The sequence below is a fragment of the Coregonus clupeaformis genome, chromosome 16 (assembly GCF_020615455.1).
Source record: "Coregonus clupeaformis isolate EN_2021a chromosome 16, ASM2061545v1, whole genome shotgun sequence".
Classification (NCBI taxonomy): Eukaryota; Metazoa; Chordata; class Actinopteri; order Salmoniformes; family Salmonidae; genus Coregonus; species Coregonus clupeaformis.
The window spans coordinates 53,672,473-53,960,830 of record NC_059207.1 but is presented as its reverse complement, the minus strand read 5'-3'; the positions used below and the strand labels follow the sequence as shown (position 1 = coordinate 53,960,830).

At 43.2% G+C, this 288,358-nt stretch overlaps 7 protein-coding genes, 1 long non-coding RNA gene and 1 pseudogene across 10 annotated transcripts; 4 read left to right on the top strand and 5 right to left on the bottom strand.

Moving 5' to 3' along the window:
* Positions 1-28,766: 28,766 nt before the first annotated feature.
* LOC121585182 (histone H2A.V) lies at positions 28,767-37,852 on the bottom strand. Its single transcript, XM_041901580.2, has 5 exons — positions 37,739-37,852; positions 35,867-35,944; positions 31,267-31,380; positions 30,961-31,090; positions 28,767-30,571 (listed from the first exon to the last, which is right to left on the bottom strand). The coding sequence occupies exons 1-5, from the start codon at positions 37,739-37,741 to the stop codon at positions 30,510-30,512; spliced, it is 387 nt and encodes a 128-aa protein (XP_041757514.1). The 5' UTR covers positions 37,742-37,852; the 3' UTR covers positions 28,767-30,509.
* Positions 37,853-48,212: 10,360 nt separating this feature from the next.
* LOC121585181 (transcriptional activator protein Pur-beta) lies at positions 48,213-51,855 on the top strand. The gene has a single exon (XM_041901579.2). The coding sequence runs from the start codon at positions 48,278-48,280 to the stop codon at positions 49,169-49,171; it is 894 nt and encodes a 297-aa protein (XP_041757513.1). The 5' UTR covers positions 48,213-48,277; the 3' UTR covers positions 49,172-51,855.
* Positions 51,856-78,215: 26,360 nt separating this feature from the next.
* On the bottom strand, positions 78,216-114,799 carry LOC121585180 (cytoskeleton-associated protein 2-like). Its single transcript, XM_041901578.2, has 9 exons — positions 114,631-114,799; positions 113,966-114,032; positions 113,761-113,821; positions 110,902-112,346; positions 101,668-101,866; positions 98,730-98,885; positions 94,919-94,979; positions 79,746-79,902; positions 78,216-79,296 (listed from the first exon to the last, which is right to left on the bottom strand). Exons 1-9 carry the CDS (start codon positions 114,668-114,670, stop codon positions 78,966-78,968), a joined length of 2,517 nt encoding a protein of 838 aa, XP_041757512.1. The 5' UTR covers positions 114,671-114,799; the 3' UTR covers positions 78,216-78,965.
* Positions 114,800-114,999: 200 nt separating this feature from the next.
* On the top strand, positions 115,000-134,273 carry LOC121585178. The gene is made up of 3 exons (XR_006003810.1): positions 115,000-115,344; positions 122,812-122,942; positions 134,193-134,273. It is a non-coding gene; the product is annotated as an uncharacterized LOC121585178 (long non-coding RNA).
* Positions 115,556-116,881, top strand: LOC121585176 (phosphatidylinositol N-acetylglucosaminyltransferase subunit C-like). Its single transcript, XM_041901576.2, is given in 1 exon segment — positions 115,556-116,881. A coding segment is annotated over 1 exon segment (942 nt). The 5' UTR covers positions 115,556-115,584; the 3' UTR covers positions 116,527-116,881.
* On the bottom strand, positions 132,087-135,108 carry LOC121585177 (interleukin-1 beta). Its single transcript, XM_041901577.2, has 6 exons — positions 134,886-135,108; positions 134,559-134,607; positions 134,184-134,385; positions 133,624-133,803; positions 133,196-133,332; positions 132,087-132,747 (listed from the first exon to the last, which is right to left on the bottom strand). The coding sequence occupies exons 2-6, from the start codon at positions 134,589-134,591 to the stop codon at positions 132,517-132,519; spliced, it is 783 nt and encodes a 260-aa protein (XP_041757511.1). The 5' UTR covers positions 134,592-134,607; positions 134,886-135,108; the 3' UTR covers positions 132,087-132,516.
* Positions 135,109-157,050: 21,942 nt separating this feature from the next.
* LOC121584243 lies at positions 157,051-200,636 on the bottom strand (annotated as a pseudogene).
* A 16,378-nt stretch (positions 200,637-217,014) lies between these two features.
* On the bottom strand, positions 217,015-218,433 carry LOC121584013 (metal transporter CNNM4). Its single transcript, XM_041899844.2, is given in 1 exon segment — positions 217,015-218,433. A coding segment is annotated over 1 exon segment (1,419 nt).
* A 15,917-nt stretch (positions 218,434-234,350) lies between these two features.
* Positions 234,351-261,286, top strand: LOC121584242 (frataxin, mitochondrial-like). 3 transcript variants are annotated; one of them, XM_041900074.2, is made up of 4 exons: positions 234,351-234,440; positions 234,797-234,892; positions 235,185-235,303; positions 245,627-245,804. In XM_041900074.2, the coding sequence occupies exons 2-4, from the start codon at positions 234,880-234,882 to the stop codon at positions 245,753-245,755; spliced, it is 261 nt and encodes an 86-aa protein (XP_041756008.1). In that variant the 5' UTR covers positions 234,351-234,440; positions 234,797-234,879; the 3' UTR covers positions 245,756-245,804. The 3 variants fall into 3 exon arrangements, with proteins under 3 accessions (XP_041756008.1, XP_041756009.2, XP_041756011.2); XM_041900077.2 differs by lacking the exon at positions 245,627-245,804 and adding exons at positions 260,331-260,421; positions 260,920-261,286 and having other exon boundaries at positions 234,354-234,892; XM_041900075.2 differs by lacking the exon at positions 245,627-245,804 and adding an exon at positions 260,331-260,769 and having other exon boundaries at positions 234,353-234,892.
* Positions 261,287-288,358: the final 27,072 nt, after the last annotated feature.

Here is a 288,358-nt window from a genome sequence, read left to right as displayed (position 1 = left end):
GTGCCGACCAGGCACCGGTGGAACAGGCACGGGCCGCGTGCGGACTGGACACTCGCACCACTGGCTTGGTGCGGGGAGCAGGAACGGGCGGACGGGCTGACGACGCCGCACCACTGGCTGGTGCGGGGAGCAGGAACGGGCCGCACGGGCTGACGACGCGCACCACTGGCTTGGTGCGGGGAGCAGGAACGGGCGGTCCAGGCTGACGACGCGCACCACTGGCTTGGCGCGAGGGACAGGAACAGGCCGGACCGGGCTGGCGATGCGCACCACTGGCTTGGTGCGAGGGACAGGAACAGGCCGGGCTGGACTGGGAACACGCACCACTGGCTTGGTGCGGGGAGCAGGAACGGGCCGGGCCGGACTGGGAACACACACCACTGGCCTTGTGCGGGAAGCAGGAATGGGTCGGGCCGTACTGGGAACACGCACCACTGGCTTAGTGCGGGGATCAGGAACGGGCCGGACCGGACTGGCGACACACACCACTTGCTTGGTGCGAGGAGCGGGACTGGGTTCCCTTATAAACCTCTGCTCCTTCTGCTGCCTAACCAGCTCCTCTCGCCGTGCCTCTACACTCTCCTTCTCCCTTCTCGCCTCCTGTAGCTCCTCCCTCTGACCAATTAACTCCTGCTCCCTCTGGACCAATAGACCCCGTAACCTGGTGGCCTCCTCTCCTAGTCTGCAGATTCGCCCTGTCGCTGCCTCCTGCTGCCTCGTCGTCCACGCCGTGTGCCCCCCAAAAATGTTTCTTGGGGTTGCCTCTCGGGTGTCCGTCGTCGGCACGGTTGGTGCCGTTTCTCCTCTCCTGCCTGGGCATTTACCTTTGCCCATGGCCCTTTCCCCGCGAATATCTCCTCCCATGACCACCATTTGCCCACCTGAGACATCGCTATTCTCTCTTCCTGGGCACGCTGCTTGGTCCTCATTTGGTGGGATCTTCTGTCACGATCGTTTACGGATGAGACGGACCAAGGCGCAGCGTGATAAGCGTACATATTTATTTAGTACTGAACACACAACAAAAACAACAAACAAACGATACGTGAAGTCCAAGGTAGACTAATAACATACCTATACGGAACAAGATCCCACACAGACTGGTGCCAAACGGCTGCCTAAGTATGGTCCCCAATCAGAGACAACGAGCTACAGCTGCCTCTGATTGGGAACCACCCTGGCCAACATAGATCTACACGATCTAGACACTCAACATAGAAAACTAAACATAGAAACTACACACCCTGGCTCAACATTTAAGAGTCCCCAGAGCCAGGGCGTGACAGTTTCTGGTGTCCTTTGACAGCTCTTTGGTCTTGGCCATAGTGGAGTTTGGAGTGTGACTGTTTGAGGTTGTGGACAGGTGTCTTTTATACTGATAACAAGTTCAAACAGGTGCCATTAATACAGGTAACGAGTGGAGGACAGAGGAGCCTCTTAAAGAAGAAGTTACAGGTCTGTGAGAGCCAGAAAACCTGCTTGTTTGTAGGTGACCAAATACTTATTTTCCACCATAATTTGCAAATAAATTCATTAAAAATCCTACAATGTGATTTTCTGGAAAAATAATTCTCAATTTGTCTGTCATAGTTGACGTGTACCTATGATGACAATTACAGGCCTCTCTCTTCTTTTTAAGTGGGAGAACTTGCACAATTGGTGGCTGACTAAATACTTTTTTCCCACTGTAACTTTCTGGATACCACAGTCACTCATAGTAAAGAAGGCATCAATCTAGCAGTAAAAAACATAAACTATATATTCAGGCAAACGACAAAAGAAGCACAACTGATTTTTTTTTTTTTTTTTTATAATTTAAAAAAACACCACCACTGGTTTGATGCAGATTGTAAAATTATAAGGAAAAAACTTAGAACACTATCAATGACTGTAAGTCGCTTTGGATAAAAGCGTCTGCTAAATGGCATATTATTATTATTATTATTATTATTATTATTATTATTATTATCAAACCAAAAGTACAGAGACCTAAATAATGGTGAATTACGCCTTCATTACTGTGAGACTTTAAAAACGCTATAAACGTACACTCAGAACCAAAAAAGCACAGTACAACAGCAAGCAGCTGACACTAACAGTACAACAGCAAGCAGCTGACACTAACAGTACAACAGCAAGCAGCTGACACTAACAGTACAACAGCAAGCAGCTGTACAACAGCAAGCAGCTGACACTAACAGCAAGCACCTCGACTAACCGGTGCCCCCGCACATTGATTCGATACCGGTACCCCCTCTATATAGCCTCGCTATTGTTATTTGTACTGCTGCTCTTTAATTGTTTTTTACTTTTATTTCCTATTATTTTATATTGTATTTTTTTGTGTGATTTTTTGGGGTATTCTGTCTTAAAACTGCATTGTTGGTTAAGGGCTTGTAAGTAAGCATTTCACTGTAAGGTCTACACCTGTTGTATTCGGCGCATGTGACAAATAACATTTGATTTGATTTGAATTGAGGAGTCCATAAACACAAACAACTTCTGGCAAATTGGAAAAAACGGAAAAAATCAAAACAAGAGGAATTAGCAATAGAAAATGGTGACATATGGACAACCCATTTTAAAACACTCTACAACGCCATTCAAATTGACAAAAAACGCAGAACAATGCCAAATTCATGAGAAGTTAAATGGATTAGAAAAAGCTATAAAGGACAATCAAAATCCATTGGACTCCCCAATTACTGACCATCTTTAAGAACGGAGACAAATTTGACCCTAACAATTACAGAGGCATTTGTGTGAACAGTAACCTGGGGAAGGTTTTCTGTAGTATTCTAAATGTAAGTTCTAAACGTCCTTAATAAGCACAGTGTCTTGAGTAAAAGCCAAATTGGATTCATACCAAAACATCGCAAGACCGATCATATTTACACCCTACACACCCTGATAGATAAACATGTCCACCAAAATAATACCAAAATGTATGCTTGCTTTATCGACTTCCAAAAAGCATTTGATTCTATTTGGCATACAGGACTGTTCTACAAAGTTATTGAAAGTGGTGTAGGGGGTAAAACATATATCAATGTATACTGGCAATACGTGCAGCATCAAAATTGGCAAGAAAATAACAGAATTCTTTAACCAGGGGCGTGGCCTTCACCAGGGTTGCAATCGGAGCCATGCACTCTTCAATATTTACATCAATGAATTGGCCACTATTCTAGAAAAATCCCCAGCCCCTGGTGTTAGTCTCCACAATTCAAAGTTTAAATGCCTGCTCTTCGCAGATGACCTATGCCTGCTGTCACCCACAGCACATGGCCAACAGCAGAGCCTGGACCTGCTAGAGCAGTACTGCCAGACCTGGGCCCTGGCCGTAAAACCCAAAAAGACTAAAATAATGATTTTCCAGAGAAGATCCAGATCTCAGGGAATTAGACCAAAGTTGTCAATTGGTACAAAATATATAGAGTACTGCACACACTACAATTACTTAGGTTTTAAAATAAGCTCAACTGGACACCTTAATGATGCAGTGAATGAACTGAGAGAGAAAGCATGCAGGGCATTCTACGCCATTAAAAAACAATTTAAAATTGAAATACCTGTAAAAATTTGGCAAAAACTAATTGAATGTGTCATTGAACCAATTGCACTTTATGGCAGCGAGGTGTGGGGTCCACTTGCAAAACAAGATTTCACCAAATGGGACAAACACCCCATTGAAAGCCTGCATGCAGAGTTTTGTAAGATTATCCTACATGTCCAGAGGAAAACTACAAACAATGCATGCAGGGCAGAATTAGGCCAATATCCACTAATAATAAAAACTCATAAAAGAGCAATTAAGTTTTGGAAACATCTAAAATACAGTGACCCACTCTCATATCATTACCAAGCCCTGCAATGCCAAGAGCTGAGCAAAGAAAAGAGTCCCCTCATCCAGCTGGTCCTGGGGCTGAGTTCACAAACCTGTTCTACTAACACACTGAAGCCTCAGGACCAGAACATCCAATCAATCAGAATAAACCAAATTACAACACAGTCAAAACAAAACTACATTGCTTATTGGGAAACACAAGCACAAAGTAAAATGCAGTGCTATCTGGCCCTAAATCGACAGTACACCGTGGCTAACTATTTAACCATGGTTACTGATCAAAACCTTAGGAAAACCTTGACAAAGTACAGGCTCAGTGAGCACAGCCTTTCCATTGAGAAGGGTAGACACAGGAAAACCTGTCTCCCTGTAAAGGAAAGGCTGTGCAACCACTGCACCACAGCAGAGCCTGAGACAGAGCTGCATTTCCTGACAAAATGTCAAAAATATAAAACAATTAGAGTGTTTTTCAAGGTTTCAAAGACCTCTCTGATGAGAATAGGCTACCCGTCCTGTTGGGGGAGGACACAGAGAGCTGTGGGTTGGCAGCGCACTACATTGCTGCCTGCCATAAGATGAGGGACAGTGTCTGACAGACCAACCAACCTGCACATATCCTCTATATTGTTATTCAATGGTTATTTTGACCCTTGGTTATTGTTGTTACTGTTATCCCGTTAACAATATTGATTGTTATTATTTTAATTCTGTTCATATTGTAAATATCCAAAGTAAGCTTTGGCAATATGTACATTGTTACGTCATGCCAATAAAGCAAATTGAATTGAATTGAGAGAGAGAGAGAGAGAGAGAGAAATTGAGAGAGAGAGAGAGAGAGAGAGAGAGAGAGAGAGAGAGAGAGAGAGAGAGAGAGAGAGAGAGAGAGAGAGAGAGAGAGAGGGAGAGAGAGAGGGAGAGAGAGAGGGAGCGAGGAGGGAGAGAGAAAGCGAGAGAGAGAGAGAGAGAGAGAGAGAGAGAGAGAGAGGAGGGAGAGAGAAGAGAGAGAGAGAGAGAGCGAGAGAGAGAGAGAGAGAGAGAGAGAGAGAGAGAGAGAGAGAGAGAGAGAGAGAGAGAGAGAGAGAGAGAGAAATGTAAGAGTAAACAAAAGATTCCTTCTCTCTTTGAAGATACTATATCTCAGCTCTCCATGGCTTTCATGTTCAGAGACCCATAGCTGTATGGACAGACTCAGATGTGTTGCTGAGCGTGTCAAAGTGTGTTTAGTCCCGTTGGAGATCCTCCTCACATCAATGGTGTTCTAAAGTTTATATAGCTTTATCAAATAAGATAAGTCTATATTGACCGAAGATAAGTGAATTGCAGAAGAAGACCAATTCATCATCCTATCATTCTGTATGTAGGTAAGCTCCCCATAAACTCAAGGCTTATTTCCATATTCATGACTGGTATCCAATGTCTGGTGTGTAATAGTGCACTTATATCAAGAATAATGTAGGGTACCAACCAAAATACATTACTAGGCCTAGACAGAACGTACTGTAAAGATCATATGTCCTATCTCAGCGGGTCAAATACATAATAACACGTAGGGCTTTAAATACACAGACAGGGTGCTGACTTTTAACAGTTGTGTGTAAGTCTAATACATGTATTAGTTCTACACTTACAACAGTTAAAGGTCAGCACCCTGTCTGTGTTATTCTAGAATCTAGTCAAACCACAACCTCTATTATTATTATTTCTAATGACAATGTACAGTCAGGTCCATCATTTTTGGTACCCTTCATAAAGATGAGCAAAATAAATTGTTAAATTATATTATTTTACACCAGGATTGCCCAACTGGAGGCCTGCGGCCGTTTTTATTTGGCCCCCCTAGTTCATGATGCCTTTGACCTGAACAAGGGCCCCAGGACCAGTGGAAGCAAAATAGCCCCATAACATCAAAGATGCGCCACCATATTTTAAGGGAAAGGGGATACCTAGTCAGTTGCACAACTGAATGCATTCAACTGAAATGTGTCTTCAGCATTTAACCCAACCCCTCTGAATCAGAGAGTTGCGGGGGGGCTGCCTTAATCAACGTCCACGTCATTGGCGCCTGGGGAGCAGTTGTTGTCCGGGGTTAACTGCCTTGCTCAAGGGAAGAACGGCAGATTTTTCCACTTTGCCAGCTTGGGGATTCGAACCAGCGAATTTTCGGTTACTGGCCCAACACGCTTAGCCACTAGGCTACCGCAAATATGAGGTACTTTTATTCATATGCTTCCGTTTTTCAAAGCCAAACCCACCACTAGTGTGTGGCCAAATAGCTCTATTTTCATGTCATCAGACCATAGAACTGCCTGGAGTTTGATAAACGGCACTGGCACTTGGATTGGAACCGTGCTTTGGTCAGATGACATGAAAATAGAGATATTTGGCCATGCACACCAGTGGTGTGTTTGGTGTTGAAAAACAGAAGCATATGCAGAAAAGTACCTCATACCTACGGTAAAATATGGTGGCGGAGCTTTGATGTTATGGGGCTATTTTCTTTTAAGATAGCAGTGTGATGTCTATAACACCAGCAAGACAATAACCCCAAGCCCTAATGAAAATCTACAAAGAAATGGTTAATTGACCATAACATTAACATTTGGCAATGGCCATCTCAGTCTCCAGACTTGAACCCCATTGAAAACCTGTTTGAATTGAAGAAGGCAGTCCATAAGAGCAGACGAAGGATATCAAGCATCTGGAAAGATTCTGTATGGAGGAATGTTCTAAGATCCCTCCCAATGTGTTCTCCAATCTCATAAAACATTTAAGGAAAAAGCTCAGTGTCGTTATCCTCGCAAGGGATATTGAAAACATTTTTACCCCTATCCTTTTGAGATGTACTTGTTAAACAAAATCTCTTTCTCTGAGGAATAATATTATAGCTCAGTATTTGTATAGTTTTTTTATACAGTCTTTTTTGCACATCTTTATCAAGGGCGCCAATAATTATGAACATGACTGTAGTTGTTCAAGTCATTTGAACTATCCTGCTGCACATCAAAGGGGTGCTGGTGCTTTGATATCTATCTTTGGTGTGACAGTCTAACACTGGATAAACATGTAGACTGTAAATGCAGGTTGACAGCAGAAAGTTCATCTCTGGGTCAGACTCAACAGTGAGGAGGCAGTGGTGTAGTGGAGGGTAAACGCAAGTCAACACTTTTTTTACGTGACAGTTTACCCACCTTTTGCAGAAAAACTCATTGAAAGTGTAGGACGTTTACCCGTCTATTTTATTTACCACTACATCACTGTGAGTAGGGTAACGGTCCCAAGTGACGACAAAGAAAGAGACCTGGCCTAGGTGTGTGTGTGTTTGGAGAGAAAGAGAGAGAGAGAGAGAGAGAGAGAGAGAGAGAGAGAGAGAGAGAGAGAGAGAGAGAGAGAATGTTTACTGTTTCTTTTTTATTATCTATTTCACTTGCTTTGGCAACATAAACATATGTTTCCCATGTCAATAAACCCCTTTGAATTGAATTGAGAGAGAGAGAGAGAGAGAGAGAGAGAGAGAGAGAGAGAGAGGGAGAGAGATGAATAACATCAGTAGACTCCCAGGTGTCTTGTCTCAAACAGAAGAAGAGGCAGAAGATGTGTCTCAATTACCACAGGGCTTTCAAAGGCTAGGAGTGGAACAAGGGGAAAGGTTTCCCGTCATGTCTCTTAGCTCAGTGGATGTGCTTGCATTCTGCAGAGAGAGAGAGAGAGAGAAAGAGAGAGATGACATTGATATCACATTCCTCAAGTACCTCTGAGCACTGACACAATCTCCTAGCATTATGAATGTAACTAGCACCACCTGCTATTACATTACAGGCTGCAATTACATTTTTGCATCTACTTATACATTTTTAGATTTTGTGGTATTTTGGTCCTTTATTGTGTACTTTCAAAAATTCAACATAATTATTTATTTTTTACTTGATGTAAATGTATATTTTCTTTAGTTTATCATACTACCGAACTTTAACCCCCTTTAAATGGACATAGGGGAGACTGGGGTAAGTTGAGCCAACGGGTTAGTTGAGCCTATTGAGATAGAGGAATCATCTTTGTATCTGTGCCAGAATGGGCAGCGCCATTGAGGCTCTCAATTCTAAAGTAGTACATTTTCATAGGAATCCCCATCCAGTTGACTACCTTAAAATGGTGGAAGCCCTCAATTGTAATGTCCATGTTAAAACGGGTTATATCCATGATGAGTCCATTATCTATCTATATGGTTGAGCCATCCCTTGTTTCTAGGAAACAAAATTAATCATGTGACCAAATATTTAAGAAGAGGTCATCATTTCATGGATTCTGGAGGAAGAAACCACAAGGAAAGAGTGGTAAGCAAGTTAGGTCCAAAAAACGGATTTTCACAAAGTCAAATGAATGTATTGTGTTATAGCAGGGCTATCCAACCCTGTTCCTGGAGAGCTACCCTCTTGTCAGTTTTCACTCCAACCCCTGTTGTAACTAACCTGATTCAGCTTATCAACCAGCTAATTATTAGAATCAGGTGCACTAGATTGGGGTTGGAGTGAAAACCTACAGGACGGTAGCTCTCCAGGAACAGGGTTGGAGAGCCCTGTGTTCTAGGTTTCATTATGTTTGTATCTAAACCAGGGATGGGCAACTCCAGTCCTCGGGGGCCTGATTGGTGACACACTTTTACCCCAGCTCCTGCTAACACACCTGACTCCAATAATCAACTAATCAAGGTCTTCAGTTTAGAATGCAATATGTTTAATCAGGTGTGTTAGCTATAGGGCTGGGGGAAAAGTCTGACACCAATAAGGCACCCAAGGACTGGAGTTGACCATCCCTGATCTAAACCAAAGTAAATCGTTTTAAGAATGTTTTATACATAAGTTGAGGTCTCTATAAGCTACAATATGAGGTCCTAAACCTAGCATGAAAGTGCATTCCTGTAGCTGTGTGGGTTAATATAGTCAAAACGTTTGCCTGAGCCAATGGCCACCATACCCCATATAAATTATAATTGATTACATTTTGTACATTTAATGCATAGTCTTTTTGCAATGTGTCATGCATATGAACTCAAGATAGCATTTTTACTGTTACAGAGCAGACATCATCAAGCCCTGTGTGTACAAACGTAAAACAAGCAGGGGTCTAGCCCCCCCTTGAGGTTCTTGAGAGAGCAGCCAAGGAAGTGAGAGAAAGGAATAAGTCCATTCGAGCAGGTTCAAGGAATGAAAAAACTGACAGAATGACACTGAAGAGGTACATTGACAAAAAAGAAAACGAATGATCCTTTGTGGGAGGGATATTGGAAGACAATTGGAGGTTTACTTAGTGTTAGTTGCAGCTGCAATATGTTTAGCAGTGTATATACAATACATTACCAAAAGTATGTGGACACCCTGCTCGTCGAACATCTCATTCCAAAATCATGGGCATTAATATGGAGTTGGTCCCCCCCTTTGCTGCTATAACAGTCTCCACTCTTCTTGGAAGTCTTTCCACTAGATGTTGGAACATTGTTGCGGGGACTTGCTTCCATTCAGCCACAAGAGCATTAGTGAGCTCAGGCACTGATGTTTGGCAATTAGGCCTGGCTCGCAGTTGGCGTTTCAATTTATCCCAATGGTGTTGGATGGGGTTGAGGTCAGGGCTCTGTGCAGGCCAGTCAAGTTCTTCCACACCGATCTCGACAAACCATTTCTGTATGGACCTCACTTTGTGCATATGGGCATTGTCATCCTGAAACAGGAAAGGGCCTTCCCCAAACTGTTGCCAAAAAGTTGGAAGCACAGAATTGTCTAGAATGTCATTGTATGCTGTAGCATTAAGATATCCCTTCACCGGAACTAAGGGGCCTAGCTCAAACCATGAAAAACAGCCCCAGACCATTATTCCTCCTCCACCAAACTTTACAGTTGCCACTCTGTATTCGGGCAGGCAGCGTTTTCCTGGCATCGGCCAAACCCAGATTTGTCCGTCGGACTGCCAGATGGTGAAGCGTGATTCATCACTCCAGAGAACGTGTTTCCACTGCTCCAGAGTCCAATGGTGGCGAGCTTTACACCACTCCAGCCGACGCTTGGCATTGCGCATGGTGATCTTAGGCTTGTGTGTGGCTGCTCGGCCATGGAAACCCATTTCTTGAAGCTCCCGACAAACAGTTGTTGTGCTGACGTTGCTTCCAGAGGCAGTTTGGAACTCGGTATTGAGTGTTGCAACCGAGGACAGAAGATCTGTGAGCTTGTGTGGCCTACCACTTCGTGGCTGAGGCATTGTTGCTCCTAGATGTTTACACTTCACAATAACAGCACTTACAGTTGACCGGGGCAGCTCTAGCAGGGCAAACATTTGACAAACTGACTTGTTGGAAAGGTGGCATCCTATGACGGTACCACGTTGAAAGTCACTGAGCACTTCATCTACTGCCAATGTTTGTCTATGGAGATTGCATGGCTGTGTGCTCGATTTTATACACCTGTCAGCAATGGGTGTGGCTGAAATAGCTGAATCCACTCATGTCCACATACTTTTGTATATATAGTGTATTATGGTACAGCAACATTGATAGATGTCAGACATTGATTGTGGTAGTATTGTATGTATGGATACATTCAGGGTGTCTAGCAGCTTGATCATTATGCTACTTTTTGGTAGTAAGTTTACAGGCATATATTATGGTAAGTATATTTGAAACTTTTATCTCATTATGGTAAGTGGTGAAATAAGTATAGTTAGTTATAATTGTAATGGCTTAGTAGATTAAAAAAAAAGACTATCAGTCTTTACCTGGCTAAAATATAATTAATATCATATCTATTGTTTACAGGAAAGTCACTCTACAATTACAGATGCGTGTGTATGGAAAAAGAACGGAGAGGGATACATTTATTTCTGTTATGGGCAAAGAAACTCAAAAGGGGTGATGATATTAATTAATAACAATTTCGATCTGAATGTGCAAACTCTCCAAACAGATCCGAAAGGAAGGTGGATACTTTTAAATATGCTATTGGACGATAAACAGATTTGGCTAATTAATCTATATGGTCCAAATAATGATGATCCACACTTCTTTGAAATTATATATACTAATCTATCGAGCTCACAAGCAACAAATGACTCTATTATTATGGTGGGAGATTATAATACAGTTTTAAGTACCCCAATGGATCATTTAGGAAATCACACTACAAACTATCACCCTCATGCACTTAGAGAAATTACGAATATCATGGACACATTAGAACTAGTGGATATATGGAGGCTTAAAAATCCAGACTTAGTGAGATATACTGTACATGGAGGAGGCTTAATCAAGCTAGTCATCTCGATTACTTTCTTGTATCCTTCACGCTGGCACCAAAAGTAAAACAAGTTTTGATAAGGGGCAGAATGCAGTCGGACCATCAAATCATTGGCATCCACATTATTCTTACAGAATTTCCACATGGGCGAGGATACTGTATATTTTTTACCTAATAATAGTGTAAAAGTAACAGCTGTACAGAAAGACTTGTGAAAGGACCAAATTGCAGAGGAGGAATTTCTTGATGAAATTAAAGCCTGTAGGCCAGGGAAAACTCCAGGGCTGGATGGCATACCAGTTAAGGTATATGAAACCTTTTTTGATCTACTCAAATATCCACTATTAGCATGTTTTAACCACACTATCAGGTACTCAGCAATAAGGTTTGATTTCACTACTACTGAAACAGAACCCAGGTGGTAAGTATAAAGATCCAGTCTATCTAAAAAACTGGAGGCCCCTTATACTTTAGCACATAGAATTTAAAAGGTGTTGTCGGATATTATTCACCCTGAACAGACAGGTTTTACAGGGAAGATATATTGGAGATAATATAAGACAAGTACCTCAAACAACAGAAACTAGGTCTTGTGTTCATTGCAGATTTTGAAAAGGCTTTTGATAAAGTACGACTAGAATTGATATACAATGCCTTTGGAAAGTATTGAGACCCCTTGACTTTTTCCACATTTTGTTACATTACAGCATTCTAAAATGGATTAAATAAATAACAATCCTCAGCAATCTACACACAATACCCCATAATGACTAAGCAAAAACAGTTTGAGTAATTTTAGCAAGAAAACAGAAATACCTTATTTACATAAGTATTCAGACCCTTTGCTATGAGACTCGAAATTGAGCTCAGGTGCATCCTGTTTCCATTGATCATCCTTGAGATGTTTCTACAACTTGATTTGAGTCCACCTGTGGTAAATTCAATTGATTGGACATGATTTGGAAAGGCACACACCTGTCTATATAAGGTCCCACAGTGCATGTCAGAACAAAAACCAAGCCATGAGGTCGAAGGAATTGTCCGTAGAGCTCCGAGGCAGGATTGTGTCGAGGCACAGATCTGGGGAAGGGTACCAAAAAATGTCTGCAGCATTGAAGGTCCCCAAGAACAGTGGCCTCCATCATTCTTAAATGGAAGAAGTTTGGAACCACCAAGGCTCTTCCTAGAGCTGGCCGCCCGGCTAAACTGAGCAATTGGGGGAGAAGGGCATTGGTCAAGGAGGTGACCAAGAACCCGATGGTCACTCTGACAGAGCTCTAGAGTTCCTCTGTGGAAATGGGAGAAATTTCCAGAAGGACATCCATCTCTGAAGCACTCCACCAATCAGGCCTTTATGGTAGAGTGGCCAGTCGGATCCACTCCTCAGTAAAAGGCACATGACAGCCCGCTTGGAGTTTGCCAAAAGGCACCTAAAGACTCTCAGACCATGAGAAACAAGATTCTCTGGTCTGATGAAACCAAGATTGAACTATTTGGCCTGAATGCCAAGCGTCACGTCTGGAGGAGACCTGGCACCATCCCTACGGTGAAGCATGGTGATGGCAGCATCATGCTGTGGAGATGTTTTTCAGCGGCAGGGACTGGGAGACTAGTCAGGATCGAGGGAAAGATGAACGGAGCAAATTACAGAGAGATCCTTGATGAAAACCTGCTCCAGAGTGCTCAGGACCTAAGACTGGGGCAAAGGTTCACCTTCCACCAGGACAACGACCCTAAGCACACAGCCAACACAACGCAGGAGTGGCTTCGGGACAAGCCTCTGAATGTCCTTGAGAGGTCCAGCCAGAGCCCGGACTTGAACCTGATCTAACATCTCTGGAGAGACCTGAAAATAGCTGTGCAGCAATGTTCCCCATTCAACCTGACAGAGCTTGAGAAGATCTGCAGAGAAGAATGGGAGAAACTCCCCAAATACAGGTGTGCCAAGCTTGTAGCATCATACCCAAGAAGTCTTGAGGCTGTAATCGCTGCCAAAGGTGCTTCAACAAAATACTATGGGTCTGAATACTTATGTCAATGTGATATTAATGTTTTTTATTTTTAATTCATTGACAAACATTTCTAAAAAACAATTTTTGCTTTGTCATTATGGGGTATTGTGTGTAGATTGATGAGGGCAAAAAAAAGTGATGTATAATAACCCCAGGTGTAAAACAGTAAATAATGGCTACTTCTCAGAAAGTTTTAAACTGTCAAGAGGAGTAAAGTAAGGTTGTCCAATATCGGCATATCTATTTATTATGGCCATCGAAATGTTATTTATTAAAATCAGATCCAACATTAATATCAAGGGGCTATAAATTCAGGGCTTAAAAACAATTATCATTGTATGCTGACGATTCATGTTTTCTTTTAAATCCGCAATCTGGATCCCTGCATAGCCTCATTGAGGATCTAGATAATTTTTCTAACCTCTCTAGATTTCAACCAAACTATGATGTACAGTGCCTTGCAAAAGTACTCATTCCCCTTGCCGGTTTTCCTATTTTGTTGCATTACAACCTGTAATTTAAATTGATTTTTATTTGGATTTCATGTAATGGACATACAATAAAAAGTCCAAATTGGTGAAGTGAAATGAAATAAATAACTTGTTTAAAAAAAAGAAAAATCAGTATATACACCTGTTCTGAAAGGCTCCAGAGTCTGCAACACCACTAAGCAAGGGGCACCACCAAGCAAGCGGCACCATGAAGACCAAGGAGGTCTCCAAACAGGTCAGCGACAAAGTTATGGAGAAGTACAGATCAGGGTTGGGTTATAAAATAATGTCTGAAACTTTGAACATCCCACGGAGCACCATTAAATCCAATATTAAAAAATTGAAAGAATATGGCACCACAACAAACCTGCCAAGAGAGGGCCGCCCACCAAAACTCACAGACCAGGCAAGGAGGGCATTAATCAGAGAGGCAACAAAGACCAAAGATAACCCTGAAGGAGCAGCAAAGCTCCACAGCGGAGATTGGAGTATCTGGCCATAGGACCACTTTAAGCCTTACACTCCACAGAGCTGGGCTTTAGGGAAGAGTGGCCGGAAAAAAAGCCATTGCTTTAAGACAAAATTAAGCAAACACGTTTGGTGTTCGCCAAAAGGCATGTGGGAGACTCCCCGAACATATGGAAGAAGGTACTCTGGTCAGATGAGACTAAAATTGAGCTTTTTGGCCATCAAGGAAAACGCTATGTCTGGCGCAAACCCAACACCTCTCATCACCCCGAGAACACCATCCCCACAGTGAAGCATGTTGGTGGTAGCATCATGCTGTGGGGATGTTTTTCATTGGCAGGGACTGGGAGACTGGTCAGAATTGAAGGAATGATGGATGGCGCTAAATACAGGGAAAATCTTGAGGGAAACCTGTTTCAGTCTTCCAGAGATTTGAGACTGGGACGGAGGTTCACCTTCCAGCAGGACAATGACCATAAGCATACTGCTAAAGCAACACTTCAGTGGTTTAAGGGGAACCATTTAAATGTCTTGGAATGGCCTAGACCTCAATCCAATTGAGAATCTGTGGTATGACTTAAAGATTGCTGTACACCAGCGGAACCCATCCAACTTGAAGGAGCTGGAGCAGTTTTGCCTTCAAGAATGGGCAAAAATCCCAGTGGCTATATGTGCCAAGCTTATAGAGACATACCCCAAGAGACTTGCAGCTGTAATTGCTGCAAAAGGTGGCTCTACAAAGTATTGACTTTGCACGCTCAAGTTCTGTTTTTTTGTCTTACAGTGGGGAAAACAAGTATTTAGTCAGCCACCAATTGTGCAAGTTCTCCCACTTAAAAAGATGAGAGATGCCTGTAATTTTCATCATAGGTACACGTCAACTATGACAGACAAATTGAGAAAAAAAAATCCAGAAAATCACATTGTAGGATTTTTAATGAATTTATTTGCAAATTATGGTGGAAAATTAGTATTTGGTCACCTACAAACAAGCAAGATTTCTGGCTCTCACAGACCTGTAACTTCTTCTTTAAGAGGCTCCTCTGTCCTCCACTCGTTACCTGTATTAATGGCACCTGTTTGAACTTGTTATCAGTATAAAAGACACCTGTCCACAACCTCAAACAGTCACACTCCAAACTCCACTATGGCCAAGACCAAAGAGCTGTCAAAGCACACCAGAAACAAAATTGTAGACCTGCACCAGGCTGGGAAGACTGAATCTGCAATAGGTAAGCAGCTTGGTTTGAAGAAATCAACTGTGGGAGCAATTATTAGGAAATGGAAGACATACAAGACCACTGATAATCTCCCTCGATCTGGGGCTCCACGCAAGATCTCACCCCGTGGGGTCAAAATGATCACAAGAACGGTGAGCAAAAATCCCAGAACCACACGGGGGGACCTAGTGAATGACCTGCAGAGAGCTGGGACCAAAGTAACAAAGCCTACCATCAGTAACACACTATGCCGCCAGGGACTCAAATCCTGCAGTGCCAGACGTGTCCCCTTGCTTAAGCCAGTACATGTCCAGGCCCGTCTGAAGTTTGCTAGAGTGCATTTGGATGATCCAGAAGAGGATTGGGAGAATGTCATATGGTCAGATGAAACCAAAATATAACTTTTGGTAAAAACTCAACTCGTCGTATTTGGAGGACAAAGAATGCTGAGTTGCACCCAAAGAACACATACCTACTGTGAAGCATGGGGGTGGAAACATCATGCTTTGGGGCTGTTTTTCTGCAAAGGGACCAGGACGACTGATCCGTGTAAAGGAAAGAATGAATGGGGCCATGTATCGTGAGATTTTGAGTGAAAACCTCCTTCCATCAGCAAGGGCATTGAAGATGAAACGTGGCTGGGTCTTTCAGCATGACAATGATCCCAAACACACCGCCCGGGCAACGAAGGAGTGGCTTTTCAAGGTCCTGGAGTGGCCTAGCCAGTCTCCAGATCTCAACCCCATAGAACATCTTTGGAGGGAGTTGAAAGTCCGTGTTGCCCAGCGACAGCCCCAAAACATCACTGCTCTAGAGAAGATCTGCATGGAGGAATGGGCCAAAATACCAGCAACAGTGTGTGAAAACCTTGTGAAGACTTACAGAAAACGTTTGACCTGTGTCATTGCCAATAAAGGGTATATAACAAAGTATTGAGAAACTTTTGTTATTGACCAAATACTTATTTTCCACCATAATTTGCAAATAAATTCATTAAAAATCCTACAATGTGATTTTCTGTAAAATAAAATCTCATTTTGTCTGTCATGGTTGATGTGTACCTATGATGAAAATTACAGGCCTCTCTCATCTTTTTAAGTGGGAGAACTTGCACAATTGGTGGCTGACTAAATACTTTTTTTCCCCACTGTATTTCTTGTTCGTTTCACAAAAAAAAATATTTTGCATCTTCAAAGTAGTAGGCATGTTGTGTAAATCAAATGATACAAACCCCCCAAAAAATCAATTTTAATTCCAGGTTGTAAGGCAACAAAATAGGAAAAATGCCAAGGGGGGTGAATAGTTTCGCAAGCCACTGTACCATATTACAGTGAGGGAAAAAAGTATTTGATCCCCTGCTGATTTTGTACGTTTGCCCACTGACAAAGAAATGATCAGTCTATAATTTTAATGGTAGGTTTATTTGAACTGTGAGAGACAGAATATAAATTCATTTGCATTTTAATGAGGGAAATAAGTATTTGACCCCCTCTCAATCAGAAAGATTTCTGGCTCCCAGGTGTCTTTTATACAGGTAACGAGCTGAGATTAGGAGCACACTCTTGAAGGGAGTGCTCCTAATCTCAGTTTGTTACCTGTATAAAAGACACCTGTCCACAGAAGCAATCAATCAATCAGATTCCAAACTCTCCACCATGGCCAAGACCAAGGATGTCAGGGACAAGATTGTAGACCTACACAAGGCTGGAATGGGCTACAAGACCATCGCCAAGCAGCTTGGTGAGAAGGTGACAACAGTTGGTGCGATTATTCGCAAATGGAAGAAACACAAAATAACTGTCAATCTCCCTCGGCCTGGGGCTCCATGCAAGATCTCACCTCTTGGAGTTGCAATGATCATGAGAACGGTGAGGAATCAGCCCAGAACTACACGGGAGGATCTTTTCAATGATCTCAAGGCAGCTGGGACCATAGTCACAAAGAAAACAATTGGTAACACACTACGCCGTGAAGGACTGAAATCCTGCAGCGCCCGCAAGGTCCCCTTGCTCAAGAAAGCACATATACAGGCCCTTCTGAAGTTTGCCAATGAACATCTGAATGATTTAGAGGAGAACTGGGTGAAAGTGTTGTGGTCAGATGAGACCAAAATCGAGCTCTTTGGCATCAACTCAACTCGCCGTGTTTGGAGGAGGAGGAATGCTGCCTATGACCCCAAGAACACAATCCCCACCGTCAAACATGGAGGTGGAAACATTATGCTTTGGGGGTGTTTTTCTGCTAAGGGGACAGGACAACTTCACCGCATCAAGGGACGATGGACGGCGCCATGTACCATCAAATCTTGGGTGAGAACCTCCTTCCCTCAGCCAGGGCATTGAAAATGGGTTGTGGATGGGTATTCCAGCATGAGAATGACCCAAAACACACAGCCAAGGCAACAAAGGAGTGGCTCAAGAAGAAGCACATTAAGGTCCTGGAGTGGCCTAGCCAGTCTCCAGACCATAATCCCATAGAAAATCTGTGGAGGGAGCTGAAGGTTCGAGTTGCCAAACATCAGCCTCGAAACCTTAATGACTTGGAGAAGATCTGCAAAGAGGAGTGGGACAAAATCCCTCCTGAGATGTTTGCAAACCTGGTGGCCAACTACAAGAAATGTCTGACATCTGTGATTGCCAACAAGGGTTTTGCCACCAAGTACTAAGTCATGTTTTGCAGAGGGGTCAAATACTTATTTCCCTCATTAAAATGCAAATCAATTTATAACATTTTTGACATGCGTTTTTCTGGATTTTATTGTTGTTATTCAGTCTCTCACTGATCAAATAAACCTACCATTAAAATTATAGACTGATCATTTATTTGTCAGTGGGCAAACATACCAAATCAGTAGGGGATCAAATACTTTTTTCCCTCACTGTATGTATTTGATGGCAAAAAAATACATATTTTACATTACCGTGTAGTTTACCAATAAAATGGTCTGACGGTGAAGTGGACATGCTCGGTATTCAAAATATCCCTAAAGAAATAAAGGAACTTTAGTCATATCCCAGTTTACCTATTTACTTATGGCCCTGCCCACGCTGAACGATTAGTCTTTAAAATTATTTGAGCAAAAGATAGTTCACTTTATTTGGAATGGCAAGCCAGACAAAATAAAACTTGCTTATTTATATAATGACTATGAGTTAAATGTATTAAATATTAAAGCATTAAACCTCTCACTAAAGGCATCAGTCATACAAAAGTCATACTTAAACCCAAATTGGTTCTCCATTAGATTAGTAAGAATGGCTCATCCCTTCTTAAAATAATGTCATTTTTTGCCTTTATCCAGATTACAACCTCTCACTTTCAGTTAATTGAAAATTGAACCTTTTTCAAAACATTGCCCTTTCTAAAACAAGCCATACAAAGCTGGTTGCAATTTGTTTCATCCTCCAGAAAAGACAACATCAAATAATATGGTTCAAATTTACTAATTGATTAAAAAAAACGTTCTTTATGGAATTTTTTTAAAGAAAAGGAATTATCTTTGTTAATGATATTATGAATAGGAAAGGTGGAGTTATGTCACGTGCAGTTAACAAACATTTACGGAAATGTTTGCTCCATCCAAAATTACAACCAACTGATTGCAGCATTACCAAAAAAATGGAGGAGGCAAGTGGAAGGGGGAGAAGGTAGTGAACTTGTTTGTTTGCCCTTTATTAAAGACCAAAATTGGCAAAAACTAATTGTCATGAATAAAAAAATATTTCCATTTTCCTTGAGGGCCAAAATGTTGACCGCAGCGCCATACAGGTTGCAAAATAGTTGGGAAGAGATTTTGGATGTGCCGATTCCGTGGTACATGGTTTATGAACTGATACACAAAACAACGCTTGATTCAAAACTTTTTCAATTTAAATTATTATACAACATTCTTGCCACAAACAGAATGTTATGTACAGTATATGGGGTATACAACCATTTCAGCTCTGCAGATTTAGCTACGAAGAGACAGAATCATTAGATCACTTATTTAGGTATTGCCCCCTATGTACCTTGTTTCTGGTCACAGGTTCAGGAATGGCTGAAAAATCACAACATTTATCTAAAATGAACCCTACAAATAGCACTGTTGGGAGATTTGGAAAACCATAGTCAATCAATCAACAATATAATAACACTTTTAGTAAAAATATGTATCTTTAACTTACAATCTGTAGATACTATGCGATTAGACAGGTTCAGAATTTATATGAAACATCACAGCACAGCTGAAAAATATATGGCACATGGAAATCTTAAGAGGGCGGTTTACGGAGATACAGGTAGGTGGGATGGACTGAGAGTAGCTGAGGGGTGGGTTTAAAAGCTCATGTTCTATAATAGTTATGACTGAAAACACGATTTATACTGTATAAGTACTATCTAGATGTAATGTACTGTATATCAAAATACTTTATTCTTGCTATGTAACTACTGTAAAACATATATTTTTTAAGTGCCATGTATGTCAAATGTGTGTAGAATGTACATGCAACAACAAAATAAAAAGCTGTAAAAAACAAAGTGGGAACCAATTTAAAAAATAAATAAAAATATTTAAAAAAACATGTACCTGTGCGAAAGAGAGTCTATGATAGAATAGCAGAGCCAGAGGCACACAAGGTCTTATCTGATGGCATGGAGTCTGAGCTTGCTAAACATATCAAGAATCTCACAGACGAGTTTCATGGGCTTAGTAGCCTCAAATGCAGAGAACTTTGGCACATCGAAACAACATCCCTGCCCCTGGTCAAGAAAAGGTAGGGTAAGTGATATTGAACAGAGATATCTACAGTATATCTGAATGTATGCATACATTTAAGATATACAATATACCACACCCCAATTCCATGAATTAAACTTTGACCTACCAGGACCATCACCCACTGTCACAGGATTCCATCACCCACTTACAAACTTACACTGTCCCTATGCTCAATTTACCCCATACCCGGGTTCTGTCTGTTCAGTATGTTTTTACGTTCTGGAATGTTCAGTTGAATGGAAATGGTGCTGTACTGAACGATCAGTTGAAAAAACGTGAAGGTGTTGGGGTCTGGAACGCTGTCAGCATGGCCACTGCTCTTTAAATACACCACTCATTGCTTCAAGCCACACCTCGCCACACCCACCAAATGGGAGCAAACATACCTCAAAGTCTGTTCAAAAATGTACAAGATAGTTTTGGGGAAACGTGTCATTCAGTACAAATCGTTCTGAACGCACCGCACTTTTTTTGGACAAACTGTTTTCAAACTGTTTACATGAATTCTGATTATTTCCAGGGATACACAACCTCCTGAAATATACAGTGCATTCGGAAAGTATTCAGACCCGTTGACCTTTTCCACATTCTGTTACGTTATAGCCTTATTCTAAAATGGATTAAATTGTTTTCCCCCTCATCAATCTGCACAGAATACCCCATAATGACAAAGCAAAAACAGGTTTTTAGAAAGTTTTGCAAATGTATAAAAAATACAAAACCGGAAATATTACATTTACATAAGTATTCAGACCCTTTATTCAGTACTTTGTTGAAGCACCTTTGGCAGCGTTTACAGCCTCAAGTCTTCTTGGGTATGATGGTACAAGCACACCTGTATTTGGAGAGTTTCTCCCATTCTTCTCTGCAGATCCTCTTAAGCTCTGTCAGGTTGGATGGGGAGCGTCGCTGCACAGCTATTTTCAGGTTTCCCCAGAGATGTTCGATCGGGTTCAAGTCCGGGCTCTGGCTGGACCACTCAAGAACATTCAGAGACTTGTCCCGAAGCCACTCTTGCGTTGTCTTGGCTGTGTGCTTAGAGTCGTTGTCCTGTTGGAAGATGAACCTTCGCCCCAGTCTGAGGTCCTGAGCAGGTTTTCATGAAGGATCTTTCTGTACTTTGCTCCGTTCATCTTTGCCTTGATCCTGACTAGTCTCCCAGTCCCTGCCGCTGAAAAACATCCCCACAGAATAATGCTGCCACCACCATGCTTCACCGTAGGGATGGTGCCAGGTTTCCTCCAGACATGACGTTTGGCAATCAGGACAAAGAGTTCAATCTTGGTTTCATCAGACCAGATAATCTTGTTTCTCATGGTCTGAGAATCTTTAGGTACATTTTGGCACACTCCAAGCGGGCTGTCATGTGCCTTTTACTGAGGAGTGGAGTGCTGCAGAATTTCTCCCATTCTTCTCTACAGATCCTCTCAAGCTCTGTCATGTCCAGAGACGTTCGATAGCGTTCAAGTCCGGGCTCTGGCTGGGCCACAAGGACATTCAGAGACGTGTCCCAAAGCCACTCCTGCGTTGTCTTGGCTGTGTGCGTAGGGTTGTTGTCCTGTTGGAAGGTGAACGTTCACCCAAGTCTGAGGGCCGGCGCAGGATTTCATCAAGGATTTCTCTGTACTTTGCGCCATTCATCTTTCCCTGGATCCTGACTAGTCTCCCAGTCCCTGCTGCTGAAACACATATCCACAGCATGATGCTGCCACCACGCTTCACCGTAGGAATGGTGCCAGGTTTCATCCAGACGTGACGCTTGGCAATCAGGACAAAGAGTTCAATCTTGGTTTCATCAGACCAGATAATCTTGTTTCTCATGGTCTGAGAGTCTTTAGGTACATTTTGGCACACTCCAAGCGGGCTGTCATGTGCCTTTTACTGAGGAGTGGAGTGCTGCAGAGACGGTTGTCCTTCTGGAAGGTTCTCCCATCTCCACAGAGGAACTCTAGGGCTCTGTCAAAGTGACCATCAGGTTCTTGGTCACCTCCCTGACCAAGGCCCTTCCTACCCCGATTGCTCAGTTTGGCCGGGCGGCCAGCTCTAGGAGGAGTCTTGGGGGTTCCAAACTTCTTCCATTCAAGAATGATGGAGGCCACTGTGTTCTTGGGGACCTTCAATGTTGCAGACATTTTTTGGTACCCTTCCCCAGATCTGTGACTCGACACAATCCTGTCTCGGAGCTCTACGGACAATTCCTTCAACATGGCTTAGTTTTTTCTCTGACATGCACTGTCAACTGTGGGACCTTATATAGACAGGTGTGTGCCTTTCCAAATCATGTCCAATCAATTGAATTTACCACAGGTGGACTCCAATCAAGTTGTAGAAACATCTCAAGGATGATCAATGGAAACAGGAGCTCAATTTCGATTCGCATAGCAAAGGGTCTGAATACATATGTAAATAAGGTATCTGTTTTTGTTTTTTTATACATTTGCTCAAATTTATAAAAACCTGTTTTTGCTTTGTCTTTATGGGGTAGTGTGTGTAGATTGATGAGGAAAAACATTTATTTAATACATTTTAGAATAAGGCTGTAACGTTACAAAATGTGGAAAAAGTCAAGGGGTCTGAATACTTTCCGAATGCACTGTATGTAGATATCTTTATTAGAAATAATACTATATGTAAAAAATATCTCAACATACTTTGAAGAGATGGTGATTGGGTCTAAATAGGCGATCGGTAGGCTAATTTCAGTGCCATTTCCCGAATGTTAGACTCTTCCCACACGCCAACAAATTCATCTCGGCTTCAGAAACACCTACACAGAACAAAAATATAAACGCAACATGTAAATTGTTAGTCCCATGTTTCATGAGCTGAAATGAAAGATACCAGAAATGTTCCACGTGCACAAAAAGCTTATTTCTCCCAAATGTTGTGCACAAATTTGTTTACATCCCTGTTAGTGAGCATTTCTCCTTTTTCCAATCCATCCACCTGACAGGTGGCATATCAAGAAGCTGATTAAACAGCATGATCATTACTCAGGTGCCCCTTGTGTGGGGACAATAAAAGGCCACTCTAAAATGTGCAGTTTTGTCACAACAAAATGCCACAGATATTTTGAGGAGGCGTGAAATTGGTATGCTGACTGCAGATATGTCCACCAGAGCTGTTGCCAGAGAATTGAATGTTAATGTCTCTATCATAACCGCCTCCAACGTCGTTTTAGAGAATTTGGCAGTACGTCCAACCGGCATCACAACCGCAGACCACGTGTATGGCGTCGTGTGGAGGAGCAGTTTGCTGATGTCAACATTGTGAATAGTGTGCCCCATGGTGGCGGTGGGGTTTTGGTATGGGCAGGCATAAGCTACGGACAACGAACAAAATTACATTTTATCCATGGCAATTTGAATGCACAGAAATACTGTGACATTATCCTGAGGCCCACTGTGAGGCCTATGTTTATTAAGGTATCTGTGACCAACAGATGCATATCTGTATTCCCTGTCATGTGAAATCCGAAGATTAGGGCCTAATGATTTCATATCAATTGACTGATTTCCTCACATGAACTGTAACTCAGTAAAATCTTTGATATTGTTGCGTTTATATTTTTGTTCAGTATACCTTCACCAAAGTTTGTGTGGTGGCTTAGATACAGTGGGGAAAAAAGTATTTAGTCAGCCACCAATTGTGCAAGTTCTCCCACTTAAAAAGATGAGAGAGGCCTGTAATTTTCATCATAGGTACACTTCAACTATGACAGACAAAATGAGAAAAATAAATCCAGAAAATCACATTGTAGGATTTTTTATGAATTTATTTGCAAATTATGGTGGAAAATAAGTATTTGGTCAATAACAAAAGTTTCTCAATACTTTGTTTATACCCTTTGTTGGCAATGACACAGGTCAAACGTTTTCTGTAAGTCTTCACAAGGTTTTCACACACTGTTGCTGGTATTTTGGCCCATTCCTCCATGCAGATCTCCTCTAGAGCAGTGATGTTTTGGGGCTGTCGCTGGGCAACACAGACTTTCAACTCCCTCCAAAGATTTTCTATGGGGTTGAGATCTGGAGACTGGCTAGGCCACTCCAGGACCTTGAAATGCTTCTTACGAAGCCACTCCTTCATTGCCCGGGCGGTGTGTTTGGGATCATTGTCATGCTGAAAGACCCAGCCACGTTTCATCTTCAATGCCCTTGCTGATGGAAGGAGGTTTTCACTCAAAATCTCACAATACATGGCCCCATTCATTCTTTCCCTTTACACGGATCAGTCGTCCTGGTCCCTTTGCAGAAAAAACAGCCCCAAAGCATTATGTTTCCACCCCCATGCTTCACAGTAGGTATGGTGTTCTTTGGATGCAACTCAGCATTCTTTGTCCTCCAAACACGACGAGTTGAGTTTTTACCAAAAAGTTATATTTTGGTTTCATCTGACCATATGACATTCTCCCAATCCTCTTCTGGATCATCCAAATGCACTCTAGCAAACTTCAGACGGGCCTGGACATGTACTGGCTTAAGCAGGGGGACACGTCTTGCACTGCTGGATTTGAGTCCCTGGCGGCGTAGTGTGTTACTGATGGTAGGCTTTGTTACTTTGGTCCCAGCTCTCTGCAGGTCATTCACTAGGTCCCCCCGTGTGGTTCTGGGATTTTGCTCACCGTTCTTGTGATCATTTTGACCCCACGGGGTGAGATCTTGCGTGGAACCCCCAGATCGAGGGAGATTATCAGTGGTCTTGTATGTCTTCCATTTCCTAATAATTGCTCCCACAGTTGATTTCTTCAAACCAAGCTGCTTACCTATTGCAGATTCAGTCTTCCCAGCCTGGTGCAGGTCTACAATTTGGTTTCTGGTGTCCTTTGACAGCTCTTTGGTCTTGGCCATAGTGGAGTTTGGAGTGTGACTGTTTGAGGTTGTGGACAGGTGTCTTTTATACTGATAACAAGTTCAAACAGGTGCCATTAATACAGGTAACGAGTGGAGGACAGAGGAGCCTCTTAAAGAAGAAGTTACAGTTCTGTGAGAGCCAGAAATCTTGCTTGTTTGTAGTTGACCAAATACTTATTTTCCACCATAATTTGCAAATAAATTCATAAAAAATCCTACAATGTGATTTTCTGGATTTTCTTTTCTCAATTTGTCTGCCATAGTTGACGTGTACCTATGATGAAAATTACTGGCCTCTCATCTTTTTAAGTGGGATAACTTGCACAATTGGTGGCTGACTAAATACTTTTTTTCCCCACTGTATATTCTCCAGACTTTTACACCTCGATCACACCTACAGAGTCATTGCGCAAAATAGTAAGCAGCATCATCTGGATATGTGTGCAACCAACGTTCAACATTCACCTTCTGCTACCATTTCTGTCAAGCCGTCTACACATGCAATTTGATGCATACGTTTGATATAGCCAACGTATGCCCCACACAGAATGCACTGCAACTGCCTCTGCAATGCTGCAAGGCAAACGCAGCGTTCCATTGGAAATCAATTTACTTCTGGTGTACCAAAACGCAATGGCGCTGTTGGTGTGATCGAGGCGTTACAGAGGGAATTGTTGATATGTTGTAGTGCTGAGCGATTAGTGCTTTTTGAAGTCTGTTTGGTTAGATTAAAACATAATCATGGATTTTGAAAGTGATTATTTTAATTTTTTTACATTAAATGCACTATGCATTATGTGGGTTGAATGCTGTAACACCACAGAATAAAACAATTAATAAAAGTCCCATGAGGGTAGTGACTGCCAATTACTGCTTAGTGCTTCACTTATTAACCATCATTTATTCACATTACTTTAATAAAATATTTCAGTTGTTTATATTACATTTGTTTTATTTGATGACTTTATTTCATTCCAAGTCATCATCTCATCCCTATGGAGAAAGTGCCTATGCTGTCCGACAAAATAATTTTAGTAGTTCTTCAAAGTAAATAAGGCATACTTATGACTGCTGAATACCAACTATCAGTCACTTATATAATGTATTTTCAGGTAGAGCTAGCAACTGCTCTCTATTCCTCTCGATCGACCATTCTTGTCTCTTAAGTAGCAGACGTAAAAGAAACAGACCGGACAAGTATGAGGTGTGCAATGGATTATGGTCATTGTAGTTAATTACCACGTTTTTGGCACTAAACTATGTAGAATATTGGTCTGTTGGAAACTACAACTCCCTACTACATCACACAGTTCGGGCTTGATCCGATTTATTTTGAGAAACTGCGCAATGTGCGCATTGAGCTCACAGAAAAACTATTGAAATAGAATTCAAATAATTGAACCGACATGGTTTAAACCCGAAAAATAACCAACATTTCGGTTAATTGCTCAGCACAGTTGTCAAAATGATTGACAACATATAATTTGTTATTGTTTCGACTGCAGATTGTCCCTTTAACAAAGCACTAAAACTAGCTGCAAATCAAGATATTACTACTCATCATAAAATGCTGTATTTACATTTTAGTCATTTAGCGGACGCTCTTATCCAGAGCGACTTACAGGAGCAATTAGGGTTAAGTGCCTTGCTCAAGGGCATGTCGAAAGATTGCTTACCTAGTCGGCTTGGGGATTCAAACCAGCGACCTTTCGGTTACTGGCCCAACGCTCTTAATCGCTATAGGCTACCTACAGCATTTGATCATTTTGTCACATCAACAAACCAGAGATGTTTTTAAAGTGCCTTGATTAGGGTTGCAAAGCTACTGGTAATTTACACAAATTACCAGAATCTTCTGTAATTTTGGTAACTAACAATCTATGGTCATCTATGGTAACTTATGCTTCAATAACTTTTTTTAAAATGCATTCAGTATAAATTTTTTATATCTGTGACCATATTGTCCATGAGTTCCTAGTAAACTCAGCAAAAAAAGAAATGTCCCTTTTTCAGGACCCTGTCTTTGAAAGATAATTCATAAAAATCAAAATAACTTCACAGATCTTCATTGTAAAGGGTTTAAACAGTTTCCCACGCTTGTTCAATTAACCATAAACAATGAATGAACATGCACCTGTGGAACGGTTCTTAAGACACTAGACGGTAGGCAATTAAGGTCACAGTTATGAAAATGTAGGAGTCTAAAGAGGCCTTTCTACTGACTCTGAAAAACACCAAAAGAAAGATTCCCAGGGTCCCTGCTCATCTGCGTGAACGTGCCTTAGGCATGCTGCAAGGAGGCATGAGGACTGCAGGTGTGGCCAGGGCAATAAATTGCAATGTCCGTACTGTGAGACGACTAAGACAGTGCTACAGGGAGACAGGACGGACAGCTGATCGTCCTCGCAGTGGCAGACCACGTGTAACAACACCTGCACAGGATCGGTACATCCGAACATCACACCTGCGGGACAGGTACAGGGTGGCAACAACATCTGCCCGAGTTACACCAGGAACGCACAATCCCTCCATCAGTGCTCAGACTGCCCGCAATAGGCTGAGAGAGGCTGGACTGAGGGCTTGTAGGCCTGTTGTAAGGCAGGTCCTCACCAGACATCACAGGCAACAATGTCGCCTATGGGCACAAACACACCGTTGCAGGACTAGACAGGACTGGCAAAAGGTGCTCTTCACTGACGAGTCACGGTTTTGTCTCACCAGGGGTGATTGTCGGATTTGCGTTTATCGTCGAAGGAATGAGCGTTACACCGAGGCCTGTACTTTGGAGCGGGATCGATTTGGAGGTGGAGGGTCCGTCATGGTCTGGGGCGGTGTGTCACAGCATCATCGGACTGAGCTTGTTGTCATTGCAGGCAATCTCAACGCTGTGCGTTACAGGGAAGATATCCTCCTCCCTCATGTGGTACCCTTCCTGCAGGCTCATCCTGACATGACCCTCCAGCATGACAATGCCACCAGCCATACTGCTCGTTCTGTGCGTGATTTCCTGCAAAACAGGAATGTCAGTGTTCTGCCATGGCCAGCGAAGAGGATCTCAATCCCATTGAGCACGTCTGGGACCTGTTGGATCGGAGGGTGAGGGCTAGGGCCATTCCCCCCAGAATTGTCCGGGAACTTGCAGGTGCCTTGTTGGAAGAGTGGGGTAACATCTCACAGCAAGAAATGGCAAATCTGGTGCAGTCCATGAGAAGGAGATGCACTGCAGTACTTAATGCAGTTGGTGGCCACACCAGATACTGACTTTTACTGCAGCCTCAATAGCGCTGCCCATGAGGTCACAGAATGGTATAAAGACGAGTCCTCCATCGCTTATGGTTCAAAAAAGTATGGTCTCCTAAGCCTGTGTTAACCGCAGACTTCATTTCCCCCATAGGCATTTTTCCTTTATAAGATAATCAGTTAACATGACCTTCATGAATTATGAAGCCTTCATGCGCTCATTTGGATGACATAAAATACTTCAAAATTCACAAAGTGATGTTAGCTGATTCTTGTAGAATAAAGCAAAAGATCTCCTAAGCCTGTTTTTAACCACAGACCTTATTTTCGGAGTTTTTCGGAGTTGATCAAAAAACTACATTCATTTCCCTATTGGCTGTGACCAACGAGCCTACAAAGAGATGCCATTACAATTGCGCTCTATAAACCTCTGGTAGTTCCCTGGTAAAACGTTTCCAGTAGTATACCCACCCTTTGCAACCCTAGCCTTGATACAGGCTTTGTTAGAACTAGTAGCAAATAAAGACATTACTTCATCGTAGCATAAAAATTCTAATAATTTAGCTAGACCAATACGGAAGAAATCCACAAACAGCTTCGTTTTTATAAAAAATGAGTTTTAATTCAATTTTCAGTATAAAACATTTACGAAGCCCTGCCAATCAAAACAAATTCAACTGTCACAATAACAAACGTATGATTATTTCCCCGTCCTGCCCAACAATCTAAAAATTAAAAAAAATGGGCGATATCGAATTAATTTGATTAATTCGAATTTGTGCAATATTCTAAATGCCTGTATCGCAAGAAGAGGTGTATTGTCTTTTTCATTTTTATGAGTGTCATTGTCTGCTTGTTCTCATGTCTTTTTGGTCTCATCTTCTTCGCTCCTTCCCACTAACACCAGAGATCTGTATATAATGATGAGATGCATGTCTCCACCCTAACAGTGGGAGTCGTCCCAAAGGCAGGCGACAAGATTAAATCCAAACTAAGCTCAATCCCATTGGCCTTATTTTGGACAGATTTTGGTGCGAGTGAAACCTCTCGCCTCTACGGCAGGGGTGTCGAACTCATTCCATGGAGGGCCTAGTGTCTGCGGATGTTTTCAATTAAGACAACCAGATGAGGGGAGTTCTTTACTAATTAGGGACCTTCATTTGTCAATCAAGTACAAGGGAGGAGTGAAAACCCGCAAACACTCTGCCCTCTGTGGAATAAGTTTGACACGTGCTCTATGGTTCACACTCCCCCTGCCACTCATAAAGATGAGATCAGTTCTTCCTCTCCGACAATTGGTTTCAACTTGCTATTTGCATTTAAGGTTTGGTCCAACAGAAAACCGGTCATATGGACATTTTAATGTAACAAGAGGAGAAGTTACCTTTTCTGACGATACCCTTTGTCTTAACTACTCAAATTGCACGCAGAGCAGACACTAATTAAAAGAGCGCGTCTATGGAAATGAATGCTCAGTTTGTCGCGCGCAGCATTGCACTACCATTTACACGAAGCAGCATTTTAGCCAAAGACTTATACTAGCTGTCTAGTCATAAAACAATATGATTGGCAACTTCTCATTCTGACAAGTTAGGCCACTTGATTTCAACATCTGAACAAAGTGGACAGGATAGCATGCTGTTTAAACAGTTGGAAACAGAAGGGTGTGTTCATAATTTATTATTATAATGCAACTGTTCTGCCTTGTTAGCTAGCAAATAGACCCAAGTACACTAAATGTGAAATACAAAGATTAGCTGGCTACCTACTAGCATGTGGGCTTGCGCTTGAGACCAGTGTTAATTTTCTATAACGCCTGCTACAAGAAGTTATTAATTATTAGTTAATGTACATTATGCATGATTCTGGTTAAATTTGTTAGAAAAGGGGAATTTTCATAAACCAGATCAGTGATTGCAAAAAAGCAGGTTAAAATTGATAAAATATTTAAATTATTAGTGATCTTATGTTGTAGAAGGCTTTTATTGAGCCCAGGTATAATTTCACAAGTCCTGAATTAGATTGTTGCTTGACTATTTGACCTTTAAAATTGTACAAGAAAACTATTACATGTTTTAGGAACCGCCCATAAATTAAAAAATAAATTACGATCCGATTTTTAGGCCAGTCGCCCAGCCCTAATCCAAATGTGTTTGAGTTTTTCTAGTTATGGGAAATATTACAATAATGACAAAACCGTAACAATCACTCATCATCGTTAGCTATAATATTAATAAAAGAAAATGTGAAGTTCTGGTCGGTCAAGTAAGTCTGAATACAAGCGTCTCCGAACACAGTCCAGTCCGAATAAAATCCTTCACAGTCAACAAGATGTCTGTCTACGCAGTCTTCTGCTGGCCCTTCTTCCCAATCAGGGACTTGTGGATGTGAGGGATCACTCCTGGAAACAGAAGCAAACAGCGGTCAAACAAGAACACGAGCGTATGCATGTTATGAAAGAAATGGAGATGTGGACATCTAGTATTTTGAAAACACCACGTACAATAGCAATGATCCAAAAACGGGTGCATATGTGGAGGGCGATTATGCGTGTGTTTGTTCCAATAACTGTGTGTGAGAGCAAGTGATCTAATAACGGTGTGCCTTCACAACTGTGGTCCTCTGTAGCTCAGCTGGTAGAGCACGGCGCTTGTAACGCCAAGGTAGTGGGTTCGATCCCCAGGACCACCCATACACAAAAAAAATAAAAAATTATGCACGCATGACTGTAAGTCGCTTTGGATAAAAGCGTCTGCTAAATGGCATATTATTATTATTATTACAACTCACCTCCTCCAGCGATGGTGGCCTTGATGAGGGAGTCCAACTCCTCGTCTCCACGGATAGCGAGCTGCAAGTGGCGAGGGGTGATGCGCTTCACCTTCAGATCTTTGGAAGCGTTGCCCGCCAACTCCAGTACCTGGAAACAAAAATCTTAAACTCAAATATGAAACGATTCAGAGATCTACTATTCAATAGCACTCTTATACATCTTCCCAATCCCTCACAAATTGATAAATGACATTTTGGTTACATGACAGCAATAGTCTAATCCAACAGGATGTATTTTATCAGATGCGTCGGTGGTACGCGCACCTCAGCGGTGAGGTACTCCAGGATGGCAGCACTGTACACGGCCGCTGTGGCTCCTACACGGCCATGGCTGGTAGTACGAGTCTTCAAGTGCCTGTGGATACGACCCACTGGGAACTGGAAGGAAGAAAACAGGGGGGGGGAAAAAGGGGATGAGGGTATATACAGTATAGCAATATTAGTGTTAACACCTATTCAGAAAGTAAGGAAACGATGTGGGGAGACAAGCAAGTGGGAGAAACAGTGAGAAGGTTGGACACAGGGATTTAACCTGGTCTCTGTTGGACAGTTGCACTTGTGACATGTTCCAGGGAGTGTTACCACTACACAATGGCTCTGCAATGAATGAGTGGTTTCTAGTAATAGCCGTACATGAGCACTGAAACATTGAGAAGCAAACAAATGCAAACCAGTTGAATGGAAGAGTTTTATTGTAATAGCAGGAACATGGAAAATAGCATTGCTACTCTTACCTAATAGAACAGAAACTCAAGATCCATTATAATGAACGATAAGGTGCATATACAGTGCATTCGGAAAGTATTCAGACCTCCACCCGTTCTACATTGTTACAGCCTTATTCTAAAATGGAAAAAAAAAAAAACGAATGTTTCACCTCAATCCACACAACCCCATAATGACAAAGCAAAAACAGAATTTGTGGCAATGTATTAAAAAAACAGAAATATCACATTCACATATGTATTCAGACCTTTTACTCAGTACTTTGTGGAAGCACATCTGGCAGCGATTACAGCCTCGAGTATTCTGGGTATGACACTATAAGCTTTGCACACCTGTATTTGAGGAATTTCTCCCATTCTTCTCTACAGATCCTCTCAAGCTCTGTCACGTCCAGAGACGTTTGATAGCGTTCAAGTCCGGGCTCTGGCTGGGCCACTCAAGGACATTCAGAGACGTGTCCCAAAGCCACTCCTGCGTTGTCTTGGCTGTGTGCGTAGGGTTGTTGTCCTGTTGGAAGGTGAACGTTCACCCAAGTCTGAGGGCCGGCGCAGGTTTTCATCAAGGATTTCTCTGTACTTTGTGCCATTCATCTTTCCCTGGATCCTGACTAGTCTCCCAGTCCCTGCTGCTGAAACACATATCCACAGCATGATGCTGCCACCATGCTTCACCGTAGGAATGGTGCCAGGTTTCCTCCAGATGTGACGCTTGGCATTCAGGTCAAAGAGTTCAAGCTTGGTTTCATCAGAACAGAGAACCTTGTTTCTCATTGTCTGAGAGTCCTTTTGGCAAACTCCAAGCGGGCTGTCATGTGCCTTTTATGGAAGAGTGGCTTCCGTCTTGCCACTCTACCATAAAGGCCTGATTGGTGGAGTGCAGTGAAGGTTCTCCCATCTCCACAGAGGAACTCTGCCAGAGTGACCATCGGGTTCTTGGTCACCTCCCTGAACAAGGCCCTTCTCCCCCGATTGTACAGTTTGGCCGGGCAGCCAACTCTAGGAAGAGTCTGGGTGGTTCCAAACTTCTTCCATTTAAGAATGACGGACGCCACTGTGTTCTTGGGGACCTTCAATGCTGCAGAAATGTTTTGGTACCCTTCCCCAGATCTGTGCCATGACACAATCCTGTCTCTGAGCTCTACGGAAAAGTCCTTCAACCTCATGGCTTGGTTTTTGCTCTGACATGCACTGTCAACTGTGGGACCTTATATAGACAGGTGTGTGCCTTTCCAAATCATGTCCAATCAATTGAATTTACCACAGGTGGACTCCAATCAAGTTGTAGAAACATCAAGGATGATCAATGGAAACAGGATGCACCTGAACTCAATTTCAAGTCTCATAGGAAAGGTTCAGAATACTTATGTAAATAAGGTATGTTTATTTTATTTATAATACATTTGCAACAATTTCAAAAACGTTGCAGTCATTATGGGGTATTGTGTGTAGATTGATGAGGGGGGGAAACATTTATTTTATCAATTATGTAAAAAGTCAAGGGGTCTGAAAACTTTCCGAAAGCACTCCACACACAGAACAAAAATATAAATGCAAAGATTTTACTGAGTTAGTTCATAAGGAAATCAGTCAATTGAAATATACTGAACAAATATAAAATGCTACATGTAAAGTGACCTGGGGAGTTCTGAGGTACCAGAACGCATAAAAAAAGGCACCTTTATAATTAGGCATGCATTACGGCGCATTTGCGTAGTGGTATAGAGCAGTACAGTAGAGGGACTTACAGAAGTTGCACACATAGGGAACGTTTTTAGTAGCCTAAGGTCCGGGAAAAATGTTGCCCTTTATAAACGCATTTCATTTTTCATGACTGGAGACTCTGGCAGAATATTTTTTGATACCGCACAAATGATCGAAATGGCAGGCTACTTTGACACTGACAAACTGAGAATCTGAGCTCAATAAAAACGACCTTGTCTTGAATCCATCAATAGCCATGGCGTGTGGAGACATATTGTAGGCTACAAGATAAGGAAATTAGTCATAAAAATGGTTTCCAGTTTCACCAATGATACACAGATCACTCGCTGGTGATTGTCGACCCGTGCCAAAAGCCTCGCTCTCGTAAAACAATATTTGGATGTTGATCATATATTTTGGTAGCCTACAGCATAGTGTTCTCTTTCAGCAGAGTCATTTGCTGTCCAACCTGTGTTTTCCCTTGATCGCATTCGAAATATTGCGAAAGGCCTGTTGTCTGCATGCAGTTTTTTCACTGACAGATTTGCCGCACGTTGCCGACTGTTGGCTATTCCTTGTTATTGGGCTACAATCACAGCTAGGCTATTCTTTTATATAATCTATTGATCCTCTGTGGCTAAATTATAGGCCTTTTCATGGTGTAGTAGGCTATTCTGAATAATTTAATTTATTTCTGAGCAGACCGCAGTAATTCTATAACTTTAGCAAATGTCTTTACGTTCATCAGGGGTGCTGCAGTTCGCTCAGAACCCTTTTGTGGCTATGATTCTATAAGGAAATAAATTACGAAGTGCAACGCTAGAGATGTGAGTTGCAGGCTCATGTCTAGCGGAGTAGAGAGATCATAGAAAATGAATCTCATTATAGTTATGCGAGACATACTGGCATGCTTCTCACAGCCACAGATTGGTCTCTAACATACGTTTCAATGTTGCGCAAAATCAACCCAAATAAAACGCTTAGAATATTAGGCACGGGCTGAGAATCTACTTTTTCACGTGACGCTTTTTTTGTGGGGGCAGGTAATTAACAAAGAGTCACCTCAAATGAACTTCGATCGCTTTGGTTAGAATTTTTACATTGCAAGAAGTGAAAATCATTATTAATGCAACGAGAGGTTCCGGATCCGGCCAAATAAGTTCCAGAACAAAACAGTCCAAACTGAGAGGCTCAAATTAAACACGGGCCCCATGAGCTGAAATAAAAAAGATCAGAGAAATGTTCCATACGCACAAAAAGCTTCCCAAATTTTGCACACAGTTGTTTACATCCCTGTTAGTGAGCTTTTCTCCTTTGCCAAGATAATCCGTCCACCTGACAGGTGTGACATATCAAGAAGTTGATTAAACAGCATGATCACTACACAGGTGCACCTTGAGCTAGGCACAATAAAAGGCCACTACAATGTGCAGTTGTGTCAACACAATGCCACAGATGTCTCAAGTTGAGGGAGCTTGCAATTGGCATGCTGACTGCAGGAATGTCCTCGAGAGCAGTTGCCATTTGTGACCATGCCAGCCCAGGACCTCCACACCCAGCTTCGTCACCTGCGGGATCGTCTGAGACCAGCCACCCGGACAGCTGATGAAATTGAGGAGTATTTGAGTCTGATTGGCTGGGCCTTGCTCCCCAGTGGTTGGGCCCCTGCCCAGTCATGTGAAATCCATAGATTATTTAAATTGACTGATTTCCTTATATGAACTGTAACTCAATAAAATCATTGGAATTGTTGCATTCATATTTTTTTCCCCCAGTATAACTGGGCAGGGGTGCAGCCATAGGTGGCTTGGGAGCCACGCTCACCAACTGGGGAGCCAGGCCCACCCAATCAGAATTAGTTTTTCCCCACAAAAGGGCTTTATTGCAGATAGAAACACTACTCTGCATCCCCCAACTTCAGACGATTTCACTGGTGAAGAAGCCAGATGTAGAGGTCCTGGGCTGACATGGTTACTTACACATGGTCTGCGGTTGAGGCCGGTTAGACGTACTGCCAAATTCTCTAAAACGACGTTGAAGGCAGCTTATGGTAGAGAAATGAACATTGATTTGGCAACATCTCTGTTGGCCATACCTGCAGTCATCATGCCAATTGCACGCTCCCTCAAAACTTCAGACATCTGTAGCGTTGTGTGTCAAAACTGCACATTTTAAAGTGTAATTTTGTTCCCAGTCCAAGGTGCACCTGTGTAATGATATGCCACACCTGTCAGGTGGGTGGATTACCTTGGCAAAAGAGAAATGCTCACCAACAGGGATGTAAACCATTTGTACACAACATTTGAGAGAAATAAGCTTTGTGCATATGGAACATTTCCAGGATTTTTTTATTTCAGCTCATGAAACCAAAACTTCACATGATGCGTTTATATTTTTGTTCAGTATATAAGATCACTGCAGCGGTATTCAAATCTTACCTGAAGTCCAGCTCTCTGGGAGCGCGACACTGCTTTCGCCTTGGCCTTGCCACTGTCTTTTCCTGCCTTACCGCCAGCCTGGAATAGATGGAGCAAGACAGTATTACAAAATAAAAATAGGGACTTTTAAGTAAGATAATTAATAGAAACCATGTGATTTGCATGCAAGCACCCCTTACCCAAATGACAACACAAATCCCCCAACTGTGTTTTTTGTTACAATATATATAATTTAATGGATTATCTACATAGGCGTACAGAGGCCCATTAGCAGCAACTGTCAGTCCTGTGTTCCAATGGCAGGTTGTGTTTGCTAATCCAAGTTTATCATTTTAAAAGGCTAATTGATCATTAGAAAACCCTTTTGCAATTATGTTAGCACAGCTGAAAACTGTTGTGCTGATTAAAGAAGCAATACAACTGGCCATCTTGAGACTAGTTGAGTATCTGGAGCATCAGCAATTGTGGGTTCGATTACAGGCTCAAAATGGCCAGAAACAAAGAACTTTCTTCTGAAACTCGTCAGTCTATTCTTGTTCTGAGAAATGAAGGCTATTCCATGCGAGAAATTGCCAAGAAACTGAAGCTCTCGTACAACGCTGTGTACTACTCCCTTCACAGAACAGAGCAAACTGTCTCTAACCAGAATATAAAGAGAGGGAGGCCCTAGTGCACAACTGAGCAAGAGGACAAATACATTAGTGTCTAGTTTGAGAAACAGACGCCTAACAGGTCCTCAACAGGCAGCTTAATTAATTAGTACCCGCAAAACACCAGTCTCAACATCAACAGTGAAGAGGCGACTCCGGGATGCTGACCTAGGCAGAATTGCAAAGAAAAAGCCATATCTCAGACTGGCCAATAAAAAGAAAAGATTAAGATGGGCAAAGAACAGACACTGGACTTTTTCCTTGTTGTGTTGAATCAATTGTTGTTTTGTTTATCAGTTCATACACCATGTGCCATGGAATTCGTACAGTGATAATCTCTTCCCAGCTACTTTGCAGCCTGTATGGCGCAGCTGTCAACATTTGTCCTCAAAACTCAGTGTTTCTTAATCCTGGACCTAGAGACCCTAAATATCTTGACCCCTGACCGTGTCCCAGGTCACCAACCTTCACTTGCCTGGCTGACATTGCTAACGTTTAGCTAAAATAAGACAACTTAAGATTGATTAATTAGGTCCATATAAACATTTCTAATTAGGAAGGTAGTTAGTGATTGCTAGCATGCCATGGGAATCACCCCCATTTTGATGGCTTACGTTTCCCGCCAATTCTTGACAAGCAACATCTCAGCTGGCATCAAATTAGAAGGCTAGCTAACTAGTTAGATATCAAATTAGAAGGCTAACTAGCTGGATAACACTACCACCATGTTTAATAAACCCATTGTATTAGTTAACCATTTGCTGAAATGTACTGCAATGCTAAAGGCGAATTATTAGTAACTAGTTACATAACCTCAACAGATATGGCAATATTGACATTTGATACAGAACAGCCGCGGAGCAACACGACCAGCGAACTCGAACAAACTGACGGTAGTTATCCAAATTAGTTAAGTTAGTAGACTACTTGCCGATCAACCACATGATTTGCACGCGAAAATAGCAGAATATATATTTATCAGTGATAAAACCAGCAATTACCAAAACAGAAAATAAGTTAAACTAAGGTAAAAAGTAACTCAAATCTAACTAGTAAGTTAGCTATCGATTAGGAACGCGAACTTGTTAGTTTAGCATTGCTTTTCAGTCAATTTGAAGCAGTAGCAGGTAATGCTAGCGAATGTAGAATTAAACCATACACGGACAAATTCTATACCATGCAGTAGTTATTAAAAGTATGGCTACAGAAAATAAACACTTACCATTTCAACGTTTCGTTATTTGGTTGTGGAACTGAGGAGATCGAAAACAATTTCGGTTCAAGACGGAGAGAAACAATAAATCCCTTAACAACCCCTATACCCAAAGGACTCCTCGCGAGCGGACATTGACCAATGGGAATTCCTGTTGTTTATTTGAATATTTTTGCTGACCAATCACAGCGCTGCTTGTACAGATTTTACCCATCCCCCCCCACCCAAAATCGGATTGTCTTTCTTTGCGCACGAGACCAACAAGTAGGCGGGGACCGCTGTAGCTAGAAAATGCCACTCAAAATGTATACTGTTTTTCATTTGATAAAAATTGATGCTCAATATTATTCACTTGATTGACTAATACAATTTTGAAATATACTACGTGCATGCGCATAACTGGAGATTGCATACTCAACTCGTCTTTGATAATGCATGCATATATGTAGCATAGGCAGCCGATAGTGTGCGTTAGATCTACACCACAGATTGAACAATTAGTTAACAATGGGTTAGTTATAAAAGTATTTGTCTGCTTCTAGGAATGATGTGCCCAGCCGTTAATACCACAGACAGAGCAATGAGACAGATATTTCACGGATGTATAAAAGTGAAGCTAACTACCGGAAGCCCACTGGCCGGCAGTGGGAGAAGATGGAACAAGATGGATTTTGGCCTAAATTCTGTACATTTTCTCATCGATGAAACATTTGATCTCAATGCAATTTCTGTTCCCAAAACTAGAATATGTTATGAATAGAGTGGACTAAGTTTTGTAGACTTTACCCTTAGCAAAAACATTTTTTTAATTGCCTTGTTTTGAAGGAGTGCAAAGGCGAATTGAGTAATTGCACATGCGCATTTCAGAGTAGGCGTTCCCTAACGGAAATATGCAGATGTGCTAGAACGCGTCAATAGGATCTCGCTAGCTCGTGCTTGGCTCTGCCCACCACCTTGCTTGTTCTGCCCACTATGACTCATTTGTTCCCATTAAACGACAGGCTGTGGTTTATCTTGGTTTAGTTATAAAATATATTTAGTAATACACTCATTCGTTTTCGGACAATTTAGGATGTTGCACAACCTTGGCTGGACTCGGCCCGCCATTAAAGCTAGTAAAGGAGGGAAATGATGCCTTTGCAGCCTTGTGTACAAGCCGGTCCACTGGGGACACAAGTGTTACCGGCTGATCACATCAAACCTAGATGATAGTGCAGATCTAGCGCCCACTATCGGCTGCCTAGGCTAGCATAGATGCAAAGATGCAAACTAACTGGGTGACCTAAAATATTAATTTGCCTCACAAAATAAATTGGTATTTGTACACAATTAACTCAATACTCAGCAGTATATGCTAGTTTAGCTGAGTATCATATTCTAAAACAGACCAGGTTTTCCAATGCATTCGAAAAGTATAACTTTATTTGATTTCATAGAATTAGGAGGGCACAATGTATTATAAGAGAAACCTACCTGTAGGAAATCTATACTGAACAAAAATATAAACGCAACATGTAAAGTGTTGGTCCCATGTTTCATGAGCTGAAATAAAATATCCCAGAATTTTTCCATATGCACAAAAAGCTTATTTCTCTCAAATGTTGTGTACAAATGTGTTTACATCCCTGTTAGTGAACATTTCTCCTTTGCCGAGACATCCACCTGACAGGTGTGGCATTTCAAGAAGCTGATTAAACAGCATGATCATTACACAGGTGCACATTGTGCTGGGGACAATAAAAGGCCACTAAAATGTGCAGTTCTGTCAAACACAGATGTCTCTAGTTTTGAGGGAGCGTAAAATAGGCACGCTGACTGCAGGAATGTCCACCAGAGCATGTAATGTTAATTTCTCTACCATAAACCGCCTCCAACATCGTTTTAGAGAATTTGGCAATACGTCCAACCGGCCTCACAACCGCAGACCACCTGTCACCATGCCAACCCAGGACCTCCACATCCGGCTTCTTACATTTTAGTCATTTAGCAGACGCTCTTATCCAGAGCGACTTACAGGAGCAATTAGGGTTAAGTGCCTTGCTCAAGGGCACATCGACAGATTTTTCACCTAGTCGGCTCAGGGATTAGAACCAGCGACCTTTCGGTTACTGGCACAACGCTCTTAACCACTAAGCTACCTGCTGCCTGCAGGATCGTCTGAGACCAGCCACCTGGACAGCTGATGAAACGGAGGAGTATTTCTGTATGCAATAACTGCCTTTTGTGGGGAAAAACTGATTCTCATTGGCTGGGCCTGGCTCCCCAGTGGGTGGGCCTTGTGCCCAAGTGGGTCCTACCCATGGCTGCGCCCCTGCCCAGTCATGTGAAATCCATAGATTAGGGCCTAATGAATTAATTTCAATTGACTGATTTCCTTATATGAACTGTAACTCAGTAAAATCGTTGAAATTGTTGTATGTTGCGTTTATATTTTTGTTCAGTATAGTTTGCCATCAGGGGTGTATTCATTATGCCAATTCTGTTGCAAAACGTTTTGCAACAGAAACCGTTTACACCAAACCTAGCCTCTCCCGAGTCCCCAACAACCAGATTTTCCAGTTTTCAGGGGAAATGGAAAGAGAGCCTGCGACGCGACTTCCACTTTTGGACATTAACAGAGAAGGGGGTGCAGGGGAAGCTCCCAGGCCATCAAGACCCACGCCTCATGCTATTGGCCATTCGATAGCCAATGGGCTCTCAGAAACGCTTTCACCGTTGCGTTCGAGGAGAAGCAGTCTGAAATGTAACCACTCAAAATCATGGATAGAGCTATGGATGCAAGGACCGACCATCCATGATATCATGGTAGGTAAGATGGCGCCGACAGATATGGCAGCTCTGCTTCTAGCTCCTAAGCAACTTTGCAGTATTTGGTTTTTGTGTGTGTTATTTATTACATTATTAGGGCAGTATTTTTTTGTGTTATTACATACAGCCGGAAATAACTTTTGGATATCAGAGCGGAATACGAATTGGATCCTTTGTTCATACCCCCCAGGGCAATTATTCCAGAGGCTGCTCCAAAGAGGTATTCGGAGTGGACTTCTAGTCCGACTCAGGAGGCGTGCACACCATCCACCGCTTCCGAGTATATTTCTCGCTAATGTTCAGCCTCTGGACAATAAAGTAGACGAGCTCAGGGCGAGGATCTCCTTCCAGAGAGACATCAGGGATTGTAACATTCTCTGTTTCACGGAAACATGTCTCTCTCGGGATATGCTGTTCCCGTCCATACAGCCAGCTGGGTTCTCAGTACATCGCACAGACAGGAATAAAGAACTCTCCAGGAAGAAGAAAGGCGGGGGTGTGTGTTTCATGATTAACTACTCATGGTGTGATTGTGATAACATACAGAAACTCAAGTCCTTCACCTGACCTAGAATACCTCACAATCAAATGCCGAACGTATTACCTCCCAAGAGAATTCTCTTCGGTTATAGTCACAGCCGTGTATATTCCCCCTCAAGCCGATACCACAACGGCCCTCAAAGAACTACACTTGACTTTATGCAAACTGTAAACCACAAATCCTGAGGCCGCATTTATTGTAACTGGGGATTTTAACAAAGCTAATTTGAAGAAAACGCTACCGAAGTTCAACGAACACATTGACTTTAGTACTCGCTCTGAGAAAACATTGAACCACTGCTACTCAACTTTTCGAAATGCCTACAAGGCCCTTCCCCGTGCTCCCTTCGGCAAATCTGATCACGACTCCATTTTGCTCCTCCCTTCCTATAGGCAGAAACTCAAACAGGAAGTACCCATGCTAAGGTCTATTCAACTCTGGTCTGACCAATCGGAATCCATGCTTCAAGATTGTATTGATCACGCGGACTGGGATATGTTCCAGGTAGCCTCTGAGAATAACATTGATGAATACACGGATACGGTGACTGAGTTAATCAGGAAGTGTATAGGAGATGTTGTACCCACTGTAACTATTAAAACCTACCCAAACCAGAAACTGTGGATAGATGGCAGCATTCACACAAAACTGAAAGTGCGAACCACTGCATTTAACCATGGCAAGGTGACTGGGAATATGGCTGAATACAAAGAGTGTAGTTATTACCTCCGTAAGGCAATCAAACAGACAAAACGTCAATACAGAGACAAAGTGGAGTCGCAATTCAATGGCTCGGACACGAGACGTATGTGGCAAGGTCTACAGACAATCACGGACTACAAAGGGAAAACCAGCCATGTCGCAGACACCGACGTCTTGCTTCCGGACAAGCTAAACACCTTCTTTGCCCGCTTTGAGGATAACACAGTGTCACCGACACGGCCCGCTACCAAGGACTGTGGGCTGTCCTTCTCCGTGGCCGATGTGAGTAAGACATTTAAGCGTGTTAACCCTCGCAAGGCTGCCGGCCCAGACGGCAACCCTAGCCGCGTCCTCAGAGCATGCGCAGACCAGATGGCTGGAGTGTTTACGGACATATTCAATCTCTTCCTATCCCAGTCTGCTGTCCCTACTTGCTTCAAGATGTCCACCATTGCTCCTGTACCCAAGAAAGCAAAGGTAACTGAACTAAATGACTATCGCCCCGTAGCACTCACTTCTGTCATCATGAAGTGCTTTGAGAGGCTAGTTAAGGATCATATCACCTCTACCTTACCTGACACCCTAGACCCACTTAAATTTGCTTACCGCCCCAATAGATCCACAGATGATGCAATCGCCATCGCACTGCACACTGCGATGGCGATTGAACCCCACCCTGTGCAACTGGGTCCTGGACTACCTGACGGGCCGCCCCCAGGTGGTGAAGGTAGGAAACAACACCTCCACTTCGCTGATCCTCAACACAGGGGCCCCACAAGGGTGCGTGCTCAGCCCCCTCCTGTACTCCCTGTTCACCGATGACTGCGTGGCCACGCACGCCTCCAACTCAATCATCAAGTTTGCAGACGACACAACAGTAGTAGGCCTGATTACCAACAATGATGAGAGCCTACAGGGAGGAGGTGAGGGCACTGGGAGAGTGGTGCCAGGAAAATAACCTCTCACTCAACGTCAACAAAACAAAGGAGCTGATCGTGGACTTCAGGAAACAGCAGAGGGAGCACGCACCTATCCACATCAACAGGACCGCAGTGCAGAAGGTGGAAAGCTTCAAGTTCCTCGGCGTACACATCACTGACGATCTGAAATGGTCCACCCACACAGACAGTGTGGTGAAGAAGGCACAACAACGTCTCTCTTCAACCTCAGGAGGCTGAAGAAATGTGGCTTGGCCCCTAAAACCCTCACAAACTTTTACAGATGCACAATTGAGAGCATCCTGTCGGGCTGTATCAACACCTGATATGGCAACTGCACCACCCGATGTCACAGGAAGGCCAAAAAGATCATCAAGGACATCAACCACACGAGCCACGGCCTGTTCACCCCGCTATCATCCAGAAGGCGAGGTCAGTACAAGTGCATCAAAGCTGGGACCGAAAGACTGAAAAACAGCTTCTATCTCAAGGCCATCAAGACTGTTAAATAGCCATAACTAGCCGACTTCCACCCGGTTACGCAACCCTGCACCTTAGAGGCTGCTGCCCTATATACATAGATTTGTAATCACTGGCCACTTTAATAATGGAACACCAGTCACTTCAAAAAATTGTACATACTGCTTTACTCATCTCATATATACTGTATTCTATTCTACTGTATTTTAGTCAATGCAACTCCGACATTGCTCGATCTAATATTTATATATTTCTTAATTCCAATATTTTACTTTTAAATTTGTGAGTATTGTTGTGAAATTGTTAGATACTACTGCACTGTTGGAGCTAGGAACACAAGCATTTCACTACACCCGGAATTACATCTGCTAAATACAAATTTTATTTGATCAAAATTATAGTTTTAACCATCTTTTGAGGCTATATAGTGTTTGTTTACATTTTCTTTGTTTACAAACAGAGTAAAACAAGCTTGTATTTGGGGTTCTGATGGGGTACGACAGTTGAACTAAGCTCATGAGGCATTTTATGTTATATTCTTCAAGAATCAATGGATACATATAATTAATTTATAAGTCCAAAAATGGATGTAACAACTGCTGATTGACCCTTTAAAGTATGCACATTGGACAAACTATCTATTAATGCCAATTGGAGACTACCCCACGGGAAGAAGAGGTCAACCACCCCAGGTGTCAACTGTCAAGGTAGTGACAAGGGAGAAGGAGGCAAAAGCACCAGTCAAGATCCAGGTGGGAAACTGCTGGCAGACCATGCCGATGGCTGCCCACAACAGAGAACAAAGAAACATAGGCCTATCTTAAAATACTTGTCTCTAATCTCCTTCAATAAAAAAAAGGCATATTATGCAATAAAATGTAGCCTAAACTAGGATATTGGATAGCCTATTCGCATAAAGTATCTACAGTTGAAGTCGGAAGTTTACATACACCTTAGCCAAATACATTTAAACTCAGTTTTTCACAATTCCTGACATTCAATCCTAGTAAAACTTCCCTGTCTTAGGTCAGTTAGGATCACCACTTTATTTTAAGAATGTGAAATGTCAGAATAATAGTAGAGAGAATTATTTATTTCAGCTTTTATTTATTTCATCACATTTCCAGTGGGTCAGAAGTTTACATACACTCAATTAGTATTTGGTAGCATTGCCTTTAAATTGTTTAACTTGGGTCAAATGTTTCAGGTAGCCTTCCACAAGCTTCCCACAATAGGTTGGGTGAATTTTGGCCCATTCCTCCTAACAGAGCTTGTGTAACTGAGTCAGGTTTGTAGGCCTCCTTGCTCACACACGCTTTTTGAGTTCTGTCCACACATTTTCTTTAGGATTGAGGTCAGGGCTTTGTGATGGCCACTCCAATACCTTGACTTTGTTGTCCTTAAGCCATTTTGCCACAACTTTGGAAGTATGCTTGGGGTAATTGTCCAGTTGGAAGACCCATTTGCGACCAAGCTTTAACTTCCTGACTGATGTCTTGAGATGTTGCTTCAATATATCCACATAATTTTCCTTCCTCATGATGCCATCTATTTTGTGAAGTGCACCAGTCCCTCCTGCAGCAAAGCACCCCCACAGCATGATGCTGCCACCCCCGTGCTTCACGGCTGGGATGGTGTTCTTCGGCTTGCAAGCCTCCCCCTTTTCCCTCCAAACATAACGATGGTCATTATGGCCAAACAGTTCTATTTTGTTTCATCAGACCAGAGGACATTTCTCCAAAAAGTACAATCTTTGTCCCCATGTGCAGTTGCAAACCGTTGTCTGGCTTTTTTATGGCGGTTTTGGAGCAGTGGCTTCTTCCTTGCTGAGCGGCCTTTCAGTTTATGTCGATATAGGACTCGTTTTACTGTGGATATAGATACTTTTGTACCTATTTCCTCCAGCATCTTCACAAGGTCCTTTGCTGTTGTTGTGGGATTGATTTGCACTTTTCGCACCTGTAATAAATGCTATTTTTATAAACAGCTTATTGCTATTAAATTGCTATAACTAATTCCTTTTTCCAAGACAAGTTTTGACCACACACACACTCTTGCCACAAATGCACTCACACACACAGACTCACTCAAGACAAGATAATTAAACGCACCACCAAATCTTTACTCTGCTGAAACATTCGGAACAAAGGGCCTGAGCTACAGTGTGTAGATCTCCTAGACCCAATCACAGAGGACGACGCCCGAGCAGCATGGACCAACCAGAAGACCAGATCTGCCAGACTCAACCTACTTTACAAACAGTATAAAACATATGTGAACTGTTTTTGGCGCTCTTTTCTGAAGGTTCCTATGAGCTGAAAGAACGAGACCGTGCACGTTTTGTACCAAGACATTTTTACTCTGAATAAACTGCCGCTTGTCATACAATTTACCACCTAGTCTGAATCGATCCTTGACCGGCTCGCCCTTCTCCATATCCTGTTATCAACACACCAAAGTACGTTCATCTCTAGGAGACAGAACACGCCTCCTTCCTGAGCGGTATGACGGCTGCGTGGTCCCATGGTGTTTATACTTGCGCACTATTGTTTGTACAGATGTACGTGGTACCTTCAGGCGTTTGGAAATTGCTCCCAAGGATGAACCAGACTTGTGGAGGTCTACAATCTTATTTATGAGGTCTTGGCTGATTTCTTTTGATTTTCCCATGATGTCAAGCAAAGAGGCAATGTGTTTGAAGGTAGGCCTTGAAATACATCCACAGGTACACCTCCAATTGACTCAAATGATGTCAATTAGCCTATCAGAAGCTTCTAAAGTCATGTCATCATTTTCTGGAATTGTCCAATCTGTTTAAAAGGCACAGTCAATTTAGTGTATGTAAACTTCTGACCCACTGGAATTGTGATACAGTGAATTATAAGTGAAATAATCTGTCTGTAAACAATTGTTGGAAAAATTACTTGTGTCATGCACAAAGTAGATGTCCTAACCGACTTGCCAAAACTATAGTTTGTTAACAAGACATTTGTGGAGTGGTTGAAAAGCGAGTTTTAATGACTCCAACCTAAGTGTATGTAAACTTCCGACTTCAACTCTATTTTCATAGTGTGAATGATGGTAAGTTTAAATTGTTATTAAAATGTTTAATAGGCATCAGCAAGGTGCCTGTAATGGTGTTCTGTAATGACTGTATTTATTCTCTGCAACTACACTCTCTGTCTACATTCATAGGTCATGGACAGGACACACCAGACAGGACCCACCGGACCTACAGCCTTCTTGGCAAATGTTTTCTTTGTCCTTGATGTTATGTTCCCTGAGGTGACATTCTGGTGAAATCCACCCTACTCCTGGTAATTTATTATGTCTGCATATCATCAGTCTACCATAATTATATCTACAGTATACAAGTGCATTCGGAAAGTATTCAGACCCCTTGACATTTTCCAAATTTTGTTACGTTACAGCCTTATTCTAAAATTGATTAAATAGTTTTTTTTCCCTCCTCATCAATCTACACACAATACCCCATAATGAGAAAGCAAAAACTGGTTTTTATAAATTTTTGCAAATTTATAGAAAAATAAAAAAACTAAATATCACATTTACATAAATATTCAGACCCTTTACTCATTACTTTGTTTAAGCACCTTTGCAGCGATTATAGCCTTGAGTCTTCCTGGGTATGACGCTACAAGCTTGCCACACCTGTATTTGGGGAGTTTCTCCCATTCTTCTCTGCAGATCCTCTCAAACTGTTGCTGCACAGCTATTTTTCAGGTCTCTCCAGAGACGTTAGATCGGGTTCAAGTCCGGGCTCTGGCTGGGCCACTCAAGGACATTCAGAGACTTGTCCCGAAGCCACTCCTGCGTTGTCTTGGTTGTGTGCTTAGGGTCATTGTCCTGTTGGAAGGTGAACCTTCGCCCAGTCTGAGGTCCTCAGAGCTCTGGGGCAGGTTTTCATCAAGGAACTCGCTGTACTTTGCTCCGTTCATCTTTCCCTCGATCCTGACTAGTCTCCCAGTCCCTGCCGCTGAAAAACATCTCCACAGCATGATGCTGCCACCACCATGCTTCACCTTAGGGATGGTGCCAGGTCTCCTCCAGACGTGACGCTTGTCATTCAGGACAAAGAGTTCAATCTTGGTTTCATCAGACCGAATAATCTTGTTTCTCATGGTCTGAGAGTCCTTTAGGTGCCTTTTGGCAAACTCCAAGCGGGCTGTCATGTGCCTTTTACTGAGGAGTGGCTTCCGTCGGGCCACTCTACCATAAAGGCCTGATTGGTGGAGTGCTGCAGAGATGGTTGTCCTTCTGGAAGGTTCTCCCATCTCCACAGAGGAACTCTGGAGCTCTGTCAGAGTGACCATCGGGTTCTTGTTTACCTCCCTGACCAAGGCCCTTCTCCCCGGATTGCTCAGTTTGGCCGGGCGGCCAGCTCTAGGAAGAGTCTTGGTGGTTCCAAACTTCTTCCATTTAAGAATGATGGAGGCCACTGTGTTCTTGGGGACCTTCAATGCTGCAGAATTTTTTTTGGTACCCTTCCCCAAATCTGTGCCTCGACATAATCTCTGAGCTCTACTGAAAATTCCTTCGACCTCATGGCTTGGTTTTCTGCTCTGACATGCACTGTCAGAGCAGAAATCATGTCCAATCAATTAAATTTACCACAAGTGGACTACAATCAAGTTGTAGAAACATCTGAAGGATGATCAATGGAAACAGGATGTACCTGAACTCAATTTTGAGTCTCATAGCAAAGGGTCTGAATACTTATGTAAATAAGGTATTTCTGTATTTTACTTTTAATACATTTGCTAAAATGTATAAAAACCTGTTTTCACGTTGTCATTATGGGGTATTGTGTGTAGATTGATGAGTAAACATTAAAAAAAAAAAAAAAAAAATTAGAATAAGGCTGTAACGTAACATAAATAAACTAGCTACGCCATCAAATATGTAATTAAAAGTCTAAATATCTTATTCTGTTTATTATGTGTTATGTATTATATGCAGAGTAATTGTTTATTTTAAGTTGGGTGCGTTATTCAACACAACCACAGCAAGCGGGTACGGTCAGAACGTGGGAAGGAGAGAAGCTGGCTGGTAGAGAAGATGGCGGATGGGGACAGTGGGAGTGAGCGCAGTGGTGGCGGGTTTCAGCACTATCAGCGGGATCAGGAGACCCAGGAGCTAGCCTCAAAGCGGCTGGACATCCAGAACAAACGGTTCTACCTGGATGTAAAGCAGAATGTGAAGGGCAGGTTCATCAAAATAGCCGAGGTCGGCGCAGGGGGCTCGAAAAGTCGACTGACCCTTTCCATGTCAGTCGCCGCGGAGTTCCGTGACTACCTGGGGGATTTCATAGAACACTACGCCCAACTTGGGCCTAGCAGCCCCGAGCAGATCGCTCAGTCATCAGGCGGGGATGACAGTGGGCCTAAGCGGGCCTTGAAGAGTGAGTTCCTAGTTCGAGAGAACAGAAAATACTACCTCGATCTGAAAGAGAACCAGCGGGGGAGGTTTCTCCGGATCAGGCAGACCGTCAACCGAGGACCCGGGTTCGGAGTAGGAGGTGGCGGAGTCCCAGGTGGCATGCAATCCGGACAAACCATCGCCCTCCCGGCCCAAGGGTTAATAGAGTTCCGTGACGCCCTTGCCAAACACATAGACGACTACGGGGGAGATGACGAAGAACTCGCCTGTGGCGGAGGAGCAGGGGACTACAGCGAGCTTCCGGAGGGCACCTCTATCATGGTGGACTCCAAACGGTTCTTCTTTGACGTGGGATCCAACAAATACGGAGTTTTCATGAGGGTGAGCGAAGTCAAACCCAGCTATAGAAACTCCATCACTATTCCGTTCAAAGCGTGGGGCAAGTTTGGAGGAGCGTTCTCCCGTTATGCCGAAGGGATGAAAGAGAAACAGGAGAGACAGAAGGATAAAATGTTTGAAAAGAGACCAGGAGGAGCAGAAGAAGAGTCGGAGGTAGACTATGCAGATGATTAATTGATCAAGCGGGCTGTGCGATCAAGCTGTCAACGTGAAGCAAAGCTTGGATAGAATAACTACTATTTTGTGCATGACAAATTGAATTTTAATGATAAACTGTGGCGTAAGTAAAGTATATTTGACTGAGAAATACTGTCTATATTAAGAGAGGATCTAAATTTGTGCTCAGAAGTTTAGAACCATGGGTTTGTGCTAGCTAAACGAGTAAAATTAGCTTGTCAGCTCATATAACGTTAGCTCTTGGTCTTGACTATGAGATTTCCAATTGACAAAAAGTAAATACTTTTGTACATGTAATAACCCCACTCATGTAGCCCAGCAAATCCAGTCTCACAATGTTTCACAACATGACATTAGCCTACTGGTCTCATTTACCAGTAGAATATCTATTTTTAACTCTAAAGAACACATTTAGACCGGAACTATGTGCTATATTTGATAAGAAAGTGAAAATGTGGTGTGTTGCTGAGCAAAGAGATGTGAAGCTCATCATTTCCCAATACATTGCTGTGTGTTCTGTGGCTCTTATGGTTGTATAAAGACCCGTTGTATTGTTTTGGAAGAATCTGAATCATTGTCCCAACACCAGCCTGGGACACAGAATTGGGCAGACAGAACAGTGAGCAAAACAGCCTGGTCCCAGATCGGTTTGCGCTGTCAGTGTCTTGCCAACTCCTGGGTCCAGGCTAAGCAAGACAACCACACAGACCTGGTTCAGTGACATATAGGCCCTAGAGACAGGCAGCATCATAAGTGAACAGCTCCATTGGTTGGTAGGGGGTTCATCATGACCACATGAGTGGCTGCATGCTGGGTCATGAATTGAAAAGCAGGGGATTCCCTCACCCTCCTTTAGGCTATATTGCTGCTCAGCTCCCATAGTAGATGGTTGTTATACTGGCTGATGATACTCACAGAATCTCTGTTCTCTCGGGCCTGTGCCTGTAGGGATGATATATGATCTATCTATGGACATTTTAGTAGGACGAGACCTGTGTGTGCTCTGTATTGTCAACCACAAGGATAGGAGGGAGGCCTGTATGTCAAATCCAGCAATCTGTTAGATTTTGGTGACTCAGATTGAAGGTGGCACACTAGGCCCTGTTGAGGCCCCAGGGATTCTGCTAAAGCTAGCATGTCTGGCACTGGTCTTTGCTTTTAGGGACGGTTTCCCGGACACAAGTTAAACCTAGCCCTGGACTAAAAATCATGCTCAATTGAGAATCTCTATTTAAATAGATCAGTAGTCCAGGACTAGACTGAATCCGGTCCGAGAAACTGGGCCTTACAGTTTAACATTGATACTGGGCACGATTAATTAAAAAAGGGATATGTCTTAATGACAAGTTTAGGATAAGTCACTTAGGCTGCGTTTAGACAGGCAGTCCAATTCTGATATTTATTTTCACTAATTGGTATTCTGACCAATCAGATCAGCTCTGAAAAAGATCTGATGTGAAAAGATCTGATGTGATTGGTCAAATTAGTGGGGAAAAAGGTCAGAATTGGGTTGCCTGTCAAAACGCAGTCTTGGATTCATGAACTCTGATCATGTACGACTGAAAGAAACTTCAGTATGATTGTCAAATTGGTGCTGTCCTAAATATACTGAAGGAGATATACTCACAAAAAGATCAACTATAGATATAATTATTTTTCAAATAAATATATTGAAATATGTCATATATATATATATATATATATATATATATATATATATGACATATATAGATATATTCAATACATTTTACATTTTATATATTGCTGCCTAAAGTAAACTGGCGTAAGCTATTTAAACACTAAAGCTTGGATGCAATCATCCAGGGAAATATTTCATACCTGTTTTTTTCTAACATTTTATTTTATTCTGTGAGAGTAAAATAAAGAGCATAGAAAACAATATTGAAGTACTAACAAACGCAAACATTCTTTTCTTTTGCATATTCTGATTGCTGTATGTTGGTATTTATCTTATTTTGGGGGGGCAGCCTAGATTGAATTAAAATTGACAATGACAAAAAAAGAATCAAAAGTTTTATTGTCAACATACATAAAATCATGGCATTCGTAACCTTGTTCAGGAAATGACATCTTCAACAACAACAAAACAACCACCATCCCATTTGTGTGAACCATAGAGATAGATAGAGGACTCATCTTTATATCTGTGCTATTTTAGCGTTTGTGACAGCATGGGCAGCGCCCTTGAGGCAATCCCCATTTTGAAGTGGTCCATTTTCTTCTTCACGATTGGCTCATCCCTACTGATGACCTGACTGGACATGACTCCAACAGGGTCATCAGGAGGGATCAGCCAATAAAGTTGGAAGTCCCACCCAGTTGACTACATTAAAATGGTGGAGGCCCTCAATGGCGCTGCCTATGCTTAAACTGCCTTTTGGCCAGTAGAGGCCTCTATCATTCTCTATGGTGTGACCCTCTTCCTGTTGGTTTTACTTTACCCTTCAACACAGCAGGAGAGAATTTGTCATACAAAAAACAATCGTAGCAATCTTTTTTTTTTCTACTGATAAAAAAAATGTATGTATACAGACACACACGTTTGAAGTAAAACCTTATTCCTGTACTGTGTTATGTGAAATGGCAGCTGTTTCCCTCATGTGTTCTGCTGTAATATTTTACCAAGTTCCTTTTAACGTAAATAAAAAGTTATTTGCTGAGGACAAGTGTTTTCTTTCCCCCATCCAACAAATCAGATTCCACAATCATAGATGAATTTTTATGTCCTCAATATGTGGGCTAGGCTGTGTTGTTTCTTTGGGCAGATTTGCTGTGGTAAGAAACTGAGGTTAGAGAATTGGAGGTCTTGTACAGCAACAGGTGTGGAATGCCAATTGAAGCAATCTCACAGAATAGAAGGCATGGGATGACACAAGGGATACCCCATTCAACCTTCTTACAGGGTGCACTCACGTGTTTAAGTGTATTAGATAAGGTTGACAATATTACCACAATATGAGAATTGAGCCCTGTCCAGAAACAACCCTTACATACTTGATTCATGTAGATCTAAAATAATTTGATGGGTGTAAACAACATGGCTATAGCCACATCTTGCCTTCTGATAGGCTAGTTGGAATATTCAACACTGCTTATACCTGTTCAACAATTTCAGATCAACAGTGCCTAGGTCCTAGGTTAGGGGGTAGCATCTAGGGGTTGGTTCTGAACAATGGTGACCATGAGGGTGTCAGAGTCAAAGGGTGTGTGTTTGTGGTTGTCTAAGGTGTGGAGGAAATCTAACAGCAGCCAGCTGTTCCTTTATCAATGTTTGTGTCCCAAATGGCACCCTATTCCCTACCAGGTCCCATATGGCTCTGTTCAAAAGTAGTGCAATATGTAGGGTATAGGGTGCCATTTGGGACACAACCATTGATAAAGGAATCAATGCTGTTTGATTTCATCCACACCTTAGACGTCAAGCAGACAGAGGGGAAGTGATACTGCTGGGAAAACATAAAGGAAAGGCCATAAACTGTGTCCCAAATGATATTCCCTATAGTGCACTACTTTTGACTAGAGCCCTATAGCTCTGGTCAGAAGTAGTGGACTATATAGGGAATAGGGTGGCATTTGGGACACAGACACAGAAAGAGGCCCTCTCTCCTGACCTGATGACTGTAAAGGGCGTGAAGTTGTGGAATCAAGTTGTGGTTTATTGAAGTTAAGTCATATTTGACATGTTTTAAGTAATGTACTTTAACTCCCATTGATATCAGAGAGATAAGTGATGGTCAAGCAATGGATGATTAGGGCTCTGTCCCAAATGGCACCCTCACTACATAGAGAATAGGGAAGCAAACTATATGCTCATGACAGAGTGAGGGGGCCATGTTAGGAATTTAAAGGCACTGCATGGTCAATCCGACACCTGCATTGGCTGTGCAGCATTTACAGTACAGTGATACGGCCTCTGCAGAAGTCAGGGCATTCATACTTATTGCGCTTTGCGAAGCAGCGCAAAGCTGATGAGTAGAGCTGTTGTCAAGGAAGTGAGTTTGTGTTTACACAGGACCTCCCGCCCACACCTACCGTTAACCAATCATGTCAATGTGGAGCTATACGGAGCCCTCCACATTTTTTACAACATTTGGGAGGCAAACGGCGTTGCAGAACGGAGCTCAACTTGGCTTCTGCATGCCTCCGGAGGCTCCGCAATTGCGTCACACCCTCCATACGGAGCCTCTGACCACATTTACAGATCAAGCATAAATTCGCGCTTAGCCCTAGAGACACTGGGGTTAACACTCCTACTGTACTGACAACTGCCATGGGAAGTCATTTTGGTGGGAGTAGAGTGAAGTCAATTTAGCAATTTCCCCACTAATGGTTAAGATTAGGGAAGGGGAAGCTGATCCTAAAACGTTACCTAGGGGAACAGCCTGGAAATATTCCATTGTGATGCAATTAGCAGATTTGTGGAATTTTAGCAGCTTCTGAGAAAAGTGCTGTTTTTAGCACTGACACTCAGTTAGTGATGTATTTATTGATGACATCTGTATGGGAATGAATCACAATCAAGAATAAGAAAACAGGTCATCTTTCAAATACTTGTTTCGATGTATCCCTATGGGAAATAGTTACATTTGCCCAAGCTCGAAGAACCAATCACATACGTCTGTCAGAGACAGACAGGTTAAGTGGCCAATGAGTTGGGCCCCTCCCCTCATGATAAATTAAATGAACGTTTATTGGTCGCGTACACAGTTTAGCAGATATTATAGCGAAAGCAGCGAAAGGCTTATGTTACTAGCTCCTAACAATGATCATAACAACCATAATAGCACTGGAACAGTAATCCAAATGCAATTGTTATGTATATACACCGGATGAATATACACAAGATATACTAAGAATTATATGTACAGCAGTAGATACACTATATGACTAAAAGTATGTGGATACCTGCTAGTCAAACATCTCATTCCAAAATCATGGTCATTAACATGGAGTTGGTCCCCCCTTTGCTGCTGTAACAGCCTCCACTCTTCTGGGAAGGCTTTCCACTAGATGTTGGAATATTGCTGCGGGGACTTCCATTCAGCCACGAGAGCATTAGTGAGGTCGGGCACTGATGTTGGGCGATTAGGCCTGGCTCGCAGTCGGCGTGCCAATTCATCCCAAAGGTGTTCAATGGGTTTGAGGTCAGGGCTCTGTGCAGGCCAGTCAAGTCAACCACATGTATATAGACAATTACCTGCTTTGCTCCCCCACTCGGGAACAAGCAGTACGAGACACAGCTTCTCTTGTAACCCACCTCTCCGAGCTAGGGTTTCAGATCAACTAGCTAAAGAGCTGTTTGGTGCCAACACAGAGAATAGAATATCTAGGTGTTATGCTAGACCCTCTCTCATCAGGCAACTCTCTCGGACGGGCACATCGCATCGTTCCGACAGTGCCACTCCCTGTTCCACAGTGGCACTCGGTCACGTTCCGAACGTGTCTCCGTGTGCTGGAGTTGATGGCTTCCACCATCTCAGTAGTACTGTGGATGAGAGACATCCAGCGTTGGGTATCCTGCACATCCAGATGCACACCCAGAAGCGGCATTTCTGGTGGCCGGTTTTTTTAATCCAGGGAAACTGAAATCCGAGTGGCGCAGTGGTCTAAGGCACTGCATCGCAGTGCTAGCTGTGCCACTAGAGATCCTGGTTCGAATCCAGGCTCTGTCGTAGCCGGCCACGACCGGGAGACCCATGGGGCGGCGCACAATTGGCCCAGCGTCGTCCAGGGTAGGGGAGGGAATGGCCGGCAGGGATGTAGAGCATGGCATTTGCAACGCCAGGGTTGTGGGTTCGATTCCCACGGGGGGCCAGTATGAAAAATAAAAATATAATGTAAGTCGCTCTGGATAAGAGCGTCTGCTAAATGACTAAAATGTTTTACCTAATTTTTACCATAATGTCATCTGTGCAACTAGAGGTGACAAAACTCTAGATCACATTTACTCCACACACAGAAACGTATACAAGGCCCTCCCTCGCAAATCAGACCATAACTCTATCCTCTTGCTTCCTGCTTACAAGCAAAAACTCAAACAGGAATTACCAGTGACACGGTCAATACGGAAGTGGTCCGATGAAGTGGATGCTAACCTACAGGACGGTTTCGCTATAGCAGAAACTGGAATATGTTCTGAGATTAATCCGATCAAATGTAGGAGTTTACTACATCCGTATGTATATAATTCCTGTAAGACAAAAAATGAAGGCATGGCACGTTGCACAAGCCCTTCACTTTTAAAATGGCTGTGTTCCTTTGGGAATTTGTGCATGTTTAGAGCGGCAACATTAGGTAAAATGTTTTGACAAATTACAGTTGAAGTCGGATGTTTACATACACTTAGGTTGGAGTCAATAAAACTGGTTTTTCAACCACTCCACACATTTCTTGTTAACAAACTATAGTTTTGGCAAGTCGGTTAGGACATCTACTTTGCGCATGACACAAGTAATTTTTCCAACAATTGTTTACAGACAGATTATTTCACTTATAATTCACTGTATCACAATTCCAGTGGGTCAGAAGTTTACATCCACTAAGTTGACTGTGCCTTTAAACAGCTTGGAAAATTCCAGAAAATAATGTCATGGCTTTAGAAGCTTCTGATAGGCTAATTGACATACTTTGAGTCAATTGGATGTGTACCTGTGGATGTATTTCAAGGCCTACCTTCAAACTCAGTGCCTCTTTGCTTGACATCATGGGAAAATCAAAAGAAATCAGCCAAGACCTCAGAAAAACAATTGTTGACCTCCACAAGTCTGGTTCATCCTTGGGAGCAATTTCCAAATGCCTGAAGGTACCACGATCATCTGTACAAACAATAGTACGCAAGTATAAACACCATGGGACCACGCAGCCGTCATACCGCTCAGGAAGGAGATGTGTTCTGTCTCCTAGAGATGAACGTACTTTGGTGCGAAAAGTGCAAATCAATGCCAGAACAACAGCAAAGGACCTCGTGAGGATGCTGGAGGAAACAGGTACAAAAGTTTCTATATCCACAGTAAAATGAGTCCTATATGGACATAAACTGAAAGGCCGCTCAGCAAGGAAGAAGCCACTGCTCCAAAACCGCCATAAAAAAGCCAGACTACGGTTTGCAACTGCACATGGGGACAAATATCGTACTTTTTTGAGAAATGTCCTCTGGTCTGATGAAACAAAAATATAACTGTTTGGCCATAATGACCATTGTTATGTTTGGAGGGAAAAGGGGGTCACTTGCAAGCCGAAGAACACCATCCCAACCATGAAGCACGGGGGTGGCAGCATCATGCTGTGGGGGTGCTTTGCTGCAGGAGGGACTGGTGCACTTCACAAAATAGATGGCATCATGAGGAAGGAAACGTATGTGGATATATTGAAGCAACATCTCAAGACATCAGTCAGGAAGTTAAATCTTGGTCGCAAATGGGTCTTCCAAATGGACAATGACCCCAAGCATACTTCCAAAGTTGTGGCAAAATGGCTTAAGGACAACAAAATCAAGGTATTAGAGTGGCCATCACAAAGCCCTGACCTCAATCCTATAGAACATTTGTGGGCAGAACTGAAAACGTTTGTGCGAGCAAGGAGGCCTACAAACCTGACTGAGTTACACCAGCTCTGTCAGGAGGAATGGGCCCAACTTATTTTGGGAAGCTTGTGGAAGGCTACCCGAAACGTTTGACCCAAGTTAAACAATTTAAAGGCAACGCTACCAAATACGAATTGAGTGTATGTAAACTTCTGACCCACTGGGAATGTGATGAAAGAAATAAAAGCTGAAATAAATAATTCTCTCTACTATTATTCTGACATTTCACATTCTTAAAATAAAGTGGTGATCCTAACTGACCTAAGACAGGGAATTTATACTAGGATTAAATGTCAGGAATTGTGAAAAACTGAGTTGAAATTTATTTGGCTAAGGTGTATGTAAACTTCCGAATTCAACTGTATAATAAGAAAATCATTTTGGAACAGTAATTGGTGACATATGTTATTTTAAACCTAGACTTTCAAATCTCTTAATTCCCAACATGGGGACAATTTGGGGGTACATTTCAGCGGTATCTCGGGCTGTGTAGCAGTCACAGTTCTTACCTTTCTAACAGTACTAAGCATGTGTTTGTAGGACGTATAGAAACCGAAATGTACCTTATGAGGGTAGTATACAATATTATATGTCGTTTAGAAAATGCCACAAGAGGGAATCAGTTAAATTCAAGATAATTTAATTCATTCACATGGCAGTATACAATACGGCGTCCATAAATCCACCCCTGCCCCTTGGCAGCCATTCACCTTCTGGAGGTATTCTAACACCTCTCTATATTAGTTTCTCTGGCATGGAAGAGCACAACTTGATGCCTGGTAACTACGGTACTAGCTATAATACATAATGTAAAAGTCTATGTTTTTGGTTTGCTCTTGAGCGGGAATCAACAACCATATCAGACCCTATCTGCCCTGTAAGACTTGCTGTTCCATACTGTGGTGTCGAGAAAACGTTGCTAATTATGCTGTGAAAACAAGGAAATCCGCTGACGCTGTACTTTGATTATAAAGGTTTATTATATCAGAGTATTCCAGCATCAATTTACAGATATCTGCAGACATCTGGAGAATAACCGGACCCCAATCTGTAATATGTTATTCTGTCCTCCTTTGTTTTAACCAAGTATTTATATCCTATGTAACATAACATGGGTGTTTTCCTACCGACCAATCCCAGGGTTCCTACATAGCAGACTCTCCTCTGTTTTAGGGGGCCCCTATAATAATGTTTTCCAGATGTTTCCGCAAGCAGAGCCAACATCCTCTAAAACCATTTGAAACCATTAGCAAAGTCATAAATTCCTCAGATACCACATTTCCCCCCTTCGAGACAAATTAAGTCTCGAAAACAAAAAGAATAGGTTTATGACAAATAACAATTTTTCTCATATTGAGTATCTTTTAACAATAAACCAAAAACACATTTTTCTATGGAGTGTAAATACATTTCTATGAAATATGAACAAATCTTTATGGAGTGTGAGAGCGAAAAATCTGTCTGGCAGCTTTCTTTCCAAATATCCCTCAATCAATCAATCAAGACAGTAAAATTCTCTCACGGCCCCTCTGCCCCAGGCAACCACCTAAGTACTCCAGATCAATTCATACATCTTTATCAATGCATTTTAAACTATCATGCAATTAAATACACATGAAAGCCTCAGCAAACAAAATACAATCAAAAATGTCCACATTCAGGCTGGTCAACCCATCGGACCCTCCTGTGGATTCTCTCTATCCCTGCCTAGACCCAATATCCCTAAGCTTCAACGAAATAAACAAAAACATCTGAGATCCCCACATGTACCCCATAACAGCAAATATCATTCTTCAAAAATTAATACAGAAAGAATATAACACAAATTATGTATTACACATGCAAATATGTCTATATATCATTGCAGACACTGGAATGTAGTCCACTACACTTCATCTCCTCAGCAGTGTCGACTTCCAATGCATCTTCGATGATGGAATCTGAACCTTTCCACACCTTCCTTGTTCCACTTCCTCCAGTCCCTTCATATTGTCCCTGTTTGAGTATTTGAATCCCCTCTACACATTCCCCCATATGCTTCTGGAAGAAAAGAAAAGACCAAACAGTATCTTTTGCAAAACAACACATTCAAATTAAAACATCAATATCAACTAAAAATTATATAATATGATATATAAAATGAATCACATACCATTTCCCCCTTTGATTCATCACAACATACTAACTATCACCATAATATTTAAACCCATTTGAAAAATACAAAATTGATATCTATCCATCAATACTCCTTTGAGTCTTGACAGAAGGTTAAACCCTCTTATCGTTTCATTTGCAAACCCCTTCAAAGTATAGGTAATATTATCTATGTTATCTTCTCAAATTTTACACCATACCATGGAAAAATCCCCACTTCTTTCCTAGACTTATCCTCCAATGGTAGGCTTCCCAGACTATGAAACTTCTCTCTTTCAGAATCAGATTTATCCTTTTCCCTGTGCTGAAATTATTTTTAATTTTAAAACCTCATATGGAAGCTTCAACTTCAACATGTAACAACATCCTTTCCATCCATAGGGTAAGAATATATTCTCGCACCACAAACCCCAGATGTTTCTCAAAAATTCCCCAATAGTCACATTACCATGCAAAACTTCTCTCTCCATCAAAGTCCTTCTCTTCTTACTAACTTAAACATCAAAAGTTACATTATATTTCTCATTACTAACCTTATGTTCATGCTTACCCAAAGTCATCATATAAGCATCACCATCTGATATTCCCCTAAACATCCTATTTCCATCATATGTTTTCATTTAAACAAAAACAGCTTTTAGCCCTCACTGGTTTCACCTCCAATGCTTCATGAAGCGCTGTTAACTGATTTTCCTTCCCATCTAACAAATTGACATAGGTTAATTCATTTAACCAAGAACACTTAAACCTAGGCCTAAACAAATGCTTCCACAACTACATTATTTTCTCTCTTAATGATTGTTGCTGATACAACAGCCCTTATAAAGCATAAGATTGACACATACTTGATAGAAGTTTAGCTACCTTCTAAGATTCAACCCCATGTTCCTTATGCTGAAATTCTCAACAGACATTTACCCTCAAGATTCCTCACTGATCTTACAGTATGAGTTAACTCCTTGAACTAAAGATTCCTACCTGCCCATCCATCTTTAATTTCCAAACAGAAGAATTAAATCTATGTGCCTTCCATTTAATTTCTCTCTTTCCTAACGAACAGTATTGATCAGATATATCTTCTTGTCTTCCATCAAAATCAAAGAACTCATCCTGCACCTCCATGATAGTATTCTCCCTCTAACATTACTCAAAATAAGTTAGCAATCACTCATAACCCTCTTCCACTTCATATCATTTTACAAAATATACTTCCTTTCACTAGATGAAACAACTTCTACTTCTAGTCTTCATAACAACACTTCTTCTCCATAATTATCTCTCCACATGAGAGGAATCTCACCTCTACACATTCCTTCTCTCACATCTACAAGGAAGATGAGCTGTACCACCCATCCTAACCCTAATGACAGTCTTTTCCTCTAAAATTGGTGCTGAGCAATTGGCTTCCTTGTAATCAAATGTGATATATTTATAGCTTTAATAACTGTCAATGTTGAAAGAGTTGAATTGCTTCTCACTGTTGTTTTAATAGACTGTGTTGATGTCATTGTTGTTGATTCATCCATTCTCCCTAAAGCTTTGAACTCTTTACTTGTATTTCCATCCATCACCACTAGTGTCACTACATCAACTCTCAGTCCCAACTCTAATCCCTCACTTTCAAACTGTTGATTATAAAAAATACATTCATAATCACCTTGATCTTCCTGCTGGGAATTGTACACATAAAGACTACAATCACCCTCAATCTTCTCTTATCATTCAGCAACGCATACTTTCTCAATGCATCTTCTCCTTACAGATCTAAACTCCTACCATATCTATCTTCCCACTGAACTCTAAATTTCCCTTCACCACTGTTATCTCTCTCTTCCTACTAACATTGAAGCTTAGCTGACTGTCCTAGAGTTCCTTCAATTCTAGTTTTCATAACTTTTTAGTCTGACTTTTTCCCCTATTTTTTCCCCAAAAACCATTTCACTGATTTATCCACAAATTCCTTTCCCTCTAATTTTAGGATATTTGATCGGAAGTCCCCACCTGCTTATGACTTCTTTACACAAAAACTTGGCAAACGATTGAGCATCTTTTAGCTTAGTTTGAAATCTTATTCCCCTCCTGGTGTAGGAATGTAACCAAGAATAACAGTCACCCCCTGTAAACATCACTTTTCAGACAGATTGTCCTCCTTCCTATGATATAATCAACCTATTCAATCAAATCTGATTCCCAAAAAACCCTACTAGTTGTTGACATATCGGTTTTCTTCAAAGGCTTATATTCTTAGTTCTGTCCTCGAATGATCACTGGCATCATCTTCTTACTTGTGCTCTCTTTCCTTTCCTCAATGTATACTTTTTCTCCAATTCTTGGGATCCTTTTCTCAGCAGTTTTTTCTTCTCTTCTGTATCTTCAGCTTCTTGAGTTGTTCTTCCAGTTCTCTTTCCTCAGAGATCGAATCTCTAGTATCCTTCAACTTCCATCACCCCTTCTTTCCTCTCTTGCCAACTTCCTTCTGATCACAGAGTCATATCCACCCATGATCTCCTCTCAATCACTCTGATCATCATCATCATCTTCTTCTTCTTCAAGTTCCATCTTCCTTAACCTCACTCCACCCTTAGTTTCCAGACGTCTCGTTTTCTTCCTACTTTTGGAGTTTTGATTAATCTTTATGGTCGTTTCTGCTTCTCCTCTCTCTATTATTCAATCACTTTCATCATGTTGATGACGTCAGGGTTAAGAGTCCCTTCCACTAGCCATGGTTGTTCAATGTAAGGCCAACATTTATTGCCTTTTCCAGATAACCTTGCAATACCATTAACTAAAGGATTACTATTTTCTACTACATCAACAGGAGTAATTACTTTCATAGTTTGTATGTCCTTTTTCCCCCTTGTAACAACTCTTTTATATTCCTTTATTGTAAATTATTTCATTATTTTAGACTATATAGCCTATTGTTCCCTATTTTTTCTTATTTTCTTCCCCAAATTAATTAATTAATGCATGTATTTATTAATTTATTCATCAATTTACTTATTTGTTCATTTTATTTTACCACATTATTGATTAGTGGCAATCTTACCACATCCAATCAGGAAAAGTAAATGAAAGTAGTCAACTTCAGAGCAATCCAAAAATAAAGACCTCTAATCCAGCAACACTACAGTACTCACAAACCCCATTGCTTAATAAGCACCCAATTACCTTAATTTTACAGAATAATGTCAGTACTCGATTTCCCTCATCTCTAATCAAACCCACTCATGCACAAAAACTCCAAATTGCAAATTGCAATTCTTAATTACATCAATTGATCAGTCTGTTGCCAAGTCCTTGTCAAATTGTCATAACATCAAATATGCTAGGCAACCAAAATATCCTCTATGGGAAGGTACGTTTTGTAAATAGAACAGTACTAGCCTTGATTTGACTTGATCCGTTGCAGCACATTCTGTATTTCCGCAAGCAGAGCCAACATCCTCTAAAACCATTTGAAACCATTAGCAAAGTCATAAATTCCTCAGATACTACAATACGTTCTCTCTTTCTTACACCATGATCATTCTTATAGAGCTTTAGGAGTCTTGTGCTTTTCTGTGGCAATTATTTGTTGCTTATGAGTACTTGTATTTGTAATACACATCTACGTATTTGTACGTGGTTTATTATCACATGACTAAATACTCTAGTCTGCCACTAGACAGATCTTCATTGTAAATAAGTATTTGTACCTGTATAAATCACTTTAGTGTTTACTATGGATATGATGGTGGCCTGTATAACTCAAGATGCTTCTCATCCTATTTAAAGGGATAGTTCACTAAAAGTTCATGCTTTTTAAGTATTTTCTGACCGTGGAAGCTGACAAGCCGTCTATTTATGCAGACGTCTAATGTACTGATTCATTCTGGGTTTAGCCGGAATGATGACCCCTGATTCCGTGTGCCGACGGTGAACTCGTTGTTGACGATACGGAGGTACTTTTGAGGTTCTGCCACAGATTTCAGGATGCCCCACTTATCTGATTTAGCATTCCACTTGAACTGGCAGTTCTTGTCTGTATAGGCTGTCTCCACGTCTGTTGTTAACTGTATCTGTGAATATACAGAGAGCATATAAGAACACAAACCTCAATCAACTCAGTGGCCTTGGGGTAAGAGTGTCCCCTCTGAGATTGGAAGGTTGGGGTTTCAATCCCCGGTTGTCTCTCTGCTTGGCACTCAGGAGATGGATTGGGTATAAGGACCTGTACATCAAGTTGCTTCACGCTACAGAAACAGGATCCTGCCGTTCTGGCCCGTACAAGGCTTGTACACAGGAAGTAGACTCATCCACCAACCTACTCTCTCTAGCAATTATACTGGGGACGAGGTTATAAGAAGTGAGAAGACAAGCTGCATATGACAAGAATGCAGGAGTGAGATTATCCAAAAACAGAATTTTCTATTCCGGGGACTTTAAGTTTGTTTGCTTGCCATGTGGCCTTTCTTTCCTTTTAGTGCTTTGGCTTACTTCTGCCATGTTCCTGCTGTGTCAAAATAGTCACAAGCATTAGGTGCTTGACAGTGTCCCTGGATTTAAATCCAAGAGACACTACCAGCACTTTCAAAAGTTGATGTAATTATACTTTGCTGTGGATATATTGTCTCACATTCCTACCGCCAAAAAGACCAACCGCACGGACAACCGGTAAAGTACATTAAAATAACATTTGATTCAACATTCTGGCTTGTAGAGGTTGTGAGAGGAAGCTTTCCTGATTCAAACTCTCATTTATGCCTGACGTAGAATTCAATGCAATTCAACTTTGGGTTTCCAGGCAACTATGGAGTGGGTGCTCATCTGGGTAAAGTTGTGTAGTCCAAGAGAGAGAGAAAGTGATGGCATCTCCCAAAAACAATGCAACACAAAACCATTTTAAATGCATAGCTTCTGAAATATATTTACCTGTACTTTATTCCCCTTGACAACAAGGAAACCATTTTGCTGCTTATACAGGAAACAGAACGCCATGGAAACAGAATTAGCATCTTCTGGCATATTGTAGACAGTCACTGAAAAGCGAAATAACAATATTACAATGTTTACTTCCAAGGATGTGCAATAAAGCCAAGATCTGCAAATGTTTCCATAAGTGTTTGTATTTTGTCTCGTTGCCACAAAAATAATGAGTTAATAATTATTTCACTTACAATGTGCCTTTAAAGCAGGGGTGTCCTGGAGGTCTGTGTGTCTGCTGGTTTGTTATTTCCTTTAAATTTGTTTCCAATTAAGACCTAGACAACCTGGTGAGGGGAGTTCCTAACTAATCAATGATCAATCAAATACAAGTGAGGAGCGAAAACCCGCCGACACTCTGCCCTCCAGGAATTGAGTTTGACACCCCTGCTTTAAAAGGATGAGATACAGTAGGATTTATGGGTCTTCTGCAGAAATTACAAATGTCACACAATGCAGCCAAAAGCACCCCTAAAATCCATCCTCCTACCTTTCTTCAGTTGATCTGTTCTTTTCTTTTGGATCGTCTTGACGTAGATGACTGGATGGTTTGACTGGTAGGAATTTCTGACAAAGGGGAACATTCCACCTTTCACCTCCATGTACGCTTTGGTCACTATTGGTCCTGACATGGTAGATCTGTAGAACAACAAACTTGTAATTTATCATATCTATCTCACTGTATGTGTGTGTGTGACTGTGCATTAGGCATAATTTATTTGTCTCCAACATGTGCTTATGAAGATAGCAGTTAGCCAATCAAAGCTTTTAATTTGAGTAAACTAGGGGGAGACTAATGGTGATACCTCACACCTCATAAAAGGACATCTGGATTTACATCACATGCACAACAAGAGTCCATGCTGTGAGATAGTGCCAGATTAAAATCTAGCTAGTTGCCAATAACAATATGATTTATATTTTGGCATCTGAGCTTTGTAATGTTCCTTAGAATAGTCTCATGTTTGATCATTCTGACAGCCAGCACTTTGGAGTAGGCCTACTTCACAAATGGGGTTGAAGAAATGTGACCAAGTTGTATTCTTCAGCAATCAACTTGTAAACTATATCATTAATTGTAATAAACATAAACAGCAGGAAATATCGCAGACTGTACCCTAATAGGGTATTGTGTTTCCCTTATTCATATCACAACGAACTTTTACCAGTTGAATGAAGACACAAATAAGACATTTTTGTATTACAACTTTTCTGAAATATGTATATGAGTTGATATCTCATTAATTATGCACATATTTGTATATACAGAAAATGTCACGATCGTCGGATACAGAGGACCAAGGCGCAGCGTGGAAGGTGAACATATTTATTAAATAATGATTACACAAACAAAAACAACAAATCGATACGTGACGTCCAAAGGTGCAAAAACACAAACCTACACAGGAACAAGATCCCACACCATACTGTGGGAAACAGGCTGACTAAGTATGGTTCCCAATCAGAGACAACAAGCAACAGCTGATTCACGTTGCCTCTGATTGAGAACCACACTGGCCAACATAGAAACTGTCAAAGTTGCGTCAATTCAAATCTGGCATTAGGAACAAAAGAGGTCAACACGACTTCTAAGATATACTAGTTATTTTAATTAATGCAAAAACCTTCAATGGTAAATATGATGTTTCGTATATACGGGCTCTTTGAAATACCTCGCAGGGCACTTCAGAGAACTAAATCCATTGTTTTAGATTGTTCCTCAAATACTCTGACAGAGAGAGTTTCCCACCTCTCTGATGGCCAATCAGAGTAGAGACTTGAGTGTGGTTTAGACTTACTCAGCCTATCCGTTGGCGCACCGGCTGTTCCCCTCCTCTTCTGTTACCAGGCATACGTTCATCATAACAACCTGTCATAGTGAGAAGAGCCAGCTCCCCTAGACCCCATTCCTACGTCCAAGGATGGTTCACAGATCACAAAGAACCAGTATAGTCTAGTATTTGGAGATACAAATCCTTATCTCATTTTACCCCCTAAAACAGCTCTTCACATCAATCACAGCTTGCCAGGTGACACAACCTACATTAGCCCAGTCAAGAATGCATTCTTTCTAAGTTAGTCATCCCATCAATTATAAAAAATAATAAATCTCTCATAAAACACAATACTAGAACGAACACAAATGAAAACTCAGACCCTGGCTCAACATACTAGAGTCCCCAGAGCCAGGGCGTGACAGAAAATAAGTTTTTCTGGACACTGGATGAAGTCCGACTGAATTTGTAGGTTTCATTTTGTTAAGACACTCCAGGACATTCGCTATGAACTTGTATTTTACTTGGTGTATGATTAAATGAGCTTTGAAAGTATGGATAAAATTCATGAAATCTTTATATGACAAACTAAATCAAATATAGGCTTACTTAGGTTATATACGTTGACATTTCTATGTTTACTTTTTGAAATAACTAATAGGGACCAAAATACAAAATACATCTAAAAATGAATAAATAGATACAAAAATGACATTTTAGCCTTACATTTCATACTCTTCATAAACATAACGAATTCAGTAACATATCTTAATTTATAAATAACTATGCATCCAATCCACAATAACAACATTTATCGAGATTATAGATGAGCCAAATAGATCAATATGGGAAATGATCATGCTGCTAATATCCCTTTTTCTGCAGAATGAAAACACATCATTCAAAACGAATAAAATAAACTTACTTAAAAAGCATGCCCTGAAGCAATTTGACTGTTCGATTTGTTTGTTTTTTCAATCACACTAGAGAAAGAGGAATTTACATACTTTCTCCGTTGCTGAATTGTTGAAGTTCCGTGCTGAAATGCTGTTGCGCTTTCTCGGTCGACCACTCCTCAGTCTACATACCCAAATATCAAGAATAGAGCGCACGCGGAAATCGACAGCATTCCCATGCAAAAGTCCACCCACATTGCGTAATGTGAAGTGCACGTAACATTTCAAATCATAATCATAATGTAGAATTTAAAACTCATATCGAGGTTTCCAAGGCTGGACCCCATACTGAAGTCAAAGTTTGGCATGGATGGACAGGATTAGTTACCTGTATGAAAACAGCAGCCCAGGGTTCTTGGTTTGTCATCTTGGGTTACAGTCACTGTAGCAACATACAAATCGTAGCAGCACACACCTATGATTAATATGTCTTCTGGGATGATGACATTCAAGGTTGAAACTGAATCTGGAATATACTGTAACGACGCCGGGTTTATTAACTCGGATATCGACTCTGCCACGCGAGCATGCTTTTGGGGCACAGTTGATGGCGCGCTGTACTTCGGGCCAGAAGGTTGAGGGTTCGAGACCTGCTCCCTGACTATTTCATTACAATACATTGCAGTGTAAAGTACATATGTTGGTTTGTGAGAACTCCCCATCATTAATTTTGTTTGGATTAGCACATCTACTTCTGTATCCCCACCTCTCCAACTTGGACATTGATTTCTATGTTTCCACACTGAGTCTGGTTAGGACTAGCTTCTGCTTCGCTCACGGTGAGGTGAAATCATGTGACATTGGTCAAGTATCTGGGGCTCTATTCAATCTGTAAAGGTGAAGCGTTACAGATTCCGAGATAGAAATGTAAAGGAAATTCCGATTGAGCGGACATATGGAGCATTTATGGTGAATGCAGTGAGCTGCTAAAGTGGTGGTGGCAGAATTGGGGTGAGCTTTTGTAATTTAAAGATTTATGCTGTTCTGTGTTGAACTGTGATGTTGTGCATTTCATAGACTCCTGTTATGTCTGCACCCTAACACAAGGCCATTGTGTTCTGAAAGTGTTTATTGTATAAAAATAACTGTTGTGTAAACAATATGCTTGTATTACCACCTACCACTATATACAGTGAGGGAAAAAAGTATTTGATCCCCTGCTGATTTTGTACGTTTGCCCACTGACAAAGAAATGATCAGTCTATAATTTTAATGGTAGGTTTATTTGAACTGTGAGAGACAGAATAACAACAGCATTTTAATGAGGGAAATAAGTATTTGACCCCCTCTCAATCAGAAAGATTTCTGGCTCCCAGGTGTCTTTTATACAGGTAACGAGCTGAGATTAGGAGCACACTCTTAAAGGGAGTGCTCCTAATCTCAGTTTGTTACCTGTATAAAAGACACCTGTCCACAAAAGCAATCAATCAATCAGATTCCAAACTCTCCACCAAGGCCAAGACCAAGGATGTCAGGGACAAGATTGTAGACCTACACAAGGCTGGAATGGGCTACAAGACCATCGCCAAGCACCTTGGTGAGAAGGTGACAACAGTTGGTGCGATTATTCGCAAATGGAAGAAACACAAAATAACTGTCAATCTCCCTCGGCCTGGGGCTCCATGCAAGATCTCACCTCTTGGAGTTGCAATGATCATGAGAACGGTGAGGAATCAGCCCAGAACTACACGGGAGGATCTTGTCAATGATCTCAAGGCAGCTGGGACCATAGTCACAAAGAAAACAATTGGTAACACACTACGCCGTGAAGGACTGAAATCCTGCAGCGCCCGCAAGGTCCCCCTGCTCAAGAAAGCACATATACAGGCCCTTCTGAAGTTTGCCAATGAACATCTGAATGATTTAGAGGAGAACTGGGTGAAAGTGTTGTGGTCAGATGAGACCAAAATCGAGCTCTTTGGCATCAACTCAACTCGCCGTGTTTGGAGGAGGAGGAATGCTGCCTATGGCCCCAAGAACACCATCCCCACCGTCAAACATGGAGGTGGAAACATTATGCTTTGGGGGTGTTTTTCAGCTAAGGGGACAGGACAACTTCACCGCATCAAAGGGACGATGGACGGGGCCAGTCTCCAGACCTTAATCCCATAGAAAATCTGTGGAGGGTGCTGAAGGTTCGAGTTGCCAAACGTCAGCCTCGAAACCTTAATGACTTGGAGAAGATCTGCAAAGAGGAGTGGGACAAAATCCCTCCTGAGATGTGTGCAAACCTGGTGGCAAACTACAAGAAACGTCTGACCTCTGTGATTGCCAACAAGGGTTTTGCCACCAAGTACTAAGTAATGTTTTGCAGAGAGGTCAAATACTTATTTCCCTCATTAAAATGCTAATCAATTCATAACATTTTTGACATGTGTTTTTCTGGATTTTGTCGTTGTTATTCTGTCTCTCACTGTTCAAATAAACCACCATTAAAATTATAGACTGATCATGTCTTTGTCAGTGGGCAAATGTACAAAATCAGCAGGGGATCAAATACACTGCTCAAAAAAATAAAGGGAACACTAAAATAACACATCCTAGATCTGAATGAATGAAATTAAATTATTATATACTTTTTTCTTTACATAGTTGAATGTGCTGACAACAAAATCACACAAAAATTATCAATGGAAATCAAATTTATCAACCCATGGAGGTCTGGATTTGGAGTCACACTCAAAATTAAAGTGGAAAACCACACTACAGGCTGACCTGGACTAAAGCATCCGCCAACTCCTGGACAGTCTGTGGTGCAACGTGGCGTTGGTGGATGGAGCGAGACATGATGTCCCAGATGTGCTCAATTGGATTCAGGTCTGAGGAACGGGCGGGCCAGTCCATAGCATCAATACCTTCCTCTTGCAGGAACTGCTGACACACTCCAGCCACATGAGGTCTAGCATTGTCTTGCATTAGGAGGAACCCAGGGCCAACCGCACCAGCATATGGTCTCACAAGGGGTCTGAGGATCTCATCTCCATACCTAATGGCAGTCAGGCTACCTCTGGCGAGCACATGGAGGGCTGTGCGGCCCCCCAAAGAAATGCCACCCCACACCATGACTGACCCACCGCCAAACCGGTCATGCTGGAGGATGTTGCAGGCAGCAGAACGTTCTCCACGGCGTCTCCAGACTCTGTCACGTCTGTCACATGTGCTCAGTGTGAACCTGCTTTCATCTGTGAAGAGCACAGGGGGGACGCCAGTGGCGGAATTTGCCAATCTTGGTGTTCTCTGGCAAATGCCAAACGTCCTGCACGGTGTTGGGCTGTAAGCACAACCCCCACCTGTGGACGTCGGGCCCTCATACCACCCTCATGGAGTCTGTTTCTGACCGTTTGAGCAGACACATGCACATTTGTGGCCTGCTGGAGGTCATTTTGCAGGGCTCTGTCAGTGCTCCTCCTGCTCCACCTTGCACAAAGGCGGAGGTAGCGGTCCTGCTGCTGGGTTGTTGCCCTCCTACGGCCTCCTCCACGTCTCCTGATGTACTGGCCTGTCTCCTGGTAGCGCCTCCATGCTCTGGACACTACGCTGACAGACACAGCAAACCTTCTTGCCACAGCTCGCATTGATGTGCCATCCTGGATGAGCTGCACTACCTGAGCCACTTGTGTGGGTTGTAGACTCCGTCTCATGCTACCACTAGAGTGAAAGCACCGCCAGCATTCAAGTGTGACCAAAACATCAGCCAGGAAGCATAGGAACTGAGAAGTGGTCTGTGGTCACCACCTGCAGAACCATTTCTTTATTGGGGGTGTCTTGCTAATTGCCTATAATTTCCACCTGTTGTCTATTCCATTTGCACAACAGCATGTGCAATTTACTGTCAATCAGTGTTGCTTCTTAAGTAGACAGTTTGATTTCACAGAAGTGTGATTGACTTGGAGTTACATTGTGTTCCTTAAGTGTTCCCTTTATTTTTTTGAGCAGTGTACTTTTTTCCCTCACTGTAAGGGACATGTAGCATGACCATTTACTCCCTGAGCTCCATCCCTGACTGTAATCAGATGGATCTACCTTGCAGCTGCTCATGTATTACAGATTCACTATTATAAATGAGTCTCTGCCTAATCTTTGGATCGAGTTTTCCACAACAGCGGGAACATTACCTTTAAATTTCAATCACGCTATAAAACTGAATTCGCGATGCAGATTGAATAGAGCCCCTGGTTAGGACTGACTAAATGCGTTGAGGTATAAACTGATGACACTCCAAAATGACCAAAGTTGGTTTATTTTACATACATATGTACATCATTCATGCATCTAAAATACCATAAACTGATGTTTATTATTATTATTATTATTATTATTATTATGTCATTTTCAACAAAACCAATGCAATTTACACAATTGACATTAAAAACAAAATTCCACCCAAAAAGTAAATGGATGCTCCTGTTCTACATACTGTACAAAATAGTAACTTTACTCCAGACAGACAGTGGTCCCCCATTCACACAGACAGACAAATGGATAGACAGGTTCTTCCTGCAGGATTCTGTAGGCCTACAGAAAAGTCAAGATTTATAACCCCACCCCCCCGGGATTTCAGGACATTTCAAATGGTCTAAAGTGGCATCATCTCCTCGCATCCTCTCCTTCATCTGGCTTGTATTCACTAGAAAACAAGCGTAAGGAAACAGTCCGAAACAGGGAGGCACTGACAGAAAAACTCCCGTTTTCGTTTTGCTACGGTGTGTACTAATGAATACCAGTGGCGTGTATTCATGAATGCCAAGGGAAGCCAGGCTTCCCAAAAACATTGACCAAGAAAAAAATTACAATATTTATATTTTGTCTCTCTGTGTTTCATAATTTTCCTTCAATTCGCAAGAGGCTGAATGTATCTCAACGGAGAAAGCATCCGAGCGAGTGAAACAGCCCCTCTGTCTCTCTATGTGTAGGCCATCTTTCGGATGCTGTCTGCTCAAAACGAGTATGACATTGTTGTGGCTAGTAGCATTGAATGGAATGCAAGGGAAGCCAGCGAGCATTTGGCCTCCCTTGATATTGTTTTTTATAACAAATTTGCCAATCAGCGTTGAGCTAAACTGAGCGAGCGCAACTGTGAATGGTCCTGGCGAACCAAAGAAAAAGTGTCAAGGGAAGCCAGCTTGCATTGTGGCGTCACTCCTATCAAATCGCATTGAGAGCATACAGTGGGGAAAAAAAGTATTTAGTCAGCCACCAATTGTGCAAGTTCTCCCACTTAAAAAGATGAGAGAGGCCTGTAATTTTCATCATAGGTACACGTCAACTATGACAGACAAATTTAGAATTTTTTTCCCAGAAAATCACATTGTAGGATTTTTTATGAATTTATTTGCAAATTATGGTGGAAAATAAGTATTTGGTCACCTACAAACAAGCAAGATTTCTGGCTCTCACAGACCTGTAACTTCTTCTTTAAGAGGCTCCTCTGTCCTCCACTCGTTACCTGTATTAATGGCACCTGTTTGAACTTGTTATCAGTATAAAAGACACCTGTCCACAACCTCAAACAGTCACACTCCAAACTCCACTATGGCCAAGACCAAAGAGCTGTCAAAGGACACCAGAAACAAAATTGTAGACCTGTACCAGGCTGGGAAGACTGAATCTGCAATAGGTAAGCAGCTTGGTTTGAAGAAATCAACTGTGGGAGCAATTATTAGGAAATGGAAGACATACAAGACCACTGATAATCTCCCTCAATCTGGGGCTCCACGCAAGATCTCACCCTGTGGGGTCAAAATGATCACAAGAACGGTGAGCAAAAATCCCAGAACCACACGGGGGGACCTAGTGAATGACCTGCAGAGAGCTGGGACCAAAGTAACAAAGCCTACCATCACTAACACACTACGCCGCCAGGGACTCAATTCATGCAGTGCCAGACGTGTCCCCCTGCTTAAGCCAGTACATGTCCAGGCCCGTCTGAAGTTTGCTAGAGTGCATTTGGATGATCCAGAAGAGGATTGGGAGAATGTCATATGGTCAGATGAAACCAAAATAGAACTTTTTGGTAAAAACTCAACTCGTCGTGTTTGGAGGACAAAGAATGCTGAGTTGCATCCAAAGAACACCATACCTACTGTGAAGCATGGGGGTGGAAACATCATGCTTTGGGGCTGTTTTTCTGCAAAGGGACCAGGACGACTGATCCGTGTAAAAGGAAAGAATGAATGGGGCCATGTATCGTGAGATTTTGAGTGAAAACCTCCTTCCATCAGCAAGGGCATTGAAGATGAAACGTGGCTGGGTCTTTCAGCATGACAATGATCCCTAACACCGCCCGGGCAACGAAGGAGTGGCTTCGTAAGAAGCATTTCAGTGGCCTAGCCAGTGTCCAGATCTCAACCCCATAGAAAATCTTTGGAGGGAGTTGAAAGTCCGTGTTGCCCAGCGACAGCCCCAAAACATCACTGCGCTAGAGGAGATCTGCATGGAGGAATGGGCCAAAATACCAGCAACAGTGTGTGAAAACCTTGTAAAGACTTACAGAAAACGTTTGACCTGTGTCATTGCCAACAAAGGGTATATAACAAAGTATTGAGAAACTTTTGTTATTGACCAAATACTTATTTTCCACCATCATTTGCAAATAAATTCATTAAAAATCCTACAATGTGATTTTCTGGAAAGATTTTTTCTCATTTTGTCTGTCATAGTTGACGTGTACCTATGATGAAAATTACAGGCCTCTCTCATCTTTTTAAGTGGGAGAACTTGCACAATTGGTGGCTGACTAAATACTTTTTTCCCCCACTGTAGGTCATTGACAGAAACAACTTGAATTGTTGCATCTCGTTGTCCTCCGGTGGCTGGCTAGCTAGCTAAAGTTTCCTAAATTAGCCATGGATGGAGATAGGGATTTGGACTTGGTTTTACTTAATTATCCATAATGGCGATTCTGATCCAACCATTCATTCATACATTGTTGTGCCCCTGGTCTGAGAGGATGGAAGTTCAATATGTAGCTAGATGTACAGTGGCTTGCGAAATTATTCACCCCCCTAGGCATTTTTCCTATTTTGTTGCCTTACTACCTGGAATTAAAATATATATATATATTTTTTTTTTTGGGGGGGGGGGTTGTATAATTTGATTTACACAACATGCCTACCACTTTGAAGATGCAAAATAATTTTTTGGGTGAAACAAACAAGAAATAAGACAAAAAAACAGAACTTGAGCGTGCATAACTATTCACCCCCCCAAAGTCATTACTTTGTAGAGCCACCTTTTGCAGCAATTACAGCTGCAAGTCTCTTGGGGTATGTCTCTATAAGCTTGGCACATTTAGCCACTGGGAGTTTTGCCCATTCTTCAAGGCAAAACTGCTCCAGCTCCTTCAAGTTGGATGGGTTCCGCTGGTGTACAGCAATCTTCATACCACAGATTCATACCACAGATTCTCAATTGGATTGAGGTCTGGGCTTTGACTAGGCCATTCCAAGACATTTCAATGTTTCCCCTTAAATCACTCAAGTGTTGCTTTAGCAGTATGCTTAGGGTCATTGTCCTGCTGGAAGGTGAACCTCCGTCCCAGTCTCAAATCTCTGGAAGACTGAAACAGGTTTCCCTCAAGAATTTCCCTGTATTTAGCGCCATCCATCATTCCTTCAATTCTGACCAGTTTCCCAGTCCCTGCCGATGAAAAACATCCCCACAGCATGATGCTGCCACCACCATGCTTAACTGTGGGGATGGTGTTCTCGGGGTGATGAGAGGTGTTGGGTTTGCGCCAGATATAGCGTTTTCCTTGATTGCCAAAAAGCTCAATTTTAGTCTCATCTGACCAGATTACTTTCTTCCATATGTTTGGGGAGTCTCCCACATGCCTTTTGGCGAACACCAAACGTGTTTGCTTATTTTGTTCTTTAAGCAATGGCTTTTTTTCTGGCCACTCTTCCATAAAGCCCAGCTCTGTGGAGTGTACGGCTTAAAGTGGTCCTATGGACAGATACTCCAATCTCCGCTGTGGAGCTTTGCAGCTCCTTCAGGGTTATCGTTGGTCTCTGTTGCCTCTCTGATTAATGCCTTCTTTGCCTGGTCCGTGAGTTTTGGTGGGCGGCCCTCTCTTGGCAGGTTTGTTGTGGTGCCATATTCTTTCCATTTTTTAAATAATGGATTTAATGGTGCTCCGTGGGATGTTCAAAGTTTCGGATATTTTTTTATAACCCAACCCTGATCTGTACTTCTCCACAACATTGTCCCTGATCTGTTTGGAGAGCTCCTTGGTCTTCATGGTGCCGCTTGCTTGGTGGTGCCCCTTGCTTAGTGGTGTTGCAGACTCTGGGGCCTTTCAGAACAGGTGTATATATACACTGAGATCATGTGACACTTAGATTGCACACAGGTGGACTTCATTTAACTAAATAAACTAAACTTCTGAAGGTAATTGGTTGCACCAGATCTTATTTAGGGGCTTCATAGCAAAGGGGGTGAATACATATGCACGCACCACTTTTCCAGTATGTATTTTTTTGAATTTTTTTGAACAAGTTATTTTTTTCATTTCACTTCACCAATTTGGACTATTGTGTGTATGTCCATTACATGAAATCCAAATAAAAATCCATTTAAATTACAGGTTGTAATGCAACAAAATTGGAAAAACGCCAAGGGGGATGAATACTTTTGCAAGGCACTGTAGAAGGCTAATGTTAACTAGCTAACGTTGCCCATGAATGGAAGTTAGGCTAGCGAGCAAGCATTTTAGCCAGGTAGCCTAGGACAACAAAAAATTTAAGTGTGTACTGTATGACAGTGATAGACCGTTTCGTCAACATGAAAGAGGATGGCATTGGCAATTCTCTACAAGTAGGGTGAGTCATCATGTTTTTCTACTTGCAGGAACGCGCACACACTTACACACACACAGAAATCAGAACCATGGACAGCCACATCATATTTAGCTTACGTTCATTGGCCTAAATTGTTTTTTATATCTTTTAATTGTTACTGTATTAGACTAAGCAGAGGTGATTTGGGGATGTTGAAATGTTGAAGTTGAAAGGGTGCTGGAATAGTGGAGGCAGCTCCTGTTTCTTTGCGACTGTGGTTCTAAATCAAGTTGTTTAGTGGTCCGAAAAATCCGGAAACATTAACTTGCTAGACCATGCTGTAGGTCATGTAACTTTCTTTTACATGCAATATGCTTTGTGGACTAAACCGGACAGAGGTTGATATCCGGTTTTGTGATAAAACAAAGGTGTGGTTGAATTTATTATTCTTCTTGTCTCGGCATTTAGGCCTACAGTGCATTCGGAAAGTATTCAGAACCCTTGAACTCCTCATCGATCTACACACAATACCCCATAATGACAAAGAGAACTGGATTTTAGAAACGTTTGCAAATGTATAAAAAAAAAAAACTGAAATACCTTACATTAATATTTATACCCTTTGCTATGAAAAATTGAGCTCAGGTGCATCCTGTTTCCATTGATCATCCTTGAGATGTTTCTACAACTTGATTGGAGTCCACCTGTGGTAAAATCAATTGATTGGACATGATTTGGAAAGGCACACACCTGTCTATATAAGGTCCAACAGTTGACAGTGCATGTCAGAGCAAAAACCAAGCCATGAGGTCGAAGGAATTGTCCCTAGAGCTCCGAGACAGGATTGTGTCGAGGCACAGATCTAGGTAAGGTACCATTTTTTGCAGCATTGAAGGTCCCCAAGAACACAGTGGCCTCCATCATTCTGAAATGGAAGTTTGGAACCACAAAGACTCTTCCTATAGCTAGCCGCCCGGCCAAACTGAGCAATCGGGGGAAAAGGGCCTTGGTCAGGGAGGTGACCATGAACCCGATGGTCATGCTGACAGAGCTCCAGAGTTCCTCTGTGGAGATGGGAGAACCTTCCAGAAGGACAACCATCTCTGCAGGACTCCACCAATCAGGCCTTTATGGTAGAGTAGCCAGACAGAAGCCACTCCTCAGTAAAAGGCACATGACAGCCTGCTTGGAGTTTGCCAAAAGGCACCTAAAGGACTGTCAGACCATGAAACCAAGCTGGAACTCTTTGGCCTGAATGCCAAGCGTCACATATGGAGGAAACCTGGCACCATCTCTATGGTGAAGCATGGTGGTGGCAGCATCATGCTGTGGGGATGTTTTTCAGCGGCAGGGACTGGGAGACTAGTCAGCATCGAGGGAAAGATGAACGGAGCAAAGTACAGATAGATCCTTAATGAAAACCTGCTCCAGAGAACTCAGAACCTCAGACTCGGGCAAAGGTTCACCTTCCAACAGGACAACGACCCTAAGCACACAGCCAAGACAACGCAGGAGTGGCTTCGGGACAAGTCTCTCAATGTCCATGAGTGACCCAGCCAGAGCCCGGACTTGAACCCGATCACACATCTCTGGAGAGACCTGAAAATAGTTGTGCAGCGACGCTCCCCATCCAACCTGACAGAGCTTGAGAGGATCTGCCGAGAAGAATGGGAGAAACTCCCCAAATACAGGTGTGCCAAGCTTGTAGCATCATACCCAAGAAGACTCAAGGCTGTAATCACTGCCAAAGGTGCTTAAAAAAGTACTGAGTAAAGGGTCTGAATACTAATGTAAATATAATATTTCAGTTTATTTTTTGTATACATTTGCAAAAAAATTCAAAAACCTGTTTTTGCTTTGTCATTATGGGGTATTGTGTATAGATTGATGAGGGGAAAAATCAATTTAACCCATTTTAGAATAAGACTATCATAACAAAATGTGAAAAAGTCAAGTCAAGGGGTCTGAATACTTTCCGAATGCACTGTGTGTGTGTGTATATATATATATATATATATATATACACACACACATACATACACACGCAATTATAACAACACATAGGTTGTAATATGACTTTTTTTTCTGGCTTCCCCAGTGATTTTACCCATCCACTGCTACTGATGAATACGACCCTGCAGTGTTTTAGTCCTAGAGACCAATCTCTGTCTCAAAACCACATATTGTGTGTCTTGGTCGTGTACATTTTTACTCGGCCTTGACTCGGTCTCGGACAATGAGGACTCCTCATTTCTTCTGGAGACCAGTGGAGTAAAAACCTTAATTATCAGCTCCCATTCAATCAGTCGTAAAACCGCTTTGCTTGGCCAAATATCCACACTCATTTCATGACACAATATCTTATTGAAACCTGGCCTTCCTACTTTACTCGTAACATTAGGGTCCTTTACTTTCCTTGGAAAATATCCTCAACATTTTGTCTTTATCTATTATAGACCCATTTGGGTTAGGGATCATTGTAGTGGCTCTTTATTTGCCCTCTACATGCATTTTTTCCACCATTCATGTCTAAAGCAGCTCCCGAGTGGCGCAGCGGTCTAAGGCACTGCATCTCGGTGCTTGAGGAGTCACTACAGACCCCCTGGTTCGATTCCAGGCTGTATCACAACCGGCCGTGATTGGGAGTCCCATAGGGCGCACAATTGGCCCAGCGTCGTCCGGGTTTGGCCAGTGTAGGCCGTCATTGTAAATAAGAATTTGTTCTTAACTGACTTGCCTAGTTAAATAAAGGTAAAATGTATTTATAAAAAAAAATTATAAAAAATCTTAAAGTATGTTAAAAAAATAATTTGTAACTCAGTCATGGCATAAGAAATTAGCTTTAAAACGGCAAAGATTTCTCTCCACCCAATGGCAAAATGGGTAGAATTGCAGAAATTTGCTTTAAAATGTCGATTTTCTTATCTCTGTCCCATGGCAAAATGAGTAGAATTGCATGAAATTCGTTATAAAATTTTAACATTTTCTCAGCCCCATGGCAAAATGTCTAGACTTGTAAAAACATTTGCTGTAAAACTGGAGCATTTTCTCTCCTCATTTGCAAAATTTGTAGAATTGCAGGAAATTAAGTTTAAAACTTCAATTTCTCTCAGCAGTCAAGAGGGGGCCCCCAAACCAAATCTCGCTTAGGACCCCCAAAAGGGGGCATGTTTTCAAGAGCTTGGGTCCCAGGAAAACAATGAATTTCTCATTTGGGTCCAAGGCTGAAAACGTTTACGAACCCCTGGTCTTCTGAAATATTGAACATTTTGAACTCTTATTATGGTGGCGATTTGACACAATTACAATCGTGGTCTTGAATTGGACTCGCATTGATCTGGTCTCGGTCTTGAATCAGTCTCGCTTTAGGTGGCCTCAAACACAACACTGTGACCCTGCACTGAAGGCAAGCAACTGGACAGTTGAAAGCTACATTCCTAGAGGGTGAATGGGCATCATCCACCACCACCCTTTCACCTATTCCTGTACTATTAGATCAGGATTGATAGGCTAAGAGGAAACCAGGAGAGGAAGCCACATCAGAGTATTAGGATATAGCCCTTAGTCGTCTTCTTCAGCGTAGACCAGCTGGATATTGACTTTGTCTCTCAGTGCCTCGTTCTCTCTGTACACGTACAGATGGCCATTCGGGGTGGGCCCGGAGCTGCCATCATCCTCTCCGTCTCCCTCCCTCTCTCCTTCCCGCTCCTCCTCCTGGGCCATCAGGTCATTGAAGGAGGCAACACAGAGGTCGTGCTCCTGGAGGGAGGCGGGGTAGCGGAGCGCAGACCTCTCGATCCTCACAGAGCGCCTGACGGGGGTGAAGAACCTCAGCTCCTGTCCGTCGACCACGCGGGCCACCGCCAGCTCCCTCTGCTGGCTCCTGAAGCCACTGCGGGTGGGAAAAATCAGAGAGAACAGGTTACAGTACATACAGATGGTGATGATTTATAATAATAATAATAATAATATGATTTGAAATAGCAACTCTGGTCAAAAGTAGTGCACTATATAGGGAATAGGATGCCAACTCGGACAAAGACATCGTGATGGATTTGAATACGGGACATGCACCAACCTGACTACTTGTTGTATGTACTGTATGTAGTGGCTGGGCACAAATATGTGGCATAAAATGAAGCCCTAGTCGGTGTATGTAAACTCCAGGCAGGGCCCAGAAAGGCCAGAGATACAGATACAAGTCTGTGCTTAGGTTAAATTGGCTGTACATCAAAACAAGTTTTAACCTTTAAAATGGCTGACAGGATCATAGAGGTCAATCAGGACAACGTCAAACGAGACAGTGAGGCCAGAGGTCATACAGTGAGAGTTCAAACGTACCCTGTAGTGGCGGTGATCTTGTACTTGACCACAGACGATCCTCCTCTGTCACCACGGATCAGGGCTTTGACAGTTGTGGGTGTGGCCGTGGGGTCTGGTGTATAGTCAGTCTCTTCATCCTTCTTCTCAGCCCCATCTGACGCTACAGGAGACTTACCTGGAAGTAATAGGAATAATAATAATAATAAAGTTGCAGTGAACTCCTGAGAAGTATGCATGCACTCTACTGTAAGTCGCTTTAGATAAAAGTGTCTGCTAAATGGTTCAAGTGCATTGCAGTTTACTAGTCCCAATTCAAATATACTGTAGCCATCCATTGACTTTTTCTGGATATCTGTATATCCTGACACCCATTGAAAAAGCATTGGCTCCATTCAAAATTCTTGGACAGAAAATCCCAGTGTCCCGACAGCCTTACTGGTAATATGTGTCGCCACTATAATAGGGTTGAATGGCGGGAACATGGTTATCGAGATTTTCAGGCCAAAACCGCTCCCTTTTCGCAGGATAAATAACTGCAAGAAACCAGTAAATTATAATAAATTATTTATATGAACAGCATGGCGTGAAATGGAACTGTTAAATTACATGCAATGTCTAAATCTGGCTTCTCTATGGCCTCTTCATGATGAATCAACGCTTAGGGTGGGGACAGACAGCCCATCTCAGTATGGAGCACAGTTCACAATGCATGTAGACCTATCATCTCATCATGGTTACCTTTTTTTTTGTGACAGGTAGGCCTACATTTGCTGCAGCATAGACTATGCTACAGTAATATAAAGACAGAATGCGCGTCTAATTCACCCAGCTCCATCTGGCTAACTGGGGTCACCTTATTCTTTTTATTGTAAAGATTTAAAAAATATATATAATTGCAGCTACAGAGTTTTAAAACAGCCTATCACTCGAATATTGTTCCTTTAAAATCAGTGCACTTTCTGTCTTTCTCTCTCCATCAACTCCATTCAAATTGCATCCAAAATAGATAATCCTGTTCTAGATCGATATACAGTATGTATGTGATAGAATAATTATTAATAACTAATTATTACACCCTGAAACTGTGTGAAATGTGTTAGAATGTGAGAGTGTAGGACCAGTAAAGACTATGACATTGAGCTACTATTTAGCAATGGGAGTAAGAGTTAGACCAGACAACAAAGGACAAGGAGAACTGTCTACAGACAACTGAGAAACCAAGATAGAGGCCTCCCAATTTAGGGAGGAGAGAAACGGTTAGGCTTTTTAAGGAGTATGAGGACAGCGATAACTAAGGAATGCATGCATGTGTGTGTATGTATGTGTGTGTGTATGCATGCATGTGTGTGTGTGTGTGTGTGTGTGTATTGATGGTCAGGAGAGCAGTTTTAAAGTGGAAAACTACAGCCCGCCTAAAGAGGGGAGGGATTTTTGTATGACGTGTGAGTATAAAAGATGGACTCTGAAATTGTGATGGCAGAATTCTCAATGAATAAATCTCTGACTATGCAGACCGGGACTCTGTCCGTTTCTTAAATCCAAAAGACTTACAACCTTTTGGGAGACGCACAGAGACACTGAAATAGTTTGTTAAATAATTTACGTAACAGCTTGGTCCTTCTGAGCCGGAATCCAATACCTGCCTCTGTCATTCCAGGTAACTCTGAAAACCGTTGACGGGCGAATGATACATTCGTAAATAGAAAGTCCTGCCCTTTGACATTAAGGGTTAAGACAGGCCAGAGGACACCTGATTAATGACAGAGACGGTGACGGAATCCAAACCTACATTGAATCTCGGCTGCAAGGATAAGGTCAGTAGTCTTTATTCATTAATTGGCGCAGTCTGGGATTGCATAGGGTGGGTCCGTAACGATTCATGGTAATAGGCCATTACCAAAAGAAACTACCCTGCATTCAGAGAACCTGTAGTAGATTATAGAACAGTAATGTTCAACAAATAATCAGGGATAAAGAAATACAGGGAGGGGTGTGAAGTGAAGAGAGGGTTAATATAATTGAGTAAATTTGGACGGTTAAGATCACTAGGAGAGGGAGAACCCATTTCTGTTGTATGAGACTGACGGAATTGTCAACATTACATTTGAGGGGATAAATTCCTCCGTAACGGTATGAGATAATTCTGGGGGACTAGTCAAGACTACATATACAGGAAGGGGTGATTCCAATTGTTGTATGAAACTGTTTTGAATAACTTGTTATATAGAAGAGGTGGCTAAGGGATTTTTAACAGTACCAGCCATGGGAGGCAAATCCTCACAAGAGGTCCCAGAATTTACTGGGGACGAGAAATACATGGAAATTGGAGACAAACGAAATGTGTATTATGGACCTAATTGGAAAAAAGAAAAAAAAGAAAATGGCTTTACTGGGCGACGATGTAATTAAACTGGAATCCATGATTAAACAAATGCATGTAAATTGTGGTAATGATCTAAATTAAACAGAAAAGAGAGTAATTAAACTAGAGTCCATGATTAAACAAATGCATGTAAATTGTGGTAATGATCTAAAGAAACAGAAAAGAGAGGAACAGGAGGATTCAGAGCTAAGCTCAGGAGGGAGTCCGTATGAGTCAGGAGATGAGAGAGTAGGAGGGGGCCAGTACCCACTGATAGCCTTACCTAATCTATTGGCAGGGGATGAAGGGGCCCCAGCAACCTTAGATGTTAGAGGGCAGTGGTTAAAAATACTTTGATAGGGTGGAGAATGGCACAGCAACACTGATTGAGGTTTAAAAAGTATGCAGTTTACCAAGAGCAGATTGGGAGAGAAAAAGAGGAGTAAGAGAGACCTTAAGGGAGTGCCAACTCTCGGGGAGATAGTGAGGCCAGAAACAAAGGGGCAGTGTCCTGGAAATCAGTCTTTTTTTTTTTTTTCAGTTCTGCTGGGAGTATATTTGATGATGGGGATTTGTGTTGAATGAGAGGCTAGAGACTTCATAAAATAATAATTGGAATAATAATTATATATTAACTTGCTCACCCAAACGTAGACATACGTCATGGGTGAGACATAATTCATATAATGTTTTACAAAGCCAATTTAGGGTTTCCATTAAGGAACGTCAATCACTACATTGGATATTAATACTACGGAGATAAATTCAATATATGCTGGTCAACTACGGCATGTGTTTGGTGTTATTTGTAGCCTACTTAGAAAGGACAGTTACCTATATCTGCTGTATTCTAAACAATTACAGATTGGGGGTTTCATAAGAGGTGGCTATAATTTTAGTTGAACAGAGGTAATTAGATTTGAGAAATGTTGAAAAGTAATGTTAGATGGAAAGTCAGCAATAGAGAATAGAGATTGTACCCCCCCCCCCCCAAAATTGTAAAGTGGTTATCCCACTGCCTATAGGGTGAATGCACCAATTTGTGAGTCGCTCTGTTTAAGAGCGTCTGCTAAATGACGTAAATGTGCCCTTGAGCAAGGCACTTAACCCTAATTGCTCCTGTAAGTCGCTCTGGATAAGAGCGTCTGCTAAATGACTAAAATGTAAATGTAAATGTACAGGGTTTCCTGTGTGAAAAAAAAAGTAATAGAAATTGGGTGATGAGAAATGTTGAATTGCATTGTTTAAGCAAGAATGGCATTAAATTCACGCTTTCTAGTTATGTGTATGCAAATATGTTATTTGGTGGTGTGTGGATAGAATTTACAAATGCCAGGATTTAGTAAACGAAGCAGAGAGATGTAGTGAGAGCAGTGGAAGGAATACCCCACCCTAAGACGGGGTTACACCAGTTCAGAAGAGATATGGAAGGGCTGACCGCAAGCTTTAAGCTGAATACAGGGGAACTAGAGAGGGCAGTCAGACAGATAGTGTTAAATGACTGGGCGGCAGTGAGAGGAAACTGGGTTCCCGGAGATGGGAATGCGCCGGTTCTAGAGTGGGCAGCAGGAGGGGCTTATGGAGATAAATTGGCACAACTCTGTGATAATCTGAGAGAATATTGTCACAGACATGCCGACTTCTCCAAAGTCCACGAGTGTAAGCAGGGAGACAGTGAGACTATTAGTCAATACCTATAGAGACTGAGAGATGTGTTCAATGCAAACAGTGGATTTATTAAACAATAGGTTTATATTTTAATAAATTAATGCAACAGGTTTAAATCATTAGATTAATAGAAAGGGGTTATAGGTTTATATTAGAAGGTGTAGTGAACTTAATGAAACGTGGTATTATATAGTGTCTTCCGGGATTGATGGAAGTCTCCTATAGCATTATGTTAAGGGGATGCCTGGGATAAAATATAATGTCTTACTTACACGGAGTATGTGATTGTATTGGCTAATGAATGAAATATGACATTTACAGGGGCGACAAGAACAATAGAAGGGGAAACAGATTTTCCTAAGGTGTTGATCAAATAAACGATAATGGATCATTTGATATGGGATCACATGGAGCAGATTTAGGGGTTCAATAATCATTGTGAGATTTAAAGAGGATATGATCTGAATGGTAATCAATTAAACATAATGATTGTATACTCAAGGAATTTTGAGTGGTTTTATGGATTAGTTATGAGGAATTAGATTGATACAAACGATTATTGATGAGTTAGGACTGGGGATATCTGTATCATGTTTTGTGTGTACTTACCATCTTTAGATTACTAATGGTAATTGAAGGTTAACAAAATGAATAATTTCTCTTCCAGGAGAAAGAGATTTGCTTATCTCATTGGAATGTTGCCCAGGGATAGGGGGAGAAGTTTAGTGGAGTTAGGCAGTATTTAGGTCGTAAAAGTGAGCTACCAAATTAAGTGGGGCCTGGTTATTTTTGGTTGTTGTTTTTCAATTGTGTTTTTCAAATAAAAAACAACACACCTAGTATGATGTTTATAAAGGGTTGTTATTTTGAAGGAGCACACACAGTGAATTTTATGGAGTTTTTCGGTTTTTACTGAGTTTATGGTATACATGATTTCTTATGAGAATAAATGTCATGAGGACTTAATGAACACTTGGGATAAGTAACATTTATGAAATATTTAGGATGATGGTAATGTTTAGTATACTATGGGATGGAACAGTTCGTTGAATGATTTCAATGGCCTCTGAACTCTGTTTTGACAGGCATGAGAGGAGGACTTTAAGATGGTTTATTTTACCAAGTTGAGGGTAATTTATAGTACTGTGAAAAGTGTGAAGAAATTTATAATTTGGTAATAATATATATGATTCGAACCATAAAATAACAGAAGAGAGAGCTTTCCCTGAATGAGGGATACCTGTTGCTAGTCAATTGTACTAATCTTGGATTACTTTTACGGGATAGAAGTAAGTTGAGGTATTATCAAAATGTTGTCAGCAGGGTCGAAACACTTCTCTGGTTCCAGTCAGCTGTCAAAAGAGGAAGACAGAGTCTACCGAAACTACTTATAGAGAGCTACAGTAGGACCCCAATTAAGGAAGTTCACAGATGGGTGAAGCAAGGCGCAGTAAATAAGGAAGGAATATGGGTCAAAGACAGTTTACCAATTCTCCCGAAATTACTGTTTAGATATGCTGCAATATTGACACACGGGCAGAGCCATGAGTCAACGGGAGGGATGGATGGTAGAGCAGATTAGACAACATTTTGTTGCATATGGGATGACTAATTATAAAAAATAAAAATAAAAGAATATATATATATATAGTTCAAGATGTGTTATCTGTGCTCAAAATAATCACCAGGGCAGACAAAGGGCACCTCAGGGTGAGTATCCTCCGGCTAAGTACCCCTTCCAGCAATTGGAAATTGATTTTATAGAGTTATCACAGAGTGAAGGGAAGAAATTTAGAGTAACCCCAGAAAAAGATGGGTTATCCCCCTTTGAGAAAGTGTTTGGAAGACTTACAGAATGCCACAGTTGGCAGGACCAGAACAGGCAGACATAGAACTAGAGAATACACTAGCAGAACACATTAGAAAATTGTTTGTTAACCATACCCGTATGTCTAAGAATTTGTGTCCTACAGGAGAATTAAAGGAGAAGGTGATTCATAGTATATAACCTGGAGACTGGGTGTGGATCCAATCGTTGAGGAAAAAGGATTGAAAGCAGTCACGCTGGGAGGGACCATACCAAGTCCTATTGGTAACTGCCTTCGCTATAAGAATAGCTGAGAGAGCCACTTGGGTCCACGTTACCCACTGCAAAAAGGTAGGCCCACATGCCAACACCGTTGAACACACACAGAGTTAAAGAGAATAACTGAACCACTAGGGTTCGGGGGTAAACTCTGTTAATGAAGAAACCCATCCCCGACCTTTCATCACTGTGGGGTGTTTATAGAGGTGTGGGTATGGGGAAGTACCAGGCAGGTGGGTCAGGGACAGGATTGGGATGGCGGTTTTGGGGATTTTGGGGGACTCTGAGCTGCATCATCATGTTAACCATATTATGGATTAATCCAGGTCAACCTAAACAAGGAAATGATGCACTGATTCGATCTCGTAGAAATACTGAAACCAAGAAAGACTATTGGGGGAATGATTATTTTAATAGTTAAAGTTAGTTTAGGACAAGATGGGGGATTCAAGATACCATTCAACTTCTCCCATGAAGATATAGGAGGTTTTGGGGGCTTTGGTAAGAAGGGGGTATGTACAAGAAAGCTAGGTCCTAGAAGGTATGGTAAATACATTTGCACTGGGGAACGCTCATGTCCTTGGGCAAGGGTGTTTAAACATACCTGGGGAACATACTATGAGAATGGAATGGACGCAGTACACCGATGGGGAATTAAACAAACCCATGATAAATGTAAAAACGGAACTGGTGATAACGGTAAAGTCAATTATGCAAGATGACATAGCAAGGAACTATTAGGCCTGTGTTGATGATTTCGGGGCAGAAATATGTTTGAGGTTCATTTTTCAGGAGAGAAATTAATCTTCCACCTCCGAGACAGATCAGCAGGTAGATCCAATGTTATCACCAGAGGTATCAACAAATAGTCTAAAACCCCTTCGAAGGCCCTCAGAAGGAATCCTAAATAGCACTAAACCACCAAGGGTAGAAGATTTCCTCTTGCAGGAAATGAACCAAGGAGAAGTAGAAGGAATTTCAAATGAGAACTTCTGGGTAAGGTGGATGAATTACACAGCTAGGGCATTGGGTCAAACTAATTGTTTTGCCTGTTCAACAGGTAGGCCAACCCTTGTAACTGCACCTATGCCTCAGACCATGTTCTCTTGTGTGATAGATTTGGGATCAAACCAAACCTCACCTAATTGTTCTGATATTAAAATAACCACTGTTAAAAAGGATAATACTAAGGCACCACAATTCACCATGAACCCCAGAGATTATCAATGTTATAGACACCAAAGTAATGCGAATCACAGATCAAATTGGAGAAGGGTTTACAACAACGTTTTTCTGGTGGGTTACAATTGATAAAAATGTTGACTGGATTAATTACATCTACAAAGGTTTGTTAATTAGACAAGGGATGCATTGAAGAGAATCTCAGGCCAACTATCCGCCACCTCACTCATGACCTGCAGAATAGTTTGGTTCTCGAAATGCTTTTAGCAGAGAAGGGCGGATTTACAAGATGGTGGGAGGTCATTGTTGTATGTTTATCCCCAACAAAACAGCCCCAGATGGTACAATAACTAGAGCACTGGCAGGTCTCACTGCATTAAGTAAAGAATGGGCTGAGAACTGGGGGGTGAATACATCAATGACTGGTTGGTTTGATAACATGTTTGGTAAATGGAAAACTATTGTTGTAACTATTTTAGGTGCGGCAATCGCGTCTATGGGTATGCTTGTTCTTTGTGGATGTTGTCTTATTCCCTGTGTCCGAGGGTTGGTGAGCAAGGCGTTGGAGGATGCAGTTTCCCAACAGATGGTGAGATACGGCCCAATCCCGGACTCCGACCTAAGGAATGAAGAATATGACCCACCAGGCTTGGTGGAGGACGACGACGATTCAGATCTATAAATCTCTAGTTTAAAAGTTATTGTAATGATATTTTGTGTATTAAAGTCTTGTTTTAAGTGTGATGTACTAGTTAACCGATGTTGCAGGCTTTAATGTTTTTATATGCAAATCAGCTTATATGCTTCAATGTGTGTGATTCAATTCTATAACAACATATATTTTGTAGGTATGTGTGTAATATTTAGTCAAAGGGTGGATTGATAGAATAATTATTAATGACTAATTATTACACCCTGAAACTGTGTGAAATGTGTTAGAATGTGTGAGTGTAGGACCAGTAAAGACTATGACATTGAGCTACTATTTAGCAATGCGAGTAAGAGTTAAGACCAGACAACAAGGACAAGGAGAACTGTCTACAGACAACTGAGAAACCAAGATAAAGAGGCCTCCCAATTTAGGGAGGAGAGAAACGGTTAGGCTTTTTAAGGAGTATGAGGACAGCGATAACTAAGGAATGCATGTGTGTGTGTGTGTGTGTGTGTGTGTGTATACAGTGGGGGAAAAAAGTATTTAGTCAGCCACCAATTGTGCAAGTTCTCCCACTTAAAAAGATGAGAGAGGCCTGTAATTTTCATCATAGGTACACGTCAACTATGACAGACAAAATGAGAATTTTTTTCCCAGAGAATCACATTGTAGGATTTTTTATGAATTTATTTGCAAATAATGGTGGAAAATAAGTATTTGGTCAATAACAAAAGTTTCTCAATACTTTGTTATATACCCTTTGTTGGCAATGACACAGGTCAAACGTTTTCTGTAAGTCTTCACAAGGTTTTCACACACTGTTGCTGGTATTTTGGCCCATTCCTCCATGCAGATCTCCTCTAGAGCAGTGATGTTTTGGGGCTGTTGCTGGGCAACACGGACTTTCAACTCCCTCCAAAGATTTTCTATGGGGTTGAGATCTGGAGACTGGCTAGGCCACTCCAGGACCTTGAAATGCTTCTTACGAAGCCACTCCTTCGTTGCCCGGGCGGTGTGTTTGGGATCATTGTCATGCTGAAAGACCCAGCCACGTTTCATCTTCAATGCCCTTGCTGATGGAAGGAGGTTTTCACTCAAAATCTCACGATACATGGCCCCATTCATTCTTTCCTTTACATGGATCAGTCGTCCTGGTCTCTTTGCAGAAAAACAGCCCCAAAGCATGATGTTTCCACCCCCATGCTTCACAGTAGGTATCGTGTTCTTTGGAAGCAACTCAGCATTCTTTGTCCTCCAAACACGACGAGTTGAGTTTTTACCAAAAAGTTCTATTTTGGTTTCATCTGACCATATGACATTCTCCCAATCCTCTTCTGGAACATCCAAATGCACTCTAGCAAACTTCAGACGGGCCTGGACATGTACTGGCTTAAGCAGGGGGACACGTCTTGCACTGCAGGATTTGAGTCCCTGGCGGCGTAGTGTGTTACTGATGGTAGGCTTTGTTACTTTGGTCCCAGCTCTCTGCAGGTCATTCACTAGGTCCCCCCATGTGGTTTTGGGATTTTTGCTCACCGTTCTTGTGATCATTTTGACCCCACAGGGTGAGATCTTGCATGGAGCCCCAGATCGAGGGAGATTATCAGTGGTCTTGTATGTCTTCCATTTCCTAATAATTGCTCCCACAGTTGATTTCTTCAAACCAAGCTGCTTACCTATTGCAGATTCAGTCTTCCCAGCCTGGTGCAGGTCTACAATTTTGTTTCTGGTGTCTTGGCCATAGTGGAGTTTGGAGTGTGACTGTTTGAGGTTGTGAACAGGTGTCTTTTATACTGATAACAAGTTCAAACAGGTGCCATTAATACAGGTAACGAGTGGAGGACAGAGGAGCCTCTTAAAGAAGAAGTTACAGGTCTGTGAGAGCCAGAAATCTTGCTTGTTTGTAGGTGACCAAATACTTATTTTCCACCATAATTTGCAAATAAATTCATTAAAAATCCTACAATGTGATTTTCTGGATTTTTTTCTTCTCATTTTGTCTGTCATAGTTGATGTGTACCTATGATGAAAATTACAGGCCTCTCTCATCTTTTTAAGTGGGAGAACTTGCACAATTGGTGGCTGACTAAATACTTTTTTTCCCACTGTATGTATGTGTTTGTGTGTGTATGTGTGTGTTTGTGTGTGAACTGATGGTCAGGAGAGCAGTTTTAAAGTGGAAAACTACAGCCCGCCTAAAGAGGGGAGGGATTTTTGTATGACGTGTGAGTATAAAAGATGGACTCTGAAATTGTGATGGCAGAATTCTCAATGAATAAATCTCTGACTATGCAGACCGGGACACTGTCCGTTTCTTAAATCCAAAAGACTTACAACCTTTTGGGAGACGCAAAGAGACACTGAAATAGTTTGTTAAATAATTCACGTAACAGTATGTCCTAGCCTACCACTTTCAGGTAATGATTTCAAGGCAGTATTAGCCTTATATTTAGCTAATTAATGATGGTTCATGCATAATAAGCTTCTAACTTATAGCTGCTGTCTCTTGCGCATTACGCAAGCACCTGTGCTCCGCTGGCCTCTGCTTAAAAAATGCTCCTCGCTCTTGGAGTCCCATGCAGGAAAAAATAGAATAGAATAGCTTGCTGGACAATATATTTTTTTGCATTTCTTATACCAATCGACTTTTCGAAGAGGGACGCAAGCTCTTTTTTGCTGAATGTTAAATACAGCAGCCAATAGAACGGGTGGTTTGAAAGAAGAGCGAACACGCAATGGCGGTAGGCTATAGCAGTTAGGTCTATTTATTCAGACCTATAACCATTCAATCTTCGTAAAGAGATGTGAGAGCCTTCTGCATCTAATTCTAGTCCTAAATTATTCAAGGACGTCATTAGAATGATGAAGATAAGGACAACAAAACTTATTTCATTTAACTGTTGAAAGCGAGGAAGGAATGAAGCAACAGGGAGAGAAAAAGGAGGTAGGCGAATGACTTTAGGGGAAATATTATGAAAGGTACACAGTGCCTTCGGAAAGTATTCAGACCCCTTGACTTTTCCACATTGCTATGTTACAGCCTTATTCTAAAACAGATTAAATAAAGCATTTTCCTCAGCAATCTACACACAATACCCCATAATGACAAAGCAAAAACAGGTTTAGACATTTTTGCAAATTTATTAAAAACAATAAACAGAAATACCTTATTTACATAAGCATTCAGACCCTTTGCTATGAGACTCGAAATTGAGCTCAGGTGCATCCTGTTTCCATTGATCATCCTTGAGATGTTTCTACAACTTGGAGTCCACCTGTGGTAAATGTATTTGATTTCATGATTTGGAAAGGCACACACCTGTCTATATAAGGTCCCACAGTTGACAGTGCATGTCAAAGCAAAAACCAAGCCATGAGGTCGAAGGAATTGTCCGTAGAGCTCCGAGACAGGATTATGTCGAGGCACAGATCTGGGGAAGGTCCCCAAGAACACAGTGGCCTCCATCATTCTTAAATGGAAGAAGTTTGGAACCACCAAGACTCTTCCTAGAGCTGGCCCCCCGGCCAAACTGAGCAATCAGGGGAGAAGGGCCTTGGTCATGGAGGTGACCAAGAACCCGATGGTCACTCTGACAGAGCTCTAGAGTTCCTCTGTGGAGATGGGAGAACCTTCCAGAAGGACAGCCATCTCTGCAGCTCTCCATCAATCAGGCCTTTATGGTAGAGTGGCCAGACAGAAGCCACTCCTCAGTAAAACTTCGCTTGGAGGTTGCAAAAGGCACCTAAAGACTCTCAGACTATGAGAAACAAGATTCTCTGGTCTGATGAAACCAAGATTGAACTCTTTGGCCTGAATGCCAAGCGTCACGTCTGGAAGAAACCTGGCACCATCCTTACGGTGAAGCATGGTGGTGGCAGCATTATGCTGTGGGGATGTTTTTCAGCGGCAGGGACTGGGAGACTAGTCGGGATCGAGGCAAAGATGAACGGAGCAAGACAACGCAGGAGTGGCTTCGGGACAAGTCTCTGAATGTTCTTGAGTGGCCCAGCCAGAGCCCGGACTTGAACCCGATCGAACATCTCTGGAGAGACCTGAAAATAACTGTGCAGCAACGCTCCCCATCCAACCTGACAGAGCTTGAGAGGATCTGCAGAGAAGAATGGGAGACACTCCCCAAATACAGGTGTGCCAAGCTTGCTGCGTCATACCCAAGACGACTCGAGGCCGTAATCGCTGCCAAAGGTGCTTCAACAAAGTACTGAGTAAAGGGTCTGAATACTTATGTAAATGTGATATGTCATTTATTATTTTTTGAGCAAAAATGTCTAAAAACCTGTTTTTACTTTGTAATTATGGGGTATTGTGTGTTGATTGATAAGGGGGAAAAAAACAATTTAATTAATTTTAGAATAAGGCTGTAACGTAACAAAATGTGTAAAAAGTCAAGCGGTCTGAATACTTTCCGAAGGCACTGTAATTATGCGTCAGCCTACTAATTATACAATTAGGCCCTATTATAATATATAATCTAATTTGCTAGCCTATACTTGTAACATTGTAGGCCGCATGTGCTGCACCAGAATCACATGTTCTCTTCTGCTTTATCATGGTTTGAACGATGTGCGTAATTCCAGTCCATATAATAAAGTATAATACAATACATTTACATTTTAGTCATTTAGCAGACGCTCTTATCCAGAGCAACTTACAGTTAGTGAGTGCATACATTTTTTAATATATATTTTTATATATATATATATATATATATATATATATAAAAATAAATCATACTGGCCCCCCGTGGGAATAGAACCCACAACTCTGGCATTGCAAACGCCATGCTTTACCAACTGAGCTACATCCCTGCCGGCCATTCCCTCCCCTACCATGGACGACGCTGGGCCAATTGTGCGCCGCCCCATGGGTCTCCCGGTCGCGGCCGGTTACGACAGAACCTGGATTCGAACCAGGATCTCTAGTGGCACAGCTAGCACTGCGATGCAGTGCCTTAGACCACTGCGCCACTCGTACATTAATACAGTACAGTAATACAGTTGACACTCAGAAGATTAGCCTACTGGAGCTAGTTTCATTTATTTACCCAAGAGAGCATACAGCTAGCTACATCTATGGGCTTTTATGTTTTTCTGTCGTGCGTAATGTGCAGTAGCCTGTATCACATATGTCTTGGATAACAGCACAATAATCAGACTTGGCCTCATTAAATGTCGTTAAATGTAGGGCTCATAAATTCTATTTAATATATGTCTCCTCAGGCTCAGGTAGCATCAGGTTTGAATTTTAATACTGATCAAAGCTCTAATCAAATCTAGGCATATTTATATGCTTTATAATGCTTTTGAATGACACTTCCAGTTTTGGCAGAAAATACCGGGTTACCCGGGAGAAAAGTGATTTATTCTCGGGATGGAACATTTGTAAAATGCAGGGAAAATATTAAACCCTACACTATAACAATACCCAAGGGATAGTAGTCAGCAGTCAAATGCCATGACGAAACAACTTAGTTAAAGCATGCTCTTTTTCAGAAGCAAAATTATCTGAACTTTTTAAATGTTCAAGCAGCTCAGCCCTCGTAGGGTCAAAACAGAAAGAGAAAACCCTGTGCACAGCAGTGTGTCCAGATCCAGGTGCTGGTTTTGGCAGGAACAACCATGGCCAGGATTCAATTCAATGCGCATTATAGCTCAACATACTAGAAGACTTTTAAAGGTAATTTACGCTTGAGCCGACATGTACAGCATTTACTACCACCAATGCGATTTCTGCGAACGTAGGGGAAAATGCCTTTAAAAAGTCACATTGTCTGCTGTAGGGGAGTTGAGACACAAATATTTAGGAAAAGGTATCATTTAAATGGATTCTAAAGGAAGAAACAGGCTACTGTTGAGTGTGATAACATGTTTGTGTGTCAAGAACTGCAACGCTGCTGGGTTTTTCACCCTCAACAGTTTTCCGTGTGTATCAACAATGGTCCACCACCCAAAGGACATCCAGCCAACTTGACAAAACTGTGGGAAGCATTGGAGTCAACATGGGCCAGCATCCCTGTGGAACGCTTTCAACACCTTGTAGAGTCCATGCCCTGACAAATTGAGTCTGTTCTGAGGGCAAAAGGAGGGGGGCTGCAACTCAATATTAGGAAGGTGTCCTTAATGTTTTGTACAATCAGTGTATGGGTACACTCGTAAAAACCTAAGCATTACGAAGCGTCTAGTCGATCAAATAAGCCACACGTAGCAAAAAATACAATTACATTTTTTGTTAACCAAATTCAACACACTCAAGTTAGGCCCAAAAAAACACATTTTCACAAAGTCAAATAAATCTATTGTGTTATAGGTTTCTAAACCAAAGTAGATCGTTTTAAGATTGTTTTATACATCCGTTGGGGTCTCTATAAGCAACAATGTGAGGTCCTAAACCGAGCATGAAAGTGCATCCTTTAGCTGTGTGGGCTAATATAGTAAAAATGGTTGCTTTGGGGTAAATGGTGCCATTTAGCCAGGGGTAAGTTTAGCCAATGGCTAATCAATATACCCCATACAAATTATTACATTTGTTCAGTTTTATGCATAATATGCATAGTAGTTTGAAGACACCTTGCATTCGTGAAGTACAAATGAGGAAAAATGCCTTCCTCATTTGGGTTTGCCCCCTCTAGGCCACAATTGAAGTGTTTTCTTCCCAGGCTTAATGCAAGGCATTATCACTGGGATATGATGTTACACCAGGGCCTGAGCCTATGTTAAACGTGTTTTAAATGTGTCCCTCTGCTTACCCTGTCCCTATGCTCAATTTACCCCATAAACGGGGTAAGTTGTGCTAAGAGACCACTTTTTTGGGACAAGCTTTGTTTTCAAAACTGTTATGTTTACATTAATTCTGATTATTTCCAGGGATACACAACATCCCGAAATATATGTAGATATCTTTGTTAGAAAGAATACTATATTTCCCTTGACGTATTGATGCTTAATGTATCTAAAACAAGTGTAAAATGGCACACCAGTGAGCTGAACCCTTTAGGGGTATACAGTTCAGATGGGGAATCAACCTCAGAGCTCAGACAGAACACTGGTTCGAACCTCTATCTCAAATAATAATTCCTCGCATCCTTCTCAAACGTATTGGAGGAGAAGATCCACTGTCCCTACCCTCAGACCTTCTCCAACACGTTTTGAGACTGAGGCGAGACGACGCGAGGAAAGATTCAGATAGTCATTGTTAATAGGGATGTTGCGGCCTTAATCATTACCTTGTGTCTCTTCCTTCTTTTTTAACATCTCAAACACAACAGTCCGCAGCTCATCCACTGGCTGAAGGAGAAAATGGGGAGAGGAAATAGATAAGAAAGATACCAAGGAAGGCAATAATTTTTCTTTTGATTTGATAATGTTGAAAGAAATCTTCAGAAACAGACTAATGCCAGAAAGAGATTGATGATTGACATAACTAGACACCCAGCCATGTAGTTTAATAGCGATATAGAAGAGAGGGAGTGGGGAGTATGGGAAGGAGAGAATGTTTCAACTGTGGTATCACTTGTACTGCCTCCTCAAACAGGGGAGAAAGGCAAAGAGAAAGCCAGAGAGGGAGAGTCGTAAGGAGGGATAGAGGAAATAATAATGAATGAATTCTTGGAAAGTATTCAGACCCCTTGACTTTTTCCACATTGTGTTACGTTACAGCCTTATTCTAAAATGGATTAAATTGTTTTTTCCCCTCATCAATCTACACACACTACCCCATAATGACAAAGCAAAACAGATTTGTAGAAATGTTAGCAAAAAATATATGAAATAACACATTTACATAAGTATTCAGACCCTTTACTCAGTACTTTGTTGAAGCACCTTTGGCAGCGATTACAGCCTTGAGTCTTCTTGGATATGACGCTACAAGCTTGGCACACCTATATTTGTGGAGTTTCTCTCATTCTTCTCAAGCTCTGTCAGGTTGGATGGGGAGCGTCGCTGCACAGCTATTTTCAGGTCTCTCCAGAGATGTTTGATCGGGTTCAAGTCCGGGCTCTGGCTGGGCCACTCAAGGACATTCAGAGACTTGTCCCGAAGCCACTCCTGCGTTGTCTTGGCTGTGTGCTTAGGGTTGTTGTCCTGTTGGAAGTTGAACCAAAGCCCCAGTCTGAGGTCCTGAGCGCTCTGGAGCAGGATTTCATCAAGGATCTCTCGGTGCTTTGCTCCGTTCATCTTTCCCTCGATCCTGACTAGTCTCCCAGGCAGTGATGCAACCAGTCAGGATGCTCTTGATGGTGCAGCTGTAGAACATTTTGAGGATCTGAGGACCCATGCCAAATCTTTTCAGTCTCCTGAGGGGGAATAGGCTTTGTCGTGCCCTCTTCACGACTGTCTTGGTGTGTTTGGACCATGATAGTTTGTTGGTGATGTGGACATCAAGGAACTTGAAGCTCTCAACCTGTTCCACTACAGCCCTGTCGATGAGAATGGGGGCGTGCTCAGTCCTCTTTTTTTTCCCTGTAGTCCACAATCATCTCCTTTGTCTTGATCAAGTTGAGGGAGAGGTTGTTATCCTGGCACCACACGGCCAGGTCTCTGACCTCCTGCCTATAGGCTGTCTCATCGTTGGTGTTGGAGTCGTGCCTGGCCATGCAGTCATGGGTGAACAGGGAGTACAGGAGGGGACTGAGCACGCACCCCTCAGGGGCCCCAGTGTTGAGGATCAGCGTGGCAGATGTGTTGTTACCTACCCTTACCACATGGTTGCAGCCCGTCAGGAAGTCCAGGATCCAGTTGCAGAGGGAGGTGTTTAGTCTCAGGGTCCTTAGCTTAGTGATGAGCTTTGAGGGCAATATGGTGTTGAACGCTGAGCTGTAGTCAATGAATAGCATTCTCACGTAGGTGTTCCTCTTGTCCAGGTGGGAAAGGGCAGTGTGGAGTGCAATAAAGATTGCATCATCTGTGGATCTGTTGGGGCGGTATGCATATTGGAGTGGGTCTAGGGTTTCTGGGATAATGGTGTTGATGTGAGCCATGACCAGCCTTTCAAAGCACTTCATGGCTACAGACATGAGTGCTATGGGTCAGTAGTCATTTAGGCAGGTTATCTTAGTGTTCTTGGGCACAAGGACTATGGTGGTCTGCTTGAAACATGTTGGTATTACAGACTCAGTCAGGGACATGTTGACACTTGCCAGTTGGTCAGCGCATGCTCGGAGTACATGTCCTGGTAATCCGTCTGGCCCTGCGGCCTTGTGAATGTTGACCTGCTTAAAAGTCTTACTCACATCGGCTACGGAGAGCATGATCACATAGTCATCCGGAACAGCTGATGCTCTCATGCATGCTTCAGTGTTGCTTGCCTCGAAGCGAGCATAGAAGTGATTTAGCTCGTCTGGTAGGCTCGTGTCACTGGGCAGCTCGCGGCTGTGCTTCCCTTTGTAGTCTGTAATAGTTTGCAAGCCCTGCTACATCTGCCGAGCGTCGGAGCCGATGCAGTACGACTCAATCTTAGTCCTGTATTGACTCTTTGCCTGTTTGATGGTTCGTCGGCGGGCATGGCGGGATGTTATAAACGTCCGGGTTAAAGTCCTGCTCCTTGAAAGTGGCAGCTCTACCCTTTAGCTCAATGTTGCCTGTAATCCATGGCTTCTGGTTGGGGTATGTACGTATGGTCACTGTGGGAACGACGTCATCGATGCACTTATTGATGAAGCCAGCGACTGATGTAGTGTACTCCTCTATGCCATTGGAAGAATCCTGTAACATATTCCAGTCTGTGCTAGCAAAACAGTCCTGTAGTTCAGCATCTGCATCATCTGACCACTTCCTTATTAACCGAGTCACTGGTGCTTCCTGCTTTAGTTTTAGCTTATAAGCAGGAATCAGGAGGATAGAATTATGGTCAGATTTGCCAAATGGAGGGCGAGGGAGAGCTTTGTATGCGTCTCTGTGTGTGGAGTAAAGGTGGTCTAGAGTTTATTTTCCCTCTGGCTGCACATTTAACATGCTGGTAGAAATGAGGTAGAACGGATGTAAGTTTCCCTGCATTAAAGTCCGCGACCACTAGGAGCGCTGCCTCTGGATGAGCGTTTTCCTGTTTGCTTATGGCCTTATACAGCTCATTGAGTGCAATCTTAGTGACAGTATCGGTTTGTGGTGGTAAATAGACAGCTACGAAATATATAGAAGAAACCTCTCTTGGTAAATAGTGTGGTCTACAGCTTATCATGAGATACTCTACCTCAGGCGAGCAAAACCTTGAGAATTACATTTTGTGCACCAGCTGTTTAATAATAATAATAATAATAATAATAATAATAATAATAATATATACACAGACCGCCACCCCTTGTCTTACCGGAGTCAGCCGTTCTATCCTGCCGATGTAGCGTATATCCCGCCAGCTGTATGTTATCCATGTCGCCGTTCAGCCACGACTCGGTGAAACATAAGATATTACAGTTTTTAATGTCCTGTTGGTAGGATATCGTTGATCTTAGGTCGTCCATTTTGTTTTCCAATGATTGTACGTTGGCTAATAGGATTGATGGAAGAGGCAGATTACTCGCTCGCCGTCGGATCCTTACAAGGCACCCCGACCTACGTCCACAATATCTCCGTCTCTTTCTCATGCGAATGACGGGGATTTGGGCCTTGTCGGGTGTCTATAGAATATCCTTCACGTCCGACTCGTTGAAGAAAGAATATTCGTCCAATACGAGGTGAGTAATTGCTGTCCTGATATCCAGAAGCTCTTTTTGGTCATAAGAGAAGGTGGCAGAAACATTATGTACAGAATAAAATAATGCGAAAAAACACACATAATAGCACAATTGGTTAGGGGGCTGTAAAAATTGGTATTCTTATCACTAGTCACCCAACGTGCTTTACATAGCAAGGGGGAAGAGGGCGATAGGGATTAGGTAAAGGGTGTATGCTATACCTCTAACACCACCCAACCCGTACTGCCTCTTCAAACAGGGGCAGGACCTCAAAAGGTTAAAAAAAAAGTGGTATGGAGGGCGGTAGAAAGAGAGAGAGGGAGGAAGAGAGTCATAGGTAGGGATGAGAGAAGGGAGTATGTTATACCTCTAGCACCACGCGTACTGCCTCCTCAAACAGGGGCAGCACCTCCAGATTGCCCTGGCGCTCCATCAGGCGAGCCTGGCAGATCCAGTACTTAGAGAACTTCTCCGCCAAGGGCACCCTGGACAACATCTCCTGCACCTGGGTGGACAGGCAGCCCTGTAGGGGGTAGATGTTGACACACAGTCAGAGACACATACACACAGTCAGAGATACACGTACACACACTCTTTACCAAATCTTTATGAGGCTGTTACAAATTACACAAATATTATGTTAATCAACTGTGTTGGATTTGCCTACAGCAAATTACCAGATGTGCTATTCAGTAAAGGGGTCCGCCAGCCAGCCAGGCCACGCTGGAAAGATATGAAGGTTCAACGGACTTGGTTGTTTGGTCTCAAGGTTTATGATGTGTGTAAGAACTGATCAAACCCCAAAAGAAGGGATGTTGAACATCTCTGCTATGTTGCAATTATATCTCCATCCTCCCAAAGTCTGCGATTGTTCACTTCCCTTCACTGATATAAAAGGAAATGACTGGGGTTTAGAAATATGGTGCTCCCACTGTCCTATGCCTCCACCAATTCAATGCTTTTGGATTGGTGGGAAGTAGTGAACGAGACCCTTCCCCACCACAGGGTCATAGAGACCGGACAACAGAGAAGAGGGGTGGGAACCGTGAACAACAATCTCTTCCTTATAAGATTGCTACAGGACATTATAATTACTGTTGCGACCACGTGAACTTCATAACAAAACACAGGTAGCTAAATATAATAAGATGCAATCATTTGCCGTTAGCGAGAAGAGTGAAAATCTATATATTTTATCTTTGCATTCTAAAATAATTAGAAATAGGCATCTATTACTGATTTCAAACGATCTGTTTACAGGTCCACAACAATTTGCAATTGTTTTTGTCTTTCAGAAACAGTCAGATACAGCAAAAGAAAACACTGCCAACACCTCCAAAGATATTTGATCAAGTTCGCCATTTCTATTTCCTTTAGATACTGCCTTGGCCTAATTCCAATACTTCCAAAGTATACAGCAAATAAGGGCATTATTGTCACCATAAAAGGTGAATGATGGCCGTTTTTCAGGCGGAGTTATAATGCTTGTTCACGCACGCACAGTTTTATGATAGGTCTGATTTATAATGGGAAACATGCGTATGTACGGCGTGCGCCAAGTTGATAAATATCTATATTTTTGTGCGTGCAGATATTTAGTGTAAAATGTACTCAACGGTTATATATTAGGCCCCAGGACTCCATTCCTCCAAATGTCTTGCTCTTGTAGTGAAGGCAGAGGCTGCATCACAAATGGCCCCCTATCCCCTATATCAGTGGTTCTCAAACCTCGGGAATCCCCAGTCGTTCCATGCATTTGATCTATTCCAGAGCTAGCACACCTTCAACTAATCATCAAGCCCTTGACTAGGTCAATCAGGTGAGCTATTTCAGGGCTACGACAAAATTGTGAAACAACTGGGGGTCCCCAAGGAGAGGTTGGAGAACCACTGCCCTACACAGTGCACTACTTTTGACCAAAGCCATGACCGTTTTATTAGGCCAGCATAATTCCACAAGTAATATAATTAGTTTTTTTTTTTTTACTTTTACCCCCTTTTCATGGTATCCAATTGGTAGTTACAGTCTTGTCTCATCGCTGCAACTCACCTACGGACTCGGGAGAGGCGAAGGTCGAGAGCCATGCGTCCTCCTAAACACGACCCTGCCAAGCCGCACTGCTTCTTGACACACTGCTCGCTTAACCCGGAAGCCAGCCGCACCAACGTGTTGAAGAAAACACAGTCCGAAGTCAGCTTGCAGGCGCCCAGCCTGCCACAAGCAATCACTAGAGCACGATGAGACAAGGGAATCCCGGCCGGCCGGCCCCTCCCCTAAACAAGACGACGCTGGACCAATTGTGCGCAGCCTCATGGATCTCCGGTCACGGCCGGCTCTGACACAGCCTGGGATCGAACCCGAGGCTGTATTGACGCCTCAGCACTGCGATGCAGTGCCTTAGACCGCTGCGTCACTCGGGAGGCTCCACAAGTAATATTAGCTACATGAATCACTTCACCACGTGTTGGATTAATAGCTGTGTTGGATGGATTAATGGCTTCTGGCAAATCACACACGACACACAAAGCAACCAGCCAAGGAACCATGTAGCCTATGCCAGTGTAATTGTCATGAAAAGCCATAAACAGTTGTATTATCGCTTGAAATCGGAGTAGCCTATTTAATTCCTCAAGTTTTCCATTTGTAGCCACCCAGGCTATATGCCTATGATCGAAATCAACACATGTAGGCTATTGTTTATAAATAGGTAGCCTATTTGTCAGATAGGCTCGCCTCCAGCACACATGCACATACACCGCAGACTTTGGAATGATCAGAAAAACGTATACTAAATCGGCTGTAAACTACAACGGTGATAGCCTACTGTCAAAAAAATGACATTGACAAGGTGATATATGATTTTTAAACAATCCAGTTGATAAATGTATAGAATGTCGTTGCATTCATGCATTGCTAGTGCTACGCCTTTTATCATAAAGCACAATGTTGGCACTGGCAGTTAAGGTTATCAGTACGAAATAGACACCTTTTAACTACACATTTCACAATTTCCGAGTTAATAATGCAGTCTATTTTCTGTCAATGTATCAGGTTCCTTTACCAGCATTGCTCCATGTAGACACAAGAAAAACAGACTTGCGTCATAATTTGATGCACTATATGCACGTGAAGGCGTTGACATTTACAGCGTGAGCACGCTGGTTTGGTCTTAGATCATTTTGGATAAAAGCGTCTGCTAAATGGCATGTATTATATACGTCATACAGGGGCAGTTAGTCTAGACTAGAGGTTAGACTGATGGACCCAGTTACTGGAAGTTGGTCTGCTACCCTCCTCCTCCATACCTCATCCAGCAGTTTGATGCAGTCAGCCAGGCACCGGTCCACCGCTCCAACCAGAGACTTGGCCTCCAGGTACTCGTCCTCCATACCAGCCCAGTAGGGCTGAGGGAGGGCCACGGTGCGCCGCGCCTGAGGCCTCACCGGCATGGGGGGACGCTTGTAGGAGATGCCCCTGTTCTCACGCCATTCCTGGAGCTTCTTACTGGAGACACACACAGAGTGGAATATAAGGTTGTTCAGTTAAATGTTTGGGTAAAGGAGATTTTTGTAGTCAAAGTCTACCACACACTATATTTAATCAGGTGCTGGATGGAAAGAATATGGAAAAGAGCCAGCACAATCATATGCTAGTGCTACACTATTTTAATGAAGTTAAATGATAACATCTTGACAAATGTTGTTTTGTTACTTCAATAAACAAAACAGAAGTATTTATGTGCACTGTATATGCCAAATCGAAGCCAAGTGTAAGCCAAGGCCTTATTCAACCAGTCTAGAGTTGAAAATGTTGTTTAGGCTCTAAAATCGCTCTGGATAAGAGTGTCTGCTAAATCCCAAAAATATTGTATCTATACTGAACAAAAAGATCAAATGCAACATGCAACGATTTCAAAGATTTTACTGAGTTACAGTTCATAAAAGAAAATCAGTCAATTGAAATTAATTAATTAGGCCCTAATCTATGGATTTCACGACTGGGAATACAGATATGCATCTGTTGGTCACAGATATAATTTTTTTTTTGTAATGGCGTGGAGCAGTAAACCAGTCAGTATCTGGTGTGACCACCATTTGCCTAATGCAGTGCGACACATCTCCTTCGCATAGAGTTGATCAGGCTGTTGATTGTGGCCTGTGGAATGTTGTCCCACTCCTCTTCAATGGCTGTGCAAAGTTGCTGGATATTGGCAGGAACTGGAAAACGCTGTCGTACACGTTGATCCAGAGCATCCCAAACATGCCCAATAGGTAGGGCTGTTGCGTTGACTGTATTACCACCACTCGAGTCAAAACAAAACTGATTTAAGATGTCTTCGGTACATAATTGGTCTAGCCTATACTCAAAAATTAAACACATTTGAGTTATACCTTTGAGTATGGACTGTATTATGTATACTGAAAGGACTGGTTACCTTATGCTACACTTTAAAATGTCTATCCACGAGTCTGGGAGAGAACGTATTATAGCCCTAGGTGATGCTGTTGGTTCATTGATTGTGCAGGGTGGCTTACAGTTAGCCTACAATTATAGTGAATTTGCATTTAATTGAATAGCCTAGTAATAGGGATTTATTTATTTATTCATAATTAATTGGGTGACATTACCTTTAGCTACACAGAATCTCACCACCATGCTTTTCCATCAAATCAAATCAAATCAAATTTTATTGGTCACATGCGCCGAATACAACAGGTGCAGACATTGCAGTGAAATGCTTACTTACAGCCCTTAACCAACAGTGCATTTATTTTAAACAAAAAAAGTTAGAATAAAACAACAACAACAAAAAAGTGTTGAGAAAAAAAGAGCAGAAGTAAAATAAAGTGACAGTAGGGAGGCTATATATACAGTAAAATAAAGTGACAGTAGGGAGGCTATATATACAGGGGGTACCGTTGCAGAGTCAATGTGCGGGGGCACCGGCTAGTTGAGGTAGTTGAGGTAATATGTACATGTGGGTAGAGTTAAAGTGACTATGCATAAATACTTAATAGAGTAGCAGCAGCGTAAAAAGGATGGGGTGGGGGGGCAGTGCAAATAGTCCGGGTAGCCATGATTAGCTGTTCAGGAGTCTTATGGCTTGGGGGTAGAAGCTGTTGAGAAGTCTTTTGGACCTAGACTTGGCACTCCGGTACCGCTTGCCGTGCGGTAGCAGAGAGAACAGTCTATGACTAGGGTGGCTGGAGTCTTTGACAATTTTGAGGGCCTTCCTCTGACACCGCCTGGTATAGAGGTCCTGGATGGCAGGGAGCTTTGCCCCAGTGATGTACTGGGCCGTACGCACTACCCTCTGTAGTGCCTTGCGGTCAGAGGCCAAGCAGTTGTCATACCAGGCGGTGATGCAACCAGTCAGGATGCTCTCGATGGTGCAGCTGTAGAATTTTTTTGAGGATCTGAGGACCCATGCCAAATCTTTTTAGTCTCCTGAGGGGAATAGGCTTTGTCGTGCCCTCTTCACGACTGTCTTGGTGTGTTTGGACCATGATAGTTCGTTGGTGATGTGGACACCAAGGAACTTGAAGCTCTCAACCTGTTCCACTACAGCCCCGTCGATGAGAATGGGGGCGTGCTCAGTCCTCTTTTTTTTCCTGTAGTCCACAATCATCTCCTTTGTCTTGGTCACGTTGAGGGAGAGGTTGTTGTCCTGGCACCACACGGCCAGATCTCTGACCTCCTCCCTATAGGCTGTCTCATCGTTGTCGGTGATCAGGCCTACCACTGTTGTGTCGTCGGCAAACTTAATGATGGTGTTGGAGTCGTGCCTGGCCATGCAGTCATGGGTGAACAGAGAGTACAGGAGGGGACTGAGCACGCACCCCTGAGGGGGCCCCCCGTGTTGAGGATCAGTGTGGCAGATGTGTTGTTACCTACCCTTACCACCTGGGGGGCGGCCCGTCAGGAAGTCCAGGATCCAGTTGCAGAGGGAGGTGTTTAGTCCCAGGATCCTTAGCTTAGTGATGAGCTTAGAGGGCACTATGGTGTTGAATGCTGAGCTGTAGTCAATGAATAGCATTCTCACGTAGGTGTTCCTCTTGTCCAGGTGGGAAAGGGCAGTGTGGAGTGCGATAGAGATTGCATCATCTGTGGATCTGTTGGGGCGGTATGCAAATTGGAGTGGGTCTAGGGTTTCTGGGATTATGCTGTTGATGTGAGCCATGACCAGTCTTTCAAAGCACTTCATGGCTACAGACGTCAGTGCTACGGGTCGGTAGTCATTTAGGCAGGTTATCTTAGAGTTCTTGGGCACGGGGACTATGGTGGTCTGCTTGAAACATGTTGGTATTACAGACTCAGTCAGGGACATGTTGAAAATGTCAGTGAAGACACTTGCCAGTTGGTCAGCACATGCTCGGAGTACACGTCCTGGTAATCCGTCTGGCCCTGCGGCCTTGTGAATGTTGACCTGCTTAAAAGTCTTACTCACATCGGCTACGGAGAGCGTGATCACATAGTCGTCCGGAACAGCTGGTGCTCTCATGCATGCTTCAGTGTTGCTTGCCTCGAAGCGAACATAGAAGTGGTTTAGCTCGTCTGGTAGGCTTGTGTCACTGGGCATCGCCTCCTCTCTCTCTCCTTTATTCCTTTCTCAAGTGCGCAGAGGGGCTGTCAACAGTTTAGTGAAATACACTACATGACCAAAGGTATGTGGACACCTGCTAGTCGAACATCTCATTCCAAAATAATGGGAATTAATATGGAGTTGGTCCCCCCTTTGCTTCTATAACAACTTCCACTCTTCTGGGAAGGCTTTCACTCAGTGTATAAGGATTATGAAACTGTAAGACTGACATATTTCTCAACATGCTTACAAACTGCCATAGGACACAAATTATTTTCAAAAATTGTGCATGGCAAGTTAAAGTCAAATACTCTATGGAAAATTATATTTATATATCTACTATTCTTTCTATTCAGAACTTCAAAAATAACAGTTTTGAAATGTGTATCTTATATTTTTTTTGCTATTGGATTAAATGGTAGTTAAAATGACTAAATGGTGAGCCTATCATTATCTGATGTATTGGTGACTATACAGTGCATTCGGAAAGTATTCAGACCCCTTGACTTTTTCCAAATGTTGTTACGTTACAGCCTTATTCTAAAATTGATTTGATTGTTTATTTCCTTCATCTACACACAATACCCAATAATGACAAAGCAAAAACATGTTTTTTGAAATTGCAAATTAATAACAAATAAAGTGAAATATTACATTTAGATAAGTATTCAGACCCTTTACTCAGTACTTTGTTGAAGCACCTTTGGCAGCCATTACAGCCTCAAGTCTTCTTGGGTATGACGCTACAAGCTTGGCACACCTGTATTTGGGGAATTTCTCCCATTCTTCTCTGCAGATCATCTCAAGCTCTGTCAGGTTGGATGGGGAGCATCGCTGCACAGCTATTTCCAGGTCTCTCCAGAGATGTTCAAATCGGGTTCAAGTCCGGGCTCTGGCTTGGCCTCTCAAGGACATTGAGACTTGTCCCGAAGCCACTCCCTCGTTTTCTTGGCTGTGTGCTTAGGGTCGTTGTCTTGTCTGAGGATCTGAGCGCTCAGGAGCAGGTTTTCATCAAGGATCTCTCTGTACTTTGCTCCGTTAATATTTCCCTAGATCCTGACTAGTCTCCCAGTCCCTGTCACTGAAAAACATCCCCACAGCCTGATGCTGCCACCACCATGCTTCACCGTAGGGATGGTGCCAGGTTTCTTCCAGACGTGACGCTTGGCATTCAGGCCAAATAGTTCAATCTTGGTTTCATCAGACCAGAGAATCTTGTTTCTCATGATCTGAGAGTCCTTGAGGTGCCTTTTGCCAAACTCCAAGCAGGCTGTCATGTGCCTTTTAATGAGTAGTGGCTTCCGTCAGGCCACTCTACCATAAAGGCCTGATTGGTGGAGAGCTGCAGAGATGGTTGTCCTTCTGGAAGGTTCTCCCATCTCCACAGAGGGACTATGGAGCTTTGCCAGAGTGACCATCGGGATCTTGGTCACCTCCCTGACCAAGGCCCTTCTCCCCAGATTGCTAAATTTGGCCGGGCGGCCAGTTCTATGAAGAGTCTTGGTGGTTCCAAACTTATTCCATTTAAGAATGATGGAGGCCACTGTGTTCTTGGGGACCTTCAATGCTGCAGACATTTTTTTGGTACCCTTCCCCAGATCTGTGCCTTGACACAATCCTGACTCTGAGCTCTACGGACAATTCCTTTAACCTCATGGCTTGGTTTTTGCTCTGACATGCACTGTCAACTGTGGGACCTTATATAAACAGGTGTGTGCCTTTCCAAATCATGTCCAATCAATTGAATTTACCACAGGTGGACTCCAATCAAGTTGTAGAAACATCTCAAGGATGATCAATGGAAACAGGATGCACCTGAGCTCAATTTCAAGTCTCATAGCAAAGGGTCTGAAAACTTATGTAAATAAGGTATGTTTTTATTTGTAATAAATTTGCAAAAATGTCTAAAACCCTGTTTTCACTTTTTCATTATGGGTTATTGTGTGTAGATTGATGAGGATTTTTTATTTATTTAATCCATTTTAGGAAAAGGCTTTAACGTAACAAAATGTGGAAAAAGGGAAGGGGTCTGAATACTTTCCGAATGCACTGCATTTACTTTCAGCTGCTCATATTAAGCACATGCTCAGTTATAAAACCAAAGTAGCCTACCCCGCATCACTGAAAAACAGACCGGCAGGAAAGCGCGTGGCCTCCATTCGCTATTCGAGTGCATTCAGAAGACGTCTTTTTTCCCCCTGCCCATTTGATAAATGGGTCATTCTAAATCGAAACTAAATTGTATAAAAAGTGTTGGTTTCATGAACTGAAATAAAAGATCTCAGAAATGTTCCATATGCACAAAAAGTTTGTTTACATCCCTTTTAGTCAGCATTTCTCCTTTGCCAAGATAATCCATCCAACTGACAGGTGGCATATCAAGAAGCTGATTAAAGAGCATGATCATTACACAGGTGCACCTTGTGCTGGGGACAATTAAAGGCCACTCTAAAATGTGCCGCTTTGTCACACAACCAATGCCACAGTTGTCTCAAGTTGAGGGAGTGTGCAATTGATATGCTGACTGCAGGAATGTCCACCAGAGCTGTTGCCAGAGAATTGAATGTTCAGCTCTCTACCGTAAGCCACCTCCAACTGCATGTTTTTTTTTTTTTTAGCAAATGGATATATATATATATATATATATATATATATATATATATATATATATATATATATATATCTCAGTAAACTAATCCATTGCGGAGGCCTAGACTAAAAGCCAATTTATGCTTGATCCGAAAATGTGGTCGGAGCTCCATATCGAGGGTGTGACGAAATTACGGATCCTCCGGAGGCATGCAGAGGCCAAATCGAGCTCCGTAGCACATTGCCATGCGCCTCCCAAATGTTGTAACAATGCGGAGGGCTCTGTATAGCTCCGCATTGACATGATTGGTTGACGGTAGGTGGGTGCGGTACATCCTGTATAAACACACTCACTTCCTTGACAACAGCTCTGCTTCGCCAAGCCAAGAAGTGAATGCTGCATGGCCAATGCAGACGTCGCATTGACCATGCAGCACCCAGATGCACAATGTACTTCTCTCTCCAGAATGCGCTCTCTCCCACCAATTTGTGCACATTCACTGTTTCCTAACTTTGTGTGAATTGTTTGCGTTTGATTGTTAGTGTATATCACAACCCCATTACATATACTGTATCACCAGTAGTACATTTACCATTAATTCCTATAATTTCTAATCTACAATGTTTGTTTGGTTATGGTAATTTCTGTTAATGGATTTAATTCATTACTATTTCAGTCTTACCGTTTTCATTGTCGGCGTAGACACATTGTTTGCAGAGCGCACAACCTATGCTACACTTGTGAGAAACAAGTTTTGGTTTATTTCATTCCATTTACGACCACAATTTAGTCATCGTCTTTTGTTTGGCGCGCTCCTGTCAATGTTGAGTAAGGACGCGCACCTGATAAGTAAGGACAACACCATAGCGCCCTCAAAGCTCATCACTAAGCTAAGGATTCTGGGACTAAACACCTCCCTCTGCAACTGGATCCTGGACTTCCTGACGGGCCGCCCCCAGGTGGTAAGGGTAGGTAACAACACATCTGCCACACTGATCCTCAACACGGGGGCCCCTCAGGGGTGCGTGCTCAGTCCCCTCCTGTACTCCCTGTTCACCCATGACTGCATGGCCAGGCACGACTCCAACACCATCATTAAGTTTGCCGACGACACAACAGTGGTAGGACTGATCACCGACAACGATGAGACAGCCTATAGGGAGGTGGTCAGAGACCTGGCCGTGTGGTGCCAGGATAACAACCTCTCCCTCAACATGATCAAGACAAAGGAGATGATTGTGGACTACAGGAAAAAGAAGAGGACTGAGCACGCCCCTATTCTCATTGACGGGACTTTAGTGGAACAGGTTGAGAGCTTCAAGTTCCTTGGTGTCCACATCACCAACAAACTATCATGGTCCAAACACACCAAGACAGTCGTGAAGAGGGCACGACAAAACCTATTCCTCCTCAGGATACTGAAAAGATTTGGCATGTGTCCTCAGATCCTCAAAAAGTTATACAGCTGCACCATCGAGAGCATCCTGACTGGTTGCATCACCGCCTGGTATGGCAACTGCTCGGCCTCTGACCGCAAGGCACTACAGAGGGTAGTGCGTACGGCCCAGTACATCACTGGGGCCAAGCTTCCTGCCATCCAGGACCTCTATACCAGGCGGTGTCAGAGGAAGGCCCTAAAAATTGTCAAAGACTCAAGCCACCCTAGTCATAGACTGTTCTCTCTGCTACCGCACGGCAAGCGGTACTGGAGCGCCAAGTCTAGGTCCAAAAGGCTTCTCAACAAGCTTCTACCCCCAAGCCATAAGACTCCTGAACAGCTAATCATGGCTACCCGGACTATTTGCACTATAAGCAATTCACTGTAATGTCTACACCTGTTTTATTCGTCCCATGTGGCAAATAAAATTAGATTTGATTACACATAGAAGTATATAGGCCTATAGGCTATCTGGCCTGCGCGCAAATGTAGGCATATAAAGGTGCCCATTTGGGGATCTGATAGTATTTCTGATTGGCTTAACGCACCACCACTAATGAGCTGTGGAGCTTCTCAAAGTAATATTTTCATCACCTCAAACAGCAAGCAAATGAAGTCTGATTTTACATCCGTTGAGAATGACAATAGTTCCTCAATGTATTTGAAAAATCTTTCCAGCTCTCTCCTTTTCGATAACCACTCAGAGTGAAAGGGAAAAATGTCATGCTCTGACCCAGTGGAAATGTCATAAAATAGGCCTACCAGATTATTTCTCATCAGTGCTTGACCTGGACTGAAATAGGTTCCGGTACTCATTTTGGGTGCTGGTACTGTTTATATTTAGGTGCATGAGCTCCACAATACTTTTGAGCTAATATTCTATAAGAGGAACAGGAATTCAAGCAGTAGAAAATTCAGCTCCGGTGAGCTCCTGCCCAAGACGAGCACTGCTTCTTATCCTTTGCAAAATAGCCTGGGCCGGACCCAAGTTAATAGTTGATACAATGTTTCAAGTTCGTTGCAGACAGGCCATGCGTAGACAATGTGATTTATAGAATGTATTTACATTTTTTTACATTTTCAGGATTTCTTCTACCTGAAGGCTGCAATGGCTTTATGTAGGCTATTTTTACATCATTGTCAATGGCAATAGATGTTACAAACCTAAAAAGTAACATTTTAAATTTAGATTAGGATAGTATTTTGGTTAACCACATGACAATGATTTTGAGATATGAAGATGTTAGATGTTCTTATAAATGAAATTAACCTGTTATACGAAAATGTGCATATGAAAACTATAGCTGGCACGCAGATCGGTGGAAATGGTAAGATAAATTTGTATTTCACATGAGAAAGGTTGCGGACTCCTTGTTGTAGGCTATTACTGGCAACTTCAGGAGAGTAATGACAGAATCTGCGAAAGCCAGCAGGAGCGGGAGGAGAATGGTTACTTTTTTTTCCTTCTGGTTATCTAGCTCATTATTGAGTAATTTGTGTTTATTTCATCAAACAGTAAGCTTAAAGCATCAGACAAGCTTAATGCATATAGTTGATTTTAAAACGCATAGGGTATGTTTATATATGGAAAAACACACGTTTAAACATTTAAATCAATTGATTGGTCGAAAGAACAGACAACTTTCGGTCGACCGAGATTTTCTGTAGTCGGGGACAGCCCTAGTGATGAGCATGCCGTTTAATCAGCATGCCACACCTGTCAGGTGGATGGATTATCTTGGCAAAGGAGAAATGCTCACTAACAGGGAGGTAAACAAATTTATATGGAACATTTCTGGGATATATTATTTCAGCTCATGAAACATGGGACCAACACTTTACATGTTGCGTTTATATTTTTGTTCAGTGTAGAATAGATCCTCTCTACTTCTTATCTAATATACAATAAAATAACTAAACCAACTCACATCCTTTCCTCCTGAGCTGCAGTCATATTCTTCCTGCCCTCTGTCTGTGGCATGATCCTGGCCTGGTCTCTGGGTGTCTTCAGGCCAACACCAGCCGCCCACCCCACCTCCACCTGGCTGTGGCTGAACTCTCTGGCAGAGCGAGGAACCGTCTGGGGGATCCACACACCATTCACTGTGCTCCTGTTAGGCCAACACGCTGGTGTAGGAACGTTTATGGACATTGAAGGAACGTTTGTGTCAGTCGCGGTCTCTCGGTTCTCCTCTCTGCTGCCTTTCTGTCCCATCTTAGCCACAGCTGCATGCATGGCCCTACTCAGAGCCTTGGCCTGCCATCGGTTCCCTGTTATCCCGGTGGAGGCTTGAGAGTCAGGCTTACATGTCCGAGTGGTGGCCCCTCCTGCTCCTCTAGCCTCGGCCCTGTGCTGTGGTGGAGCCCTCTTCACAGGCTCAACCACTTGGATCGAAACTCTGGCTGCGTTTTTCCCTTTCTCCCCTGGCTTCATAGCTGCAGTCTTGGATCCAGGTAGACCAGTAGGGCTTTGGATGGTCGGTTTAGGCCCAGCGGCAGGTTGCCTCAGCCCTGCTGATTTACTGATTCTCCCTGGAAGTGGTTTAGAGTCAATTCTGCTCAGAGCTTGGCTCCTCCTTTGCCCATTGTCCACAGCCGAGGCACCCGTCCTCTGGTTAGTTTTACTCATGGTAGTGACGGGATTCGTTCTCCTCTGAGTAGTAACTAGTCTCTGAGTCACAGCTGGAACTGGGATGGTGCTTGGGCACGCTCTGTTCAGGACAAAGGAGGTGGTGGGGGCTGCAGCAGGGGCAGGGATGGTGGCTCTGGGGTGTGTGTTTCTAGGCTGCACCTGAGCACACATGAGGCCTGTCTTGGTTTTAGCCGCTGTACTAAGACTCATTCTCGCAATGCTAGATGTGCTGGGGCGGGTGCTGGCTGTATTGGGGCGTGTGTTGGTGGGTTTCCCAGTAGTGTTTGGCTGTGGTCTGGTTGTGTTGGCCGAATATGTTCTACCAGTGTTGGCCAGTGGTTTGGCGGAGTTGGGGCATGTATTGCTGCCTTTAACAGCTGGGTTGGGCTTGGTTCTGGGATGGTTGGTGGTGCCTGGGCATGTTTTTGTAGGGACAGTAGAGTGTGGTCTGGCTGGAACAATTTTCAGGTGGGCAGGGTGACCTGGGGCAACCGCAGAAGGCTTTATTGCACCTTTGATCGCTTTGAGACGTGTAGTAATCGATACTGCAGACAGGGGACGCAGAGTGCTGCTGCTGGTGGTGAAACACTGTTTGTTGGTGGTACTGTGCAAGGTACCAGTGATTTGGGAAAATGCTTTGACTGTCAGATGTTTAACCTTCACAGCTTCCTTTTTCATCTTGAGGGCATCTGGACCCTGGTTCTCTTTCCCCATGGCCTGGTTCTCTTTCCCATTGGCCAGCTGTAATAACAAGTGAAAAGCATGAGCTGGGGCATACACAAAAAAGTTGGTAGAGGTGCTGACTAATGGCAAGTAAACTGTAGGCTATGAAAATAAAGAGTTGCACACTGAGTGTACAAAACATTAGGAACACGTGCTCTTTCCATGCCATAGACTGACTAAGTGCAACCAGATGAAAGCTATGATCCCTTATTGAAGTCTCCTGTTAAATCCACTTCAATCAGTGTAGATGAAGGGGAGAAGACAGGTTAAAGAAGGATTTTTAAGCCTTGAGTCATGGATTGTGTATGTGTGCCATTCAGAGGGTGAATGGGCAAGACAAAATAATTAAGTGCCTTTGAACAGGGTATGGTAGTAGGTGCCAGGCGCAACAGTTTGAGTGTGTCAAGAACTGCAACGCTTCTGGGTTTTTCACATTTAACAGTTTCCTGTGTGTATCAAGAATGGTCCACCACCGAAAGGACATCCAGCCAACTTGACATAACTGTGGGAAGTCAACATGGGCCAGTATCCCTGTGGAACACTTTCAACACCTTGTAGAGCCCATGCCCCAACGAATTGAGGCTGTTCTGAGGGCAAAACGGTGTGCAACTCAATATTAGGAAGGTTTTGTACACTCAGTGTATAAGCTCCCAGTAATTTAGGGAGCTTATACGTATCAGCATCACTGTGCCTTCTTCAGGGTAATATCATGAATGATTGAACCAGGTTACTATGACACACCCCTCACTATTGTCATTGGTTGCACTAATTGTCTACATAACCTGATTCACGCATTCATGATATTGAAGAAACTTAGTAAGTTCTTGAAATGTTCCGTATTGACTGACCTTCATGTCTTAAAGTAATGATGGACTGTTTCTCTTTGCTTATTTGAGCTGTTCTTGCCATAATATGGACTTGGTCTTTTACCAAATAGGGCCATCTTCTGTATTCCCCCCCACCCACCACCTTGTCACTGACCACCTTCCGGAGACACTTGAAACCCTACCTCTTTAAGGAATACCTGGAATAGTATAACAGTAATCCTTCTACACCCCCTCCCCCAGTGGTGGTTGTCCCACTGGCTATCCTAAGTTGAATGCACCAATTTGTAAGTCGCTCTGGATAAGAGCGTCTGCTAAATGACTTAAATGTAAATGTACCTTGAAGGCGGCACAGTGATGTCGAAACGTTGGTGGTTTACCCAATAAATTACTGGGAGCTTATATATAGTGTGCGACTATTTTTATAATTGTAATAACAAAACAACATCAGTTAATATAGCTAACTAACTTAGGAACTTTCCTGCTTTGCATCAACAGTGGGCCTACTTCTCAACATGTCAGTTAATTATAATTGATAGTGCGCAAACTGCCAAGCTTGCTTCGAGAGAGTGAGTGTCAAGGAGGAGAGAAAAGGGAGGATTACTTACATAATCCTTCACTGTAGACATGCTGGTACTCTTTGCTTTAAAGTCATCTCGAAGATAAGGTCTGAAATACGTAATGTGTGATAAGACATTATTTACACAAGTCTATGGATAAGTCATGTCAAACTGAAATATTGCCATTAATGCCAGTTAGTTATTTCATACTGGCCATAGATATTGTAGCTGTCAAGCCAGGCTGATTTCTTACTTTGGGTTGGGGGGCTTCAATCTTCCCTTGGCTGCTAAGTACTCCATCAACTTCTGCTTGCGCAATTCTGTGAAAGAAAGAAGCAACGTCAATGGTCAAAAATCAATTTTTATTGTAATATTACTTAATGTTTTTAAACATTCAATCTCCAATAGCTCTTACACAAAGCATGTCATGACTATGAACATTATATATTCTGAATCAGGGGAAGATGGACAAAAATCCACAGCTTTTGAAGATTGAAGGCAAAAAAACCTTTAAAAAACACATTTCTACAACAAATTAAGCGGTGAAAATAAATTTAGTTTATTTAGTAAATATTTTCTTAACTATTTCTTTAACTGCATTGTTGGTTAAGGGCTTGTAAGTAAGGATTTCACGGTTAGGTCTAAGTTACACCTGTTGTATTCGGCGCATGTGACAAATAACATTTGATTTTAACGTTAAGTAGTTTGCTAGCTTACATAACCAAATACTATATAATGGCATCATAACTAACGAAACTATAACGTTAGCTAGCTGCTTGCAAGTTAACGAGGCATGATAACAAGCTAATTAAGCAAATACAGTTGATATGGCGTAGTTGACGTTACTATTTATATAGATAACGTTCAGTTAGTTAGCTAGCTAACATTGCTAGCTAGTTAGCGAACGGTCCACCTTACCTTTTCTGTTGATTTTAGTCACAATTTCTTCCGCCTCCATTGCTGTTTCTACGAAATCTAGTCACTTGAGAAACGTTATATTAGTGTAAATTACTCCCTATTTTAGTGGAATAAAAGCTACGGTTCGCTATTAGCTAGCTACATATACAAACCGAGTTCGTGGTGTTGTTCGAAATTGCCGGGGTAACGCTCCTCCCATTGGTTCGAATATTTGAAAAAGCCCACAGACGGCTACGCGCAAGATGATAGGAGGAGTGGTATTTGTAAACATAGGTCGTCGTCAATAAAAAGTCACAGTGCAGAGCGGAGCATTCGATTTGCCTGCTGGTTGGTAAGGAGACCGCGGGTTCTTATCCAGAGCGACTGACAGTTAGGGACATATATTTTTTTCTTCTCCATACATCATCAGAGTCATACATTAAGTAACTACATGCGTTTCATAATCAGTAAACATTAATTTCAGGTGAGGGTAGCTTCACGATATTTCTCAATATTGGCCACCATTAATTTGATATTTGAGTGATATACAATAAAACTGAACTATACACAAGCGAAGTTTCAGGCGATAAACTAAATGGCTATATCCAGATATTGTTTGATTTGATGGCCATCTATAGTGGTGATGACAGTAGTCCGACTGACTGACAACTTTACCAGGACGAGGACTTGCCGATGTCAAGCTCTTTCCAAAAGCATAATCTATGATGAAGTAAGGTAAATGTCACGTTTGCTAAGCTAGCTAGCTACTACATGCCAAATGGATAGGCTACCCTCACGTATCTGAAAATACATGATCAGTTGATGTTTGCTGATCATGAAAAGCATGCAGCTACTTGCTGTATAACTCTGATAATAGAGCTAAATGTGGAATAATCGGAAATGTGTAGTAATCACTTGAAGAGGCGATGTGTTCTAGCGCATTTCAGAGGGGTCCAGCTCTATCCCTCGCAGTTGATGGGGGCAGACAGTGGGTCAGGGGCAGCCCCAGGCCCAGCGGTGCCCTGGAGGAAAGTTCTATGGGAACGTCAGCCCTTTCCTGATAACTATGTGGACCGCCGCTTCCTGGAGGAGCTCAGGAGGAACGAGGGCCTCCGCCAATATCGCTACTGGGCCGTGGTGCGGGAGGCAGGACTGGTGTCTCAGCAGATCACCTGTGTGGCTCTGTTCCTCACTCTATGGTTGTACATGGAGCAGGGCCTGCTCTCCCCTTCCACGCTGCTGTGGAGCGGCCTGCTCTGTGCCCTGCTGGGCTATGGACTCTACCAAGGACTGGCTCCGCGGGGAGATTCAGACAACCACCATCGTACACGTTGGTCTGACCTGCAGAGTGCCTCCATCTTCCTCTCCTTCACCTTTGGGTTCTCTCCTGTCCTTGGGACGTTAACAGAGTCAGTCAGTACAGACACGGTGTACGCCATGACAGCCCTGATGCTGCTGGCCCACCTGGTGGCCTTCCCCTACGCCTAACCTTCTCCCCCTGGGAGCCTCTCTCTCAACGCTGCCCTGTTCGCCTCTGTCTGCCTGGCCTCGCGCCTCCCCGGGGACCTGCACACCTCCGGTGGCCTGGACTCTTCCTCCTCTCCATCCTCCCTTCATACCTTCACCATGCTCTGCTGGGCCCTGTTAGTGTTTGCCCTATGGCCTTGCCTGCTGCAGCGGCTGAGAGACCGTGCCCCGCGGGGGTTTGGGGGTGTGTGTGTGCTGGTGGGTGTGTGTGGGGTGGGGGGGCTTGGCTCTCTGTGGCCTGGGGGGGCTGTGCTGTTGGCTGCAGTGTTGGGGACTGTGACCCTGCTGTGTCCTCTACTGTTGATCCGACTGCAGAGTGACAAAGATAACATCCAGGGACCCTGGGATGAAGCCGAGATACGAGAGGACCTAACACGCTTTCTCCATTGATGGGTAAAGGAGGACGGTAAGGGAATGTCCTCCTCAACTACCAGACTGGTAGGATGAGTGGCATCCTGAAAACACTTTATAGAAAGCTGTTGCTCCTATTTTAACAGAAGAGGATTTCTCAGCTGGGAACTGAAGCTCTTTGCTGCCTACTGAAGACGCTTTGCTCAGATTCCACCACTAGGAAAGGACCTTTTTTTTAAAACAATTTATACAACTTCTAAACATGTGTGTCTAGTAACCAAGGGCTCTGAGGCATGGTAGATTGCGACCATGTTGAATGAAATAGGAAATATTCAACCTGTACTACCTGTAAGTCGCTCTGGATAAGAGCGTCTGCTAAATGACTAAAATGTAATGTAAAATGTAATGATATTAAAACCAAATAGTTAGCTATAGTCAGACCCGTCACCAGACCTCAGTCTTAAGGGGAGCATAGGAAATGCATGGGAGGGCAGGGCACAATTATTATTAGCCTACAGTACGTATATTTAATAATAAATTCCCTCAAGTGGGGGAGGGGCACAAGCATTTTTGGGGGCGGGCCCGGCCCCCTATGGCCCACCCATAGCGACGGGTGTGGCTATAGTATAACATTTATTTAACGATCCCTTGAAAACGGCACGTAGTTGTCAATGGTTTTAGTGGAGCTGGGGCTCTCCTTGCCCATCAGAAGCCAAATCTACCAACATAGATAGGGCTCTAACTCCTCTAGCCCCACCGTGAAATAGGGTGCAGGCCAGGCAGCAGGCTGTTAGCCAACCTGCCAGCTTAGTGGAGTCTGCCAATAGCATAGTCAGTGTAGTCAGCTCAGCCATACCCATTGAGACTGTGTCTGTGCCTCGACCTAGGTTGGGCAAAACTAAACATGGCGGTGTTCACCCTAGTAATCTTATTAGGATAAAGACCTCCTCCATTCCTGCCATTATTGAAAGAGATCGTGATACCTCACATCTCAAAATAGGGTTACTTAATGTTAGATCCCTCACTTCAAAGGCAGTCATAGTCAATGAACTAATCACTGATCATAATCTTGATGTGATTGGCCTGACTGAAACATGGCTTAAGCCTGATTAATTTGCTGTGTTAAATGAGGCCTCACCTCCTGGTTACACTAGTGACCATATTCCCCGTGCATCCCGCAAAGGCGGAGGTGTTGCTAACATTTACGATAGCAAATTTCAATTTACAAAAAAAAAATGGCGTTTTCATCTTTTGAGCTTCTAGTCATGAAATCTATGCAGCCTACTCAATCACTTTTTATAGCTACTGTTTACAGGCCTCCTGGGCCATATACAGCGTTCCTCTCTGAGTTTCCTGAATTCCTATCAGACCTTGTAGTCATAGCAGATCATATTCTAATTTTTGGTGATTTTAATATTCACATGGAGAAGTCCACAGACCCACTCCAAAAGTCTTTTGGAGCCATCATCGACTCAGTGGGTTTTGTCCAACATGTCTCTGGACCTACTCACTGCCACAGTCATACTCTGGACCTAGTTTTGTCCCATGGAATAAATGTTGTAGATCTTAATGTTTTTCCACAAAATCCTGGACTATCGGACCACCATTTTATTACGTTTGCAATCGCAACAAATAATCTGCTCAGACCCCAACCAAGGAGCATCAAAAGTCGTGCTATAAATTCTCAGACAACACAAAAATTCCTTGATGCCCTTCCAGACTCCTTCTGCCTACCCAAGGACGTCAGAGGACAAAAATCAGTTAACCACTTAACTGAGGAACTCAATTTAACCTTGCGCAATACCCTAGATGCAGTTGCACCCCTAAAAACGAAAAACATTTGTCATAAGAAACTAGCTCCCTGGTATACAGAAAATACCCGAGCTTTGAAGCAAGCTTCCAGGAAATTGGAACGGAAATGGCGCCACACCAAACTGGAAGTCTTCCGACTAGCTTGGAAAGACAGTACCGTGCAGTACCGAAGAGCCCTCACTGCTGCTCGATCATCCTACTTTTCCAACTTAATCGAGGGAAAATAAGAATAATCCAAAATTTCTTTTTGATACTGTTGCAAAGCTAACTAAAAAGCAGCATTCCCCAAGAGAGGATGGCTTTCACTTCAGCAGTAATAAATTCATGAACTTCTTTGAGGAAAAGATCATGACCATTAGAAAGCAAATTACGGACTCCTCTTTGAATCTGCGTATTCCTCCAGGGCTTAGCTGTCCTGGATCTGCACAGCTCTGCGAGGGCCTGGGATCGGGAGAGACACTTAAGTGTTTTAGTACTATATCTCTTGACACAATGATGAAAATAATCATGGCCTCTAAACCTTCAAGCTGCATACTGGATCCTATTCCTACTAAACTGCTGAAGGAGCTGCTTCCTGTGCTTGGCCCTCCTATGTTGAACATAATAAACAGCTCTCTATCCACCGGATGTGTACCAAACTCACTAAAAGTGGCAGTGATAAAGCCTCTCTTGAAAAAGCCAAACCTTGACCCGGAAAATATAAAAAACTATCGGCCTATATCGAATCTTCCATTCCTCTCAAAAATTTTAGAAAAAGCTGTTGCGCAGCAACTCACTGCCTTTCTGAAGACAAACAATGTATACGAAATGCTTCAGTCTGGTTTTAGACCCCATCATAGCACTGAGACTGCACTTGTGAAGGTGGTAAATGACCTTTTAATGGCGTCAGACCGAGGCTCTGCATCTGTCCTCGTGCTACTAGACCTTAGTGCTGCCTTTGACACCATCGATCACCACATTCTTTTGGAGAGACTGGAAACCCAAATTGGTCTACACGGACAAGTTCTGGCCTGGTTTAGATCTTACCTGTCGGAAAGATATCAGTTTGTCGCTGTGAATGGTCTGTCCTCCGACAAATCAACTGTACATTTCGGTGTTCCTCAAGGTTCCGTTTTAGGACCACTATTGTTTTCACTATATATTTTACCTCTTGGGGATGTTATTCGAAAACATAATGTTAACTTTCACTGCTATGCGGATGACACACAGCTGTACATTTCAATGAAACATGGTGAAGCCCCCAAAATTGCCCTCGCTAGAAGCCTGTGTTTCAGACATAAGGAAGTGGATGGCTGAAAACTTTTTACTTTTAAACTCGGACAAAACAGAGATGCTTGTTCTAGGTCCCAAGAAACAAAGAGCTCTTCTGTTAAATCTGACAATTCATCTTGATGGTTGTAAAGTCGTCTCAAATAAAACTGTGAAGGACCTCGGCGTTACTCTTGACCCTGATCTCTCTTTTGACGAACATATCAAGACTGTTTCAAGGACAGCTTTTTTCCATCTACGTAACATTGCAAAAATCAGAAATTTTCTGTCCAAAAATGATGCAGAAAAATTAATCCATGCATTTGTTACTTCTAGGTTAGACTACTGCAATGCTCTATTTTCCGGCTACCCGGATAAAGCACTAAATATACTTCAGTTAGTGCTAAATACGGCTGCTAGAATCCTGACTAGAACCAAGAAATTTGATCATATTACTCCAGTGCTAGCTTCCCTACACTGGCTTCCTGTTAAGGCAAGGGCTGATTTCAAGGTTTTACTGTTAACCTATAAAGCGTTACATGGGCTTGCTCCTACCTATCTTTCCGAGTTGGTCCTGCCGTACATACCAATACGTACGCTACGGTCACAAGACGCAGGCCTCCTAATTGTCCCTAGAATTTCTAAGCAAACAGCGGGAGGCAGGGCTTTCTCCTATAGATCTCCATTTTTTATGGAACAGTCTGCCTACCCATGTGAGAGACGCAGACTCGGTCTCAACCTTTAAGTCTTTACTGAAGACTTATCTCTTCAGTAGGTCATATGATTGAGTGTAGTCTGGCCCAGGAGTGTGAAGGTGAACGGAAAGGCTCTGGAGCAACGAACAGCCCTTGCTGTCTCTGCCGGGCCGGTTCCCCTCTCCACTGGGGTTCTCTGCCTCTAACCCTGTTGCAGGGGCTGAGTCACTGGCTTGCTGGTGCTCTTTCATGCCGTCCCTGGGAGGGGTGCGTCACTTGAGTGGGTTGAGTTACTGACGTGATCTTCCTGTCTGGGTTGGCGCCCCCCTTGGTTTGTGCTGTGGTGGAGACCTCTGTGGGCTATACTCGGCCTTGTCTCAGGATTGTAAGTTGGTGGTTGAGGATATCCCTCTAGTGGTGCGGGGGCTGTGCTTTGGCAGAGTGGGTGGGGTTATATCCTTCCTGTTTGGCCCTGTCCGGGGGTTTCTTCGGATGGGGCCACAGTGTCTCCGGACCGCTCCTGTCTCAGCCTCCAGTATTTATGCTGCAGTAGTTTATGTGTCGGGGGGCTGGGGTTAGTTGGTTATACCTGGAGTACTTCTCCTGTCTTATCCAGTGTCCTGTGTGAATTTAAGTATGCTCTCTCTAATTCTCTCGTTCTCTCTTTCTCTCTGAGAACCTGAGCCCTAGGACCATACGTCAGGACTACCGGGCATGATGACACCTTGCTGTCCCCAGTCCGCCTGGCCTTGCTGCTATTCCAGTTTCAACTGTTCTGCCTGCGGTTACGAAACCCCTACCTGTCCCAGACCTGCTGTTTTCAACTCTTAATGATCGGCTATGAAAAGCCAACTGAGAGACCTGAGCCCTAGGACCATACGTCGGGACTACCGGCCGTGGTGACTCCTTGCTGTCCCCAGTCCGCCTGGCCTTGCTGCTATTCCAGTTTCAACTGTTCTGCCTGCGGTTATGGAACCCCTACCTGTCCCAGACCTGCTGTTTTCAACTCTTAATGATCGGCTATGAAAAGCCAACTGAGATTTATTCCTGATTATTATTTGACCATGCTTGTCACTTATGAACATTTTTGAACATCTTGGCATGGTTCTGTTATAATCTTCACCCGGCACAGCCAGAAGAGGACTGGCCACCCCTCATAGCCTGGTTCCTCTCTAGGTTTCTTCCTAGGTTTTCGCCTTTCTAGGGAGTTTTTCCTAGCCACCGTGCTTCTACACCTGCATTACTAGCTGTTTGGGGTTTTAGGCTGGGTTTCTGTACAGCACTTCGAGATATTAGCTGATGTAAGAAGGGCTATATAAAATAAAATTGATTGATTGATTGATTGTGACGTTTATTGATAACGCGTTCCAGCGCTTATGGTGCTTTCAAGACAACTGGGAACTCTGAAAAAACGAGGTAAAATCATGACGTCAGTGACCTTCAGGTCGGAGCTCTAGAGAGAGGCCGAGTTCCCGACTTGGAATTCCGAGTTGGATGACCGTTTAAAACGATTTTTCCCAGTAAGAGCACGTTTTTTTCCGAGTTCCCAGTTGTCTTGAAAGCACTGTATTCAGATATTTCCGAGTTCCCAGTTGTTTTGAACACTGGATGTTGGATAGGTATTTTAAGTATCATGCAAACCACATCCAGAGCCATGTATTTAAAGCAGTGGCGACCCGTCATTCAGGGCAGGTGGGTCAGCCTAGCTCAGTGTTTTCTGTGGTGGTGGGGCAGCCAGCAGAAAATATGGAGCCTAGGGGTTGGGAATGTTCTCTAGTTGCGCCGTGATTGGCTCAGTGTTCTGTCACTAATGGGGACACTACATCACTGCCAAATCTAAGGGTAGAGCTCGAAAATTCAAGCCGCTTGGGTGCTGCCATCGAGTTACATTAGAAGTGCCCATCCAAGAAGGCTCAAGGTCATTTGCCACAAATAATATGACGTCAAATCACTTTATATCTACAGTTGCTTTGATTGGACTGATCATGTCAACATCATACTTTCAAAATATTAACTAGCAGTCATCATCATGAATCAAGTCGAAAATCTACTGGCAAATCCTTTTTAATCCTTGTCATATGAAGAGAAATAATGAAGAGACATTTTAGATAAAACATATCTGTGCTCATCGGCCATTGGACATAAACATTACACAACAAGTTGGAAATCACAAATTCAACAATGAGTGGTTTGGAAGGAATCAGTGGCTAACTGCAAGCATTGCAAAGCAATCACTAGCCTGCTATTCAGTGGAGTGGGTGTGTAGTTTCAAGTCTGTGTTTAAGGGTCTCTTTTCCAAGCTTAAAATGATAAACATTCAACATTGGCCATGCTGTCAATCCAGCATGATTTATGCCGCGCTCAAAACAAATGTTAACTCGGAACTGGTAAATCTGACTTCAGTGAGTTCAAGGCAACTGGGAACGCTGGGAAAAAACGAGCTCCGACTGGGAAAATAAGTTTTGAACGTTCATCCAACTCGGAATTGTAAGTTGGGAACTTGGGTCTCTTTCTAGATCTACGACCTGAAGATCACTGACATCATCATGATTCAACCTTTTTTTTCCAGAGTTCCCAGTTGTCTTGAAAACACCATAACTCCAGAGAATGGCAGACTTTGATGACAAAGTTTGATGACAAAATTTGCCCACGAAGGACCGCTGCGCCACCTTCCTGTTCAAGTGAGCACAACACGACAAGGTGAGTCCAAAAATGTATTGTATGCTGCTGCATAAATTATGTAATATGCCAGGGAGATATGTATACTGTAGCTAAGAAAGTAATACTAAGTGTATGTTGTGTAGTAAGCTGTTATTAGCCCATGTGCCTCACCCTAATAATTGTGTCTATTTCCCCCTCGTAATTGATTCTACTGTTCTGACTTGGTGGTGCACATGTAGCCTATAACCTGTTTTAGAGAAATGTAATCATCGAATATTGTAAGAGCTTTCATTGTCTGCTTATATGCCCCCTTTATTTATCCTACGGTTCTAATTTGGTGTACAGGGAGAACACTAGTGGCCCGTGTTCTGAATTCTGTCGCTGTACATTTCAAAAGTGCTGAACAAATAGTTATATTGACTACGTCCGTCCCAGCTCGCTCATTAATGTCTTAATCGAAATTACGGATTGCCTATTATCCGCTTGTCGGCCCCTTATACCATAGTTTGTACATCTCAATTGTCAGTAGAAACCACATTTATTTAAGCAAGTCAGCCATATCAGCTGTTTTTTTAAAAAGGCAGTAAATGAGGCTGAATTAACTGTTTCGCTGCCAGTCAAGGCTCCACTTATAGCCAGGTGTAGCAGTGGTAAGGTGTTGGGACTGGTGTTGGGACTCTGCTGTTGGGACAGCTTTAGGCCCTAACAGTTTGTGGGCACCGTTTTTTTGGTTTGCCCCACCAAGATTTACATGCTAAAATCGCAACTGATTTAGAGAGTTAGAGGCCAATGCAGTTTCTGCATTATGATGCATTTACATGACACTTCAATATTCTATGGCAGCCATGGTAGCTCCCCATTAACATTACATGGGGAATATTTAAAAAATACTATACAACTGAATGTCTAGAATGAGCATTATGATGCATTTATACTTGAGGCCCCGTGTAGCTCAGTTGGTAGAGCATGGCGCTTGCAGCGCCAGGGTTGTGGGTTCGTTTTCCACGGGGGGCCAGTATGAAAAAAAAAAAAAATGTATGCACTCACTAACTGTAAAGTCGCTCTGGATAAGAGCGTCTGCTAAATGACTCAAATGTAAATGTAAATACACAGAGGAAGAGGCGGAGAGAGAGGTTTCACTCTCGCCAAAATCTGTCCAAAATATGACCAATGTGTTTCTATGGGCTTATTTTGGACCTAAGCTTGGGTGCATCCGTAAATTCACTCTGGCTATCTACTCCAATTGCAGAGCACACTCGTCACACAGTTACAGTGAGGGAAAAAAGTATTTGATCCCCTGCTGATTTTGTACGTTTGCCCACTGACAAAGACATGATCAGTCTAACATTTTAATGGTAGGTTTATTTGAACAGTGAGAGACAGAATAACAACAAAAAAATCCAGAAGAACGCATGTCAAAAATGTTATGAATTGATTTGCATTTTAATGAGGGAAATAAGTATTTGACCCCTCTGCAAAACATGACTTAGTACTTGGTGTCAAAACCCTTATTGGCAATCACAGAGGTCAGACGTTTCTTGTAGTTGGCCACCAGGTTTGCACACATCTCAGGAGGGATTTTGTTCCACTCCTCTTTGCAGATCTTCTCCAAGTCATTAAGGTTTCGAGGCTGACGTTTAGCAATTTGAACCTTCAGCTCCCTTCACAGATTTTCTATGGGATTATGGTCTGGAGACTGGCTAGGCCACTCCAGGACCTTAATGTGCTTCTTCTTGAGCCACCCCTTTGTTGCCTTGGCCGTGTGTTTTGGGTCATTGTCATGCTGGAATACCCATCCACGACCCATTTTCAATGCCCTGGCTGAGGGAAGGAGGTTCTCACCCAAGATTTGATGGTACATGGCCCCGTCCATCGTCCCTTTGATGCGGTGAAGTTGTCCTGTCCCCTTAGCAGTTCTGGGCTGATTCCTCACCGTTCTCATGATCATTGCAACTCCACGAGGTGAGATCTTGCATGGAGCCCCAGGCCGAGGGAGATTGACAGTTCTTTTGTGTTTCTTCCATTTGCGAATAATCGCACCAACTGTTGTCACCTTCTCACCAAGCTGCTTGGCGATGGTCTTGTAGCCCATTCCAGCCTTGTGTAGGTCTACAATCTTGTCCCTGACATCCTTGGAGAGCTATTTGGTCTTGGCCATGGTGGAGAGTTTGGAATCTGATTGATTGATTGCTTCTGTGGACAGGTGTCTTTTATACAGGTAACAAGCTGAGATTAGGAGCACTACCTTTAAGAGTGTGCTCCTAATCTCAGCTCGTTACCACCTGTATAAAAGACACCTGGGAGCCAGAAATCTTTCTGATTTAGAGGGGGTCAAATACTTATTGTCATGATTTAACTGGATTAGAACCCAAATGCAGACAAGTACACCAAGCCAGAGAAGGTTTAACAGGTTTATTTACAATGTTCAAAAAGTCCAGGTTTCCAATAATAGGGGAAGAGCAAGTCCAGGTTACAGGGAGGGTAACAGATCCAGGTCAGGGCAGGTGTGGTACCGTAATGTCCTAGTGTCCGTGGTGAGTCCAAAAGGGAGGTCCGGTAGTGGGGAGCAGGATGGTGGTGGCAGGAGTTAAGCGGAGGCAGAAGTCAGGTTCCCATAATCTGTGGCACAGGAGAAAAGTAAATAGAACAGGCCAAAAACACAAAGAGCGAAAACAAACAGGTTGAGTCGGCAGCGAGACTAACATGATCGTCTTGACTATGATCTGACGATGAGTGGAAAGTTTGACCGGGTCTTAAAGGCTGAGGTGATTATGGTGAATGAGCTGCAGCTGGAACCCTGACTCCCGCACACCAGACTTCACTCCTGCAATCAAGGACAGACAGAGGGGAGGGGGAGAGCAGAGAGAGAGCTACCTAGCAGCAGTAGGCCTAACAGTACCCCCTCTCTACGGACGCCACCTGGCGACCGACAGGGTTTATCAGGATGTAACCTATGAAACTCACGGACCAGAGCAGGATCCACAATGAAGCTCCTGGGCACCCAGGAACGTTCCTCAGGACCATAACCCTCCCAATCCACCAGGTACTGGAAACCACGACCCCGGCGGCGAACATCCAGAAGTCGCCGGACAGTGTAGACCGGACCCCCACCCACGATCCTGGGCGGAGGAGGGGGACGAGAGGGCGGGCACAGAGGGCTAACCGACACAGGCTTAATCTGGGAAACATGAAAGGTGGAATGAACCCGTAGGGAGGCAGGAAGCTGTAGCTTAACCACGCAGGGGTTAACAATAGACAGTATCTTGAACGGTCCTATAAAACGAGGCGCCATCTTCTTAGACTCCACTTTCAACGGAAGGTCACGTGACTTAAGCCATACCTCTTGACCAGGAGAGTAACCGGGAGCCTGGGACCGGTGACGGTTGGCTTGCCTCTGCATGTACGCCGAAGCTCGGGACAGAGCTACCCTGGCCTTCCTCCAGACCTTGAAGCAGCGGCGCATGTGGGACTGCACCGAGGGTACCGCCAGTTCCCTCTCTTGAGAAGGGAACAGGGGAGGTTGATAACCCAGAGCACACAGAAAGGGAGACAAACCAGAGGAAGCGTTAGTCAAGGTGTTATGAGCATATTCCACCCAGGGGAGTATGGAGCTCCACGACCCAGGGTTAGACCCTGTGACACAGCGGAGAGCGGTCTCCATCTCCTGGTTCGCTCTCTCGGCTTGCCCGTTGGTCTGGGGGTGATATCCAGAGGACAGGCTGGATGTAATGCCCAAAGCTTTACAGAAAGCCTTCCAAACCTGGGAGACAAACTGGGGACCCCGTCAGAGACAATATCCGTGGGTAGACCATGAGAGCGGAACACATGTTCAACCAAAATATCAGCCGTTTCTCTGGCAGTGGGCAGTTTAGGTAGGGCCAAAAAATTAGCAAACTTAGAAAAACGATCAATAACAGTAAGAATGACAGTCTTTCCAGACGAGGGGGGAAGTCCAGTGACAAAATCCAAGGCAATGTGGGACCAGGGCCGGCTGGGTATTGGCAGAGGTCTTAGATGACCAGCGCTGGCCTGGGTGGAGTTCTTACTACGTGCACATACCGTACAAGCAGCAATGAAGGCTCGAGTGTCCGCCTCCATCCTGGGCCACCAGAACTTCCGTCGCACAAAGTCAAGGGTCCGAGTAACTCCAGGGTGACAGGTAAGGGGAGACGAGTGAGCCCACTGAAGTACCTGGGAGCGAACAGACTCCGGGACAAACAACCGGTTAGGAGGACCGCTCCCAGGGTCAGCTTGATGATGTTGAGCCTGTCTAACAATCCCTTCGATGTCACATGTAATGGCCGCAATACTGCAGGTAGGAGGCAAGATGGGTTCAGGGTTACTACCAGTATCAACAGCAGAAAAAACACGAGACAGGGCGTCAGGTTTGACGTTGCGTGACCCAGGACGGTAAGACAGAGAAAAATTGAATCTACCAAAAAATAGTGCCCACCTGGCTTGACAGGGGTTGAGCTGCTTCGCTGACTGGATGTATGCCAGATTCTTATGATCCGTCCAAACGATGAAGGGTTGTTCCACCCCCTCCAGCCAATGCCGCCACTCTTCGAGAGCCAGCTTCACGGCGAGCAGTTCACGATTGCCAACATCATAATTCCTCTCTGCCTGAGAAAGTTTCCGTGAAAGGAAAGCACAGGGATGCAGTTTGTTATCTTCCGGTGAACGTTGTGACAACACCGCACCTACCCCAGTGTCGGATGCATCCACCTCCACGACAAACTGGCGGTCGGGGTCCGGCTGCATCAGAATGGGAGCCGAGGCGAAGCGATGTTTCAGTTCTTCAAACGCTGCTTCGGCCCCTTCATTCCAAGCGGACGGTCGTGCGATGGAGGTGAGAGCGGTGAGTGGCGCCGCAATGCGGCTGTAGTCCTTGATGAACCTCCTGTAGAAGTTCGCAAACCCCAGGAATCGTTGAAGTTGTTTGCGGGTGGAGGGGGCTGGCCAGTCCGTGACAGCAGAGATCTTAGCTGGGTCCATCCGCAACTCCCCCTGAGCTATTATGTAACCCAAAAAAGAGGTCTCAGACACATGAAATTCACATTTCTCCATCTTCACAAACAGTTTGTTCTCCAACAACCTTTGCAACACCTGGCGCACATGCAGTTCGTGTTCCTGGGAGGACTCTGAAAAAATCAGGATATCATCCAGATAGACAAAAACAAACCGATTCAACATGTCCCGAAGGACATCATTGACTAGTGCCTGAAAAACGGCAGGGGCATTGGACAACCCAAAAGGCATAACCAGGTACTCAAAATGTCCCAAAGGTGTGTTGAAGGCAGTCTTCCATTCATCACCTTTACGAATGCGCACCAGGTGATACGCATTTCGTAGATCCAGTTTAGTGAAGATAGTTGCACCATGAAGGAGGGGAAAAGCAGAGTTAATTAAAGGCAGAGAATATTTGTTCTTAATGGTGATGTTGTTAAGTCCACGGAAATCAATACAGGGTCTGAGGGTCTTATCCTTCTTAGCAACAAAAAGAATCCCGCTCCTACAGGTGACGAGGAAGGACGAATAATACCTGACGCCAAGGAGTCCCGAATGTAGTTCTCCATAGCCTCCGTCTCCGGGCGGGAGAGATTGTACAGGCCACTGCTGGGGAGAGGGGCTCCTGGCTGGAGGTCAATGGCGCAGTCGTAAGGCCGGTGAGGAGGAAGAGAAGTAGCTCTGTGTTTGCAGAAAACGGATGCCAGGTCATGATACACGTCAGGGACAGCAGAAAGATCCATGGACTCCAGTGGAGGTTGAGGCACAGTGCTGGCAGGGGTCTGAGCAGAACACAAACAATTCACATGACAAAATGTGCTCCATGAAACAATTCTACCGGTCACCCAATCAATGTGTGGATTGTGTCTTATGAGCCAGGGGATACCAAGGACCAGGGGGTCTGTGGGCAGTCAATTATATGGAATTGAATGTTCTCCTGATGATTACCCGACACTCTGAGACAAACAGGAACAGTCTGATGAGTAATACGGGTCAACAATTGTCCATTTAGCCCCTTAGCCTGCAGCGGACAGTCCATAGGAACAGTCTCTAACTCCATTTGTTGAGCCAACTCTCGATCCAAAAAGCTTTCATCAGCACCAGAGTCAACCAGCGCACTAACCGAGAAATTCTGGGACTGCCACTGGAGGGATGCCTGGAGCAGAATGCGGGGAGAAGAGGAAGAATCCGCTGCTCGGCTCACCAAAACTTCTCCCAATAATGATGAGCCGGCCCTTTTCCCCGGACGAACTGGGCAGGAAGGAACGAAATGACCAGCTTCTCCACAATACAGGCAGACCCGAGCCTGAATACGACGTGCACGCTCCTCTGAGGACAACCGTGCACGACCCACCTCCATGGCTTCGGGTTCAGTGCTCCTCGTATCGACTCGGGAAGACTCGGCTTTCTCCGTAGGGAAGATGCGGGAAGGAGTTTGTTGACGACAGACCAGTTGCTTGGAACTAACACTCCTCTCCCGGCGGCGCTCCCGAATCCGATTATCCAACCTGATTGTGAGTGAAATAAGATTATCCAGCGTAGGCGATACATCATATGACACCAACTCATCTTTTAAAATCTCAGACAAAGCATTGATGAACACTCCTTGTAATGCCTCGTCATTCCAACCGCTCAACGCCGCTAACGTCCGAAACTCCACTGCCATCTCCGCCACACTGCGAACCCCCTGCCGAAGAGACAACAACCGTTTGAAGCCTCCTTGCCCCGTCACGGGGGTGGTCAAAAACCTTCCTCATCTCAGTGGAGAAGGCCACGTAAGCGTTGCAAATGTCCGACTGACTCTCCCAGACCGCGGATCCCCAGGCACGAGCGGAACCGCTAGTAGAGTTGATAAGGTAGGCAATACGGGCTCTTTCTGAGGCGTAGGTGAGGGGCTGTTGTTCAAACACTAACGAGCATTGAGTCAAAAATTCACCACAGGTTCCCATCATAGCGCTCTGGAGCAGGAACAAAAGGCTCTCTGATCTGGGCTGGAGGGCCAGGAAAAACAGGTGGAGCAGGAGAAGGGGCAGTTTGTATGCCATGCCCGAGGGTTGCATTATTAACTTGGGTAGTAAGGACAGACACCTGATTGGTGAGTAATTGAACCTGATTAAACAGCACCTGACTGTTCTCAGCAATAGTCTTAAACAGGGTATCATGTTGGCCAAGTAAAATGTCCTGATTGGCTATAGCAGTCCGAATTTGAGTGCACTCTGGGGTGGTATCCGAGCTACTGTCTGCTGGGTTCATGTTGGTCAGATCATACTGTCATGATTTAACTGGATTAGAACCCAAATGCAGACAAGTACACCAAGCCAGAGAAGGTTTAACAGGTTTATTTACAATGTTCAAAAAGTCCAGGTTTCCAATAATAGGGGAAGAGCAAGTCCAGGTTACAGGGAGGGTAACAGATCCAGGTCAGGGCAGGTGTGGTACCGTAATGTCCTAGTGTCCGTGGTGAGTCCAAAAGGGAGGTCCGGTAGTGGGGAGCAGGATGGTGGTGGCAGGAGTGAAGCGGAGGCAGAAGTCAGGTTCCCATAATCTGTGGCACAGGAGAAAAGTAAATAGAACAGGCCAAAAACACAAAGAGCGAAAACAAAACAGGTTGAGTCGGCAGCGAGACTAACATGGTCGTCTTGACTATGATCTGACGATGAGTGGAAAGTTTGACCGGGTCTTAAAGGCTGAGGTGATTATGGTGAATGAGCTGCAGCTGGAACCCTGACTCCCGCACACCAGACTTCACTCCTGCAATCAAGAACAGACAGAGGGGAGGGGGAGAGCAGAGAGAGAGCTACCTAGCAGCAGTAGGCCTAACACTTATTTCCCTCATTAAAATGCAAATCAATTTATAACATTTTTGACATGCATTTTTCTGGATTTCTTTGTTGTTATTCTGTCTCTCACTGTTCAAATAAACCTACCAATAAAATTATAGACTGATAATTTATTTGTCAGTGGGCAAACTTACAAAATCAGCAGGGGATCAAATACTTATTTCCCTCACTGTACAGTCTCCAATGCTCTGGATATCATGAAAACAGCCTAACCAGATCTGCTAGGGCAAGTAAAATGGTCAGAGTGAGATGTTCTCTCATTTGTGTCTGGAAGTAGCTAGAAAGCTAGCCAACGCCTTTGGGACAATGACTCCCATTGTTAGGGCGGAGACATGAGCATCTCCTCATTATATACAGATCTCTGATTTACATGATGCTACAACATTCTATGTCAGCCATGTTAGCTCCCCATTAACATTTCATGGGGAATATTTAAACAATGCTATCTAACAGAATGTCTAGAATTAGAACAATATTAAACATTCTAAAAGTTGGCCAAATGCAGCATTCAAAACAACTGGGAACTCGGAAATCTCAGACTTTAGTGCGTTCAAGACAACTGGGAATTTGGAGAAAAAAAACTAGCTAGCTCAGACTTGGAAAAATCGTTTTGAACGGTCATCCAACTCGGAATTCCAACTCGGGAACTCGGGCCTCTTTCTAGAAAGCACCATAACTGTAAATATATGGCTCTGACCACATCATTTGTTATAGTGCTTTCAAGACAACTGGGAAATCTGGAAAAAAACGAGGTCAAATCATGACATCAGTGATCTTCAGGTCGGATGTCAGAGCTCTAGAAAGATTGCTGAGTTTCCAACTTGGAATTCCAAGTTGGATGACCATTCAAAACTATTTTTCCCAGTTGGAGCTGATTTCTTTCAGAATTCCCAATTGTCTTGAATGCACTGAAGTCGGAAGTCATAGATTTCCCAGTTCCCAGTTGTTTTGAACGGACATTATAGCAATCTGTCAGTCGATGACATAGCACTCAACCATTCATTGGTTGTTGCGTCACATCGCCTTAGCTGTGGAAAGCAGCCATAAGTAGGAATCTATATCTATGGGTACGCCCAGAGCCATATATAACATTTTCTTAATACATGGCTCTTGGTACTCCTACTAAAGTTATGAATTTATCGAAAATTCATGAACATAGTTTATCACTTCTATGATTTATGTACATTTCTCATCTTTTTTATTGGTGTGTTGTTGTGGTTCTGGTATTTGGTCTCCCAATGACTATGTTATTACAGTACCATGAGAGCAAAATATACATTTTCTATTTGAATATTTGTTTATTAAAAAGAGCACATAAGACAATTTAAATGTTTGCATGTGTCAATGAATAAGTGCAACATCAACAGAGTCAAATAAATACATTGATAAATAAGTATAAATTACTGAATTATAAATATATTAATGAATAGTAGAACAATAATATGATTTAGTTTTCTTTTTCAGCAATATTTTGATAATATCAGGGGCGCTTACCACAATCTGACACCCAACAGCGGCATCTTGTCGTAAACTTTGACTACGTCAATACACCCCAATGGTAACATGCTGTACTCAGTACATACTCTCTAAACCTCATGAAGTTCTTGTGTCTTACAAGCAATACACTTAAATCTGTTGATGTGCGTGCACCCACAGTGGCAACCCAGTCCTGATCACAGAGGCCCCATAGAATCACATGAATTGTATAGGATCTCTATTGGAGGCCCTGGCCTGACTGGTGTTGTGTCACGGTGTTTGCAGCCATCTTAGTTGTGGCGCTGGATGGTAAAGGTGGTGAGGCGGCTGGGGGCTGCCTTCTGACACATGTCCACCGTCTTGGTGTTGTCCTGCTGCATGGCCGTGCTGATGAACCAGTTCCTGAACCTGGCAGACTCCAGGGTACTGATGTCAACCCCGGTGGTCCGTCTGTAGAACAGGAAACGCACCATGTCGCTCTGCTGGCTGATGGACTTCAGCTGCTCCTTGTCCACAACCTCCTGAGGAGAGAGAGAGGATCAGGGGTTAAACTCAAGATTAAAGGTCAAAGGTCACCACCAGGAGTGAATATAAATGTTTCTCTGGCTATTGGTTTGAGGATGTGGCTTTTGGAACAAAAGCCTGCCCACACTGTGGCTCCCCAGGACAGGGTTGGCCACCCCTGGCCTATCTATCGAGTCTTATTTAACAACACTGCAACTCAGTCTCCTACATTCCACATGGAGTAGTATGGGGTGCCATTTGTAAAGCTGAACGGTCTATTTTGGCACTTTTCCCAAAAATGTTGTTCTGTTTATTCACTCTGTAGCATTAACTCAGTAGTGTTTATCCAGTCGTAGTATTATTCAGTAGTAGTATTATTCATTATTATTATTCAGTAGTAGTATTATTAATTCAGTAGTAGTATTCATTCAGTAGTAGTATTCATTCAGTAGTAGTGTTATTTACCTCTAGGTGCAGGGTGGGCCTGCCTCCCGATGTGGAGCAGGACAGGTAAAGGTTGGATCCCTTTATGCCCAGGGCTACAGGTCTGGCTTCAGTCTCAATGGGGACGGGCGTGACGTACGTAGACAAGTTCAAATGCACTGTGGACAGAGGAGAGGAGAAGAGAGTCAGTCAGCATCATTCATCAGAACTCAACTGTGAATTAAAATCATCTTATTGAATTAGTTCATATATTTTACATGTGATAAGGCCACACAGAGGGCCAGAGATGATTACAGACACCTGTGATAATCTGAAGTACCCAAATGGGCCACTAGATGTCTTGTGATAGATGACATAAAATCCTTGAAAATGTCAAGGAGGATACCCTCCCTTTGCAACCCTAGTAGGGAATAATGCAATTTGGGACTTAGCCTCAGTTGTTAACATACCTTTGTGGTAGCTGCTGCCTCCCTGGAGCATCATGGAGTGCAGCTCCATTGCCTCCTTCATCAGGACCCAGCTCTTGTTCTCAGAGTCAGTGACGCTATACTCGTACTGTGATGTACTGCTGAACACTGCTGCCTTCCTGCTCGCTGGGGGTGCTGACTCCAACTCCAACACTATATGTTCTGGTGAGAAGAGAGAAAATGTAGGAGATGAATGAATGTTTGTATGAATACACTAGATTGAATCCCTACTGGTCCATGGGCTCTGTTAAGATATCCACAGTACAGTAGCATACCACTTTGAAGAAAGGAATGTGTTGGGCATGCATTTTAAGTGGTATTCTATAGTGTGAACATTGGAACATAGAACAGTGGTGATAGCTAATGGTATTGTAGTGGTACACATTGGAAATCCCCTTAGGGGTAGCCTGGTCCCAAATCTGTTTGTGCTGCCTTGCCAACTCATATAGTCATTGTCATACCAAACAGTACAAACAGATCTGGGATCAGGCTAGCCCCTTAGGGGGCTCCTCCAATCCATTGTCTTTGACCTTGCTCCCTACCTTCCACAGCACTCTCCAGCAAGAAGTTGAGCAGGTCCTTGTCCTTGAACTCGGTGCCCATGGTAACCCCCTTGCCACCCTTTAACCTCTCCATGGCGATGATGAGGTTGGCTATGTGGCGCATGGTGATGGGGTGACAGGATACCTCCAGATCCAGACCCTGAGGCAGCTTGGCGCTCCATGCTGCACTGTTGGCAGCGTTCTGCACAGGACACACACAGGGGAGGAGGAAATATTACATTGTATGTTGTATCAGTGTATAACTTTTGTATATATATTTTTCTGTTTTAACATTTACTGTATGATTACATTTGAATGTTTGTTATGTCCAAATGTTGTGGGTATGTCTTGTCCATATAGAAGCTGGGGACTCACCTTTATTAAACTGCAGTTTGACTCAAATTCCATGTCTGTGTAGTTAGATCTGGAAAATAAAAACATCTGTGTTTAAAGCTCTGTCCTGTCCATAATAGATTGGCATCATGCTTAGTCAGTTACTTAAAGATGCTCAAGAGTTGAAAGCTCATTCAGATCTGATGTAAACTGTCAATAGATATACAGTTCAGACTAAATAAACCTTTTAAATATGTGTTATTACTAACACTATATAGCAATAAATAATGCTACCACAATGACCAGTATAATACATGGACATCAATACAGTAGAAGTATTATTGCCAACAGAATATAAAGTTAATTTACCTAGATGAGTTGGTTTATAGTTTGTAGGTAGGTAGCAGTATCTTGTATTCAGTCCTTAGTCCTTGTGAATCCCAAGTTGTTCTCTGAACCAATGTTTTATGACTACATGTGGTGAGCTGTATGTCTTATATAACACCCTGGGCACACTCTAGGAATTTCCCTCTACACACATGAGGAAGTGGGATGGTTTTATCAGACCAGCTAGCACGTTGTATTGTTTAAAGGGAAGATCTGCAGTTCAAACAATAAACAAAGCGTTTTACCCGCCCCCGTTTCAGTAAAAAGCTAAGGGATGGGGCTGGAGAAATGCAACCACTCTCAAATTCAGAGACAAAGCTATGAATGCAATGACTGACCATCCATGAGATAAAAAAAAAAAATTGTTTTAACCATGTTTTGAGGCTATATAGTGTTTGTTTAAATGTTCTGTGTTTACAAACATTTTAGTAAAACAAGCTATATTTTGGGTTCTGATGGGGTACTATAGATATCCTGAAATATGCTCATGAGGCATTTATAAATTCAACAATCAATGGGTATGGCTAAATATCATTAATTTACTCCAGAAATGGATGTATCAACTGCAGATTGCCCCTTTAATGATGTTGGTGATGAAATACTGGACTCGCAACAGCTTGACGTATTGCACTCAGATGTTTAATACATGCTTGTTACTGACGTGCCGCTTATTGCATTGATTTATCTTCATCTGGTTGATGTCATGTGCCAGTTTGTCTGATACTGATGTGTTGAGGCTGCTGTCTTGATCCAGGTCTCTCAAAGAAATCTGTTTTTTCAACTCAACGAGACTAACCTGGTTCAATAAAGGTTAAATCAAAATGTTTTCAAAACAGGACACTAATGCATTTGTCTTTTTTTTTCTTCCTGTTGATAGAGTATATTATAACAGTACCAATATACTTTATTCAATAACATTTATGTGTGTTTTCATGACTTTCTTGGCCAAGATTCCCTTAGAAATTATATTTCAGATCTCAATATAACTAAATTAATAGAAGATAAAACAATGCTCATGTCAACACTAAGTAAGATGAGTTCAGATTAAGCAACTTTACACCTGTCTTTATTATAATATAACTTATTATAATACTACCTTATATTATCATTTTACTTGTAAATTACTTTTCATACATTACGGTTAAAGTGCTGATAGCAGCTATTTCGAAGAACGGTCTATACATGAAATGACTGTGGTATCAGAGACCACAAACCCTGACTTTTTCCAACAAAAAAGCAAATGGCTTTCTGAGCGTTGGGTTTGACAGGAGTGGAAGTAGCAGATATAATGACTGACTGGATTTTGACTTTGAAGAGACCCTGTAAATGGGATAAAAATATTTAGACTATCTTAAAGTAACTGCTGTAGATTCCATTTTCCCTTTCAATGGAGGGAATTATTTTTAAATCGACATGTTAAGGGTGGCAATCTTTTTTTCTACAGTTAAAGAGGCGTAAGGGTTTGACGTGGAGAACAAAAATACCAAACAGCCTTTTTCTGTTTTCATCAAGCGTTGCTCACATTGTCCATGGCTGGATGATTGAGAGATGTGGTAAAAGGCTTAACTGGCAGTGGTTTATTGCTTTACTTCAAGTTAATACAATATTCAATATTAATACACATTTTCTCCCACAGCGCTATGGGACGCATACAAAGTAATCTTTGCTATGTGCCCTATTACATAAAGCAGAACATGTCTAGAAGACAAAATACAGTACCAATGTGTTAAACAAAAAGATGCATTTGTATTTTTCTGAAAGCTTTTTTTTTTTTTTTTTTTTTTGACCTATGTAGTTTGAGGTTGATGATATTAGAGGCTGGTGTAGCTTGAGGACCCTAATTGCTGTGACAGACAGTGGCATGTAATGTGAGCTTGAGTTGCAGTCCTTGATGGTGGAACACTTGGTAGTGAAAGTGCCTTCTGTTCTAATTCTCTGTCTTCCATTCTCTCTCTGTAGATCAGAGTCAGTTTGGATGCCTTGCCCCAATCAGATGCCAAGTGTTTGTGTATGAAACTAGAAATCTGAAATGGACCTTGCTATTGATTGCCTTAGAGCAATCACTCACTAACTGTAAGTCGCTCTGGATAAGAGCGTCTGCTAAATGACTAAAATGTAAATGTAAAAAATGTATCATATGTGGTTGTTTTTCCCTACTCAACTTAATTACATGCACTGACTGACTGTAAATAGCTCTGGATAAGTGCCTCTGCTAAATGACAAAAAATGTCATGTACACTACCGGTCAAAAGTTTTAGAACACCTACTCATTCAAGGGTTTTTCTTTATTTTACTATTTTCTACATTGTAGAATAATAGTGAAGACATCAAAACTATGAAATAACACATATGGAATCATGTAGTAACCAAAAAAGTGTTAAACATATATTTTATATTTGAGATTCTTCAAATTGCCACCCTTTGCCTTGATGACAGCTTTGCACAATCTTGGCATTCTCCCAACCAGCTTCACCTGGAATGCTTTTCCAATAGTCTTGAAGGAGTTCCCACATATGCTGAGCACTTGTTGGCTGCTTTTCCTTCACTCTGCAGTCCGACTCATCCCAAACCATCTCAATTTGGTTGAGGTCGGGGGATTGTGGAGGCCAGGTCATCTGATGCAGCACTCCATCACTCTCCTTCTTGGTAAAATAGCCCTTACACAGCCTGGAGGTGTGTTGGGTCATTGTCCTGTTGAAAAACAAATGATAGTCCCACTAAGCCCAAACCAGATGGAATGGCGTATCGCTGCAGTATGCTGTGGTAGCCATGCTGGTTAAGTGTGCCTTGAATTCTAAATAAATCACAGACAGTGTCACCAGCAAAGCACCCCCACACCATAACACCACCTCCTCCATGCTTTACGGTGGGAAATACACATGCGGAGATCATCCGTTCACTCACACCGCGTCTCACAAAGACACGGCAGTTGGAACCAAAAATCTTCAATTTGGACTCCAGACTAAAGGACTCATTTCCACCGGTCTAATGTTTATTGCTCGTGTTTCTTGGCCCAAGCAAGTCTCTTCTTCTCATTGGTGTCCTTTAGTAGTGGTTTCTTTTCAGCAATTCGACCATGAAATTCCACAAATTAACTTTTAACAAGGCACACCTGTTAATTGAAATGCATTCCAGGTGACAACCTCATGAAGCTGGTTGAGAGAATGCCAAGAGTGTGCAAAGGTCTCATCAAGGCAAAGGGTGGCTATTTGAAGAATCTCAAATATAAAATATATTTTGATTTGTTTAACACTTTTTTGGTTACCACATGATTCCATAAGTGTTATTTCATAGTTTTGATGTCTTCACTATTATTCTACAATGTATAAAATAGTAAAAATAAAGGAAAACCCTTGAATGAGTAGGTGTTCTAAAACCTTTGACCGGTGGTGTATATGTAAATGCTAATACAATATTTACTGTATGTTTAAATCCATACGCGTCTTCCTAAAGGCCTAGGAAACTAAACTTCAAGCATTTCTAAAGATGTCTGAGGTCATAAAAATAAATAGAGAGTAGGCTTAATCATATTGTTCCCTCAGGTGAAATACTATAAGTTTTGGTTTGAAATTCTATCATTTCCTAATCTTGTCATTTCTGATTATGTCAAGCCTACTTAAATTTCATGAATTGTTAAATGTGTGTAAATTCCTTAATCCCGGTTGATCATATTGTGAAGTAACAAGGGACTTCCTTTATTATTTCCCCACTTCCTGAAATACTGTAGTTGTCATGAGAGGTTAGAACAGACTACAATCTGCCAGGACAACAGACAGACAGACTATTGGACTGTCCAACTACCTACTACCATATTATCCTTTCCTTGCCAGTCATTGATAGGACCCATTGGGGGAATCTCCCAAATTCACTAAAATATCAGGAATATTTCTATAATATCTGAACTCCCTATGGAAATATGCTCAATATGTTCAATAATATGCCACAAAACGAGTATTCTTCTAATATATTGTGTTTGGCTCACTAACGTTTCACCTGTACAGAATAACTATTACACAACAAAAAAGGTTGTGTAATAGTATACAAATCCTAATCACCCCTGTAGGCTGTATGAATCATATGGGATTAGAATGTTGACTAAATCACAGAACCCTACCAAGGTATAACTATCTGGTGTGTCTGAAATTACTCCTTATTCCCTTTATAGTAGACTACTTTTGACCAGGGCCTATAGTAAAATATGGACCCTGGTCTAAAGTAGTGCACTATATAGAGGATTGGGTGCCTTTTTAGACGCAGATGGGTCTTTGCGGTTATGAATCTCACAAAACCGGTTTACCAATGGTTTTCCCAGTGATTCAACATGCTGTCAAGGATTTCTCAAGATGATACTTGAAACCCCCAACTTCCGCTCTTAAAATCTTTTAATTTCACTTCCAGATACCACGCTCATGGGATAGGTTTAGGCCTACACCATTTCTGACCACAGAAACTAAGATACCACAATTTGTCACCTCATTTATGTTTGAAATAAAATAGAAGGAATATTTTTTTTTGACTGGCTTGTATGTGCTTATGTCAAAACCAGTGTTCTATGATACCACAGCAAACACCCACAGAGGCAGGCCAAAGTATAATCAAAGGTTCTTTATTATAAATGTAGCTTTTACAACAATGAAAATACACAATATTAATATGGCCCGATTAGAAAGCATAAAAGGGCTAGGATTTAGGGCTATAGGCCAACTATGAGCACCGGGGCAAACTAACACAGGAGTTGATTTACTCACGGAGCGGTGGTCAATGTTCGTTCGTTGCGCTCTACCCAGCAGGAGTCGTTAGTCAATGGCTGGTTCGGTTGTCAATGGCAGGTTCGGTAGTCGAAGGCAGGTCGCCAGCTGTTCCTCGCTCCGCACCTGCCCGGATGTGTGGTAGTGTTGGGTGTAGCCTCTTGTAGCTGTGTCGGGCGTGACCCCCGTGTCTGTGGTCGTGGGGGACACAAAACAAACAATTGGAGTCACACTCACACGTTCGAAACAAGTACTTTCCTTTAATAGTGCTACAGAGAGGGTTGTGGTTTGTGTCATTTTCCCACAGCAGGCGAACAGCAAAGAGGTGGACATCTGCGTCTCGAGAGGCCCCTGGTCCGAATGGCACCTGAAGATAAGTTCTAGAGTGTGTTTAGCAATTAGTTTGGGGAGGAAGGAGGTGATAGGGAATTGGCAACAGCTGTCTCAATGCCACTTCATTCCATGCCAATCTGTGGAATCACAGCACACGATACAAGCAAGCAAAATAGTCCATGCAATTCAATTCGATTTCACACGTGAGAATGTAAGAAATTAAGTGAAAGGCAATCGTTGTTAACACACATGATTAAAAGGCACTCATAAATATGCATGATATCAAATAATAAGTAATGCTGATACGTAATATGAAAAGAATGGCAGTCTAATTTAGTAAGAGTCAGTTTCACTTATGCCTGGATCAGACCGACAGCATCATTGCGAACCATTTTTCGTAGCTACGCAACTATACTGAACACATGTACTGTATCTAACATCTACCATACAATTTGATGCATACATTGGATATATCCAACGTATGCACAACACAGAACACGCTGCAACTGCTTCTGCAAGGCAATGATGCTGTCGGTCTGATTGAGGCAGACAGTGAATGGACATTCCTTTAGCCCATGTCACATACTATAGACGCCTTTCTGTGTTTGCAAATATTGCCACAGGAGGGCGATGCGAGCCATATTGGTTGCAGAACACGGGGAGTTCTCATAGACTGACAGCAAAAAAAGCCTCCATTTACATGTTGCTTATGAGTGCATTTCATACTACTTTGGACTATAATTGGATTGTAAGGCTCGTATGAATGTCCTGATTAATATGACGTTTGTGTCATTATCGCAAATCTACTGCATTATACTTAAAAAACACTTAAACTTCAACCAGTAAAATTGCTATTTTGGCTAGCTCAATAAACTTTAGCATTCTAGCTAACAATTGCGGCATCCAAAATAGGTAGGCTATTTTACAAAGATCACAACCAAATATAATCTTATCGACTGTTCAAGCAACAATCAAAACAACATTGTAAGCACATGAGAACCCCAAAAAGTGTTTTTGTTTAGAATTAATAACTACATAAATCTAGGCTATTTTGAATTGGTGTAGATGGCGATGGGGTTCTTTCTACCTCCAAGAATAGCCCGCATCCGTGCCTGACGTCAGTGTGTCGTGTACTGGAAAGGGGACTATACATGCAAACTCATGACATCATTCCTTATCAAGTCATCCCAGTCACAGCTCTTCTCTGTCCTGGCACCCCAATGGTGGAATGAGTCCCTGCCCATTAATCCTACAGCACATTTTACATTTACATTTTAGTCGTTTAGCAGACGCTCTTATCCAGAGCGACTTACAGTTAGTGAGTGCATACATTTGTCATACCCCCTGCAAAATAAATAAATATAACTAACACCCTTGCTTTTCTTAAACTAACACTCACACTTGGCTTTTCTTACTAGCACTGACTTTGCTGATAGCTTCTTTATTGAGGAAAAGTTTACTTACTGTAACTGTGATATGGTTGTCCCACCTAGCTATCTTAAGATGAATGCACTAACTGTAAGTCGCTCTGTATAAGAACGTCTACTAAATTACTAAAATGTCAATCTAAATCATATGGGGTTAAACATTTATTTAATCAAAGGGTAAAATGCCTTTATAGGGGCTTATAAGTATGCTATTACACACCATCCATAACAAAGATTATGATGCAGTAATAATGTACTGCTTATTGACAAAGACGTTAGAAATGCATCACACTGATGCTCATTATAATGCTGTATGATCCTTGAGGAAAAAGTGACCAGCAATTATGAAGCACTATGTTGCTTTACATTATAAGTAATTATGATTGTTCTTATAATGCTTTAGGAGTATTGGTATACGGAATTATTAGTCTATGCGAGTGTGATGAGTGTGATGGAAGGAGTCAGGCGCAGGAGGGTAATCACCGAATACAGAGTTTATTCCTTCGTTACACATAATACGCTGGAATAGCGACAAACGAAACAGGCACAGGGGAAACTATCTACCCTGGCAATACACTGTAACGGCATCTCCATACAATACATAGGCACAGGGGAAATATCTACCCTGGCAACAAAATGGTACGAGTAGCTCCACCGAGCTCCACTACTCTCACAAACAACAATCACCCACAAGGACAAGGGGGCAGAGGGAACACTTATACACAGACTCTTGAGGGGATATGAACCAGGTGTGTGTAATTGACAAGACAAGACAAATGGAATGATGATATATGGAGCGGCAGTGGCTAGTAAGCTGGTGACGACGAACGCCGAAGCCTGCCCGAACAAGGAGGGGAGGCAGCCTCGGCGGAAGTCGTGATAGCGAGTCTTTGTATGTGTCTATAACTATGCTTATACTGCATTATTACTCTATCATAGTGCATTATGGGTACATGTACATGTATAATACATTATGCATATGTGCTTCATAGAAAGTGTTACCGCAAAGGTGTCACACTTTTGATAACAACTGAACAGAAATCAGGAGCAAAAAGGTCAAAAGTTTAAAAAGAGAAATATATCTCAGGTTTATTCATAACTTTTTTCGTCTTCAAAACGTGTTAAAACAGTAATTTTAAAACAGTATGTACACATTATTATTTAAGTTAGAGCACAGAAAATAGAGGACTTGTTTTATAGCCTGGCCTCAGATCTGTTTGTGCTATCATGTCAACTCCTTGTCATACCAAACATTGGCAGGAGAAGGAGTTGACATGATAACAGAAACAGATCTGGGACCAGGCTACATGTTTTACCCAATTCAAAAGTCACACCATCAGCTCTCTGAACAATAAAAAAACGATTGTTTTCCCATGATTACTGACACAGTGTTCTGAGGTACAAAAATAACAGTCCAGAGACTGAACCCAAACCCTGTGAACTTTAGGGTGGGGTGGAGGAGGCGTCGGGGAGGACACGACACGACTTTGTAACTCAACATGGACAGAAACAAGAGTCTAGAGGACCCATAGCTTGCGTCCCGAATGGCACCCTATTCCCTACATAGTGCACTATATAGGGAATAGGGTGCCATTTGGGACATATACCATTCTCTGCAGAACCAGATAGATAACTAAAACAACGACAAAAACAAAACAATCCACTGTTAATCTGCTTTCTGAAGGGAGAGGGGAGGATCTGTCTGCATCCCAAATGGCACCCTATTCCCTATGTAGTGCAGTACTTTTGACCAGGGTCCATAGGAATTTGGGTGTCATTTTGGGATGCAGCCTGTGTAAAGAGCTGGAATGAAAATAATACAGTATTTACAGTCATGGCTGATAACAGCCTTACAACATGCATACTAGACAGAGAAACTGATGTTGGTGGCAACATTGGCAATTGGTTAACAAGCCAGGAATACTTCCTTCCATTCTAAAGTGCTTTTGTTCATGATAGTACAGTAGTCAAACATCAGTTCCAATATCCACACTAGCAATGTATAGCGCATGCACACTACTGTAAGTGGTACAGATGTAGGATGTTAATTGGATCACCCTGTTGCAGGAGCACTTTCCTGCAATGCAGGACATTATAAAAAAAATAAATAAAAAAAATTATACGCTTGTAGTGTACAGTATTTGTGGTATAAAAAGGCTTCTGAAGTTTGTAATTTCCACTTTGAAATTTCCTTACAAAAATGTATCAACCCCTACAAAAATGCACATTAATTATAATCCACATTTCCTGTTGCTGCAGGATTATTTTCCTGCTGTAGCAAACTGGCTCAAATTAAAATCCTACATCTGTATGCTAGAATTGACATTGGAACTAAGCCTATCTGTAGTAGTATATAGTTTGGGCCCATTCAAAATGTAGAAAGGGCAACTCAATCTCCAAATAAAACGCCACCCCTCATCGTAACTGCAGCAATAGATTTACGACATGGCTTGCCATTTTAATTACGCCATGTGGTCAAACTGCGCAAAAGTGAAGTTCAGTCATTAATTCAGAGCGGTTTAAGTTAGGGTTAATTAGGGACAGGGTTAAACTTAAGTTTAGGCATTCATTCCAAATGGTTAAGGTAAGGATGAAGGTTTGAGATAGGGTAAAAGCAAACAAAACAAAAAAGAGTGCCTAGCACTGGGATTTAACCTGCGATCCTCAGAGCCGTAGCTCCTTAATTACAGTGGGGGAAAAAAGTATTTAGTCAGCCACCAATTGTGCATGTTCTCCCACTTAAAAAGATGAGAGAGGCCTGTAATTTTCATCATAGGTACACGTCAACTATGACAGACAAATTGAGAAAAAAAAATCCAGAAAATCACATTGTAGGATTTTTTATGAATTTATTTGCAAATTATGGTGGAAAATAAGTATTTGGTCACCTACAAACAAGCAAGATTTCTGGCTCTCACAGACCTGTAACTTCTTCTTTAAGAGGCTCCTCTGTCCTCCACTCGTTACCTGTATTAATGGCACATGTTTGAACTTGTTATCAGTATAAAAGACACCTGTCCACAACCTCAAACAGTCACACTCCAAACTCCACTATGGCCAAGACCAAAGAGCTGTCAAAGGACACCAGAAACAAAAACGCCGCCAGGGACTCAAATCCTGCAGTGCCAGACGTGTCCCCCTGCTTAAGCCAGTACATGTCCAGGCCCGTCTGAAGTTTGCTAGAGTGCATTTGGATGATCCAGAAGAGGATTGGGAGAGTGTCATATGGTCAGATGAAACCAAAATAGAACTTTTTGGTAAAAACTCAACTTGTCGTGTTTGGAGGACAAAGAATGCTGAGTTGCATCCAAAGAACACCATACCTACTGTGAAGCATGGGGGTGGAAACATCATGCTTTGGGGCTGTTTTTCTGCAAAGGGACCAGGACGACTGATCCGTGTAAAGGAAAGAATGAATGGGGCCATGTATCGTGAGATTTTGAGTGAAAACCTCCTTCCATCAGCAAGGGCATTGAAGATGAAACGTGGCTGGGTCTTTCAGCATGACAATGATCCCAAACACACCGCCCGGGCAACGAAGGAGTGGCTTCGTAAGAAGCATTTCAAGGTCCTGGAGTGGCCTAGCCAGTCTCCAGACCTCAACCCCATAGAAAATCTTTGGAGGGAGTTGAAAGTCCGTGTTGCCCAGCGACAGCCCCAAAACATCACTGCTCTAGAGGAGATCTGCATGGAGGAATGGGCCAAAATACCAGCAACAGTGTGTGAAAACCTTGTGAAGACTTACAGAAAACGTTTGACCTGTGTCATTGCCAACAAAGGGTATATAACAAAGTATTGAGAAACTTTTGTTATTGACCAAATACTTATTTTCCACCATAATTTGCAAATAAATTCATTAAAAATCCTACAATGTGATTTTCTGGATTTTTTTTTTCTCATTTTGTCTGTCATAGTTGACGTGTACCTATGATGAAAATTACAAGCCTCTCTCATCTTTTTAAGTGGGACAACTTGCACAATTGGTGGCTGACTAAATACTTTTTTTCCCCACTGTATGTCCAATTGTCAAGTAGGCCATGTTCCAATTCTCCACCCTTCTCTCGAAGTGTGCACTTGCGCATTCCCTTGCATGGATTTAGCAATGGTGGAAGCTCCCTTTTGCCAACGCTTACACCAATCCTATGCTTTTGGCCTATATCCGTGATGAGCGTGCAAAAATCCAAAATAATCTGGAAGTAGCCTTAGTCATGCATTAATTTGAAGTTAGGATTCACCTCTTATTTCTATAGTTCCCTGTGTCTGGCTAGTTCCCTGTCAGCCTCAGATTTGCTCTGAACGGTTCAACATGACGTATTAACCCTGAATCATTCCAATTTATTTAAAAAAGGGAAGTATAGACAGAATTCATCACTACACCACATCAAATAGACAGAATTCATCACTACACCACAACCCATCAAAAAAAAGAATAATAAAGCTACACTGAGTCTACAAAACCTTAGGAACACCTTCCTAATATTAAGTTGCACCCCCTTTTACCCTCAGAACAGCCTCAATTCGTCGGAGCATGGACTACAAGCTGTCGAAAGTGTTCCACAGGGATGCTGGCCCATGGTGACTTCAATGCTTCCCACAGTTGTGTCAAGTTGGCTGGATGTCCTTTGGGTGGTGGACCATTCTTGATACACACGGGAAACTGTTGAGCGTGAAAAACCCAGCAGCGTTGCAGTTCTTGACACCCTTTAAACTGGTGTGCCTGGCACCTTCTACCATACCCCGTTCAAAGGCATTTAAATATTTTGTCTTGCCCATACACAATCAATGTCTCAATTGTCTCAAGGCTTAAAAATCCTTCTTTAACCTGTCTCCTCCCCTTCATTTACACTGATTGAAGTGGATTTAACAGGTGACATCAATAAGGGATCTTAACAGGTGACATCAATAAGGGATCATAGCTTTAAGGGATCACAGTCCAGTTTTGGTTCCAGGATCAATGTGAACACTTGTTGTTTTAAAGGAGGTGAGTGTCGACCCACCAGTCCAGCGTAAAGATATTACTTTAGACAGAGAATATATCAATTTGGTGACTGTGTCCTTTTTGGACTCTGCAGTGCTGCTGTGTTGTTTGATTTACAAAACATTGATCAATTTAGAGGAAATATAAAGTTATTATTTGGTAAAACAATGTTGTGCATTTGGACCACTTGTCACGACTTCCGCCGAGGCTGCCTCCCCTCCTTGTTCGGGCAGGTTTCAGTGTTCGTCGTCACCGGCTTAATAGCTGCTGCCGATCCATTTATCATCACTCCACTTGTCTTGTCTAATTAATCACACACACCTGGTCCTTATCCCCAATTAGTCATTGTATAAGTGTTCCCTCTGCTTCCTTGTCTGTGTAGGTGATTGTTTGTTGTGAGTTGTGTGTAGCGCTGTTGAGCTACCCTTACCTTGTTGTTGCCAGGGTAGATATTTCCCCTGAGTTTTGTTGTCGCATGCTTGCGCAACTGTTTATCGACGGAATAAACTCTTTGGACGCGTATTACTCTCCTGCGCCTGACTCCTTCTATCACACGCGTCACACCACTACTATAGATTGGGTCAAATGATAATGTCACAGCGTTATTCAATAGATAGATACAGTGGGGAGAACAAGTATTTGATACACTGCCGATTTTGCAGGTTTTCCTACTTACAAAGCATGTAGAGGTCTGTAATTTTTATCATAGGTACACTTCAACTGTGAGAGACGGCATCTAAAACAAAAATCCAGAAAATCACATTGTATGATTTTTAAGTAATTTGCATTTTATTGCATGACATAAGTATTTGATACATCAGAAAAGCAGAACTTAATATTTGGTACAGAAACCTTTGTTTGCAATTACAGAGATCATACGTTTCCTGTAGGTCTTGACCAGGTTTGCACACACTGCAGCAGGGATTTTGGCCCACTCCTCCATACAGACCTTCTCCAGATCCTTCCGGTTTCGGGGCTGTCGCTGGGCAATACGGACTTTCAGCTCCCTCCAAAGATTTTCTATTGGGTTCAGGTCTGGAGACTGGCTAGGCCACTCCAGGACCTTGAGATGCTTCTTACGGAGCCACTCCTTAGTTGCCCTGGTTGTGTGTTTCGGGTCGTTGTCATGCTGGAAGACCCAGCCACGCCCCATCTTCAATGCTCTTACTGAGGGAAGGAGGTTGTTGGCCAAGATCTCGCGATACATGGCCCCATCCATCCTCCCCTCAATACGGTGCAGTCGTCCTGTCCCCTTTGCAGAAAAGCATCCCCAAAGAATGATGTTTCCACCTCCATGCTTCACGGTTGGGATGGTGTTCTTGGGGTTGTACTCATCCTTCTTCTTCCTCCAAACACGGCGAGTGGAGTTTAGACCAAAAAGCTCTATTTTTGTCTCATCAGACCACATGACCTTCTTCTATTCCTCCTCTGGATCATCCAGATGGTCATTGGCAAACTTCAGATGGGCCTGGACATGAGATGGCTTGAGCAGGGGGACCTTGCTTGCGCTGCAGGATTTTAATCCATGACGGCGTAGTGTGTTACTAATGGTTTTCTTTGAGACTGTGGTCCCAGCTCTCTTCAGGTCATTGACCAGGTCCTGCCGTGTAGTTCTGGGCTGATCCCTCACCTTCCTCATGATCATTGATGCCCCACGAGGTGAGATCTTGCATGGAGCCCCAGACCGAGGGTGATTGACCGTCATCTTGAACTTCTTCCATTTTCTAATAATTTCGCCAACAGTTGTTGCCTTCTCACCAAGCTGCTTGCCTATTGTCCTGTAGCCCATCCCAGCCTTGTGCAGGTCTACAATTTTATCCCTGATGTCCTTACACAGCTCTCTGGTCTTGGCCATTGTGGAGAGGTTGGAGTCTGTTTGATTGAGTGTGTGGACAGGTGTCTTTTATACAGGTAACAAGTTCAAACAGGTGCAGTTAATACAGGTAATGAGTGGAGAACAGGAGGGCTTCTTAAAGAAAAACTAACAGGTCTGTGAGAGCCGGAATTCTTACTGGTTGGTAGGTGATCAAATACTTATGTCATGCAATAAAATGCAAATTAATTACTTAAAAATCATACAATGTGATTTTCTGGATTTTTGTTTTAGATTCCGTCTCTCACAGTTGAAGTGTACCTATGATAAAAATTACAGACCTCTACATGCTTTGTAAGTAGGAAAACCTGCAAAATCGGCAGTGTATCAAATACTTGTTCTCCCCACTGTACATAGGCAAATGTGCTGGTCAGGTCTGGAAAATATAATCTTCAAATATCATCGATCTATGACTTTGGACTGATGAGATTGGTGGTCTAGAGACTAAAGCATTACACTGGACTGGACTACCAACCGTCCATTGTATACCACCATGTTCAACTGCTCCATTTAAAAAGGAATCTTGTGATAAAAGATATTCTCAATAAAATAGCTAGGTTATAAAAAACGGACAAAATAATTTACAACAATGCAAAAAAACGAAACTATTTATGCAAAATAAATGGAGTAAATTACGTATGTGAAGGTCTATTTGTCAGGACAGGAGGACTTTTTCTCTTTTGGTTACCGTTCCGGGTGTGATTGCCACTTGGCCACACAGACACAAACCCTAAAGCTTTTCCTCCTCAAAACCTCACACCCAGGGCCTCTTACCATGGTCCCCCAGTCCCCCTTCCCTCTCAAAGCAGGAAAGAGCTCTTGTTTCCCTTTTTATAATAATGTACCCTACACATCTCCCACATTCATAATCATATTGATTGTCTTAATCACAACACACACTGGAGGTCCATCTCTGATGAATCCATCGTCAACTTTAGGAAAAGGAGAAGCTGTCTTCCATTTAGGACTTAACCATAGAAGTCTATAGGAACTCATAAAGATGACTAATCTACTATACATGTTGGCATGAATATCCACAGATACAAACCAACAGACGTGTTTTTTTCTCCCAGCATACATGGAATTAATAAATAGCATTTTCTCTTTCAATATAGTATTATTAGATATTTATAACATATATGACTTTGTTTTCTCTTTGACATGCTTTGTTCTGATTGGTCTTTGTCTGCTACACATGTGGTTGTTGTTGGTGGTGCTTCTACCTGTTTATCTGAGGCTCCCTGAGTTGTGTGGCTTTACAGTGGCGACAGAGGGAAGGACAGAACACACACCGATACACACATAACACACACACTTGAATTTATGCAACCACACTGGAACCCGAAAACAATTGTTGGCCAAAACTTAAGAAAACGTAGGCAAAAATGCAGTCAACTTAAAATGATGTTTTTGCTTAATTTGTCTCATATGTTCATTCAAATATAAATTATTATTTGGGCATCTAAAAATGGTTATGGAACTAGTTACACATACACAGTGCTTTTAACATGCAATGTTTTCAACGTACATATTTGACACACGTTGACATTATGCATGTTCATTTGTACAGTAATTAACATTCAAAACCCACACCTGGGATTTGAACTCACAACCTCTTGGTTCACGGCATTCCGATCTTCCTGCTACACCACCATGTCTGTGTCAATGACTGATTTCACCTGTATTCCTACACTTTGCACTTCAAAGTAAATCTCAGCTCTCTTAAAAGTACACTCAAGTAAAATTATTTATTTTATCATAGTGATTAAGGAGTAACATTAAAACAGAGTAATATGACCCACCAACATTAGACAACCATACAGAAAACCCTCAAATTGCTGAAATAAGTAAAGTAAATCAATGAGGAGAGAATAGTCGCATTAACTAACACTTTACACAGACATGGTGGCATAGCAGGAAGATCAGAATGCCATGAACCAAGAGGTTGTGAGTTCAAATCCCAGGTGAGGACATGTTGAATAACAATCACTGTATAAATGAACATGCACAATGTAATCGCGTGTCAAATAAGTTGGAAAGATTGTATGGTAGGTAACCAGCGGCACAGTCTTTTTTAGTTAAGATGCCCCAATGATAATTTATAGCTGAATGAACATACCAGTATGAAACAAGTTGAGCGAACGCATCAATTTAAATGGACTGAATTTTTGCCCACTTTTTGGCCCAACAATTATAATTTGTTTTATAGTTCAGGTAGCACTTGGACCGAAAGTTGAGTAAACAAAAAATGAAAGGCTGTGGAAAGTTACTTAATAATAATTAGTTTAAACAACTTTTTTTTTTTTTTTTTTTTTTTTTTACAGTGCATACAGTTCCGATGACACATGCCAGTCAACACCAAACATAGGAACCTCTCATTGTAGTAGGCTGAATAAGTTCTCTCTAACAGGCATCTGTACCTACAGCCTCCCACAATCTGTCTGAATCTGACTCTCATGGCCCTTTTTATATAAAAGTGAGAAAATAAACATATATTGATCAATATAAAAACCAATTGTGTAATCTATAAAATGAATGGTCAACTGCAGAGCCAAATATATATACATAATATACAGTGTTTTTCGTATTCAGACCCCTTGACTTTTTCCACATTTTGGTACTTATGGATTGTTTGTTTCTTTCCTTCATCATTCTACACAAAATACCCCATTATGACAAACAAATGTTTGCAAATTTATATATTTTTTATTATTTACGTAAGTATTCACAGTCCTTGCTATGAGACTCGAAATTGAGCTAAGGTGCATATTGTTTCCAATGATCATCCTTAAGATGTTTCGACAACTTGATTGGAGTCCCCCTGTGGTAAATTCAATTGATTGGACATGATTGGAAAGGCACACCCCCATCTCTATAAGGTCCCACAGTTGACAGTGCATGTCAGAGCAAAAACCAACAATGAGGTCGAAGGAATTGTCCGTAGAGCTCTGAGACAGGATTGTGTCGAGGCACAGATCTGGGGAAGGGTACCAAAACATTTCTGCAGCATTGAAGGTCCCCAAGAAAACAGTGGCCTCCATCATTCTTAAATGGAAGAAGTTTGGAACAACCAAGAGCTGGCCGCCCGGCCAAACTGAGCAATTGGGGGAGAAGGGCCTTGGTCAGGGAGGTCACCAAGAACCCGATGGTCACTCTGGCTGAGCTCCAGAGTTTCTCTGTGGAGATGGGAGAATCTTCCAGAAGGACAACCATCTCTGCAGCACTCCACCAATCAGGCCTTTATGGTAGAGTGGCCAGATGGAAGCCACTCCTCAGCAAAATAACATGAGAAACAAGATTCTCTGGTCTGATGAAACTAAGATTGAACTCTTTGGCCTGAATGCCAAGCGTCACTTCTGGAAGAAACCTGGCACCATCCCTACGATGAAGTATGGTGGTGGCAGCATCATGCTGTGGGGATGTTTTACAGCGGCAGGGACTGGGAGACTAGTCAGCATCGAGGGAAAGATGAACGGAGCAAAGTACAGAGAGATCCTTGATGAAAACCTACTCCAGAGCGCTCAGGACCTCAGACTGTGGCGAAGGTTCACCTTCCAACAGGACAACGACCCTAAGCACACAGCCAAGACAATGCAGCAGTGGCTTCGGGACAAGTCTCTGAATGTCCTTGAGTGGCCCAGCCAAAGCCCGGACTTGAACCCGTTCAAACATCTCTGGAGAAACCTGAAAATAGCTGTGCAGCGACGCTCCCCATCCATCCTGACAGAGCTTGAGAGGATCTGCAGAGAAGAATGGGAGAAACTCCCCAAATACAGGTGTGCCAAGCTTGTGGCCTCATACCCAAGAAGACTCGGGCCTGTAATCGCTGCCAAAGGTGCTTCAACAAAGTACTGAGTAAAGGGTCTGAATACTTATGTAAATGTTTCTTTTTCTTTTTAATACATTTGCAACATTTTCAAAAAACCTGTTTCGCTTTGTCATTATGGGGTATTGTGTGTAGATTGATGAGGGGAAGAAAACAATTTAATCCATTTTAGAATAAGGCTGCAACGTAACAAATTGTGAAAAATAGTCAGGGAGTCTGAAAACTTTCAGAATGCACTGTACATGCATATGTTACGGGGTAGAACTGTCAACCCATTTTGAACACACCCTTGTTGGTCTGCCAGGGGTGATTGTTAATTAAGGGCGTGGACTTTTGTATAAAAGCCTTCCTGGTTGTGTCAATCGGGGGATCCCCTTACTATGTGCTTGTCAGAATGCCTTGGGAGGACAGGAGCGGTGATGCCCATACCAGCCAGGTCACCTGTGATACAAGTCAGTATTCGATAGCCATCAATGTCTGAGGACGTTGGAAGATGATGTGGAAACCGGCCACTAGGGGCAACAGTTAGCGCTGTTCAGTCAGGTCACCCGTGATACAAGTCAGTATTCGACGTCCATCCATGTCTTAGGACGTCGGGAGATGACGTGGAAACTGGTCACTAGGGACAACAGTGATCTCTGTTACATTCAAGTAGGTTTCAGTTTTGCTAGGGTCTTGTGGACGGGGATGGCGGCTGGGTGTCGAAAAATATGGGTTGTTTATGAATTCGTGGACTAATAAAAAGGGTTAAAAAACGTAGGTGCTGGATTTTAGGCTGGTAGCAACCACCACAGGGTGTCCATTCAGAACACGAGGAAGCAGTAGTTCCAGTTCAAAGGTTTAATGAAGGTCCACACACACACACATACAACACCACTCTCTCTGATACGAATTGTGGTTCTGTAAAGAAAAGAGGAGAACTTAGGCTATAGCATAGTATGGGAAAAATATGCCTATTTGCATGTCAACAAACTAAACAGGCTATGTGGACCCAAACACATGCTAGATGCACAAATAAACAATAGAGCAATGTAGAAATATCTACACATTATAAAACATAAAAAGCATGAGCAATCAGACCCGGCGGCAGGATTAACTCGGCAAGGGGGCATCAGAAATGACTAAGGGGGCACAACTATTTTCGCTTGCTGATAACACTGGATGGATAATAATCGATAGTGCAATTACACACAATGTATTTGCAGCCACGCACGGCTGTCTTGCAGCAAGAATACAGGCTACTGCACCGCTTTACAAACGTGGACAATTCATAAATAGCAAGATATGACAACGCTACACAGCTACATGCACAATACCCATCAATCCAATGCAAAACAGTTGCTAATTACCATAATAACACTTCCTCATGCCAATAAAATGCATTTCCAATCGTGGAAAGCAAACATTAATGTACAATGCACTACCACGACTTATCGGTACAATGCAGCTTGGACGCAGCTACCAAGCTGTATTCCCACAAGAGTGCCGTACTACGCTGCGTATGATAACAGAGAAATTAGTATTCCATAGCAACAAGTTGTTTATGGCAACACTATAGCTACATCGTTAATCAACCAATGGTCAAGGTCTGCCCACCCTCATCAATGTAATGCAAAGCACCTCTTCTACATTATAAAACAACATTAAAAACAATCCGATTATATTATAAACTAAACATTTCCAATCCACACATCACAGAAATCAAGCAGTAGACTTGGCAGCAACGCCAACAAATAAAATCACGTCTACTCCTATTTCTGACGTTTGCCACGCATTTCCAAATGCTAGCAAATAACAAAATAATACATGCCCAGCCAGGCTGCCTGTTCTTACCCAGATTCAAAAGAGTTGCAGCCGCCTTGATGCTGTGTTGAACCTCTTCAGCAGTCTCTCGTTCCACTCCCTACGGAATTTACTTGTAAGATCCCTCTCAAATGCCAGTTGAATCACCTGCGCTTTCCTCCTCTGCAACATGCTCCGTCTGTGCTCACTGAATGCGTTTTTCAATGTTGAAAAAAAGTTCTCGCACATTGCCGTGGATGCTCCAAATGTTAATCCCAGCATCACAGTAGACATTGCTGTTAGAGGCCCGGAGTATCTATCCAAAATTCTCTGCGTTGTCCATTTTTCTTCTCCAGATCGGGCGATTTCAGTCTGTAGAAACTGGCATGCGACAGTAAACTCAGTTTTCCCCAAATCTGAGATTAACTCCAGCAGTGCTTTCACCTTTTCCACATCCATAAAGGTTTCATTCTCTGGGTGCAAGGCACACAGGGCCTCAACTAGTTGGCTGTTTCATTCGTTAAATCTTGCTGACATTTCTCCCAGTACAGCATCCAGAATGCTGAAAAACAGTATTTTGCACTCTATCTCATTATCCTCTTCTTGCTGGCCCATTGTTGTTTCCACCACATATTCTTTCAGATTACTACTCACTACTCTTTGCCGTTTGCTTGGAGCGAGGGTGTCCGTGTGCTTGTATTTCTCACATAACTCATCAAACTGCATCTGCTTTGCAGGAATATTCCAGTCACCCTCTGCCTTTGAACCACGCGCAACAAAATGCCCGTTTTCTCCCTCAGTACAGGCGGGTTGGGAATTTCCCCAGACAAACCTGGGCTGGCTCCTCATCACCGAGGTCATCAGGCACTAACAGAGGCGTCGGTGCTTGTAATATACTGGCAGTACTGCTGCTAGGTTCGGTCTTGGCGGCTGCAGGCCCCTCCTCAGGTTGGTTACCTCTTATGTCACCAGGCTGCAAGATGGTTGCGCAGGTGCCTTTGCTGCTGGGCTCGGCGGCCTTGGCCTCGATGATTAGCGTCGGCCCAGCAGCCTTACCTTTGGCCTCTGTGGCAGGCTTCTCCTCCTCCCCTCTTTGATCCGATGCTGCCGTTGTGCCCTGGAGAAGCCACTTTCTAATATCCATCATACTATCAGCTACATTTAACATTTTAGTCATTTAGCAGACGCTCTTATCCAGAGCGACTTACAATTAGTGAGTGCATACATTTTTCATACTGGCTCCCCCTTGGGAATCGAACCCACAACCGTTGCGTTGCAAGTGCCATGCTCTACCAACGGAGCTACAGGAGGGCTGTACCTCCTACCTACCTAACTGTTAACATTAGCTAAATTCCATCCAGCTGCGCAGTGAATGTTTATTTTTTTCGTAGTATGTAACTTTGAAAATAAACCTAAACCGTCAAATTTACCCCGCCCTTCTACTGTGAAGGTCAATCAAAATTACTGTGAAGGCCAATCAAAATAGTTTTTTTCAACTGGTAAAATGTGTATGACATACGTATGATGCATGCAAGGGAGTTGCATGAATGAAGCATACACAACAAATCGGTTGGGCATGACGGAGGGGGCAGATTGTGGGACAAAATAGGAATACAAAATTGAGGGGGCACAATATTCCAATTAAGGGGGCATTGCCCCCTTTTGCACCCTCGTGGCGCCGGGCCTGTGAGCGATCTACAACAGAAAATAACCTAGCACCACAGACAAACGCTAACAAATGCTAATCGCTAATCGCTAATAAGCATGCTAAATAGTATTGCATTCCAGATGACAATGCTAGAGCTAGCTAGCTTGCAAGTTTAACACAAATGGTACATATTTACAACAGACACTATTTAGCTCCAAACAACAAGACATCAGGATTTTGGCACTCACATTTAGCCGCACACACAATAAACGTCAGAAAGAAAAGCAATTTCTTCTAAGGAGGTAGAATAAGCACGAAAGAAAAACAGGTTCCATCAAGTCTGCCTGCTATCCCCTTTCTGTCACTCCTGATGGCCACAGTGTGTTCCTGGAAACGGAGAAGGTCTCTAAGCAGAGTAACTCCCAAGGTACAGTTGAAGTCGGAAGTTTACATACACCTTAGCCAAATACATTTAAACTCAGTTATTCACAATTCCTGACATTTAATCTAAATAAAAATTCCCTGTTTTAGGTCAGTTAGGATCACCACTTTATTTTAAGAATGTGAAATGTCTGAATAATAGTACAGAGAATTATTTATTTCAGCTTTTATTTCTTTCATCACATTCCCAGTGGGTCAGAAGTTTACATACACTCAGTTAGTATTTGGTAGCATTGCCTTTAAATTGTTTAACTTGAGTCAAACGTTTCGGGTGGCCTTCCACAAGCTTCCCACAATACATTGGGTGAATTTTGGCCCATTCCTCCTGACAGAGCTGGTGTAACTGAGTCAGGTTTGTAAGCCTCCTTGCTCGCACACGCTTTTTCAGTTCTGCCCACACATTTTCTATAGGATTGAGGTCAGGGCTTTGTAATGGCCCCTCCAATACCTTGTTGTCCTTAAGCCATTTTACCACAACTTTGGAAGTATGCTTGGGGTCATTGTCCGTTTGGAAGACCCATTTGCGACCAAGCTTTAACTTCCTGACTGATGTTGCTTCAATATAACCACATAATTTTCCTTCCTCATGATGCCATCTATTTTGTGAAGTGCACCAGTCCCTCCTGCAGCAAAGCACCCCCACAGCATGATGCTGCCACCCCTGTGCTTCACGGTTGGGATGGTGTTCTTCGGCTTGCAAGCAACCCCCTTTGTCCTCCAAACATAACGATGGTCAATATGGCCAAACAGTTCTATTTTTGTTTCATCAGACCAGAGGACATTTCTCCAAAAAGTAAGATCTTTGTCCCCATGTGCAGTTGCAAACCGCAGTCTGGCCTTTTTATGGCGGTTTTGGAGCAGTGGCTTCTTCCTTGCTGAGCGGTCTTTCAGGTTATGTCGATATAGGACTCGTTTTACTGTGGATATAGATACTTTTGTACCTGTTTCCTCCAGCATCTTCACAAGGTCCTTTGCTGTTGTAGATGTCCTAACCGACATGCCAAAACTATAGTTTGTTAACAAGAAATTTGTGGAGTGGTTGAAAAACAAGTTTTAAGGACTCCAACCCAAGTGTATGTAAACTTCCGACTTCAACTGTATATAGGTACGTGTACTAGTGTTTGTCATATGCTGCTCTCTGACTGGTTGTGGGGCAGACAGTTCTGCTCATTGATTAGGGAGGTGGTCTCGTCGACCAGAAGGGGGGCGGTCTCCAGGGTGGGAGTTGGGTTGGGGGTGTCGGAGGATAGGAGGCTGGGAGTGGTGGTGCCCACAGGGGACGTGGTACCCTCCAGACTAGGATGGCCGAAGTCAGGTGAATGGGGGGTGGAGTCCAGACGAGACGACATCACACCGTTCTGGTACTGGGCCTGCGATATCTGAGAGAAAGGGATAGAGAAGGAAGGAGAAAGGGATGGAGAGAGGGAGGGAGGGAGAGAGAGCGAGACTAAAAGAGTAAGAGGAACAATGATCATTGTAGGTTATGGATGGGAATCCTTTCAAATGTATTGTATTTCGAAACCTTGGCATTTGCTTTGATCTAATTATGCAGAGAGTTCAGTCTCTTAACTTTCTGCACCTTAGCTACCTTGTTGTGTTAGATTTCTACAATGGATTGATGGTCCTCCTTACCTTGACAAACTGCAGGTCTGTGAGAGCTCGTACGTAAAAGTCAGGGGTGTATCTTGGTGAGGGGACGGTGAACTGAGCGTTGAGCTGGCTATTGCTGCCGCTGATAGACAGAGACTCTGTACGATCTTCAGCGTTCAGAGATGCTGTCCTGTTCAAACCACTGATGTGGGACGGAGAGCGGAACTCTGAAAAACACACACATAAAATGTAGCATTAGAGTCAGCAAAAAGGACAAACACACACTGCAGATGCATGCACACAAGGATATGGTGATGGCACAAAAAAAAATGCATACACATTCTAACACAGGTAAAACTGCAATGAAATGGTAGGCTAAATGTGAATAATGTGAATACTACTGTCGAACCAGCCAAAGGTGCATTCTAGAGATTAATACAGTTAATGCAAGAGACATGGTCTGGAGAACGAACTTCTCAGAGCAAACACACAAACAAACACACACATATCCACTTTAGGTTCAAATGGCCTGTGAGAGAAAGTCAGAAGGGTTAGGAGAGTTACTACACAGAGAGAAACACACACCTACAAGTCACAAACCAGAAATCTGTTCATTTCACACTGATACCACCAGATGTCGCAATTCACAATGTTAGGTTGCCATTGAATAATATACGATGCCAGTGCCTCAGTGAAGTGGATCCACCTGGATTTATAAAACACCGTAGAGGCATGTTCTGCAGGTGTACCTAATCTGTAGAGCTTGCATATGCCAACTACGCTGAATTTCAAAGTGCAAAGAAGATGCATGAGTGAGTGTGTAACGATCAATGTGTGTATGTGTGTTTCGGTTGGTGTGGGCCAGACAGTGCAGTAATGAAGGTCAGGTGCACATTGTGGTGCAGAGTCTTAAGCCTTGTTCACATTTGCAGTTTGAAGTGACTCAAATAATTTTTTTGGGGCATATCCCAATCGAATCTGTTCTTTTTCCTGCAGTCTGAACAGCCAAAAAGCACATGGAATTGGATATTTCAAGCCACATTTCAACTTGCTGTTTAGACAGTCAGTTTGGACAGTCAGTATTCCGAAACTGATTTGAAAACAAAACTGACCCCATTTTGAAATCAGGCGACCCCACATGGAAATTAGCATTAAAACTACATAATTTTCTCTGTATCCCATGGCAAAATGTATAGAATTGCAGGAAATGTGTCTTAAACCTACAAAATGTTCTCTCCGCCAACAAGAACTGTGTGTGAACTGTTTGTGTCATGAACAGTGCTTGTGCCCATAGATATAGACGTGGCGCGTGCGCTCTATCCAAAATTACAACCAACTGATTGCAGCATTACCACAAAAATGAAGGAGGCAAGTGGAAGGGGGAGAAGGTAGGAAACTTGTTTGTTTGCCCTTTATTAAAGACCAAATTTGGCTGTTTTATTTGAGGACCAAAACATTTTGATGGCGGTGCCATACAGGTTGCAAAATAGTTGGGAAGAGATTTTGGATGTGCCGATTCCGTGGCACATGTTTATGAACTGATACGAAAAACAACGCTTGATTCAAAACTTTGAATTAAAAATTATTAAAGAAATGTTTTGCCACAAACAGAATGTTATGTATATGGGGCATACAACCAATGTTCCCTTTAAGCTACGCGCGTGCGCGGATAAAATAAAAAACGGAAATATCACATTTACATAAGTATTCAGACCCTTTACTCAGTACTTTGTTGAAGCACCTTTGGCAGCGATTACAGCCTCAAGTCTTCTTGGGTATGACGCTACAAGCATGGCACACCTGTATTTGGGGAGTTTTTCCCATTCTTCTCTGCAGATCCTCTCAAGCTCTGTCAGGTTGGATGGGGAATGTCGCTGCACAGCTATTTTCAGGTCTCTCCAGAGATGTTCGATCAGGTTCAAGTCCGAGCTCTGGCTGGGCCACTCAAGGACATTCAGAGACTTGTCCCAAGCCACTCCTGCGTTGTCTTGGCTGTGTGATTAGGGTCGTAGTACTGTTGGAAGCTGAACCTTCGCCCCAGTCTGAGGTCCTGAGCGCTCTGGAGCATGTTTTCATCAAGGATCTCTCTGTACTTTGCTCCGTTCATCTTTCCCTTGATCCTGAACAGTCTCCCAGTCCCTGCCGCTGAAAAACATCCCCACAGCATGATGCTGCCACCACCATGCTTCACCGTAGGGATGGTGCCATGTTTCCTCCAGACATGAAGCTTGGCATTCAGGCCGAATCTTGGTTCAATCTTGGTTTCATCAGACCAGAGAATCTTATTTCTCATGGTCTGAGAGTCTTTAGGTGCCTTTTGGCGACTCCAAGCGGGCTGTCATGTGCCTTTTACTGAGGAGTGGCTTCCGTCTGGCCTATCTACCATAAAGGCCTGTTTGGTGGAGTGCTGCAGAGACGGTTGTCCTTCTGGAAGGTTCTCCCATCTCCACAGAGGAACTCTGGAGCTCTGTCAGAGTGACCATCGGGTTCTTGGTCACCTCCCTAATCATGGCCCTTCTCCCCCGATTGCTCAGTTTGGCCGGGCGGCCAGCTCTAGGAAGAGTCTTGGTGGTTCCAACACAATTAGACCCAACCAAATCATGAGAAAACCAAAACATAATTACTTGACATATTGGAATGAATTAACAAAACAACAGAGCAAACTAGAATACTATTTGGCCCTAAACAGAGACTACACAGTGGCAAAATACCTGATCGCTGTGACTGACCCAACATTAAGGAAAGCTTTGACTATGTACAGACTCAGTGAGCATAGCCTTGCTATTGAGAGAGGCCGCCGTAGGCAGACCTGGCTCTCAAGAGAAGACAGGCTATGTGCACACTGCCCACAAAATGAGGTGGCAACTGAGCTGCACTTCCTAACCTCCTGCCAAATGTATGACCATATTAGAGACACATTACACAGATTACACAGACCCACAAAGAATTAGAAAACAAATCCAATTTTGATAAACTCCCATATATATTGGGTGAAATACCATAGTGTGCAATCACAGCAGCAAGATTTGTGACCTGTTGCCACAACCAGTGAAGAACAAACACAATTCTAAATACAACCCATATTTACATTTATTTATTTCCCTTTTGTACTTTAACTATTTGCACATCGTTACAATACTGTACTGTATATAGCCATAATATGACATTTGAAATGTCTCTATTCCTTTGGAACTTTTGTGAGTGTAATGTTCACTGTTTATTTTTTATTGTTTATTTCACTTTTGTTCATTATCTATTTCACTTGCTTTGGCAATGTCAACATATGTTTCCCATGCCAATAAAGCCCTTTGAATGTAATTGAATTGAGAGGAAAGAGAGAGAGATAGAGAGGGGGGAAGCAGAGAGAAAGAGTTGTGCTTTGAGAGAGAGAGAAACAGACAGAGCATATAATGGAGGAGAAAGAGGACTTGCCTAACGTGGGAGCGCTGAGAGCCATTACACCATAGAAGGAGAATGGTCCTGTCTCAAACTTCATGTTTTCGTTCCCGGCCTCCACTTCTACTCGCCCCTGAGAGACACAAAGAGAAACACATAAAATGGATTAGGGACAAACAACAACAACAAGTGAGGGAGAATGAAGGAGGCCTCGGGGGAGTCACGTGTGCTCTCGACGAGGATGGCTGTGTAGTTGAGGAGCTCCGTCGAACACAACAGTAAATCGATTTTGGCAATGATATTTACCCATTTTAGGCCATAGTTGTACTCATACAAGTGAAAGGCACATTTTGATACAACCAAAAATAACAAATGTCTAACCGGGATAGCCGCAAATCACAGCGCGTAAAGGATTCACTACAGACACAACCGTCCAAGCTTAGCAAGAACATGGAGGCTGCCTATGGGTCAGATAGGTTATTACCTCCGAAATCAGAGCAATTCGTTTTTCCACCCAAAATATTGAACAAGATACATCAGAAATCAAGACCACGATGGAGGAAATAGAAGGGGAAATCGATACACTGACCAACCGCGTTAGCAAAGCAGAGGACCGTGTCGCAACATTGGAGAATGGCGAGGTCACAACGAAAGGTCGGGTAGACGAAATCCAGAAGGAATCGCAAAAACTACAAGACCATGTTGATAATTTGAATAACAGAGGGCATCGCTGTAATATAAAAATCTTGGGCGTTCCTGAGATGACAGAAAACAAAGACATGATACAGTTCCTACAGAGGGAAATCCTGAATATGCTGGAATGCCAGTTTGAGAGGCCACTTGAGATACAGAGGGCACATAGAGTCCCCGCAGACCCACCCAGAAGAGAGCAGGAAGAGGGAGGCCGACCGCAGCCCATCATGGTCAACATGCTACGTTATCAGGTGAAGGACTAACTATGTTAAACAAGATATTTGCTACTAAATATAAGCATAATAGATTATATCATAAAAAAAGCTGAGTATGCACTGTTCCGCCTTAACCAATCTTACTGGGAGATGGGTGAAAAACCTGTCCGCTTGCTGACATACAGACTAAAGCTGTAAAACAGTAGGAACCATATAGCTGGCATACGGTTGCAAAATGTTACAATTTCTACCTCTTCGAAGCAGATAAATTAGGAGTGGAGAGGCTTCTACAACCACCTTTATACATCACAGGGTCAAACAAAAGTTGGATAGCTTTTTTGCACACCTGAATTTACCACAACTCTCAGATAAGGATAGAGATTATTTAGATGCACGATTTAGGGTTGGAGAGATCTCTCAGGTTATCAAGAATACACCTTCTAACAATCCTCCCTTCTGACTGTTATAAAAAGTTTGAGACTGGGGGGGGGCAAGTAGCTTAGTGGTTAAGAGCGTTGTGCCAGTAACCGAAAGGTCGCTGGTTCTAATCCCAGAGCTGACTAGGTGAAAAATCTGTCAATGTGCCCTTGAGCAAGGCACTTAACCCTAATTGCTCATATAAGTTGCTCTGGATAAGAGCGTCTAGTAAATGTAATTATTACTCCAATTTTGCTAGAGGTATACAGTGCATTCGGAAAGTATTCAGACCCCTTGACTTTTTCCACATTTTGTTACGTTACAGCCTTATTCTTAAAATGGATGAAATAAAGGGACGGGCTAAACCAGGCTGGTACCAGATGGAGTCTGAGCCTGTGGGGGAGTCTCCCCTGGCTTTGAATTTTTGGCACAGTAAGACCACAACTGAAGGATCAACCCACTGTTACAAACACTAGAACCTTGTGGGGTAAGATACATAGATCTGGACCTTTATAAATTGCTTCACGCCCCTCTGTGGCACAATAAGTGTATCCTAATTAGAGGTAAAACATTTTTTGGGGGTACAGTGGCAACAAGTAGAAATCAATTATCTGTTAGTTGTAGTTGATGAGCAAGTTTTGCCCACATTACTGAGAATTATAAGCTGACACAGAATCAATATTGGAGACACCCCCAGCTACGAAGTTCTTTGTCAAATGGTTGGGAAGCCCCCTTACCTGTCCCATAGCCAGCCCGATTGAAGAAATACTAACCAAGCCATTAACCCATAGGGTGGTGGCTCCAATAATTTATAATCTGCTACAGGAGCAATTGACTGATCCTTTAAATAAGGTTAAAGTACAATGGGCAAAATAATTGGCTCTAGATACAGTGGCTTGAGAAAGTATTCACCCCCTTGGCATTTTTCCTATTTTGTTGCCTTACAACCTGGAATTAAAATGGATTTTTGGGGGGGTTGTATCATTTGATTTACACAACATGCCTACCACTTTGAAGATGCAAAATATATTTTATTGTGAAACAAACAAGAAATAAGACAGAAAAACAGAAATCTTGAGCGTGCATAACTATTCACCCCCACACCTTTTGCAGCAATTACAGCTGCAAGTCTCTTTGGGTATGTCTCTATAAGCTTGGCACATCCAGCCACTGGGATTTTTGCCCATTCTTCAAGGCAAAACTGCTCCAGCTCCTTCAAGTTGGATGGGTTCCGCTGGTGTACAGCAATCTTTAAGTCATACCACAGATTCTCAATTGGATTGTCTGGGCTTTGACTAGGCCATTCCAAGACATTTAAATGTTTCCCCTTAAACCACTCGAGTGTTGCTTTAGCAGTATGCTTAGGGTCATTGTCCTGCTGGAAGGTGAACCCCTGTCCCAGTCTCAAAACACCAAACGTGTTTGCTTATTTTTTTCTTTAAGCAATGGCTTTTTTCTGGCCACTCTTCCGTAAAGCCCTGCTCTGTGGAGTGTACGTCTTAAAGTGGTCCTATGGACAGATACATTTTTGATAATGGATTTAATGGTGCTCCGTGGGATGTTCAAAGTTTCAAATATTTGTTTATATCCCAACCCTGATCTGTACTAAATACTTATTTTCCACCATAATTTGCAAATAAATTCATTAAAAATCCTACAATGTGATTTTCTGGATTTTCTTTTCTCAATTTGTCTGTCATAGTTGATGTGTACCTATGATGAAAATTACAGGCCTCTCTCATCTTTTTAAGTGGGAGAACTTGCACAATTGGTGGCTGACTAAATACTTTTTTCCCCACTGTAGGTGGACAGACAGACAGAGAGATAGTGCCTTCAGAAAGTTGTGCTACCCCTTGACTTTTTCCACATTTTGTTATGTTACAGCCTGAATTTAAAATGGATTAAATTGAGATTTTGTGTCACTGGCCTACACACAATACCCCATAATGACAAAGTGGAATTATGTTTACAAATTAATAGAAAATGATAAGTGAAATGTCTTGAGTCAATAATTATTCAACCCCTTTCTTCTGGCAAGCCTAAATAAGTTCAGGAGTACAAATGAGCATAGATTCACGCTGTGTGCAATAATAGTGTTTAACATGATTTTTTGAATGACTACCTCATCTCTGTACCCCACACATACAATTATCTGTAAGGTCCCTTAGTCGAGCAGTGAATTTCAAACACAGAATCAACCACAAAGACCATGGAGGTTTTGCAATGCCTCGCAAAAAGGGCACCCATTGGTAGATGGGTTAAAAAATAAAATTAAAAAATATCCCATTGAGCATGGTGAAGCTATTATTTACACTTTGGTTGGTGCAGTCACTACAAAGATACAGGCGTCATCCCTAACTCATTTGGTGGAAAGGAAGGAAACCGCTCAGGGATTTCACCATGAGGCCAATGGTCACTTTAAAACAGTTACAGAGTTTAATGGCTGTGATAGGAGAACACTGAGGATGGATCAACAACATTGTAGTTACTCAACAATACTAACCTAAATGTCAGTGAAAAGAAGGAAACCTGTACAGAATACACATATTCCAAAACATGCATCCTGTTTGCAATAAGGCACTAAAGTAAAACAGCAAAAAATGTGGCAAAGAAATTAACTTTATGTCCTGAATACAAAGTAATGTTTGGGGCAAATCCAACACATCACATCACTGAGTATCACTCTTCATATTTTCAAGCATGGTGGTGGCTCCATTATGTTATGGGTTTGCTTGTCATCTGCAAGGACTAGGGCTAAGAAAAGGCAAATTCCTAGAGGAAAGCCTGGTTCCAACAGACACTAGGAGACCAATTCACCTTTCAGCAGGACAATAACCTAAAACACAAGGCCAAATATATACTTGACTTGCTTACCAAGATGACATTGAATGTTCCTGAGTGGCCCAGTTATAGTTTTGACTTAAATAGGATAGAAAATCTATGGCAAGACTTGAAAATGACTGTCTATCAATGATCAACAACCAACTTGACAGAGCTTGAAGATAAAAAAAAGAATAATGTGCAAATATTGTACAATTCAGGTGTGCAAAGCTCTTAAGAGACTTATATATAAATGCCTGGAATATTTCAATTTTGGAGAATCTCTTATATAATGGGTTAAAGTTATGTATAGTAACCCTAGGTATAAAATAGTAAATAATGGCTACTTCAGAAAATATTAAACTGTCAAGAGGAGTAAAACAAGGTTGCCCACTATCGGCATATCTATTTATTACAGTGCCTTCGGAAAGTATTCAGACCCCTTGACTTTTTCCAGATTTTGTTACGTTACAGCCTTATTCTAAAATGGATAAACAAAAAAGAAATCCTCAGCAATCTACACACAATACCCCATAATTTTAGCAAATGTATTAAAAATAATAAACAGAAATACCTTACATAAGTATTCAGACCCTTTGCTATGACACTCAAGATTGAGCTCAGGCGCATCCTGTTTCCATTGATCATCCTTGAGATGTATCTACAACTTGATTGGAGTCCACCTGTGGTAAGTTCAATTGATTGGACATGATTTGGAAAGGCACACACCTGTCTATATAAGGTCCCACAGTTGACAGTGCATGTCAGAGCAAAAACCAAGCCATGAGGTCGAAGGAATTGTCTGTAGAGCTCCGAGCCAGGATTGTGCCGAGACACAGATCTGAGGAAGGGTACCAAACAAATTCTGCAGCATTGAAGGTCCCCAAGAACACAGTGGCCTCCATCATTCTTAAATGGAAGAAGTTTGGCACCACCAAGGCTCTTCCTAGAGCTGGCCGTCCGGCCAAACTGAGCAATCGGGGGAGAATGGCCTTGGTCAGGGAGGTGACCAAGAAACCGATGGTCATTCTGACAGAGCTCTAGATTTCCTCTGTGGCGATGGGGGAAACTTCCAGAAGGACAACCATCTCTGCCAGCACTCCACCAATCAGGCCTTTATGGTAGAGTGGCCAGACGGAAGCCATTCTTCAGTAAAATGCACATGACAGCCCGCTTGGAGTTTACCAAAAGGCACCTAAAGACTCTCAGACCAAGATTCTCTGGTCTGATGAAACCAAAATTGAACTCTTTGGCCTGAATGCCAAGCGTCACGTCTGGACGAAACCTAGCACCATCCCTACAGTGAAGCATGTTTTTCAGCGGCAGGGACTTGGAGACTAGTCAGGATCAAGTCAAAGATGAACGGAGCAATGCACAGAGAGATCCTTGATTAAAACCTGCTCCAGAGCACTAAGGACCTCAGACTTGGGCAAAGGTTCACCTTCTAACAGGACAACGACCCTAAGCACACAGCCAAGACAACGTAGGAGTGGCTTCGGGACAAGTCTCTGAATGTCCTTATTTGTGGAAAAATCACCCTGATTAACTCTTTAGTCATATCCGAGTTTACCTATTTGCTTATGGCCCTGCCTACACCTAACAACTTGTTTTTTAAATTATATGAGCAAAAAATATTCCATTTGATTTGGAACAGCAAGCCTGACCAAATTAAACGGGCCTATTTATATTATGAATATGAATACGGAGGGTAGAAATGATTAAATATTAAAGCATTAGACCTCTCACTAAAGGCTTCAGTCATATAAAAGTTATACTTAAATCAGAACTGGTTCTCTAGCAGATTAGTAAGAATGTCTCACCCCATGTTCAAGAATGGCCTTTTCCCCTTTATTCAGATTACAACCTATTTGAAAATGAAATAATCTCCAAAATACAGCTATTTTTAAAACCAGCCGTAGAACGTTGGTTGCAATTTCAGTTTAATCCACCAGAAAAGACAGAATAAATATTATGGTTAAACTTGAATATACTAATTGATTTAAAAAACAAACATTTTTGGGATAGTTTTTCACAAACAATATAATCTTTGTAAATGATATCATAAATAGGACTTGTGGAGTTATGTCACACATGCAGCTAACAAAAATATATGGAAATGTCTGCTCTACTCAAAATTACAACCAACTAATTGCAGCAAGTGGAAGGGGGGGAAAGTAAGGAACATGTCTGTCGGCCCTGCATTAAAGACCAAAATACCAGTTTCATTTAAGAACGAAAAAATTGACAGCTGTGCATGAGGCAGAGGAGAGGAGAGGAGAGGAGAGGAGAGGAGAGGAGAGGAGAGGAGAAGAGGAGAGGAGAAAAAAAAGGAGAGAGAGAGAGGAAGGAGAGGAGGGGAGGAGAGACTGCACATGTCACCTACTGCTCCACATCTCCTCCCTCCTATTTCTTAACAGAAACATCCCACTGACTAGACCCAGCTCCCCATGGAGGCATGAACACTACTGCAGTATATCATGTGGAGGAAGGGCTCGGGCTGGCCAGGGAGTGTGTGTGTTAGGAGTGTGTGCAGTGCCCAGGGTCGAGTCACACAGTAAAGGACATACAGCTGAGCACACCCTCAGAGTATACAAAAGGACATATGGACTTAAACGTAACAAACACAACAGTTTACACAATTCGGAACCATGTGTGGTATGTTTAAAGTAGGGGAGGGGTGGAGAGGAAGAGAAAGAGAAAGAGAAAGAATCTAACCAGAGAGAGAGTGGGAGGAGGACACAGGACACAGGAGACAGAAGGTAGGGAGTGAGGAAGGAAAATAGAGAGTGAGAGGCGAAAAGCTATGCGTTATCCATCAGCTTTCACAATATACCGTACTGACAGCGGACACACACACTGTAGGTGAGTTTGATATTGAGCACACAGAGTCAGACAGGCTTTTAGTACATGCTGAAATCATCCCTGGACAAAGGCACCTCTGGAGCACCTGCTATCTCTCCGTCCTATATTTATTAACCTGAATATGAAGCCATTTCATAAAGTACAGTTCACACCAGACCTGAGTTCAAATACTGGTTTAAATAATTTCACAATACTTTATATGTATGTGCTTGATTGACCTTGGCTTAACTGGACTGATAGAATAGTATTTGAACCCAGGTCTGGTTTGCAGTTCAGTACAATTCAGCATAGTGCATTACATTATGAGACACATTTAATGATAGCTGGGTAGACCATAATACACTATTTACACAAAAGTATGTGGACACCCCTTCAATTTAGTGGATTCGGCTATTTCAGCCACACCCATTGCTGTCAGGTGTTTTAAATCGAGCACACAGCCATGCAATCTCCATAGACAAACATTGGCAGTAGAATGGCCTTACTGAAGAGCTCAGTGACTTTCAACGTGCACCGTCATAGGATACCACCTTTCCAACAAGTCGGGTCGTCAAATGTCTGCCCTGCTAGAGCTTTCCCGGTCAACTGTAAGCGCTGTTATTGTGAAGTGGAAACGTCTAGGAGCAACAACGGCTCAGCAGCAGTGAAGTGGTAGGCCACACAAGCTCACAGAATGGGACCGCCGAGTGCTGAAGCATGTAAAAATCGTCTGTCCTTGGTTGCAACACTCACGACCGAGTTCTAAACTGCCTCTGGAAGCAACGTCAGCACAAAAACTGTTCGTCGGGCGCTTCATGAAGTGGGTTTCTATACCTGAGCAGCCGCACACAAGTCTAAGCTCACCATACGCAATGCCAAGCATCGGCTGGAGTGGTGTAAAGCTCGCCGCCATTGGACTCTGGAGCAGTGTAAACGCATTCGCTGGAGTGATGAATCACACTTCACCATCTAGCAGTTCGACGGACGAATCAGGGTTTGGCGGATGCCAGGAGAAAGCTACCTGCCCAAATGCATAGTGCCAAATGTAAAGTTTGGTGGAGGAGGAATAATGGTCTGGGGCTGTTTTTCATGGTTCGGGCTAGGCCCCTTAGTTCCAGTGAATGGGAATCTTAATGCTACAGCATACAATTACATTCTAGACGATTCTGTGCTTCCAACTTTGTGGCAACAGTTTGGGGAAGGCCCTTTCCTGTTTCAGCATGACAATGCCCCCATGCACAAAGCGAGGTCCATACAGAAATGGTTTGGAAAGCCTTCCCAGAAGAGTGGAGGCTGTTATAGCAGCAAAGGGGGGACCAACTCCATATTAATGCCCATGATTTTGGAATGAGAATTTTGACGAGCAGGTGTCCACATACTTTTGGTCATGTAGTGTACATTTAGCCTAGATTGATATAGTTGAACATTATTTTCAGGTCTTATAGGAACATTTGTATTTTTTAAAATATTTTTTTTATCCAGAGCGACTTACAGTAGTGAGTACATACATTTTCATACTTATTTTGGTACTGGGCCCCCGTGGCAATCAAACCCAAAACCCTGGTGTTGCAAGTGCCATGCTCTACCAACTGAGCCATCAGGCTGAGTGGGTTACACATTGGGTTTAAGTTCAACCGTAACATGACTTGACCCATTAACCAGTCAATGCTAGCAGTTTGTGTGTTTATTCATGTAAGCATATGTGTCTAGGTAGGTCAAGGTGTCCAAAGTTCAGACTGAATCATCAACAGAAAGAGAGAACCTGGTCGCCCCTAACTGGGCCCTTATGTCTCTTGCATTTGCTGCTTTCTGTTTTCAAGCAATGTGAACAGAAACCAGGAGATTGAGATCTTGATTCCTTATTATTTGTGAGATAGTGCTAGGCTTTTTCACCTTGTCGGCTCAGGGATTCGAACAAGCAACCTTTCGGTTACTGGCCCAACGCTCTAACCTGCTAGGCTACCTGCCGCCTCTCATTGGAGAGTGTTAAGGCCTTAGAGCGACTGTAGGGGTCAGAGCTCTCCGTCAGCCAGTGGTTTGTTAATAACTTATGACCCCTTCACTGGGGGGTCAGGAGCATGCGCGTGCGTGTGTGTGTTGCTCTCCCCTCTCCAATCAGTTTTCAATTGCCACACACACACATCTCAGACCTAGCAAAAATACATTTCCCGGGAAACATTATGTGGTCATACATTTCCTGGGAAACATTAAGTAGCCATTGTGAGTCAACATCAACGTCAGAGTCACCTCTGTGGGGTCCTGAGTGTGTGTGTGTGACGGGAGCCTGCGTCTGACACACACACACTGCTGAGAAACCATGCAGAGAAATAATCAACAACAACACACACACACGCAGGCTGACAGGCACAGACGAAAGCTTTATTACTTCATTTGGATCCAAAACGTACCATTGTGAGTAAGCTTGAGTAAGCTTGTGCGAGACTACACACACACAAACAACCCATCCCACCCATAATCATTCTCCCCTCTCTCCCTCATCCCCCTCTCCCTCAGTCACACCAAGGCACACACTTTTGTGTGATGACGATAATATTCAGGAAAAATATCACTATTAATGTCTGGGAACCCTAGCTGCGACACAGTCATACAAACAAACAACCAGAAATGTTTATAGACCTACGTAATGGTTAGTACCAGGATAGATGCGTACACATGCACGCACACACACACACACACACACACACACACACACACACACACACACGGTCCTATTTCTCATGACTTTATCTTCCCAATGCCTATGCTCTTTCATAAACAAATGCAGCCCACACACACACTTACATACACACACTGTACATTTCTGAGAACAACCAATTCATTAATTCGTGACCACACATGTCATAATACCACAAACACAGTTACTGTAGGCACCTCATGATGTGTACAAACAAACATATGATTACACAAAATTAACCAAATATCTCCTCTTTCCCTTTCCGTCTCCTCTCTGTTCCTCTCTTTCTTTTCCAGGCAGTCCAATCCCCCTGTAGGAGTATAACATTATTTGCAAGAGCAACTGTCAACAATAAACAATGAGGGTAAAATTCCCATTCCACCTCCTAACATCCTATTGTTGGCAACATGGCTCTGCATGTTGACAGTGTTGCGCTCCCACCCCCCCATCCCCCACCCCTAAACATAGCTGGATTATTCCACCTGTGGGGTCTCCTATGTCCTGCCTCCCACTGGGTGGATACCATCATCATGAGTGAGGGGTGTGGAGGCGAACGAGTTGCCTAACGATCCCTGGATTACTGGCCCTGGATAATGACTGTTTGGGGACCCTAATGCCATAACTGACTTATGGGAAAAACTATGGGGTGGGGGGTCGGGTGTGTGTGTGTGTGTTTCTAGTGTGTGTACACAAAGTGGGGCAGAGGCTTGCTGGAGGGTTGGTATTTATAGCCTCAGCACAGCTCTACCAGACCCAGCCATCACAGCACATCTCTACCAGACCTGGCCCATTACAGCAGAGCTCTACCAGACCCGGCCCATTACAGCACAGCTCAACCAGATCCGGCCCATCACAGCAGAGCTCTACCAGACCCGGCCCATTACAGCACAGCTCAACCAGATCCGGCCCATCACAGCAGAGCTCTACCAGATCCGGCCCATCACAGCAGAGCTCTACCAGATCCGGCCCATCACAGCAGAGCTCTACCAGATCCGGCCCATCACAGCAGAGCTCTACCAGATCCGGCCCATCACAGCAGAGCTCTACCAGATCCGGCCCATCACAGCAGAGCTCTACCAGACCCGGCCCATCACAGCACAGCTATAGCAGACCAGGCCCACCTCAACTCAGCCCAGTTCTACACAGCACCGACCACTACCCCTAGGGTCTGGCAAAACACTGTAGAGTGTAGTGCACCACATGATGCAGTCCACACCATGTATCATTCACATCATCAGTCCTCATATGCTGAGAGTTTGGAACTTCGCCAGCCGCACTGCCCTCCACAGCACCCTCCTCAATTCCCCCCACAACCGCCGTCCCGGGCTAGTTTTGGTTACCTTCCTTATTACCATCACCAGGACAGGCCTGAGACAGCCCAGGTGGTGGGGATAGGCAACAACACATCCGACACGTTGACCTTCATCACGGGGGCCCCTCAGGGGTGCGTCCTTAGTCCCCTCCTGTACTAACTGTTCCTCCACGACTGCGTGGCCAAGCACAACTCAAACACCATCATTAAGTTTGCAGACGACATGACGGTGGTAGGCCTGATCACCGACGACGATGGGACAGCCTATAGGGAGGTGGTCAGAGACCTGGCCGTGTGGTGCCAGGACAACAACCTCACCCTCAAGACAAAGGAGCTGATCGTGGACTACAGGAAAAGGAGGGCCGAGCACGCCCCCATTCACAACGATGGTGCCGTAGTGGAGGGGTCAAGAGCTTCAAATTCCTTGGTGTCCACATAACTAAGGACCTATCATGGTCCAAACACACCGAGGCAGTCGTGAAGAGGGCACGACAACTCCTATTCCCCCTCAGGAGGCTGAAAAGATTTGGCATGGGACCTCAGATCCTCAAAAAGGTCTACAGCTGCATTATCGAGAGCATCCTGACTGGTTGCATCACCGTTTGGTATGGCAACTGTTCGGCATCCGTCCTCAATACGCTACAGAGGGTAGTGCGTACGGCCCAGTACATCACTCGGGCCAAGCTTCCTGCTATCAAAGACCTCTATAGCAGGCTGTGTCAGAGGAAGGCCCTAAAAATTGTCAAAGACTCCAGCCACCCAAGTCATAGACTGTTCTCTATGCTACCACATGGCAAGCGGTACTGGAACGCCAGGTCTGGGACCAAAAGGCTCCTTAATAGCTTCTAAGCCATAAGACTGCTGAACAGTTAATCAAATGGCTACCCGGACTATTTGCATTGACCCCCTTATTTTATTCTAATTTTTTTCTACTGACTCTCTTGCACAGGCTTGATGTACACTCACTGGACTCTAACCACACACTCACACATGCTACACTGACACTCCAACACACATACAAAACACACAAATGCATATTGACGCCACACGCACACACACACACATTCACACTCTTCACATACGCTGCTGCTACTTTCTGTTTATTATCTATGCATAGTCACTTTACCCCTACCTACATGAACATATTACCTCAATTACCTCGACTAACCCGTACCCCTGCACATTGACCCGGTACCCCTTGTATATAGTCTCGTTATTGTTATTTTATTGTGTTACTATTTTTCCTTTATTTACCGAATGTTTCTTACTTACAGTGCATTCGGAAAGTATTCAGACCCGTTCCCTTTTTCCACATTTTGTTACGTTACAGCCTTATTCTAAAATGGATTTTAAAAAAATCTCATCAATCTACACACAATACCCCATAATGACAAAGCAATAACAGGTTTTTAGAATTGTTGCACATAATTTTTTTTTTAAACAGAAATACCTTATTTACATAAGTATTCAGACTCTTTGCTATGAGACTCGAAATTGAGCTCAGGTGCATCATGTTTCCATTGATCATCCTTGAGATGTTTCTACAACTTCATTGGAGTCCACCTGTGGTAAATTCAATTGATTGGACATGATTTGGAAAGGCACACACCTGTCTATATAAGGTCCCACAGTTGACAGTGCAAGTCAGAACAAAACCCAATCCATGAGAGAATTGTAGAGCTCAGAGACAAGATTGTGTCGAGGCACAGATCTGTGGAAGGGTACCAAAACATTTCTGCAGCATTGTAGGTCCCCAAGAACACACTGGCCTCCATCATTCTTAGATGAAAGAAGTTTGGAACCACCAAGACTCTTCCTAGAGCTGGCCGCCCGGCGAAACTGAGCAATCGGGGGAGAAGGACCAGGGAGGTGACCAAGAACCCTATGGTCACTCTGACAGAGCATGAGAGTTCCTCTGTGGAGATGAAAGAACCTTCCAGAAGGACAACCATCTCTGCAGCACTTCACTAATCAGGCCTTTATGGTAGAGTGGCCTGATGGAAGCCACTCCTCAGTAAAAGACACACGACAGCCCGCTTGGAGTTTACCAAAAGGCACCTAAAGGACTCTCAGACCATGAGAAACAAGATTCTCTGGTCTGATGAAACCAAGATTGAACTCTTTGGCCTGAATGCCAAGCGTCAGGTCTGGACGAAACCTGGCACCATCCCTACGGTGAAGCATGGTGGTGGCAGCATCATGCTGTGGGGATGTTTTCCAGCGGCAGGGACTGGGAGACTAGTCAGGATCGAGGAATAGATGAACGGAGCAAAGTACAGAGAGATCCTTGATGAAAACCTGCTCCAGAGTGCACAGGACCTCAGACTGGTGCAAAGGACAACGACCCCTAGCACACAGCCAAGACAATGCAGGAGTGGCTTCGGGACAAGTCTCTGAATGTCCTTGAGTGGCCCAGCCAGAGACCGGACTTGAACCTGATCGAACATCTCTGGAGAGACCTGAAAATAGCTGTGCAGTGATGCTCCCCATCCAACCTGACAGAGCTTGAGAGGATCTGCAGAGAAGAATGGGAGAAACTCCCCAAATACAGATGCGCCAAGCTTTTAGCACCATACCCAAAAAGACTCGAGGCTGTAATCGCTGCCAAAGGTGCTTCAACAAAGTACTGAGTAAAGGGTCAGAATAATTATGTAAATGTTTTAATTCCGGGGGGTTTGAATACATTTGTAACGTAACAAAATGTGGAAAAAGTCAAGGGGTCTGAATACTTTTCAAATCCACTGTACTTTCTTAAAACTCTGCATTGTTTGTTAAGGGCCCGTAAGCAAGGATTTTACGGTATAGTCTACACCTGTTGTATTCAGTGCATGTGACAAATACAATTTGATTTGACACTCCTGCCCCCAATTGCAGCCCCAACCCTGCAACAGGAGAAACACCAAAGCATGGAGCATTGGCAGCCACTCCGGTCCCCTGCAGCAGCTCCACTCCTTGGTGGAAGCTTAATCCGGGTGGACTGAGCTCTGCCAACACTGCTCTCCCAGTTCCCGCCCCAGTCCCTGCATCCAGCGACTTGAGGGAGGTCTGTCAAATGTTCAGTCTGCTCTGCTCTCATGTGGTTGGCCAGTGACTTTCGCAAAGTCTCTGCTCACTCACCAAATAGCTACAGATGACCCTATGCCTGTTAGCGCTTATGGGAATGAGCTGAATATCCCCTCTGACTTTAAATCTCGTAGGAGGCTTGGGCTAATGCACCTAAATGTGCGAAGTATGATTTCAAAAATGTACACAATTGACTGGGTCCAGGACTCGTGTCCTAACATTCTGGTTCTCTTGGAAACATGGTTAAATGGTCTAGTGGATTATTTGCATATGATCTCAGTGATCATTGTCACATAGTATGTATTACAGCAAAATACTAATCTTCATTTAAGTAAGAAGATACATTTTTTAAAGTTTTTACATGACATGTTCTACTCTGATTTAGCCACTGTCTCCTGTATTCCTGACCCTGAGTTGGCTCTAGAAAATGTATCCTCCATATTTATTCCTCTGGCAGATAAACAGACCCCTTTTAAACAATTCAGAGTCAAAATATATATATATATATATTTTTTTTTTTTCACCTTTATTTAACCAGGTAAGCCAGTTGAGAACAGGTTCTCATTTACAACTGCGACCTGGCCAAGATAAAGCAAAGTAGTGCAATAAAAAACAACACAGAGTTACATATGGGGTAAAAAACATAAAGTCAGAAATACAACAGAAAATATATATACAGTGTGTGCAAATGTAGCAAGTTATGGAGGTAAGGCAATAAATAGGCTATAGTGCAGAATAATTACAATAGTATTAACACTGGAATGCTAGATGTGCAAGAGATGATGTGCAAATAGAGATATTTGGGTGCAAAAGAGCAAAATAAATAACAATATAGGGATGAGGTAGTTGGGTGGGCTAATTTCAGATGGGCTGTGTACAGGTGCAGTGATCGGTAAGGTGCTCTGACAACTGATGCTTAAAAGTTATTGAGGGAGATAAGAGTCTCCAGCTTCAGAGATTTTTGCAATTCGTTCCCAGTCATTGGCAGCAGAGAACTGGAAGGAATGGCGGCCAAAGGAGGTGTTGGCTTTGGGAATGACCAGTGAGATATACCTGCTGGAGCGCAGACTACGGGTGGGTGCTGCTATGGTGACCAATGAGCTAAGATAAGGCGGGATTTGCCTAGCAGTGATTTATAGATGGCCTGGAGCCAGTGGGTTTGACGCCGAACATGTAGTGAGGACCAGCCAACAAGAGCGTACAGGTCACAGTGGTGGGTAGTGTATGGGGCTTTGGAGACAAACGGATGGCACTGTGATAGACTACATCCAATTTGCTGAGTAGAGTGTTGGAGGCTATTTTGTAAATGACATCGCCGAAGTCAAGGATCGGTAGGATAGTCAGTTTTACGAGGGCATGTTTGGCAGCATGAGTGAAGGGAGGCTTTGTTGCGAAATAGGAAGCCGATTCTAGATTTAACTTTGGATTGGAGATTCTTTATGTGAGTCTGGAAGTTGAGTTTACAGTCTAACCAGACACCTAGGTATTTGTAGTTGTCCACATACTCTAGGTCAGACCCGTCGAGAGTGGTGATTCTAGTCGGGTGGACGGGTGCCAGCAGCGTTCGATTGAAAAGCATGCATTTAGTTTTACTAGTGTTTAAGAGCAGTTGGAGGCTACTGAAGGATTGTTGTATGGCATTGAAGCTCGTTTGGAGGTTTCGTTAACACAGTGTCCAATGAAGGGCCAGATGTATACAAAATGGTGTCGTCTGCGTAGAGGTGGATCTGAGAGTCACCAGCAGCAAGAGCGACATCATTGATATACACGGAGAAAAGTGTCGGCCCAAGAATTGAACCCTGTGGCACCCCCATAGAGACTGCCATAGGTCCAGACAACAGGCCCTCCGATTTGACACACTGAACTCTATCTGAGAAGTAGTTGGTGAACCAGGCGAGGCAGTCATTTGAGAAACCAAGGCTATTTAGTCTGCCAATAAGAATGCGGTGGTTGACAGAGTCGAAAGCCTTGGCCAGGTCGATGAAGACGGCTGCACAGTACTGTCTATTATCAATCGCGGTTATAATATCGTTTAGGACCTTGAGCGTGGCTGAAGTGCACCCCGTGACCAGCTCGAAAGCCGGATTGCATAGCGGAGAAGGTACGGTGGTATTCAAAATGGTCGATGATCTGTTTGTTAACTTGGCTTTCGAATACTTTCGAAAGGCAGGGCAGGATGGATATAGGTCTGTAGCAATTTGGATCTAGAGTGTCACCCCCTTTGAAGAGGGGGATGACCGCGGCAGCTTTCAATCTCTGGGGATCTCAGACGTTATGAAAGAGAGGTTGAACAGACTAGTAATAGGGGTAGCGACAATTTCGGCGGCTAGTTTTAGAAAGAAAGGGTCCAGATTGTCTAGCCCAGCTGATTTGTAGGGTCCAGATTTTGCAGCGCTTTCAAAACATCAGCTGTCTGAATTTGTGTGAAGGAGAAGCGGGGGGCATGGGCAAGTTGCAGCAGAGGGTGCAGAGTTGGTGGCCGGGTTAGTGGTAGCCAGATGGAAAGCATGGCCAGCTGTAGCAAAATGCTTGTTGAAATTCTCGATTATTTTAGATTTATCGGTGGTGATAGTGTTTCCTAGCCTCAGTGCAGTGGGCAGCTGGGAGGAAGTGCTCTTATTCTCCATGGACTTTACAGTGTCCCAAAACTTTTTGGAGTTAGTGCTACAGGATGCAAATTTCTGTTTGAAAAAGTTAGCCTTTGCTTTCCTGACTGCTTGTGTATATTGGTTCCTAACTTCCCTGAAAAGTTGCATATCGCGGGGGCTATTTGATGCTAATGCTGTACGCCACAGGATGTTTTTGTGCTGGTCAAGGGCAGTCAAGTCTGAGGAGAACCAGGGCTATATCGGTTCTTAGTTCTGTATTTTTGAATGGGGCATGTTTATTTAAGATTGAGAGGAAATTACTTTTAAGGAACAACCAGGCATCCTCTACTGACGGAATGAGATCTATATCCATCCAGGATACCTGGGCCAGGTCAATTAGGAAGGCCTCCTTGCTAAAGTGTTTTAGGGAGCGTTTTGACAGTGATGAGAGGTGGTCGTTTGACCGCGGACCCGGTACGGACGAGGCAATAAGGCAGTGATCGCTGAGATCCTGGTTGAAGACAGCTGAGGTGTATTTAGAGGGTATGTTAGTCAGGATGATATCTTTGAGGGTACCCATGTTTACGGATTTAGGGTTGTACCTGGTAGGTTCGTTGATAATTTGCGTGAGGTTGAGGGCATCTAGCTTGGATTGTAGGATGGCTGGGGTATTAAGCATATCCCAATTTAGGTCACCAAGCAGTACAAACTCTGAGGATAAATGGGGGGCAATCAATTCACATATGGTGTCCAGGGCACAGCTGGGGGCTGAGGGGGGTCTGTAGCAAGCGGCAACAGTGAGACTTATTTCTGGAAAGGTGGATTTTTAGAAGTAGATGCTCAAACTGTTTGGGCACAGACCTGGATAGTATGATAGAGCTCTGCAGGCTATCTCTACAGTAGATTGCAACTCCACCCCCTTTGGCAGTTCTATCTAGACGGAAAATGTTATAGTTGGGGATGGAAATTTCAGAATTTTTGGTGGCCTTCCTGAGCCAGGATTCAGACACTGCTAGAACATCAGGGTTGGCAGAGTGTGCTAACGCAGTGAATAACTCAAACTTAGGAAGTAGACTTCTGATATTTATGTGCAAGAAACCAAGACTTTTGCGATTACAGAAGTCATCAAATGATAGCGCCTGGGGAGTAAGAGTGATACTGAGGGCTGCAGGGCCTGGGTTAGCCTCTACATCACCAGAGGAACAGAGGAGGACTAGAATAAGGATACGGCTAAAGGCTTTAAGAACTGGTCTTCTAGTGCGTTGGGTACATAGAATAAAGGGGCAGATTTCCGGGTGTTATAGAAAAGATTCAGGGCATTATGTACAGACAAGGATATGGAAGGATATGAGTAAAGTGGAGGTAAACCTAAGCGTTGGGTAACAATGAAAGAGATAGCATCGCTAGAGGCATCAATTGAGTCGGTCTCCGCGTGTATAGGGGAGGGGCACAGGAGCTATCTAAGGCAGGTTTAGCTAGGCTGGGGGTCTACAGTGATATAGTACAATCAGAAATAACCGAAACAACAATAAACTAACCATGTTTGGGCTGAGGCTAAACATAAACAGGATGTAGTACCGTAAAAGGAACAGTCCAGCAGATATCAGCTGTATAGCTGAGTTATCATAAGGTCGGTGGTGAAGCACTAGTAAGAGGCCACGGCTAGCGTGTGCTAGCGGGCCAGGGCTAGCAGATGGATGGAATCTTCGTGGTTAACGTCGTAACCACATCAGACGATTTCAGTCGGCAGACCAGTCGTGTAGGATCGGCGGGGCTCCGTGTCAACACTAGGTGGTCCCGTCCGGTTGACAGAGAGGTAGATAGCCGGGAGATGGGCGATGGGCCTAGCTCAGGATGATTAGCCAGACCACAGCGTCCGTTTTGTTGTAGCTGGCTGGTGGTAGCTAGCTGGTAGCGATGAATCCGGAGTTAAAGGTCCAGTGATTCAGTGATTCCGGCGGAAAAACTGATATGTTCTGGGTCGATAACGCGCTGTGCAGACTGGCCGAATATCCGGTGATCAAAATAGATCTAACCCTTGATTTTCTTCAGAGCTATCTGAGTTCTGAGTTCATTCAGATGAGACAGATGAAAAATCAGGACTTTCTAAGCTCTATCTCTAACTCTGCTGGTGATCCTTCTAAATTTGGGAAAACAGTAAATGCACCGAAGCGTACAAATTCCTCTTCTTCCCTGCCTAAGAATGTTCTGTCTGACTCTGGCATCATAACTGAGAAGATGGGATAAGTGATGCTGTCCATCATAATTTTATCTCGGCAGGCTTTTTATTTGAGAGAAACGGTGGTTTAATTGACCCTGGTCTGTAAATCGACTTCCCTCTGCCAGCCTGTAGCTGACTCAATGGTAAATCCGTCAACTTCTAGTGAAGCTTTGTTTTCATTTCAAGATGCCTTGCTTAAGATTTATGTTTTAAAAAAGCTGGAGCTGATATGCTTGATCCATTTTTGCTGCAGCTCTCTGCCTGTTGGTAGGCCCTATTTGATGTCACGTATGTTGATACATTGCTATGTTTTCATTTATAAAGCCCTTTTACAAAAATACCCACTGTACCTAACATCATTACTAAACTTTAGACATATGAGTTACCACACCCGGTCTCAGGGATGGCTAACTCTGGAAATTCCTTAGGTCTCTACTGAGTTAGATAAATCAGATTTTAGTTTTCTTGCACCTTATTTGTGGAACCATCTTCAAAATGTTCTTAAATTTGATGTTTTGGTGCCTGTAGGGAAATTCAGAAAGCTAATTGAGGACCTTTTTTTACTGATGACCGTGTTTTTCTTATATATATATATGTATTATGTGTGTATTTTCTGTAATATAAGTAATTCAGGACTCATCCGTAAAAGAGACCTTGGTCTCAGTATGATTCCCTGATTAAATAAAGGTTAAATAAATAAAACATATTTTTTGTGTATTGATACACAGATAACTGACAGCATGGCACGCATGGTGTCTTCTCCTTTCCCCCCTCTCTTCCCCCTTATGTAAGAGGATCAATTACTAAAGGCCAGACCCCTCTGGACCCAAATATGTCTCTCTCTTTCTCTCTCCCTCCCTTCCTTCCTTCCTCTGCACTTTCACTCTCTCTGCTTTCTCTCCCTCTCTCCCTCTCTCGCTCCACCCTCCCCTCTCTCACCCACTGTTCACCACACACCATGCCCTCTCCAGGAGCCCCCAGTACCTTCCGCTCCGTCCCTTGCAGCCTCCAACCTCCTACTGCAGTGCCAGCTGCAGTAACGCTACCCCCTGCCTATACCCCCTGCCCTGCCCTGCCCAGCCCACTGCCCTGTATCTCAGTAGTCTAAAGTGGCCTCCTTGTCTCTTCTCCTCTGCTTTATCTGCACTGAGATTAATATACAGGCTCCGGAGAGCAATATGTCGGAGAGAGTGTGAGGGTGTAGGTGTGAAGCCAAAGCTGGCTTTCTCAATAGTCCTTAAACAGGATAGTTAATCTGTCTGTGTGCTTGATTGATTCATAGGCTCCCTCTGGGTTAGTGTTGTGACACAAAAGGCTTCCCTCCATCAACCCAGTGCCTTGTTAAATAAGGGTTGTGGTTAAAAACGCTTTGCGGACCCTTTTGTTACCCCCATCAAGGCAGGACAGGGAGCTGCCATTTGTTACGTGTAGCAGGGATGTTAGAGCGTGTTGCTCAGGCCTATATCGTCCAGTATGAATAGAGTAAGCAATGATTAGTGAACTAACAAAGGAGGAACCTTTCATGTGGGAATTTGATATAACATGTGATGCGGTTGGTGCACAGAAACCATTTTGGACCAGAATGCACCTGTTAGTTGTTTGTTGTACTTGTTTGTAGAGGTTATAAAAGAGTTGAAAGAGAAAAAGAAAGACAGAAAGAGAGAGAGAAAGAAAAATAACAATCGACCATTGAGAGGCCTTACCTGCAGTATGAGTATGAAGTAGTCGACAGCCTTCCCTCTCTGGTAGACATAGTGTTGAGGACAGCGTTTGTCACTGTCATTAAACTTGATCTCCTGGATCACGTCTGGGTGTCTTAGAATCCTCAACAGAACCTTGTCTGAGATCTGGGACGGGCTGAACAACATCACCTCTGGATGAGACAGGAAGATAAATATATTGTACATACAATATGTAACATACGTATACTGTACGTATATGAGATCTGGGACGGGCTGAACAACCTCTGGATGGGAGAGAGACATACAGTATATTCTACATATATTATAGACACAGACATATATGAGGCTCTGGTTTGTCACGGCTATATATTGAATTGAAATGATCCAATGATAAAGTAGCCAACAATACGCTGCTTGTCTTTAGTGGTGATGACATGATGTCAGCAACATCACAGAGACATAGAAACCGAGAGAGCGAAGCAACAGAAAGAGAGGGGACAGGAGAATGAAACAGCGTGAGAGAGTGGTGAGATAGACTGGTATACAGTAGATATTGAAACAATCCCAGTAGTGACAAAAAGAAAAGACAACGAGACTTGTAGAGGCAGACACAGACAGGCATGCTGTAACACTGCTCTGTCTGTTGTTTTAGAGAAAGAGGGAACTGCAACGGCTTTCTGGCTCCAGCTGACAGCACGCTACAACAAACCACATGACTAGTGGTGCTGGCAACAGCTTGTGTTACATAGATTACTACAAGTGAATCATTTATGTAATTACATTTAAACAGGTTTGAGAATGTTTCATTTTTACTATGAATGTTTAATACCTGCAGGAATTGAAACCATAACCTTGAGTCGTCACCGTATCTTAACAACTGAGAATCACATATTGTGCTATATGGTAATTGTATAGTGTATGTGAGTGTTTTGCGTTGTATGGTGTGGTTGGGAGGTTGATTGTCCCAACATGTCATTATTTTGGTTGGGGGGCAGGGTCACGTTCTAACCTGTAGCCAGGAAGCGGTGGGCGGCCAATAGCAGCTGAGGGGAGATCTTTACTTTGGATTCGCTCTCGCTCTGTTTGAAGGCGGAGAAGTTCCTCTTGTTTTTATTGGGTGCCACCTTCTTCCTGTTTCTGCTGTTGTCAGCTGGGAGGGAGAGAGACAACACAAAGGACTGGTCAGAATCAGAGATACATCATTATGTCTTACGTAAAACCAATAACAGCTTTTTCTAATACCCTTTTCACACTATCCAACCTGAACCTTACTGAACCATACTGTGCTGACAATTCACATTGTCCATTCCAGCATGGTGGATGCATAAGCAGGTGAGCAAAGCACAGCTCAGCTTGGTTTGGTTTGGCTCAGTAGTGTGAAAAGGGTATAGCTTGTATCTATTAATTCAGTGGAAGTAATAAATGTGTTACAGGCTCATATGCCATAAGTGAAGATGTAATAAATGTGTTATAAGCGTGTTAAAAACATGTTATAGACTCACTGTAGAGGTCCGACTCATCCAAGATCTCTGATTTGATGATCTCCTCGATGACGTCTTCCAGGGTGATCAATCCCAGCACCTCGTAGAACGGATCCCCCTCCCCCTCGCTGTTCACCTTCTGAACGATGGCCAGGTGGGACTTACCTGGAGAGAGAGAGAGAGAGAGAGAGAGAGAGAGAGAGAGAGAGAGAGAGAGAGAGAGAGAGAGAGAGAGAGAGAGAGAGAGAGAGAGAGAGAGAGAGAGAGAGAGAGAGAGAGAGAGAGAGAGAGAGAGAGAGAGAGAGAGAGAGAGAGAGAGAGAGAGAGAGAGAGAGAGAGAGAGAGAGAGAGAGAGAGAGAGAGAGAGAGAGAGAGAGGGAGAGAGAGAGAGGGAGAGAGAGAGAGAGAGAGAGAGAGAGAGTGAGGGTTATGAGTTTATCAATACTACAGGCCAAAGTTAATGTCCATGGAATGTTAGAGCCATACGTGAGTTTGTCACTGCCTCCAAGACAGACTTCTAGTCACCAATATCCTGATTAAAATCTCATTATTGGCCAACAAGTTACTGCTAAAGGGCCAGTATGACTGCATTAAAACAACTACCCACCCAGTTCCGATTTTACCACACACTCCTCTGCTTACCCTGCTTGGATCGCTGACAAGATGTTGATGTGTATCAGTGTCTGTCATTAAGACTGTCTGTAGCTGGAATTTGGCCACAGTCACTCTGTTACTGTTCAACAAACACAACCTAACACAGTGGTATTCAAATACCCCTAGTGGGGTCACGGGGGAACTGCAGCAGTGTAGCCCAAATGTTTTAGGAACAAAAAATTAACAGTAAAGATTATTGTATGGGACATTTTACAAACGTTTTTGAGAAAGATCATTTGAAAGATACAATTTCATTGAGTAAATGTATTTGTTTGTTTCTTTTCGTTTTGATACATTTTTGATACATACATTTCCATTGAAATTAGCAAAATAGCATTTTTAGCAAAAAACTACTTCTCAAGCAATAGTTTTGTTAGGACTGTCTGGGAATGGTCCGATTTGGGAGGGGAAAACTGAAAATGAGCTGTTATTGGCAGAGAGGTTAGTCACTCTCTTTGTTATAGTCACTCTCTTTGTGATGTCACCATAGAAAACTGAAACTCCCGCCAATACAAACAAGCTAATTAGAAGGTCCTGTGTAGATTACATTTTCAACCAGCAACTACATTACATGACCAAAAGTATGTGGACACCTGCTCGCCGAACAACTAATTCCAAAATCATGGGCTTTAATATGGAGTTGGTCCCCCTTTTGCTGCTATAACATCCTCCACTCTTCTGGGAAGGCTTTACACTAGATGTTGGAACATTGCTGCAGGGACTTGCTTCCATTCAGCCACAAGAGCATTAGTGAGGTCGGGCACTGATGTTGGGCGATTAGGCCTGGCTCGCAGTCGGCGTTCCAATTCTTCCCAAAGGTGTTCAATGGGGTTGAGGTCAAGGCTCTGTGCAGGCCAGTCAAGTTCTTCCACACTGATCTCGACAAACCATTTCTGTGTGGACCTCGCTTTGTGCACGGAGGCACTGTCATGCTGGAACAGGAAACGGCATTCCTCGAACTGTTGCCACAAAGTTGGAAGCACAGAATCATCTAGAATGTCATTGTATGCTGTAGCGTTAAGATTTCCCTTTACTGGAACTAAGGGGCCTAGCCAGAACCATGAGAAACAGCCCCAGACCATTATTCCTCCTCCACCAAACTTTACAGTTGGCACTATGCATTGGGGCAGGTAGCGTTTGTCTGACATCTGCCAAACCCAGATTTGTCCATCGGACTGCCAGATGGTGAATCGTGGTTCATAACTCCAGAGAACGCATTTCCACTGCTCCAGATTCCAATGGCAGCAAGCTTTACACCACTCCAGCCGACGCTTGGCATTGTGCATGGTGGAAACCCATTTCAAGAAGCTCCCAACGAACAGTTATTGTGCTGACGTTGCTCCCAGAGGCAGTTTGGAACTCGGAAGTGAGTGTTGCAACCGAGGACAGACGATTTTTACACGCTATGGGCTTCAGTACTCGGCGGTCCCATTCTGTGAGCTTGTGTGGCCTACCACTTTGCGGCTGAGCTGTTGTTGCTCCTAGACGTTTCCACTTCACAATAATAGCACTTACAGTTGACCGTGGCAGCTCTAGCAAGGCAGAAATTTGACGAACTGACGGTGCCACGTTGAAAGTCACTGAGCTCTTCAGTAAGGCCATTCTACTGCCAGTGTTTGTCCATGAAGATTGCATGGTTGTGTGCTCGATTTTATATACCTGTCAGCAACGAGTGTGGCTGAAATAGCCGAATCCACTAATTTGAAGGGGTGCACAATATGATAGAAAACACAGGAAAAACATCATTCTGACTGCACTGGGCCATTAACTCATCAATATGCTTTTAAAAGACAGCTTATCGTCTATTCAAATGCCCAGATATTTGTAAGTAGGGACACAATCAATTTGGGCACACACAAGACAGAATAAAAGACAGACATGGGTCTAAACATAGGCTGTACCACACACACTCTCTCTCTCATGCAAAATACAACAACCACAAACACACTAACAAACACACACACGTACACACACACACCTTCTTTAGTCATCTGCCTGGGAGCCTTGTTATCTGAACAAGAGACCTGTCCTTGTCCAAACTAATGGATCTGTTCAACTGTCATGCTTTTCCAGACCCAGACAGTCTCTCAGGTCATAGCCTAGTAGTCTGACTTTGAAATCTTCTCAAAGAATATCTAGGATACGCCTAGTTACAAGGCTATACTGTACGTTCTATTCTGAAGTAGACTGAAATGGGGTGGCAGGTAGCCTAGCGGTTAAGGGCGTTGGGCCAGTAACTGAAAGGTTGCTGGTTTGAATCCCTGAGCTGACTAGGTGAAAAATCTGTCGATGTGTCCTTGAGCAAGGCACTTAAACCTAATTGCTCTTGTAAGTCACTCTGGATAAGAGCGTCTGCAAAATGACAACTGAGGAAGTACAAGCGGCAGAACAAGTCATTTTGCTGACCTACGGCTTCCTGAGACTTTGTGAACATTAGCTGGGGTCTGATAGTCACTGTCACTAGCCGACAACCACCCGGTTACTCATCCCTGCACCATAGAGTCTGCTGTCCTATGTACATACACATGGAACAATGGTCACATTAATAATGTTTACATACAGTTTTACCAATGTCATATGTACTATATATACTATATTCTAGTCAAGGCCATCCTATTCAACTATTGCTGTACATATACTATTCTATTCACGTATTCTTCAAATATACTACATATTCTATCCACATACATGTCCATAATGTCTATACATCCCATCCCATCACACACATACACTGCTCAAAAAAATAAAGGGAACACTTAAACAACGCAATGTAACTCCAAGTCAATCACACTTCTGTGAAATCAAAGCAACACTGATTGACAATACATTTCACATGCTGTTGTGCAAATGGAACAGACAACAGGTGGAAATTATTGGCAATTAGCAAGACACCCCCAATAAAGAAGTGGTTCTGCAGGTGGTGACCACAGACCACTTCTCAGTTCCTATGCTTCCTGGCTGATGTTTTGGTCACTTTTGAATGCTGGCGGTGCTTTCACTCTAGTGGTAGCATGAGACGGAGACTACAACCCACACAAGTGGCTCAGGTAGTGCAGCTCATCCAGGATGGCACATCAATGCGAGCTGTGGCAAGAAGGTTTGCTGTGTCTGTCAGCGTAGTGTCCAGAGCATGGAGGCGCTACCAGGAGACAGGCCAGTACATCATGAGATGTGGAGGAGGCCGTAGGAGGGCATCAACCCAGCAGCAGGACCGCTACCTCCGCCTTTGTGCAAGGAGGAGTAGGAGGAGCACTGCCAGAGCCCTGCAAAATGACCTCCAGCAGGCCACAAATGTGCATGTGTCTGCTCAAACGGTCAGAAACAGACTCCATGAGGGTGGTATGAGGGCCCGACGTCCACAGGTGGGGGTTGTGCTTACAGCCCAACACCGTGCAGGACGTTTGGCATTTGCCAGAGAACACCAAGATTGGCAAATTCGCCACTGGCGCCCTGTGCTCTTCACAGATGAAAGCAGGTTCACACTGAGAACATGTGACAGACGTGACAGAGTCTGGAGACGCCGTGGAGAACGTTCTGCTGCCTGCAACATCCTCCAGCATGACCGGTTTGGCGGTGGGTCAGTCATGGTGTGGGGTGGAATTTCTTTGGGGGGCCGCACAGCCCTCCATGTGCTCGCCAGAGGTAGCCTGACTGCCATTAGGTACCGAGATGAGATCCTCAGACCCCTTGTGAGACCATATGCTGGTGCGGTTGGCCCTGGGTTCCTCCTAATGCAAGACAACACTACTGAGCCTCATTTTGACTTGTTTTAAGGACATTACATCAAAGTTGGATCAGCCTGTAGTGTGGTTTTCCACTTTAATTTTGAGGGTGACTCCAAATCCAGAACCTCCATGGGTTGATAAATTTGATTTCCATGGATAATTTTTGTGTGATTTTGTTGTCAGCACATTCAACTATGTAAAGAAAAAAGTATTTAATAAGATTATTTCATTCATTCAGATCTAGGATGTGTTGTTTAAGTGTTCCCTTTATTTTTTTGAGCAGTGTGTATATATATATATATACATACAGTTGAAGTCGGAAGTTTACAGACACTTAGGTTGGAGTCATTAAAACTTGTTTTTCAACCACTCCAAAAATGTCTTGTTAACAAACTATAGTTTTGGCAAGTCGGTTAGGACATCTACTTTGTGCAATTTTTCCAACAATTGTTTACAGAAAGATTATTTCACTTATAATTCACTGTATCACAATTCCAGTGGGTCAGAAGTTTACATACACTAAGTTTTACTGTGCCTTTAAACAGGTTGGAAAATTCCAGAAAATGATGTCATGGCTTTAGAAGCTTCTGATAGGCTAATTGACATCATTTTAGTCAATAGGAGGTGTACCTGTGGATGTATTTCAAGGTCTACCTTCAAACTCAGTGCCTCTTTGCTTGACATCATGGGACAATTAAAAGAAATCAGCCAAGACCTCAGAAAAAAAATTGTAGACCTCCCCAAGTCTGGTTCATTCTTGGGAGCAATTTCCAAATGCCTGAAGGTACCACGTTCATCTGTACAAACAATAGTACGCAAGTATAAACACCATGGGACCACGCAGCCGTCATACCGCTCAGGAAGGAGACGCGTTCTGTCTCCTAGAGATGAATGTACTTCGGTGCAAAAAGTGCAAATCAATCCCAGAACCACAGCAAAGGACCTTGTGAAGATTCTGGAGGAAACAGGTACAAAAGTATCTATATCCACAGTAAAACAAGTCCTATATCGACATTACCTGAAAGGCCGCTCAGCAAGGAAGAAGCCACTACTCCAAAACCGCCATAAAAAAGCCAGACTACGGTTTGCAACTGCACACAGAGACAAAGATCGTACTTTTTGGAGAAATGTCCTCTGGTCTGATGAAACAAAAATAGAACTGTTTGGCCATAATGACCATCGTTATGTTTGGAGGAAAAAAGGGGCAGGCTTGCAAGCTGAAGAACACCATCCCAACCATGAAGCACGGGGGAGGCAGCATCATGCTGTGGGGGTGCTTTGCTGCAGGAGGGACTGGTGCACTTCACAAAATAGATGTGGATATATATTGAATCTCAAGACATCAGTCAGGAAGTTAAAGCTTGGTCGCAAATGGGTCTTCCAAATGGACAATGACCCCAAGCATACTTCCAATGTTGTGGCAAAATGGCTTAAGGACAACAAAGTCAAGGTATTGGAGTGGCCATCACAAAGCCCTGACCTCAATTCTATAGAAGATTTGTGGGCAGAAATTAAAAAGCGTGTGCGAGCAAGGAAGCCTAGAAACCTGACTCAGTTACACCAGCTCTGTCAGGAGGAATGGGCTTCAAAATTCACCCAACTTATTGTGGGAAGCTTGTGGAAGGCTACCCAAAACGTTTGACCCAAGTTAAACAATTTAAAGGCAATGCTACCAAATACTAATTGAGTGTATGTCACGGTTTCGGCCGAGACTGCTCCTCCTCCTGGTTCGGGCAGGCTTCGGCGTTCGCCGTCCCCGGAGTACTAGCTGCCACCGCTCTATGTTTCGTCATTTGATTGCTTTTGTCTGCCTGTTACACCTGTGTCCATTTGTGTGTTGATTACGTGTCTTATAAGTTCCTTGTTTTGCACTAGAATGATTGTGTGTTGTTATGACTGCCACTGTGTCGGAGCTACGTGTTTGCACCCTGTTTGTTTTGTGTTTAGTGTTTATGCGTGTGCGTAATTTTCCCTCGCCTCTTGGTGTATTTTGAGGTCGGGGTTTTTTCTCGTAACATTAGACTATTAAAGTCTGTTGGACTTAACCTCTGTGTCCTGCGCCTGACTCCTCCACCACATCCACATCGGTTCTAGTGACAGAACAACACACCACCATGGAGTCAGCAGGAACAGCGGCGGCACCCGAATCCCTGGAAGACCGGATCAACTACCAGGACACCATGATCCGGCAACTCGGGGCCGCCATGGACGAGGTGTCCAACACTCTGCGCCGATAGTGAATCGAGAGGTGCCCACGCACTCTTACAACATCCCATCACCAACGGCCAGTCCTCCTCTCTCAGCACCGGAACCCAGTGGCATTTGGCTCTCGCTCCCGAGGGCATATGACGGTTCTGCAGCCGGGTGTCAGGGATTCCTCCTGCAGGTGGAACTTTACCTTGCCACCATACACCCAGCGCCCTCGGGATACGAGAGCGTCTCCGCCCTCATCTCCTGTCTATCCGGCAAGGCGTTGGAGTGGGCCAACGCCGAATGGAGGGGAATAGACGCCGCAACCATCACCTACGCGGAGTTCTCCCGCGGCTTCAGGGCTGTCTTCGATCATCCATCTGAGGGGAAAGCGGCGGGAGAGCGTCTATTCCACCTCCGACAGGGGAAGAGGAGCGCACAGGAGTTCGCACTGGAGTTCCGGACACTAGCGGCGGATGCGGGGTGGATGAGAGGGCCCTCATCGACCACTACCGGTGTAGCCTACGAGAGGACGTTCGTCGTGAGCTGGCCTGCAGGGACACCAACCTGTCGTTCGACCAGTTGGTGGACATTTCCACCCGTCTAGACACCCTGCTGGCTACCCGCGGACGTCCCGAGTGGGGGTCGTCCATTCCACCCTCCTGTGCGTTCTACTCCAAGAAGCTCAGCTCGGCGGAGCGCAACTATGATGTTGGGGACAGGGAGCTGTTAGCCGTAGTCCAGGCCCTAAAGGTGTGGAGGCATTGGCTTGAGGGGGCTCAACACCCTTTCCTCATTCTGACTGATCACCGTAACCTGGAGTACATCCGGGCAGCTAGGAGATTGAACCCTCGTCAGGCTAGGTGGAACATGTTCCTAACCCGGTTTGTTTTTAAGATCACATACATCCCTGGGTCCCAGAATGGTAAGGCAGACGCCCTGTCCCGGCGGTATGACACAGAGGAGAGGTCCAACGAGCCTACTTCCATATTGCCGGAGTCTTGTTTGGTGGCTCCGGTGGTATGGGAGGTCGATGCGGAAATCGAGCGGGCACTGCGTACCGACCCTACTCCCCCCGAGTGTCCTGTGGGGCGGACGTACGTTCCGCTCGAGATTCGTGATCAACTTATTTATTGGGCTCATACATCACCCTCCTCTGGACATCCAGGTATTGGCCGGACCGTGCACTGTCTTAGCATGAAATACTGGTGGCCAACGTTAGCTAGGGATGTGAGGGTTTATGTCTCCTCCTGCTCGGTGTGTGCCCAGTGTAAGGCGCCTAGACATTTGCCCAGGGGTAAGCTACATCCCCTGCCCGTTCCACAACGACCATGGTCCCACCTATCGGTGGATTTCAGTAACCGACCTACCCCCTCCCAGGGGAATACCACCATTTTGGTCGTTGTGGATCGGTTTTCCAAGGCCTGTCGTCTACTTCCCATGCCGGGTCTCCCTACTGCCCTACAAACCGCTGAGGCCCTATTTACCCATGTGTTCCGGCACTATGGGGTCCCCGAGGATATAGTGTCTGACCGAGGTCCCCAGTTCACCTCCAGAGTTTGGGGGGCGTTCATGGAACGGTTGGGGGTCTCGGTAAGCCTTACCTCGGGGTACCACCCAGAGAACAATGGGCAGGTGGAACGTGTCAACCAGGATGTGGGTAGGTTTTTGAGGTCCTATTGCCGGGACCGGCCGGAGGAGTGGTCTAGGTTCATCCCCTGGGCAGAGATGGCCCAGAACTCTCTCCGCCACTCCTCCACCAATTTAACACCTTTCCAGTGTGTTTTAGGTTATCAGCCGGTCCTGGCACCATGGCATGAGAGCCAGATCGAGGCCCCTGCGGTGGACGAGTGGATTCGGCGCTCGGAGGAGACGTGGGGACGCTGCCCATGTCCATCTGCAGCGTGCCATCCGTCAACAAAAGGCGGCGCCGATCGCCACCGCAGTGAGGGACCGTGTACGCACCGGGAGATCGAGTCTGGCTCTCGACTCGAAACCTGCCCCTCCGCCTGCCCTGCCGGAAGCTGGGTCGGCGGTTTGTGGGGCCCTTCAAAGTCCTGAGAAGATTGAACGAGGTGTGTTACAGGTTACAACTGCCTATAGAGTATAAAAATATTAACCCCTCGTTCCATGTGTCTCTTCTCAGGCGGTGGTAGCTGGCCCACTCCAAGAAGATGAGATAGGAGAGACCCCTCCGCCCCCTTTGGACATCGAGGGGGCCCCGGCGTACAGGGTCCGGACCATCTTGGACTCGAGGCGCCGGATGAGTGGTCTCCAGTATCTGGTGGAGTGGGAGGGGTACGGTCCGGAGGAACGGTGCTGGGTGCCCAGGAGGGACATACTCGATCCATCCCTCCTGACTGAGTTTCACCGTGTGCATCCCACGCGCCCGGGTCCGCGTCCTCCTGGCCGTCGCCGGGGTCGGCGCACGGCTGGAGCCGCGCGTCAAGGGGGGGGTACTGTCACGGTTTCGGCCGAGACTGCTCCTCCTCCTGGTTCGGGCAGGCTTCGGCGTTCGCCGTCCCCGGAGTACTAGCTGCCACCGCTCTATGTTTCGTCATTTGATTGCTTTTGTCTGCCTGTTACACCTGTGTCCATTTGTGTGTTGATTACGTGTCTTATAAGTTCCTTGTTTTGCACTAGAATGATTGTGTGTTGTTATGACTGCCACTGTGTCGGAGCTACGTGTTTGCACCCTGTTTGTTTTGTGTTTAGTGTTTACGCGTGTGCGTAATTTTCCCTCGCCTCTTGGTGTATTTTGAGGTCGGGGTTTTTTCTCGTAACATTAGACTATTAAAGTCTGTTGGACTTAACCTCTGTGTCCTGCGCCTGACTCCTCCACCACATCCACATCGGTTCTAGTGACAGTGTATGTAAACTTCTGACCCACTGGGAATGTGATGAAAGAAATAAAAGCTGAAAGAAATCATTCTCTCTACTATTATTCTGACATTTCACATTCTTAAAATAAAGTGGTGATCCTAACTAACCTAAAACAAGAAATGTTTACTAGGATTAAATGTCAGGAATTGTGAAAAACTGAATTTAAATGTATTTGGCTAAGGTGTATGTAAACTTCCGACTTCTCCTGAGTGGCGCAGTGGTCTAGCTGTGCCACTAGAGATCCTGGTTCGAATCCAGACTCTGTTGTAGCCGGCAGCGACCGGGAGACCCATGGGGCGGCACACAATTGGCCCAGTGTCGTCGAGGGTAGGGGAGGGAATGGCAGGCAGGGATGTAGCTCAGTTGGTAGAGCATGGCGTTTGCAACGACAGGGTTGTGGGTTCGTTTCCCACGTGGGGCCAGTATGAAAAATAATGTATGCACTAACTGTAAGTCGCTCTGGATAAGAGCGTCTGCTAAATGTAATATACAGTGGGGAGAACAAGTATTTGATACACTGCTGATTTTGCAGGTTTTCCTACTTACAAAGCATGTAGAGGTCTTTTAATTTATATCATAGGTACACTTCAACTGTGAGAGACGGAATCTAAAACAAAAATCCAGAAAATCACATCGTATGATTTTTAAGTAATTAATGTGCATTTTATTGCATGACATAAGTATTTGATACATCAGAAAAGCAGAACTTAATATTTGGTACAGAAACCTTTGTTTGCAATTACAGAGATCATACGTTTCCTGTAGGTCTTGACCGGGTTTGCACACACTGCAGCAGGGATTTTGGCCCACTCCTCCATACAGACCTTCTCCAGATCCTTCAGGTTTCAGGGCTGTCGCTGGGCAATACAGACTTTCAGCTCCCTCCAAAGATGTTCTATTGGGTTCAGGTCTGGAGACTGGCTAGGCCACTCCAGGACCTTGAGATGCTTCTTATGGAGCCACCCCTTCATTGCCCTGGCTGTGTGTTTCGGGTCGTTGTCATGCTGGAAGACCCAGCCACGACCCATCTTCAATGCTCTTACTGAGGGAAGGAGGTTGTTGGCCAAGATCTCGCGATACATGGCCCCATCCATCCTCCCCTCAATACGGTGCAGTCGTCCTGTCCCCTTTGCAGAAAAGCATCCCCAAAGAATGATGTTTCCACCTCCATGCTTCACGGTTGGGATGGTGTTTTGGGGGTTGTACTCGTCCTTCTTCTTCCTCCAAACACGGCGAGTGGAGTTTAGACCAAAAAGCTCTATTTTTGTATCATCAGACCACATGACCTTCTCCCATTCCTCCTCTGGATCATCCAGATGGTCATTGGCAAACTTCAGACGGGCCTGGACATGCGCTGGCTTGAGCAGGGGGACCTTGCGTGCGCTGCAGGATTTTAATCCATGACGGCGTAGTGTGTTACTAATGGTTTTCTTTGAGACTGTGGTCCCAGCTCTCTTCAGGTCATTGACCAGGTCCTGCCGTGTAGTTCTGGGCTGATCCCTCACCTTCCTCATGATCATTGATGCCCCACGAGGTGAGATCTTGCATGGAGCCCCAGACCGAGGGTGATTGACCGTCATCTTGAACTTCTTCCATTTTCTAATAATTGCGCCAACAGTTGTTGCCTTCTCACCAAGCTGCTTGCCTATTGTCCTGTAGCCCATCCCAGCCTTGTGCAGGTCTATAATTTTATCCCTGATGTCCTTACACAGCTCTCTGGTCTTGGCCATTGTGGAGAGGTTGGAGTCTGTTTGATTGAGTGTGTGGACAGGTGAATTTTATACAGGTAACGAGTTCAAACAGGTGCAGTTAATACAGGTAATGAGTGGAGAACAGGAGGGCTTCTTAAAGAAAAACTAACAGGTCTGTGAGAGCCGGAATTCGTACTGATAGGTAGGTGATCAAATACTTATTTCTTAAAAATCATACAATGTGATTTTCTGGATTTTTGTTTTAGATTCCGTCTCTCACAGTTGAAGTGTACCTATGATAAAATGTACAGACCTCTACATGCTTTGTAAGTAGAAAAACCTGCAAAATCAGCAGTATATCAAATACTTGTTCTCCCCACTGTATATATATATACATATTTATAAACTGGGTGGTTCAAGTTCTGAAAGCTGATTGACTGACAGCTGTGGTATATCAGACTGTATAACACGGGTATGCAAATCGTTTATTTTTACTGCTCTAATTACGTTGATAACCACTTTATAATAGCAATAAGGCACCTCGGGGGTTTGTGGTATATGGCCAATATACCACGGCTAAGGGCTATATCCAGGCACTCCTCATTGCTTAAGAACAGCCCTTAGCCGTGGTATATTGGCCATATACCACAACCCCTCTGGCCTTATTGCTTAAACATATACTGTATACATATATACATACATATATATACAGTACCAGTCAAAAGTTTGGACACACCTACCCATTCCAGGGTTTTTCATTATTTTTTACTATTTTCTACGTTGTAGAATAATAGTGAAGACATCAAAACTATGAAATAACACACGGAATCATGAATTAATCACAAAAGTGTTAACAACTCAAAATACATTTTATATTTGAGATTCTTCAAAGTAACCACCCTTTGCATTGATGACAGCTTTGCACACTCTTGGCATTCTCTCAACCAGCTTCAAGAGGTAGTCACCTGGAATGCATTCTAATTAACAGGTGTGCCTTGTTAAAAGTTAATTTGTGGAATTTCTTTCCTTAATGCATTTGAGCCAATCAGTTGTGTTGCGACAAGGTAGGGGTGGTATACAGAAGATAGCCCTATTTGGTAAAAGACCAACTCTATATTATGGCAAGAACAGCTCAAATAAGCAAAGAGAAACGACAGTCCATCATTACTTTAAGAAATGAAGGTCAGTCAATACGGAACATTTCAAGAACTTTTAAAGTTTCTTCAAGTGCAGTCGCAAAAACCATGAAGTGCTATGATGAAACTGGCTCTCATGAGGACCGCCACAGGAAAGGAAGACCCAGAGTTACCTCTGCTGCAGAGGATAAGTTCATTAGAGTTACCAGCCTCAAAAATTACTGCCCAAATAAATGCTTCACCGAGAGTTCAAGTAACAGACACATCTCAACATCAACTGTTCAGAGGAGACTGCATGAAATCAGGCCTTCATGGTCAAATTGCTGGAAAGAAACCACTACTAAAGGACACCAATAAAAAGAAGAGAATTGCTTGGGCCAAGAAACACGAGCAATGGACATTAGACTGATGGAAATCTGTCCTTTGGTCTGATGAGACCAAATATAAGATTTTTGGTACCAACCGCCAGGTCTTAGTGAGACGCAGAGTAGGTGAACGGATGATCTCCGCATGTGTGGTTCCCACTGTGACGCATGGAGGAGGAGTTGTGATGGTGTGGGGGTACTTTTCTGGTGAAACTGTCAGTGATTTATTTAGAATTCAAGGCACACATAACCAGCATGGCTACCACAGCATTCTGTAGCGACACACCATCCCATCTGGTTTGCGCTTAGTGGGACTATCATTTGTTTATCAACAGGACAATGACCCAACACACCTCCAGGCTGTGTAAGGACTATTTGACCAATAAGGAGAGTGATGGAGTGCTGCATTAGATGACCTTGCCTCCACAATCACCCGACCTCAACCCAATTGAGATGGTTTGGGATGAGTTGGACTGCAGAGTGAAGGAAAAGCAGCCAACAAGTGCTCAGCATATGTGGGAACTCCTTCAAGACTGTTGGAAAAGCTTTCCAGGTGAAGCTGGTTGAGAGAATGCCAAGAGTGTGCAAAGCTGTCATCAAGGCAAAGGGTGGCTACTTTGAAGAATCTCAAATATAAAATGTATTTTGATTTGTTTAACACTTGTTTTGTTACTACATGATTCCATATGTGTTATTTCATAGTTCTGATGTCTTCAGTAATATTCTACAATGTAGAGAATAGTAAAAATAAAGAAAAACCTTGGAATGAGTAGGTGTGTCGATGCACAGATCTGGGGAAGGGTACCAAAAAAGTTCTGCAGCATTGAAGGTCCCCAAGAACACAGTGGCCTCCATCATTCTTAAATGGAAAAAGTTTGGAACCACCAAGACTCTTCCTAGCGCTGGCCGCCCGGCCAAACTGAGCAATCGGGGGAAGGGCCTTGGTCAGGGAGGTGACAGAGAATCAGATGTTCACTCTGACAGAGCTCCAGAGTTCCTCTGTGGAGATGGGAGAACCTTCCAGACGGACAACCATCTCTGCAGCACTCCACCAATCAGGCCTTTATGGTAGAGTAGCCAGATGGAAGCCACTCTTCAGTAGAAGGCACATGACAGCCCGCTTGGAATTTGCCAAAAGGCACCTAAAGTACTCAGACCATGAAAAACAAAATTCTCTGGTCGGATGAAACCAAGATTGAACTCTTTGGCCTGAATGCCAAGCGTCAGCGTCACGTCTCGAGGAAACATTGCACCATCTCTACGGTGAAGCATGGTGGTGGCAGCATCATGCTGTGGGGATGTTTTTCAGCGTCAGGGACTGGGAGACTAGTCAGGATCGAGGAAAAGATGAACGGAGCAAAGTACAAAGACATCCTTGACGTAAACATGCTCCAGAGCGCTCAGGACCTCAGTCTGGGGCGTAGCTTCACCTTCCAACAGGACAATGACCCTAAGAACACAGCCAAGACAATACAGGAGTGGTTTCAGGACAAGTCTCTGAATGTCCTTGAGTGGCCCAGCCAGAGCCCGGACTCTGGAGAGACCTGAAAATAGCTGTGCAGCAACGCTCCGCATCCAACCTGACATAGCTTGAGAGGATCTGCAGAGAACAATGGGAGAATCTCTCCAAATACAGGTGTGCCAAGCTTGTAGCGTCATTCCCAATAAGACTCAGGCTGTAATCACTGCCAAAAGTGCTTCAACAAAGTACTGAGTAAAGGGTCTGAATACTTATGTAAATGTGATATTTCCGGGTTGTATTTTTTATATACACATTTGCAACAATTTCTAAAAACCTGTTTTTGTTTTGTCATTATGGATTATTGTGTGTAGATTGATGAGGTAAAAAACAATGTAATCCATTTTAGAATAAGGCTGTAACGTAAGAAAATGTGGAAAAATTGAAGGGGTCTGAATACTTTCCGAATGCACTGTAGAATCCCTATTAATACAATAGGATATCTTTGGGCCTAGTCGTAAATATTTGCCATTTAACGTTTAAAATATATGACCTTTTATTGTGGCATAAACACAACTAGTTATGATGTTTTCATCTGACTGTCAAACAATCATTAGGCTAACTGCGCACGTTCATCCACTCGCAACATATTTCCAGCCGCCGAAAAACAGGGGTGAATAGAAATAGACATCTTTTATAGAAAACACCAAGAAGTGTAATGACATTTGGCGATTGTCATTAGGCCAGAATGTATGTGTCCACTGCTGTCCACACGCGTCTCGGTGTCGGCCGCTTGTCGAACCACATCACATTTTGGAGCGTAGGTTATACCACCCGTTACAGCGGGTGATTTGGACGGAGTCAGGCGCAGAATAATGGTTTATTCGGCCAATACAGCGGTTCGCAGCAATGCGTAAAACAACTACAGTGCGACTTAACGGCGCACTGGGGAAAACAAAACACACAGGTGAATATCCCGGCGATAAAGTACATAATGCTCCATCCACCAAGCTGTCGACACCTCCACATGAAACAATCACACACAAAGACATGGGGGTGCAAAGGGAATAATTATACAGGGACTGATGAGGGGATATGAACCAGGTGTGTTTAAAAAAGGCGGGTGGCGGTGTTTAAAAAAGGCGGATGGCTAGAAGGCGGGTGACGACAAATGCTGAAGCCTGCCCGAACAAGGAGAGGAGGCAGCTTTTGAGGAAGTGGTGACACCCGTTTTCAAGTCCATTCGCAAATTTTTCATGCCTCTGACATGTGGAATTGATAAAAAGTGGTGTAATAGCCTACAGTTTTCATGACATTTTGTTTTAATTATTATGATAGGCTCATGTTTTACTGGTAAGGCGTACCCCCACTATTTATTTTGCTGACTGTACCACTTTACTTTCATCCCTGATTATGTTGTGTATTGGTGATTAAATCAATATTCTTAAACCAAAGAGTATTGTCTGCCAGTGTGAGTGTTACTACAGTCGAGGGATCATGCAGTGAATCTGCCAACCTTTGTAGGCCTGTGTTGTTCAAGGTTGACTGAGATGATGAGAGTAGAATGATAATTACAAGGTTGCTGGGGTTCTAATTCTAAATGAATGAAAACATAAACATAGAGAAGGAGTATGAGAAGTTCAGACAGTGTGAGAGATCGGATGGGGTAAACTTGGGACATAGCAGGCAGCCTACTCCAGGCCAGAGAGATACTGAATATAAAAACATAAAAACAAGCCCACAGAAAGAATCAATAACTACAGCTGCTCTCCAAAACGTGGCTGAAACTGAGTGAGAGAAAACATGATTTCTGCGCCCAAATGTGTGTATTTGTGCATGAGTGTCTCTGTCATTTGTCAAGTGATCATTTGTCAGATGAAGGGGAGGTGGCCCCAGTGACATGTCTCTCTCTCTCTCTGTCTCTCTCCACACACACACACACACACACACACACACACACACACACACACACACAGAGGAGTTAAATTCTATCACCTGACCTCACACACACACTTCCATTGTAAGAGCCCCCATCAGCCACTGCTGTCACAGACAAGGTAACCAAACTTGGTAAAGGTAGTGAACAAGGTAAATAACTTGTTTACTGACAAGGTAAACAAACAAATCAATGTAAACAAAACCACCTACATCATGTCACCCTCACTACTTTCCCTCCCTGTGACCCTGGCTTCGTCCCAAATGAGCCCTCTAGGCCCTGGTCAAAAGTAGTGCATAGGGGATAGGGTGCCATTTGGGATTCAGCCCCCATATCCAAACAAACCTTTCTTGAACTCCTCCAACATGGAATCCAGCTTGGTGTCATGGAACACGAAGTGGACCGGGTGGTTGTAGAACTTGGTGATAGTCTTCAGCGTCGTACAGTCATCCGGGTCAACGAAAGCCAAGTCCTTGACGAACATGATATCCACAATGTTCGACCGCTCGTGCTCGAACACTGGTATGCGCGTGTACCCGCTCTCCATGATCTCTGACATGGTGTTGAAGTCCAGCACGGCGTCGCTGTGGATCATGAAGGAGTTACTGATCGGTGTCATGACATCTTGAACGGTTTTGGTCCTGAGCTCGAGCGCACCTTGGATCATGTTTAGCTCCTCTTTGACCAGGTCATTGTATGGTTCCGTTACTCTCAGCATCTCCACTAGTTTCTCCCGGTTGTACACAGTACCGATCTCCTGGCCCAGGACACAGTCCAGGAGTTTACTGATGGGCCATGACAGGGGGAAGGTGACCAACATGAAGAACTTGGTCGCCGTGATGGTGTTAGCTCCTACAGCCAACCCGTGACGAGAGCACAGAGCCTGGGGGCACAATCTCCCCAAATATGACAATACTTATAGTGGAGGCGACCACAGCACCCAGGCCTGACCCTATCAAGTCCTCCAGAAGGATAGTGAGGCGTTGTGTTGACAAGCACATTACCCAGGAGCAACGAGCATAGCAGATAGTTCCCTTTCCTCCGAATGGGCTCGATCTTGCTGGCATACCTCTTCTCCTTCTCGGTACCGCAGCTCTGGACTATCCGGAGCTCCATAGGATCCAGGGCCATGAGTCCCAGGTTAAGCCCGCTGAACATACCTGACAGTACCAGCAGGCAGCAGATGAGGATGCACTGGAACCACATAGGAAGCATGGACTTCTTCTCCTCCACCACCCGCAGCCTCCCGTCATCCTCACCCAACAGGTACCACTTGCCATCCTGGCTTTCCCGGACGCATAGCCCATACTCCTTCTGGGGCTCGCTCTTCCGGAGAGGCTTGATTTTCAAACTCAGAACCCCCCAGGTTCGGAGGTGGCTCACGTTCATGCCACCCCTGATAACGATATCTTTGCTATAGTCGGCACAAGTCCTGTTAAAAGGAGCATTGTTGCTGGTAACATCACCTTCCTCATGTTCATGGTCGGTGAATCTGATCTGTGACGAGGTGTCAGGAAGAATCTGCAGCCCGTAGAACCTCAGGAAGATGTTGCTCTCTTCTGTTACCTGAATCACCCCCGTCATTGGTGGTCGTGGCCGGCTTGTCACTCCTCTCCAGCCGCATGCCGAAGATCCGGGTGGGACTACCAGTCTCGGGACCCCGTCTCAGCTCCTGTGCCCACCGTACACCATAGGAAAACTATTAAAGTTAGTGTATACCCCTGCCAGACACTCCAGTCTGTCGCCATGTCTGTTTCACTCTGTGCTAACTGAGAGCTGACATCACCTACTCATTCTGCACAGCCGCCCGTCATTAACATAATTCTGCTGCGCATCCAATCCGCATCAGAGACGTCATGTAATGAGATTGAGCGAGCCCCTCTGCGCTTGTTTTTTTTAAGAGACAATCAGCAGTTGAAACAATAACAAAGAGTTTTCCCCGCCCCTGTTTCAGTAAGGGGTTTGGGGCTGTAGAAGTATACCCACTTTCAAATTCATAGACAGAGATATGGATGCAAGGACTGACACTCCATGATATCAAAATTATAATTTTAACCATGTTTTGAGGCTATATAGTTTGTTTGTTTACATTTACTTTGTTTGCAAACATTTGAGTAAAAAAGGCTTATATTTGGGGTTCTGATGGGGTATGACAGTTGAACTAAGCTCGTGAGGCATTTATAAGTTATATTCTTCAAGAGTCAATGGGTACATATCATTAATTTATAAGCCTAAAAATGAGTGTAGCACTGGGCACACACAGGTTGAATCAATGTTGTTTCCACGTCATTTCAATTAAATTACCAACGTGGAAATTGAAGCAATGTGGAATAGACGTTGAATTGATGTCTGTGCCCAGTGGGGCAGATAGCCCCTTCAAGGTGGGTAGAATTGTTATTTTTTTTAGATGGACTACAGGGTATCAAAAACATTTTTGGCATGTTTTGCTTGTTGTTTTATCACACACTGTGTACTTTTAGTCTGCACATGCTCCTATGCAGCCCACTGAACCCCCACCTGCTTGGTAAACAGTACACCATTACAAAAATAACCCCCTGTGATTGAACAGTGATGAGATAATTTCAGTATTGGGGTATAAAATGTATTTCAAACTGAGTGCCCTCTAACCTGCAATATATTTTCAAACATTTGAAAATAGGCTCGTTTTACCAACATGTGGGGGCTCATATTGATAGGACATTGACAACTAGTACCTGTACTGCATTGTCAATGCAGATACCCATCTTGTTATGAGGGACTGGCAGCAGGGCATTGTATGGCCTATTATATGCCTGGTGCTTTTGGCATCTGCCACTGTTACCCAGATCATGACCTGCTTTGGTGGTCAACACTGTACACAACTGGGATTTCTTGGAAATGAGCTTTCATGGAGTTTTCAGCGTCGGGACAAAATAGATGCTAGAATAGATCCTGGTCCCTGTATGGTGTGAGATGAAAATAATTTTAACCTTTTACAACTCCCCTATTTCCATCCTGTGTGTGGAGTATTGTGGCTAATAGCTCAGTGTTAGTTCGCCCCCTAGTGTACAAACCACAGAAAGGCACCACAGGTTCTCTTGGACAGAGTTGGGGTCCATTCCTGTAGTCAGTTGAATGTATAACTTCATTCTAAATGGACTAGTTTATTTTATTTTGAACGTTCACACCATTACCAAATGAAAAAACACAGACAGTGTAAGCCTAGAGTTGTTACAGCAGAGACATATGTGGAGGTGATGACCATATGTATGTATGTATGAATGTTCACTGTATCGGAAAACAATTGGCCACATTTTTTTTTTTACTTTCTGTGACCAAAAATTTGCTCAATTAACTTATAGTCTGTAAATATTAGGATATATTACAACCTGCCACTAGACAGTCTGTTTTTGTGCTGTAAGGGACAAATTATGTCTTGACAAACCACCCACTGGGCATAGATGTCAGTTCAACACCTAGTTTTGATTTACATTCGGTTGAGTTGTGAACTAATGTGAATTCAACGTGAAATCAACAACAAATGTCACCTTGTCATTGGATTTAGAATAAAAATGTGGTGTAAAAAATTACGAAATGTTAATGACTTTGAAAATCCAATCAGTTTTCCACGTTGATTCAACGTCATCACATATATATTTCTCTTTGAAATCAAATACAATTTTATTTGTCACATGCGCCGAATACAACAGGTGTAGACTTTGCCGTGAAATGCTTACTTATGAGCCCTTTCCCAACAATGCAGAGTTAAAAGTAAGAAAAGACTAGAAAAAAAGAAAAAAAAGAGAAATAGTAACACAATAAAATAAAATAAACAACTATGTATTGAACATTCATATTGCAATGTACAGCCTTACCTATGGATCTTGGGTCCATGAATTGGGGTATCAGCCTACGATGGCACCCACAGATTACAATTCTGAAGAGTTTACACAAATATTAGCGTTGTAGCACTTATATTCAGAGTTGTAATCTGTGGATGTCACTGAGTAGGCTGATACCCCAATTCATGGACCTAAAATCCAGGGGTGCAACTTGGGGGGGGACATAATTATTAATATATATATTTTTTTATCCTTTCCGATAAACACTCCAAACCGCCTACCCGACCGCTTGGAGGCGTCCGTATTGTCCTAAAGCACAACGTTGCCTCGTTTTTCCAATTATAAAACTGGGGGGGACAAAAACGCTATTTCAGAATGTGTGTGTGTGTGTGTGGGGGGGGAACAATGTCCCCCCCGTCCCCAGTGAAAGTTGCGCCCCTGCTAAGATCCATAGGTAAGGCTGTACAGTTCATATATACTGAGTGTACAAAACATTAGGAACACCTAGGTCATACCGTATATTTAAAAAATCACAACAGCTGTGATGGAAACCAGAAGTTTCGGTACAATTTTATAAATGCCGACAGATCATTTGTTTGTTCGACAAGGTGGGATCTTTTTGTGTCCGTAAAATTAATTATGCAAATGTTTGACTGACGTTTGACAAATAAAAATATTCTTGCTGTTATTACAGTTTTTCTCCATTGGTTTGGCTCATTTCTTGAAACAGAAATTACATTCTCAAAACTACATGGACAAACCTCCAAACCACTTGGCAATTGTTCACAACAGAATTGAATTTCTCATTCATTTCATCAAATTGCAAATGTCTAAGTACATGTCTCAATGTCTCAGTACATCTTTGCAAATGATTAAGTACAGGTAGCCTACATTTAGCACAATTTCCAAGTGAATAGATCTTGTTGATCTAAACTGATTGTTGATTCTCAGTCTAATGGTTGTTCGCTCCAAAACGTGTCAGCGTCATTTCATTGTATAAGTCATCACATGCACAATAGTCTGTTCAATTGTCAAAATTAGTCAAGAACATAATACCATGAATACCATATATGAATCCCTTGGAACATTTGATAAATTTATTACAGCAATTGACAGTCAGGTGAAACTAGAACTTGACTAACGAAGGAGGAGTTTCACACATCTCAGATGACCAATCAAACAGTATGTTTAGTTACCTGACAGGTGCTGTCCATGACTGTGAATGCTGCCAAACATGTATGTAAAGAGACTTGACCATGCAGGACCAGTACAATTTCTGAACATGGAGGCACCTGGCCAAGTAAATGAACAAGGGCAACTGCCTGCTCGAGGAAGAGGAAGAAGAAGAAGAGGAGGAGGAGGGAGTAAGGGTGCGTGGTGGTGGAATAGGGGGAAGAGGCCGAGGAGCACGAAGACACCATGCTGTCCCGGATGAAATTCGGGCCACAATTATAGACCATGTCATCAACCATTGGCCTCACAATGGCGGAGGCAGGTCGCCGAGTGCAGCCTAATGTGCCTCGCTCAACAGTCTCCTCCATCATCCAAACCTTTCACGAGGGAAAACAGGTATGTAGTCAGTCAATGATGGAATTATATGTTGTATAGGACAGGACACTGTGCATAGAGCAAGAAATATATTTATTTACATATTTACCTATTCATTTAGTGTGTGTGTGTGATAGGCCTACAGTAATATCTTACCTCAATGGGATGTTATGATACTAAAAATGACAAGAAAAACATTGGAGAAAATAAACTATGGAATAGTTTATTTTCTACAGTATTGATGATACAGTTTACAGTAGTATTCCAGTCACTGTGCAGTGATGCATTAGAATTGTGGTAAAGTTACTGTAAGTAAAACAACAATACAATTACATTAGGTAACTCATTCTGTAAGGAATACATAAGGTATACATTACGAATGGAGTGTTGTCCTTTGACTTCTATATCTAGGATTGGACGACAACCTTGCACAGGTGGCAGAGGAAAACTTCTCAATGAACAACAAGAACAAGAGATCTGTAACATGGTGATGGCAAATAATGCCATCACATTGAGATCAACTCAGCGCTGCAATCCTACAAGACAATGCCATATTCCAGAATGTCAACTCTATAAGCATCTCCACAATAGACCGGATATTGAAGAAGCATCAGATGACAATGAAGCAAATTTACAGGGTACCATTTGAGAGGAACTCTGATAGAGTGAAAGAGCTGCGGTACCAGTATGTACATGTAAGTCAGTTACTGGTTGTCCATCATTATAACATTTTTACAATTAAGCAGTGGTTCCCAAACTTTTTTGGCTTCAGTACCCACTTTACCTGATTTGTGTATCCAGGTAATCCAGGTATGGAAGTATTTGATTTATCTGACTTCAACATTTCGCCTAAAAACTGCAGCTTACTGTATGATGCAATTATCATTATAATCCTTATTTTGAAGAATATAACATACAATAAGAAAATGGGTCAAAGAGCTGCAATTAGGTGCCTCCCATGTAAATCTATCTAATACTGTGGGTTTTACTGTAACATTTCAGTAAGTCTAGTCATTGATGATTTCCCCCTCCCCTTTCTGTCAAATACCCCCTGTAGTACCTCTGCATAGGGGTACATGTACCCCAGGTTTGGAACCACTGGAGTAGTGGCCAGTAGTATATTGAACTTGTGGAGAACATAGAACATTCCTATGTAATTGTCTGTAACTGTAGTGTATGACTCTTCTGTATGACTGATTTGATGTTTTCTTTTTTACGCTATTGTAGAGAATAATGGCATTGGAAGGAAAACGAGACCCATCACATCCTCGTGTTTGTGGATGAAGCTGGCTTCAACCTGGCCAAGGGCCGAAGACGTGGCCGTAATATTATTGGCCACCGGGCCATGGTGGATGTCCCAGGCCAGCGAGGGGGCAATATAACTATGTGTGCTGCCATATCGGAGAATGGTGTGGCCACTCACATCCCCAGTCTTGGCCCATACAATACACAGAAGCTCCTCATCTTCTTGGACCGCCTTCATGTTGATTTGATCCCTGAAAATGAGAGCGGTCTCGTAGGGCCTCACCTACCACAATATGTCATTGTATGGGACAATGTGAATTTCCACCGTGGCCCGCTCATCAGGGCCTGGTTCACTACTCATCCAAGGATGGTCATGGTGTTCCTACCACCTTACTCTCCTTTCCTCAATCCTATTGAGGAGTATTTCTCCGCTTGGAGGTGGAGAGTGTATGAGCATCGGGCTCAAGATCAGAGGTCCCTGCTCCATGCAATGGACGCTGCGTGTGAGGATATTACAGGAGATCAGTGTAGGGGATGGTTGCGACATGCACGCCGTTTCTTCCCTCGTTGCATCGCAAGGGAGAATATACGCTGTGATGTGGATCGAGAATCTGTGGCCAGACAGACAGCAGCGTGTGGATGGCCAGGAGGGTGAGGACAGCGACCAGTGAAGAACTGTTAGTTGTGAAACTCCAGCTTTATTTACAGCACTGTAGGCTGCATATAATTTTCATTGTTTTTTGTTTGTGTGTTTATATTACAGTATATTATGCTGTATACATTTTCTTTTTACTCTGATGTATGGAAGTTACTTTATGTGTGAATGATAATGGTTACAATTTCCTTGGCAGTATGAGTGCAATGTGTGATGTCAAACCTTGGAGGCTACTCTTACCCTAAAATCCTATTTATTTTTTTCAGTTTTATACACAATTGTATTCTGTTAGCTAGACAAAAAACAGTACAGTAACCATTGTCAATGAAGGACTGGGCTAAGACTGAAAGGTGGACATGAGGGATATTTCAATGGTCCTCTGCCATAGTGACAAAACATCTAAACATTTTGACTTGCAGTGCTTACACAATGCCAAAGGGACGAAGCATTTTGGGGGCACTGACTGTTTAAATGAGAAGGAAATTTAGTTTTGACACATGCGTGAACTGTTTTGGGAGAGGTATGAGCTTTTGCAGGTGAACCATGGTGTTGTGCCGAACCATCCACGTTATTTTGGCTAAAGCACCAAGAGTGTTGAGAACGTCCGGTCTGTTTCAAGAAATGAGCCAAAGCAATTGAGAAGGATCTTTGCCATTTTCGTGGCACTGACTCCTTATATGGGAAAGGAATTTAGTTTTGAAGCATGAGTGAACAGTTTTAGGAGAGATATGAGCTTTTGCAAGTGAGCTATAGTGTTGTGCTGAACTGTAAGACTGTTTTGCCAAATGATCTTAGAGTTTTGAGAATGTAATTTCTGTTTCAAGAAATGAGCCAAACCAATGGAGAAAAACTGTAATACAAATCTCATCATGTAGACTAACCTACCCACACTGTATCTGTGAGCTGTTGGCTAAAGTGGGCCAGCATCCCTGTGGAACACTTTCGACACCTTGTAGAGTCCATGCCCTGACGAATTATGGCTTTTCTGAGGCCAAAAGGGGATGCAACTCAATATTAAGAAGGTGTTCCTAATGTTTTGTACACTCAGTGTACGTATGCTCCCAACGCAATTCTAAAGTCTAATGCATCTACAGTGTGATTTCAACATTCTGACATTGTTAAGCATTATCTGGTCCAAATATTATGGAGGACCAAACCTGCCGTAATTAAAAATAGATAAATAAATAAATGCACACATAAATAGATGAATAATCATTGTAATAATTAACCCCATTTTCATTTTATTCATTTATATTATTTATTCATTTCTTCCTCCAATATGATGAGGGGGAGTCGAGCAAACGTATGTAGGTGATATCTAACACACCATTGGTTGATCAATACCACAGTGCTTTGCTCGATTGCGTATGCCTGGGCTGCGTTCAGTAAGATAGAACGGGGTTCAAGGTGTAAAAGCCATGTTTTACATTAGCACCCCCCAAACAATAATGTGACATGATGTCACTCTTTTTTATTAGACTTTGGAAAAACACACAAAAAGAACAAATGGAACATTGTCCTTGCTTGACGTAGAAACAGGTGAACAGTTTTGGAACACTGAGCCAGTGCACCAGGTGGCTGTGTACAAGTGGGTTGCTTTTGACAATGAGGCACGGGACTACAGCCATATCGTTTTGAACCTAGAAGAAGACAGAGAGACGGGAGAGGGCAAGAAGGAGTCGACCAGGACTGGCAAGAGTAATAGGCGATATGCACAGGCGGGCATGACGTATTTCCGGTTAAATCTCAGGATGGATGTAAACCTCCGGTTATGGTAGAATGCTGTGCTACCGTATGCTAGCATTGAATGCTTGTCGTCAAAAACATCCGAAACGGTACATTTTCGTTGTTGTTGTTGTTTATCTTAATGTTTATGTTAATGTTTTGACTTGTAATACTTCGTCTTGACTTTTAACACGATGACGTGTAAACGTACGAAAGTACAGGAGGGACGACAGACATGCCACGTTCAGAGTAATAGGCAGTCTGATTTAGTCATGCAACCAAATGTTTGCATATCCCACACCCAGCCACACAGGAACAGTAGCTTTTAACAAGCACAACTGGCTGTGAATCACGCAATGTCATCTGAAATACACAGAAGCATAATTTAATGGGTTTTTGAAAGACGAGGGTCTACAGCAGCAGGAGTAGGAGCAAAACTTGTTCTTTCTACTTTTTCTCATTTGTAGCCCTGTTTTTACCTGATACTTTCATAAAAGTACAAACACATGAAGTGAGAGGTATATACACATGATTAAACTGTATTTAAAGCATGATTAACCTGAAGCAGGACGGAGTCATGACTTAAAACACCAAAGCAATGCTTCTAGCTCAGGCTAGCTAGCGTTAGCATATTACCTTCAAAGTTGCAAAGAAAAGAAGAAACGTAAAATGTGAAGCCTTTATCCAGTTTGCTACGTGGTGTCGTACTGGATGTCCGGACGACCCTCCGTATATCATTAACAGATACTTTAGGCAACTCCAGCAAACACCTTGTAAACTTCATCTCTGCCATCATAACGGTCTACTGTCACTGTCTAATGTTTTTATCCGGTAACCGGAAATGCCCAAGCATCCTTACGCCAATGCGGAAGTGATGCGTGCATAGAGCCCATTGGCCAGTTGGCCAGAAAAGCATGGTAAGTTAACATTAATGAGTGAGTATCAAGTTAGCTAGCTTGGCTACAACTGTTGGCTAGCTAGCTAGCTGCGTTTACAGCCAGACTCTCAGTTTTACACTTAGCTAGCTAGCTAGATAATGAACTAAACTGCAATTATCATAAACCATTATTATCTCAAGCAAGCAGGACCGTGGCATGTGTCAGAAGCAATGCATGTTGTCTAGCTCACATTAGCTAGATCACATTAGCTAGCTATGAGGTGTAGCCTCCTTTCTGAATTAAGCAATAGAGTGGATATAATTAATAGGGTTGTCATTTAGCTAACTAGCTAGCTACCTAGGCTAATTCTCGATATCCTCCATCATTAGGTCTCAAACACAGGCATTTAAGCTAGCAGCTAACTACAGTTAAATAAGGAGGCATTCTGCCTTCTCCCTATAGTTCTTAGCCATTAGCTTCGCTCACGACTGCCTCGTGAACTATAATCCCGACACTGTGTTTTAGCGTTTAGAAACATCAATAATCATCACTTGCGATATGGCTTTCGAAACATATGGCCCTTATCTTTCATCAGCAAGAAAGAATCCTTCAAATAAAAAAGATACACTTACTGTATCAGTTTTGCACAGATTCAGCTATGGGTGCCACTATCCAACGAAACTACACTTCCGTTACACTTCCTGAGTTAAGCTTACACACAGGTGTTCGGAGCATGCTAGATAGCTAATTAGCACAGGTGGTCACCTCTTTTCTTCCTTCTGTTTTCCGTAAACAAGTGTTGTAACATGGAGATACGGACGTGTGGGAACACTAACCCTAACCAGCCAGGTCACCTGTGATACAAGTAAGTATTCAACGTCCATCCATGTCTGATGTCGGGAGATGACGTGGAAACCGGCCACTAGGGGTAAGTAGGCGCTGTTACCTTCAAGTAGGTTTCGGTTTTGCTAGAGCGTTGTGAACGGGGATGGCGGATGGGCGTAAGCGACTGCCTCCAATTCCAAATGTAGCACAATCCAGGTGTCCAGAAAGACTCACAGCTGTAATCGCTGTCAATGGTGATTCTAACATGTATTGACTCAGAGGGTTGAATACTTATCTAATCAAGATACACTGCTCAAAAAAATAAAGGGAACACTTAAACAACACAATGTAACTCCAAGTCAATCACACTTCTGTGAAATCAAACTGTCCACTTAGGAAGCAACACTGATTGACAATAAATTTAACATGCTGTTGTGCAAATGGAATAGACAACAGGTGGAAATTATAGGCAATTAGCAAGACACCCCCAATAAAGGACTGGTTTTGCAGGTGGTGACCACAGACCACTTCTCAGTTCCTATGCTTCCTGGCTGATGTTTTGGTCACTTTTGAATGCTGGCGGTGCTTTCACTCTAGTGGTAGCATGAGACGGAGTCTACAACCCACACAAGTGGCTCAGGTAGTGCAGCTCATCCAGGATGGCACGTCAATGCAAGCTGTGGCAAGAAGGTTTGCTGTGTCTGTCAGCGTAGTGTCCAGAGCATGGAGGCGCTAGCAGGTGACAGGCCAGTACATCAGGAGATGTGGAGGAGGCCGTAGGAGGGCAACAACTCAGCAGCAGGACTGCTACCTCCGCCTTTGTGCAAGGAGGAGCAGGAGGAGCACTGCCAGAGCCCTGCAAAATGACCTCCAGCAGGCCACAAATGTGCATGTGTCTGCTCAAACGGTCAGAAACAGACTCCATGAGGGTGGTATGAGGGCCCGACGTCCACAGGTGGGGGTTGTGCTTACAGCCCAACACCGTGCAGGACGTTTGGCATTTGCCAGAGAACACCAAGATTGGCAAATTCGCCACTGGTGCCCTGTGCTCTTCACAGATGAAAGCAGGTTCACACTGAGCACATGTGACAGACATGACAGAGTCTGGAGACGCCGTGGAGAACGTTCTGCTGCCTGCAACATCCTCCAGCATGACCGGTTTGGCGGTGGGTCAGTCATGGTGTGGGGTGGCATTTCTTTGGGGGGCCGCACAGCCCTCCATGTGCTCGCCAGAGTACCGAGATGAGATCCTCAGACCCCTTGTGAGACCATATGCTGGTGCGGTTGGCCCTGGGTTCCTCCTAATGCAAGACAATGCTAGACCTCATGTGGCTAGAGTGTGTCAGCAGTTCCTGCAAGAGGAAGGCATTGATGCTATGGACTGGCCCGCCCGTTCCCCAGACCTGAATCCAATTGAGCACATCTGGGACATCATGTCTCGCTCCATCCACCAACGCCACGTTGCACCACAGACTGTCCAGGAGTTGGCGGATGCTTTAGTCCAGGTCTGGGAGGAGATCCCTCAGGAGACCATCCGCCACCTCATCAGGAGCATGCCCAGGCATGGTAGGGAGGTCATACAGGCACGTGGAGGCCACACACACCACTGAGCCTCATTTTTACTTGTTTTAAGGACATTACATCAAAGTTGGATCAGCCTGTAGTGTGGTTTTCCACTTTAATTTTGACGGTGACTCCAAATCCAGACCTCCATTGGTTGATAAATTTGATTTCCATTGATACTTTTTGTGTGATTTTGTTGTCAGCACATTCAACTACGTAAAGAAAAAAGTATTTAATAAGATTATTTCATTCATTCAGATCTAGGATGTGTTATTTTCGTGTTCCCTTAATTTTTTTGAGCAGTGTATATTAGTGTTTCAATTTTCATTAATGTTTTACAAATGACAGAGTATTTTGGGTACATCATTGACAAAAAAATGACAATTAAATCAATTTTAATCCCACATTGTAACACAACAAAATGTGGAAAAAGTCAAGGGGGTGTGAATCCTTTCTGAAGGCACTATGTGAAGCTAGACAAAAAAAGTATGCTCTTTTTTTGTCTAGAAAAAAGTGCTCTTCGCCTTAGCAATTGTTAGTGAGATGAGACGTGGTGCCATCATATAAATAACAGCTTAGCTAGCTATAAATGTATATGTATGCCATGTCATTTGTCATAGCCGTTATCACAAAATGGCATGCATACTTTTAATCAGCTCTATTGTTGTCATTTACAGACATGAATGTGAAGTAGACAAACTCATACATGAATCCTAAATACAGGTACCTTTTGTCTTTAATCTTTACATTGCATGATACTAGGAAGGAGGCCTGGGCCAGTGGGAGCTCATGGGTGAGGGCTCTCTCTCTTTCTAGCACATTCACTACCTCTATCCGTCTCTCGCCAGGTGCTACAGAGACAGAATTGTCCAAGGACCTTCAGAGCCTTCTGACCAACTACCTGCGATCTCTCCAGAGCCCAGAGAAGTAAGCTACACTCATAATAGTATACTTGATGCACCATTTAAATATTCACTATGGCAGTCTGCCTGTGTGACAACATAGCATATTATCCAGGGCAACTGGTTGGATTGGATTTACTGTACTCACTCCAAAACTCATGCTCTCTCCTCCCTGTAAAAGTCTTTCATCAAAACTAACATTCTGAGTCTGCTGGGCTGTGGAACTCTAGAGCAGCACATAAAAACATCTGCCACCCTGTTGTCAGCTATCTGCAGACAGTTCCCAGAGGAAGAATATAAAAATCAAGGCTTTCAAAGGCCACATTTTTGGGATGACCAAATGCAATAAAGTTTTGTATAAACAACTCTTTTTTTATTGTTACAAAACAATAACTTTTTCATAGCATGTTGGTCTTCACACTAACTTTTACTAACTTCTGTGGTAACTTAACTATCAAGACAACACTTAAAGCTTATGATTAAAATGGTCTAAAGTAAATGCAAGTGTCATGTCCAGGGTGAATACATATTTTATCATGTACAATACCAGTCAAAAGTTTGGACACAACTACTCATTCCAGGGTTTTTCTTTATTTTTACTATTTTCTAAATTGTTGAATAATAGTGAAGACAAACTATGAAATAACACATATGGAATCATGTAGTAACCAAAAAAGGTTCTTCAAAGTAGCCACCCTTCACATTGATGACAGCTTTGCACACTCTTGTCATTCTCTCAACCAGCTTCATGAGGTAGTCACCTGGAATGCATTTAAATTAACAGGTGTGCCTTGTTAAAAGTTAATTTGTGGAATTTATTTTATTCTTAATGCGTTTGAGCCAATCAGTTGTGTTGTGACATGGTAGGGGGGGTATACAGAAGATAGCCCTATTTAGTAAAAGACCAAGTCCATATTATGGCAAGAACAGCTCAAATAAGCAAAGAGAAAGGATAGTCCATCATTACTTTAAGACATGAAGGTCAGTCAATCCGGAAATGTCAAGAACTTTGAAAGTTTCTTCAAGTGCAGTCGCAAAGACCATCAAGCGCTATGATGAAACTGGCTCTCATGAGGACCGCCACAGGAAAGGAAGACCCAGAGTTACCTCTGCTGCAGAGGATAAGTTCATTGGAGCTACCAGCCTCAGAAATTGCAGCCCAAATAAATGCTTCACAGAGTTCAAGTAACAGACACATCTCAATATCAACACTATTAAAGGACACCAATAATAAGAAGAGACTTGCTTGGGCCAAGAAACATGAGCAATGGACATTAGACTAGTGGAAATCTGTCCTTTGGTCTGATGAGTCCAAATTTGAGATTTTTGGTTTCAACAGCTGTGTCTTTGTGAGACGCAGAGTAGGTGAACGGATTATCTCCGCATGTGTGGTTCTCAACGTGAAGTATGGAGGAGGAGGTGTTATGGTGTGATGGTGCTTTGCTGGTGACACTGTCTGTGATTTATTTAGAGTTCAAGGTGCACTTAAACAGCATGGCTACCACAGCATTCTGCAGCGATACGCCATCCCATCTGGTTTGGGCTTAGTGGGACTATCATTTGTTTTTCAACAGGACAATGACCTAACACACCTCCAGACTGTGTAAGGGCTATTTTACCAAGAAGGAGAGTGATGGAGTGATGCATCATATGACCTGGCCTCCACAATTACCCGATCTCAACCCAATTGAGATGGTTTGGGATGAGTTGGACTGCAGAGTGAAGGAAAAGTAACCAACAAGTGCTCAGCATATGTGGGAACTCCTTCAAGACTGTTGGATAAGCGTTCCTCGTGAAGCTGGTTGAGAGAATGCCAAGACTGTGCAAAGCTGTCATCAAGGCAAAGGGTGGCTACTTTGAAATCTAAAATATATCTTGATTTGTTTAACACTTTTTTGGTTACTACATATGTGTTATTTCATAGTTTTGATGTCTTCACTATTATTATACAATGTAGAAAATACTAAAAATAAAGAAAAAGCCTTGAATGAGTTGGTGTCCAAACTTGTGACTGGTATTGTATATCACACAGGTGTATCAACTAAAATATACACTTAGCATACCAAACACTAGGAACACCTTCCTAATATTGAGTTGCACCCCACTTTTGCCCTCAGAACAGCCACAATTCATCGGGTCATGGACTCTACAAGGGGTCGAAAGATTTCCACAGGGATGCTGGGTCATGTTGACTCCAATGTTCCAACTTTTGACTTTGGAAAAACCCAGCAGCTTGCAGTTCTTAACACAAACCGGTGCGCCTGGCACCTACTACCATACCCCATTCAAATGCACTTAAATATTTTGTCTTGCCCATTCATCCTCTGAATGGCACCAATACACAATCCATGTCTCAATTGTCTCCAGGCTTAAAAATCCTTCTTTAACCAGTCTCCACCGCTTCATCTACACTGATTGAAGTGGATTTAAGAAGTGACATCAATAAGGGATCATAGCTTTCACCTGGATTCACCTGGTCAGTCTATGTCATGGAAAGAGCAGGTGTTCTTAATGTTTTGTATACTCAGTGTATATCCCAGATAAGATTGAAGAATGGGACAAGTAGACAAAGTGAATATAAGTCAGTGATTGCGTCTGTAACAGTTTGTATGAATTTGAGTGGTATTATACATATGTTTTGTATTTGTATTTTATTAGGATCCCCATTAGCTGTTACGAAAGCAGCAGCTACTCTTCCTTGGTCCACACAAAACATGAAACATGACATAATACAGAACGTTAATAAACAAGAACAGCTCAAGGACAGAACTACATCAATTTAAAGGTACACGTAGACTACATATCAATACATACAAACAAACTATGTGCTGTGAGGTGTTGCTTTATCTTTTTTTTTAAACCAGGTTTGCTGTTACTGGTAACATACAATACATGTTGAAATAATGGCTGCAAGACAGAGACTGTTGCTGTACTCCCAGATAAGGCCCTTGCTTCCGGTACCATTGAAGGCCCCAGTATTCAGTCAATCAGCTTGAAGGAGGTGTGTCACCATCCAGGCCCATGTCACAGCATGCCTGATGTTGAGATGACAATAAATACATTATGTACCTTTCATCATCAAAGCCGTGTTAGCATTTACTGCAAGTTGCTGAACAATTCAACCCTTTAGTTAGTGTCATTGATATATGGAAATGCACATACAATATTCAGTTAATAAGCATTGACTAATATCTCTAGGGCAGGCAACCCTGGTCCTGGAGTGCCGCAGGACTTCATGTGTTTGATTTAACCGACCTGGAAGACAAGGGGCCTCATTTATAACCGTTGTGTACATTTTACACTAAATATCTGCATGCGCCATTTCTGAAAATATTCACATACGCATGTTTCCTGTTATAAATCAGACCAGTCATAAAACTGTGCTTGTGTGAACGAGCATTATAACTCTGCCTGGAATACACCCATCATTCACCTTTTATAGTGACTATAATGCCATTTATTTCTTGTATAATTTGGAACTATTGGCATTAGGCCACGGCATGCAAAAGATGAATTGTTGTTCAATATTTAGTTTATCAATAGATTATTGGGTTTCTATGTCCTGCCTTGGTATAAACTCTGAGATTAAATAGGCAATGATGTCGCGCTCCTATCGCACAGCAATAGTCCTAATGTAACCTAAGCCTACCCATACTTTCAAATATTTTACATAAGCTACTGGTCTATCCACTGTGTTGGCAGGATGTTTTCTTGAGCAGTAATTTGGAAAAGGACTGTGTCAGTTTCTGAAAGACAAAACAATGGCAAATTGGTGTGGACCCGTCAGCAGAATGTTTGGTGAGCACATTCTCATGTCAATTGAAATGTTTATAAATGGCAACGTTTGTGTGAAAACTGGACCCACACTCGCAAAGCGTCTCAGAGTAGGGATAGTGATCTAGGAATACTTATTTCCCTCATTCAAATGCAAATCAATTCATAACATTTTTGACATGCGTTTTTCTGGATATTTTTTTTGTTATTCTGTCTCTCACTGTTCAAATAAACCTACCCTTAAAATTATAGACTGATCATGTCTTTATCAGTGGGCAAACGTACAAAATCAGCAGGGGATCAAATACTTTTTTCCCTCACTGTATATACAAGTAACAATGATGTGTGTAGTCAGTAGTGTAAGTGAGTTGTTGCGTGAGAGGTGCCAATAATAAGCTAACAAAGACGCCCCAAAATACCATACCAAAAAACAACAGTGTGTCTGCGTGGAGAGAGCCTGCTCGATGTATGGGGGAAAGGTGTATTTATCCCCGGGACACACCCGAGCCCAGGTGTGTCCCATCTCACTTACCACCATCCCAGCTTCACCCAATAAAACGAAGACAGCAGGGAACAGATGACAGGAGCGACAGGACAACACAAAACAAACAGTAGCCGGTCGTGTGACATGCATACGTCACAACACTCGGGGACAACGCGCATGAGAAAATGCGTGTCCACCGATCAATAAGACCAGACGCGTTCAGGAACAGGGCGCACGAGGGAGGTGGCCCCAGTGACATGTCTCTCTCTCTCTCTGTCTCTCACACACACACACACACAGAGGAGTTAAATTCTATCACCTGACCTCACACACACACTTCCATTGTAAGAGCCCCCATCAGCCACTGCTGTCACAGACAAGGTAACCAAACTTGGTAAAGGTAGTGAACAAGGTAAATAACTTGTTTACTGACAAGGTAAACAAACAAATCAATGTAAACAAAACCACCTACATCATGTCACCCTCACTACTTTCCCTCCCTGTGACCCTGGCTTCGTCCCAAATGAGCCCTCTAGGCCCTGGTCAAAAGTAGTGCATAGGGGATAGGGTGCCATTTGGGATTCAGCCCCCGTATCCAAACAAACCTTTCTTGAACTCCTCCAACATGGAATCCAACTTGGTGTCATGGAACACGAAGTGGACCGGGTGGTTGTAGAACTTGGTGATAGTCTTCAGCGTCGTACAGTCATCCGGGTCAACAAAGTCCTTGACGAACATGATATCCACAATGTTCGACCGCTCGTGCTCGAACACTGGTATGCGCGTGTACCCGCTCTCCATGATCTCTGACATGGTGTTGAAGTCCAGCACGGCGTCGCTGTGGATCATGAAGGAGTTACTGATCGGTGTCATGACATCTTGAACGGTTTTGGTCCTGAGCTCGAGCGCACCTTGGATCATGTTTAGCTCCTCTTTGACCAGGTCATTGTATGGTTCCGTTACTCTCAGCATCTCCACTAGTTTCTCCCGGTTGTACACAGTACCGATCTCCTAGCCCAGGACACAGTCCAGGAGTTTACTGATGGGCCATGACAGGGGGAAGGTGACCAACATGAAGAACTTGGTCGCCGTGATGGTGTTAGCTCCTACAGCCAACCCGTGACGAGAGCACAGAGCCTGGGGCACAATCTCCCCAAATATGACAATACTTATAGTGGAGGCGACCACAGCACCCAGGCCTGACCCTATCAAGTCCTCCAGAAGGATAGTGAGCGTTGTGTTGACAAGCACATTACCCAGGAGCAACGAGCATAGCAGATAGTTCCCTTTCCTCCGAATGGGCTCGATCTTGCTGGCATACCTCTTCTCCTTCTCGGTACCGCAGCTCTGGACTATCCGGAGCTCCATAGGATCCAGGGCCATGAGTCCCAGGTTAAGCCCGCTGAACATACCTGACAGTACCAGCAGGCAGCAGATGAGGATGCGCTGGAACCACATAGGAAGCATGGACTTCTTCTCCTCCACCACCCGCAGCCTCCCGTCATCCTCACCCAACAGGTACCACTTGCCATCCTGGCTTTCCCGGACGCATAGCCCATACTCCTTCTGGGGCTCGCTCTTCCGGAGAGGCTTGATTTTCAAACTCAGAACCCCCCAGGTTCGGAGGTGGCTCACGTTCATGCCACCCCTGATAACGATATCTTTGCTATAGTCGGCACAAGTCCTGTTAAAAGGAGCATTGTTGCTGGTAACATCACCTTCCTCATGTTCATGGTCGGTGAATCTGATCTGTGACGAGGTGTCAGGAAGAATCTGCAGCCCGTAGAACCTCAGGAAGATGTTGCTCTCTTCTGTTACCTGAATCACCCCGTCATTGGTGGTCGTGGCCGGCTTGTCACTCCTCTCCAGCCGCATGCCGAAGATCCGGGTGGGACTACCAGTCTCCGGGACCCCCGTCTCAGCTCCTGTGCCCACCGTACACCATAGGAAAACTATTAAAGTTAGTGTATACCCCTGCCAGACACTCCAGTCTGTCGCCATGTCTGTTTCACTTTGTGCTAACTGAGAGCTGACATCACCTACTCATTCTGCACAGCCCGCCCATCATTAACATAATTCTGCTGCGCATCCAATCCGCATCAGAGACGTCATGTAATGAGATTGAGCGAGCCCCTCTGCGCTTGTTTTTTTTAAGAGACAATCAGCAGTTGAAACAATAACAAAGAGTTTTCCCCGCCCCTGTTTCGGTAATAAGCCCAGGGGTTTGGGGCTGTAGAAGTATACCCACTTTCAAATTCATAGACAGAGATATGGATGCAAGGACTGACCCTCCATGATATCAAAATTATAATTTTAACCATGTTTAGAGGCTATATAGTTTGTCTGTTTACATTTACTTTGTTTGCAAACATTTGAGTAAAAAAGGCTTATATTTGGGGTTCTGATGGGGTATGACAGTTGAAGCTCGTGAGGCATTTATAAGTTATATTCTTCAAGAGTCAATGGGTACATATCATTAATTTATAAGCCTAAAAATGAGTGTAGCACTGGGCACACACAGGTTGAATCAATGTTGTTTCCACGTCATTTCAATTAAATTACCAACGTGGAAATTGAAGCAATGTGGAATAGACGTTGAATTGATGTCTGTGCCCAGTGGGGCAGATAGCCCCTTCAAGGTGGGTAGAATTGTTATTTTTTTTAGATGGACTACAGGGTATCAAAAACATTTTTGGCATGTTTTGCTTGTTGTTTTATCACACACTGTGTACTTTTAGTTTGCACATGCTCCTATGCAGCCTACTGAACCCCCACCTGCTTGGTAAACAGTACACCATTACAAAAATAACCCCCTGTGATTGAACAGTGATGAGATAATTTCAGTATTGGGGTATAAAATGTATTTCAAACTGAGTGCCCTCTAACCTGCAATATATTTTCAAACATTTGAAAATAGGCTCGTTTTACCAACATGTGGGGGCTCATATTGATAGGACATTGACAACTAGTACCTGTACTGCATTATGAGGGACTGGCAGCAGGGCATTGTATGGCCTATTATATGCCTGGTGCTTTTGGCATCTGCCACTGTTACCCAGATCATGACCTGCTTTGGTGGTCAACACTGTACACAACTGGGATTTCTTGGAAATGAGCTTTCATGGAGTCTTCAGCGTCAGGACAAAATAGATGCTAGAATAGATCCTGGTCCCTGTATGGTGTGAGAGGAAAATAATTTTAACCTTTTACAACTCCCCTATTTCCATCCTGTGTGTGGAGTATTGTGGCTAAAATCTCAGTGTTAGTTCGCCCCCTAGTGTACAAACCACAGAAAGGCACCACAGGTTCTCTTGGACAGAGTTGGGGTCCATTCCTGTAGTCAGTTGAATGTACAACTTCATTCTAAATTGACCAGTTTCTTTTATTTTGAACATTCACACCATTACCAAATGAAAAAACACAGACAGTGTAAGCCTAGAGTTATTACAGCAGAGACATATGTGGAGGTGATGACCATATGTATGTATGTATGTATGTATGTATGTATGTATGTATGTATGTATGTATGTATGTATGTATGTATGTATGTATGTATCAGAAAACAATTGGCCACATTTTTTTTTTACTTTCCGTGACCAAAAATTTGCTCAATTAATTTATAGTCTGTAAATATTAGGATATATTACAACCTGCCACTAGACAGTCTGTTTTTGTGCTGTAAGGGATGAATTATGTCTTGACAAACCACCCACTGGGCATAGACGTCAGTTCAACACCTAGTTTTGATTTACATTCGGTTGAGTTGTGAACTAATGTGAATTCAACGTGAAATCAACAACAAATGTCACCTTGTCATTGGATTTAGAATAAAAATTGGGTGTAAAAAATTACGAAATGTTCATGACTTTGAAAATCCAATCAGTTTTCCACGTTGATTCAACGTCATCACATATATATTTCTCTTTGAAATCAAATACAATTTTATTTGTCACATGCGCCGAATACAACAGGTGTAGACTTTGCCGTGAAATGCTTACTTATGAGCCCTTTCCCAACAATGCAGAGTTAAAAAGTAAGAAAAGACTAGAAAAAAGAAAAAAAAGAGAAATAGTAACACAATAAAATAAAATAAACAACTATGTATTGAACATTCATATTGCAATGTACAGCCTTACCTATGGATCTTGGGTCCATGAATTGGGGTATCAGCCTACGATGGCACCCACAGATTACAATTCTGAAGAGTTTACACAAATATTAGCGTTGTAGCACTTATATTCAGAGTTGTAATCTGTGGATGTCACTGAGTAGGCTGATACCCCAATTCATGGACCTAAAATCCAGGGGTGCAACTTGGGGGGGGACATAATTATTAATATATATATTTTTTAATCCTTTCCGATAAACACTCCAAACAGCCTACCCGACCGCTTGGAGGCGTCCGCATGGTCCTAAAGCACACCGTTGCCTCGTTTTGTATCACATTCCAATTATAAAACTGGGGGGGACAAAAACGCTATTTCAGAATGTGTGTGTGTGTGTGTGTGGGGGGAACAATGTCCCCCCCGTCCCCAGTGAAAGTTGCGCCCCTGCTAAGATCCATAGGTAAGGCTGTACAGTTCATATATACTGAGTGTACAAAACATTAGGAACACCTAGGTCATACCGTATATTTAAAAAATCACAACAGCTGTGATGGAAACCAGAAGTTTTGGTACAATTTTATAAATGCCGACAGATCATTTGTTTGTTCGACAAGGTGGGATCTTTTTGTGTTCGTAAAATTAATTATGCAAATGTTTGACTGACGTTTGACAAATACAAATATTCTTGCTGTTATTAATACAAATCTCATCATGTAGACTAACCTACCCACACTGTATCTGTGAGCTGTTGGCTAAAGTGGGCCAGCATCCCTGTGGAACACTTTCGACACCTTGTAGAGTCCATGCCCTGACGAATTATGGCTTTTCTGAGGCCAAAAGGGGATGCAACTCAATATTAAGAAGGTGTTCCTAATGTTTTGTACACTCAGTGTACGTATGCTCCCAATGCAATTCTAAAGTCTAATGCATCTACAGTGTGATTTCAACATTCTGACATTGTTAAGCATTATCTGGTCCAAATATTATGGAGGACCAAACCTGCCGTAATTAAAAATAGATAAATAAATAAATGCACACATAAATAGATGAATAATCATTGTAATAATTAACCCCATTTTCATTTTATTCATTTATATTATTTATTCATTTCTTCCTCCAATATGATGAGGGGAGTCGAGCAAACGTATGTAGGTGATATCTAACACACCATTGGTTGATCAATACCACAGTGCTTTGCTCGATTGCGTATGCCTGGGCTGCGTTCAGTAAGATAGAACGGGGTTCAAGGTGTAAAAGCCATGTTTTACATTAGCACCCCCCAAACAATAATGTGACATGATGTCACTCTTTTTTATTAGACTTTGGAAAAACACACAAAAAGAACAAATGGAACATTGTCCTTGCTTGACGTAGAAACAGGTGAACTGTTTTGGAACACTGAGCCAGTGCACCAGGTGGCTGTGTACAAGTGGGTTGCTTTTGACAATAAGGCACGGGACTACAGCCATATAGTTTTGAACCTAGAAGAAGACAGAGAGACGGGAGAGGGCAAGAAGGAGTCGACCAGGACTGGCAAGAGTAATAGGCGATATGCACAAGCGGGCATGACGTATTTCCGGTTAAATCTCAGGATGGATGTAAACCTCCGGTTATGGTAGAATGCTGTGCTACCGTATGCTAGCATTGAATGCTTGTCGTCAAAAACATCCGAAACGGTACATTTTCGTTGTTGTTGTTGTTTATCTTAATGTTTATGTTAATGTTTTGACTTGTAATACTTCGTCTTGACTTTTAACACGATGACGTGTAAACGTACGAAAGTACAGGAGGGACGACAGACATGCCACGTTCAGAGTAATGGGCAGTCTGATTTAGTCATGCAACCAAATGTTTGCATATCCCACACCCAGCCACACAGGAACAGTAGCTTTTAACAAGCACAACTGGCTGTGAATCACGCAATGTCATCTGAAATACACAGAAGCATAATTTAATGGGTTTTGAAAGACGAGGGTCTACAGCAGCAGGAGTAGGAGCAAAACTTGTTCTTTCTACTTTTTCTCATTTGTAGCCCTGTTTTTACCTGATACTTTCATAAAAGTACAAACACATGAAGTGAGAGGTATATACACATGATTAAACTGTATTTAAAGCATGATTAACCTGAAGCAGGACGGAGTCATGACTTAAAACACCAAAGCAATGCTTCTAGCTCAGGCTAGCTAGCGTTAGCATATTACCTTCAAAGTTGCAAAGAAAAGAAGAAACGTAAAATGTGAAGCCTTTATCCAGTTTGCTACGTGGTGTCGTACTGGATGTCCGGACGACCCTCCGTATATCATTAACAGATACTTTAGGCAACTCCAGCAAACACCTTGTAAACTTCATCTCTGCCATCATAACGGTCTACTGTCACTGTCTAATGTTTTTATCCGGTAACCGGAAATGCCCAAGCATCCTTACGCCAATGCGGAAGTGATGCGTGCATAGAGCCCATTGGCCAGTTGGCCAGAAAAGCATGGTAAGTTAACATTAATGAGTGAGTATCAAGTTAGCTAGCTTGGCTACAACTGTTGGCTAGCTAGCTAGCTGCGTTTTACAGCCAGACTCTCAGTTTTACACTTAGCTATCTAGCTAGATAATGAACTAAACTGCAATTATCATAAACCATTATTATCTCAAGCAAGCAGGACCGTGGCATGTGTCAGAAGCAATGCATGTTGTCTAGCTCACATTAGCAGATCACATTAGCTAGCTATGAGGTGTAGCCTCCTTTCTGAATTAAGCAATAGAGTGGATATAATTAATAGGGTTGTCATTTAGCTAACTAGCTAGCTACCTAGGCTAATTCTCGAAATCCTCCATCATTAGGTCTCAAACACAGGTATTTAAGCTAGCAGCTAACTACAGTTAAATAAGGAGGCATTCTGCCTTCTCCCTATAGTTCTTAGCCATTAGCTTCGCTCACGACTGCCTCGTGAACTATAATCCCGACACTGTGTTTTAGCGTTTAGAAACATCAATAATCATCGCTTGCGATATGGCTTTCGAAACATATGGCCCTTATCTTTCATCAGCAAGAAAGAATCCTTCAAATAAAAAAGATACACTTACTGTATCCGTTTTGCACAGATTCAGCTATGGGTGCCACTATCCAACGAAACTACACTTCCGTTACACTTCCTGAGTTAAGCTTACACACAGGTGTTCGGAGCATGCTAGATAGCTAATTAACACAGGTGGTCACCTCTTTTCTTCCTTCTGTTTTCCGTAAACAAGTGTTGTAACATGGAGATACGGACGTGTGGGAACACTAACCCTAACCAGCCAGGTCACCTGTGATACAAGTAAGTATTCAACGTCCATCCATGTCTGATGTCGGGAGATGACGTGGAAACTGGCCACTAGGGGTAAGTAGGCGCTGTTACCTTCAAGTAGGTTTCGGTTTTGCTAGAGCGTTGTGAACGGGGATGGCGGATGGGCATAAGCGACTGCCTCTAATTCCAAATGTAGCACAATCCAGGTGTCCAGAAAGACTCACAGCTGTAATCGCTGTCAATGGTGATTCTAACATGTATTGACTCAGAGGGTTGAATACTTATCTAATCAAGATACACTGCTCAAAAAAATAAAGGGAACACTTAAACAACACAATGTAACTCCAAGTCAATCACACTTCTGTGAAATCAAACTGTCCACTTAGGAAGCAACACTGATTGACAATAAATTTAACATGCTGTTGTGCAAATGGAATAGACAACAGGTGGAAATTATAGGCAATTAGCAAGACACCCCCAATAAAGGACTGGTTTTGCAGGTGGTGACCACAGACCACTTCTCAGTTCCTATGCTTCCTGGCTGATGTTTTGGTCACTTTTGAATGCTGGCGGTGCTTTCACTCTAGTGGTAGCATGAGACGGAGTCTACAACCCACACAAGTGGCTCAGGTAGTGCAGCTCATCCAGGATGGCACGTCAATGCGAGCTGTGGCAAGAAGGTTTGTTGTGTCTGTCAGCGTAGTGTCCAGAGCATGGAGGCGCTACCAGGAGACAGGCCAGTACATCAGGAGACGTGGAGGAGGCCGTAGGAGGGCAACAACCCAGCAGCAGGACTGCTACCTCCGCCTTTGTGCAAGGAGGAGCAGGAGGAGCACTGCCAGAGCCCTGCAAAATGACCTCCAGCAGGCCACAAATGTGCATGTGTCTGCTCAAACGGTCAGAAACAGACTCCATGAGGGTGGTATGAGGGCCCGACGTCCACAGGTGGGGGTTGTGCTTACAGCCCAACACCGTGCAGGATGTTTGGCATTTGCCAGAGAACACCAGGATTGGCAAATTCGCCACTGGCGCCCTGTGCTCTTCACAGATGAAAGCAGGTTCACACTGAGCACATGTGACAGACGTGACAGAGTCTGGAGACGCCGTGGAGAACGTTCTGCTGCCTGCAACATCCTCCAGCATGACCGGTTTGGCGGTGGGTCAGTCATGGTGTGGGGTGGCATTTCTTTGGGGGGCCGCACAGCCCTCCATGTGCTCGCCAGAGTACCGAGATGAGATCCTCAGACCCCTTGTGAGACCATATGCTGGTGCGGTTGGCCCTGGGTTCCTCCTAATGCAAGACAATGCTAGACCTCATGTGGCTGGAGTGTGTCAGCAGTTCCTGCAAGAGGAAGGCATTGATGCTATGGACTGGCCCGCCCGTTCCCCAGACCTGAATCCAATTGAGCACATCTGGGACATCATGTCTCGCTCCATCCACCAACGCCACGTTGCACCACAGACTGTCCAGGAGTTGGCGGATGCTTTAGTCCAGGACTGGGAGGAGATCCCTCAGGAGACCATCCGCCACCTCATCAGGAGCATGCCCAGGCATGGTAGGGAGGTCATACAGGCACGTGGAGACACACTACTGAGCCTCATTTTGACTTGTTTTAAGGACATTACATCAAAGTTGGATCAGACTGTAGTGTGGTATTCCACTTTAATTTTGACGGTGACTCCAAATCCAGACCTCCATGGGTTGATAAATTTGATTTCCATTGATAATTTTTGTGTGATTTTGTTGTCAGCACATTCAACTATGTAAAGAAAAAAGTATTTAATACGATTATTTCATTCATTCAGATCTAGGAAGTGTTATTTTCGTGTTCCCTTTATTTTTTTGAGCAGTGTATATTAGTGTTTCAATTTTCATTAATGTTTTACAAATGACAGAGTATTTTGGGTACATCATTGACAAAAAAAATACAATTAAATCAATTTTAATCCCACATTGTAACACAACAAAATGTGGAAAAAGTCAAGGGGGTGTGAATCCTTTCTGAAGGCACTATGTGAAGCTAGACAAAAAAAGTATAAGCCACAAGAAAAAAAAAATTGCTCTTCGCCTTAGCAATTGTTAGTGAGATGAGACGTGGTGCCATCATATAAATAACAGTTTAGCTAGCTATAAATGTATATGTATGCCATGTCATTTGTCATAGCCGTTATCACAAAATGGCATGCATACTTTTAATCAGCTCTATTGTTGTCATTTACAGACATGAATGTGAAGTAGACAAACTGATACATGAATCCTAAATACAGGTACCTTTTGTCTTTAATCTTTACATTGCATGATACTAGGAAGGAGGCCTGGGCCAGTGGGAGCTCATGGGTGAGGGCTCTCTCTCTTTCTAGCACATTCACTACCTCTATCCGTCTCTCGCCAGGTGCTACAGAGACAGAATTGTCCAAGGACCTCCAGAGCCTTCTGACCAACTACCTGCGATCTCTCCAGAGCCCAGAGAAGTAAGCTACACTCATAATAGTATACTTGATGCACCATTTAAATATTCACTATGGCAGTCTGCCTGTGTGACAACATAGCATATTATCCAGGGCAACTGGTTGGATTGGATTTACTGTACTCACTCCAAAACTCATGCTCTCTCCTCCCTGTAACATGTGTCCATCCCCCCATCACCAGGTGAGTCTGCTGGGCTGCGGAACTCTAGAGCAGCACATAAAAACATCTGCCACCCTGTTGTCAGCTATCTGCAGAGAGTTCCCATAGCAAGAATGTAAAAATCAAGGCTTTCAAAGGCCACATTTTTGGGATGACCAAATGCAATAAAGTTTTGTATAAACAACTCTTTTTTTATTGTTACAAAACAATAACTTTTTCATAGCATGTTGGTCTTCACACTAACTTTTACTAACTTCTGTGGTAACTTAACTATCAAGACAACACTTAAAGCTTATGATTCAAATGGTCTAAAGTAAATGCAAGTATCATGTCCAGGGTGAATACATATTTTATCATGCACAATACCAGTCAAAAGTTTGGACACAACTACTCATTCCAGGGTTTTTCTTTATTTTTACTATTTTCTAAATTGTTGAATAATAGTGAAGACAAACTATGAAATAACACATATGGAATCATGTAGTAACCAAAAAAGGTTATTCAAAGTAGCCACCCTTCACATTGATGACAGCTTTGCACACTCTTGGCATTCTCTCAACCAGCTTCACGAGGTAGTCACCTGGAATGCATTTCAATTAACAGGTGTGCCTTGTTAAAAGTTAATTTGTGGAATTTATTTTCTTCTTAATGCGTTTGAGCCAATCAGTTGTGTTGTGACATGGTAGGGGGGGTATACAGAAGATAGCCCTATTTAGTAAAAGACCAAGTCCATATTATGGCAAGAACAGCTCAAATAAGCAAAGAGAAAGGATAGTCCATCATTACTTTAAGACATGAAGGTCAGTCAATCCGGAAATGTCAAGAACTTTGAAAGTTTCTTCAAGTGCAGTCGCAAAGACCATCAAGCGCTATGATGAAACTGGCTCTCATGAGGACCGCCACAGGAAAGGAAGACCCAGAGTTACCTCTGCTGCAGAGGATAAGTTCATTGGAGCTACCAGCCTCAGAAATTGCAGCCCAAATAAATGCTTCACAGAGAGTTCAAGTAACAGACACATCTCAATATCAACACTACTAAAGGACACCAATAATAGGAAGAGACTTGCTTGGGCCAAGAAACACGAGCAATGGACATTAGACTGGTGGAAATCTGTCCTTTGGTCTGATGAGTCCAAATTTGAGATTTTTGGTTTCAACAGCTGTGTCTTTGTGAGACGCAGAGTAGGTGAACGGATGATCTCCGCATGTGTGGTTCTCACCGTGAAGTATGGAGGAGGAGGTGTTATGGTGTGATGGTGCTTTGCTGGTGACACTGTCTGTGATTTATTTAGAGTTCAAGGTACACTTAACCAGCATGGCTACCACAGCATTCTGCAGCGATACGCCATCCCATCTGGTTTGGGCTTAGTGGGACTATCATTTGTTTTTCAACAGGACAATGACCTAACACACCTCCAGACTGTGTAAGGGCTATTTTACCAAGAAGGAAAGTGATGGAGTGATGCATCATATGACCTGGCCTCCACAATTACCCGATCTCAACCCAATTGAGATGGTTTGGGATGAGTTGGACTGCAGAGTGAAGGAAAAGCAACCAACAAGTGCTCAGCATATGTGGGAACTCCTTCAAGACTGTTGGAAAAGCGTTCCTCGTGAAGCTGGTTGAGAGAATGCCAAGACTGTGCAAAGCTGTCATCAAGGCAAAGGGTGGCTACTTTGAAATCTAAAATATATCTTGATTTGTTTAACACTTTTTTGGTTACTACATATGTGTTATTTCATAGTTTTGATGTCTTCACTATTATTCTATAATGTAGAAATTACTAAAAATAAAGAAAAAGCCTTGAATGAGTTGGTGTCCAAACTTGTGACTGGTATTGTATATCACACAGGCGTATCAACTAAAATATACACTTAGCATACCAAACACTAGGAACACCTTCCTAATATTGAGTTGCACCCCACTTTTGCCCTCAGAACAGCCACAATTCATCGGGTCATGGACTCTACAAGGGGTTGAAAGATTTCCACAGGGTCATGTTGACTCCAATGTTCCAACTTTTGACTTTGGAAAAACCCAGCAGCGTTGCAGTTCTTAACACAAACCAGTGCGCCTGGCACCTACTACCATACCCCATTCAAATGCACTTAAATATTTTGTCTTGCCCATTCATCCTCTGAATGGCACCAATACACAATCCATGTCTCAATTGTCTCCAGGCTTAAAAATCCTTCTTTAACCAGTCTCCACCGCTTCATCTACACTGATTGAAGTGGATTTAACAAGTGACATCAATAAGGGATCATAGCTTTCACCTGGATTCACCTGGTCAGTCTATGTCATGGAAAGAGCAGGTGTTCTTAATGTTTTGTATACTCAGTGTATATCCCAGAAAAGATTGAAGAATGGGACAAGTAGACAAAGTGAATATAAGTCAGTGATTGCGTCTGTAACAGTTTGTATGAATTTGAGTGGTATTATACATATGTTTTGTATTTGTATTTTATTAGGATCCCCATTAGCTGTTACGAAAGCAGCAGCTACTCTTCCTGGGTCCACACAAAACATGAAACATGACATAATACAGAACGTTAATAAACAAGAACAGCTCAAGGACAGAACTACATCAATTTAAAGGTACACGTAGACTACATATCAATAAATACAAACAAACTATCTAGGTCAAATAGGGGAGCGGCGTTGTGCTGTGAGGTGTTGCTTTATCTTTTTTTTTAAACCAGGTTTGCTGTTACTGGTAACATACAATACATGTTGAAATAATGGCTGCAAGACAGAGACTGTTGCTGTACTCCCAGATAAGGCCCTTGCTTCCGGTACCATTGAAGGCCCCAGTATTCAGTCAATCAGCTTGAAGGAGGTGTGTCACCATCCAGGCCCATGTCACAGCATGCCTGATGTTGAGATGACAATAAATACATGATGTACCTTTCATCATCAAAGCCGTGTTAGCATTTACTGCAAGTTGCTGAACAATTCAACCCTTTAGTTAGTGTCATTGATATATGGAAATGCACATACAATATTCAGTTAATAAGCATTGATTAATATCTCTAGGGCAGGCAACCCTGGTCCTGGAGTGCCGCAGGACTTCATGTGTTTGATTTAACCGACCTGGAAGACAAGGGGCCTCATTTATAACCGTTGTGTACATTTTACACTAAATATCTGCATGCGCCATTTCTGAAAATATTCACATACGCATGTTTCCTGTTATAAATCAGACCAGTCATAAAACTGTGCTTGTGTGAACGAGCATTATAACTCTGCCTGGAATACACCCATCATTCACCTTTTATAGTGACTATAATGCCATTTATTTCTTGTATGATTTGGAACTATTGGCATTAGGCCACGGCATGCAAAAGATGAATTGTTGTTCAATATTTAGTTTATCAATAGATTATTGGGTTTCTATGTCCTGCCTTGGTATAAACTCTGAGATTAAATAGGCAATGATGTCGCGCTCCTATCGCACAGCAATAGTCCTAATGTAACCTAAGCCTACCCATACTTTCAAATATTTTACATAAGCTACTGGTCTATCCACTGTGTTGGCAGGATGTTTTCTTGAGCAGTAATTTATGCTATATCTGGAAAAGGACTTTGTCAGTTTCTGAAAGACAAAACAATGGCAAATTGGTGTGGACCCGTCAGCAGAATGTTTGAATTCAACAATGTTTTGCATTAACTTTTTCCCCCAACCTAAATATGATTGACTGCCCGCGAATTCTGAAACATTGTCTAAGGCAGGCTACAAACAAAACGGCAATGAGAGTACTTACAGTAGCTTACTAAGGCCTACTTCAATGTAAAATATAAACTGTTCACCTGTTAAATTCGACTGTATACCGTATTAAAAACCACGCTACCTATGATATTGCAAAACTTGAAATACATTTAGCCCATCTATTTACTTGGCTACTATAGTCCAACTAAATGAGAGATGCGCATGATCATTCGTTGTATGGCTCCTTCGGGAATATGAACCCATCATGGCCAGAAAAGGTGAGGAATTTATTCTGCAATAGTTAAGAAAACAAAATAAATAGGAAAAAGATTACTGTCTAATTATTTTAGATTCTAAAAATAAAACAGATTTTCGCTCTTCTCACTAATGGCAAATGGCTGCATTCTTGTTATTAAGTTTTCCTGTTTTTTGTGAATAAACATTTCATCATATCCCCCATTTGCACAAAATGCTTACTTGCAATACAACATTTCAACCACTAGCAGATGTGCGTACGCATGGTCTAACGTTTGCGGGGAGGTGAGCACATTCTCATGTCAATTGAAATGTTTATAAATGGCAACGTTTGTGTGAAAACTGGACCCACACTCGCAAAGCGTCTCAGAGTAGGGATAGTGATCTAGGAATACTTATTTCCCTCATTCAAATGCAAATCAATTCATAACATTTTTGACATGCGTTTTTCTGGATATTGTTTTTTGTTATTCTGTCTCTCACTGTTCAAATCAACCTACCATTAAAATTATAGACTGATCATGTCTTTATCAGTGGGCAAACGTACAAAATCAGCAGGGGATCAAATACTTTTTTCCCTCACTGTATATACAAGTAACAATGATGTGTGTAGTCAGTAGTGTAAGTGAGTTGTTGCGTGAGAGGTGCCAATAATAAGCTAACAAAGACGCCCCAAAATACCATACCAAAAAACAACAGTGTGTCTGCGTGGAGAGAGCCTGCTCGATGTATGGGGGAAAGGTGTATTTATCCCCGGGACACACCCGAGCCAGGTGTGTCCCATCTCACTTACCACCATCCCAGCTTCACCCAATAAAACGAAGACAGCAGGGAACAGATGACAGGAGCGACAGGACAACACAAAACAAACAGTAGCCGGTCGTGTGACATGCATACGTCACAACACTCGGGGACAACGCGCATGAGAAAATGCGTGTCCACTGATCAATAGGACCAGACGCGTTACGGAACAGGGCGCACGAGACAGAGCGTCAGCAAATACATTATCAGCCCCCCTGGTGTGCCGCACATCGAGATGAACAGCGCACCAGACCAGACCGGTGACAACCCTATTCATAAGGCGCTGAAAAGTGGCAGGTGCGTTATGCAGGCGGAAACTCATAATCGAATACGAGTACAGACCGGAGGGTGTAATAAAGGCAGAGATGTTGCGTGCCCTATGCGTCAGTGGCACCTGCGTCGTCCAGGGTAGGGGAGGGAATGGCCGGCAGGGATGTAGCTCAGTTGGTAGAGCATGGCGTTTGCAACGCCAGGGTTGTGGGTTCGATTCCCACGGGGGGCCAGTATGAAAAAAATGTATGCACTAACTGTAAGTCGCTCTGGATAAGAGCGTCTGCTAAATGATGTAAAATGCAAAAATGTCAAATGTACACCTGTTCTGAAAGGCCCCAGAGTCTGCAACACCACTAAGAAAGGGGCACCACCAAGCAAATGGCACCATGAAGACCAAGGAGCTCTCCAAACAGGTCAGGGACAAAGTTGTGGAGAAGTACAGATCAGGGTTGGGTTATTAAAAAATATCAGAAACTTTGAAGCTCCATTAAATCCATTATTAAAAAATTTAAAGAATATGGCACCTCTGCCAAGAGAGGGCCACCCACCAAAACTCATGGACCAGGCAAGGAGGGCATTAATCAGAGAGGCAACAAAGACACCAAAGATAACCCTGAAGGAGCTGCAAAGCTCCACAGCGGAGATTGGAGTATCTGTCCATAGGACCACTTTAAGCCGTACACTCCACAGAGCTGGGCTTTATGGAAGCGTGGCCAGAAAAAAGCCATTGCTTAAAGAAAAAAATAAGCAAACACGTTTGGTGTTCGCCAAAAGGCATGTGGGAGACTCCCCAAACATATGGAAGAAGGTACTTCTTGAGTCAGATGAGACTAAAATTGAGCTTTTTGGCCATCAAGGAAAACGCTATGTCTGGCGAAACCCAACACCTCTCATCACCCCGAGAACACCATCCTCACAGTGAAGCATGGTGGTGGCAGCATCATGCTATGGGGATGTTTTTCCATCGGGGAAACTGGTCAGAATTGAAGGAATGATGGATGACGCTAAATACAGGGAAATTCTTGAGGGAAACCTGTTTCAGCCTTCCAGAGATTTGAGACTGGGACGGAGGTTCACCTTCCAGCAGGACAATGACCCTAAGCATAGTGCTAAAGCAACACTTGAGTGGTTTAAGGGGAAACATTTAAATGTCTTGGAATGGCCTAGTCAAAGCCCAGACCTCAATCCAATTGAGAATCTGTGGTATGACTTAAAGATTACTGTACACCAGCGGAACCCATCCAACTTGAAGTAGCTGGAGCAGTTTTGCCTTGAAGAATGGCCAAAAATCCCAGTGGCTAGATGTGCCAAGCTTATAGAGACATATCTTATTTATTGTTTGTTTCACAAAAAAATATATTTTGCATCTTCAAAGTGGTAGGCATGTTGGGTAAATCAAATGATACAAACCCACCAAAAATCAATTTTCATTCCAGGTTGTAAGGCAACAAAATAGGAAAAATGCCAAGGGGGGTGAATACTTTCACAAGCCACTGTAAATGCAGTATGCTGCAAATACTGCGTCCAAAATAACACCGTTTCTTTTACTGCAGTAATTATGCAGTGTAAATGCAGTTCAACTGCAGTACACTGCAGTTCTTCTGCAATTACTGCGTCCAAAATATCACATTCAACTACAGTTAATGGACTTTTACTGCAGTTTCAAAACTGCAAACTTTTTTTGAAAGGGGGAACATTTATCGTACTTTGATGAGATCCTCCATAGTTTATGGGTGCTTTGTATATGGTTCTGTGGCTTTTACATAGCTGTTGAGCCTTGATAAGATGCAAGCGAGGGCACTCAGGATGTGCGGTGGTGCATTTAAAACTAAACTGGTTGAGGCTTTACAAGTAGATACTGGGGAAATGCCACTATCCCTTAGAAGAGTTAAGCTAGCCCTGGCATACTGGGCAAGACTGAACAATACTACAGTAGATCATCCTACATTGACAGTATTGGAAGACTAATGGGAATATGAACAATTTCAAAAGAAGGTTGATGAATATGGACTATTGTTATAGGGCCATCTGTAGCACCGTTGTTTTATACAAGACCACATAATAAACAGTGGTGTGAAGAAGATAATGTAGGAACAATAGTGGATCAATATATTAGTAATCAGTTTTATTATTGTCTTGCAGTGTATACAGATGGTTCAAAGGATCCCATGACTGGGAAGACAGGAGCAAGTGTATTTATTCCTGAGTTTGATGGTAATCTATGCAAGAAAATAACAAATGATTTATCTGTATATTCAACAGAAATGGTTGCGATACTTTGTTGGATTGCAATGGATAGAGGAGATGCAACCAAGAAGAGTAGTAATATGTTCGGACTCTGCATCAGTTTTGTGTAGTTTATTATCTGGAAAGTCAGAACGTGAGGATTTATGGTTAGAAATAATGGTGCTGTTGTTGGGGTTACAAAGAAATGGTATTGAAATTCAGTTCTGTTGGATTCCTGCTCATACAAGTGTTTATGGAAATGATATAATAGAATAGCAAAAAGAGCCATGAAAAACAATATTGTGGATATACAGGTGCATGGGAGTAGTGAGGTTTGTAGATAATTATTTTATTAGAAATTCAGGGTTAGTTATGAGAATCTAGTGGTATAGATAGGTCGTGACCGGCCTCTCACTCCAGTAAAGTAGGTGGCAGCGTATGCACCTGTGAGTTGGTTGGGATTCGCCAATAAAACGTGAAGAAGAAGAAGAAGAAGAAGAAGAAGAAGAAGAAGAAGAAGAAGAAGAAGAAGAAGAAGAAGAAGAAGAAGAAGAAGAAGAAGAAGAAGAAGAAGAAGAAGAAGAAGAAGATATTTATACTATAGTCCAGCTGGGGGCGGTAATGAAACATATTGAATGCCAACTGCCGTTAAGCCCCACCGAAGAAGAAGCAGCAAATATATATTTTTAACCAACTACCTGTGGCAGCACTGAAAGGCGAACATGCTAAGGTTGTCAAGTGAAAAACAATGTATTTATCAATTCAGCAGAGAACGACGACATGTGTGCCCGGAACCAGATATCTGTCTCATCACGTAACGTTAATGTCAGGTTTGCCACGTTAGTTTTGAGAACATCATCGTTGTGTAACTTAATGTATCTAGCTAAGTAACAACGTTACTTGCCACTCGTTGCTGCCAAATAGATGGCCGAAAACGAAATGGTTCGTCCGTATGCCATTTGAAATTTGACACAACATATCCACAGGAAAGTAACGACTTTTCAAAATGCGGATCAAGTGAGGCATGTTCAGCCTGGCGCATTCGTACACGATGTAATAACGTATCGTTTTCGTTCTCATTTTCAGCACCTGGGCAACTCTCGCTGTCTCAGAACCCTGTCCGCACCAAATGACACATCTAAGACTGTGGTCGTCCCGTTGACTGCGCTATGTTCATCAGAGGTAGCTGAACCAGCATCTTGGCTTACAGGAGACATTGAATATGGCGATTCTCATTTTTTTTGTGTAGAAGGGGATCAGCAAGGTGTAGAATCTCGGGCCATGGTAATCAACTCAGGTCCTGGAGAGCCACAGTGCCCGGTGTGTAGGCTTTTGTTCCTACCCAGCACTTTGTGGGTGGGCTTAGCCTTACTTGTTTTGTCAGATGGGTCAAGCGCAGCTCATATCAAAATTGACCTCTTTGCTTTTTGACACTCATTATGGGCATAAACCTATGTGTTTCTCCTCTCTCCAGTGCGATCAGTGAGGCAGCCTATAAGAAGCTGGCAGATGAGACTGGATGCGTTGGCTGACGACTTTGAGGATCTGATGGATGGACTGCTAGCAGGGCCCGAGTTTGATGTTCTCTTCTCTGTAAGTACACACATGGAACGTAGTCTTCTCTGTAAGTAGGCTACTGATTGTATTCTGATCAGGATAAGTGTCTACAAAATTATGGAAATGGCCAGACTATAAAAGTACAGGGACATCTCTGTAAGTACAGGGAGATACTGTACATACCAGTTGCTCTCCTTTTGGGATATTCATCTTTATCTATCCTCCTTATGTCCACTAGGGGTAGCTGTTGACTTACATATCATTCCATTGGAAGTTTGGCATTCCTATTTGCATCAAAACACTTTCTTGATGTTAGTTTCCCAGAGCACAAATGTAAAAAATATTATTGGCATTTTATTACATTGGTGAGAAGTAACGATGTTGCAAGTATAGTCCTCTTTTCTGTAATAAAAAAAAAAATTAAGGGTGACAAATCCTTTTTTCTTGTGGTGGAGTTCTTCATCAGAGCAGACTACTTGTGAATGATGAGTGGTAGCCTATGTGCCTATTAGGGATCCTTGAGTCATTAGAGCTGTAGGATTGTGCTGTTGCTGTAAAGCACAGAGCCAATTACTTCCTGAGTGCAAAGGTCACGGGAGGAAATAATGATTGTAGTGTCCTCTAATCACTGATGCCCAGGGCACTAAACACCACGTCAATACACTGATGGCACTCTGCACTGTGGGTGTGTCCATGAGAGTAAATTGGTCTGACATGACTTTAAAAAGTGTTTCATGGTAATAATGACCTGACCTCTTGACCTGGGTCAGTGCTGTATTGAACAGCCAGAGGATCTATTGATGCCCAGAGAACTGACTAACCTACCCACCCACTACTGCTTGTGCTGATGATGGTGTGGGAATGTGTGGGAATGCACCCCTGTGAGATTTATTTTCCCATTTCATGTTTATCTTCTTAAAAATACATAGTTATTTCTGAATATTCTGGTAAGTTAGCTGGCTAAGTCATTGATCTTGCTTTGTAGGATATCCTAGAGGGGTTTTTTTGGGATCAAAATGGGGCTTAGGTGGTGGTCGTGGTCAATGGCGCGGTCTCCGACTGAACATTTTAAAGGCCTTCCTCTTGGCCGTAGAGACAAAATGTTGCTGTTTTAAAGCCACTTTTCTGCAATTCTAGTAGGTCTGACCCCATTTAGTCGACTGTCGATTGTTTGGTCGATAGGCTGTTGGTCGACCGAGATTGTTTTAGCCGAGCAGTGGCAAATACAGTATATAAAAAATTGTTATGGCACAAGAGACACCCGTCTGATTGACGCCTGTCTCAGTGGCCTAATCCATTGTGGAGGCCGCGGGGATGGCACTCCAGTATCACCAGTAGTACATTTACTGTTAATTACCATCATTTATCATCTACAATGTTTGTTTGGTTATGGTCATTTCTGTTAATGCATTCAAAATATTATTATTACAGTCTTACCGTTGTCATTGTACGAGTGGACATGTTGTTTGCAGAGTGCACAACCTAGGCTACCCTTGTGAGAAAAAAGTTGTTTTCTTTCATTCCATTTACGAGTTGTCAATTTATTCATTGTCTTTTGTTTGGAGCGCTCCTGTCAATGTTGAGTAAGGACACACACCTGATTACGCATAGAAGTAGGCCTAGGCTACCTGGCCTGCATGCAAATATAGGTCCATAAATGTGCCCATTTGGGGATCTGATACTGTTTCTGATTGTCTTAACTCACAATCGCTGTTGAGGTTCTCAGTCATTTTTTCTTCACCTCAAACAGCAAGTAAATTAAGTCTGTTTTTACATCCAATAGTTCCTCAATGTAGCCTATTTGAACAATCTTTATAGCTTGCTCCCTTTCAATAACCACTCAGCATGAAAGAGGAAAAAAATGGTCATGCTCTGATCTGGTGGAAACGTCATAAAATAGGCCTACCTGATTACTTCTTATCCCTTCCGGAAATAGCCTACAGCTGTGTCTATCTGTCCAGAGATCACTGGTGCAGGTGCCGGAAACTCTGAGGGCCCAGAATATTTTATACAATGTTGCAAGTTTGCTAGCATGGGCTTAGGGCTGGACCAAGTTAAAAGTTGATACAATGTTTCAAGTTCCTTGCAGACAGGCCATGGGTGTAGCCAATGTGATTTATAGGATATTTATTTTTATCAGGATCATTTCTACCGGTGGGCCGCAATATTTTTATTTTGTCTTAATGTAGGCTATTTTTACATATTGGCAATAAAGTAACTTTTAGATTGATCATTTTCATTTAAATATAATTTTGATTAACCACATTACATTGATTTTGAGATATGAAGACTTTATTATAAATGAAATGAAACTGTTGCACAAAAATGTGCATATGAAAATCATAACTGGCACGCAGATCAGTAGAAATGGTACTATAACTTGGCACTCCAAATGGAAAAGTTTTCCCACTGCTTTTGTAGCCTGTTACCGGCAACTTCAGGAGCGTAACGGCATAATCTGTGAAGGCCAGCAGGAGCTGGCAACGGGAGGAGGAGGAGGGTCGGGAACAGTTTTCTTTCTTCTGGTTAGGCTATATTGATCTCTGGCTCCCTCTTTAGTAATTTGTCTTAATTTTGAATCGCAGTGCTTAAAGCATCAGACAAGCTCAGTAGCCTAGATATAGGTTTTATTCAAACATAGGGTGTGTCTATATGGTAAAATACAGCTTTTGAAATTTGATCGAAGGAACAGACAAGAATCGGTCGACCAAGATTTTTAAAATCGTATTTAAAAGTATATAGGTCCGTTATCTTTTCTAAATACTTAATATCTGGTTTTAGTCGTTTAACCATCCTTAAAATTATAAAAAATGTTATTTATATATACAGTGCATTCGGAAAGTATTCAGACCCCTTGACTTTTTCCACATTTTGTTACATTACAGCCTTATTCTAAAATTGATTCAATAGTTTTTCCCCCCTCAATCTACACACAATAACCCATACTGACAAACCAAAAACAGGTTTTTAGAAAGTTTCCCCAATTTATTTAAACTAAACTGAAATATCACATTTACATAAGTATTCAGACCCATTACTCAGTACTTTGTTGAAGCACCTTTTGCAGTGATTACAGCCTTGAGTCTTCTTGGGTATGATGCTACAAGCTTGGCATACCTGTATTTGGGGAGTTTCTCCCATTCTTCTCTGCAGATCCTTTCAAACTCTGTCAGGTTGGACGGGGAGTGTCGCTGCACAGCTATTTTCAGGTCTCTCCAGAGATGTTCGATCAGGTTCAAGTCCGGCCTCTGTCTGGGCCACTCAAGGACATTCAGAGACTTGTCCCGAAGCCACTCCTGCGTTGTCTTGGCTGTGTGCTTAGGGTTGTTGTCCTGTTGGAAGGTGAACCTTTGCCCCAGTCTGAGGTCCTGAGCACTCTGGAGCAGGTTTTCATCAAGGACCTCTCTGTACTTTGCTCCGTTCATCTTTCCCTCAACCCTGACTAGTCTCTCAGTCCCTGCCACTGAAAAACATCTCCACAGCATGATGCTGCCACCACCATGCTTCACCGTAGGGATGGTGCCAGGTTTCCTCCAGACGTGATGCTTGGCATTCATGCCAAGGAGTTCAATCTTGGTTTCATCAGACCAGAGAATCTTGTTTCTCATGGTCTGAGAGTCCTTTACGTGCCTTTTGGCAAACTACAAGTGGGCTGTCATGTGCCTTTTACTGAGGAGTGGCTTCCATCTGGCCACTCAACACTAAAGGCCTGATTGGTGGAGTGCTGCAGAGATGGTTGTCCTTCTGGAAGGTTTTCCCATCTCCACAGAGGAACTCTAGAGTGACCGTTGGGTTCTTGGTCACCTCCCTCACCAAGGCCTTTGTGTTCTTGGGGACCTTCAATGCTGCAGATATTTTTTGGTACCCTTCCCTAGATCTGTGCCTCAACATAATCCTGTCTCGGCGCTCTATGGACAATTCCTTCGACCTCGGCTTGGTTTTTGCTCTGACATGCACAGTCAACTGTGGGACCTTATATAGACAGGTGTGCCTTTCCAAATCATTTCCAATCAATTGAATTTACCACAGGTGGACTCCAGTCAAGTTGTAGAAACATCTCAAGAATGATCAAAGGAAACAGGATGCACCTGAAGTCAATTTCGAGTCTCATAGCAAAGGGTGAGAATACTTATGTATATAAGGTATTTCTGTTTTAATTTTTAATACATTTGCAAATGTGTCTATAAATCTGTTTTTTGCTTTGTCATTATGGGGTATTGTGTGTAAATGTAATTATGGATTAAATAGTTTTTTTCCCTTTTAGAATAAGTCAAGGGGTCTGAATACTTTCCGAATGCACTGTGTGTGGGTTTTTCTTTATTTGTACTATTTTCTACATTGTTCAATAATAGTGAAGACATCAAAACTATGAAATAACACATATGGAATCATGTAGTAACCAAATAAGTGTTTCTTCAAATAGCCACCCTTTGCCTTGATGACAGCTTTGCACACTCTTGGCATTCTCTCAACCAGCTTCATGAAGTAGTCACCTGGAATATATTTCAGGTATAACAGGTGTGCCTTCTTAAAAGTTAATTTTGGAATTTGTGTTTTTAATGTGTTTGTGCCAATGGGGTGGGGGGGGGGATGCTCTCTGCATGTGTGGTTCCCACCATTTAGCATGGCAGAGGAGGTGTGATGGTGTGGGGGTGCTTTTCTGGTGACACTGTCGGTGATTGATTGATTTAGAATTCAAGGTACACTTAACCAGCATGGCTACCAAAGCATTCTGCAGCGATACGACATCCCATCTGGTTTGAGCTTAGTGGGACTATCATTTGTTTTTCAACAGGACAATGACCCAACACACCTCCAGGGTGTGTAAGGGCTATTTTACCAAGAAGGAGAGTGATGGAGTGCTGCATCAGATGACCTGGCCTCCACAATCACCCGACCTCAACCCAATTGAGATGGCTTGGGATGAGTTGGATGGCAGAGTGAAGGAAAAGCAGCCAACAAGTGCTCAGCATATGTGGGAACTCCTTCAAGACTGTTGGAAAAGCATTCCAGGTGAAGCTGGTTGAGAGAATGCCAAGATTGTGCAAAGCTGTCATCAAGGGAAAGGGTGGCTATTTGAAGAATCTGAAATATGAAATATATTGTGATTTTGTTTAACACTTTTTTGGTTACTACATGATTCGTTATGTGTTATTTCATAGTTTTGATGTCTTCACTATTATTCTACAATTTAGGAAATAGTAAAAATAATGAAAAACCCTTGAATGAGTAGGTTTGTCCAATTTTTGACTGGTACTGTATGTACAGTGGGGAGAACAAGTATTTGATACACTGCCGATTTTGCAGGTTTTCCTACTTACAAAGCATGTAGAGGTCTGTAATTTTTATCATAGGTACGCTTCAACTGTGAGAGACGGAATCTAAAACAAAAATCCAGAAAATCACATTGTATGATTTTTAAGTAATTATTTTGCATTTTATTGCATGACATAAGTATTTGATCACCTACCAACCAGTAAGAATTCTGGCTCTCAAAGACCTGTTAGTTTTTCTTTAAGAAGCCCTCCTGTTCTCCACTCATTACCTGTATTAACTGCACCTGTTTGAACTCGTTACCTGTATAAAAGACACCTGTCCACACACTCAATCAAACAGACTCCAACCTCTCCACAATGGCCAAGACCAGAGAGCTGTGTAAGGACATCAGGGATAAAATTGTAGACCTGCACAAGGCTGGGATGGGCTACAGGATGGATGGGGCCATGCACCGCGAGATCTTGGCCAACAACCCTCAGTAAGAGCATTGAAGATGGGTCGTGGCTGGGTCTTCCAGCATGACAACGACCCGAAACACACAGCCAGGGCAACTAAGGAGTGGCTCCGTAAGAAGCATCTCAAGGTCCTGGAGTGGCCTAGCCAGTCTCCAGACCTGAACCCAATAGAAAATCTTTGGAGGAAGCTGAAAGTCCGTATTGCCCAGCAACAGCCCCGAAACCTGAAGGATCTGGAGAAGGTCTGTATGGAGGAGTGGGCCAAAATCCCTGCTGCAGTGTGTGCAAACCTGGTCAAGACCTACAGGAAATGTATGATCTCTGTATTTGCAAACAAAGGTTTCTGTACCAAATATTCAGTTCTGTTTTTCTGATGGATCAAATACTTGTTCTCCCCACTGTGTATCTATATATATCATTTTGCGGCAGCCATTACTGCTGCTAGGGGACATCTTGCATCTACAAGTGGAATTGATGAATCCACTGAGTGCATTCTATTGAAAATCAACTGTTTTCCAATACAGAGAAATGAAGAGAAAATGTGTTATAGAAAACATCAACTTTGGTTCCTCGCCAAGATGCAACAAACCGGGAAGACTAAGAATATCTGTTTGTGTGTGCACGTGTTTGTGTGTGTGATGGTGGTGTTGTCCTTTCAGCCCCATTGCAGTATTGATTTCTGGCCCTGTTCAGCAGATGCAATTAGGACTTCACTGTGGGTGGTGTAGAGGAGCAGTCAGACCATCTAAAACCTGTGTGTGTGGAGGAGCTGCCTGCCTGCCAGACCAACTGAAACATACACAATATATTGTGGACCCCAGGAAGCGTTGCTGTGTTAGCAGCAGCTAATGGGGATCCTAAAATACTATACTGAACAAAAATATAAATGCAACATGCAACAATTTCAAAGATTTGACTGAGTTACAGTTCATATAAGGAAATTGGTCAATGGAAATAAATTCATTAGGCCCTAATCTATGGATTGCACATTACTGGGAATACAGATATCTGTTGGTCACAGATACCTTAAAAAAAAGGTAGGGGAGTGGATCAGAACACCAGTCAGTATCTAGTGTGACCACCATTTGCCTCATGTGGCGTGACACATCTCCTTTGCATAGAGTTAATCAGACTGTTGATTGTGGAATGTTGTCCCACTCCTCTTCAATGGCTGTGCGAAGTTGCTGGATATTGGCGGGAACTGGAACACGCGTCATACACGTTGATCCAGAGCATCCCAAACATGCTCAATGGGTGACATGTCTGGTGAGTATGCAGGCTATGGAGGAACTGGGACATTTTCAACTTCCAGGAATTGTGTACAGATTCTTGCAACATGGGGCCGGGCATTATCATGCTGAAACATGAGGTGATGGCGGCGGATGAATGGCACGACTATGGGCCTCATGATCTCTTCACGGTATCTCTGTGCATTCAAATGACCATCAATAAAATGCAATTGTGTTTGTTGTCCGTAGGTTATGCCTGCCCATACCATAACCCCACCGCCACCATGGGGCACTCTATTCACAACGTTGACATCAGCAAACCACTAGCCCACACAACGCAATACACGTGGTCTGTGGTTGTGAGGCTGGTTGGATGTACTGCCAAATTCTCTAAAACGATGTTGGAGGCGGTAGAGAAATGAACATTCAATTCTCTGGCAACAGCTCTGGTGGACATTCCTGTAGTCAGCATGCCAATTGTGGCATTGTGTTGTATGATGAAACTGCACATTTTAGAGTGGCCTTTTATTGTCCCCAGCACAAGATGCACCTGTGTAATGCTGTTTAATCAGCTTCTTGATATGCCACACCTGTTGGATGGATTATCTTGGCAAAGGAGGCAGGGATGTAAACAAATTTGTGCACAATTAGAGAGAAATAAGCTTTTTGTGAGTATGGAACATTTCTGGGATCTTTTATTTCAGCTCATGAAACATGGCACCAACACATTACATGTTGTGTTTTATATTTTTGTTCAGTGTAAATATACACTCTTGACCCTCATGCTCTTTTCACCCATACCTGAAGGCATTTATTATTCAAGAGAGGTGACCAAGATGAGAAATGTTGTGAGAGCTTCAAATGGGCTACTAACTGACCACCTCAAGGAGAAGGCTATGGCCATTAGGATTCTGCTTAGTTTCTTTTGTGGAGCAGAGGCTATGCTGGTGGCAATGACTGTATATATGAACAGACAAAGCCATCAATCACGTGACACCATTAATTCTTATGTGAAGACTCAATAGCGCATTGAAACCATGTTAAGATGGCTTCTCATGGAGATGACATTCGCAGTTTGCAGGCTAGCTCAATGCTTCCCCCGCTCATTGAGTAACTCGAGTTGAAGGGTGACCAGGGTACTGCAGGCTGCGATTAGCAACTAAATTATCCTTATCTACTTCTGTGTGCGGTTTTAAAGTAATCGGTTCAAGGACATACACCTGGTGTATTAGAAGCAATTATTGGTACCATGATTGTTGTAAAAAAAAAAAGTTATTTGTATGCCATTGTTCCATTCAGTATAATGGGGGATCCAGTTTTCTGCTAACAATGCCTGCAGTACCACGGTTGGTCTTCAACTTCCGTGGCTTCAATGAGAGGGGGCAGTCGTTCTCCCCTGGCTGGTGGTTACACCAATGGTTGTTTGTAGAATATTTTTTTATTTTGGATGGTACAACATACTAGGCCACTGTATTCAAGTGCTCACTCTGTGTTGTGGTGCGTAAGTCCTTTTTAGTTTGTCCATTAACTCAGTGTTCCCCTGTGGATGTTATTGTTCAGTTACTTATTGCTACGGTTACAGGTAGGTTATTACTGGCTGAGAGAGCGAGAGCTTCTACACTATTTATGAAGGTCCCATTTCTTACTCCACATTTTGTTACGTTACAGCCTTATTCTAAAATTGATTAAATTGTTTTTTTCCCTCATCAATCTACACACAATACCCCACTGATATCACATTTATGTAAGTATTTAGACCCCTTTACTTAGTAATTTGTTGAAGCACCTTTGGGAGCGATTACAGCCATGAGTCTTCTTGGGTATGACACTACAACCTTTGCACACCTGTATTTGGGGAGTTTCTCCCATTCTTCTCTGCAGATCCTCTCAAGCTCTGTCAGGTTGGATGGGGAGTGTCGCTGCACAGCTATTTTCAGGTCTCTCCAGAGGTGTTGGATCGGGTTAGGGTTAGGGTTAGGGTTAAGTCCGGGCTCTGTCTGGGCCACTCAAGGACATTCAGCGACTTGTCCCGAAGCCTCTCCTGCATTGTCTTGGCTGTGTGCTTAAGATTGTTGTCCTGTTGGAAGGTGAACCTTCGCCCCAGTCTGAGGTCTTGAGCGTTCTGGAGCAGGTTTTCATCAAGGATCTCTCTGTACTTTGCTCCGTTCATCTTTCCCTCAATCCTGACTAGTCTCCCAGTCCCTGCCGCTGAAAAACCTCCCCACAGTATGATGCTGCCACCACCATGCTTCACCGTAGGGATGGTGCCAGGTTTCTACCAGATGTGATGTTTGGCATTCAGACTATACACATCAGCTACTACAGCAACTGAAATGACTGCAACACTTAACAAAGCACTGTAGTTAGTTTCAGAATGGGTGGCAAGGAATAAGTTAGTCCTAAATATTTCAAAATCTAAAAGCATTGTATTTGGGACAAATCATTCACTAAACCCTAAACCTCAAATAAATCTTGTAATGAATAATGTGGAAATTGAGCAAGTTGAGGTGACTAAACTGCTTAAAGTAACCCTGGATTGTAAACTGTCATGGTCAAAACATGTTGATACAACAGTAGCTAAGATGGGGAGAAGTCTGTCCATAGTAAAGCGCTACTATGCATTCTTAACAACACTATCAACAAGGCAGGTTCTATGCATGTCAATCTCTCCTGGCTCGAAGTGAAGGAGAGATTGACTTCATCGCTATTTGTATTTGTGAGAGGTATTGACATGTTGAATGCAACGAGCTGTCTGTTTGAACTACTGGCACACAGCTCGGTCACCCATTCATACCCCAAAATACATGCCACCAGAGGTCTCTTCACAGTCCCCAAGTCCAGATCAGACTATGGGAGGCGCACAGTACTACATAGAGCCATGACTACATGGAACTCTATTCCACATCAAGTAACTGATGCAAGCAGTAAAATTTTATTTAAAAAACAGATAGAAATACACCTTATGGAACAGCGGGCACTGTGAAGAGACACAAACATAGACACATGCACACACACACGATAACATACGTACTATACACACACATACACATTGATTTTGTGTTATAGATATGTGGTAGTGGAGTAGGGGCCTGAGGGCACACACTTACATGCTGACTAGACCTGGCGCGCGCATGTTGACTTTGTCCAGACGCGATCAGGACACGCAGGTTAAAATATAAAAACGAACTCTGAACCAACTATATTAATTTCAGGACAGGTCGAAAAGCATTAAACATTTTGTCAATTTAGCTAGCTAGCTTGCTGTTGCTAGCTAATTTGTCCTGGGATATAAATATTGGGTTGTTATTTTACCTGAAATGCACAAGGTCCTCTACTCCGACAATTAATCCACAGATAAAAGGGTAAACTGAGTTAGTTTCTAATAATCTCTCCTCCAGGCTTCTTCCTCTTTGGGCGTTCATATGGCGGTTGCCAACCAACTTGAAGGTGCATTACCACCACCAACTGGACTGGAGTGTGTACCTCAGTTCATCTTTCAATCACCCACGTGGGAATATGCTCCTTAAAACCAATGAGATGGGAGAGGCGGGACTTGCAGCGCGTCACAAATAGAACCAAGTTCTATTTTCGCACCTGGCTACGCAGACACTCGCGAGCAGTGTGGGTGCAATGATTGAATAACATGTATGTGTACATTTATTTTGCAACGCTCACGCACGCAACGCGAGCAGTGTGGTCAGCATGTGTGTTGTGAAATCTGTTGTGAATGTATTGTAATGTTTTTAAAATTGTATAACTGCTTAAATTTTTCTGGACCCGAGCTTTGCACTCTCTTGGCATTCTCTCAACCAGCTTCACCTGGAATGCTTTTCCAACAGTCTTGAAGGAGTTCCCACATATGCTGAGCGCTTGTTGGCTGCTTTTCCTTCACTCTGCCGTCCAACTCATCCCAAACTATCGAAATTGGGTGTAGGTCGGGTGATTGTGGAGGCCAGGTCATCTGATGCAGCACTCCATCACTCTCCTTCTTAGTCAAATAGCCGTTACACAGCCTGGAGGTGTGTTGGGTCATTGTCCTGTTGAAAAACAAATGATAGTCCCATTAAGCGCAAACCAGATGGGATGGCGTATCGCTGCAGAATGCTGTGGTAGCCATGCTGGTTAATAATAATAATAATAATATGCCATTTAGCAGACTATTTTATCCAAAGCGACTTACAGTCATGCGTGCATACATTTTTGTGTATGGGTTAAGTGTGCCTTGAATTCTATATAAATCACAGACAGTGTCACCAGCAAAGCACCCCCCACAACATAACACCTCCTCCTCCATGCTTCATGGTGGGAACTACACCTACTCTGCGTCACACAAAGACACTGCAGTTAGAACCAAAAATCTCAAATTTGGACTCATCAGACCAAAGGACAAATTTCCACTGGTCTAATGTCCATTGCTTGTGTTTCTTGGCCCAAGCAAGTCTCTTCTTCTTATTGGTGTCCTTTAGTAGTGGTTTATTTGCAGCAATTCGACCATGAAGGCCTGATTCACACAGTCTCCTTTGAACAGTTGATGTTGAGATGTGTCTGTTACTTGAACTCTGTGAAGCATTTATTTGGGCTGCAATTTCTGAGGCTGGTAAATAATGAACTTATCCTCTGCAGCAGAGGTGTCTCTGGGTCTTGCTTTCCTGTGGCGGTCCTCGTGAGAGCCAGTTTCATCATAGCGCTTGATGGTTTTTGCCACTGCACTTGAAGAAACATTCAAAGTTCTTGATATTGTCCGTATTGACTTAACCTTCATGTCTTAAAGTAATGATGGACTGTCTTTTCTCTTTGCTTATCTGAGCTGCTCTTGCCATAAAATGGACTTGGTCTTTTACCAAATAGGGCTATCTTCTGTATACCACCCCTACCTTGTCACAACACAACTGATTGGCTCAAATGCATTAAGAAGGAAAGAAATTCCACAAATTAACAAGGCACACCTGTTAATTGAAATGCATTCCAGGTGACTACCTCATGAAGCTGGTTGAGAGAATGCCAAGAGTGTGCAAAGCTGTCATCAAGGCAAAGGGTGGCTACTTTGAAGAATCTCAAATATAAAATATATTGTGATTTGTTTAACACTTTTTTGGTTACTACATCATTCCATATGTGTTATTTCAGTTTTGATTTCTTCACTATTATTCTACAATATAAAAAATAGTAAAAATAAAGAAAAACCGTGTAAATAAGGTATTTCTGTTTTTTATTTGTAATACATTTCTTAACCTGTTTTCGCTTTGTCATTATGGGTTATTGTGTGTAGATTGAGGGCAAAAACATTTTTTTAATCAATTTTAGAATAAGGCTGTAACGTAACAAAATATGGAAAAAGTGAATCGGTCTGAATACTTTCCGAAGGCACTGTATGTGGTGAAGCCTTAGCCAACTCTATCATATCCATAGGCTATGTGCTAAAGCCAACTCTATCATATCCATAGGCTATGTGCTAAAGCCAACTCTATCATATCCATAGGCTATGTGCTAAAGCCAACTCTATCATATCCATAGGCTATGTGCTAAAGCCAACTCTATCATATCCATAGGCTATGTGCTAAAGCCAACTCTATCATATCCATAGGCTATGTGCTAAAGCCAACTCTATCATATCCATAGGCTATGTGCTAAAGCCAACTTTATCATATCCATAGGCTATGTGCTAAAGCCAACTCTATCATATCCATAGGCTATGTGCTAAAGCCAACTCTATCATATCCATAGGCTATGTGCTAAAGCCAACTCTATCATATCCATAGGCTATGTGCTAAAGCCAACTCTATCATATCCATAGGCTATGTGCTAAAGCCAACTCTATCATATCCATAGGCTATGTGCTAAAGCCAACTCTATCATATCCATAGGCTATGTGCTAAAGCCAACTCTATCATATCCATAGGCTATGTGCTAAAGCCAACTCTATCATATCCATAGGCTATGTGCTAAAGCCAACTCTATCATATCCATAGGCTATGTGCTAAAGCCAACTCTATCATATCCATAGGCTATGTGCTAAAGCCAACTCTATCATATCCATAGGCTATGTGCTAAAGCCAACTCTATCATATCCATAGGCTATGTGCTAAAGCCAACTCTATCATATCCATAGGCTATGTGCTAAAGCCAACTCTATCATATCCATAGGCTATGTGCTAAAGCCAACTTTATAAGCATGTGCAAAGCTTCATATCCATAGGCTATGTGCTAAAGCCAACTCTATCATATCCATAGGCTATGTGCTAAAGCCAACTCTATCATATCCATAGGCTATGTGCTAAAGCCAACTCTATCATATCCATAGGCTATGTGCTAAAGCCAACTCTATCATATCCATAGGCTATGTGCTAAAGCCAACGCTATCATATCCATAGGCTATGTGCTAAAGCCAACTCTATCATATCCATAGGCTATGTGCTAAAGCCAACTCTATCATATCCATAGGCTATGTGCTAAAGCCAACTCTATCATATCCATAGGCTATGTGCTAAAGCCAACTCTATCATATCCATAGGCTATGTGCTAAAGCCAACTCTATCATATCCATAGGCTATGTGCTAAAGCCAACTCTACACTTCTGTCCTTTATGGCGCAGCACGGTGACGGTTGAAGACTGTCTCTGGGATGTTATTTTTCTTGATCAGTAAATTCTCACTTTTCTGACATTAATTCAACATGACCTATCCCTTAACCAAATTCCCGATTGTCCAGATTTTCCTGTGATGTCCTGATCACTAGAGTTGGCTTCAGCAGCGTAGATATACAGTATGGATATGAGGCTACATGAAGATTGACTCCAACATGTAATGTTCTCAGGAGTCTCCCCTCCCATCCCCTGGCATAGCGACCCTGGTCTCTGGTTTATAGGCCTGCCTGCTCCTGGACCTCACCCAGCTAGCTAGGCTATATATTCTGTTATTTTTTCTCATCTAGTCATCGTTGTCATAAACCAACCAGGCTAATTCAGGGAAATTATAGGGCGTTGTTTAGTAGTCAAGATAAATTGAATATCCTATAGGCTAGGGATCATCAACTAGATTCAGCCGGGGGCCAGTTTTTCTTAATGAGCGGTTGGGGGAGGAACATAATAAAACAAATCGTTTTAGATTTTGTAAATTGACTTCAAGAAGCCTAAACGGATATAATATTTGACTAAAACATCATCATTTCGAACCTTGATTACATTTGGTGACATTGCCCTGCGTAGGGTGCCGTCTTTCGGATGGGACGTTAAAACAGGTTACCCGTCTCTCTGTGGTCATTCAAATCCCATGGCACTCATTGTAAGAGTAGGGGTGTTCGCACTATATAAATCCAATCAATTATTATTTAATATTATTTGTATACAATCACACACTATATATGCAAAAGTATGTGGACACCCTTTGAAATTAGTGGATTTGGCTATTTCAGCCACACCCATGCAACCTCCATAGACAAACATTGACAGCAGAATGGCCTTACTGAAGAGCTCCGTGACATTCAACGTGGCACCGTCATAGGATGCCACCTTTCCAGCAAGACAGTTCGTAAAATTTCTGCCCTGCTAGAGCTGCCCCAGTCAACTGTAAGTGCTGTTATTGTGAAGTGGAAATGTCTAGGAGCGGCAACGGCTCAGCCGTGAAGTCGGTGGCCACACAAGCTCACAGAATGGGACCACCGAATGCTGAAGCGTGTAAAAATCTGCCTCTGGAAGCAACGTCAGCACAATAACTATTAGTCGGGAGCTTCATGAAATGGGTTTCCATGGCCGAGCAGCCGCACACAAGCCTAAGATCACCATGCGCAATACCAAGCGTCGGCTGGAGTGTTGTAAAGCTCACCGCCATTGGACTCTGGAGCAGTGGAAACGTGTTCTCTGTAGTGAGGAATCACTCTTCACCATCTGGCAGTCCAACAGACGAATCTGGGTTTGGCGGATGCCAGGAGAACGCTACCTGTGTGGAGGAACTTGACTGGCCCGCACAGAGCCCTGACCTCAACCCCATCAATCACCTTAGGGTTGAATTGGAACGCCGATTGCGAGCCAGGCCTAATTGCCCAATGTCAGTGCCCAACCTCCCTAATGCTCTTGGGGCTGAATGGAAGCAAGTCCCCGCAGCAATGTTCCAACATCTAGTGGAAAGCCTTCCCAGAAGAGTGCAGGCTGTTATAGCAGCAAAGGGGGGACCAGCTTCATTTTAATGCCCATGATTTTGGAATGAGATGTTCGACGAGCAGGTGTCCACATACTTTCGGTCATGTAGTGTATTATGTGTGGGAATATTTGGGAACAGATTTTCAAAATTAAAATAACTTTGAGCTGATTTCCTGGTGTTTACAGTCTTATGTCCAACAATGAAGAAGAAAAAAAAAAGAAAAAAAAACACATTTGGCCCGCAGCCGCTAGTTGGGGAACCCTGCTTATAGGCCTATGAGATGCATAATGTTGAACTAGTCAATGTCTTTTTACATTGATATTTCGTAAAGGGGAGTGTGTTAGGTTAGACAGCCGTAACAAGGTGGAGGAGACTGGGTGACTCCAGATGTGACACCTTGTCTTTATTGACACTCCACCCGGTCACCTGCTTCCCACTGTGAGGGGTCACAGCAACGGATAGCTGAGCTGCTCCCATAGTCTGGCTGGGAGCAGGACAAGACGTCATGACTGACTGACATATACCGTCCTGGAGACTGATGAGATCTATCTCTGTCTGCGTGCCTCTCTCCCTGGGTCTCTCTTGCTCTCTCTTTGGTTTGGAATGACATTGTTAATTTATTTTGAATACTACATTTTTCAGTATTCCGATTTTTACTTTGTTTTTATATTAGTTTAGTAATTAAATCATCCAACATTGATATAGGGCGATTCCACGGCAGCGGGAGTAAAACATATTTTTGGTATCTCAGATTTTAGGCCTATTGGCACATAGGAACTTCATTGGGAGGAATGATGTTTAACATGCTATTTAAATTTTACTATTTAAAAATAATAATAATGATGGAGTTGGTCATTTTAGGTCGTTTTTAGACCTATACATGAACCATAGATGATAGACATCTTGGTGTCATTATACTCCATAGAGTTCTCTCTAGATTCTGAGATACAAATGTTCACATTCAACATAAAACATATTAATATGAATATCTCAAAACGACCCTTTTTTTGATTTTGCGTATTTTTAGACTTTGTAACAGTATACTCTTCAAATACGTCAAATTTCAAGAGTGGGCTCTGGTACATTTAATAATATGACCCATTTTATACATAAATGACATAAGTCATTAACCAATCACAGTGTCACGACTTCCGCCGAGGCTGGCTCCCCTCCTTGTTCGGGCAGGTTTCGGCGTTCGGCGTCACAGGCTTACTAGCTACTGCTGATCCATTTATCATCACTCCATTTGTCTTGTCTTCAATCACACACACCTGGTCCTTATTCCCTCATTAGTCATGGTATAAGTGTTCCCTCTGCTTCCTTGTCTCTGTGGGTGATTGTTTATTGTGGAGGTTTGTGTAGCTCGGTGGAGCTTGTGTAGCTCGGTGGAGCTTGTGTATTGTGTATCGACGGGAGTATTCTCCCGTGTGCCTTGTATTTTCCAGTGCGCCTGTTTTGTGCCCTGGAGTGTGTTTGACGCATTTCTGCGTGATCTTGTGTTTTGCGGATTAAAGCCTATTATTCTGTGATTTACCCTCCTGCGCCTGAATTCTTCAACACCACCTCATCACACACAGAATCACCCACCCGATTATGGAGTCAGCGGGAGAGACTCACATGCCTGGAGTCGTGGAACGGGTCCAGGAGCATTCAACTATGCTAGCCAGCTTGGGTGAAGCGATTTGGTCGGCTTCTTCAGGTCGTCCAACGCCTGGAGAGGAGAGAGCCCGATCCGTCGAGACCAGCTGGTCAACCGGATCCCGCCACCTACACCCCAGCACCCGGAGGGATCCAGATATCCCGACCAGGGGAGTTCGACGGGACAGCGGCGCTGTGCCAAGGATTTCTTCTCCAACTGGAGCTCTAATTGTCCAGCATCCGGCCGGTTCCATCGGAGCGGGAGAAGGTGTCCGCCCTCGTCTCCTGCCTCTCGGGGAAAGCCCTGGAGTGGGCCAACGCGGTATGGAACGAATTTGGAGAACTACAGGGAGTTTGCTCGCCTCTTCCGGGCGGTCATCGATCACCCGCCCGAGGGTCGAGGGGCAGGCGAGCGGCTGGTCCACCTGAGGCAGGGGACAAGGACTGCGCAGGACTTCGCGTTGGAGTTTCGAAATCTGGCAGCTGGGTCCGGGTGGAACGAGCGGGCCCTGATCAACCAGTTCCAGTGCCATCTGTGAGAGGACGTCCGATGGGAGCTAGCCTGCCGTGACACCATGTTGTCCTTCTCGCAACTGGTGGACATGGCCATTCGTTTGGACAACCTGCTGGCAACCAGAGGACGTCCTGGAGGAGGTCTTCCCGTTTCCATCCCGGCCGACTCGGATCCAGAACCGATGGAGATGGGTGGAACCGCTAGCCGAGAGAGCGGAGGACGACAGCGCCAGTGCCACACTGGTGGTGGGAAGGGACATTTCAACACACGTTGTCGTCAACGCTCTTCTGGGTTTGGAGGCGGCAGGCACTTGTTCAGAGCCCTCTGCTGCGCACTGTAAAATGCTCGTCTCCTTTCCTGAGCACATGGATGTTCCCCAGTGTAAGGCACTAGTCGATTCAGGCGCAGCTGGGAACTTTATGGACAGGGCATTCGCACACCATATAGGCATTCCATTGATTCCCCTATCCATTCCACGCCCCATCAGAGCACTTGATAGTCGACCATTAGGGTCTGGGTTGGTTAAGGAACTTACTGCACCAGTCACCATGATTACCCAGGAGACTCATTGTGAGCAGGTAACTTTTTCCATTATTAGTCTCCTGCTTTCCATGTGGTATTAGGTATCCCTTGGCTAGCACTCTACAACCCCACCTTCTCATGGCCGCAGAGGGTTCTCACAGGGTGGTTGCTGAGATTGTCAGGGTAGGTGTCTAGGTGTTTCCGTTGGTGCAACCACGGTGGAATGTCCAGACAGTACCTCCACCGTGCGCATTCCCCCTGAATACCTCGATCTGGCGCAAGCGTTCTCTAAAACGCAGGCGACTAAATTACTACCTCATCGGGTGGGGGATTGCGCGATAAACCTCCGGGTAGACACTGTACCTCCCAGGAGTCATATATATACCCCCTGTCACAGGCTGAAACAGTGGCTATGGAAACATATTTCACCGAGTCCCTGCGCCAGGGGTATATACGTCCCTCCACTTCACCCGCCTCCTCGAGTTTATTCTTTGTGAAGAAGAATGACGGAGGTCTGCGCCCGTGCATTGATTATCGACCACTGAACAGGGCGACGATAAGATTTAGTTATCCTCTCCCCCTCATTCCTTCAGTGATTGAATCAATGCATGGGGCGCGCTTCTTCACCAAATTAGATCTCAGGAGTGTGTACAACCTGGTGCGGAAGACAGCATTCAGCACAACAACGGGGCATTATGAATACCTGGTGATGCCCTATGGTTTGATGAATGCTCCCTCAGTTTTCCAGTCCTTTGTGAACGAGGTGTTTCGGGTCATGCTTGGTCGCGGTGTAGTGGTCTACATCAATGACATCCTGGTGTATTCCGCTACGCGCGCCGAGCATGTCCCTGGTTCGCAAGGTGCTGGCCCGACTGTTGGAAAATGACCTTTATGCTAAGGCAGAGAAGTGTATGTTTTTCCAGCAGTCCGTCTCCTTTCTTGGATACCGCATTTCCACCTCCGGTGTGGAGATGGAGGGAGATCGCATTTCAGCCATGCGTAATTGGCCGACTCCAACCACGGGTAAGGAGGTGCAGCGCTTCCTTGGCTTTGCCAACTACTATCGGAGGTTTATCCGGGGATTTGGCAAGGTCGCAGCTCCCATTACCTCCCTGTTGAAGGGTGGGCCGTCCCGGCTCCGCTGGTCTGCTGAGGCTGACCTGGCCTTCAGCAAACTGCGGGGTCTGTTCACCTCAGCCCCAGTACTGGCCCACCCCGGTTCATCACTACCGTTCGTAGTGGAGGTGGATGCGTCCGAGGTTGGGATAGGAGCTGTCCTGTCTCAACGCTCAGGTACGCCACCCAAGCTCTGCCCCTGTGCATTATTTTCGAAGAAGCTTAGCCCGGCGGAGCAGAACTACAGCGTTGGTGATCGGGAGCTGTTGGCTGTTGTCCGAGCCTTAACCGTGTGGAGGTATTGGCTCGAGGGGGCAAAACACATTTTCCTCGTCTGGACGGACCACCGTAACCTGGAGTACATCTGGGCAGCGAGGAGGCTGAATCCTCGCCAGGCCAGGTGGGCCCTATTCTTCACCCGGTTTGATTTCACTCTATCATACATCCCGGGTACGAAGAACGTGAAGGCAGACGCGCTGTCCCGGCTGTATGGCAGAGGAGAGGCCCAGAGACAACACTCCCATATTGCCGGCCTCCTGCATTGTGGCGCCGGTAGTATGGGTGATGGACGTGGATATAGAGCAGGCATAATGCACGGATCCATCTCCACCTCAGTGTCCAGATGGGCTACAGTACGTGCCTGCTCTTATCCGTGATCGTCTGATCTACTGCACACACACGTCACCCAGGTATCGGCCGTACAGTGCGCTGCCTGACCGGAAAATACTGGTGGCCTACCTTGGCTAAGGACGTGAGGGTGTATGTCTCCTCCTGCTCAGTGTGCGCCCAGAGTAAGGCACCTAGGCACCACCCAGCTGGTAAGTTGCAACCTTTACCAGTTCCACAATGACCATGGTCTCACCTGAGTGTTGATTTTCTAACTGATCTTCCTCTCTCCCAAGGTATCATCACGATCCTGGTCGTTGTGGACCGCTTTTCTAAAGCCTGCCGCCTCCTTCCTCTGCCCGGTTTCCCCACGGCTCTGCAAACTGTGGAGGCTCTGTTTACACACGTCTTCCGGCACTACGGGGTACCAGAGGATATAGTGTCTGACCGAGGTCCCCAGTTCACGTCCAAGGTCTGGAAGGCGTTCATGGAACGTCTGGTGGTCTCGGTCAGCCTGACCTCTGGGTTCCCCCCGAGAGTAATGGGCAGGTGAAACGGGTAAATCAGGATGTGGGTAGGTTCCTGCGGTCCTACTGCCAGGACCAGCCGGGGGATTGGTCGGTGTTCTTGCCATGGGCAGAATATGCCCAGAACTCTCTCCGCCACTCCTCCACTAACCTAACGCCTTTCCAGTGTATTCTAGGTTACCAACCGGTTCTGGCACCGTGGCACCAGATCCAGACCGAGGCTCCTGCAGTGGATGACTGGTTTCGTCGTGCGGAGGAGAGGTGGGAGGCTGCCCACGTTCACCTCCAAAGCACCGTGCGTCGTCAGAAGGCCAACGCTGACCGCTACTGCAGTGAGGCCCCCGTCTTTGTACCGGGGGATCGGGTCTGGCTCGGGGGGGGGTAGTACTGTCACGACTTCCACCGAGGCTGCCTCCCCTCCTTGTTCGGGCAAGTTTCGGCGTTCGGCGTCACAGGCTTACTAGCTACTGCCGATCCATTTATCATCACTCCATTTGTCTTGTCTTCAATCACACACACCTGGTCCTTATCCCCTCATTAGTCATGGTATAAGTGTTCCCTCTGCTTCCTTGTCTGTGTGGGTGATTGTTTATTGTAGAGGTTTGTGGAGCTCGGTGGAGCTCGTGTATTGTGTATCGACGGGAGTATTCTCCCGTGTGCCTTGTATTTTCCAGTGCGCCTGTTTTGTGCCCTGGAGTGTGTTTGATGCATTTCTGCGTAATCCTGTATTTTGCGGATTAAAGCCTATTATTCTGTGATTTACCCCCCTGCGCATGACTTCTTCAACACCACCTCATCACACACAGCGAGAAACAGATAAATGATTTATATGAACAGCGTGACATGAAATGGAACTGTTAAAATAATATGCAATGTCTTCATACGGCCTTCTCTGCTATCTGCATGATCAATAATCAACTGTGTGTGTGTGTGGCGCGTGGCGCTTCTGCCTTGTAGCTTACCGTATTTACTTACACAAAGTCGCCATGAATTCAAAGCGCACATTTTTTATGCTGAAACTGTACACGTGACCTTGAAATGCAGTTATTACGGTAAAAAAAATTGGATCCAACTTTTGAGCTACCAGTCGGCTACAATTACAGCTACAATTACAGTTCCCTCAATCAATCAAATTGTATTTGTCATATGCACCTAATACAACAGGTGTAGACTTTACAGTGAAATGCTTACTTACGAGCCCTTTCCCAACAATGCAGAGTTAAAAAGTAACAAAATGTGCAAATAAAAAAGGAAATGGTAGCACAATAAAATAACGAGTCTATATACAAGGAGTACCGGTAATGAGTCAATGTGCTGAGGTAGTTGAGGTAATATGTACATGTAGGTAGGGGTAAAAGTGACTAGGCAATCAGGATAGATAATATACAGAGTAGCAGCATGTGTGAAAGTGTTTGTGTGTGGCGTCAATATGCGTGTGTTTATGTGTGTGTTGGAGTGTCAGTGTAGTATGTGTGTGGGTCCAGTGAGTGTGTAGTGCCAGTAACAATTATAATTATTCTGTTTCTGACCAAGTCGTCTGTTTTTCATGTTGAAAAATAATGTGAGAACCGGGTGTCTTTTAATGCACTCGAATTGAACAAGCATGGTTTATGATTTTTGTTTTTCTGTCTTGAATAAAAGTAATAATGGAAAGAATAATGTCTGGGTCTTGACTTGTTATTGAATTGTAATATATTGTTCACGTTTGTGTAGCCAGAAGGCTCACGTTTAATTTATTTTATGCTGTGACTAAATAAACATTCTAAATCAAAACCTTGAGAGATTATCATTTTTTTATTGCTAGAAATAGAAATAGGCCTACCATTGATTTTGAGGCTAACGAATGATAAAGAATGCAATAAGTAAAAAGCTTTTATTAGCTTTTATGTAAAATATAGCCATCTTAGAATAGCACATGATTCATGGTGGATTTAGATTTGCGGGCAATTGATCAACCACAGCGCTGTTTGATTAGCGGAGAATCAGATATGTTCCCTCCATGCTCTGGACACTACGCTGACAGACACAGCAAACCTTCTTGCCACAGCTCGCATTGATGTGCCATCCTGGATGAGCTGCACTACCTGAGCCACTTGTGTGGGTTAAAGACTCCGTCTCATGCTACCACTAGAGTGAAAGCACCGCCAGCATTCAAAAGTGACCAAAACATCAGCCAGGAAGCATAGGAACTGAGAAGTGGTCTGTGGTGACCATCTGCAGAACCACTTCTTTATTGGGGGTGTCTTGCTAATTGCCTATAATTTCCACCTGTTGTCTATTCCATTTGCACAACAGCATGTGAAATGTATTGTCAATCAGTGTTGCTTCTTAAGTGGACAGTTTGATTTCACAGAAGTGTGATTGACTTGGAGTTACATTGTGTTGTTTAAGTGTTCCCTTAATTTTTTTGAGCAGTGTTTAAATAAAATTCTTAAAACCTGTTTTTGCTTTGTCATTATGTGGTATTGTGTGTAGATTGATGAGGGGAAAAAATATTATTTAATCCATTTTAGAATAAGGCTGTATAGTAACACAGTGGAAAAAGTCAAGGGGTCTGAATACTTTCTGAATGCGCTGTATATTTGTCCATTTACAGTGTTATTGTCAGATATTTCTCCTCTGGTATTATATGCTTTTAAATAGCTCTTCATGTTTCAACGGGAATACCGGGACGCCTGGTAATTTCTTGCAATTTTCTCGGGAAGGAAAATTGGTAGATTCTCTGGAAAATATTAAACCCAAGTTCACAGATGGGGTCATACAGGAGGCATGTGTATGTCTAAAAAGTGTCTAAATAGGCCACTTTCATCATAATTTTTGCAAAAATGGTTTTTGATACAAATGTAAAAAGCATTTCAAACATCCTTCCAATGACATTTCTATGTCCTTTTCTCAATTGGATTTGCTCAACTCCTGCGTCCACTCTCCTCAGTCCTCTCGCCTCCTTTAAAAAAGGTGAAAGGTAATCGAGGAGAGACTGCGAGGAGAAGGAACGTGGACAGAAATGCGCTTGTTTGAAATAAGACGGTCCTGCTCCACTCGCACGTCATCAGGCAAATGGCGTTTACAGGGGTGGCTCACAAAATACATGTGTAAAGTGATAAAACAAATTCAGTTAGTTATGGAAGACATTTTATAGGTAAAACGATAAGTAGCATATTGTTTTTAAATGTGTGCATGGTTTTCTCCGACGATATAACAGCTGATTCAAAGGGGGTGTGGCAGATATCAAAACTCTTTCGCAGTAGGATACACTTGCGTCTCCTCGCCAAAAGGAGGCTGTCGAAGAGGGGAGGACCGTCTTCCGTTTGCCTACTAACGAATTTACACACTAGTCGACCACTTATCGGTACCTATATTTTGTGTGATGGATAGTCTGGATGCAGTGATGCTTAGTAATCCTCTACCATCCTTCAGTGCTAGAGTGGTCTGTCTGGGTTATGGTTAAACTGTGTGTGTGTGTTACTGCTGACAGACCATTTACACTCACTCCCCATCTCCACCACCACCACCTCCACTGGCTAGATTAATGTCACACACTGACAGCTGTGTGTGTGTGCGTGCGTGCGTCGGCATGTGGGTGTGTTTGTTGGCACTGTTAGATTTCCTCTGGGATAAATGCTCCAGAGAGATCTAGATCAGTGTTTGAAATTTCAAGTCTTCTCTCTCTCCCCCCCTCTTTCCTTCTCTCCCCAGAGCAGTCTCTCTGTCCGTCTTTCACTCGTCCTCTTCCTCTCTCTCATTCTCTGCTTCCCTCTTTCTCTCTGTGTTGTCTGCGAGGAGGTGATTTAATACAGCTTGTATGTTTTTAAATCACTGGCTGGACAGCGCCTGTCTTCAGAGCTGTTGACTGATTGGCCGATGTCCCTGACTTGGCAGTTGACCCTCTTTTCAACTGCCCAGAGAAACATATGGGGCCATAAACAACATACAGTGTTTTGGCTACTTCTTCTAGGGTAAAATATAGACTACTGGCACCCAGTAGCTAGTAGCATGGGGACACATAATGGTAATGTAGCAGGCTTAGGGAACATTTCATCTCAATGCTCAATGAGTACACACTGTCCACGCATGCTGTTCATGGCCCTACTCTGGAAATGGTTGTGATGTAGCACACTTTAATTAAATGACAGTAAATGGCATGTTTGAGTAGGATGTCATGTCATCACAATGCTCTTAAACTTGTCCTTGAAAGAGGAGGGCATTGAGGGCCAGGGGCTTACATTATTATAATAAAGTATTGTTGCCCTATCACTATGGAATCCTCAACAGCCCATTCTGGAATACTTCCTGCGCCATAGTGGAATGCAGTCCACCTGTGTGACACCCATAGAAATAGGATTAATGCTACCGTGTCACCCCAGGCCCAGCTGCCCCCCACACTCTGTTTAATCTCCTTAACAAGTGAAAAGGATATTCATTATTACCTGTTAACGAGTCCATAGTGGTGCGCTGCAGCCTAGATGTCAACCCTGGCCTGAGGGAAGGAGAAGAGTAGAGAGAGGGGAGCAGAGAGGAGATGGGAGAGGAAGGATTGTGAGAGAGGTAGAAGAAGGAAGAAGATGGGCATAGATTTTAGAGGAAGAGCAGAGAAGTGAATAATTAATTTAGACATAAATCAGTGTGCCTGATGGGTGGGGGGGGTGTAGTTACTGGAAACCTGTGATTATTTATGGATATGGAACATTTAGTCGTTCACCTGGCAGTCTGCCACTGTGCTGTGTGTCAGACTGGACACAGTGGTGCTGGATATCTGCCAGCCACACTCTCTGCCCTGCTCTGGATCCTGTCCTGAATAACTAACGTGAATGCTACGTAGGTAGACTGAAGAAGCCTTAAAAAAGGATGAGAAACATTGCAATGATACACTAGTTGATCTTTGTTTGGTTGAACCAACACGTTTCGGCCTATAGTCTTCATCAGGGTTTTTGAGCAGTGGTATCTCAGAAATAGAGACATTATTTGTCTTTACGAATAAGTCGTATAAAGAATGAATCATAGCTATTAAGTCAAATTCTAATTGCGTCTCTCTCTCTCCCTCCAGAGTGGTGTGTTGACAGTGAAGGTGGGTGGAGACCATGGTACATACGTCATCAACAAACAGACGGCCAACAAACAGCTCTGTCTCCTACCAGGTGTGTGGGTCTGTGTGTAGACCCTTTGCTGCGCCAAAGTAGTAGCAGCATTTTCAAACAGAATGATGATACTAAAGTGTAGGCTAAATTGGAGAGAAAAAACAGGTGTTTCTGCTGTGTGCATTGCTTGATTGAATTTATTTGATAATTAAAATGCATTTAAAGCCGCTCCAGCCAGATACAACATTACATACATTTATCTACTTTTTATTGCATACATTTATGTGCCAATGGATGTTTGACCAGTCACTTTTCACAGCACAGGTTTTTACAGCATACAGTAGCTATGTGTCCTCAAGCCTGCTCTCTCTCTCTCTCTCTCTCTCTCTCTCTCTCTCTCTCTCTCTCTCTCTCTCTCTCTCTCTCTCTTAATTTAATTTAATGGCATGGGAAACGTATGTTAACATTGGCAAAGCAAGTGAAGTAGATAGTAAACAAAAGTGAAATAAACAATTAATATTAACAGTAATCTCTCTCTCTCTCTCTCGTGGGCCAAAGCATTATGACTGGACAGGAGAGAAGTGGGTGTACACCCACGATGGTATGGGTCTTCACCAGCTCCTCTCTAGAGAGTTCTCCATCATCTACATCCTGGACCTGAGTACACTAGTACACCTGGGTCCCAAACAGTTCCCTATTCCCTAGGTAGCCTAAAGTAGTGTACTGCATAGAGGAAAACTCGTCCACTCCCCCATCTCCTACACGGCACACTACATCTATGTACTTAATCACATACTTCGGAAGAAAGTAAAAACACTTGCGTGCTCAGATTTCAAGTTAGGATTCAGCTCAGAAACAGAACCAAATGGGTTTAGACCCCAATACAACTTAAATACCGTAACCTTCATATATGCATATACCTACAGTGGGGAAAAAAAGTATTTAGTCAGCCACCAATTGTGCAAGTTCTCCCACTTAAAAAAATGAGAGGCCTGTAATTTTCATAAACGGAGAAATTGAGAAAAAAACAGAAAATCAGGGGGGGGAACCAAAGCACTAAAAATAAAGGTACTCAACTATGACAGACAAATTGAGAAAAAAATTTCCAGAAAATCACATTGTAGGATTTTTTAATGAATTTATTTGCAAATTATGGTGGAAAATAAGTATTTGGTCACCTACAAACAAGCAAGATTTCTGGCTCTCACAGACCTGTAACTTCTTCTTTAAGAGGCTCCTCTGTCCTCCACTCGTTACCTGTATTAATGGCACCTGTTTGAACTTGTTATCAGTATAAAAGACACCTGTCCACAACCTCAAACAGTCACACTCCAAACTCCACTATGGCCAAGACCAAAGAGCTGTCAAAGGACACCAGAAACAAAATGGTAGACCTGCACCAGGCTGGGAAGACTGAATCTGCAATTGGTAAGCAGCTTGGTTTGAAGAAATCAACTGTGGGAGCAATTATTAGGAAATGGAAGACATACAAGACCACTGATAATCTCCCTCGATCTGGGGCTCCACGCAAGATCTCACCCCGTGGGGTCAAAATGATCACAAGAACCACACGGGGGGACCTAGTGAATGACCTGCAGAGAGCTGGGACCAAAGTAACAAAGCCTACCATCAGTAACACACTACGCCGCCAGGGACTCAAATCCTGCAGTGCCAGACGTGTCCCCCTGCTTAAGCCAGTACATGTCCAGGCCCGTCTGAAGTTTGCTAGAGTGCATTTGGATGATCCAGAAGAGGATTGGGAGAATGTCATATGGTCAGATGAAACCAAAATATAACTTTTTGGTAAAAACTCAACTCGTCGTGTTTGGAGGACAAAGAATGCTGAGTTGCATCCAAAGAACACCATACCTACTGTGAAGCATGGGGGTGGAAACATCATGCTTTGGGGCTGTTTTTCTGCAAAGGGACCAGGACGACTGATCCGTGTAAAGGAAAGAATGAATGGGGCCATGTATCGTGAGATTTTGAGTGAAAACCTCCTTCCATCAGCAAGGGCATTGAAGATGAAACGTGGCTGGGTCTTTCAGCATGACAATGATCCCAAACACACCGCCCGGGCAACGAAGGAGTGGCTTCGTAAGAAGCATTTCAAGGTCCTGGAGTGGCCTAGCCAGTGTCCAGATCTCAACCCCATAGAAAATCTTTGGAGGGAGTTGAAAGTCCGTGTTGCCCAGCGACAGCCCAAAAACATCACTGCTCTAGAGGAGATCTGCATGGAGGAATGGGCCAAAATACCAGCAACAGTGTGTGAAAACCTTGTGAAGACTTACAGAAAACGTTTGACCCGTGTCATTGCCAACAAAGGGTATATAACAAAGTATTGAGAAACTTTTGTTATTGACCAAATACTTATTTTCCAACATAATTAGCAAATACATTTATTAAAAATCCTACAATGTGATTTTCTGGAAAAAAAATTCTCATTTTGTCTGTCATAGTTGACGTGTACCTATGATGAAAATTACAGGCCTCTCTCATCTTTTTAAGTGGGAGAACTTGCACAATTGGTGGCTGACTAAATACTTTTTCCCCCCACTGTACCTGTGATATAATATAGATCAAATAAGGACATTGATTGTATATATTGATGATGCAGTGTTTTTAATGTGTGAATGAGTATGTATAGCCTGTTCTATAATAATCTACTGTGAATGGATCCGTCTTGTCTTGTCTGTAACAGAAGGAAAGGAAAGTGCTGCCAGACCACTTCAGTTGGATATTACTTTCTGGTTACAGCTTAAAGGACAATTCCACCACTTTTCAACCTCATTTTCATGATCTCCAACACAATACCAGTGTCTACATATGTGAAAACGGTGCATTTCCACTATTGTACATCAAACAATGTGTATGTAAGTTGCTTAGGATTCAAACCTTCTCAAACAGCCTAATTCATACTCTTAGCGGAGTTGCTCCCACAATAATGTGATTTGTACCGCATTCAAGTTAGTGTTGGATTCTTCACACACCACACTAATCCCATTCCACTACTTTTTCAAGCTTTTTAAAATGATATGAAAGCAAGCTTTGCTTTTATACTTACAAGACCATCATGCTTGATTGAGAGAGCTGTTTTGTCTTGATGTAATGTATTTTCTTTTTCTATTTATCAATTGAGAAAAATATATATTTCATAACATGTTTCATAGCAACAGGTGGTGGCGTGTTGGACACAGTCACTCATATATAGAGGTCTATAGAGCCTGTCTGCATTCCTGATTTCTGTAAGCGTTAGCTTACCTGTGTAATATTGACATAAGCTCAGAAAAACTTGTTTAGCAAACATGGTCCTGTTTTATCAATTGCTGTGCTGATCAATGGGCAGTTCATTACCTCTGTCAAATTAATATGCAGTCTAAAGTTGTGTATTTGTATTTGTTTTTACAATAAAGATGAAGCTACAATAATATACATTTACAATAGGCCTATATCTATAAAAAAAAAACATACATCCTAATGATGATATAATGTGTGTGTGTGTGTGTTTGTCTATACAGTGCCTTCGGAAAGTATTCAGACCCCTTGACTTTTTCCATATTTGTTTTACCTTGCAGCCTTATTCTACAATGTATTAAAGTATTTTTCCCCCTCATCAATCTACACACAATACCTCATAATGACATAGCAAAAACAGGCTCAGAAATATTTGCACATTTTTAAAATATATATTTAAAAAAACTGAAATCACATTTACATAAGTATTCAGACCCTGTACTCGGTACTTTGTTGAAGCACCTTTGGCAGCGATTACAGCCTAGAGTCTGCTTGGGTATAATGTTACTAGCTTGGCACACCTGTATTTGGGAGTTTCTCCCATTCTTCTCTGCAGATCCTCTCAAGCTCTGTCAGGTTGGATGGGGAGTGTCGCTGCACAGCAATTTTCAGGTCTCTCCAGAGATGTTCAATCGGGTTCAAGTCCGGGCTCTGGCTGGGCCACTCAAGGACATTCAGAGACTTGTCCCGAAGCCACTCCTGCGTTGTCGTGGCTGTGTGCTTAGGGTCGTTGTCCTATTGGAAGGTGAATCTTCGCCCCAGTCTGAGGTCCTGAGCGCTCTCTGGAGCAGGTTTTCAGGATCTCTCTGTACTTTGCTCCGTTCATCTTTCCCTCGATCCTGACTAGTCTCCCAGTTCCTGCCGCTGAAAAACATCCCTGCAGCATGATGCTGCCACCACCATGCTTCACCGTAGGGATGGTGCCAGGTTTTCTCCAGATGTGACGTTTGGCATTCAGGCCAAAGAGTTCAATCTTGGTTTCATCAGACCAGAGAATCTTGTTTCTCATGGTCTGAGAGTCCTTTAGGTGCTTTTTGGTGAACTCCAAGCGGGCTGTCATGTGCCTTTTACTGAGGAGTGGCTTCCGTCTGGCCACTCTACCATAAAGGCCTGATTGGTGGAGTGCTGCAGAGATGGTTGTCCTTATAGAAGGTTCTTCCATCTCCACAGAGGAACTCTTGAGCTCTGTCAGAGTGACCATCGGGTTCTTGGTCACCTCCCTGACCAAGGTCCTTCTCCCCCGATTGCTCAGTTTGGCCGGGCAGCCTGCTCTAGGAGAGTCTTGGTTGGTTCCAAACTTCTTCCACTTAGGAATGATGGAGGCCACTGTGTTCTTGGGGACCTTCAATGCTGCAGACATTTTTTGGTACCCTTCCCCAGATCTGTGCTTTGACACAATCCTGTCTCTGAGCTCTATGGATAATTCCTTCGACCTCATGGCTTGGTTTTTGCTCTGACATGCACTGTCAACTGTGGGACCTTATATAGACAGGTGTGTGCCTTTCCAAATCATGTCCAATCAATTGAATTCACCACAGGTGGACTCCAATCAAGATGAAGAAACATCTCAAGGATGATCAATGGAAACAGGATGCACCTGAGCTCAATTTCGAGTCTCATAGCAAAGGGTCTGAATACTTATGTAAATAGGTATTTCTGTTTTTTCTTTGTAATAAATTAGCAAAAAATTATAAAAAGCTGTTTTCGCTTTGGGGTATTGTGTATAAATAATTAAAAACATTTTAGAATAAGGCTGAAACGTAACAAAGTGGAAAAAGTCAAGGGGTCTGAATACTTTCCGAATGCACTGTATACACACACATACATACACACATAATATATTATCATTAGGATGTATGTATTATTTTAGATATAGGCCTATTGTAAATGTGTGTTAATGTAGCTTAATCTTTAATTGCAAAAATAAATACAAATACACACAACTTTAGACTGCATATTAATTTGACAGAGGTAACGAACTGCCCATTTATCAGCACAGCAATTGATAAAACAGGACCATGTTTGCTGAACAAGTGTTTCTGAGCTTATGTCAATATTACACAGGTAAGCTAACGGTTACAGAAATCAGGCATCTATAGACCTCTATATCTATAGACCTCTATATATGAGTGACTGTGGGTGGTCTGAATACTTGCTGGAAAACCTTGGTAGATTATGGGTGGAGTAGGCATTGTGGTGCTCATGTGAATTCCCTTTCTTTTTCAGCTTCAGACCAATCCCTACTTCTCACTTAAAACAGTTTTAGTTTTTTTAATTTCCTTGGTTTTTACACCTGAAGGTAATTATACAACATTTCCACATGCAAAATATGTTTTTAAATTTTTTTATTTGCTCTTCAAATCAAATTTTATTTGTCACATACACGTGTTTAGCAGATGTTATTGCGGGTGTAGCGAAATTCTTGTGCTTCTAGCTCCGACAGTTTAGTAATATCTAACAAGTCATACCTAACAATTTCACAACATATACCCAATACACACAAATCTTACACACAGTTCCATCACTATCGGGAAACCGGGCCCTGGCTATTACGTCATAAACATGGCTATTTGTATTAATACAAAACATATGGATTCTCTCTCTTTTAAAGAGGGGAGGGGGGTGAATATCAACAGCTGCTTTACATTAAGCACATTACAGTTCTTGTAAGTGACTCTCAAAGTACTGAATAAGTTGGCTGAGTGAGCATTTGGAAAGAACTCCCACCAGACCCCCCTCCAGTTTTGTACTTGCTGATGGCTACTTCCCACTAAGGGGACCGAACCCCCTTCTCTTTTTTTGGTGCGGCCTGAACCGGCCTTGATTCCAACGTCCACGTACGGGACTCCCTAAAAACATGCCACTTCGATACAAGTGACTTTTCGTAGCAGGTTAGGAGAGCATTTTTGCTAACCCTTTTCATAACCTTAACTTAATTCTCCTAACCTGCTACATTAATTCTCCTAACATGCTACGAAAAAGTCAAAACTGTATTGAAGTGGTGTGTTTTTAGGGAATCTCGTCCACGGATATTGATTTTTGGTCAAAATCTGAACCAATCATAGACCAATCCATCAATCAATCAATCAAATGTATTTATAAAGCCCTTTTTACATTAGCAGATGTCACAAAGTGCTATACAGAAACCCAGCCTAAAACCCCAAACAGCAAGCAATGCAGATGTAGAAGCACGGTGGCTAGGAAAAACTCCCTAGAAAGGCAGAAACCTAAGAAGAAACCTAGAGAGGAACCAGGCTCTGAGGGGTGGCCAGTCCCCTTCTGGCTGTGTCGGGTCGAGATTATAACAGCAAATGGCCATTAAGGCCAGATTTTTCTCCAAGATGTTCAAACGTTCATAGATGACCAGCAGGGTCAAATAATAATCACAGTGGTTGTAGTGGTTGCAACAGGTCAGGACATCAGGAGTAAATGTCAATTGGCTTTTCATAGCCGGGAATTTAGATGTCAATGTTTGGTTTAGATTTGGTCCGGTTCCCCTTCCATGTAATTGATCTATTCCAGCGCTAGCACACCTGATTCAACTTGTCAACTCATTCTCAAGCTCTTGAATCTCACCTAGCTACAGTATCTTAAGATGAATTTTCGCTCTGGAAAAGATTGTCTGCTAAATTACTAAAATGTAAAACTTGTGAAATGTCTGGGGTCCCCGAGGAGAGGTTTGAGAACCACTGTAGTAGAGCACAGCAGAGTACAGTACATTACAGTACATAAAAAAAAGTAGAGAAAGTATTGTTAACATTAATTCAGAACCGAAAATGAACCTGATTTCAACGTCCGGAAAATACGTATTTTCAACGTCCGGAAAATACGTATTTTCAGAACCTAAAATGAACCTAACTTCAACGTCTGGAAAATACGTCTTTTAAACGTAATTTTGCTTATTGGGTTCAGATTTTTGGGAACACATTGAATAGTAACTTGAAACTGTTGATCAGTCAGTGCAGATTTTGATTTAAATGGCATGAAGAAAATTGAATTGATAGGAGGGAAGGTACTGAATGAATGCATCATAAGTTAAGGGCTGGAATTTGTTCTGGATGCTCGAACAGCGACTGTGTTGATGTGTACTGGCCTGGTTTAGATTCAACTTAGCTAGCAAAAAAAATAAAAAAATCAGCTACTTAGCTAGCTAGCTATGCTTTATGGAAGAATGTAGCTAGCTAGGATATATTGTCAACATTGAGTTGCGGTCTACGATCTATACAGCTATATTACAGCCTCTTTGGCATGTAGCTACTGGCTAGTTGGCTAGCAAACAGGCTATAATAGCATCCAAGGATGTTCGCTAGCTTATTTGTTTGTGCTCTGATTTAGTTTTCACAAATGACTTCAGCCATCTGAAAACCTTCCATAGCAAAATATACTTAGCTAGCTACAGGTGCTAGCCTGCTACTAGCTAGCTGCTGCTGTTGTGCAGCAACTCTGAGATTTGGCAAAAAAGATATTAGCACATTGTTGGTTCTCTATTGGCACATGAGAGCGATTAAATTATAAATGTAATCAAAACTGTTGCCCCTACAAACTAATTCAGTCTGAAAGATGGCAAGTCTAATGGTCACTATGGACGCTGTAGTCTCTTATCCAACACCTAGATATTGAGCTAGGTGTGGGCAAGAAATTGTATTTTCTCCTAATGCTAACAACCCTGTTAAAAATCTGGAATTTGTTTCTCAGTAACGGCCGGACGGCTCATGACGAGAGGTGGGGAGTGTGTTGCGTATCTCCAATCAAATTGATTTGCGAAGTTCCATCGGCATTGGTGTCATATTGGCTTAGATAGGATGGTAGGGAGACTTTAATTTAACATTGAGATTCAATCAGTCCCTACTATAGTACTGTAATTCTGCATCAGTGGTGGTGCTCTGCTCTGTTCTCATTCACTGGGCAATTTCAATCCTGATGGGCCAACGGGTCTGCTCTGCACTGTCCGTTGGCGGTTAAAAATGTATTTAGAACTGAACATTATTCTGGTGGGACAGATACTGTCAGAACAATAGTTCAGATGAAATACATCTATAGGGAGCTGAGTCAATGTTTTATATTGAGCCAGGATATTATTATTACTGCCAGTTTCCATTTTCCATTGTTTGGAGAGTGAAATTCCCCCAAGAATCTGAATTCTGCATTCACTGTCAAATTCTATTCTATAAGTCTCAGGTTTGAATGTGTTGAAATGTATTTATCCTTGTTTTCACTTATATTCTGAACTACTTACTGTCTGTCTCAGAGTGAGATGTCAAGAGGCTTCATTTCAGGTCCTATTTCAGGACCCTGGTAAGGTCAGTTAATTCATTCTGTCAAACCCACATTTGTTGGAACCGCTGGTTTCTCGTGAGGAAAATCTTTGAAGTTCAATGTCATTGTTAATTTCCATGTCAATGTCATCATGTCATGGTGGTTAGATAAAGTCATTACCTGGGCCTGGCCTAGCGTCAGTCTGGTGCATCAGAAGGTTGTGTCTGTCCCCAATGGCACCCTATTCCCAATATAGTGTACTACTTTTGACCAGAGCCATATGGGTCCTGGTCAAAAGTAGTGCACTACGTGGGTAATAGGGTGCCATTTGGGGCACAAACGTTGAGTCAGTCTCATTGATGTTGACACATGGTTGTAATGTGGTTATACTGCTATCGGATTAGTGTCTCTGGATGATCTTCAATCACCATCTACACTACAGACAGAGATCTTCCTATAATTCCCATAAACACACAGACAGAAACTAGGTCATGACTCGTGTTTGCAGTTCCTGTACGTCAGGCAGTTTATAGCCAGAAGATTTGAATGATGCTTCACTGATTAAATGACAAAAAAAGTACAAAATATCTTGATCTTTAAAGGCCAAGTGCAGTCAAAAACATGATTGTCCTGTGTTTTATATATATTTCCACACTGAGGTTGGAATAATTCTGTAAAATTGTGAAAATGATAATGTTGTTTTAGTGTAAGAGCTGTTTGAAAATACCACCTCAAATTTCAGCCTGTTTTGGTGGGATTTGGCCTGCTTGGTGACATCACCAGGCGGTAAATTAGTTACTAGACCAATAAGAAAGAGTTCCAAACACCTCTTCCAATAACAGCTAGTTTTCAGTTTTCCCCTCCCCACTCAGACCACTCCCAGACAGTCCTAGCAAAATTCTTGCTTGAGAAATTGCTCTTTGCTAAGAAACACATTTTTATATTTTTTTGAGCATTTTGATTGAAAACAATCACAGTAAGGTACTTCATTGTTACCCAGAAATTATTTAATATTGAGATACAAATGGCTGCATTAGACCTTTAAATAGCATTAGATTGAGTCCATGGTTATCTTTAGCTTGTAACATTTGATGTGTGTGCATGCAAACCAATCATGTTCCTTATATACATTGATAAAAAATATTAACGCAACATGCAACAATTTCAAAGAAATTACTGAGTTACAGTTCATATAAGGAAATCAGTCAATTGAAATAAATAAATTAGGCCCTAATCTATGGATTTCACGACTGGGAATACAGATAGATATGCATCTGTTGGTTACAGATACATTTACAAAAAAGGTAGGGGCGTGGATCAGAAAACCAGTCAGTATCTGGTGTCACCACCATTTGCCTCATGCAGCGTGACACATCTCCTTCGCATAGAGTTGATCAGGCTGTTGTTTGGAATGTTGTCCCACTCCTCCCAAATATGTTCAATGGGTGACATGTCTGGTGAGTATGCAGGCCATGGAAGAACTGGGACATTTTCAGCTTCCAGGAATTGTGTTGCGACATGGGGCCGCTCGCCCACAGTTGAAACCGGGATTCATCCATGAAGAGCACACTTCTCCAGCATGCCAGTGGCCATCGAAGGTGAGCATTTGCCCACTGAAGTCGGTTACGACACCGAACTGCAGTCAGGTCAAGACCCTGGTGAGGACGGCAAGCATGCAGATGAGCTTCCCCAGACGGTTTCTGACAGTTTGTGCAGAAATTCTTCGGTTGTGCAAACCTACAGTTTCATCAGCTGTCCGGGTGGCTGGTCTCAGATGGTCCCGCGGGTGAAGAAGCTGGATGTGGAGGTCCTGAGCTACCGTGGTTACACGTGGTCTGTGGTTGTGAGGCCGGTTGGACGTACTGCCAAATTCTCTAAAACAACGTTGGCGGCTTATGGTACAGAAATGAACATAAAATATTCCTGCAGTTAGCATGCCAATTGCACGCTCCCTCAAAACTTGAGACATCTGTGGCATTGAGTTGTGGGACAAAACATTTTAGAGTGGCCTTTAATTGTCCCAAGCACAAGGTGCACTTGTGTAATGATCATGCTGTTTAATCAGATTATTGATATGCCACACCTGTCAGGTGGATGGATTGTCTTGGCAAAGGAGAAATGCTCACTAACAGGGATGTAAACAAATTTGTGCAACATTTGTGAGAAATAAGCTTTTTGTGTGAACAGAAAATTACTTTGATCTTTTATTTCAGCTCATGAATCGGGACCAACACTTTACATGTTTTGTTTATATTAATTCAGTGTACAATTGCATTAACAGACAGTGCTTCTTAGATTTATGGCCCTTGATATGTTAATTTATCCTCCGCCTGCAACAACCAACATGTCACAGACATCACAGCCCCATAAATAGCTACTAGAAACTGAGGAAAGGAAGTTTCCATGGGAACCATGTGGCTCTGGGTTGAACGCCTTTTGTCTGCAGCATAACGCTTATGTTTCCTCTATCTCTGTCTGAAAGACTCCGAAATCACCCCCAGTTTTTATACAACAACCCACAGAACCGGCCAGACAAGCAGGTGTAGCTACCGCCAAGCGCGCCTTCATCACAGCTGACGGGAGCGTTGCTCAACAAATCCACGGCAGGAATGGATACGGGACTGTAAACAAGACGGTATGAAACCTAGACCCATGGTTCAGAGGTGTTCAAATGTAATCAATGTAAAACATTTTTTAAGACGTTTCGCAATAGGCATTCTAGCAATATAAAGTAGGACTGCAGTTAACACGATTCGAATTCCAAGCCACAAAAAAGAAAAACTACAGTAGGCCGTCTGGCACACCTGTTAGTTCCAGACACATCTACAGATATAGCATCTTAATTTGAGCCAGTTTGCTACAGCAGGAAAATAATACTGCATTTTAATAATACTGAATTATTATGTGGATTATAATTAATGAACATTTTTGTAGGGGTTGATACATTTTTTGTAAGGCAAAATCAAGTCTGAAATTTCAAAGTAGAAATTAGACTTCAGAAGCCTTTAAAAAAATCTCAAATACACTACAAGTTTTACATTTCCCTGCATTGCAGGAAAGTTCTGCAACAGGGTGATCAAATTAAGATCCTACATCTATATTAAATGCTAGAGTCATGGATTTATGTAGGCTTACAATATATTTGGTATGTTTGATGGTTTGTTGTATGCGATCGATTACTGTAAGGTATAGGGTAGCTTTTATAATAATTTAATGATTTGAGTGCCTAAGTTTTGGCCCAACTACATTTTTGCTGGCCCTGCCATCATCGGATTCCTGCCTACGCCACTAGCTGGTAGCCTACTGAGGATATACAAAAAAGAGGGGGCAAACATCCTACAAGGTAGGCTAAATAAACTTAGGCCTACCCTTCAAAATAGCTACAAATTCTAACACCAGATAATGTGATTTAACCAAACATTTTATCTATTATACTGGGAGTTACAGGTTAGGTTCTGTTTGGTGTAGCACAGAGAATTTTTGGCAAACCTTAGCTTGGTGTGATACTGTCTTCGTGGAAACAGGAGTCTCATAAGAAGTCGTCCAGTTGCAGTGGATCCGTTCGAATTTAGAAAATGCTCCATTATTAAAATAAATACTTTTCTGGCTCCATTAATTAATCCAACAATGTGTAGACCATTTTGTCTATTTCAGGTCTTCTCTCATTGATACAGGTGGGTCCAACCCAAAGTGCCACATGTCATTTACATTTGTACATTTACGTCATTTAGCAGACACTCTTATCCAGAGCGACTTACATGAGCAATTAGGGTTAAGGGCCTTGCTTAAGGGCACATCGACAGATTTTTCACCTAGTCGGCTCGGGGATTAGAACCAGCGACCTTTCGGTTACTGGCACAACGCTCTAACCCACTAAGCTACCTGCCGCCCATGATGACAGACCACTATCTCGATCAATAAGCGAAGACTTGAAATGGACAAGATGGCAGAGTACACATTGAAATGGACATGCAACTGGACAAGGACATTTTATGAGACTTCTGTTTCCACGATTCGAGGACGAAGACCGTATCGCTAAGGTTGGTCAACCCCTACAAAAATGTCCTACTGTAGGCCTATGTTTTCTGTCAACCAGCAGCCCAGTGACAGTGGTACAGTAGGCCCTGCTGCTCCCGCTATAACCAGTAAATCAGTCCTCAGTGAAAAGTTGATCCCAGTCTAAGCCATCAATAATCTCCTCTGAGTTCTGTTGGCTGGAAGGCACTGCCCCAAAAAAATATCCAGGGCCCTCCCTCATGTGTCCTTGCCAGCCATTTGTGTCAAGGGAATACACCCCCCTCCTCCTCATCTCCCTCAGTGCATCCCTCGCTCCCTCAGTATCTATACTACCAGTCAAAAGTTTGGACACACCTACTCATTCAAGGGTTTTTCTTTATTTTTACTATTTTTTACATTGTAGAATAATAGCGAAGACATCGAAACTATTAAATAACACATATGGAATCATGTAGTAACCAAAAAAGTGTCAATCAAATCAAAACATATTTTATATTTGAGATTCTTCAAATAGCAAGCCTTTGCCTTGGTTCCATATATGCACACTCTTGGCATTCTCTCAACCAGCTTCACTCCATCACTCTCCTTCTTGGTCAAATAGCCTTACACAGCCTGGAGGTGTGTTGGGTCATTGTCCTGTTGAAAAACAAATGATAGTCCCACAAAGCCCAAACCAGATAGGATGGCGTATCGCTGCAGGAATCTGTGGTAGCAATGCTGGTTAAGTGTACCTTGAAATCACAGACAGTGTCACCTGCAAAGCACCCCCACACCATAACTCCTCCTCCTCCATGCTTTACAGTGGGAACCACACATGCAGAGATAATCTGTTAACCCACACCGCGTCTCACAAAGACACGGTGGTTGGAACCAAGAATCTCCAATTTGGACTCCAGACCAAGGGACACATTTCCACCCGTCTAATGTCCATTGCTCCTGTTTCTTGGCCCAAGCAAGTCTCTTCTTCTTATTGGTGTCCTTTAGTAGTGGTTTCTTTGCAGCAATTCGACCATGAAGGCCTGATTTCACGTGGTCTTCTCTAAAAAGTTGATGTTGAGATGTGTCTGTTACTTGAACTCTGTGAAGCATTGATTTGGGCTGCAATTTCTGAGGCCAGTAACTCTAATGAACTTATCCTCTGCAGCAGAGGTAACTCTGGGTCTTCCATTCCTGTGGCGGTCCTCATGAGAGCCAGTTTCATCATAGCGCTTGATGGTTTTTGCGACTGCACTTGAACAAACTTTCAAAGTTCTTGAAATGTTCCGTATTGACTGACCTTCATGTCTTAAAGTAATGATGGACTGTCATTTGTCTTTGCTTATTTGAGCTGTTCTTGCCATAATATGGACTTGGTCTTTTACCAAATAGGGCTATCTTCTGTATACCACCCCCTACCTTGTCGCAACACAGCTGATTGGCTCAAACGCATTAAGAAGGAAAGAAATTCCACAAATTAACTTTTCAGAAGGCACACCTATTAATTGAAATTCATTCCAGGTGACTACCTCATGAAGCTGGTTGAGAGAACGCCAAGAGTGTGCAAAGCTGTCATCAAGGCAAAGGGTGGCTATTTGAAGAATCTCAAATATAAAATATATTTTGATTTGTTTAACACTTTTTTTGGTTATTACATGATTCTACAATATAGAAAATAGTAAAAAAATAAAGAAATACCCTTTGTAGGTGTGTCCAATCTTTTGACTGGTACTGTATATCCCGATACTGTCCCTCTAGCCTTCCATCTATCCCTCTTTCTATCCTTCCATCCGACACTGTAGCAGACCCACTGCATTGGCACAACTTTCCCTTGGCCTGCCAGTGAGACTAATGATGATAAACAGCTTGGTGTAGGGGTTGATATAGATATCGCTTGTTTTGCGAAACAGTGATTGTTGTCTATTTATGGATTGGTTTGGCAGCAGCGTGGTGTCAGTGTGGTTCGTACTGCATGCACTTGAACTGTGGAGAGAGATGAGTGTGGGCCTGGGATGTAGGCTGTGGGGCAGAGTGTGTGTGTGTGTATGTTGGGGTAGTTTCGGGTGGCTGGTGTGAAGGTTGTTGTTGACCGAGGCCTTGTTTACAGCGAACTTATTGATCCTGCAAACAAGCTAGGAGAGGGGAGGAGAAGCGTCCATAGGCCCTGTGAAGCCTACCTCTCTTTCTGTCTCTACCCCCTCAACTCGCTCTCCCTCTTTCTCTTCTCTCCCTTGCTCTCTTCCCCACTCTCCCCCCCTCGATTTTCTCTTTCTCTCTCCCCCCTCTCCCTCAGATAGCAGATAAGGGAGCATGAGAGAGAGAGAAAATCAACATTTACTCAGCCCTTTGAAGACAAGAATGCGCTAGTGTCACTGTCAACGATGAGAAATTAATCTGTTCAATTCCTGGGGAATTAAGTAATTTTTCTAAAATGTTATCCATCACTGTGCCATTGCTCACCCTCCCTGTCATCTCTGTAGATTAAATTCCTCACCAGTTGGAGAGGAAAACTTGGCCTTTTTCCTCCGGGAGGAAAATACTTATCTGTATTGAGGGTTGCACAGAGAAAGGAACACACAGATACTACGAAATGCAAAGACAGCCTATGATTCTTTAGGTATTCATCATGTGATTTACAGTGCATTCGGAAAGTATTCAGAACCCTTGACTTTTTCCACATTTTGTTACGTTACAGCCTTATTCTAACATGGATTAAATAGTATTTTTTCCCTCATCAAGCTACACACAATACCCCATAATGACAAAGCGAAAACAGGTTTGTAGAAATTCTCCGTCCGTCAATTCAATTGATTGGACATGATTTGGAAAGGCACACAACTGTTTATATAAGGTCCCACAGTTGACAGTGCATGTCAGAGCAAAAACCAAGGCATGAGGTTGAAGGAATTGTCCGTAGAGTGCCGAGACAGTAGTGTGTCGAGGCACAGATCTGGGGAATGGAACCAAAACATTTCTGCAGCATTGAAGGTCTCCAAGAGCACAGTGGCCTCCATCATTCTTAAATGGAAGATGTTTAGAACCACCAAGACTCTTCCTAGAGCTGGCCGCCCGGCCAAACTCAGCAATCAGGGGAGAAGGGCCTTGGTCAGAGAGGTGACCAAGAACCCGACGGTCACTCTGACAGAGCTCCAAAGTTCCTCTGTGGAGATGGGAGAGACTTCCAGAAGGACAACCATCTCTGCAGCACTCCACCAACCAGGCCTTTATGATAGAGTGGTCAGAAAGGCACCTAAAGACTCTCAGACCATGAGAAAAAAGATTATCTGGTCTGATGAAACAAAGATTGAACTATTTGGCCTGAATGCCAAGCATCACGTCTGGAGGAAACCTGGCACCATCCCTACGGTGAAGCATGGTGGTGGCAGCATCATGCTGTGGATATGTGTTTCAGCAGCAGGGACTGGGAGACTAGTCAGGGACAGATGAATGGAGCAAAGTACAGAGAGATCCTTGATAACCTACTCCAGAGCTCAGGACCTCAGACTGGGACGAAGGTTCACCTTCCAACAGGACAACGACCCTAAGCACACAGCCAAGACAACACAGGAGTGGCTTTGGAACAAGTCTCTGAATGTCCTTGAGTGGCCCAGCCAGAGCCCGGACTTGAACCCGATTGAACATCTCTGGAGAGACCTGAAAATAGCTGTGCAGCAACACTCCCAATCCAACCTGACAGAGCTTGAGAGGATCTGCAGAGAAGAATGGGAGGAACTCCCCAAGTACAGGTATGCCAAGCTTGTAGCGTCATACCCAAGAAGACTCGAGGCTGTAATCGCTGCCAAAGGTGCTTCGACAAAGTACTGAGTAAAGAGTCTGAATACTTATGTAAATGTAATATTTCAGTATTTTTTTTTTATATACATTTGCAAAATTGTCTAAAAACCAGTTTTTGCTTTGTCATTATGGGGTATTGTGTGTAGATTGATGAGGGGGAAAAAACTGTTTAACCCATTTTAGAATAAGGCTGTAACGTAACAATGTGGAAAAAGTCAAGGGGTCTGAATACTTTCCGAATGATTTTGTTGTGTTCACGTCAGAGACCTATTTATGTTCTATTCTTAAGTAATAATGTAACGTAAGTCCCATTTTATTAAGGCTGGGATTATTCCAGTATCACAATATTTTTTTCCATGCCAAAAATGAAAACAGGAAGCAGACCTAACTCTTTGGTCCTTTTAAAAACATTATGTATGTAAAATATGTTCTGCTATATCTTAGAAAATAAATAAATGAGACCTTGGATGATGATGATGTTTGTTTCCAACATTAATGCTGTTTTCCTAAAGAAGTTAAATCTGCTTCGGGTTTTGTTTCCTTGCCACTATACTAACGAGTATCACGATACTGGTATCATCCCAGCCCTACATTTTTTTATTTTACCTTATGATCGCTGGAGATGACAAATGTGAAACCAGTCATATGGCAGCAAACTGAATCATATCAACATATCAACTTTTTGTCACGAACGTCAGGGTAAGGAGTAGACCAAGGCGCAGCGTTGCAGGCAAACATACTCGTTTATTAGCGAAACGTGATGAAAACAACAAAAGACGGTAACGTGACAGTACACGGTAAAACACAACCAACTTGAAACAAGAACCCACAAAACACAAAGGAAAAACCGACAGTTTAAATATGGCTCCCAATCAGAGACAACCAGCAAACAGCTGACACTCGTTGCCTCTGATTGGGAGTCACTCAGGCCAACATAGAAAATGACAAACTAGAACCCCCAACATAGAAATATAACACATAGAATAAACACACCCTGGCTCAACAAATAGAGTCCCAGAGCCAGGGTGTGACAGTACCCCCCCCCCCTAAAGGCGCGGACTGCGACCGCGCCTCAATAAGAGCTAAACAGGGGAGGGCTGGGTGGGCATACCTCCTCGGCGGCGGTTCTGGCTCCGGCCTTGCCCACCACCCTCCAATCAACCCCCCATAGCGCCCCTGGTCCGGTCTAGCCCCGCTGGCCGGAGCCGGACTGACGACACGCACCCCTGGCTTGGTGCGTGGAGCAGGAACGGACCGGGCTGACCATACGCACCCCTGGCTTGGTGCGTGGAGTAGCACCTGGCCGAACCGGGCTGACGATACACACCCCTGGCTTGGTGCGTGGAGCAGGAATGGACCGGACCGGGCTGACGATGCGCACCCCTGGCCTGGTGCGAGGAGCAGGGACAGGCCGGGCTGGGCTGGCGACGCACCCCGTAGGCTTGGTGCGTGGAGCAGGGACAGGCCGGGCTGGGCTGGCGACGCACACCGTAGGCTTGGTGCGTGGAGCAGGGACAGGCCGGACCGGGCTGCCGACGCACACCATAGGCTTGGTGCGTGAAGCAGGAACAGGCCGGACCGGGCTGGCGACGCATACCGTAGGTTTGGTGCGAGGAGCAGGAACAGGCCGGACCGGGCTGGCGACGCGCACCGTACACTTGGTGCGAGGGGCTGGAACAGGCCGGACCGTACTGGGGACACACCACTGGCTCTACCTCGGGATCTGGAACGGGCCGGACCGGACTGGTAACACACCCCAGTACCTCTCGCCGTGCCTCTACACCTTCCCTCCCTGCTTTGACCAGTGGCCCCCGTAACCTGGTGGCCTTCTGAATCCGCCCCTTTTCTGCCTCCGTCAGCCCCGTCGTCCATGCCGTGTGCCCCCCCCTAAAAATTTTTGGGGGTTGCCTCTCGACTGTCCAACGCTGACACTGCTTACGCCGTTGCTCCTCTCTCCGTCGCCTCTCAATTGTCTCACTCCATGGCCGGCGATCCATCCCGGCCAGGATCTCCTCCCAGGTCCAGGACCCCTGCCCGTCCAAAATCTGTTCCCACGTCCAGGCTGCCGATTCCTGGACACGCTGCTTGGTCCTGGTATGGTGGGTTCTTCTGTCACGAACGTCAGGGTAAGGAGTAGACCAAGGCGCAGCGTTGCAGGCAAACATACTCGTTTATTAGCGAAACGTGATGAAAACAACAAAAGACGGTAACGTGACAGTACATGGTAAAACACAACCAACTTGAAACAAGAACCCACAAAACACAAAGGAAAAACCGACAGTTTAAATATGGCTCCCAATCAGAGACAACCAGCAAACAGCTGACACTCGTTGCCTCTGATTGGGAGTCACTCAGGCCAACATAGAAAATGACAAACTAGAACCCCCAACATAGAAATATAACACATAGAATAAACACACCCTGGCTCAACAAATAGAGTCCCAGAGCCAGGGTGTGACACTTTTCCACAGTGAATTTTATGTAATGCTGGTCTTATAACCTACAGCGATGACATTTTGAGACCCAAGCTATAGGCTTCTGTAGCCATGTGCAAATGACAGTATAGCGCCAAACCTACCACGTTCATTTATGATTTCTAGAATGTTTTATTAATTCTATGCCTGGACTTTTCACTGTTTATTTTTGTATCATTCCATTCCTCCACACATCAATTCAACATCTATTCCACGTTGGTGGAAACAATGTTGATTCAACCAATGTGCCCCCAGTGGGATCGTTAGTTTACCTTTCTTTCCTTTGTCACGTTCGTGTGGTTGTTCCTGAGGATCACTAGCAATAGTGGATAATATTAGGCTAACATATTAGTCTATTTGAATCATTATTGGAACGCAGACCATATGTACAGTTGAAGTCGGAAGTTTACATACACCTTAGCCAAATACATTTAAACTCAGTTTTTCACAATTCCTGACATTTAATCCTAATAAAAATTCCCTGTCTTAGGTCAGTTAGGATCACCACTTTATTTTCAGAATGTGAAATGTCAGAATAATAGTAGAGAGAATTATTTATTTAAGATGTTATTTCTTTCATCACATGCCCAGTGGGTCAGAAGTTTACATACACTCAATTAGTATTTGGTAGCATTGCCTTTAAATTGTTTAACTTGCGTCAAACGTTTCGGGTAGCCTTCCACAAGCTTCCTACAATAAGTTGGGTGAATTTTGGCCCATTCCTCCTGACAGAGCTGGTGTAACTGAGTCAGGTTTGTAGGCCTCCTTGCTCGCACATGCCTTTTAAGTTCTGCCCACACATTTTCTATAGGATTGAGGTCAGGGCTTTGTGATGGCCACTCCAATACCTTGACTTTGTTGTCCTTAAGCCATTTTGCCACAACTTTGGAAGTATGCTTGGGGTCATTGTCCATTTGGAAGACCCATTTGCGACCAAGCTTTAACTTCCTGACTGATGTCTTGAGATGTTGCTTCAATATATCCACATAATTTTCCTTCCTCATGATGCCATCTATTTTGTGAAGTGCACCAGTCCCTCCTGCAGCATGATGCTGCCACCCCCGTGCTTCACATTGGGATGGTGTTCTTCGGCTTGCAAGCAGCCCCCTTTTTCCTCCAAACATAACGATGGTCATTATAGCCAAACAGTTCCTATTTTTGTTTCATCAGACCAGAGGACATTTCTCCCAAAAGTACGATCTTTATCCCCATGTGCAGTTGCAAACCGTAGTCTGGCTTTTTTATGGTGGTTTTGGAGCAGTGTCTTCTTCCTTGCTTGAGCGGCCTTTCAAGTTATGTCGATATAGGACTCGTTTTACTGTGGATATAGATACTTTTGTACCTGTTTCCTACAGCATCTTCACAAGGTCCTTTGCTGTTGTTCTGGGATTGATTTGCACTTTTCGCATCAAAGTACGTTCATCTCTAGGAGACATAATGCGTCTCCTTCCTGAGCGGTATGACGGCTGAGTGGTCTCATGGTGTTTATACTTGCGTACTATTGTTTGTGCAGATGAACGTGGTACCTTCAGGCGTTTGGAAATTGCTCCCAAGGATGAACCAGACTTGTGGAGGTCTACACATTTTTTTCTGAGGTTTTGGCTGATTTCTTTTGGTTTTCCCATGATGTCAAGCAAAGAGGCACTGAGTTTGAAGATAGGCCTTGAAATACATCCACAGGTACACCTCCAATTGACTCAAATGATGTCAAGTAGCCTATCAGAAGCTTCTAAAGCCATGACATTATTTTCTGGAATTTCCCAAGCTGTTTTAAAGCACAGTCAACTTAGTGGATGTAAACTTCTGACCCACTGGAATTGTGATACAGTGAATTATAAGTCTGTAAACAATTGTTGGAAAAATTACTTGTGTCATGCACAAAGTAGATGTCCTAACCGACTTGCCAAAACTATAGTTTGTTAACAAGAAATGTGTGGATTGGTTGAAAAACAAGTTTTAATGACTCCAACCTAAGTGTATGTAAACTTCCGACTTCAACTGTAGCAGTTTAAACCTGGAGCCTGGCCACGGTTCATGACAACTGGACTATTGCCATCACAGTTCCATGATTAGTGAGTATTATTAGGGTTACTTTTTAAAATTATTATCCATAAATACTTTCCTAACACTAATATATAAGATCAGAGTATTTTTTTATCTACCAATTGGTGCTGAAAAGGAGACGAATATGCGCGTATTTACATGGCTTTCTTTTATTGATCCCTAATATTCGGAACCTTTCCATATACAGTGAGGGAAAAAAGTATTTGATCCCTTGCTGATTTTGTACGTTTGCCCACTGACAAAGACATGATCAGTCTATAATTTTAATGGTAGGTTTATTTGAACAGTGAGAGACAGAATAACAACAACAAAATCCAGAAAAAGAAATGTCAAAAATGTTATGAACTGATTTGCATTTTAATGAGGGAAATAAGTATTTGACCCCTCTGCAAAACATGACTTAGTACTTGGTGGCAAAACCCTTGTTGGCAATCACAGAGGTCAGATGTTTCTTGTAGTTGGCCACCAGGTTTGCACACATCTCAGGAGGGATTTTGTCCCACTCCTCCTCTTTGCAGATCTTCTCCAAGTCATTAAGGTTTCGAGGCTGACGTTTGGCAACACGAACCTTCAGCTCCCTCCACAGATTTTCTATGGGGTAAGGTCTGGAGACTGGCTAGGCCACTCCAGGACCTTAATGTGCTTCTTCTTGAGCCACTCCTTTGTTGCCTTGGCCGTGTGTTTTGGGTCATTGTCATGCTGGAATACCCATCCACGACCCATTTTCAATGCCCTGGCTGAGGGAAGGATGTTCTCACCCAAGATTTGACGGTACATGGCGCCGTCCATCGTCCCTTTGATGCGGTGAAGTTGTCCTGTCCCTTTAGCAGAAAAACACCCCCAAAGCATAATGTTTCCACCTCCATGTTTGACGGTGAGGATGGTGTTCTTGGGGTCATAGGCAGCAATCCTCCTCCTCCAAACACGGCGAGTAAAGGTACACCAACTTTAAAGGGATGGCTTTAGATAAATGTGCTGAGAACCCTATTGAATGAACTCCACGAAAAGGTCTGTTGGCCAGCAAGTGGGAGGGTTTTCAGATTGAGTGTTTAATAGTCACATATACAGGGTTGCAGGTGTGATTGCAGGGTACAGTGAACATCTCAGGCTCAGAGCTCCAACATGCAGGACTAAGTGAATAGGGGGAGGAGCAGGGGGGAGGGGGTGCAGGTAGCTGACTAGTGGTGGCTATTCAGCAGCCTGATGGTCTGAGGGTAGAAACTATTGGCCAATCTTCCAGTTTTTGCCATGATGCTCCTGTATTGCCTGTGTCTGAGTGATTGAAGAGGGGAGAACAGGGCATGGCTTGGGTGGATGGGCCCCTGATGATCTTCTTGGCATTCCTGCGACACCTGGTGGTGTAGGTGTCCTGTAGGGCAGGCAGTGTGCACCCAATGGTGCGTTCGGCTGCACGTATCACCCTCTAAAGAGCCTTGCGGTCCGCGGCGGTGGAGTTGCCGTACCAGGCTGTGATGCAGCCCGACAGTATGCTCCTCGATGGTGCTCTTGTAGAACACTGTGAGGGCCCTCTGAGACAGGCCGAATTTCTTCAGCATCCTGAGGTTGTGGACACTACGGTGTCCATAGGGTTAGACCACCTGGAATTTGTTATTGACTGTCTACACGGCGGCCCGGTTGATGAGGATGTGGGCGTGTCCAGCCTGGTTCCTCCTGAAGTCCACAATCAGCTCCTTTGTTTTGCTAATGTTGAGGGAGATGTTGTTTACCTGGCACCACGCTGTCAGAGTGCATACCTCCTTCCTGTAGGCTGTCTCATCGTTGTTGGTAATCAGGCCTACTACTGTTGTGTCATCAGCGAACTTGATGATGGAGTTGGAACTGTGTGAGGCCACGCAGTCGTGGGTTTACAGGGAATACAGGAGGGATATGAGGACGCACCCTTGTGGGGCCCCCGTGTTGAGAATCAGTGTCGAGGAGGTAATGTTGCCTACCTTCACCACCTGGGGGCGGCCCGTCAGGAAGTCCAGGACCCAGATAGGAGTTCAAACACAGGGCCATGAGCTTTGTAATGAGCTTATAGGGCACTATGGTATTGAAGGCGAAGCTGTAGTCGATGAACAGCATCTTCACATATGTATTGCTTTTATCCAGGATGGTAAGGGCAGTGTGAAGTGCAATGGTGATTGCGTAATCTGTGGATCTGTTAAGGTGTTAGGCGAATTGGAGAGGGTTGAGTGTTTTGGGGAGGGAGGAGGTGATGTGGTCTTTCACTAGCCTCTCGAAGCGCTTCATGATAACAGAAGTAAGTGCTACTGGTCGGTAGTCATTCAGTTCAGTTACTTTCCCTTTCTTGGGCACGGGGATGATAGTGGACATCTTGAAGCAGGTGGGTTGAATTAAATGTATTCAGCTCGCGCAACGGAACCACGCCTGCAAAGGCCGTTACGCACCTGCATAAGGTCTGAATACTAACTACCGAGAAATGCCTAGGAAAGGTGTGCGTAGGAAAGGTATATGTAGGAAAGGTAGAAATGTCCTAAGTCAGAATCGGGCCCTAGTTGAGTATGAAGTTGCATAGATGGAAGTGTTGGAATGAAATGTAGGTCTCAACATTAAGGCTCCAGTCATGGACGTTTCTAGAAAAACAGAGAGCATTCTCTGCCTGTTTGTATCAGGAGACTGATACTGTAGTAAACTGACCTTGTACTCACTCTGATCTGTTCCACAGTTTACAGTTAGTCTCTACTGTTAGCAGATGTTTGTACTTGTTATGCAGATAAGGATAATTAATCTAAATTACTCTAATCATCTTTGGAAAATTGCGTTGTGAATTCATTGTATAATCTATCAATGCACTCCGTATTGGAATATTTTACCATTGTAATTTTCCCATTTTACCTAATCTAAGATTGAATGTTTAAAATAAGGAATGCTTATGCTCTAAATAAATCATAATTTTTATTTGATAAACAGTCCTCTTCTGACTGTGCCGGGTGGAGATAATAAGAGTACGTGGCCATTAAGGCTAAATCGTTCTTCAAGATGTTCAAACGTTCATAGATGAGCAACAGGGTCAAATAATAATCCAAGTGGTTTTAGAGGGTGCAACAGGTCAGCACCTCAGGAGTAAATGTCGGCTGGCTTTTCATAGGTGAACATTCAGAGGTCGAAACAGCAGGTCCGGGACAAGGTAGCACGACCAGTGAACAGGTTAGGATTCCATAGCCGCAGGCAGAACAGCAGAAACTGGATCTGCAGCACGACCAGGTGGACTGGAGACTGGGACAGCCAGGAGTCGTCAGGCCAGGTAGTCCTGAGGCATGGTCCTAGGACTCAGGTCCTCCGGGAGGGGAGAGAGGGAGCGATGGGAGAATTAAAGGGAGCATACCTAAGATCACACAGGACACCAAATAAGACAGGAGAATTACACCAGATATGAAAGACTGACCCTATCCCCCGGCACATAAACTATTGCAGCATAAATACTGGTGACTGAGACGGGGTGGGGGCAGGATATAATCCCACCCACTTTGCCAAAGCACAGCCTTGACACCACTAAAGGGATATCAACAGACCACTAACTTACTACCCTGAGACAAGGCTGAGTATAGCCCACGAAGATCTCCCCCACCGCCCGAGGACAGGAAGGAAGATCACGTCAGTGACTCAACCCACTCATGTCGAGTATAGCGAAAATAGCCTAGCACAACATGGGGACGGCATGGGAGAGCTCAGCCCCCGTAATAGGGTCAGAGGCAGAGAATCACAGTGGAGCCAGCCAGGCAGAAGACGGCAAGGGTGGTTCGTCACTCCAATGCCTTGCCGTTGACCTTCGCACCCCTGGGCCAGACTGCACTCAATCATATGATCATGGATCGGCAGACCATTCCATAAAAACTGAGCTCTATAGCAGAAAGCCAAAAGAAAGTCAAAAGAGAGATCAGGGTCCAGAGTAACGCCGAGGTCCTTCACAGTTGTATCTGAGACGACTGTACAACAATCGAGATCCAATGTCAGATCTCTTTGTTTCTTGGGAACCCGAACTAGCATCTTTGTTTTGTCCGAGTTTAAAAGTAAAACATTTGCTGCCATCCACTTCCTTATAGGGCTTCACCATGTTTCATCGAAAGGTAAAGTTGTGTGTCGTCTGCATAGTAGTGAGAAGGCGTGACTGTTAGGAGGCGTGACACAAAAGCACAGTGGACAAACATGTAAAACATGACTAGAACAGAAGGACATCTTAGCATAAGGTTAGCCAACTGTATGTTCCTCTGCTTGGCTTGGGAACACCTGTCTGTCTCTCACACCCGCGAGAGACTGGGAGCGAGAGAGAAAGAGAGAGAGCGAGTCTCTGTCTTTCTCTCTGTCTCTTCAGCCACTTCTGCTGACCACTGAATCTGTAATCGTTATGATTGATTGTCTGATTTAATATATTGATCCGTTTATGTGGTGACTGTGTCCAGAATGAGGATGTATGGATTCTAGCTGGGATGGTTAACACGCCCATCGAACACGGAATCACACTCTGCATTTAGATTCTGGGGTTGAGCTCTGAGACAAGAGAAAATTAAAGCAGCTTTGTGAAAAACACTGCATACCTAGTAGAGTAGAGATACTTAGTATGTCTGTAATGTTATTGTAGGCCTATGCTTGCTAGTAATACTGCATTATGGAGTACATAGCTTTGTACTAAGAATATGACTGGAATGGAATGTCTGTTCTCGCAGCAATTAGGTTTATGCCATGCTGTAAAAAGACAGGTATGATAAAGCTATGACACTATACTGTACATGACTCCCTGACTCATTAAAACAATCTATGTTTATGCAGCCATGCCAAGTGATCCGACCATATTACACAGATCAGTCTGTTTATACAGCCTGCCAGTAAACAATTAGATATTTATATATTTGGTCAATGTCCTTCACAATGATGCATTGGTCAATTAACATACAGGCTAACTGCCGAACCACGTGACCTTTGTTTTGGAGGTGTTCAGAACAAGGTTAAGGCAGGTAAATCTTGTTGGACACTAAGAAAGTTTAACACAAAATCAGGGCAGGGGCCAGCTGAGTATAAGACTGTATCATCTGCATATAAATGGATGAGAGAGCTTCCTACTGACTGAGATGTTGTTGATGTACAGTGCATTTGGAAAGTATTCAGACCCCTTCCCATTTTCCACATTTTGTTACGTTACAGCCTTATTCTGAAATTGATTAAATAAAAAATATTCCTCATCAATCTACACACAAACCCCATAATGACATAGCAAAAACAGGTTGTTAGAAATGTTTGCACATTTATTAAAAGTAAAATACAGAAATACCTTAAGTATTCAGACCCTTTGCTATGAGACTCAAAATTGAGCTCAGGTGCATCCTGTTTCCATTGATCATCCTTGAGATGTTTCTACAACTTGATTGTAGTCCACTGTGGTAAATTCAATTGATTGGACATTATTTGGAAAGGCACACACCTGTCTATATAAGGTCCAACAGTTGACAGTGCATGTCAGAGCAAAAACCAAGCCATGAGGTCAAAGGAATTATCCGTAGAGCTCCGAGACAGGATTGTGTCGAGGCACAGAAAGGGTGCCAAAAAATTCCTTCAGCATTGAAGGTCCCCAAGAACACAGTGGCCTCCATCACTCTTAAATGGAAGATTTTTGGAACCACTAAGAAAATAGTTGTGCAGCCCCCATCCAACCTGACAGAACTTGAGAGGATCTGCAGAGAAGAATGGGAGAAACTCAAATAATATGGCTGCTATAAGCCAATGAGCTTGCATTATTTATTTTTCCTGTCCAACAGTTCCCCCATGAGGCCAAACAGAACTATACTCTACAGGTTAGCTAGACTCACCTTCCTGAGCACGTGTGCCAAATTCCATTACTCTGAGTCAAACTGATCAAGAGAGATGATTATGTGCCCGTTATAGCGCCACTGTGTGGTCAATCTGAATGTGCTTGCGTAAGTTGAATCCTGACAGTGTTTTGAACATGTAGGCCTATAGCAAGTTTCTATGCAATACGAATAACTGTGTCAGATTTATATGCATTTGTGCCAGGTCACTCCCACTTGAATTTTTATTGGTCCTTGTTGTTTGAGATACTAGACTGGAAAATATTGCGTTGAGAGACCTTGGTCCATAGATACCCAGTGGTTAGTAGTAGTAGGTTTTAATGGTTGCTCGCAGTCATATGCTGAATAGTAAAATCCTAAACCCTTTTAATATAATACAATGTTAAAATATGCAATATATACTATACAAACAGCAATACTACAAAGACAAGGTTTGGGGTGGCAGCTTTAGAAAATTCAGCTTTAGAGTTCTCAGGTAGGCATTTCTAAGGCCCCAGGTCTATAGGGTGTGTGCATGAATCAGTTTAGTGATGAATGGGAGAGTTCTGATTAGCGGCCTGTGCATGTAATGGGAGTGTTCAGTGTGTGGCTGTTGCTGGTTGCCCGTCCTGTAATCTGCTTTCTGGTTGGGGGGAGCCAGTCTGCAAACTGGGAGTTCTGCAGGGATCTAGAAAATGTCAGGCAGATCTGCTCTCATCTGTTCTCCAAGGACATGATTCTGAGGGATTCGAGGGCTTCCCGGTAGCTGGTGTACGACCCACCCAGAATTATTCAGCAGGCTCTCTTCTGGACACGCTCCAGCTGAGCAGTCAGGGTTTGAGTGAGGCCAGGGTGCCAAGCAGGGACAGAACTGGTCTTACGTAGCTGAAGCAAATGGACAGTAGGTCTGCAAAAATATTTTTTGAAACAGCTAAATACTAAATATTTGGTTCCAGTGTTCATCGTGGGGTCATTTGGAAAACGCCCACGAATTCAGAGGAATGGTTTTAGCTGGCTTGCCTCTGAAGCTAAGCAGGGTTGGTCCTCGTCAGTCCTTGGATTGGAGACCAGTTGCTGCTGGAAGTGGTGTTGAAGGGCCAGTAGGAGGCACTCTTACCTCTGGTCTAAAAAAAAAAATATCCCAATGCCCCATGGCAGTAATTGGGGACATTGCCCTGTGTAGGGTGCCATCTTTTGGATGGGACGTTAAAATGGTGGTCACTAAAGATCCCATGGCACATATCGTAAGAGTAGGGTGTTAGCCCCGGTGTCCTGGCTAAATTCCCAATCTGGCCCTCATACCATCATGGCCACCTA

Coding starts and splice junctions, on each gene's coding strand:
- LOC121585177 (XM_041901577.2), bottom strand. CDS start 134,591: ATGGAATTTGAGTCAAACTGCAGTTTAATAAAG. Junction 134,386..134,558: donor CAAACTGCAGTTTAATAAAG/GTGAGTCCCCAG, acceptor TGTCCTGTGCAG/AACGCTGCCAACAGTGCAGC. Junction 133,804..134,183: donor GCTGGAGAGTGCTGTGGAAG/GTAGGGAGCAAG, acceptor TCTTCTCACCAG/AACATATAGTGTTGGAGTTG.
- LOC121585182 (XM_041901580.2), bottom strand. Junction 31,381..35,866: donor CCCAGAGAGCTGGACTTCAG/GTAAGATTTGAA, acceptor TCTTCCTTCCAG/TTCCCAGTGGGTCGTATCCA. Junction 30,572..30,960: donor GGCCACCATCGCTGGAGGAG/GTGAGTTGTAAT, acceptor TTCTGTTTCCAG/GAGTGATCCCTCACATCCAC.
- LOC121584242 (XM_041900074.2), top strand. Junction 235,304..245,626: donor AGTTTGATGTTCTCTTCTCT/GTAAGTACACAC, acceptor TCTCTCCTCCAG/GCTTCTTCCTCTTTGGGCGT.
- LOC121585180 (XM_041901578.2), bottom strand. CDS start 114,670: ATGGAGGCGGAAGAAATTGTGACTAAAATCAACAGAAAAG. Junction 113,822..113,965: donor TTGAAGCCCCCCAACCCAAA/GTAAGAAATCAG, acceptor TACGTATTTCAG/ACCTTATCTTCGAGATGACT. Junction 79,903..94,918: donor AAAGAAGGAAGAGACACAAG/GTAATGATTAAG, acceptor TATTACTTCCAG/GTAAGTCTCCTGTAGCGTCA.
- LOC121585181 (XM_041901579.2), top strand. CDS start 48,278: ATGGCGGATGGGGACAGTGGGAGTGAGCGCAGTGGTGGCGGGTTTCAG.